Consider the following 288,358-nt stretch of genomic DNA (forward strand, 5'->3'; position numbering starts at 1 on the left):
CCCTGACTTGCATCTGGGGTTAAGGATGGAGTCAGAGCCCTTTTCTGTAGGAAGAAAACCCATCATGCATATCTGAAATGCAGAGAGCCAACAATACATGGCTACCACCTCATTTACTTTACAAGCCTGGAAGCCTTAACCAAGTACAAGACCCCGTTGTATTGGGTACGCACGCACAAACATGGAGACAGTTCACAGAATCATAGAAGATTAGGGTTGGAAAGGACCTCAGGAGGTCATCTAGTCCAATCCCTGCTCAAGGCAGGACCAACCCCCACTAAATCATCTCAGCCAGGGCTTTGTCAAGCCAGGCCTTAAAAACCTTTAAGAATGATGGAAGGTCTACCACTTCCCTAGGTAACCCATTCCAGTGCTTCACCACCCTCCTAGTGAAATAGTGTTTCCTAATATCCAACCTACACCTCCCCCACTGCAACTTGAGACCATTGCTTCTTGTTCTGTCATCTGACACCACTATTGAGAACAGCCGAGCTGCATCCTCTTTGGAACCCCCCTTCAGGTAGTTGAAGGCTGCTATCAAGTCGCACCTCACTCTTCTCTTCTGCGGACTAAATAAGCCCAGTTCCCTCAGCCTCTCCTCAAGTCATGTGCCCCAGCCCCCTAATCACTTTTGTTGCCCACCACTGGATTCTCTCCAATTTGTCCACATCCTTTCTGTAGTGGGGGGCCCAAAACTGGACACAATACTTTAGATGTGGCCTCACCAGTGCCGAATAGAGGGGAATAATCACTTCCCTCGATCGGCTGCCAATGCTCCTACGAACACAACCCAATATGCCGTTAGCCTTCTTGGCAACAAGGGCACACTGTTGACTCATATCCAGCTTCTTCTCCACTGTAACCCCCAGGTCCTTTTCTGCAGAACTGCTGCCTAGCCATTCGGTCCCCAGCTTGTAGAAGTGCATGGGATTCTTCCATCCTAAGTGCAGGACTCTGCACTTGCCCTTGTTGAACCTCAGATTTCTTTTGGCCCAATCCTCCAATTTGTCTAGGTCACTCTGGACCCTATCCCTACCCTCCAGCGTATCTACCTCTCCCCAGTTTAGTGTCATCCATGAATTGCTGAGGGTGCAATCCATCCCATCATCCAGATTAATGAAGATGAACAAAACTAGCCCCAGGACCCACCCCGGGGCACTCCGCTCGATACCGGCTGCCAACTAGGCAGAGCCGCTGATCACTACCCGTTGAGCCCAATCTAGCCAGCTTTCTATCCGCCTTATAGTCCATTCATCCAATCCAGACTTCTTTAACTTGCTGTCAGGAATCCTGTGGGAGACCGTGTCAAAAGCTTTGCTAAAGTAAAGATACAATACATCCACTGCTTTCCCTTCGTCCACAGAACCAGTAATCTCATCATAGAAGGCGATTAGATTAGTCAGGCATGACCTTCCCTTGGTGAATCCATGCTGACTGTTCCTGATCACTTTCCTCTCATGTAAGTGCTTCAGGATTGATTCTTTGAGGACCTGCTCCATGCAAAGTCAAGGTATATCACATCCACCACTTTCCCCATATCCACAGAGCCAGTTCTCATCTTAGAAGGCAATCGGGTTGGTCAGACGCTCCAGTTTTCCAGTATCATCACCAGTGCCACTCGTTATGTGGACAAATGGTAACGAAAACCAAAACCCCACTAAAAGAAAAGGTTCTCTCAGTCCCAAAGGACCAAGCCCCAGACTCAGGTCAATAGACAAATCAGATCTTACCTACAAATCTGTTGCCAATCCTTTAGAATCTAAAATCTAAAGGTTTATTTATAAAAAGAAAAAGATATAGATGAGAGCTAGAATTGGTTAAATGGAATCAATTACATACAGTAATGGCAAAGTTCTTGGTTTAGGCTTGTAGCGATGATGGAATAAGCTGCAAGTTCAAATTAAGTTTCTGGAGTACATTCACAGCTAAGATGGGTCATCAGTCCTTTCTGTAGGGCTTCCGTTTGGAGCAAAGTCCCTCCAGAGATCAGAAGCAGGACTGAAAACCAGATGGAGATGAGGCATCAGCCTTTTATGTTTTTTTTCAGGTGTAAGAACACCTCTTTGTTCTTACTGTGGAAAATTACAGCAAAATGGAGTTTGGAGTCACATGGGCAAATCACTGCATACTTCGCTGAGTCACAAGGTGTAACTGCCTTCTCTCAATGGGTCAATTGTATAGCTGAGGGTCCTTAATGAGCCATCAAGCAGGCTAGGCAGAGCTGACACCAACTTGTCTGTGGTGTCACCCAGAAGCATAGCACAAGTTTGAACTACAGACAGTACAGAGCCAATACTTATAACTTTAAATACAAAAATGATATACATACAGATAGCATAATCATAACCAGCAAACTGTAACCTTGTCTTAGACACCTTATTTGACCCCCTTTATACAAGATTTGGTGCCACTACAGGACTTTGGTTGCAACAATGATCTATACGGTCCCAGTTCATGTCAACATCACACCCAGATTGTCCTTAACTTTTTTAAGTATGGGCACTATATTTGCCTTTTTCCAAGTGTCTGGGACCTCCCCTGATCACCATGAGTTTTCAAAGATAAAGGCCAATGGCTCTGCAATCACATCAGCCAACTCCCTCAGCACCCTCAGATGCATTAGATCTGGACCTATGGACTTGTGCATGTCCAGCTTTTCTAAATAGTCCTTAACCTGTTTTCACCACTGAAGGTGGATCACCTTCTCCCTGTGTTGTGCTGCCCAGTGCAGCAGTCTGGGAGCTGACCTTGTCCCTGAAGACTGGGCAAAGAAAGCACTGAGTACTTGAGCTTTTTCCACATCTGTCATTAGGTTGCCTCCCCCATTCAGTAAGGGTCCCACACTTTCCCTGACTACCTTCTTGTTGCTAACATACCTGTAGAAACCCTTCTTGTTACCCTTCATATCCCTTGCTAGCTGCAACTCCAATTGTGCTTTGACCTTCCTGATTATAACCCTGCATGCTCAAGCAATATTTTTATACTCCTCCCTAGTCATCTGTCCAAGTTTCCACTTCTTGCAAGCTTCCTTTTTGTGTTTAAGCTCACTGAAGAGTTTAAGCTCTGTTAAACAAAGCTGGTCACCTGCCATATTTGCTCTTCTTTCTGCATATCAGGATGGTTTGTTCCTGCACCCTCAAGAAGGCTTCTTTAAAATACAGCCAGCTTTCCTTAACTCCTTTCCCCCTCATATTAGCCTCTCAGCGGATCCTGCCCATCATTTCCCTGAGTCTGCTTTTCTGAAGTCCAGGGTCTGTATTCCACTGCTTTGCTTTCTTCTTTTTGTCAGGATCCTGACCACGACCATCTCATGGTCACTGCTGCCCAGGTTGCCACCCACTTCTACTTCCCCTACCAATTCTTCCCTGTTTGTGAGCAGGGAGTCAAGAGGAGCACAGCCCCTGGTTGGCTCCTCCAGCACTTGCACCAGGAAGTTGTCTCCAACACCCTCCAGAAACAGTCTCTTCCCCTCTCCCTCTTAGACAACTTACAGTCTAAGTAGTCTAGGCAGACAGGGTTGTGATGGGTTTGGTCACAGAGACCCCCTTGGGATTGTCATCTGAAATGCTAAATTTACCTCTGAGCCAGTTTTCCCTGCCAGCTTGGGACACCAGAATACTGCTTTGTTGAGCCAGACACACAAGCCTGCTGCAACACAGACCCAGGTCTGGTCTGTGCCCCCAAAGCTGCAGACTAACCAAAAACTGCTCAGCAAGTCACCTCTCTCCAGCACCCAGGCACCCAGTTCCCAATGCAATCCAAACCCCAAATAAATCCATTTTACTCTGTATAAAGCTTATACAGGGTAAACTCAAATTGTCTGCCCTTAACACTGTGTGACAGGGTCGGGCCAGATGGCTACAGGAGAGTGATCCTATTGGGATCCAGGAAGTGGGCGGGCAAAGCCCGTCCACTGCTAAAGGATCCCCCCCTCAACCTAAGAGGGGGATCCACAAGACCTGGATACCAAATAAATATGGTGGACAACTAATGAAATAACAGGGACAGGAGTGCGGTCAAAGGGTCAAACGAAGGGAAACAGATGGGGACACCGAGCAGAGAACCCTGGACAGCGCCCACTGCTCCTCAAAGGCGTCAAGGGAGTCAGTGGATGCCCCCCAGAGGAACTCTGCCCGGATACGTGAATGGACCGAGGATCGGAAATAGGCCCCACAGTCACAGGAGACTCCATTGGCCAACCTCCTTGCTCTAGTTTTATAGATGGCCATTTTAGCTAGGGCCAGGAGAAGGTTGACCAGGAGATCCCATGACTTTGTGAGGCAACAGGAGAGTGATAGAAGGCAGATGTATTAGCCCCAGGTTAAGTCTGTCCCTTTTCCCTGGGTAACAGGGAAGGTTCCAGAACAATCAGGAACTTTCTGGAAACAATTAAGGCAGACAGACTGATTAGAACACCTGCAGCCAATCAAGAAGCTGCTAGACTCAATTAACGCAGGCTAATCAGGGCACCTGGGTTTAAAAAGGCTCTCACTCCAGTTAGTGAGGGGTGCATGTAAGGAGCTGGGAGTGAGAGGACATGCTGCTGAAGGACTGAGGAGTACAAGCGTTAACAGACATCAGGAGGAAGGTCCAGTGGTGAGGACAAAGAAGGTGTTGGGAGGAGACCATGGGGAAGTACCCCAGGGAGTTGTAGCTGTCACACAGCTGTTCCAGGAGGCACTCTAGACAGCTGCATTCCACGGGGCCCTGGGCTGGAACCCGGAGTAGAGGGCAGACCTGGGTTCCCCCCAAACCTCCCAACTCCTGACCCAACACAGGAGGTTCCACCGGAGGGGAAAGTCTCTAGGCTGTTCCCCAACCCACATGGTGGATCAGCAGAGACTGCGGGGATTGTTCTTACTCTTTTTTTCCCCCCCATGCTGGCCAGTGATGAGGTTATCTGAGTGAGCTGCAGATTTGAGCCACGAAAGTGGCCAAACTGAGGGCTACTGTGAATCTCTGAGGCGAGCAAAATCCGCCAATCAGTGCAGGACCCACCAAGGTAGAGGAGGAACTTTGTCACAACTGGCGTTGGCTATGGGATTTGGTGTGCATAGCACAGCAGAAGGAGGGTGTTAAAAAAACAAAGGGGAGGGTTTTTTGTTTTTTTTTTTATTACCACAATGGAGGAGGTAGTGCGGGCACTGATACAAGCCACGGCTGCCCAGCAGGAGGTTACCCGTGTCCAGGCAGCCGCCCAACAGGAGGCCGTGCAGCTGCAGCAAGAGACTAATTGCCTGCTGATGGACCAGGCTGCTCAAGACCGGGCTATGTTGCGGGAACTGGTAAACCAGGTAAAGGCCCTTACAGAGCTGAACCGCAGCCATGATGGGACGCAGACCATGCGAGCCAGCAATTGGCTGCAGAAAATGATGCAGGAGGATGATATAGAGGCATACCTCCTGGCCTTTGAGAGGACAGCCCTGTGGGAGGCTTGGCCCCGAGAACAGTGGTCTGGCCTCCTCGCTTCATTCCTGTGTGGGCAGGCCCAGAAGGCCTACTATGATCTGTCTGAAGAGGCTGCGGCAGACTACCCCCAGCTGAAAGCAGAGATCCTGGCCAGATCTGGGGTAATGACCGCAGTGCGGGCCCAGCGATATCATGAGTGGAGGTACCAGGAAAACAAAACCCCACGGTCCCAATTATATGACCTCATCCATCTCACATGCAAGTGGTTACGAACTGAGTCCCTGAGTCCGGAGGAGAAATAGAGGTTCTGGTCATCGACGGGTACATGAGAGGACTACCGCCACACCTTCGCGCCTGGGTAAACCAGAATGAACCCTCTGCCTACGATGAGGTCATCGCACTGGTAGAAAGGCGAAGGACGGCGAGGGAGCTGACCCGACCAGTTAAGGAAGAAGGACCCCGAGTTAAACTAGCAGCACCAAGCCCTCGAGCTCGGGTGACTGGGCCACCAGGAGAGCCCAGGTGGAAAAAGAGGGGCTGAAGGCCCACCAGAAGCCACAAAGAGTTGGAGCACTGAGGGGGAAGAGGATCATGATGTTAGACTGCCCAAACCAAGAGACCGGGGAACGCCTAGGGCTCCATACAGATGTTACACCTGCAGGGAGTGGGGACACAGCTGCACAGCGTCCCAATGCTGGAGGAGCCTATGCAGTGTAACCTGGGGAACTGGGCAGACCCATGCTCCCTAATCCACCTTGTGGGGGTCTCACTAACCCCACATATGTACACCAGACCAGTGAAGCTAAATGGGGTAGAGACCACGGCACTGGTTGATTCGGGGAGTGCTATCATGCTTGTCTTGGGGAAGTTTGTGAAGCATAGTCAGCTGCCGTGGGCTAAGCATACAGGAATAACATGCATCCATGAGACAGTTGGTTATTAACTCACCATCCCAGTAAAAATCGAGATTCAGGGGAATGCTACTGAGGCAGCAGCAGGTGTAGTCCCTAAACTCCCATACCCAGTGCTCATAGGGAGGGACTTCCCAAGGTTTGGAGACTTACTCCCGGTAGGGGAATTGGAGAAAGGGGGAAACCCTGAAGTCCGTGAGGCATCCACAGTAGACTGTCAACCCCCAATCTTCTCTGAAATTTCCCCAGATTTGTTCTCCACTCCCAGACAGGGTAGAAAGTCGAAAAGGGAAAGGAGGGCAGCTAAGGTCTCAGGAACCCAAATACTGACCCAAAGCCAGAGGGTCGCTCTCATAGGTAGGCAGACCCGAGCAGCTGAAAAGGAGGCCACCCAGGAGGGAGGAGCACCTGAGTCTGACCCACACCCTAATGCCTCTGAACCAGCAGAGGCAACAGAGATTTGTCCCTTAGTTCTCTGGCAGATTAGCCCCGGGAGAGGAAATTTTGGACGGGACCAGGCTGAAGACCCAAGGTACGACATTAAGAAGGAGGTGACCAAAATAGATGGGGTCTGCATGGAAGGGAAAACCCAGGGACCAGGACCCTACTTCATAATGAAGAAGAATCTCTTATACTGGGTTGCACCAGTAGAGGGGCAGAAGGTACAGCAGATCCTAGTACCTCAAAAACACCAGAATGCTATATTAACTCTTGCCCATAGTCATCTTGTTGGGGAGCATTTGGGGGTAGAGAAGACCCTGGCATGGGTCCTGCAAGGATTCTTCTGACCCGGAGTACATGAAGTGTGGAGGTACTGTGCGTCCTGTCCGGAGTGTCAGCTGCACTGTCCCTGTCCCCACTTGAGGGCATCTTTAGTACCCCTTCCCATCATAGAGGTCCCCTTTGAGTGAATAGCCATGGACCTAGTGGGATCCCTGGAGAAGACAGCCCGGGGCCACCAATATATACTTGTTCTGGATTATGCTACTCCCCCCTGCAGAACACAGCCTCTAAAACAATAGAGAGAGTTGGTGTGGATCCTTGCCCTAGTGGGGCTACCAAAGGAGATATTAACAGACCAAGGTACCCCATTTATGTCGAAGCTAATGAAGGACCTCTGTACGCTGCTCCATATACATACCCTGAGAACTTCAGTCTATCATCTGCAGACCGATGGGCTGGTAGAAAGGTTTAACCAAACCCTCAAGGCAATAAGGAAAGTGGTAAGTTGGGACGAGAAGGATTGGGACACCCTACTACCCTACCTTATGTTCGCAATCCAGGAGGTACCTAAGGCCTCAACTGGGTTTTTCCCCTTTGAGTTATTATATGGACGCCACCCCCGTGGCATACTAGATATCACAAAAGAAATCTGGGAAGAGGAACCCGATGAGGAGAGAAATATAATTGACCATGTGCTGCAGATGCGAGAACGCATAGCCTGGGTCACCCCTATTGTAGGAGAACATTTGGAAAAGGTGCAGGAGGCCCAGTGAACCCATTACAATTGCCAGGCAAAGTCCAACAGTTCCAACCAGGGGATCGGGTGACCGTGTTGGTACCCATGGCAGAAAGCAAGCTTTTGGCCCAATGGCTTTGGCCCTATGAGGTGGTTAAACCTGGGGGGAAAGTAACCTACAAGGTGCGGCAGCCACGATGCCAGAAACAAGAACAAATTTATCATATTAACCTCTTAAAGCCTTGGCACCGACAAGAGGCATGTGTAGTGGCTCAAGAGATCCCAATCCAGGGAAGTAACATGCAGGAGCAGATCAGGATACCAACTGATCTGACACCAAACCAGAAGGAGGTAACTGAGATGATCAACCGATACCAGGACGTATTTTCAACCAAACAAGGTCGGACCACCAAAGCATATCGCCACGTCATCAGACCCTGGGGCAAAGGTAACTTTAAGGCCCTATCAGGTCCCAGCGGCAAAAAGGGAGGAGATCAAGGCAGAGGTAAAAAGGATGTTGGAGCTGGGAGTCATCAAAGAGTCCCACAGTCAGTGGTCAAGCCTGATTGTGTTGGTGCCCAAACCCGAAGGCACCACTTGGTTTTGTAATGACTTTCGCTGGCTGAATGAGACATCCAAATTCAATGCATACCCCATATTGATGAGTTAGTTGACCGCCTGCGCAATGCTCGATTTTTGACCACCCTTGATTTAATAAAGGGATCCTGGCAGATTCCCCTTGCCAAAGATGCAAAAGAAAAGACGGCATTCTCTATCCCAAAGGGTCTGTTTCAATATACTGCTATGGGTACCTGCATGGCCCCACAGTATGCCAACATTTTTATGGCTGACTTAGAACGCTTCCTCAGTTCTCATCCCCTACTGACCCTACCCTACTTGCACTACAATGATGACATCTTCATTATCTGGACCCATGGAAAAGAAGCCCTTGAGGAATTCCACCATGATTTCAACAATTTCTATCCCACCATCAACCTCAGCCTGGACCAGTCCACACAAGAGATCCACTTCCTGGACACTACAGTGCAAATAAGCGATGGTCACATAAACACCACCCTATACCAGAAACCTACTGACCACTATTCCTACCTACATGCCTCCAGCTTTCACCCAGACCACATCACATGATCCATTGTCTACAGCCAAGCTCTGCGATACAACCGCATTTGCTCCAACCCCTCAGACAGAGACAAACACTTACAAGATCTCTATCAAGCATTCTTACAACTACAGTACCCACCTGCGGAAGTGAAGAAACAGATTGACAGAGCCAGAAGAGTACCCAGAAGTCACCTACTACAGGACAGGCCCAACAAAGAAAATAACAGAACGCCACTAGCCGTCACCTTCAGCCCCCAACTAAAACCTCTCCAACACATCATCAAGGATCTACAACCTATCCTGAAGGACGACCCATCACTCTCAGATCTTGGGAGACAGGCCAGTCCTTGCCTACAGACAGCCCCCCAACCTGAAGCAAATACTCACCAGCAACCACACACCACACAACAGAACCACTAACCCAGGACCTATCCTTGCAACAAAGCCCGTTGCCAACTCTGCCCACATGTCTATTCAGGGGACACCATCATAGGGCCTAATCACATCAGCCACACTATCAGAGGCTCGTTCACTTATACATCTACCAATGTGATATATGCCATCATGTGCCAGCAATGCCCCTCTGCCATGTACATTGGTCAAACTGGACAGTCTCTACGTAAAATAATAAATGGACACAAGTGAAATGTCAAGAATTATAACATTCATAAACCAGTCAGAGAACACTTCAATCTCTCTGGTCACTCGATTTCTGACCTAAAAGTGACTATTCAACAAAAAAACTTCAAAAACAGACTCCAATGAGAGACTGCTGAATTGGAATTCATTTGCAAATTGGATACAATTAACTTAGGCTTGAATAGAGACTGGGAGTGGTTGAGTCATTATACAAAGTAAAACTATTTCCCCTTGTTTATTCCTCTCCCCCCCCCCCCCCCCCACTGTTCCTCAGACATTCTTGTTAACTCCTGGAAATGGCCCACCTTGATTATCACGTCAAAAGGTTTTTTCTCTCCCCCCACCCCACTCTCCTGCTGGTAATAGCTCATCTTAAGTGATCACTCTCCTTACAATGTGTATGATAAACACCCATTTTTTCATGGTCTGTGTGTATATAAATCTCCTCACTGTATTTTCCACTTTATGCATCCGATGAAGTGAGCTGTTGCTCACGAAAGCTTATGCTCAAATTGGTTAGTCTCTAAGGTGCCACAAGTACTCCTTTTCTTTTTCCAATATACGGTTCTTCCTTTGGACTGCCACCTTCTAGTGTCTTATGGACAAGCTCCTACGGCCCCATACCAATTATGCAGCGGCATACCTGGATGTGATTCTTCACACCCCCAACTGGGAAATCCACTTGGAAAAGGTGAAAGCAGTTCTGGATACACTAAGATAGTCTGGCCTCACAGCCAACCCAGCCAAGTGGGCTATAGGGCTAGCCAAGGCTAAATACCTTGGCTACATTGTGGGAAGGGGCATGGTCAAGCCCCAACTAAACAAAACTAGAGGTTATCCAAAATTGGCCCCGGCCGAATCAGAAAAAGCAAGTCTAGGCATGCCTGGGTGTGGTGGGGTACTACCAACAATTTATTCCCCATTTTGCTGTCAGAGCGAGTCCCCTGATCAGACACAGAAGGAGTTGACCTGGACTGTGGGTTCACGAAAACGGCCAAACTGAAGGCTGCCGTGAATCTCCGAGGCGAGCAAATCCACCAATAAGCACAAGACCCACCAAGGTAGAGGAGGAACTTTGTCACAACTGATAGAGAGCTATGCACAGCTGTTTGCTCCCCCAGGTATTAATCACTTACTCTGGCTTTATCAATAAAAGTGATTTTATTAAGTGTAAGGTAACAGACAGAACAAAGTTACCAAGCAAAACAAAACAAAACATGCAAGCCTAAGCCTAATACATTAACTGATTACAGATAATGTTTCACCCTCAGAGATGTTCCAATAAGCATCTTTCACAGACTAGACTTCTTCCTAGTCTGGCTCCAATCCTTTCCCCAGTACAGTTTGTGTTCCTTCCAGCTGAGGTGGTAACTAGGGAATTTCTCTGACTGGCCCGCTTTGTTCTGTTCCACCCCCTTTGATATCTTTGGTGCAAGGTGGGAATTTTGTCTCTCTGGGTTTCCACCCCTCCTTCTAAATGGAAAAGGACCAGGTTAAAAATGGATTCCAGTATCATGTGACATGGTCACATGTCCTCTGATATCCCAAGCCCCCATTCTTTCCAGTCTGACTCACAGGAATGCAGAAAGGCTTTCAAGTAAACAGGCATTTACAACCAATTGTCTTAGCTAATGGGAGCCATCAAGATTCTAAACCACCATTAATGGCCCACACTTTGCATAATTACAATAGGACCTCAGAGTAATACTTACTATTTCAAGCTTCAGATACAAGAATGACAAATTCATACAAATAGGATGAACACACTCCGTAGATAAGCTTTGTAATACCTTACAGGAGACCTTTTGCATAAAGCATATTCCAGTTACATTATATTCACCTAAAAGAAAAGGAGTACTTGTGGCACCTTAGAGACTAACCAATTTATCTGAGCATAAGCTTTCGTGAGTCATAGCTCACTTCATTGGATGCATACTGTGGAAACTGCAGAAGACATTATATACACAAAGATCATGAAACAATACCTCCTCCCACCCCACTCTCCTGCTGGTAATAGCTTATCTAAAGTGATCACTCTCCTTACAATTATATTATTATATCCTTATATTCACCAACTCAGTAGTGGAACTCAGTCTGCAGAGCAGTTCTACCCCAGCTCAAGTTCCTTCCTGGAACCAAGTGAGTTCATCCTAGTAAAAAGCAGGGATTTGCAAAGGAGTGCAAGGGAGCTGAGCACCCACGTCCCACTGAATATCAATAGGATTGGGGTGCGTAGCTTCTACATGCTTCTTTGAAAATCTCACCCCAAATGCCTCATGTGTGCACAACCCCCATTTCACTTGTACTTTCGTTTGCCTGCACATGACTGAAACCTCATGACATGGAGACATTGACTGAGAAACCTTATTGCAGTCACAGGGAAAGTTCCTGTTGCATTGACAATGCCTTAAACTTTTAACAGGATAGAAATTCATGTCTGACATTTCATGCATCCACCACTAAATTATATGTACTGTATATCACTTAAGAATAATCACAGTATTTGTTGTGGTGTGTTAGGCACCAAATTATGTAGAGGCAGAGCAATTACACTGTGGGGCACAGAGTGGTTGTTCATGCAGTTAATGGCCCAAGTACCACAATTTTCAATCAAGACAATTTGCAGCAAGTGTCATGTAGGAATCCACAAAGCTAATACTTCTTGCTCCTTCAGATCTCTCCTTGAAGGCCACCTGTGCTGCTATGCCTACACAACACTTAATGGTGCAATGGGACTGCCACAACTTATAAGAATCTCAGTCTCACTCATTACCTGGGCTTTCCCTGGCAAATGTGTTGTCCATTTCAAGCTTAGATTTTAAGCTCTTTGGGGCAGGGACTGTCTTTTCATTGTGAGAGGTGCTGGAGAGGGTGCCTAACAAGAGCCTGACCCAACTAGAGTCTTGAGACCCTACCTTAACACCCAACCGACAATCAATTACTAATGACAAAACCCATGGAAATAGAGGCTCTCTGTCCCAGGAAATGAAAACCATTTTTTCCCCACCCTTATTGTGGATCCTCTTAGGTCTTCACCTAGGGTTAAGGAAGGAGTGAACCCTTTTCTGTAGGAGGAAACCCCATCATGCATGTGTGCAGTACAGGCACACGTCACTCCAGAGCTCAAATTCAGTCAGCCACTCTTGTCCAAAAGCGGAATCAGAACCAATGTGGAAAGGAGCAATTTTGTTTCTTGTTCCTCAAGAGATTTTAGGTCTATCCCCCAAAATTCAATGACGTCAGCACTCTGCATGAATAGGAAAACCAACTTTAAGGCCCCAGTCCTACATACACTTATGCACATGCTCAACTTTACTACCATGAGCAGTGTCATTGGTTTAAGATGGGAATTAGCAACCTGCCTGGAACTTGGAGAGAGGCACAAAGATTGCAGGAAGAAAGTTTGGGGAAGGCATCATTGCACATGGGTAGAACGCTGAAGTTGCAGCATCTCTGTAAATAGTTCTCTTACTAAAGAGCCAGTTTAGTTTTAGAAACATGGAGTCCTTCCATGTTATTACCCAGCATGTACTACATGACACAGGGGCTACTCTCAATGGTAAAACTGAACACATACTATGATCCTGCAAACACTTTTGTAATATTTAGTTTTTTCTCCTTTATCCATGGATCTCCAAGCACATTATGGACAAATAAGTATCTACATTCTACAACCTGTGACAGGCAGGAGGGCAGACATGATCAGAATGGTATCTTCTGGCCTTAGATCTATGGATCTTTATACTACTACTCATGCTATTAGAGTGATTAAACCAAGAGGAGAAAGATGACTAAGGTTTGACTAACTTTCAGCACACTGTATGAGGGGGAAAAAGATCTCTGGCTTTAAGTGGCATTTCTAAATTTCCAAAGGCCATGTGAACTCCCCACCACGCCCCTTACCAACATGCAAGATGAAGCAGAAGGGAGTATGGAACCAGGACTGCAAACCATGTGCAATGTGTCAGAACAAAGAGAAAAGCAAAAGGAGAGAAAAAACCTGGGAAAAAAAGATGCCAGTGCCCTTGACAGATCTCACTCCAAGGCTGATGAAGTTGCCAGGAGATGCAGCATGTTTCTTTTATTGATCTATCAAAGTCTGTTTTAAAGACAGGATTATTCACTTTGATAACATATCAAGGTCACTTCTGATGAAAGTCAATGGACTTGGGCTGCTCGGACTCCATTTAATTAGATAGCACTGCAAATACCAAAGGAGCAGAGGAGACACTCTCTCCACAATTACTCTGCTTGGTGTTTCATGAAAGGGATTCCCCTAAACCAGAGAGAAAGGATTACTAAAATAAATGGTTTTAATTAGACAGACCTTAACCTTCCCTTCCTCAGTTATGAAAGGGAAAGGTGCATTTGTCATCTCAACATCTCAATCCTCTCTGCATCAACAGCTGGTGACACCACAGAGGGCCCCAAGGACACCAGGAGATGTGCTGACAAATCCTTTAGCAATTAGCATTGCAGGAAGATGGGGTGGATTGAGGCCCATGGGGACAAGCTGAGATGCAGATGGCTGCTTCTGACCCAGACAAGGAAGGATTTCTCCCCACAAAAATGCAGGGTTTGCCCTAGTGCGGGGACAATTGCTATTTCCCCTTTCAATAGATCACTTGATTATCTGTTTTGTTCATTCCCTCTGTAGCACTTAGCATTACCCACTGTCAGAAGACAGGACACTGGGCTACATGGACCTTTGGTCTGACCTAGTATGGCCGTTCTTATGTTTATATAATAGGATTTATTTTTGTTCTCCAATCCGAGCCAAACTCCTGCAGAGCAACTCAGATATTCTTCATTGGAGGGGAATGAAAACAAAGACTCAGGTCAGAATTGCTTTGGATCTTAGACGTCAAGCTCTGGAAGTGCCCGTGCTAAGATTAGAGGTGGGCAGACCCATTCACATACAATAGGAACCAACCAAATATTTGCCTAACATGCAACCAAACTTTCTGGACCTCAAAAGAGGTCAGTTCAACTCTCCCACATGCCCCATCTTCACAGACTGGCAGCGATTAGAAAGATCACCACTGGAATACTAGAGGGAAAACTGCTTGTGCATATGGTGAGACACTCCCTTTCGCAAAAACCAAGTGCACCTCTAATGGGGTGGTCTGCCCCTTTAAAAGAAACGGGGTCTCCCCCTAGACCTGTTTGATATTCAGACCTAGCTGGGAAGCGTGAGGTGATCCATATAAAGGGCTGAGAGCACTTTGCCATGGAGCCCGGCAGGATTCTCAGGGTTGGCACAAGCAGTATGCTCAGAGCAGCGGGCACCCAGATCAATCTGTCTACATGCAAGAAGGGAAATGAGGGTTAGAGAATTCTCTTCCATATTGCTAGTGAAGCACCCTGCAGGAAGCGTGCATGTTCAAAACCTCATGTCCTGCTGGGGCACTTGTTTGAATCCAAGCAGAATTCATATGCCGTGTAGTAGAAAGAAGCCTGGAGCAAGGGGCCGGGTGCTCAGCCAGGTTTCTTGTCCTCAAGACACAGAACTAGCTTTCCAGATGAATGTCTGCAGGTACCGAACACATGAGTGCCCAGGGGCAAGGACTCTGCTCAGTCAGCAACGGAACTTTCTGCTGCCCCCTGGGCAAGACACAAATGCCCCTCCTATGATCTCTCTTTTATACCTTGTGCTATGAGCTGAACTGACAGAATAGATTGGAAACTCTTTGGGGACAGGATTAAGTACATCGACTGTTTCTAACAGTAATTTTTTGTAGCACTGATTTTGAGAGGTGAAGGAACTGGCTCCCAAGCCCACTGAAATCAATAGACTCCCATTCACTGCATTGTGGGTTATTGATCAGGCCTTCCAAAGCGATGTTTTTAATGTTCAGTGCCAGTAATTGGGGACAGATATAGGAAAGCTCAACTCCCAGGCACCTAACAAGAGGCCAGATTTTCAGAAGTGCACTGCTCCCATAGTGCTGTTTCTCTAGAGTTCATCCAGTTCAGACCAACTGTTTACATGCAGTCTAAATCCCCACTGTTGACAGGGCATTGGAGCAATTCCCAGTTCTTACCGTTCCACTAACAGCAAAACCTCACCCAAGTTAACTCCTTGTTCACAAGATTCCTGGGTCAGCCTGAACCAATCCCAGATCTCTATGTTCTCCTATTGCTTGTATGTGTGAAATGGAGCAAATGGAAGGAGGAGGGGCAAAAAAACCATCTACATGGGAAAGTTTCACCAGTGATAGCAATGTAGTTATACGGGTATAATTATATCCTCCTGTATGGTCACTCCATATGGTTATTCCAGGAGCAGAGTCGCTTTTTGGGTTTAGCTTAAGCTCTTTCTAAGCCAAGTAAGATGAACAGCAAAAAGGCACTCTTATACCAGAGTAAGTCTCTAGACCAGTTTTCAGAGTAACAGCCGTGTTAGTCTATTTGCAAAAAGAAAAGGAGGACTTGTGGCACCTTAGAGACTAACCAATTTATTTGAGCATAAGCTTTCGTGAGCTACAGCTCACTTCATCGGATGAAGTGAGCTGTAGCTCACAAAACCTTATGCTCAAATTGGTTAGTCTCTAAGGTGCCACAAGTCCTCCTTTTCTTTTCTCTAGACCAGGGGGAGAGAGGATATTATACCAGAATAACTGTTTCAATTCACACCTCAGATTCCACTAAAAAAGTTCTTCCATATACCACCACCTAGTTCTTGTATAGTGCTTTTCATTTATAGATTTTAAAACACTTTACAAACGAGATCAGTATCACTTTCCCATTTTACCCATGGGGAAACTGAGGCACAGCAGGGCAGTGACTTGCCCAAGGTCACAGCAGGTCAATGCAGGGCCAGGAATACAACTAGGTCTTTTGAAGCTCAGTGCTCTACCCACTAGGTCAGTGGTTCTCAACCAGGGTACACAGAGGTCTTCCATGGGCACATCAACTCATCTAGATATTTGCCTAGTTTTACAACAGGCTACATGAAAAGTTCTAGCAAAGTCAGTACAAACTAAAATCCCACACAGACAGTGGTTTTATATGGCTCTATATAGTATATCAGTGTTTCTCAAGCTGGGAGTTTGATTATATGGTAAAAAATGAGAAAGTCAGCAATTTTTCTGTAATAGTGTGCTTTGACACCTTTGTATTTTTATGTCTGATTTTGTAGGCAAGTAGTTTTTAAAGGAGGTGAAACTTTGATTTGTCTTGTGAATCCCGACTCCTGAAAGGGATACATTAGTCTGGAAAGATTAAGAACTAGTGCACTGGGCAACACTGCCTCCTATAGAGATCTAGAGAAAAAAATCTCTTCCAGGATTGACTCCTACTACCTACACTGAGGTTAAAAAAATACATGTGCCCTGTCTCTGCTAGGATTTTACATCTCAGTGGAAACAGACTTGCTTGAAATGACAACAGCCTTTCTTACACACACATCCTACTATGCTTTTCTTCAGAAAGACTTGTATAGCAACAGTGGAGCTGTAATTCATCACAACGCCAGCTCAGCCCTGAGCTTCCTTTCCACTCTTTCCAAGCTAGTTTGTTAAATTTAATTTTACAGTAATATTAATCCTAAAAAGATGATGCTCAGTGCCATTGTGAAGGGAAGATCTTTAACTGCATAGCCAGAGAAGACAAAGCTCCAGATCAAGTCAGACATATGTCAAACCCCTCTGCACCCATTTGGTTCAATATAATCCCCCTCATCCCACCCACTCAATACTCTTGGGGCCAAATTCTTTGCTTCTGTAAATGGGTACAGAACTATTGATGTCAGCCATTGACATTACACATTTGAGCCCACATGTTTGCGGCAAATCTTCTACCCTTTCCAAGCAACACTGGGAGCCCTAGTGTAGGCAGGACTCCTGCTGCCACTGCCATCATGGGTTAGGTCCTTCACTGATAAACAATGGAGTGGTGTCAGTTTACCCAAGGTGCACATCTGGCTTCATGTGATGCACACCTGCCATGAGCAAGGTTAGACAGAGCATTCAGAACACCAACAGCACAGAGTCAAGTTGGTCCTGCAGTTGCATTCAGGAGATCTAGGTTCAATTCCCAGCTTTGCCATCGCCCAAGTTATTTGCTCTCTGTGCCAGTTCCCCCACCTGTAAAATGGGGATAATAGTTCCCTTGCTGTAAACTTTGGGGAAGGGACAGGCTCTTGTTCTGCATGTGCACAGTGGGTCACTGATCTCCATGAAGGGTTCTAAGTGCTACTGTAACAGCCATTATGTAGTAATGGCAGTTGTATCTACACTCACAATCCCACCCATGGAGCAGCACCAGCTGCAAGTTATTCCTCAGTAACCCTAGTTTAGAGAGAACCTAGGAAAGCTGAGGCAGGAGGCAGCACGGCCGCTGCACACGCATGTTGTTGACCTAACGGCCTGTCCTTCCACTCTGATTATTACAGCTCGATGGCTTTGTACCTCTAAAAGGGGCATTGACAAACATTTTCACTTGGAGTTCTCCAGCAGGGGCTGGTGCCATTTGGGAAGTTAGGAGGCCAGCCAGCCAGACACCATTTGCTCTGGATCAGGGCTCTGATTTGTCTCACTCTGCTGTTCGTGCAGGTTGCTGCAGCAGAGCCCAGAGCCGGTCACGGGGAGTTTTGCTATTGCCTGCACTCGGTTTTGTATGTTTTATTTTTGCTTTATGGAGAGAATGCAGTGCCCCTGAAAGGTGCTGGATTAACAGCTCAATCGATAGAATCTCTGTCTATCCCAGACGTACAACCTTGGCAGCAGCATAAGATTCCCCACTGCACACAGGCAATTTGCTAGATTCCAGTCTTGCACCATCATTTACACCTACAGTGTCTGATCTGATTCCTGCCTGTTATTTTGCACCTAGAGACCCTACCTGAGATCAAAGGCCTCTGGCTGACAGGCAGGCAATGAGACAGCTCCTGTCCCAGAGACCTTTCTGGTCTAAGCATGGAAGGGACTCACAGGGCAGGTAGAGCAAGGGATTCACTCAGGGTCAATGGTAGAGCCAGGACTAGGACTCAGGTCCCTGGACTCCAGTCCTGTGTCCTACCCACTGTGTCATGCTGCCTCTGCCCCAGGCCTCCAGGCTAGGCCACATGTGGGTGGATTGCCTCTATGCAGCAACTCAATGTGCTCTCAGATGGAAGGTGCTGCCATTCCCCTCAGTGTTTTAACCAGCTCTGTTGTGAATTTCTTCTAGTGCATAAGTGAAGGGATTTTATCAGATAGTGACATTGGAATTACACTGCGGAGATGACCCAGAGCTGTCTGGAAATTAAGTCCAGACCTCCAGGCTGTCTTAGAAGCTCTGCAGATTCCCCATGCCCTATTTTAACAGCTTTTGCTTCCTTCTCGCACAGCCAAGAAGAAACTCCCTCCCTCCTCCTCAGGCCCATCAGTGAGAAACCCAAAGATGGCAGAAACAGCCTGTGAAATTAATGGGAACTTTCATTTCTTTGTGAGAAGCAGAATTTCCTCAGTGAAGAGGCGGGCTGAGACACAAGTGACCTTCCCCCTCTCCATAGCAAAGGAGCCATACCATGCAATTAAGTGCTATGTTAACATGGAGGTAATGTGGTCTAGAGGGTCAGTATTGGACATGGATTCTAACGCCTTGCGTTCTATTCCTGGCTTTGCAAGTCACTTCTGTCTGGCCTGTTCCTCCCACACATCAGTAAAATGGGAGCGATTACTCACATCTGTGAGAAGTGCTTCCAAGCAGTATTATGGTTGCAACTTTGACCAGGGCCCCATAGCACTAGATGATTTATGTGCATACAGCAACAGTCCCCATGTCCGCAACAAGATAGAGGAAAGGTGGGAGTGGAGAACTCGTGTTACAAGGGGGCCCATACAAGGAACCTGCAGCTACAAATATCCACGGCTTCCTGCACTTGAGGCAAGTGCCCTGCAGAGGCTGTTCTCTCACTTATCAGCATTTCTTACCAGAAAGTATTACACCAGTGCTCCAGAGAGTGCATTGACTTCCAGCTACAGTCTGGTTCCACTTCTGCTTTTTGGTATTGACCTATAAATCCCTTCACTGTTTGGGGGGAATTCTGCTTACCACAGAGATGTGCCTCTCTCCACATGAGCTTGACAGCTGGCACAGTGGGTACACCCTGGCTACTATACCTGCACGGAGGTGGCAGCAGGAAACTGAAGCAGACATTAAGTGACTTGCCCAAGGTCACAGAGCTAACAACTGAACTTAACTCTCTCAGGATCCAGTCAAATGCCTTAATCACAAGGCCAGCCTACCTATCTGTACCTGTGTGATTATAAGCCCAAATTAAGAGAGCACACTGTGTGTGTGTTTCCTTTGTAAGAGTTGATGGCACTTCTGAAAAACTAGCTGCCATCTCTGCATGCAGGGAGAGTTCTTGAATTTAAAGGTGCAATATCACCACCAAGAGATACACCCCACTGAAATGCAGCCACCTCAGGGGACCCACTGAACAGCTCATGGTAACATCACAGTAGTTTAGGACTGGAAACAGAAGATACTGTTTCAGAGTAGCAGCCGTGTTAGTCTGTATTCGCAAAAAGAAAAGGAGGACTTGTGGCACCTTAAGAGACTAACAAATTTATTTGAGCATAAGCTTTCGTGAGCTACAGCTCACTTCATCGGATGCATTCAGTGGAAAATACTGTGTCCAGTTTATATTACCAGGGAAAGACCAGAAGAGTCACTTAACAGGCAGCCACCCCATTCCCCCTCCTACAGATGAGATTCCTTGCTTGTTAGACATTCAGCATACCCGCCTTGAAAAGCGACCAGTGCTGCCAGACCTGACCTGCATTCTACAGGGGGACTTTGAGACTGGTGGCCAATGCCAGCAGAACTATTAGCACAAAGACATTAAACCAACCATGCTCACTTACAGGGTTTCCGTGGTAACGCCCAGCACAGTGTGTGAAACACTCCATTCCTTTATTGATTGAGCCCCAGTCAAATTCAATCACAAGTGAAAATGGATTTTTTAATGCGACTATTAGCTGCTTTTGAAAGGCAAATTGGGTTCAGTTATACAGAGTCAGCCATCAAAAAACAATTTACCGTCACCCAGACAGTCCAGATAGGAGCCTAGCACAAGTGAGAGCGGGAAAATGAAAGACACAGGGAATGAAAAAGAGTAATGCTCAGCAGATTTTCAGTGGAGACATCGCTATTGTTCTCAGAGTTTAAAATCTACCCTTTGCTTAAGAGGGTAGCAGCGTGGCCTAGTGAATAGGGCATGAAACAGAAGACCTCTGTTCTAATCCCTGGCCTTCCTGGGTGACTAAGCAAGTCACTTCTCTGTGCCTCAATTTCCCCATCTAAAGTGGGGGTAAAAACACAAGCCTGCTTTGAGACCAACAGGGGAGAACATTGGGTGTTGTTATTGAAGTCTGTGGGAATGTTTGACATTAGTTTCAGATTAATCTGGATCAGGCCCCTGGGTTGATGAGCAGGAGAGGAGGCTGTTTCCAGTCTCCGGAAACTCTGTTGCAAGTCACAATTTATGTTTGGGTTTTTCCACAGATTCCACTATAGCACTGCTGTGATACTGCTGGCCAAGACCCCAGTGCTGCCAAGGCCTTAGGAGGAGTCTACCCTTAATGGACTTCACTTGGTGATCAGATGGAAGAAATGGACGTGGGAGGCAGGAGGAATACCACTTAGAAAACAGGCAGCTCTGGGACTTACTTGCAGTAAGAAAAGATATTAGAAGTCCATGAAAAGTACTTTCTGTGGGATGGGCAAAAACTCATGGAATAATAGCTGTGATTTGCAGAGCAGGGCCACCTCATGCCAAGTTCCCCATGCCTCAACTGAACACTGACAAATACATACCTGTTCCAGATTGGTTCCAGCTATTAGAATGATCAAAATGGTCTTTAGCCTTCATTGAAAGTGGCAAGCTGCTGCATGCATTAATCTCACTTATAACATCTGTATCCAGGGCCATAACCAGAGTTGGATGAACAGGGCAGCTGCCCAGGATGCAAAGCCACGGGGCGGGGGAAGAGGGGCAGAAAAATGGGGTGGAAAAATGTGAGAAAACAGTAGGGGCCCAAATATGCTTGCCCGCCCCGGGCACTAAAATGCCTAGTTATGGCACTGTCCTTATCCCCTCTTGCAAGGTGATATATAAGCATTTGCATTATAAGCCTTTGCAACTGTGTAGATCAACAGACAGGAGAGAAACATTGAACTATGTGAAAGTTAATCTCCAACAGAGGTGTTATGTCCTGCCTCACAAGGAAGGCCCATCAACAGCAGGCAGACTAGAGTGGGACATTAGAAGGGACAAAAGACTGTTCACACTCCCCCTCCCCGCCATGAAGAGGAGACTTGCAAGTGGATTCCTCCCCATCAGCTGAGTTTGCATCTTGAAGCAGGGGGAGGGAATAAAAACCCTTAACGTGGAGGAACTTTATGCTGCTTTGACTTTGGGGACAAGGATTACTAGGCACAATCAAAAGATCCCCAGTGCTTTGCCTGGGTTATCCCTAAAGGACATGTAGAGCTGGCTTATATAAGCATCTATTGCTTTTTCAAACTTAAGATTGCAACTCATTTGTGGATGTGGGAATATGTATAGTGTTTACCTGCTTTAACCTTGTACATAGCCTTATTTCCTCTCCTAGTTAATAGTCTGATAAGATTGCTACAGCTATTGTCTTTGGTGTGAAACCTAAGGTACCATTGACCTGGGCTAAGTGACTAGTCATTTGGGACTGGAGTAGCCTGAATATTGCCGTGATTCTTGGTGTAAGGGACCATCTATCACAAAGGCAGGGTCCCCTGGCTGAGGAGACAGATCCAAATATCCCAAGGGACTTTCTGACTCCACATTTAGGTTGTTCTAGTGCCTGAGGAGTTTACACTTGATAATTGGCTGATGAAACCCAAGTGTAGAACTCTCAGCCAATTTGGCCGTTGTGCCCTGCTTCTTAAATCTGCCCTGAAGTTGGCCACACTCTTCAGTCAGTGCAGCACAGCTTGGAACGAGTTAGCAAATATTTCTAGCTATTTACAATATTCAGAATGAGACTGCAGATCTGATCCTGCCATTTAAATCAGGGGGATTTGATTTAAAAAAACAAAACAAACCTTGATTTCTAAGGCAAACCCTGTGCTTTTGATTATGGGTAGAAAACCCTAGTCTGAAGCGAGGCTGGCACAGGCTGAGGCCAATACTGAATTTACACAGGTTTTCATTGGAACTTTACTTTCCTCTTCCTGCTGTAGCAATCTCTTGACTTGCTCTTTTACCTACCCTCTTCCCCCTTTCCATATATAGCCTCTTCCCTATCCCTCCCACACAGCTCTCACAAACCCAGCACTGTCCCAATTAGAGTCAAAACTTTCATGTTTGAGTTCAAAAGTCAACTGAACAAACTGAACTCAGAGGATTTAGGTTTAACATGGGGATATTTGAAAGTTCGTCCTACCATGAAAACATCTTTGGAGGAAAGGGGGAGGAGAAGCTTTTTCTAGAAAGCTCAAGGGTCAGATTTTCAAGGGTCCAGCACCCACAATTAGGATCAAATGTTCAGAAGAGCTCAGCTCCCATTTAGACCCCTAAGTATGAGCCAGATTTTCAGACAGGGTCAGGATCCTAAGTGCAGTTTTAAAAAATCTGGCCTCCATTATGGTTGCTGAGCTTGTGAGAATTCTGATCTTCATGTCACAGGGCCTGATCCTGCAGAGGGCCTTTCCCTTGAGTAAAGTAATCCATACGCATATATACTTGCAAGAGCAAGCCCAGAATTCTGCAGCAGCATAAATTTAACAAGCTTCCAAAAAGACTGGCTTTACAAGGTTTTATTCTTCCTCTAAAAGCCTGTAGTCTAAGCTAATGAGAGCAGAATTTAACCACATGTTTATAGTGGAAGAAAGTGTCATTTTGCAATTATTGTCATTCAAATGTTATTTATTTAACCTGCAGCCACATTATATTGACTGCAGAATTGCCTTCATTTTTACTTTTGATGGCTCACTTATCGAGCAAGGCTTGAATAATTCTGCTTCGCATTCCCAGTCACAAATATGATTTCTCACACATGCACGTATTGCATCAGGACCTTATGCATTTTGTTCTCCAATAGCTCTTTGGTTTGGGTGCCTTTTTTGGTGCCCCTTCATCCCAGTCCATGTGCAGGGTGGGTTCCTGCTTCCCACCCGCTGCCCCACCTCATCATCTCCTGTTATTCGGACACTGGGAATAAGCCCCTTTCTTTCCGACACTTTTATGCTCGGCACGCCAACAAATTCCAGTCTGGTGGACAGATCTGTTCCCCAGCATAAGCAGCCCCGGACGGGGGAGGGATATTGCAGCCTATGTATTCCTCTACCACCTAGATAAAATGCCAGGTGTTGTAGCTAGTCTCTTGAACCCCAAGCACACCTTTACATTGGAGGCTACAAAGAGGAGACAGTCACATACACTGGCCCTGCACTGCTCTTGCATCAGAGCAAGTTTCTCAGGGGGCTTTTACAACCCCTGCCTCATGTCAGGTATACAGACCTGGAACCCAGCCTTAGGCATTTGGCTTCCAACTCTGCTTTCACTTCAGGATTTACTTTACTGAAAGCCCAGAGAGCTGCACTAGCTTAAGAACAAGATTGGATACACTGGGTTTTCTTCTGCCTTAAAATCAACAAAGTATCCTTCTATGGTGGTGAAATGGCTGTTTAAAGAAGCCTGCAGTGCAATGCAACATATCCCACTCACCACCCCATCTAATTACAGAGTAGTAAATCCCAGAACAACTTTTACAAAGCATCTGAAATATAAAAAAGAGAAGAATTTTTGCCAATCAGACAGGAGACAGCTTTCCCAGCAGCCTCATAAGGCAGGGTGGACTAAGGAAATGCAGAGTCCATTAGACAAGACCTAAGTTTTTCAAATAGCGAGAGCAGGGAGAGAAGGAAACTGCCTCCCCCTGAGAGGCAACATTCGGATTGGAGCATCCCCAAAGATAGGCGATGAGGGTGGCGAATTTGGTCTAGCCAATTGTTTCTCAACCATTTCAGTTCAGTGACACTATTTCAAGTCTAAACTTTTTGCAACCCCCTTACATTTACTATAGAAGAGTAACAATAGCAAATTAATGCTAAGTCTAGATAAATGATTTGTGTACTGTGCATTTCAAGAAGTTGACAATACTTGACCTTGAAGGGTCAATATGGGGAGTCAGATTTTCTTTGCTTTAGATGCTAATAAAATTTTCAAGGCCTCTTAAACCCCATGACCTACCAGCTGAGAAACATTGCCTAGGACAGAGATACCAATGGGACTGTTGAAGTGGGCTCTAAAATCCAGGGGAAGCAACTGGGCTTGTTTATTGGTTTTTTTTATTTAGGCACACATCCAGGATCACACTTTCTTCCTTTGTCCACTCCATTTCAATAGATGAATCGGCTTCAGGGGTGCACAGCTTTTGTAACCAACACAACTCTGACCATCACCCCTAAAAGACGGAGTCTTCAGTGCTTAAGCACTTCATTACCTGACAGCTATAGTAGACTCTTATCCTCTTGTGATAAGACTAAAGAGGTGGATAAAGACCACCCCCACCTCTTCTGGTGGGATTTTAATTAGCTGAAAGGTCATGTCTATTAAAAACACTATAAAGGGCCAGGTTCAGTAGGATGTTTAGGGTGAAGCAGCTAGGGTTCCCTTTCAAGAGGGAGTTTTTCAGAGGCATAGATGGGACAGACCCCCCAACTCCCATTAACAGTCAAAAGGCACTGGGTGCCTCACTCATTTGTGGCTTTGAAAATCCCCCTTCCCCCACACTCAGATGAAGACCACACCCACCATAGAACCTTACTCAATCTGAGATTCTGGGAGATTAACATCCTGTTCAGCATAAAGGTATTTTCCATATCCACTCTACAAGCACCCAGGGGACTTTGGGAACCAGAAACAAAAGCTTTTTATCTGGAACAACATGCCTACCTAGACATTCCAATGAAGTTAAGCAAGCCATGAGGCATACATGAAGTCCGCACAACTAGTTGGAAATAGGACCTTGTCTTATTTTTACTGCTAACTGAAATTTTATCATTCAAAACAGTGACAAGTGGTCTTTTTTCCCTAAATATTTCTTGTGTAGAAAATTCTCATTTTTTCCTAAGTCTTTCACCTTTTGAAAATATTGAAAGTTTGCCATCAAAAAGGTACACTAAGCTCTTTAGGGCAGGGATCACCTCTGTTCTGGTTTTGTATGGCACCTAAAGCAGGGGTCATGGGCCATGATCAGGGCTTCTAGGTACTACTAAATATTAAAAAACCTGGAAATTTTACCACCAAAAGGGGGTGAATATGCTTACCATTTTGCAACCAATTATTTAAGTGTTTATTGCAAGTTTGTATTTGCAGTTTCTCACCCATGAGAGCACACGTGTTAGAACACATGTGAACAAGCAAGTGTTTTAAAGGAATGAACAATGCACATATTTACTCAAGATACACCCACTTGACATACTGTGTACAAACCAATGGAGTGCACTTCCCCTGAGAAAAATGGATACACAGGAAAGACTTGTCATAGCACTGTTTTTCCTGTGTGTTGCTACGAAAATGTCAGTTCCCTCCAACTTCCTAGGTCTCAGACAAGATATCCCTTCTGCTAGGGGAAAAAATTATTGTGGACCTCTTCAGGCTTTGTTGCTACAAATTCTTTCCTACGGCTTTTGTTGCTGCGCATTTATTCCTGCAAAATTCTGCACATGTTCACTGCACGAGCAGCTAAGTAGAGTCCTGACAAAATCAGACATTAGGTGAAAACTCACTGAGGGCTGGCAGGAGGGAAGAAGCAAGTGCAACATTAGTTGCAATTTACGCATCTGTGTTTGAGATAGAATAGAGAGAAACAACGGGAGAAAAATTAGAGACGCATACAAGTCTTAGAGAGGGGCAGCACAGTCCAGTGGACAGGACACTGAAATAGGTGTGGGGAGACATCGATTGTATTCCCAGCTGTGCCACCGAGTTGTTGGGTGACTTTGGACAAGTCACTTCTCCCTTTCTGTGCTTCTGCCTCCCTTCCCTACCTGCATCAGCCTTACCTACTTAGACTAGAAGTTCTTTAGGGCAGGGACAGTCTTGCACCAGGTGTATGTACTGCACCAAACCCTGGTCTCAGTTTGGGCTTCTAGGTGCTACCACAAAACAAATACAATGGAGTTGTTTGGAAAGTGGTATTTCCCAAACATTTTTGAAAGAAAAACATTTTTAAATGTTGTGGAAATTGTGGCTTTTTCAACCCAAAACACAACTGTTCAAACACCAAACAATGGAGTTTGTGTTTTTTAAAACAAACTGTTTATTTCTCTCTCCATGCCTCCCCAATAAAAAAATCCAGAAAGTTTTCAAGAGAAACAAGATGTCTTGGAAGTTAAAATTTACTTGGAAGGCAGCCATTTTGTAATAAAGAAATTGGCCAAAGACGTTTCAGCCAGCTCTACAAACAAACATGCTAAGGAAAAAGCTACTGCTCCCAGCCTATACAGTATATACGCCTAGCCCTCTCATCCATCCCTTTAACACCTATTTGTGGAGATTAACCCAAGTGTCTCCTGTGACTGAGGGACTGTAGCTTCAGTTAGCACCCCTGATTAACGCCAGCTAGGCCAAAATATGGGTTTTCAGTTACTTGGGCCATCACATACAGAGTTCCTGTTGCAGTCCATGGGGATTGGGTTCATCTATTGTGAATTCAGTATTCCCAAAATGTCCAGAGAGCCCTGAAGTCCCTTATATCTCCATAGAGCTCTAATAGGCTAAGCTCCCCTATATAACCCCGAAAGTTTGCCTTGAAGCTTATCTGGAGGAATCGCTCCTAGGACTGAGCAGCTCAGGCCCCCAAAGAGGTAGAGATCTGCAATGTACCATATAAAATAAAGCAGATCTGGGACATTATTCAGACTGCACGTGAATGCCAATCCTGCTGCTGGCAGGGTCTGGTGGGGATATGCTGGCAAAGGCTTGTGGGATACAGCTGGTTAGGACAGAATGTTCAGTGCGGGATGGAATTTCTGGACAAAACTGGGAGGGGTGGGTGCCGAGTGCTCTCCCTGGGATGGTCTGATTTAATTCTAACTCCACAGATTCTCGTCATCCTTGTCAATGTCCCATATTTGGTCCCTGGCAGGTTGGGGGAGCTGGATTTTATTATGCTTCCAGCATGGCACTGGAGACAGAGCCGCACTTCAACCCGCCATCCCACAGGGGCAATGGACACCACCAGGGAAGTGCCAGTAGCAGAAGCAATCCTCAGCCAAACCAAGCTAGCAGTGCTCTCTCAGGTGCAGTCTCCTATGACCTCGGAGGACAGGCTCTAACCAAGCAGATCAGTCTGGGAGTCATGGGCACTAACATCCTCTTCAATAGCTGGGGAAGATCCATGAATAATGGGAGAGTTGCCTCGTTAGAAATAAGCCAGGAGAGCGGGAAAAGCAACATGCCCCAGCTACAGCCGTGAAGAGGAGAGCTGGGGGTGAGAAGGCCCCAACACCATATTTGTCTTCTATGAATGGTTTTCACATTGCCTCTATTCCGTGCTTTCTGCATATGCAAATGAAGCCATCCTCCAGCAATTACATGGCAATCTGAGGCAAATTACACTCTTGCTGTTTACTTTCAGTGTCCTTAATTAATCCGGTTATTAGACGATTAATGAAGCTTGTTTGGTGAAAAACTCATAGCATTTACAGCGCGCAAATTGCACAGGCAGCTGGCTGTGTGTAAGAAATACTGGCTAAGACGCAGCAAGTCAGGCCCTAGGATCTGATGCACTAGCCAACCCAGAGGGGCTGCGCTGATTTCAATGGAGTGACTCCAGATTCACACCAGTGTAGCTGACCATTGTTTGCCGCAGTGCTTAGAGTTCATGGGATATTCCCCAAGCCCTCAAGTTGCTGGCTCAAGATGCACAGACCATCTGCTACTTAGGGAGAGGACATGGATTCTGATACTTCCCTAGAGGGTGCTCTGACACAAGTGGAAGTTGGATGGGTCCCACTCAGGATAATCCACCAAGTCTGATGCACAAGCAACAAACTTTCCTCTCCTTTCTGCACAGGCCTCACCACTGAAACAGGCTGGACATGCCGTTTGTGAACCTCATACACTGCCCCGCCAAGGGCTACCATGGTCCATAAACACTGGTCCCACCCAGGGAGTGAAGGAAGGTTATTTAAGAGCTATTGTAGCACTGTTTCCCCAGCTGGATTTCATCCAACTACACCCATGTATAGAAACTAGGGTTAATATAAATACTGGGCACGTCTCTGGCTCGAAGGATCTCCATGAGGCTGAGATCACAATGAGATTCAGCACCAACCTCCCAGTGAGATTAGGTCAATATTGTTAACCCTTTAGTACAGACTCTGGGTGTTTCCATCACCACAGTATGGGAGCACTTCCATCAGGGAGGGAAATGACCCTCCCCACGCATTGTACAGGTGGTGAACTAAGACAGACTCAGACCAGAATTTAAGAGCGCTAAAGACCGACACCAAGGGCTAGATTTTCAGAGGAGCTCAGCACACGGAGTGCCAATCCACTTCTGAAACCCTCTGGCTCCACTGCTAAACGTCTGCCTCCACCCCCGCAGGGAATGTGCGGCCGATCTGGGAACTGCAGCCACATCTCCCACGTCCCAGTCCAGTGCCTCAACCCTCGACTCGGTTACAGCTGCAGAACAGCTGGCACTTCAAACCGCAGCCTTCTGGAAAACTGCCAGCAAAAGTTTTAACCCACACTAAGATTAGCTTCAGTTCTCCCTTCCCCACAAGCTCGGATCACACGCTGCCCCCCCAGAGGTCACCCTGGCTTGTGTTTGGTTAAGCCTCTGATAATTAAATGGCATGTTCATCTAATGATCAAATCACCTCACCAGGCATGAAGGAATGAGAACTAATTAAGGAGTTGATTTGCATACTCCAGTATTTCCCGCTTAATGGAGGGTTCCCATAGCAACTAGCACCAAAAAAGGGCTCCTGTGTGGTTTTTTTAGTACTTTTCCTTTCTTTTGTTCCCATGAAGATAAGGAAGGCTTTGTAATCAAGGAAGACTGGCACCCAGCAGAAGAGGTGGGAGGTTTTCATGCAGAGGATTCAGAGTCTGATACAAAGCCAGGGTGAAGTTCTCATCAGCACGTAATCCACCACAATATGGGTGTACAGTTGTGTCATCTCAGGTATGCAATGCTCCTGCCACCTCATGATTCAGAAGGGCAGAGACCGCTCAGCCCCCAGGGAGCACACACTGTACTGTGACACTGCATTACTGTGACCCCCTGCCAGGATACTGGCCTTATTAGAGCCTCACTTGAGGGACTGTCACATCATGGCACGCCTTGTAGCAACTGCATTTTAACAAATCCAAATCTGAATACAAGATGGGTCCAAACTTATTCATATGTCAATAACATCAGTAGGCCCCAACTGAGCTCAGGTCCCCATTGTGCTGTACAAACAAATGTATGCCTACATTGCAATCAGAGCTTGATTGCAACTCGGGGGGGCACATCCGTGCTAGCTTTAATCTAGTTACCCTGGCTAAAAGTAGCAGCAAAAACAGTGGCATGGACCCAGCATGGGCTAACACTACAACTACAGCTGTGGGCAGTCTGATACAGTCCTCGCTGAAGCACCTAGCCTAATGGGGACAGGAAGGCAGTATCAAAATGCCCACAGTGAGTCTCTGAAGACTTTACAAGCTGAATATGCCAGAGAGGGAAAGGGCAGGAGGCCAAGTGAGGTCAAGGATTCTGTACAGAGTCACCCAGCAGGCCAGCAGCAGGGATGGAATTAGAACCCAGGTCTCCTGATTTCCAGGGCAGTGCCCCATCATCTGGACCTTGCCCCTCCTCAACATGCCAGGCTTTTTTCTGCTGTGGCTGGCTCAGCTCCCCCAGCCGGACAAGTAATGAATCTGGGCACGGTTCTGAATTCTGCAGCTCTGAACAACTAATTTCACTCTCTCTGCAACATTTCAACTAGTGCAAGAAGAATTTGTAACAAGCGATTCAACAGGGGTTTGCCTCTTTCTGGCTGCAAATTGCCAGTGAGCCGATTACAATTTCCTCCAACGTATTTGTTACTCAACATTATTCAGCAGCTGATTGCCAGTCTGTAAATTGCAGCTCATTGAAATGGGATTGTTGAGATCTCACAAACGGTTCCACACCGGGAGTCCACTTCCCTTGAGCCATCCTGGAGCAGTCCAACGCAGCATCTCTCTGCACTGCACTACCGAGGGTAGGGTGTGAGCAACTAGTCCCTGGCTCCAGAACTAGACAGAGCTGCTTCCCAAACACCCTGCATCAGGGGCTGCAGATGCTACTAGAGCCTGAAGCTACAAGGAGAGGTTCCACGGTTGCTCTGCAGCCTACATGGTCAGAAGGGAGCATTCCATTCCCCCATTTACGTAGCCTTTGTCTACATGGCTTTGCACGGGAGTTTAAAATACAGCCCTTAAGACCAAGCTCTGCATTTGTCAGTCTGACTTTCCCTTTGATCCAAACCACTTCATCAGCACACCCTGTATTTCATGTATGAAACCAAGGTTGTTCTTGGGGAAGAATTCATGCAGCTTTCCAAACCTATGTCTGACATTTGGGGAAGAGACCTTATGAGGGGAGCAATTTCAAAAGCTCACTTCATCGGATGCAAAAGCTTATGCTCAAATAAATTGGTTAGTCTCTAAGGTGCCACAAGTACTCCTTTTCTTTTTGCGAATACAGACTAACACGGCTGTTACTCTGAAATTTCAAAAGCGTTATTCACTTCTCTCCCCTCCAGCAGTGTGCACCAGGACTCACGAAGAAGGAAATCAAGTGCATCTTCCATCTTGGCACAGTCACACCAACATGGTAGGCTTTGTGTCAGAGCCTGGAATTAATAAGCTAAGACCCAAGAGAGGAAGTTGATTACTGTCTTTACTGAGCTGGTCCACTGTACTGGATAGCTGCAAAGATCCATAACTAACCAACCTGGAGGTACTCAGCCCCAGGCAAGCAATATTCTTAGCTAAAACCTAGGATGGGTTTGGCGCTCTATCCACTTGGGTCAGGCAGGGGGACTGCTGCATTGGTCATTCGCAAGTCCCAAGCAGTGTCTAACAGTAGCTCTCCATCACATCGGCATCCATTTCCAGTTTACATGCATTCTGTGCCAACCCAGAAATTATCCAGCCTTTTGATCCAGAACCCCATATGTCTTAATGAAGCCACTGAGACAGGGCCTGAACCAACTCTTATACTCAGACACCCGAGGTTTGATGCAATGAAGCCAGACTGAGTTTTGGAAATGGCTTCCATCCTTATAATCAGTCATAAAGCAACTCCATATTCTTAACATCCCATCGCCACTGGATCAGGACATGGACACATCTTTAACCACCACCAGAGTTGGAATTTGACAGGAAAAGCCCTTCTAGGCATAGGCAGCAAGTAGTTTTAACATTATCGTGGTTCTGTCGTTACCTTCAGAAGCTACAGGGATGGGGGTCAAGTAAGTATCTTGGAGAGCATGGAGGCAAGTGACATCTACATTAGGGGGCTATTGGCAAGGCTAAATCCCCCTGTTCATATGATCCACATCTGCAGATGCAAGCTCCAAGTTGTGACTGTTTAGCCAAACCAACCCAGGGGAGGTTTCTCTCCAGTCACAGATCCTAACCACATCATCTTCTTGGACAGGCCCCTTGAGTAGCAAAGCCAGGAGAAATCCCCCTGTAGCCAGCATGAGTCTTCTCCCCAACATTGTTGTTCCCCCCCCCCTCTATTTTTTTCCACTCAATAAAAACATAATTACAGGCTTTTAAAAAAGCAAATTATAGTGACATACTTTAATTATCCCCAAGCAATGGAGGACTAAATTACAGTCAGGGAATCGGAGGTTACCTAAAAATAAAAGCAAGAAGCCTCATTACATGCTAATTGCCGCTTCTGCTGCTGAAGTGAGATTTTAACAATCTGCCATTGACTTGTTCGGCCATACACAAGAACAGTGGTGACAGGGAGAGAACCTCACGCATAAGTCACATATGCACTGTTCCATCAAGAGAGCAGGCTCAACCTGCAGATAATACATTCTCCTTTGGAGAGAGGAAACTTGATGCTCCTCCTATACTACAAGACCAGCTGTGGCAGGGACTAGTTTACCACCAGGTGTCCAACCCCCAAACATGGTTAACACATAGAATCATAGAATCATAGAATATCAGGGTTGGAAGGGACCCCTGAAGGTCATCTAGTCCAACCCCCTGCTCGAAGCAGGACCAATTCCCAGTTAAATCATCCCAGCCAGGGCTTTGTCAAGCCTGACCTTAAAAACTTCCAAGGAAGGAGATTCCACCACCTCCCTAGGCAACGCATTCCAGTGTTTCACCACCCTCTTAGTGAAAAAGTTTTTCCTAATATCCAATCTAAACCTCCCCCACTGCAACTTGAGACCATTACTCCTCGTTCTGTCATCTGCTACCATTGAGAACAGTCTAGAGCCATCCTCTTTGGAACCCCCTTTCAGGTAGTTGAAAGCAGCTAGCAAATCCCCCCTCATTCTTCTCTTCTGCAGGCTAAACAATCCCAGCTCCCTCAGCCTCTCCTCATAAGTCATGTGTTCTAGACCCCTAATAATTTTTGTTGCCCTTCGCTGGACTCTCTCCAATTTATCCACATCCTTCTTGTAGTGTGGGGCCCAAAACTGGACACAGTACTCCAGATGAGGCCTCACCAATGTCGAATAGAGGGGGACGATCACGTCCCTCGATCTGCTCGCTATGCCCCTACTTATACATCCCAAAATGCCATTGGCCTTCTTGGCAACAAGGGCACACTGCTGACTCATATCCAGCTTCTCGTCCACTGTCACCCCTAGGTCCTTTTCCGCAGAACTGCTGCCTAGCCATTCGGTCCCTAGTCTGTAGCGGTGCATTGGATTCTTCCGTCCTAAGTGCAGGACCCTGCACTTATCCTTATTGAACCTCATCAGATTTCTTTTGGCCCAATCCTCCAATTTGTCTAGGTCCTTCTGTATCCTATCCCTCCCCTCCAGCATATCTACCACACCTCCCAGTTTAGTATCGTCCGCAAATTTGCTGAGAGTGCAATCCACACCATCCTCCAGATCATTTATGAAGATATTGAACAAAACCGGCCCCAGGACCGACCCCTGGGGCACTCCACTTGACACCGGCTGCCAACTAGACATGGAGCCATTGATCACTACCCGTTGAGCCCGACAATCTAGCCAGCTTTCTACCCACCTTATAGTGCATTCATCCAGCCCATACTTCCTTAACTTGCTGACAAGAATACTGTGGGAGACCGTGTCAAAAGCTTTGCTAAAGTCAAGAAACAATACATCCACTGCTTTCCCTTCATCCACAGAACCAGTAATCTCATGATACATTGCATTCTGCACTGCAGATGGGGCCAAACTTACTAAGTGCCCAGGTCCCCACAGTGAGAGGGGGCTGAGGGTTGTTAGTTTTCCTTAGTTTGTGGTCTTTAGCCCACCTGGGCAAGAAGTCTTCAGCTCTTAGCAAGCTCTAGCTAAGACAGAATGCTACAGCCATCTTCTCAGCAACTCGAACTGCGCACATCAGACCTGTCCTCTACTCTCTGGACTGACTTCCCAGGTGAGTGTCAAGTTCAAGGCCTCAGTCCTTATCTTCAAGGCACTCCCTGGCCTGGTCCCAGAGGTCCCTGATGAAGGCTCTGGTCAAGAACTCCACCCTTCAGGCACAGATAAGCTTCCTTCTTGTGAAGGACAGTGCTGCTGCATGCAAGTTCTCAGGGGCTGGTCCCAGACTGTGGAATGAGCTCCCACGGGAACTAGAGACCCTCCCTGACCTCCCCACCTTCCAAACTAAGGGCAATGTGCATTTCTTTAACCTGCTTCTTCTCAGATTCACAGATGTTGAAATTTAAAAAAATCCTCAAAAGCAAGGCAGAGCAGGGCTTTGAGCCTGTTTCCCTAGCATCCCAGGCGAGCACCCAAACCACAAGGCTCTTCTGAGGGCATCTCTCAAAGTTGGCCATGAACCATTTCCAAAGAACTCATTTTCCTTGTGCCTTGGAACAAAAGGCAATTTCAAAGCCTCAAATGCTCATGAAATGAGGAAAAAAAATAAATGCTGTTTTCCAGCCAGTCCTACTCACAGGGGCTTAATCAGGCTCTGCATCCAGCCCTTAGCTGGTGGGACATGAGCACAGAACACCCAGGGCCCATTGGTGCTAAATTGAGTCACCGAGCAACTGAGGCAGCAGGAGAAAAGGACTGTCACCATTTGGGACCAGGAGAGTGTTACAATATTCTAGTGGCATCCCAAGGGTCCACTCTAAATGAGGGTCCCTTGTGCTAGGTGCTGTACAAACACCTAGGAAAAGACAATCCCTGCCCTGGAGAGCTTATAATAGGGATGGAGTTTTCTCAGAGGGGCTGAAAGCTCTGGGTTGCAAGGGGCCTAGAGGCATCTGAAAAATCTCAGCCTATCATGTTTGTAATAAGCTCTGTAATACAGCTGCAGCCTTGCAAACACCCAGACAGACATGACATGTGGCTTGGTTTCATCTATACTGCAGTGTAGCGCTGTGTATTAGCCACATTTTGGGGGCAGAAAGCAACAAGAGTTCCTTCCTTCTGAGAGACCATCCCTAAATGCCTACAGGTATCTGTGTCCTTGTGCGCGTATCCTCTCCTCCCCTCCCATCACCCAGACAGCCACTTCTTCTAGGAAGAAACAGTTCAGCATGCACAAGGAAAGGAACAGCCAGCCCTGAGTGCAACGGGAATGGACACTCCTTCGAACCTCCCAGAGCTCTCCAGAACCAGCAGCCCTCCAGCTGTGCTAGGAGCAGACAAAGGAGCCTGTGACTGACCTGACTCCATTCCAGCCACTCTGGTTCTTGATTTATAGCCCCAGGCTGGGCAGGAGAGGAGGATAAAGAGCACTGACTCCCTGTCATGGGGCAGGGTGTTTGGTTCCTGGGCTTCCCACCACTTGTGGTTTGCACAGAGGAATGCCTACGCTGTCCCCTTGTACTATGCTCCATACTCACAGGCACAGAGAAGAGCATGGCTCTAAAGCAGGGGTGGGCAAACTTTGTGGCCTAAGGGCCACATCGGGGAATAGAAATTGTATGGCGGATCATGAATGCTCTCAAAATTGGGGTTGGGGTGCGGGAGGGGGTCAGGGCGCAGGAGGGGGTCAGGGCTCTGGTTGTGGGGTTAGGCTCTGCGGTGGGGCTGGAGATGAGGAGTTCAGGGTGTAGGAGAGTGCTCCAGGCTGAAACCAAGGGGTTCAGAGGGGGATCAGGGCTAGGGCGGGGTGTGGGAAGAGGTGCAGGTTCCAGCTAGGGCGGGGTGTGGGAAGGGGTGCAGGCTCTAGGGTGGGGCTGGGGGAGGGGAGGTTTGGGGTGCAGGAGGGTGCTCCGTGCTGGGATCAAGGGGTTTGGAGAGCAGGAGGGGAATCAGGGCTGGGGCAGGGGGTTGGGGCGTGGGGAGAGGCTCAGGGGTGCAGGTGCCAAGTGGCGCTTACCTCAAGCAGCTCTCGGAAGCAGTGGCATGTCCCTTCTCCGGTTCCCATGCTGCGCCTTCCAGGAGCCACATGGTGCGGCCCCTGACCCGGCTCACCAGCAGGAGCTCATGGGCCGGCTTAAAATGGGCCGGATCTGGCCCGCGGGATGTAGTTTGCCCACCCCTGCTCTAGAGGGCAGTCGAGCAGTCAGAGGATTTCCCACACAACACCGATTCCTTTACAGTCGCACCCCTAAACCCCCTTCATCTGCTCCCGCAGCCCCAACCCCTGTCCCTTCACTCTGGGCCACCCGCGGGAGAGGAGAGGTGGCCGTCTCACCCTTGGCATTCACCCAGAGCCGGGTCGGCAGCAACGCCCCCTTGAGGCGGGTCCAGCCGTAGACCAAATGGCACCCCAGGTGAGGAGCATCTTCGGCACCCCCTTCCCCATTTGTTGGGCATTTGAATACCTTATTTTTAATGCATTCGCAGCCCATTTCACAACGTTGATGCGCGATTCACACGCATGGTTTCTCCCTGTTCACAATATCGCAGCTGGGCTCTCACTTTACTTCCGTGCGTTCTCACATCTCACTGACCGGCGCCGCCCCTTGTCTACCCGCGAGCGCCCGGCTGACCACGCGCGAGGAGCTTTGAGGTGAAGGAACTCTCGGAAAGGCTGGAAGGTTCCACGAGATTCCCCAACGGCCCAGAACATTCCAGGAGGCTGACGACAAATGACCCCACGGACGGAATACCTGAAACACCTCACTTCAAATGTTCTCTTTTGTCGCTAACAAAACCGGCCCCCTGAGCCTGGTGCCCACCCCCCCCCCGCCCCAAGCCTGGCACCCCAGGCAGTCGCCTGCCCCTAAATCCGGCCCTGCCCGGAGGGGTGTCTGACAGGAGACCTGCAACAGCAGCTCCCTGGAGCAACGGACAGCCGTGCTAGGACACAGCCTGCGCCTGCCACAGCTGCCCTGCCCCGCTCCTTTCATTCCTTCTCCCCAGATTTGCCAACTAATGGAATAATGATTTTGCTGTCGCCATCGCCAACTGTTCCATCACCGCCCCTTGCCAGTGGCTTCTATCAGCCCTGTCAGAGAGGAGCAGGAGCTAATTTTGCACAAGTCTGTAGTACTGGAGAAGGGGGAGGTAAGGAATTCAGAGAAATGATTTTTTGGTTTTTCCATTTCCTATAGTGTTGGCCTAATTGTGTCGCTAAGTCTGTAATTTGCCTCTCACGGAGCAGTTAATGATAGGCCCTGCATTGCTGCCTCTCCGCACAGGGTTTGATAGATGAGTATGCATGTACACACACACACTCTCACTCATTCCAGGATCTCTAGCCCTTGGGGATCCCAGGCATGGCTGGACCAGCAACAGCATCCCTAAAACAGCAGCTCCGCTCACCCCAAGGTTACAGCCCTTTGCTTTCACTCTAGGTGGAGCCCTGAGAGACCAGGGACTTGTGGCACTTGCAGAAAAGCCCTAAAGCAAGAGGAACGGAGATTGTGGCATGCGGAAGGCCAGCACCCAGGCCCCTGGAATACAGCAGCAGCGGGAAAGGAGGTGGAGGGAACAGGAGGGCTCAGTGCACTGCGGGGAGGTGTGTTGTGGAGACAACAGAGGGAGCCACTGGCACAGGGAAGGTGAGATACAGGCAGCCGGACCAAGAAGGGAGAGCAAGATTGAGGGGGAGTGAGGAGAGGGAATCTGAACTGATGAGGGGGGAGAAAAACAGAAGAGAGACAAGGGGGAAAAAACAGGTAGGATAGAGAAGGGAATAAGAATAGATGAAAGAGCAGGGAGACACTGAACTTTCCACCCTTAGATCTGGTTTATTTTACTATATTTGCCTAGCAGAGGAGAGGGAGCTGAAAGGAGGTGTGGGTAGGAAGGAACAGTATTCCAGTGTAAGCCCTTGGACTGGGGAGTTTAAAGGCTGAGTGCAGCCCCTGCCCTCCAAAGTAGTCCTGCTCTCCGTTAAAGCACCTTAAGCTAATGGCCACCACCATGTGAAACTTGCCACTGCAGGTTCACTGGGGTATTGAGGGGGATGGTTTGATTCTAGCTCTCAGCCCCACCCTGAGTTTGCACAATTTTTTAGTCAGGTAAACGCAAAATACTCAACAGGAAGGGTCAGGTTCTGTCCAGGTTGAGGAGTTTTCCCCCCACCAATATCCTTATTGTCCCCGTTTCCGCCCCGCCCCCCCCCCGCCCCAAACCAATCACTCCCCAGTGCCAGTGGGACTCCAACCTCCTTCTGGATTTCCTCCCTCCTGCCTATTGTCTACCTGTTCTGCTTCCCTCAGTCCATCCAGTTACATTAACTTCCACTTAGTCCTAAGACTCCCTTTCTGGCAGCCTTAAGATCATCTCCTTTAAGAGTGTCTAGAGCAGCATCTTTATTCATTACAGAACCCAAGGGCTCTTTCTCCCCATCCCACCCTTTTCCTGCAAGGCACCAACAAAAACCTGCAGCTTCTAATGCAAAGCTAGCCCAGTCGGGATGACAAGACTAAAACAACCCTCCAGCACTAACTCTGCTCCCCTTAAGTATCCCTCTAATGGAGGGTCACAACAGAACTAGGCAAAGCCAGAAGCTTCCAGACTTTCTTCCCCCTCTCTAAGCTTTCGAGTTTCAAAACAAAAACACAGATGTTTAAGGTACGGTAGCATTTATTTTAGTTTTACTTCACTGACTCTTTCAGAAAAACGAGCCAAGGCCATCAGATTGCACGAAAGGGGAGGAAAATTGCAGATTTCTCAAGATAGTGGGAAACAGTTTAAAAATACTAAGTATTAAAAAACAACAATTCCCAGGAGGGGTTTTTTCAGTTCAAAGAACCATTGCATCTCCCTCATTCTGCTTAATCACCAGCACCACTTACCTCAAAAGCATTTGGCAGAACAATCTAGATCCCCAGATGCTAACCTGCTACTGAGATCCCAGCCCCCTCAGAAGCAGCTGTAACCTCTCTCCAGAAATGAGCTACATAGCCTGTTAGATCTGTCTCATTCTGCCTCCATCTCCATGGTTGTAGACCTCCCTCTTTCAGGTATGTTTCAAATCAAACAAATGTCTACATTTCACCACCACTTCATCGTGCAATGCCATACAAAATTAACAAGTCGTTCATTCTCAGTGGCTCTGGTGATGTAGACAGTTCTGGGGTAAAGTGCACTTAGAGATGAGCAAATTTGGGACAGGGGAGGGTTGGTGGCAGAACCAAAAATATATTGAACTTTTTTCTGGTTCATTTCAAATCAAAACTTAAGTTTTCCAGTTTCTTCACAACACAAGATGACAAAACAAATGCATTTCTGATAGAACACCACATTGTTTAACCTGCAGCATTGTTTGTTTTGTTTCATTTAAGGTTCTGGGTGAGTGTTTTAATATTTTTTCCCCAAAAAAAGGGTAAATCTACCTAAATTTCTGAACAAAATTTTGAAGAATTCACAAATAGTTTTTCAGCATATTTACTAGGCAGCTGACAAATTGCACTCAACCGTAAATGCTACATCCATTTAACAGCACACAGCAACAAAGCAGAAATTTAAGACCTTATCTAAACTTATTTAAATTGGTCCCATTTTTATTATATCTGTTTAGAAGCCAATTTAGCAATACCAGCACCAACCCCTTTGTGGGTACACATCTGTTTAGTGTGCCTTCGCATCAATTTAGCTTAAGCCTGCAAAGAGTCAATCAATAGAAGGCACTCAAACCAAAATAAGTTCTCACACACAAGAGGCTGCTGATTTAAAAACAGATTTAGTTAAATTAGTGTAGCTTTTGGGTTTAGTCAAGGCTTAACAGAGGACTTGAATCCAATATTCATTTGAAAGACCACAGGGAAGTTAGTCAAGCAACTTAGCATTTGGCCAGGACCTTGTGGCTAATGGTACTTTTGTGAAACATCCTGGGATGTTTCAGAGTAGCAGGCGTGTTAGTCTGTATTCGCAAAAAGAAAAGGAGGACTTGTGGCAGTCTCTAAGGTGCCACAAGTACTCCTTTTCTTTTTACATCATGGGATCTTTCCCATGTCCAACCAGGACCCCAGTTTCACATTGCCTCTAATAGATGGTACCTGAAGTAGTGTTGGGGCAGTGGCTTGACACCGACAGAGCACCACCTACTGACAGGACTTCCTACAGCACCTAGATTTTCCTTGGTCTCATCTTGCCAGTATTAATTTCTCTGGCATCTTTGCCACCTGGAAGATGTGGATGGGGCTTTTGCAGGAGGCACTTGACTGAGTTAGACAATGCAGCTAAACTCATCTCTTGAATAGCCCTTCGGGCAGCAGCTGTCAGATTTCTGCAGCTGTCCCATTATAAACCAGCTCTGCTTAGCTTCAGAGGAACTACCCCTCCTTGGATGAGAGAGCTACCTAGAAAGTCTACTGGCTAGAAGTTGTAACACTGATGATTCAGTAGCTGGCATGTTGCCTTGTGGGTTAGTACTCTCCAGCCTGATGCTAGGGAGAATGGCCTCTGAGGTGAGCTAAGAGGGTCTTCCTAACACTTAAGCTCACTAAAGATCCCGTTTTTATTTGCAATATGCATAGGGACACTAGTTACTGCAACTGGAATGTGAAGCTATCTCCTTCCCATTCCCTACAATTCATTCTGACACAGGCTTCAGCTTTGTGCCCTATGCTGCCATGCACCATGACATAGCTGGCTTGGTGCACTTCAGAGATGGCTGCAGTAAAGTGCAGGCAAAGATGATTTTGCTGTAGAGATGCTTTAGAAGGAAAGATGCTCCATCAGTGACAGGAGCATGACTAGGGAACAGTCAGAAAGCAACTGGCCAAAGCTAGCAGCCATGCACATGAATCCCCTAGTCAAGGGCTCTCCGGCAAGGGCATGGCATCCCATCCCCCTAACAAGGCTGGAAAGAAGTAGCTGCTTTAATTCAGATGGACTCAGTAGCTCCTATCACTACTGAAGATGGAAAATTGCTGTAAAAATAGCACTGTGGTAACAGCTCCGAACAGTATCAGAAGCAGGCTACGGTTTATGTGAGCCACCTGAACTAGCTGGTGTTTCACATCCCATCAGAAGATGATGAATGTGGAGGGATGGAGTCATTTTTTTCCCTCCCAGAAAGCTCTTTCGACAAGTACGATCTTATCAAGATTTCAGGCTTTCTATTTAATTTTTTTTTAACTCCTGTCTTCAGGCCCCCTCTGTCCTCTCCTCACTAGCAAAGGAACATTTGCTTTTTCTGCTATTGATTGATTGCCTTCCCCGCAGCCAGCCTGCCCTTGCATGCAGAGCTAGCAGAACAGAGCTCTCCTTTCCTCTCCACTCCCGGAGAACCAAGGGGAACAGCGTGTCGGCTCCCAGCCACCCGCTCCCTAACTGTGGCCAACGAAGCCTCTGCGACGCCTAGCTTGGGACAAGGAAGGGGATGAGAAACTTGTTCTCAAATACTGCTCCCTCTGTCTCCTCCAAATCCCACCCCTTTGGGAAAAGAGGATGGTAACTACAGACCATGTGCACATAGGGTACCTGGTGTGTGCGCATGGAGACAGGAGTGGGCGAAGTTGGGGGCTGTGCATATAAGCTGATTGTGCACAGAAAAACTGGACAGCTGAGGGTGGTGGCAGGTCAGGAGCAGCAGAGGGGACCCCTGAGGCAACAAAGACCAACCTACAACCACCACCAACTGAACCCAGGTTAGAGCAGTGGTTCTCAGGCAGGGGCTACGCAGAGGTCTTCCAGGGGGTGCATCAACTCATCTAGATATTTACTTAGTTGGACAGCAGGCTACTAGCACTAGCAAAGTTAATATAAACTAAAATTTCATATAATGACTTGTTTATACTGCTCTATATACAATTGTCATAAATATAAAGGGAAGGGTAAACCCCTTTGAAATCCCTCCTGGCCAGGGGAAAGCTCCTCTCACCTGTAAAGGGTTAAGAAGCTAAAGGTAACCTCGCTGGCACCTGACCAAAATGACCAATGAGGAGACAAGATACTTTCAAAAGCTGGGAGGAGGGAGAGAAACAAAGGGTCTGTGTCTGTCTGTAGTCGTCTTGGCCGGGGATAGACCAGGAATGCAAGTTGCAGTGGGGGAGGTTTAGATTGGATATTAGGAAAAACTTTTTCACTAAGAGGGTGGTGAAACACTGGAATGCGTTGCCTAGGGAGGTGGTGGAATCTCCTTCCTTGGAAGTTTTTAAGGTCAGGCTTGACAAAGCCCTGGCTGGGATGATTTAACTGGGAATTGGTCCTGCTTCGAGCAGGGGGTTGGACTAGATGACCTTCAGGGGTCCCTTCCAACCCTGATATTCTATGATTCTATGAATGGAGTCTTAGAACTTTTAGTAAGTAATCTAGCTAGGTATGTGTTAGATTATGATTTCTTTAAATGGCTGAGAAAAGAATTGTGCTGAATAGAATAACTATTTCTGTCTGTGTATCTTTTTTGTAACTTAAGGTTTTGCCTAGAGGGGTTCTCTATGTTTTTGAATCTAATTACCCTGTAAGATATCTACCATCCTGATTTTACAGGGGGGATTTCTTCATTTCTATTTACTTCTATTTTTTTATTAAAGGTCTTCTTGTAAAAAACTGAATGCTTTTTCATTGTTCTCAGATCCAAGGGTTTGGGTCTGTGGTCACCTATGCAAATTGGTGAGGCTTTTTATCCAATATTTCCCAGGAAAGGGGGGGTGCAAGTGTTGGGAGGATTGTTCATTGTTCTTAAGATCCAAGGGTCTGGGTCTGTAGTCACCTAGGTAAATTGGTGAGGCTTTTTACCAAACCTTGTCCAGGAAGTGGGGTGCAGGGTTTTGGGAAGTATTTTGGGGGGAAAGACGCGTCCAAACAGCTCTTCCCCAGTAACCAGTATTAGTTTGGTGGTGGTAGCGGCCAGTCCAAGGACAACGGGGGGGAATATTTTGTACCTTGGGGAAGTTTTGACCTAAGCTGGTAAAGATAAGCTTAGGAGGTTTTTCATGCAGGTCCCCACATCTGTACCCTAGAGTTCAGAGTGGGGGAGGAACCTTGACAACAATATTTATATTCCAATAGATTTATTTTAGAATTGCATGGTAAAAATGAGCAAGTCAGCAATTTTTCCAGTACTGTTGGCTGAGACACTTCTGTATTTTTATGTCTGATTCTGTAAGCAAGTAGTTTTTAAGTGAGGTGAAACTTGGTACACAAGACAAATCAGCCTCCTGAAAGGGGGACAGGAGTCTGGAAAGGCTGGCAACTCAACATGAGTGCACAGCAAGGCAGAAACTAGACAGGCCCAGTTCTCATGCTAGGCGCCCTCCCCTCCTGCAGCAATCTGTGGCACTCACACTGCCCCTGGTTGGCCCGGTCAGCAGCCCAGTTCTCACCCATATCATGGGGGAAGCAGGCATGCTGCAGAAAGACTTTCCATCCATCCCAGCCATAGCCCATGAGCACACGGAATGCATGCAGCACCAGCCATGCTTCCTGAGGCATAAGGCAACTCAGCTGTGCTCCTGCTCTTGCAAGGTTACGTCTGTCACCTGCTTGCTGTGCACCAGACACCATGCTCAGGGCCTAGAGCTCAGACCTCTGGTCTGATCCACTCCTGGACACAAAAGGCTGCCATGGCACTCCAGACATCCCCGCCCAGCAGGGTCCTTGGCTCCAGCCAGCCACTGAGTTTCATGCAGGCTGGAAAGCCATTTAAGCAGGAGGCCTTTCCCAGCCAGCCCTCCATGACAGATGCACTTGGCTGGCTGTGGAGCACGAGAGCCGCACTCAGACTCTCGGGCAAAAACAGGCATTTTTTATGCAGTTCTAGCAAAGCTCTTGCATGTGTTCTTGTGAGTAAAGCAAAGCTCAACCAAGCAAGTCAGGGCACTGCTGGCAACGGGAGAAGTGAAACGCACACCTGAGTTTGAGGCTGACCTGGAGTCCTCTGCTATTCCCGTCCTGGGCTCCCCCACACAGCTCTGCCAGGACCCCTCAATTGTGCCATGCCCTGCCCCCCTGCCCATGCCATTACTGTCCTGGACCCCACCTAGCCGTGCTGATGTCCCCTCAGTCCTGCCCTGCCTGTCCCCGTATTGCAGTTCTGAGCTGCATTCAGTAGCTGTACCAGCAGCAGAGGGGTGCTAGCTAACCGTGCTGGGGGCATGGTCACTGGGGGCTGGCATGGGCTGCACCGTACTCGTTAAACAGCACTTTGGAAAGCGCTCCCAGCCTCCTAGCCCCTGCTGGGGCTGCTCAGCAAAGGCAGCGCTCCAAGGACCCATTGCAGCCTTGGAGCTCCCTGCTGGGATGCAGGAGCAGACCTGCCCACCACAGCACCTATGTCTTGCAGCGAGTGCTGTTAAATGGTCAGCCGTGAGTGGCATGTCGGATTAAGATCAAGGCAAATTGGCCTTCGTGAGTGAGATCCCCGAGGGGCAGAGATGCGATCAGCCCCAGAGGAGAAAAGGCAGCAAGTTAACCCATGGAGCCCCCAACCTACAAACACCCCTCCCCTGCCGCCCCACAGCATACCAGCCACCTCCCAACTCCTCCAGCAGCTGTTAGAGACACTGTTCCCTTCCTAGCCTCCAGCCCTGTCCTGTGCTCACAGCCTGTCCAGCTGCCGTGGGGGGCGTGAGGTGAGATCAGGGCAGCCAGAGTTCTCCCACAGCCCTACAGCAGCCGGCTTGCTGGACAGGCCAGAGGTGTCTCCAACAGCACAAGAACACTGGCCACTCCAAGATGAGGGAGCAAGCAACAGAGGAAGGAGAGAGACAGGGACGGGGTCAGAGGGGTATTAATGGAAAAGCCAAGTCTAATAAGCAAGCCCATCACTGGCTCCGGTGGGGACAGCACCGGAGCCTAACTGCCAAGGGCTGCCAAGATTACAGCAAGACCCAGTCTCTGCCAGGTTACAGTGCAAGGAGCTGGCAACTAACAATAAGTCTCAACAACCCAGTCAGCCCTCAGCCTGCCTTCTGCAGCTGCCAACAGGAGCATAGACTACAATTAATAACTCATCCAGGAGGTGTTTTGGTGCTGCAGCCATTTCTCCACTAGGAACATGGCAGAGGCTTACTGAACTCATCAGACACAAGCATCACCCTCCAGCCTTCAAATGGAAGCAGCTTTCAGTCTGCCTAACCCCATCCTGGGCTAACAGTGGTTTAAGGGCAAGGAGACCGTTTCTCACCTGTCTGCAATACAGCTATGCCCAGGCTGGAGAACAAGCAGCAGCATCGGCATGCAAGCCCAGCACAGACCTCTGGCATCAGGGAAGTAAAGAGAAGCAGCCCTTCACAGCTGGGAGCAGCATACAGAAAAACCCTTGGAGGTGGATAATTAGGTGTCCAAGGACCACAGTACTTGTTTCCTACCTTCCACGGCACACACGAGACTCAGCAGTCCAAGGTGACAAGCAGCAGCTTATTAGCCCTGAGAACAGATCCTGCCTTTCTCCCCCCCTAGAGGAAACCAGGGGGGCTCCCAGCTTCCTGTTTTATGGCCTGTTGCTAATTAGCCCCAACTGGAGCACCTATCCTCCATGATTGGGGTGGTTTCTGCAGCTGTGAGCTCCTGCACACGGGACGGACACACACACGAGCGTGCACGCACACACACACAAACACACAAACACACACCTTCTGTTAAACCTTTCCTGTACGCACTGTCCCAACACACTAGCCTGCCCAGAGCTCTCAGTGTGCAGTTCTGCTTTGAAGATCAACCAAGTAAAATTCCACCTTCTTGCCTCACGCATCCACCTCACCCCCACTCCCTGTGTATTTGGAGTTCTGGCTGTTGACTTCCCCGGCAAAGGAAACTACAATTGTGGTGCTCCAGCCCTTAGCAATTCATTCAGGGCTTGTTTCCCAGCTCCCAGTCACTCAGCTCCTGGCACTGTTCTGGACCACCGACCCACCTGAAGCAGTCAGTGCTTGGAGCAGCATTGTCTGGCCCCAAAAGGAGCCACGCTCAGCCCTAGGGACCAGCTGGCAAGATGCAGAGTTAGAGGATCCCCTCGTGTGACAGCTGCTATCTTAGCCAGCCAGAGTAGGAATTGAATGAGGCCCTCCCCAGCTGAAAGCCCCTACAGTTAAGATCCAAATGCTCCCGTTTGTTTTCCCAGCTCCCCAGGAGACGGGTGCAGGCCCAGCACCGTCATCGCTTTCACATTTCCACATGCAAATGGCAGGATCTGCCGCCCAGATCTGCAAACCCAAGAACACCGGCTAGTCCAGAGAAGCACCCAGAGCTCTGAACTGGTCGAGGTTCACTCTCCACTCACTTTAGCTACACAGGCTACAGACTTTCCATCCAGACCTGAACCTCAAACGCCTCCCCTGGAAATGGGAGCGTTTGTGTCTGGGCTTGTTTGGATTATTTATGACTTCATGTTACACTAGCATAAGGAAGCCTCAGCCACGCTTGGGGCCCAATTGTGCTCAATGCTATGCAGACACACAGTAAGACGGAGTCCCCGCCCCGGCGAGTTTCCACTACAAGTAGACCATGGATTGAGTAACATCCCTCTTTGACAGATGGGGAACTGAGGCACAGAGAGATTAAGTGATTTACCCGAAGTCATACAGATACTCTGTGGCAGAGATAGGACTTGCATCCCCATTTCCTGAGATACAAAGACCTTCCATCGCACCTTGGCTCTGGGCTTTGGGTCCAGTCGCTAGTTTCCATCTCTCTCCTGGAGCTGCAGCCTTTACTCTGGTAGTCCAAGACAGGGGTTCTCACAACAAAATATTTGGTGGCCTGAGAGTGCGGCTACCAACTCTTGCTGGTGGCTGCTCTGACAATTTTGCCTAAAACACTTAATTAACTTTAGGAAAAACAAATAAATATGCACAGCTACACATCCAAATCATTGTAGTTTATTTATGTGGGGTTTGGGTTTTTTTCACCTTAATAATAAAAATAATGTACAGTTGTCTTTATTCTTTACCGGACCCAAACAGAATAGAAAGACAAATAATAAGGTGCTTTGAACGTTCTTTCTTTCTTGTTGTTGTTGTTGTTGGGGTTTTTTGTTTGCTTTTTTGGTTGCTCTGTTTTAAGACTTGCTAGTTACTAAGTGTGTTGTGAAAAGTGATATTAACAAACAACAAATAGCACTTTTCACAGCAGATTTACTCAGCCCCAGCAAGCCTGGGGACAAATTAAGCCCTGGATAGGGAAGGGGGTACAGAGGCAGTGAAGGGGCACTGGGAGAGGCAGTGGGGGCCACAGGTGATGGGGGAGCGGGAGCTCGGGGCCAGAGCTTGCCACCGCACAGCCAGAGAACAGAGCCCAAAGCCCCACACCAGGGGACAGGGCCTGGGGATAGAGCTCAAAGCTCCATGGCTAGAGCCTGCCACTCGCCACCCCAGGGCTGACGCCCGACCCCTCCGCCCCTGGGAAGGTGAGGAACTCACTGGCTGCCTGCTCCTCCAGCTTGTGCGTCTCCAGAGCGGGGCAGGACCTAACCACTGCTGGTGGCCCCTGGGGAAGGGCTGCTGGTCCCCTCCCCACAATCACCGCCCAGGAGGCTGCGGCTGCAAGTAAAGCCCCAGTGGTCGCATTTGAGAAATGCTGGTCTAAGTGCGCACTCTTGCATGCTGTATCCTCCATTTCTCTGTCAGCCACATGACCACTGAGAGCATTTCAGGGAAGGGATTTTTTGGTGCTGGGTTTAATAAACAGCGCACTGGAGAGAACTCAGAGATGCCAAGAGCCACATGCTGCAATCTCTGAGCAGCCTGCTGGTAGGAATACACACTGAGCCTCAGTGCCATGCAGCCGGGCCTGGTGACAGGGGAGCACTAGCGGGAGGGTCAGCTTCACTGATGCAGGCATCAGTGAAGTCACACGAACAAGACCCAGTGGACCGGGGTGGAATACTACAGGGCTGGCTCACACAGAAAGTCGACTAGCTGCTCTAACGACACCTGCCACATGAGCTGAGATAGGTCTGCGAAACCAAATGCAGACACAACCTGGGTCCTGAAGTGGATTCACCCCTCTCCATAGAATAGACGGGCACCAGGGCTGGATCCACCCCCTCCCCACAGTGCAGCCATGCACCTGGGTCAAGATCTGGATTCACCCCTCCACACAATGCAGCCACACACCTGGTCCTGATCCGTCCCTCTCCACAGTGCAGCCATGTACTAAATCTGGATTCCAGGTGCCCCCCGCGCCACCCCCTCTAAGTGCAGACACACACCAGCTCCAGAGCCATCCCTCTCCAAACGGCCAACACATACTCCAGAGTCAAACTTGCCCAGAGGCATTCAGCTCTGGCAAAGCTGCCGTAAGCCCATCTGGAAGGCTAATGATTAGCCCTAGTGTACCATGCCACGCTGCAGTCCCTGTGGTACAAGTGTTCCCAGAGGATAGCACACTCTCACACAGCCTCTTTCCCCAGTCTCTCCCTCCCTTACCTTCATGAGATGTCTCTACGCCCCGGGGGGGGCTGCCTACCTCTGCCTCCAGTTTCACCACCAGTGGTGTTTAACCATCGTGACCCTGTGGGTGGAGTGCTCCAAGCTGCAGGGATGGTGAATGAGCAGTGACAGAGCCGAGATGATTGGCAGAGGCGCCCCAATAGGCTGGGAGCCCCAGGTGAAGGAAAGGAGTCGGAAGTGTTTACTGCAGAAATGTGGCTGTGGTTACCATATTCTCAGCTTCTCCCAGCAGGAGGCGCTGTGAGGGCGGTGGTCGCTCTTAGCACGTGTGATGAAAGAACAGCACAGGGCCCAGGCAGGACGTGGCACTGCTCCACCTACGGAGTCTTTGCGAAAACTATTGTATTGCACCTTTGTGTACGAGCTGCAGACATGCAGGAGGCAGGCAGCCCTCCCGGGGCGCGAACATAATTAAAATGCTAATGAACCTGACTGGCAGAAAGGATGTTCACACTGTGTGTACCTTTTTGAAATGGAAACAAAAGTGCTAACTGTGAACAGGGACTAAAGGTCCCTTTCAAAAGGCTCCTGTGCCCAGGGACGGGCCCTTCGAGAGCGTGTGCAGCAGTGGAAATGCTGCCATGTATCAAGCCTGCCATTGCGTCTCCACACACTAATGAGAGTTCTGACGAGCCACGGACAAAGGAGAAGCAGCTGGGTAAAGCAAGAGAGTGCGCTGACCAAGGCCAGGCAGCAAGCCAGTGGAGCCTGCTTTACAGAGGCATGAGTTGTGATTAGGGGAATGGACTGGGACCCAGGCGATCCTACCTCTGCCACCGACTCCCTCTATGGCCTTGGGCACATCACTGCCTCTCAGTCCCCCATATGTCAAGGAATAATGAGCCTTCCAGCCTCCCAGCCTTCTCCTGTCATGTCTGTTTAGTCCATGAGCACTTTGGGGCAGGGAGTGCCGCCAGGTGTAGGAATCTAGCATGCAAGGACCCCTCACCTCAGGTAGGGCCTTGGGGCAGCACATACAGTAAAAGGGTACAGTTCACTTGCCCGCACCTTTTAATGCCTGTAATTGAAGTATGAGTTGTATTGTGGCTGCCCCACTCGCAGGGGCAAATGGCCGGGGGGGGGGGCGGGGGGGGTGAATGTGCTGCTTGCACCTGCCGAAAGCGAGGTTGGCTGTCAATGCTTTTGAAAACTTTTGCCCAAGGTGCTCCCAGACTGGGCCAGGCGGTGCAGCACAAAGACAGAGCTGTGGGCCTCAGTAGATGAGGAAAGGGTGATCGGTGAAACAGCCGGGGGCCAGGAGCAGCGATGCATACACCAACTGCACCATAACTGCGTGGTGTTCAGTGAGCGCACCGCGCTTGCTACCTTTGCAACAGCGCTGCTTTATTCTGTGTCTCGTGCCACCTGGCTGTGTGCAACCGGCACCCCACTGAGCCTCTCTGGCTGGGACGCGCAGTCCCTAATATCTCAGGCGTGGCTCTAGCTGTCTCTAACCACTGGGATTTAGGGTATGTCTGCACTGTAGTCGGGTGTGACAGCAGCATGTGTAGACATACCCGCGCTAGCTTTGACTTAGCTAGTGCCAGTAACAATAGCAGTGAAACTGTGGCAGTGGGGGGCTATACAACCCTGCCACTTCCCTGGGTATGTCTCATCTGACTGGCCCGCCCAGCGACATTGCTGTTGTTATTTGTGCTCGCTTTAATCGCATTGAATCAAAGCTAGCTTGGGTGTTTCTACCTATGCGCCAATCTCACTGCCTGATTGCAAGTCAGACATTCCACAGGTTCCCTGGCCGGCCTGGGACTGAAGACAATGTGACTGTTGGAGAAGGAAGGGAAAACAGGCCCAGGCCATAAAGTAGCGACAAAGAGAGGCTGCAGGCCCAGTCCAGGGAAATCTATGCTAGCATGAAGTGATCTCCTCATGGTAGGTTCTAGTCATAACTGTGGTGGTCATATGAGCAAAGCCCTCACCCTTCCCGGTCTTCTCCCTCCACGCATCTGTTTCTCCACCTCACTGTCCCCTTTCACCTCTGCTGATCTACTGCTTTCAGCTGGAGTGCCTGACAAGGAATGCTAGCCACGAGGAGCAGAGTCACCCCGGAGCTCTTTGTAATGTTTAGTCTTTAATTAATTGCCACGTGGCACTGACACCCCAAGGGAGAAGAGATCCCAAGAAATCAACGGCAGCTGCTTCTGAGCTTTCTAAGGGCCACATGGATCTAAGCTTCCTCGTACTGTCCTCTACGCTGGCACAGCTGTTCCCTTGAGAGGCCAGCATTGGTTCGCAGGAGGGGTGAGGTTGTGGACAGGTTCAGTTGCAGGTCCAAACTAATTCATTTGACAGCTGATGGATTGATTGATTAAGTATGAATAAAACAAGCCACCAAAAGGAGCCCTTTGCTCCACCCCTGAATTGTTTGCAGACCATCCTCATCTTCCCAAATTAGCGTCCCTTTGTGCTAGCTACTATATATATACACAGAGTGAGAGACACTCTCTGCCCCTAAGAGTTTATAGTCTAAATAGACAACGGATGGGAGTGAAAACAGAGGACTACAGAAATTAAACAACTTGCTGAAGACCCAGCTAATCCATGACATGGCAGAGCCTAGCACCCATAATTCTTAACCCAGCAGTTAGTGCCTTATCCACTAAACCACGTCACTCTCCAAGAATCTGTCTATACTGCAAAGAAAACCCTGTGGCAACAACTCTTGCCACGGGTGGTCAATTGACTCAGGCTTGTGGGCAAAAAATTGCAGTGTAGCTGTTTGGTCTTGGGCTGGAGCCTGGCCGCTGAAACCTAGCAAGAGTCTCAGACCTGGGGTTCAAGCCTAAGCCCAACCATCTACACTGCGAGTTTTAGTCCCACATGCATCAGTTGACCCTGGCTCTGGACCTCAGAGCCGTGGGTTTTTCTTTGCAGCACAGACAGACCCTGAAGGGCTCTGTACGCACTGAATGGGTGGTACAAACAATTTGCTGCCTATGACCTGTTCATTTCAACAAGACCCTCTTAGCAATTGGGTCTCACTTTACAGTGTTGCCTTTGTCAATAGTTTTAAAAGGGTCAATAAATGACAAATGGCCCTTTAACAGTATGAAATAGCCATGAAATGCATGTGTTGTAGAGGGTTATTGAGTTGGCATGCTCTTTGGGGTGGGGAACCATCGTTTAGTTCTGTGGGGTCCTGGGCCATGACTGGGACTCCGATTTGCACTACACAGATAAATAAATACTTGTGGATGGGGATAGTCATACCACGGATAGCCAAGCCCCTAAGACCCATAAGGTCAACCCCCCCCCCCCGCCTGTGTGTGTTTTCATCAATACCCAGCGATCAGGACTCTCGGGGTATATTCCAGGCGAAGAGGGGCCCTCACAGACTGCCTAGTGCAGCCTGTTGATTACCCCACAAACTTTACCCAGGTAGAGTACCTGCCCCAAAAGCATAAAGAATTTGCTTGGTCTCAACTTATACCCATGAAGACGTCAGCATAATAGCAGCACGAGTGGCATGACCCAGGCTGGAATAATGGAGGTGCTGGATAGCAGCAGGGCAGGCTGGGGTGGGGGGAGCGGATGGATCAGTGCAGGGACTCAGGGTTGGACAAGTAGGACGTGCTTCAGTTGAACACCAATAAAACCATGACTGTGGTTGGTCTGGCTCATCTATGTGTATTGTTGACATAGGTGTTACAATTATAAGAATGTGTTTAGTCTTTAGACTATTGAATGCTTCTGAACTGCTGCATTCATTAAGCTCATTTATAGCAGTTGTATCTCACAGCGTAAGGTAATATTTGAGCAGTTATATGATGAGCCTCTGTGACTGTAAATCACCAGACAGGAGGGAGACATTAACTTGTGTGAAGTGCTGGTCTCCAACAGAAGGTGTTACATCCTGCCCAATGGGAAAGGTTCATTGACACCAGACGGATTATCATGGGATGTTAAAGAGGACAAAAGACCTTTGTGGTTCCTCCCTCCCCCAATGAAGAGGCATCATGCAAGTGGATTCCTTCCATCAGCTGACTTTGCTGTTCAGAGTACAAGGGAGGAGGGGGATAAAAACTCCTAAGAAGAAGGAACTGGGTCTCTGTGCTGCTTGGACTCCGGGGGGATGGGGGGGGAGCAGGTTTCTTAGGCATAAGCAAGAGATCCCCAGTGCTCAGCCTGGGTTAGTCCTAAAGCCCCATTAGAAGCTTCTATAAATAGCAAGCTTTTTTTTTTTTTAACTTAAGAGTGTAACTCATTTGTGTGGCTATGTTTACCTGCTGTAACCTCATAAGTTACTCTCATTTCCTTTTCCTACTTAACAAATCTTTACATAGTTTAGTAAATCGGCTACAGATGTTGTCTTTGGTGTGAGATCTAAGGAGCAACTGACCTGGGGTAAGTGACTTGTCTTTTGGGACTGGGTTGTAACCTTAATATTGCAGTGATTCTTGGTGTAAGGGATCAGCTATCACAAAGGCAGGCTCACGTGGGTGGCGAGCTCGATCAGAGTGCTCCATGGGCCTATGTGACTCCATGTTAAAGCTGTTACAGTGCCCGAAGAGTTTACACTTGATAACAAATTGGTAATAAATTGGTTAGTCTCTGAGGTGCCACAAGTACTCCTTTTCTTTTTGCGAATACAGACTAACACGGCTGTTACTCTGAAACCTGTCACTTGATAACTGTATAGAACTCAGAGCCAACTGGGGGGTTGTGCCTGGCTTCCTAACAGTCTGCCCTGAGGTTGGGCCTCACGCTCTTGGGTCACTGCAGGCAGCTTTACAAGTTCAGAGTGGTTTTTCCCTAAACCTGGTGTTTAGAATCTTGCCTTTCATTGCTAACCAGCCACCACTGACTGAGCCATGTCAGACACATCAAGCGCTTCCTTCATCTCTCCTGGCACCATTTCCCTGTGCACCTTCCTGCCCACGGGGCTCCAGCAGAAAAGGCCATTAGAAGCAGTTTTGATCCCAGTGCTGGGGCCGGTTGACAGCCTTGCAGGCCGGAGGCCTTGTCTGGCTACAGAGCAGGCAGCGTCAGGGCAAGCTGCTCCCACTCTGCTTTGCCAGCATGCCTCATCCCTGCTCTGAGGGAATCCCACATGGAGGGAGAGGACAGGAGCGGCTCTAGCCATTTTGCCACAGCGCCCGAGCCAGGAAACCCCCAAACAGCCAATTAGAGCACACACAAAAAATAAAAAAGCCCCAGGATGTGACACCTACTGGAAGTGGGTACCCCAGGTGACCACACTGCTTGCCCGCCCCTAGAGTCGGCCCTGTGAGAGGGTGGCTCTGTCTCCATGGCCCAGCCTATCCTTGGCCTCTACTGAGTCTGCCATCCAGGGGGCCTCTCAGCATCCATTGGGATGAGAGAGGAATCCGGCGCTTTGTACTTCAGTGGAGCCTCTTCAACTGCAACCCGTTCAATCCACTAGTGCCGTCAAGACCCACACCTCACCTCACTCATTTCCAGGCCAAAAGGGACCCTCATAAGCATCTAGTCGGACTTCCTGCAAAACACAGGCCAGGGACCCTCCCCCCGAAATTCCTGGAGTGATAAGGGCTGGTTGAACTAGAACACATCTTTCAGAAAGTGAGCCAGGGTGGGAACTGCAAACACCCCCGCGTCTCAGGGTACATCGGGAGGTGTAAATTCCAGCTCGAGGAGCCATACCTACACTAGCTCTGATCTGTGTGGCAACACAAGCAGCCGCTTGGGTACACCCCTGGTGTCACAGACAGGTATGTATTCGGGGGAGCTAGCCCCTCCCACACCACCATGGCGACCCTAGTTTTAGCACGCTAGCTTGCTCAGAGCTAGTGTGGGTATGTCTCAGTGAGCTGGGGACCACACCCCAGCTCAAAGTGTAGAAGTGCCCTCAAAAGCCATTGAAATTTACGCTTCTAAATCACTTGGTTACATTTGAAAATCCCACCTGTGATCTTGAATTTCACACCTTCACATACTGGAGAATCCACCGCATCCTAGGCACACTGTACGGCTTTTCGGTTTTAATGGAGAAACACCAATAAAATACCCCAGGACAAAAATATCTAAGAGCTTGTCACGCAGACTACAAGGATGTGATTTCTAGAGCTTACAAACGTGTGGTGCATTAATTGATCCATGTGTCTCCCTATTGGCGGTGGGTACTAAAGGTTCCCTATGGCATTTTAACATAGTGTGTTACTATGTTAAAGTACACAAGGGAACATTACAAAGTGACCACTCATCACAGTATATACTGCTGTAATGAGCAATGTATAAGAATATACAAGGAAAAAGTCTTGCATCCTCCCAGATTTTTGGACATCTTCATAAATCTCAAAGTTATCAACACCCCATGAAATTAACAAACCCTGAAGAACAGAAGCCCTATTAATAAACCTCCCTTAAAAATGTGCACCTTATTTCTAGCCTGAATGTATCTCATTTCAGCTTCCAGCCACTGGATCTTGTTCTGCTTTTGTCAGGTAGATTAAAGAGCCATTTGCTAGTAGAAACCTTTTCCCCACACAGGTACTTATCAACTGCGATCAAGTCACCTCTTTGCTTTCTTTTTGATAAGCCGAAGAGCCTCCCTTGAGCCAGCCAACGACATGTACCAATAAAAGACAAATGCGGAGTGCAAAACCATGGTCTTTTATTAGAAAGTTCCTCGTATAAAAATGATCATGCTCTATACTTTTCATCGAATAATTCATAAACATCCAGGCACTGAACTTAGGGGTTTTTTTTGTTGGGTTTTTTTTTTTGATTGGTCAGTACATAAAGCAGACATAATTCAATCCATATGGTCATCACATACATCAATTGTACCACCTATAGAAATCAGCACTTTGAACACAGTCTAGATTTTATTTTAATTTTTTGTTGTTGTTTTTTTTAAATCTTTAATTTTTTTTTTTGCAACACATAGAACTTGGAGAAAAAGAGAGATAAAAAGTGAAGAGAGGCAGAGGAAGAAGACAACAAAAGAAAAATGGAAAATGAACAAAATAAAAAGAGAGAGAAAGTGAAAGAGTCTTCACAACCACAAACAATCTCACAAATTGTGGAAAAGGGAAAAGGTATCTGCATTTTTTTTTTATTTTTCCAAGATATAGGAAAAAATCCCCCAAAGATTTATTAAAGTCTGTCACCTCCGCCCCACTGTACGTGCACCCTGGTCGGTTGTTCCTCTTCCTCCTCCCGAGAGGCGTGTGTTTTGATGTTGGTTGGTTGGTTGGTTGTTTTTTTTGCCGACGTTAATGGCCGTCTTCCCAAGCAGCATCCTCCACCAGCCCAGCCAGTAGAATTAGGCACCCACAATGCCGTCTTCCAATCGAATCCAACTTCCCCACCCCCTGACTTCCTGCGATGAGCAACGTGATTCAACTCTCCAGCTTCTCCTCCTCCTCCCCAGCAACTCCTCCCGGGGTAGTTATGATCAGCTGGAGTTAAATTGCGTGGTTGCTATAGCTGACGTAAGTCTGTTTGGTAGCCAGAGCTGGAAGGAGAGAGAAACCACATATGTATCATTAATGAAGCCTTCCTGTACCGTGACCTTGAACAGACCTTTACGCCACTACAGCTTGGGTGGGCATATGAGATAAGGCTCAGTCTCTGCAGTGGTGCTGGAACCATTTTTATAGTGGGGGTGCTGAAGGCGGAAACCATGTATTTGGGTTGTAATTGCTACTTCAAGCCGGGGGTGTGATAGCACCCCTAGGTCCAGCACCTATGAGTCTCTGAAGACTGCCAGGCAGAGATACATCCTGCTGCATCCAGGGTCAATTCTGCAGCTCCATGCAAAGGCAGTGAGCCCTGGCCTAGATTACAGAAGTGCTCAGCTCCCGCTGGACCCAAGGAGAGTCTCAGACGTTCAGCACCTCCACAAATCAGGCTGTGAGGCCCCAGTTCTACAAGGCCCAAGATGCAGGGGGAAGACCGCCCTCCACCTGCCTCACACAGGATGCAGAGGGTGGAGTCTCAGAGGTGCCAAAGATGGGGAGAGAATAAGACGAGCATCCAGAATAGGTGCCTGTGTTTGCGGAGGGAGTTCAGGGAAGAGTGGAGGGAGGTTTCATGGGAAACAGGACGAGGCGGGATCCAGTGATATACTCTAGCCAGTGACAAAGAGGGAGATCATAGAATATCAGGGTTGGAAGGGACCTCAGGAGGTCAGCTAGTCCAACCCCCTGCTCAAAGCAGGACCAATCTCCAACTAAATCATCCCAGCTGACTCCCATGTCCTGACTCCCCAGGGATCTCAAGCCACAGAGCTCCCAGCCAGCAGGAGGCAGCTGGTATTTAACCCTTGTGACACTGGACTGTGAGCAGCAAACATCACGCTAACCCTGGTGGGGCCCAAAGAACCAGAGACAGTCTTCCTGCAGCCAGTGGTTTGGAAGCCTCACCTGGACGAACCCTGACTACAGATAATTGGGCTATCTCTGGGTGTTCGGGTCTGGCTAGACTAGGGAAACGTGCCCTGGCTGCAGTTGTGGCAATGAGGTTACATCTGTGCAAGCCCCCAACGCAGGCACATTGCACCCAAGCAACACAGGGCTTGCACCGTGTACAAACTTGCCACCCCCTCACATCAAGCTGTTCCGCCTTGCACCGCGGCAGCTCATCCGCACAGGTGTAGAAAACAACAAACCCGGGAGAGCGAGTGCCTTAGGCGAATGGCCTGCGTTTCATGAGAGTGGCGCTTGAACGGCGACTGAAGTCAGCGGGCTGGCTTCTCAGCCCCCCTGCTCCTTGCGTAGTCAGGTACAGCAGTGTAACGTGCGTGCAAACTCTACCCTGCTGGCTTGGGAGCATTCCCAATCCACTAGACATGGGTGGAAGGGGAAGGGCAGCAGAGAATCAGGCCCAATAGGATCAGCACCTCTGACAATGAGCCGCTTGGTCTCCAAGTGCTGATCCATGACAAAAGTTCAGGAATCAAACTCCTTCAGCGAACATCACTCTCTTAGTTTTAGGCCAAGCTCCCAAGACAAGGGGGTTTTAAAAGGAGTCCAGACTGGCAGCTTTAGCCAAACATTTAAAGAAGCCATGCATCCAAATACCATTTAACCCATAGGACCCTGTTATTAACAAGTTAAAGTGAATGTGGTGCTTTGAAAAATGGATATTATTATTTCTTATTTATATTACCCTCATGCCTAGGAGCCCCACTCACTGCCCAGGACCCCATTGTGCTAGGGGCTGGACAAACACAGAACGAAAAGTAGCACTGCCTATGTTTGAATATCATCAAAAGCCCTGTAAAGTCAGATTATTAATATTACCAGCCAAAGCAGAAAAGTTCATCTCAGATTTAGGATCTTATGAGAACTGAAGCTGGAGCAGACCCACTACAAAAGCCAATATGCTCATTGTGAGCCCTCTGGGCAGAATAAGGCAGGAGTGGGCTGTACCCAGCTTCTAACTCTCCTGTGTGGGCCACTGGCATTGCCAAAGATCACGTGGAGATAGGGGCATGAAAACAGCTCCTTCTCCCACTCCTGTGCAGGTGCGCAGGGAGTGAGTGGGCAGCAGTGGGCAAAACCTTGGCTCCATTGTATCCCTCCCCTCCCCAAACACACCAGCAAGCGCAGTAGAGCTGGACCCTAGAGAAGGCCCACGCTTTGGGGACAATCCCTCAGGTAGCGTGAATAGAAGTGAGCAAAGGTGGAGTCAGAAGTCAGCGAGCAGCTGCACTTGGAGAATCAGGCTCAGCCGGAGCAATTCACCTCTCCCCGGCCGGGGGTAACATGCATTAAACTGAATGCATCCGATGAAGTGAGCTGTAGCTCACGAAAGCTCATGCTCAAATAAATTGGTTAGTCTCTAAGGTGCCACAGGTACTCCTTTTCTTTATGCATTAAACTGTGAGCGATTTCCAAAGAAAAGGCAAATGATTTCTCAGGTTGGTCTCAGGGCACCAGAGTTTGCATGAGTCACAGGTAATTAAAGAGACATTTCCCAATGGGAACCTGCTTCTTTTATGGTAACAGATTAACCTCATGGGGACAGAGAAAGCCCCCAGCCACCCACCACCACCCCCACATCCCTCCTGTATTGGCCCCTTTGAAGTTCCAGTGTGAACACATGGGCCTGATTCTCAGTTGCTCTAAGGAGCTTTAACACTGCTTGAATAGGTAGAATTGGATCCTTGAGAAGCCCCCCCCCCCCCTTTGGGCTCAGCTCCAGCTGGTATAGAGATGGTGTAAGAACTCTACCCCAGCCCTGCTCCCTGCTCCCAGCTCCCAGCATTGGAGATGGATCAGGGGCATGGCCAGAATCCCCTGCAGTATGTCTGTTCTCCGCTTCTCAGGGCCCAGAGGCTGCTGTAATTTACACCAGGAGCTGGGCACAGCTCCACATGGCCCCAGAATATGGGGAACACAAAGATGGCTTAAAATCACCTTTGCTTTCCCCTCTCTCCACTTCAGAAGCAGGAATGGGGTAGCCGAGAAGCAAGGCATGTAACTCTATGGGATCATCTTTTGGGCCGAGCAAAGCTTGGGGAGCAGTTTTGGTTTCTGCAATACCCTGAAAATTGGGATTTGGTCTTGAAAGAACCAAACTCCATGTGCTTTGACCCCAGGGTCCATCTTCACTGAACCCCCTTCAGGTATCAGGGTGTGGGGTTTAGGGGGTTCTCTCCAGGTCTGGAGCACTGTGACTAGAGAAGGGGCTGGATCAAAGCTTTAGAGCTGAACTTTTGAGAAGTTCCCAGGTGCGTCTGGATCCAAATTTTGCAGACAACACCCAGATCTGTATTGCAAATGGGCCCAGGTCCGAGCTCCCTGCTCGAACCTGTCTGGAAAGCAGGCCTCTGCAGGTGGCAGGGTGTGTGACCCAGCTGAGGGATGCGCGACTCGCTTGTTGAGCTGCCCTGCTAGCAGAGTAAGAGCCCTGCCTAAAGTTGTTGAGTCAGTTTTGCTGTCTTGTGGTGGCAGATGAAGCCTATAACGCCACAAAAACTGGGACCATTTGGATTTAGGTCTGGATTCTGCTGCTGTTAGTTGTACCATGGCAGTGCAGAGAGGCCAAGTCCCCTTTGTGCTAAGCCCAGTACAATGAAATGGTCCCTGCCCCAAAGTGCTAACAATCTCTGTTAGTTCAGCAGTGTTTGGATCCAGGGTTTTGATTGGGACAATTCTGGAGATGGAGGGCCTGGTTTTCCTCTGACTGACACTGGGGTAAATCAGGAATAATCACTTCAGTTTAACAACAGGGCCACTTCAATCAGTGATGTTGCCCTGTTGTTAAACTGGTGTAAGTGAGAGCAGCACCAGGCCCACAAGCATGGTCGAGATCCATAGCTCGGACCTGTGGTTTTGGTTCTGATCCATCTCCAATGCACGGGGGATGGCACCAAAACTTGGACTTCCAAACTTGGAAGGAGTTTGGCTCTGACTATTGCAACTGTGGGCCAGATCCTCAGCAGGTGTAAACCAACAGAGTTGCATTGACTCAGACAGAGTGATGTTGATTTATTTACCCCAGCCAGGGATCTGGTCCTTTCTCAAACCCCTTCCTTTAAAAGCTAAGGATGTAGGTGGGACTGTAAACAGCTCCCTTTGTGGAACAATTTGGAGGCTATTTATTTGTCCTGTAAATGATATGAGAGAGAGAGAGGATGGAGTCTGTGACCTGCTCTGTATTTCAAGAGGGATTCTAATTAGAAGAGGGTCTGTGGAAAACTTCTCCTCTCCAGTGAGATTACTTTCATATGAATATGCCCTGGAACCGGCCCTCAATTACGGCTTTAAGGGGAAATATCTCCAGCTGGAGGAAGCTGGAGCTGACCCTTCCTTTGAAGAAGATCAGAGCTAGTGGACCAGCCTCCCCCTCCCTTGTCAGTTTCAAAAGCCTGAGCATCAGCCTCCCGCCATCCCTCTGATCTGTTTCAAAGCTCCCGCAGAGGTGGGGCCTGTGCAGTAACTGACAGACCCAAGACTGGGAGCCTGAAGCCTGAGCTGTAACGCTGAGGGGGGTATGGCAGTGCTGGAATTGGTCAGGTGGAAGGAGGGGAAGGGTACAAGCGCAGAGAGAGAGCAGGAAGCTTGTATCACCCCACACAGCTCAGATTCGGTGGTCGGCTCCCATGTCTCAAGACAACCAACTTAAAGTAGGGTAAAGTCAGGGTGCAGATCCCCACTTGCTCAGTCACCAGGATCACCTCCATTTCAGGCTCCAGCTAGCATGTCTGTGGGTGCCAGCACATGACCTTATTTCCCTAGATGGCTCGTCTACAGGGACTCAACCTGGGACCGCTACATAAAAACAAACAAACAAAAAACCCCAATGATCTGGCTGCTGTCTGAGCTAAAGGGCCAGGTCTATTAGCATGACGATCTTAGCACATTCATAAACCTTTCACGTGGGCTGGCCACGAGTGGGGAACAAAGACATGCTTGGCCAGTGCCTTAGATCTCCAAATCGAGATGCGCCCCGTGCTGCTCAGCAACCTAACCCACGAGCGGCCGACCTGTGGCCCAGTGAACATATGCAGCCCTCAGGAGACCTACAGTGTGACCCACAGCTGCCTCCCCAGCTAACTCCGGGGGTGGTTCAAAGCATGAGCTGCTGCTGCTGGTTCCCACTCGCTTGCCACAAACACAAGTAAATATTAGGGGCCTGCACATTTACAACTGATTAAAAATGTATATATGTAAATGTCTATGCAAATCTGGTGCAGCCCTCCAGCTCCTTGGATGTTGCCACCATAATCCTAAGTGAATGGGTGCAACCATTCATAAACAAAGAGGGGAGAAGACAGAGACACCATGGGAAAATTCATGAGCGCTCCAGCCCATAAAACACCGGAGAGGAGCAAATCCTCCTCGCCACCCACCCGCAGCCCCACCGGGCGGTGCTCGAGTCTCTGGGAGGCAAAGCTTGTCACAGAAGGCACCAGGTCAGGAGAGGACGGTCACAGACTACAGGTTCCATTTTCAGGACCTCTCTTAAACAGCCCCTCCCCCCCAACCCTTTTGGTTCCTGCCATTTTGTAGGTGCAGTTTAGGTCATTTAGATGCATAGATTAGCCAAGACCAGAGAGAGAGGGAGAAATTCCTAGAATACTAAAGACAAACAGGCAGATACCTTGATACCAGAAGACACCTAGGTACTATAGACAGACAGAAGCACCTTTTTCCAGGTCTAGATAGGCTCGTGGTCATCCCAATTGCATGAACAGAGCAGATTATGCTCTGGGTCCACATATTGTAAATGCCCACAAAAAAAAGAGACTGTTTTTAAAAACCCAACCTTAAATCTTCCTTATTTATCCACAGTGATTTCCCATGACTTCCCCCCACCTTCTACATGGTTAAGGCTGGGCTGATATCACTGCCAACTGGTTGGCGGCTTTACGGTGTCTGAGATGGGGGATGGCAATTAATCCCCGAGGGGGCGTCCATCCGGTCCTCGCTCCCTCCCTCTCAGCCTTCCCAGGATTCCCTCGCCCTTTCCCTCCAGCAGCTCCAGCAGATTGTGGCAGTCAGAGACTTATTTATTTATTTCTCCCCCACCCCTCCACCGGTGCCAGTGCATCCTTGACAAATGAACCTTATTGAAGATTTCAGACGCTGTTATCCTCAGATAACAATTAGATGGGCCATAAGAAATTAGAGCTGACAGCGCTATTTGTTAGCTGAAATGTTTTCATAGCCAATCTGCTTGCAATCAAGCCCTGTAAATTATTTATTCTGTTGTTTATTTAAAGATACGTGACCTGCCAGTGACAGAATGAAAAACAGCCCTCCCTTCCCGTGGTTGACAACTCCACAGTCGCTCCCGTCCCTCAAATTAATAATGCAATCAGCTTCCTGAGACTGTCCTCGACACGCCGCGGTGCCAGCTTTCTATTCAGGCTGAGCACCCACATTGCAAATGCAAGACACATTGGAGCCAGAGATACTGCAGAACGGAGCATTGTCTCTCACTGCTGTGTGCTTCCACCAGCCGGCTGATAGATACAGCTGGCAGGGGCTCCCATTGCCCACCACCTCAAACATAGGAAGGAAAGTGAACTGGGGTCAGTTCCTAGCTCCTGTGTAATCCTGTCACTTCATCTCTCTGTGCCTCAGTTCCCCCTCTGTAAAATGGGGTAATAATTCTGTCTGGTCTATTTAGACTGTCCGCTCTTTAGGGTAGGGACTGTCTCTTACTATGGGTCAGTGGAGGGTACAATGGGTCCCTGCTTTTGGTTGGTTTCCATAATGCAACCCCCCACCCCAATAAAATAGATCATCATGTTTTGGGGGTGGAAGACCTGAGACGGAGCAGGGCCTAGGAGTGAGAGCAGACACTGGGAGTCCAGAATTTTGGATGCTATTCCTACTTCTGCTACTGATGCACTGTATAGCCTGGGGGAGTCACAACCTCCCGGTGCCTCTGTTAAACGGGTACCTGATCACCTAACACAGTGGGGTGTTGGGAGGGTTATTTACAAAGTGATTGCATGGAGCCTTGAGATCCTTGTGTTAAAGATGCTATATCAGTGCTAAGTATTTTTATTGCTCTGGCAATAGCATCTCTGAAAGGGGTAAGTCAGGGCAACCCCATGGAAAAGCAACATCTTAGGAGCAAATGTTGAATAGTGGGACATAGTCCAGGGACTCTGGGACCCAAATTGATATAGTTCAGAGGATCCAGACTGGGGTGAGCCAAGATATTAGTGTAACACACAGAGGAGCCATTAGAGGGAGACATGATCACACACACTTTGCGCATCCTCCTGTGGCTGGTGGAGGCTAAGAACTAAAGGACAGGCAGCTTCTGGAGTCAGGTATCTTGATAATGCTTATCTCCTGCTACCCCGGGATCTCCTAGTGCTTTGTACAGGCAAGGATGCAGAGAGAGGCACAAAAGCCAAAGGAACCCTGTAATGGGGGATGAGTCACAAACCAGCTAAATGGACTTTGGAGGGAGTCAAAGGGGGACAGGGGAAAGAACAAAGAAGAAGTCCATTGAAAGGCGCTCCGATACCTCACCAATGAGAGGGGTACAAAACCACACACAGAACAGAACAGAAAAGAATGGCCCTTACTGCAACAAAACAAATCTTGTCTGTCGGACTTCGGTGGCTGCAAGGGAGGCAGCACAAAGGAAGGATCAGAGGGGTCTGAGCACAAGGGGAACTTGGGACCAATCCAAAACCACTCAAGGGGAAGTCACATGAACAACTCTGCCATCAGTTAGCACTAGTTAAGGCATCCTGGCCAAGCCTCCTCTCAGACTCTAACCTGGAAGGGGCATGGGCAGAAGCCACAGAGAAAAGAAGGTACAGATAACGAAACCCAAAGGGGGCGCAAAGATTGTTGATATATCAGTTTAAAGCACATAGAGAGCGGGGAGGGAAGGGGGTGAGTAAGTAGATAGATATTGCAGGTGTGACAGACAGACATTACATCAGAGATACAGAGAAGAGATGATTAGATAGATAGATAGATAGATAGATAGATAGAAGTAATGACAAATAGGGAGAGAGGGAGGGTGAAATGAAAAACAAACCATGAAATTGCATGGAAAAATATTTATGGTTTCTATCCTGGTTATGTTGCAACCCACAAATTTCACCTCTCATGAAATATTAGCGAAATGGCAGGTTTCTCACCCAAACACAGGAGGATTCCATTCCCTGGCTGTTTTGCTGTGAAAACTTTGCCCCAGTGGAATGTCACATTTTGAAATTCTACCCATTTCACAGTTTTTGACTCTTTCTTGCTCACAAAAGCTCTTGTTTTTGCAAATTCAAGCCAAAAAGGCGCAGATTTGGCTTGGCTGCATTCCCCAATCCTCCTGAGCCAGACTGTTAACCTTTTCCTCCCACTGGAGAGCAGTTCCTCACCCATGCAGTCCCACTGAAGTCAATGCAAAACCCTTTGTCCCAACCTGCCCCACTGTGAATAGCCCACACAGTCAGACAGCAAAGTCAGCGCTAGTGATCAGCCATGCTATCGGTCAACAAAATCTCAGCCCTCTTGGAGCGCCTCCGTGCTAAGTGCCCTACATTATAATGTTCATAATGTTTATAACGGCTCCTTTGGTGAGCTGTCATTACCGGCTTTCCCCGTGTATCTGCAGTATCAGAACAGATTTATAGTGCCTCTTACAAAGCAAGAGCATTAGTAGGTTTCTAGCTTATTTTTGGCTGACAATGATCTTTACGGGATAAAGACACAAGAGGGGCCCACTGGAGGGCTGGGAAGCGCCAGGAGCAGAGTGGAGCATGTGAGATTAGACATGGGGGAGGCCCTGTCTTTCTGAGCATGGTTGTTACGGTGCAAGTGTGGGGCCTTTGGGGGGTCATAACCGACCCGGGCTCCCTGCAGGCCCATATGCCACTTGATGGCTTTGCTGGCAAGTCTGAGGCAAGGTGACAGGCACCGACAGCAATCTGCTCTATCTCCTGCCAGGAATGACAGGGAACCCCCAGGAATGCTCCAGGCCTGCTCCTGGCATCACAACACGGAATGAGAGCATCTGTTATTTACAATAAGGGGGACACAAGCAACTCTGTGGTCTGACAGGACACAACCAAGCCGGCTTGAGGGTTAGTATTATGCTGCCCATGACTGAATGGATTTTGGCAGTCCTCCTTGAATTGTGTATGAGTTGGCGGTTGTCTCAGCCTCTGTTGTCTGGGGTTTAAAGAAGCTACAAGGGTTAACACGGGTTCTTCTTTGCCTTACAAATTAGAGAGCTAATTTTGGAGGCAAAGGTGGTGAATTCTAGTCTCCATACCTCACTGTGTGTGGCTCAGCGGACAATAGCAGGGTGTGAGTATATGAGGCCATGGATCAAGCCAAGGAAGCAATAAAGACACAGCTGTTGTCCGCCACACTGCACCGTCCAACATTAACCACAAAACCCGAGTATTATGACAGCCGTGCAAACAGAGGCAGGGAGAGGTTATATGGTTTGTGCAGGGTCAGAGGGAATCGGTGCCAAAACTGGGATTACAACTCCGGCTTTCCGAGCTTCCAGGCCTGTGCTCAGACGGCACCTCTACCATATGACCATGGTTACGAGCAGCTAGCCTGCAGGGGCATGCACAGCACAGCAGTACAAGAGAGGGCCTGATTCTGCCCTCCCCCGCACTCCCTTGTACCGCTCACACCTCTGCCGAGTGTAAAATCTCTGCGGAATCAGAATACCGCTGTGCCTTGCAGCCGGGGTAGCAGTTTACACACTTTGCACTCATGGAAATGGCAACCTGAGGTGCAGCACAAGGAAGGAGCAGGTCCAGGAGTCTTCCCGCAGGAAGCCCTGGCTTTCAGTAGCATCAAGGGCACACACAACCCACCCCAAGCTCCCACTGAAGTCCATGAGAGCTGCAATGATAGAGTGCTGCTGACAATCAGCCCTTGCACCGGGATTAGCCTTGGTCTGTTATTCTTCAGAGCGCTCTTGGGATCCCATCCCAGGGGAGAACAGAGGGAGGGTTGCTATGGAAACAAACTCATACCGATTTTTTTTTGGTCTACTTTCCATGTATTTGTTGGGTTTGGTCACACATGCTGCATGCACATTGAACCTACAGGGAGCCTAGATGGGAACACAGAAACTTTATTGTTTATTACTTGTATTGCGGCCCCCCCCAGGTGCCCCAGCCCTGGAGCAGGATCCCATTGTGCTCGGAGCTGTACAAACACAGAGCAAAACGACAGCCCGGGCCCCAAAGACGGACACTTTATGACAAGAGACAACAAGGGAGTACACACAGACCGGGGCATCTAAGAAAACAACAAGACCATACCGATCAGCATAACAAGCTGTGGTCCCACGACTGCCTGACTGTGTTTACTATGCTGCACAATCATGCCACTAGAGGAAGACAACTGGCCAATCGTTTTTAAACTATATTGGAGGTGGGTCAGAACTAAATCCCCGGATCCAAACTCCCCTGAAATATGGGAAGCGTAAAACCCAGATCATCTTTGCAGCCTGGCCCCATTCACTAATATTAATAAATGACTAATAAAAATGACTAGATTATTAATGTATTTATACTACAGCAGTAGCCAGAAGCCCTGATTAGGATAGAAGCCTCATGTGCTGTGCGTCTTATGATGGGGGCCATATCTCATGATCTTTAACATATTTGTCCTCACAACACCCCTGTGAGGTAAAGACATGCTATTTTACAGGCAGGGAAACGAGGCATAGAAATGCTAAAAGACTAACCCAAAGTCACAAAAGAAATCTGTTGCACGGAATTGAACCCAGGTGTCCTACGCTAGACCCCTAACCACTGGACAACCTCTCTCTCTTCTGACTATTGTATTTTAGGGAAAGAAGAGAAAGAGAGAGAGAACAGGGATGCACAATAGAAAGGAAGGCTATTCATTGTGCGTTTGTACAGCACCTTGCACAATGGGACTCAGCTTGGTTGTGGTTTTGGGGTGGTATCATGATACACAGGTTAAATAACACCAATATGAATAATACAAACCTATGTGAAATCTACAACCCATGATTTGCCTGGGGGGGTTCACACAGGTAACAAACCAAACAGCATTCGTAGCTCAGATGAATTGTCGATTTGCCAAAGGGCCAGGGACAAGTCCCAAGCTTGAGATTTGAGAGAGTTTAAGGAAAACGAACCAGTTCCCAGTGTGACAGTCTTGGTATTTCATCTGCTACAATGTCATCCTCCACGCTCTGCTTTTTTAAGTCAATTTTTACCAGGGGCGCGCAACCTTTCCAGACTACTGTACCACTAGACTACTGTACTACTTGCAGGAGCCTGATTTGTCTTGAGTACCCCCAAGTTTCACCTCACTTAAAAACTACTTGCTTATAAAACCAGACATAAAAATACAAGAATCACAGCATAATAGTACTGAAAAATTGCTGACTGTCTCATTTTTACCATATAAAATAAATCAATTGGAAAGTAAATATTGCACTTACATTTCAGCGTATAGCATAAGAGCAGTATAAACAAGTCATTGTCTGTAGGATATTGTAGTTTGTACTGACTTCATGAGTGCTTTTTATGTAGCCTGTTGTAAAGTAGGCAAATATCTAGATGAGTTGATGTACCCCCGGAAGACCTCTATGTAGCCCCAGGGATACACATACCACTGGTTGAGAACCACTGATTTGTACAACCTGTCCAGCAGGGCTCCGGCACAAAGCACATCGGGAGATATTTAAAACCGAAAATGCAGTGAATTTAGTGCTGGATTCACAGCCCTGGAGATTGGAGTCCTCTGTCCACAGCATAGCTGCAGCACTAGCTTCCCCTTCACTGTACCACCAAAGTGCCTCACCCCTGACTCGCAGGGACCCCCTCTAAAGGGGAGCTCATGCCATGGCCTGTTCAGAATCAGAGACTAAGGCCAGAAGGGACCATCGTGATCATCTAGTCCTTGGAGACTGGCAACAGAAGGAGCCCGCTAGTCTCAATTTATGGTTGTGGCTCTTGTGATGGGAGGGGGCAACGATCCCACCTGGGAACCAGGGGCATAATCTGGATGATCTAATACATTTTATCCACCTTGAGTGTCCATGAGTCTGTGGCTCGGTGAAAACACACTGGGTCTGGAGTTCATGACCATCCACCCTCCCAAACCTCAGTGGCTCACCACAGGTTACTTGTGTCTCTGTGTGGGTTTTAGGTGAAGACAGGCTCCGAAAGGGCTCCCTAAGGCTTTCAGAAAAGTCAGTGAAAGCTGTGAAGCCCCAGTACGCAAACATGGGAAATACAAACACAGCTTCGAAAACCCAGACAGAGCCCTTCGGGACAGGTCAGCTAGACGGCTCTTCGACCAGAGCGGCAGGGAGGGGCACTGACTGACTGCTTAACAAGCAGCTTCTCCTGGCTCCAAGGGCAGGAGGGGGAGGAGGGGTGAGAGAAGACATTCAAAAATTAAAACCGATCCATATGCCCTCGCAAATTAAAAACCAGCCAAGGCATTTTCAGTTATGAGGCTATAATTAGAGAGCAGCCCAAATCAAGTCCCTGCACCTGGCTTCTGGGGACGCTTAGACCCGGATCTGAAACTTGCACTCCATCTCTAGCTACTGAGGCCGTTGCCTTGGGGTTCTGGGGATGATGGAATCCACTAAAGCATGGCTCTTTTATCTCTTGATCCCGCTTCCCCCACCCCCCGAAGCCAGTGGGCATCTTTCCAGGGATTTTCAATGGGAGCTGTACTGGGCCCATAATTCCAGACATCAGAACTCCTCAGTGTCCTGACACCTGGATTTCACAGCTGCCTGGTACAGGGCCCCCATCTCCTCTCATTAAAGCCAATGGCATGATGCCCCTCGACCTCCACGGAAGCAGGACTGGGCTAATATGCAGTATTGTGCCAGGTGACGTTCACCCCTTGTGCCGAAGAGCCACACAAACCCCACACAGCACTTTCTCTCATTCTGAGGGCTGGAGTGACGCCTAGTCGCTGTGCTGACCCCTCTGCCCAAGGGTCCCACAAAGTGCTTTGCAAAGGAATGAGCTCATCCTTTTCGCGGAGTCAAATGGAGCAGCCATAGTCACCCACCGGCAGCCCATGCACCACCAAGGAGCCTTGGCCCAGTTTCCTTGACAGCGGGGAAGGTTGGCCGGGCGGGTGAGGGGATGTTACCTTGCGTTTCAAGATTTTCACACAGTTCTGATTTGGCTTCTCCGTTGGGTCGGAAACCTCCCTTCTGAGTGAATTTGTTGGACATGGTGGCGGCCGTCACCACCGCCTTGAGGCTGCGTTTGCGCTTGGGGACGTTCTGCTCTGGATGGAAGAGGATGATATACACCTTGGGCATGTACAGCATGCCCAGCGAGACAGAGGCGCTGAGGCTCACCGAGATGGTCAGCGTCATGGTCTGGATGTACATCTGGAAGACACAAGGTAACGCGCTCAGGCCTGCGAACCCCTTCCCGGACACGTTAATCCCCCCTTCCCTCTGCAACTGCCTCTACGTAGAGAAACATCCAACTAGGGACAAAGACAACCGAGAGGAGAGGGGGAATGTGGATAAAAAGATGATGGAGCAATCAGTCGGGGTTGGAAATGAGGACAGATGGAGCAGGTGGAGATCTGGAATAAGGCTAAATGGAGAGAAATGGGCGGGATGGAAGATCAAATGAGCAAACGAACAATGGGATGGATACAAGCATTAAAAATGGCTTTTTTGATGGGTGGGTGGGTGGATGGATGGAACGTAGGGCTACAGAGGAAGTGGGGTGTACAGACGGGGGAATAAAGGGAAAGGATGAGACAGAGAAGGGTTTCTGCTGTCTAAAGTAAGGATCTTGCATTTTGGTGGATCTGTTTTCCATAATCGCCTCTTACAGGGCAGAGATTAGTCTTCAGGCTAAGGCCAGGCTCAGGTCTCAAGTGCCCCAGTGTAAACCTGGAGTAACTTAAGTGACCTCAGCATAAACATATAAAATACAGGAAGCAGCCATGTAAGCTTCCTGCCCCCCTACCCATATGATCACCCCAACATGCCTTAATGCTCTGGGAGGACTGCAGGTGAGCTTGCATAGAAGTGGCAATGCCGAGGTGAAAGGCACCCTTACCAAATTGAGCCCTCCAACTCTTCTCCAGAGCAGGATGCAAGACATTTCAGCTTCCACTCCGCATGCCTGTGTTGTGTTATTCATTGGAGCTGCTGGAAGGCGGTGGGGTGGGGAAAGAGCTGTTGGGTTTAACCTAGAGATGGGATCAATCCATCCACTCGAAATGGGCATCTCCAGCACTTTGCTGGAATGAGGGTGTGTTATGTCGTGCCCCAGTTTATCAGCATATTAGCAGTGCTGGGACGGGATCAGTACCTCCATCACTTTACCCCAGGAGTCAGCAATGTGGACTCTGAGGAGGTGGGGAGGCGGGATGTTGCTGGCATGTGAATGGTTTCATTGCCCTGGGAATGTGATTGCATCAAGAGGTTAGCATCCCCAGGGCTTGGTTCATCACTTCAGAGGAGTGGGGATAGGGGTAAGGAGGTCAGCTATGAGAAGGAAACCAAGAGGGGAGGGGGGATACTTGAGCATCGAATGGAAGTCAGGACTGAAATCATTATGGGATAGTTTGGGTGGGACAAGACAGATAGGTACAGATATTTAATGTGTGCATCGAAACACAGAAGAACATCATTTGTCTGCCATTGCGGGGGCCTCAGGCACTGGTGCCCCTCAGTCCCTCCTCTTCTCTGCCTGTGGCACAGAACAGTCGAGTCTCCTGGGGGCTGTCATTGGTTGGTCTAGTTTCCGTTGTTGGGTTTAAGGTGCAGGTGCTGAGGGATCTTGCTTGCCTGTGATTTACATGACATCAGACTGGATGATCTGGTGGCCCCTTCTGACCTTAAACTCTGTGACTCTATCTGGCCTCATCTCAGGGTCCAGCATGTAGGAAAACAACGTATTGCTTTGCACGCTACTGGTGAAGGCCTGGTCGGGTAGCTACTGCAGGGCTCTGGGCGTCAGGACTCCAGGGTTCTATTCCCATTTCCGCCACTGACAGGCTGTGTGATTGCAGGCAAGCCACTTCCACTCGCTGTACCTCCGTGTCCCTCATCTGAAAAATGAGGCTTCTGATCCTGGAACTTCCCCACTTCTCTCAGCCACTTTGTGGTTGTCAGATGCATTCTAGTAGCGTGACGCATAGCTGGGCAGAAACCACCGACAGCCCTCCCTGTACAGTGTCGGTACGGACATGGCAAGCAAACTTGTCAACACACCAGCGGCAAACACAAAGTTTAGAAAGCCCTAGAATCACTTGTGAGAGAAGCAGAGAGACGCCCACACCCTCTACTACACACATCCCCTCTTGGAACAAGACTCAAACCTACGTATGTGCGTACCACTGGCAACAGACGGGGGCTCAGGTACCCCTGCGAAGGGCATGGTATGGAAACCTGACTATAAAAACACATGCAGGCCCCTCCAGCACCCACACACTCCCTTCTCCTGTGCATACAGATGCGGCCCTGTCTTCTTTCAACACGTAATGCTCATTCACTAGCTCGCTCCCTGAGCCGTTGGAATGTTAGTCACATATTACACACTGACGTAGCCTTTCTGCAGTCAAAACTAATTTCACGCTCACTGTCCAGAACTAACGGTGACAGATGTTTTGCAAAATGAAAGCCCATTAATCTGACTGTAGAATAATCCATTTTTCTATGGAAAGGGCTTGGCAGGCACCTCGCAAGCTGGAGATGTGTCAATCAGACAGCGTCAAGAGGGGGAGCACCCACGTCTCACCCTATCGCAGCCAGGGGGCAGGGCCAGGCAACTCCCGGTTACATGTCCCTCCTCCCTGCTCAGCCCCCTCTTTGGCATCATCTTCCACTTGCATCTCCCCGCCCCTGACCACAAGTTCTGGATTTCAGGCCAGCTCCCAATTTGTTCCCGGCTGTGAACTCCAGTTGCTAACAACGATTCAAACGAGGCTCAAGACAGTTTCCGAACTTCATCCTCTGGCTCAGCTGTGGCATGGTGTTCTGTCTGCTTTATACATTTCTCGTGTGGATTTTAGCACCAGCAATAGGCGTGAGGATTGACAGCATTTAGACAGTGCAGTCCTGGCTGATGGCCCATGGATTAGGGAACTACCCTGGACTCAGGAGACCCAATTGCAGTTCTCTGCCCTGCCATAGATTTCCTGTGAAACCTATGGCAACTCAGGGTGTGACTCGCAAAGGTATTTAGGCACCTAACTCAATTAATGGGAGTTAGGTGCCTAAATACCTTTGCGAATCCCACCCTTAGCCTGTCTGGGACGGTTGTAGGGCTCTAGGAGTCAGGACTCCTGGGTTCTATTCCCATTTCTGCCACTGACAGGCTGTGTGATTATGGGCAAGTCATTTCCCCAGTCTCTTTGTGCCTCAGTTTCTCTTTTTAGGCTCTTGGGTGTTAAGTGCAGTGGATGGCACTGGAGGTTAGAATCACTCAGGCAGCCTAAGTGCAAGCTTCCCACAACCAGTTCTTTTGGTGCATCTCATTCTTCGTCTGCAGCACCCTGTTACCACAGTCCTGGGCTCCCACACAGTTCTATCAAGGCCCCTCAATCCTGAGCAGCACTATCCCCTGCTATCCTGGCCCTCATTTTAACACATACAGTTCTGCCAATGCACCTCACCGTCGACAAATAGCTCCCCTACGCGCCTAATCCTGAGCAGAGCCTGCCTGCCATGTCTTTGAACAGTACGCTGGTTTTTGCAAACTAATGTCCACTGGGGATTAGATGGAGACCGAGCAGACCCATTCTGTTTGTGGCCCAAAACACAGTTCATGGACCAAACTTTCTGCTCTGAGTTACCCAGGTTTTGAGCCAGAGGTTATCAAGTCACCCTGGATGTACATCAGTTTAAGTGAGGTAAGAACCTGGCTTCAAATCATCAAGCACCCAGAAAGGCAGGCAGGTTGGAACCAGATAGGTGCGGAAAGATGTTCCACATATTTAACTCAGCAGTACACGCTGGATCCCAAGTCCAGTGAGGCAAATGGAAAGACTCCAATTAATTTGAACTGGCTTGGGGTCAGCTCAATGCACTAAAGGACAGGCCTGGCTAAGGCAGCAAAGTATGTTAGCTAAGGAAGAAAAAACAGATCAAGGCCAGCACACAGGCTGGAGCAGGAAGTGAGACACTATACAAGACCTAAGCCCTGCACTCAAAGTAACAAGGAGTGTGACTGATTTCCAGACGCTCTGAAAGACTTTCCCAGCGACTGATGAATCCCCCTGAGCTCTGGTAATGCATATAATCCAACACCCTCTGAATGGCCCCACAGAGGCACACACACCGCAAACAACAACCAAAAAAAAGGGTTAGTACAGATTGCTACGTGTGTCATGTACAAAAGGGGACCCATGTTGAGATGACTGGAGCATTATCTCTGCGTGTCAGGCCCATGTTGGGCTGTTAGCAGCAATTAATACAACAGGCACGGGAAGGGGAAAACAAAAAGTTATTTGGATTCACTAACCATGAGGGACTCCAGGGGAAACAACGGCTTAATGATTTCACTGCCAGCCAGGAGCTGGGCAGTTGAACCAGGCTGGCAGCCTTAAAGGGACGCTGTCAAGACAGATGTCATGGGCCATATCCCCACCTGCTGTAAATGGATGTAGCTCCATTGCAGGGAAAGGGTCAGATTGATTCCCCCCAGCTAGTTTAAACTGATTTAATTCCGTTGTAGCCCTGGGCCCTGATCCCCAGCTGGTATCAATCAACGTACGTTAGCTGCTGGTCTGACTCTATGGGCCACTTTCTGCTCACACTTACCTCACTGCAAATCCAGACTCATTCCCTTAAAGTCAAGGGGCCTGATTCTCCTCTCACACCAGTGTAACTCCATCCACTCCAATTTCGCTTACACCAGCGAAAGCAAGAGCAGACTCAATAGATTTATAGCAGTGTAACGGAGAGCAAATTTTGCCCACTGGGACCAAATTTGTGCTTCCCATTGAGCTCAGGGATTCATTTGGCCCAGTATTGCTAATATCTCCTTAGCCGACCCAGATGAAAGGGTTTTAAAGCTCTAACTAAAGAATCCCTTATGTTCTTGGAACACTGTTTGCATCCCACTGGTCAAATACATTTGCATTAAGAATCCTTAGGCCAAATCCTCAACTCGTATAAATCAGTGTAGCTCCACTGACCTTTTTCTCTGTTGACTTGGGGTGGCCAAGACGGGACATGCTGCTCAAGGAGAGTGCATGCAATTATGGGATTGTCAGTATTATTTTGTCTCCTACGCCATACATCTCCTAACATTCTGTTTGCTTTTTTGAGAACCACTGTGCCTTGAGCAGAGGTTGTCATTGTGCTGGCCACAACAATGCCCTGGTCTTTTTCCTGAGTGGTTACAGTTGCATTTAAGACTCAGCCAAGTGCAGGACTAGTTCAAATATTCCCTCTAGCACACATCACCTTGCATTTGTCTCCTCTGGATTTCATCTACTAGCCTGCTAGCCGTTCACCTAGCTTTGTAAGAGTCCCCACAGTCCTCTCTAGCCTTGATCAACATCAGTAACTTTGTCTCCTCTTCCTGTTTGCCTCCTTTTCCAGATCAGTGATAAATATATTTAACAACACTGGACCTAGCATGGAACCTTGAGGCACCTTGCTGGTAACCTTCTGCCACACTGGAAATTGACCACTGATTGCTATCCTTTGTTCCCTGTCTCTTAGCCTGTTTCTGATCTCCGACAGTACTTTGCTTCCTTAATAGCCTCTTGGGAGGAACTTTGTCTAAGGCTTTTAAAAAGTTATATCTTCCAATTCTCCCTTATCCACTGTTTGGACGACACACTCAAAGAACTCAGACCCCTCTCTGGCATAGGGCCTTCTAGATCATGACCGGCCCCCTTTGAAGCAAATTGGCAGCCAGTGCAGAGATCAGGGTGCCGGTGTCTTGTGCTCAAAGTGACTCAGCCCATGGAGATGGGCTGTTGCGGTTGCTGCATTGAGCCAGCTGTCCTGGGCTCTTTTCAAGCACAACCTGGAAGACTGCGCATTGAGTTGATCCAGCCTGGGCCTTTCAAAGGACTGGAACACTGCAGTGAGGTCAGCCAAGTCACAGCCTGCGGATGAGCCACGGATGAAACAATCACATTACAGGCCAGTCCAAGGGGATCCAAGAGCAGCCCTGAACCCAGGAGGACACCAAGGCTGCAAAGCCTCTGAGCGACTTACCAAGAGCAGGGGTTCTCAACCCAACAGCCTGAACTGGTGCCCGGGGGTCATGACCACCATGCCCCTCCCACATTTTTAAATGGAGCATGACCCTGGCTAGATGGTGTGTCCCTGTATGGAAAAAGTGGAGAACCATTGCTCTAGAGAAGCAACGTGTCTAGTGGTTAGAGCAGGAGACCTGGGTTCTGTTCCCAACTCTGCAGCCTGGCTCTGCACCTCAGTTTCCCCACCTATACAATGGGGATAAGATGCTGACCTACCTCTCAAGGGGAGCATGAAACTGGATTAATTAAAGGTTGTGAAGCGCTTTGAAAGTGTCTTGTTACTCCTTTCTCCCCCACCCCAGAGTACTGTGCTGAGCGCGGGAGAGCCATGCCCTGACGGCAGGAAGGGCACTGAGCCAATCATATGAAGCTCTGTGAAGATGTAAACGATGCTGCTAAGCAACGGAGAAGCCTCAAATAAGGCTGGTTTGCACTTACTCACCAGTCGCACTTTCTATCCAAGAATCTCACGTTATTCTGCAAAGTTAGGTCAGGTGGAGAAACTAGCTACCCTTGGGTTAAGTGCCCCAGGCCACAGAGAGAGCCCATGGGAGAGCTGGAAACAGCACCCCAGCTATATCTACCACCCATATATTTGTGTGGGGACAGTGTGGTTCAGAGCCATCTCACCTAGTGGCCTGAGATCTTTTGATGTGCCTGCCTACATCATCCTCTATGTATCCAAAAAGTTCTGGCTGCACCCAATAAGGGCGGGAGAGCAAAGAAGCTTTGTGTGGATTCTCTGATCCCATCACAGACCATGATGTAGTTTAGCGCAGCCTCAGGGATACTCTATTACATCAGGCCCTCCCAAGGGTCATTAATGCAGCCAGGGATCATTGGATCACAAAGGCACCCCAGCCATGCCCCTTTCTTCTGGCCACTGCTCCTGGGCCAAAGCCCGGGAAGGGGGTAGCCAAGCCAGTTAAGCAGGAATGGTACCAAGAGGCCACACAGCAACCCAGCCACTGGGAACACTCAAACAGCCATGTCCTCTATTTTTGCCTGGCATCAGCTCAGCCCTATTCTCCTTCCCCTCCCTCCCCTGTGCTCTCTTCACTCAGTCCAAGCCCCTGTCTGGTTGCTCTCTTCACTCAGTCCAAGCCCCTGTCTGGTTGCTGCCCCATCCCATTCTGCTGGCCCCCGGGCCTTTCTCCAAGTTGCACTCCCCTTCGCAACCCCATCTGCCGTACCATCTCCCCCCTTCCGCAAACCATCCTTTTTCAGAGGGCTGGAAGCTATAAGCCTCCTAAACCTTGACACACAAAGAACTTTAGAAACAAACAGCAACAAAAACGATGTTGCCTCCAAGCCATGAACACCAGCCTCTGGAGGGCTTGAGCTAAAGCCACTGACTTCAATAGGAGTCTTTCCATTGGCTCCAATGGAATCTAGATCCAAACCTAAGTGACTGCATAATCCCCCTGCACTCCTCTTGGTCACGGAGTCATAGATTTTAAGGCTAGAAGGAAGCATTGTGTCTGACCGCCTGCAGAACACAAGTCTCATCACTTCCCTGAATTAATTCTTGCTTCAGGCCCAATAGCAGCGTTTATACAAAAATAGTCTTTTAGGAAAAACCTCCCATCTGGATTTTAAAAACTTTCAGCGATGGCGAATTCACCACAACCCCTGGTAAGTTGTGCCAATGGCTAATTGCCCTCCCTGCTAAAAAATTCCACCTTATCTTAGTCTGAATTTGCCTAGCTTCTGCTTCTAGCCATCGGATCAGCTTCCATAGCTCCCATTGCCTGGCCAACTGCACAGCGCCTATCTCTGGTGCTGCTGATCCGCTGCCTCAATTCACTTTAAAAAACTGCAGAGTAGTCAGATGGCCTCAGACCTAGTGTAAATGGGTGCAACATGTGGGAGGTCCAATGGGGACACAGGCATGGTAGGAGGTTGAGCAAGGGGCGCTAATAAGTGGAACAAATAGTTAAATTTCCACTGGTTGCTTTTAAATTGATACCCATCCACCAAATCCTTTGTATCATTACCCCTCCACACCCATCCCCCAGACATTCAATCTTGGGGCTCTGGTGATATGGACAAGCCACTCGAGAGTCCCTTTCATGATTCATTTCACCAAAAGCCCTTGCTAAACAAACAAGTGGCCACGTTTTATCCTCTTCTCTCCGTCTGTGAAAGCAAATGTGATAAACAGAAATTTACAATGACTCTGCTCTTCGGCTTCTGCCTTATCGGAACAGGAAATTGTCTCATTCTTTAGATCCTCTGTTATTGCTATTTCTGTAATCCGCCGGGATCTGCAGGGATAAGAGGCTCCTTTGAGAAAGGGCTTGGGGACTTGTTATAACAATATACCACCTCCATCCAAAGTTGTAGACGGAGGGGCGGGGGGGAGAGGGAGGAAATAAAATTGAGATCTCATCTGACTCCTTCAGTAGAAAACAATGAGCCAGCCTTGCTCACGTAACTCCGATGGGACTTGAGCACAGATGCTTTGAGGAAGTGTCTAGGGTTTAATCTCAGCCACTGGCAGAAAAAAAACTTTGTGTACCTGTGCACGCACCCATCTGCCCACACACCATTAAGCCATTTTAAGGGGGCATCCTTAGGTCTGGGGGGCGCTATATTATTTATGTTGTGGTAGCACCTTAAGGCCCCATCTAAGATCAGGGCTCCACTGGGCAACGCGCTGTTTGTACACCCCCACTAAGAGACGGTCCCCTACCCCAATGAGTTTACAATCAGAACACATGAAGGATTATCATCCCCAGGCGCACATGAATGCTAAGTGATGTGCCCAAGGTCACACAGGGAATCCGTGGCAGAGCTAAGAACTGAACCACTGTCTCCCAGGCCAGCACTGTAACCTCAAAGGCATCGATGAAGTGAGCTGTAGCTCACAAAAGCTTATGCTCAAATAAATTTGTTAGTCTCTAAGGTGCCACAAGTCCTCCTATCATTTCTCTCAGCTTCCTCCTCTGAGAGTAGTAGACTCTAGTTCCACCATCTATACCTGCAACAGAGGGCCCAAAGTTGAAATAGCATTCTCAATAAGCCTTGGTTTAGCGGGCAGAACAGCAGAGGCCTAGATCCACAGACAGATGGGCAGAGGGCTCAGGTGTAATACCACCTGTGCAGAGCAGCTGCTGCTATGTACGAGTGCTGGGTGTAGCTGGTGAACCCAAAGGATCACACAGCCAAGCGGGGCAGAGCAGAGACCTGTGAGGCGCAGGTGCCAGGTTCACGTGCTGTTAGACAGATGCAAAGATAAGAAGGAAAGAACTGTGTTTAAACACAAGCTCCCATGGAGAAGAGCTTGCCGGCCATCACTGCGAACTTGAACAGAACTCCACGACTCGGAGGGGCAGGCAAAAAAGCTTCATTCACATTTTTTGCCCAGTCGGGTCCAGGAGCATGCAGAAGACTGATTTATGCGAGTCTTCTGCCCCCAGCTGCAGAGCAAAGAGATGCAGGGCCCAGTTTGGGTGTAACGGTGGAGAAAGCGGAGATCTGGGGGCAGAGGTGAGAGGCGACTCAGGCCCCTCGGACGTTTGGAAATGCTCAGGGAAGTGCAGGTGCAGCATCCGAAATTGCTTTATCTGAAGAAGCGAAGGGAATATCGGCCCCTGCCGGGGTTTAGATGTGAAATTAAAGTGGGGGGAGAGGGACTGTCAAAGAGATGCCAATTTTGACCACCTTCTGATTGGGATTGTTGAACAGAAACTAAGGGAGTTAGGCACTCTGTCTTCCTTCCTCTCCGGTGGAAATATCAACTTCGCCCCCCTCCCCGCCCTTTAGGGCAGCTCGGCGTACAGCGGCTGTAGGACATCCACACCAAGCAGGTGCGTCCCAGAGCCGACCGTCCCCAGCAGGGGAGCGCACGCCCAAAGGGAACTGTTCTCTTACAGGTCAGTGGATGCAGAGGGAGTGGGTACACTTTGACGAGAAGCCGCGACTGTGTTGCCTCCAAAGGGAGCTCGGAACAGCACAGTGCTAGCCTCTAATCAGTTTGTGAGCAGCTTGAGCGCTGGGGAGCCCGGCACAGTACGAGCCCCCTAAAGGGAGGCAAGCCTTAGCATTGAATTGCTACTTGACAGCCAGCTTTTGGCAGCCCTAAATTATCCCATGACAAGCAGCAGCGAGGAGGTGAGCAACCTTGCGCATAATCTACAATCATTATCATTTCCATCTTTATTACCCACAGTGTGCCGAGCACATTACGGAACCTTTAAGGGAGCTTTTGTTTTGCAATAATTCCTTAAGAAACCTACTTTCTTGTTAGTATCTCCCCTGCCAGCTCATCAAAATGGAAATGCTGCTCGAGGCCCCATTTATTTTCTTTAATTCGCCTTCCCACTTTTAACCAGAGCAGCTGGACTTGGTGGCAAATCTCATCTCTGGTCCCTGGTGCTGGAAGCTTTAAATTGCATGGCGGGGTCTGGGTTCATCTGCACGCTCTGGTGCCCTGGCAGGTGCCATCTCCCCAGGAGGTATGTTTAACCACATGCATCAGAGAAAAGGATCTCCGTTTAAAAGCTCATGGCAGGTTTCCAAAGAACTGCAGGGAGCTCTCGCAGTGTAACAGGTTCTAATGTCCGAGCCTTCAAGGAGCCACTACTGAGCACAAGGTGCCACTGTGACTCCCTGCACAAGTGCTACCCCACCACGACAGCTGGGGCGGAGGCAGACAGGAGGGCACGTTCTGGCACTTCCCTGAGAGCAGGCTCTGGATCAAGGGAGATTCCTCCGCCGGCCCACTCTGGTGCAGCAATCCCCCACCAGCAACCCCCAGAAAGTGCCTGCAGAAGCCTCTGCCGTGCAGGGGTGGACCTAGCACATCATGGCATGTGCAACATCTTCAGAAGAGCACACGGCACTGGGAGAGCAGAGGACAGAGAGGGGAGTGGAGCAGGTGGACCCTGCGGTAAGAATCAGTGAGTGTGACAGCAATGTGATGGAGGAGCAGGAATGAATCTATTACCTACCGCACCCTGCTTACCACCTCCAGCTCACCACCCTGGGAAGGGCCTTGAGATACTATCGGGTACAAGAGGCACGAAGAAAAGACCAAGCCTGATTAAGCTTTCCACTCTTGCAAGAGGGAATCCAAGCTGGCAGCCAGGAGGGAAGAAAGTGAGGTGGGGAAGGGCTCATCGGTCACAGATTTCAGAGGGACAACAGCGTAGAGGTTCATTGCCACAGACCACAAGCTGGGGCAGGGAGCATTAGTTGTGGTAACTTTGAGACTGGACTTCTTTTCTGGCTGGGAGAGGGAATTTGGTCATCTCCATTGACAGATATTTTCTTTATCAAATTCAGGACGCTCATTCTCACTTCATTACAAAGGAGGTTTCTTTAGAGCTAACTTTATGATGAGAAAGTTGATACCATCAATAGAGAAATACAGAGATGCCATAGACAGATAGATACTATGCAGAAACCATCCATAGAAGCTGTAGACAGACGTCCAGATAGACAGACACCATCATAGACAGAAACCTTAGACACACAGATACTATATTACACGTACACACACCAATAGGTAGATAGATAGACAGACATATAGATAGATACCATAGATAGACAGTGAGACACCTAGAATAGCCAGACAGATGCCATTGATAGACGCCATACAGACACCACCAATAGATTCTGCAGACAGACAGACAGGCACCTAGATAGCTAGACAGACAGATAATTACAATCTCAATCTCAATTTTCATTTTCGATAGCATTTCTCACCCACACTGCTGACACAGTGACACTGCTAGAGGATAATAGGCACCCAAATGACACAGCTATTGAAAACGTGACACTCCACTACGGAGAAGAATTCTAGGTTTTGAGTATCACGAAGGGTATAGCGAATGCTGATCAGTGCCTCCTTTTAGATATCCCTCCCAGCACACATAGTACTGCTCAATGATGTTAATAACCATTGGTTATTGCAGTATATCATAGTGCTGGAGTTAAAGATGAGCAACCAGGCTTAGATCGTCTCCCCAAGATGAACGGAGCAGAATATCGGAAGCAACGATATTGTTCGTTAACCATGCTCCTTTGAGAATATGATTCCCAACACTGGTCTGTCTGTATTACAGCTGAAGATCCGGCCCAACTTGCTTCTATTTACACTGACTGCATAGTCACCTTTAACGTCATATTGGTCAGCAGGACTCCTTGGGGTCATGGCCTGACACTACCTGATTTGCTACTGAAGACAAGGCCCAGGAGTGATGGTGCCTGGAGCAAGAGGGTTACGTTTTCCGCTCGCCCTGTTCTCGGCTACAAGATGAGCTCTCTCCCCCACCACAGCCAAGTGGAGGAATGTGTCACAGGAGCTTGTGTTGCCAAAACACGCAGGTGTTAATTAAAATCACAGCAACCCAGTAATCGAGGGAGAAGCGGCAGAGTCAAGGGGCTGTTTTTCTCTTCTTCTTTGTCTCTCTCCCCAGAACTCTTGGGCTGGTAATGCCGAGAGTGTCACTGTTACGCAACTTCTCCATTTTTCAGTGAGTTTACTGCTGTGCAAAGGCACCTGACTGGCAACTCGGAAGACCTCTGTTTATACACAGTGTGTGGGCGGTGGCATGGCAAGCTTCCCGGGCACACACTGTGCCTTGAAACTATCCAGGGGGGTGCTTATTGCTTGGAAGTTGGGGTGGGGAGAGGGGAGGAGAGAGGATGAATGGAAGCAGAACAGGACAAGGCAGAGAGGAGGTAGATCCAGGTTCTACTCCCAGCCATGCCACTGTCTCCTGGCATGACCTCGGTCAAGTCGCTTAGGGTATGGCTCTGCTTCCAGCTGGAGACGTCAATCCCAGCCTGAGGAGACGCGCTAGCTCTGATCGAGCTAGCCTGCTAAAAATAGAGGGGTAGCCACGGTGGGGTGAGCAGCAGGAGGGGCTAGCCACCCCAAGTGGGGTATCATCCAAGAGGGTAGCGTGTATTTGGGGTAGCTCACCCCTCCTGCTCCTGTTTCTAGGACAGCAGCTCCCTCAGAGCGAGAGCGTGTGTGTCTCCTCAAGACGGAAGGGACACCTCCAGCTCCCGGTGTAGATGCACCCTAAATCTCTCGCTGCCTCAGTTCCCCATCTGTACAACCAGGAGAACGGTCCTTCTTTGGTCTGTCTTGTCCATTTAGCTTGTCAGCTTTCACGGAGAGACAGTCCCTGCCCTGGGGGTATGTACAGCACCTGGCACAATGGGGCTAGGCACCCCCAGAACACAAACAAGTCACTCCAGTTAGAGAGCAGGGAAGAGGAGCTAAGGGTCTCATTCTCATCTCCCGTTTGAAGAGAGTAAGGGGAGACCAGGGTCTGTGGGCCCATCCATTCCTTGACCTGTCTGTTGAGGCTGCCAGTCACAAGGGTGGCTACCTGAATGTGGAAACTTGGCCTTTAGACGCTGGGTTGAGACCTGACTTCTGGGTGGCTATTTGCCCTTGTGCCAGAGGGTTACGAGACCCTTTGGACATGGCAGGTGGCATGTTTCCAATGCCCCATGCTTGGTGTTAGGAGGACATAGCTCACCTCCGGGCTGAGCTTAAGCACAGAAATACCAGCCAAACAGGATGGTATTTACCTACCGCAGGTTGGGAATCTCCCCAGGATTCCCAGCAGAACCACCAGCCATTAGCTGTGTTTCCAGAAATGAGGTTACTGTTGGGCTCAGGCAATGGTGGGCAGCCAGAACACGTGTAGCAGCAGGACAGGGGGGCTTTGCTTCCGGCTTTGGTCAGTGTTAGGGCTATGGGGTATATTAAGGGCACTGCCAATAACTATGGGGGTGAGGGCCCAGCCATGAACCATCAGGGAGATCTCCCACCCATGCCCACTTGGTCTGCACATGCAGGAATGGTGCCAATAGCAGCCAGACTCCAGATGTGCTGCGATGCTCAGACTGGGGAGAGGGTTGTGATACCCATCGACTGTGGGAGCAGGAATCTTCAGGTGCCAGGGAGAACCATGCACGGCTATCTCACTCGCCCAGGCTCTGCCTCTGCCAGACTCCCTTCATCCTGGGCCACAGTCCTGTGTGTGACAACTTCAGCCAGCACAGCCCAGTAGGACCCACACTGCCTGCCTTTCAACACAGCCTTGTCTGACAGGGAGGAGATGGGGAGGAGTGCAGAAAGAGAGAGAGAATAAGAAATATTGGGGAAGAGAAAGTAATAAAGAGACACACACAGGGAGAAGGAAAAGGGGGAAAAGTGAAATAAGAGCACAAGAAAGATGGTGTGAAAGACAGAAGGGGGCAGGAGGAAAGGAAGACAGAGCAAGAGGGAGAACCAGCAAAGGCAGTGAGTTCACTCTAGTCTGTGAAAGGGAAGGGAAGCTCCCTTACCCACTGAGATCCAGAAGACTCACAGGGGGAAACCATCACCCTTCACTCTGGACATGTTGCTCCCCGCACCTTGCGTTCTTATCCCGTTACCTTCCAGCAAAGTGGGGGAGATGGGGCATGAACCAAACCCACAGGCTCCCCCCAACCTGCCCGTCCCTCTTACCTTTTCCGCCGACTGTGACGTCCCAAAAAATATGGGGATGAAGGCTAACCAGACGATGCAGGTCGTGTACATGGTGAACCCGATGGGTTTGGCTTCATTAAAGGTCTCCGGAACCCCGCGGGTCTTAATGGCGTACACAGTGCACGTCACCATGAGGAGCATGCTGTACCCCAGCAAACAGATGAGGGACAGGTCGGAAATGTCACATTTGAGGATACCCCGGGCAAAGAGGGGGTCCGTAGTCCGCTGGTCCTCAAAGTCAATGATGGAGTGAGAAGGGTCCACGATGAACCAGACGCAGACGCCCATCAGCTGCAGGGAGATGAGGCTGAAGGTGATGACCAGCTGGGAGGCGGGGCTGATGAAGCGCGGGGCGCTGACCGACTTCTTGCCCTGCTCAAAGATGCGGTAGATGCGGTTGGTCTTGGTGAGCAGGGCCGCGTAGCTGATGCTCATGCCCAGCCCCAGGAAGATACGCCGCAGCGAGCAGGTGCCCATGCTGGGCTCGGCGATCATCAGGAAGGTGGTGGCGTAGCAGAGGAAGATGCCTGTCAGCAGCACGTAGCTGAGCTCCCGCCCCGAGGCCTTGACGATGGGCGTGTCGTTGTAGCGCACGAACGTCACCACCACAAAGAGGGTGGCGATGATGCCCATGAGGGCGATGAAAACGGGCACCACGGCCCAGGGCGAGCTCCACTCCAGCTTGACGATGGGGATGGGGACGCAGCTGGTGTGGTTCTCGTCGGGGCGCTCGTTAAAGCGGCACATCTTGCAGTGGAACTCATCCAGCTGGTACTGGTAGCCGTCGCAGCGCTCGCAGTGCCAGCAGCACGGGATGCCCTTCACCAGCTTCTTCCTCTCGCCCGGCTTGCACGGCTGGCTGCAGATGGAGCTGGGGAGCCGGTGGGCCGCCCCGGGCCAGTGCATGTGCTCTATCTGCAGGAAGAGAGAGAAGAGGCCTCGCTGATCTACAAGAAACTCAGTCCTCTGAGTGCACAAGGGGCAGGTAACAGACCCGCTGTGAACACAGTGTGAACAAGTGTTGGGTGAGCTTGCCGCAGGCAGCCTGAATGATGCACCTCACTCCTGACCTGCCATCCCCTTGGCTATTGTATCCATGGACTCTCCAAGAGCTTTGCAGCACCCCCTGATATTCCGGTCCTAAACTCCTTCCCCCCAGCTCTACTGTTGCCCCCCATTGCCTCCCTGCTACTCCGCCCTTGCCCCCTATCCTCACAGCCCCCCCACACACTGCAGCTCTGCCAACACACGTGTTTCCTGACCTGCATTCCCTCCTATGCTTCACCCTGTTCTTCCTTCACCTTTTCTTACACACAGACTTGTTTTATGAGGGGGACAAATATGTGCAGGGGCGTGAAGCTGAATCCCCCAAACTCATGTCACTGGTAGCCTAAGGGCTTGTCCACTTGGGGAGTTTAAACCGGATTAAGTCAAGTTAAAATCGAGTTAGTCCACTCTATCATTTTTGTGCCTGCAATGCCACTGCAAACTATTTTGGCAGTCTCCCAACAGCTACCCCACACTGCTTTGTGCATGACCTTTACTGATCTCCCCTGCTCGGGGGTCAAGTTGACCGGATGTCCCCTCCCCGATATGTATGATGTGTGACAGGGTCGGGCCAGATGGCTATAGGAGAGTAATAGAAGGCAGATAATATTAACCCCAGGCTAAGTAGGTCCCTTTTCCCTGGGTAAGGTAACAGAGAAGGTTCCAGAACAATCAGGAAACTGGAGACAATTAAGACCGGCTGATTAGAACACCTGCAGCCAATCAAGAAGCTGCTAGAATCAATTAAGGCAGGCTAATCAGGGCACCTGGGTTTTAAAAAGGAGCTCACTTCAGTTTGTGATGTGCATGTGAGGAGCCGGGAGCAAGAGGCGCTAGGAGCTGAGAGTGAGAACGCGGACTGCTGGAGGACTGAGGTGTACAAGTATTATCAGACATCAGGAGGAAGGTCCTATGGTGAGGATAAAGAAGGTGTTGGGAGGAGGCCATGGGGAAGTAGCCCAGGGAGTTGTAGCTGTTGCACAGCTGTTCCAGGAGGCGCTCTAGACAGCTGCATTCCACAGGGCCCTGGGCTGGAACCCGGAGTAGAGAGTGGGCCCGGGTTCCCCCCAAATCCTCCCAACTCCTGGTCAGACACAGGAGTCGTCGACCTGGACTGTGGGTTAAGAAAAACGGCCAAGCTGAGGGCTGCCATGAAGCTCCAAGGCGAGCAAATCCGCCAATAAGCGCAAGACCCACCAAGGCAGAGCAAAGGAACTTTGTCACAGACGCTACATTTTGTCCATTAGCTCCTGGATTCAAATAAACTACAACAGCTGTGATAATACCCAAGAAGCCCTATAGCACGCCTCGAACGGCCGCCTGGAGCCATGCCGAGGTGCTGGATCCCATCGGCAGCTGGGGAGAAGCACCTATGCTGGAAGTGCTCATGCCAGCCACTGCAATAAAGACCTTTTTTGTGGACATTGCTGGGCAGATGACTGCGAGGGGCTCTGACCGGAATGCCAAACCGCGCTAGGTGAAGAGCAAACCGCTCAGGAGAACATACATTAAAACAAGAGATGACAGGAAAAGGTCCAGCGGGAAACATGTAACTGGTCCATTTTTTGAGGCGCTGGACAGGACTTTGCATAATTACATGACCACCCAACCCAGGCTCCTGCCCACTAACATCACCTGTCTCCTCCAAGGATAACCAGCAAAACTCATCGGAGGAAGAGCTCAAGGAGGCCAATGAAGAGATCTCCCGGGAAAGCCAGGATCTCTTCAGGACCAACTACACCTTGATGCCAGCCATGTAGAAGACAACCCCCATTTCTGCCTTGCAGCAATCAACCCCAATTCCCAGGCAGCACAGCCCAGACTGGAACGGAGGAGGCTGATCCTACGGAGGGAACCTCAGCATGTACGTTTTTATTATTATAATTTTTTAAAATAACAAAATATTTAAATGTTAATGTATTATAATGATGCCATCCTACCATACTAGCTTCTGTTGCAGGCGCCCCATGGCCACCGCCCTCATAGGCGGTTGTGAGTGAGAAGCCTTTCTGAAGCTGAGGTCCCCGCCTCCCTCCATCGATCCACATTTTCTGTTCGGACCCCTGGCTCCCCTTTCCAAAATGGCGGCTCTGCTGGCCAGGCTATCAGCCTCCATCTCATGCTAAAGCCCCAACTATTGACCGTTTTCAGACCCACATTTTAGGGGGCACTTGCCCATACCTATTTTCTTTTCTCCTTCCCTCAGTTGTCCTGCCCGGCAAACACCTGCCCTCCCGCTCACACCCTGTTTGCCAGTTCACAATGGTGGCTGGCAACATGGCACAGCTGCAGCCTCTACTTCATTGCCACCTGTGGCAGATTTGCCTAATGCCTATGCCTAGGGAGGCTGTGGAATCTCCATCATGGGAGGTTGTGGAATCTCCATCACTGGAGATTTTTAAGAGCAGCTTAGACAAACACCCGTCAGGGATGGTCTAGATAATAGTCCTGCCGTGAGTGCAGGGGACTGGACTAGATGATCTCTCAAGGTCCCTTCCAGTCCTATGATTCTATAATGGAAACACCCCTTTATGTGACAGGAGACTGTGGTTACAGCAAAAGAAGCTTTTACGTGAGGTAGACATGAGCATTGCATGCCTGTAAAGCTACAGAGAGTACAGCTTGCCACTGAGGTAGAAATGCCCTGTAACGTGCATTCTTACAATGAAACAGCTTTGCTGTGGGGATAGAAAAGCTTTTCATGGCTTTTCACGGCTTTTCACAGGCTTACATACAGAAAGATCGGGAACAGTGAATGCTTCAGGCAATCGTTGTGAAAGCCTATCTATTTTCCTCTGCCCTTTCACCCAATCTGCAGGGGCAATAAAGTAAAATCTTCGGCTGGAAAAATTCTCAGTTTTTGTCTAGACATTATGAGGATTGGCGGCACAGCCATTCCCTAAGATAACTCCCGACTCCTGTTCACTCCTGCAGCACTTCCAGGGGACCATCTCGGGACCATCAGGAGCATCTCTCATTGGTTGGCCCTTCATCTTCTTAAATAAAGCCATTCTCTGCCTTTTAGGCCTGGTCTATGCTACAAAACTTAGGTCGGCAGAAGTCGACCTAAGTTGACCTAATAATATATGCGTCTACACTACCAGGTCCCTTCCACCAACCTAAGTCGCCTGTAACATTGACTTCTGTACTCCACATCTGCAAGAGGCATAGCACTTAATTCAATGTTGATGGGTCAACAGAGAGGCAGTGTAGATGCAGCACCAGTCACCTGCCTGAGCAAGTCATCCAGAGTCAGCACAGTCTAAAAGGGAGGTATCCAGCTTGCCCCCATGTTCACCCCACTAATCCCTCTGATGCCACATAAGCACCTCTGAGGCAAAACCTCAGGGAACATAATTCCCGTCTGCAACCCCAATAAATCCCCCTTCCCCAGCCACCAAGACACAATGGCAAAACCGAACAGACAAAAATCCCAATGCACACATCATTTACTATCTCAGGCTTGGGGGAGCCTCGGAGAAGAATCGCAGTGGGGTAAAGCCAGAAATAGATACAAACACTGTCACAGCCTCTCTAGAATACAAACAATAACCACTTGTGATTTATTTCCTACTCCCACATCCCCGGCACCTGCCCTGGCCAAGCCCCCCAGGACAGGGACCATCAATGGCTGAGTGTCTGGCCAACATCAGGGGAGGGGAAACTCCTAATGAAAAGTTCACGGACATTACTGCAAAGCCCCCAAACTGCTGGACACAGCAGAGAGGTGAGGGCAGTATCTGAGGATGGAGAGGGAAGCAGACAAGGACATCTCCAAGGAGATCACTGCAGTGGCGAAGGAGAGTGTGGCAGTTGCCAGGGAAAGCATCGTCATGGCCAAAGACTGTATAGAAAGACCAAGGGAAATGGAGAGGCAACTTCTGGAAGTGATACAAAGCTAAAATGCCCAGTTGTCACATGGATTACTATTTGGGCAGCAGGCAGTAAAGTCCTGCAAACCGGCACCCCAGTCACATTATGCAGCCCCTGGGCAATACAGGCCACTGGCAACAACAAGAACTCATCCCACCATGCCACCAAATTGTATTCCCAGAGAGGCCGTTCCCTTCACAGACCGTAGCCCAGGGCACTCAGAACCGTGGCAACTGGGACCCCAGCTCTTCTGAGCCCTCTATCGCCCCTGGTAACGTCAAGCCTTGGCACTCCACTCCAGAAGGCCCGTGAACCAGAAGAAGCCGAGCCAAGGGATAAACTCATCTGTGGCTTTAAGACCCCATGCCACCCCTTGCATTGTGCCCCGTTCTTGCTGCTCTGTTTTGTGGCTGGTTTAATGAAATGGTTCCTTGTCGCTACAGAATAGACTGCTTTTTAATGTGTCATTTAATAATTAAAAGCCATTGGTTTATTATCATTTCAGTTCAAGGTTCATTTCTCTTTGTTACATATAGATTGTTTAATCATGAAAACATTTTTCATAAGGTGCTGACTGTTTCTTTTCCACAGAAAGTCCTTCAGTTTGCACTAATTCATAAGGTTCTACACCACCAGGCAGGCAAAGACACAAGATACAATAGGGACTGCCACAGCGTTACATTCCCACGACTCATAAACCCTGAACTGCTCAAAAAACTTCCAACTCTCCCTTCCCCCAGGTTAACAGCTAGATGTACAGCTGCACGACTTTGGGCCTGAGACGCAGAAGAGGAGCAAGCTGACAACATTGCCCCGGCTGCTTGTATTTTGTATTGTACACCTACTGGCTACTGCAGAATACAATGTGTTGCTATACACTTCAAAATGTTTGTTTTTAATGGTGTTTCCAAACTAGTCCACCAACAGCACCATCTTCCTTTCGAACAGCCAAACGCACACTCTGCTGCCATTCCCTGAGACTGGAGTGAAACAGCTCTTTCCTTCTGTCCAAGCAGCCTGCAAACGGCTTCATTAGCCAGGGAAGCAGAGGATGAACTGGAGGAAATGTCCACGCCGTTAATGTCTGTCGTGTTCCTGGGGGCAACCAGCCCTTTCTCCATTAAGATCAATTAAGCGGCGTTCCAAAATCTCCTCGCGTTGTGATCCCTTGCAGAACACCCTGCGTTTATGTCCACAAATCTACCACAGTGGGGCAACCAGCCTGCAGAGCACCACGGAGGAATACCCCTTTGCGTTTATGAATTCTGAACCCTGAGTGGGGGTAGAGCAAATAATAGGCATCTGGGTCCCATCAGTTGCCCCAATACAGTTTGGGAACCTACGTGCACAGAGCCATCAGCAAAATCCTGACCATTACCAAGCTTCAGAACCCGGTGCTACAACCTCTCTTCCACGGCTTCCCACACCTGCATGACCATAACCCCAATGGTCAATCTCCCTGCACCCTACTGGTGCGCTATGGATCGGTTGCATTTGGGGGTGGCCAGCTTCCAGATGCCGGGGGTGACCCACTTCTCCATGGGTACGGGGCACCGCATGTTGGCATGCTGCTACTGCAGCTCCCGGGGTTAGTTCAGCACATATCTCAAAAAAGAAGTTTGCCTTCTCCATCCTGAAATTCTCTCGCAACTTCCTGTTAGCTCAGAACAAACTTCCCCCACCAATCCCACGCCCAAAAGCGTCGCTGCATGCTGTGAGGCTGCTCCAGGAATCAGTCCAGTACTATCACTTGCTTGGTGTCTTCTTCGGTTTCTTCATTCTTGCCCCGGTTCCACCAGCACTGAAAACCGTCCTGCTGCAGGAGGAGCTGCTACTGCGATATAAACTGGTCGCTGGTTCAGTGGGCCAAGTCCAAAGCCAAATTCATCCAGCTTTGAATGCTGAAATACCCCTCAAGTGGCCACTGCATATTCAAGGTTGCCAGCATAGTGGCATGGAGAATTGTTGGGCCCACGCTGGCTGGCAGGACTACAAAAATGGCGCTAGCCCCCCCAGAAAGAAAGTACGGGGTGGAGACAGATGAATCACGGGATTTTTTTTAAATGTGAATTCATCTGGCTGCTACGCTGCATCCCACTATTCACAGTGAGAAAAATCCCAGAATGCACACTGCTCAGCAGTGAAGCAAAGCACCATGGGACAGCCTCCGAGAAAACCACACCCTGAGTCTGCAGCAAACCGCCTCCATAGGTACACAATGACATGCATCGATAGAGGGCACATTGTGCCGTGTGTACGCTGCTTGCATATTGCGCGTGAACTGACGCGCATCAAAAAGCTGCAGATGAAATCCCCCAAGTAGACAAGCCGTAAGATAGATAAGATTCCAGGTCCCCAGAATGGCAACGCTAGTGCATTCATCTCCTAGCATGCCCCTCTCTGCTCACCATTACAGAAAACTGTGCAAGAGGGTGGAGCTCTGAGGTCCAAATGATCTCAGCCGTCCCAGAGGGCTAATGGGCTCACATTGGCATAACCACTGGAAAACGCAGGCTCTAGGCAGTCAATTGTTCCCGCAAGATGGGTCAAGCATCTTCTATTCTGAGTGGGCAGCTTGAGAGGGTCAGAACCCAATATTTCCTCCCCTTACAGTCAGTAGAAGGTCTGACTACCTCACAGGCGTAGTTTGACTTCTGTATTTGGAGGGGCAGCTGCAGTCAGACCAATGGGGCTGCATGCGGGAGGGCGGGGGCAAATTCCATGCCTGCTGGAGGCTTGCAGTTTGGGGACAATGCCCACCTGCCCCCCTCCCCAAACTACACCCATGGACTATCCATGTTACCCACTTAGCTTAAGCCTATACTTCAAGCTGGGTGTGTGATCCGCAGCTCAAGGAGACATACCCGCGCTAGCTCTGATTGAGACAACATGCTAAAAATAAAGGGTAACTGCAGCAGCAGAAGCAGCGGGAGGTTCTAGCCTCCCCAAGTACGATCCCATCTGCAACTACAGGGATGTACTCAGTGCGGCTAGCCCCTCCTGCTGTGGCTACAGTCTATTTTTAGCATGCTAGCTCCATCAGAGCTCGCGCAGGTCTGTCTCCTTGAGCTGGGAATCACACCCCAGACTGAAGTATAGGCAATGCCCTATGACACCTCTTGGGGCACGGATAAGAAGAAAGAGCCCTGCAGTTCAGGAGACAAGACTACACACCAGAGCAAAATAGCCCCTCAGCAGAGCCGGTCAGGAATTTTTTTGACAAAACATTTTCCCATCAGAAAATACTGATTCGTCAATGCTGAAACTCTTCATGGGGAAGAGTCAGTTTCAGCGAATTTCCTGTTTCGAAAAGAGTTGGGGGAAAAAGTTGATGTGAAATTGTTGAAATGTCTGTTTAAGACAATCTTGAAACCAAAGAGAGTTCCATTTTTCCATTTGAAATGACGTCTCCTTTGAAATTTTAAATTAATTTAAAGAAAGAATAAAAAGGCAAAATCGAATCAGAATGTTTCCACTAACCCAATCCAATCTTTTTTTGAATTTTCACTTCACGAAAATTTTCAGGATTTTGACTTTTTGTCCAAATGTGCAAATGAGATTTTTCTGAAATTTCAGTAACTTTCTCAAGGGACAGGAAAACGTTCTCCTGCCCAGATCTCCCCATAATATTGCCAGAGCTACTAGCATTTAAAAAACAGGGGGAAAGATTAAATTGTTGCCTGAAAACCTATTCTTGGCTTCGATGATACAATAATGGCTTCTTTGAATATACCGCCATCCACCCCATGATGCCAAAGTACACAAATAACTTTACAGACCATACAGGGATCATTTCAGCAGGCACTGAATTGCAGCCACCTCTGGGGTGAAAGGCGGCAAAGGCTACAGGCTGAGCTGCTTTCATTAGTCCCCATTCAAAGACCCAACACAGCCCAAGCTGTGAGCCACAGAGGGGAATAATGAGCCCCAAGGCCCAGAACAAGACAAGGGAAAAAGTAAATTGTTTGGCCTATGTTACAAAATTGTGACAACTTCTTCTTTGAAAAGCTCTAGCACCCCCCTGCTTTTGAGGAGGGACTTGCAATTAGACAGGGGAATGGTCTGTGTGTGTCAGCGATGTGCCTTTTGCCATCCATGTGAAAATCAGCCTGATTTGGGCCAAATTATAAACCCTTGGGGGAAAAAATAAGAATGGAAAAAGGAGCAAGAGACCATGTAAAGAAACACAGTATCATGATGCAGACACATAAGGGGGGTTGAAATAATGTAGAACAAGCAACTTCAACCCTGGCATTCCCTACCTTTCGACTGCTTGATTTTGCAAACTTAATAATGTTCTTTTACGTAGAGTTTGTTTGTTCGTTGCGGGATCTAATATACCTTAATGGTGTATCAAGCACAGGATGGGAACCATTCGGCACAATTAGTGGAATTGGTTGGTGTGTCTAGTTTCGGAATTCCCAGTCCCTTTAAGCCAGCTGCCATGTCACCTCTCTTCGACTAGTACAAAACAATGCTCCCTAATGGAAGCTCTAGGGAAGCAGGGATAAAGCTGTTGCCCAGCCTCTTTGCTGGGACCATCTCCACTGACTCCACAGCCAAATGCAAAACCAGTCCAAGGTCTTACTTTTAAGTGCAGGTGATCGGTCCAGTGCCCAATGACTTTGTACTCAGCAGTGGAGTTTTTGATCTGGTATTGGTAGATGTCATAACGGCCAGGTGCATCTCCGTTCTCATTAAACGTCACCGGAGTCCCAGCAATGCCTACAAGACAGGAAAGTTTTAACGTCAGAGCGTAAAACAACATCTGCTCCAATGCTGTGCAGTGTGGCTTATCCATCTAGCGCAGTGTCCGATTCAACTCCTGCTAAAGTCAATGGGATCTTTGCTATTAACTTCAGCAGAGTCCTTAGATCAGAGGTGCTCAAACTATGGTCTGCGGCCCACTGCTCCGTTCAGGTGGTCCGCGGATAGTTCCCTCTAAGGTGCGTGCCTGGGCAGTCACGCCCGAGAGAATGAAGGGCTAACCATCTAATTAGTGGAGCTGCACAGGCGTGGCTCTGCTAATTAGGTGCCTGGACCCTGGAGAAGACGCACCATGTACGGTGAGTTGGCGGCCTTCAGGGGGAATAGAGGGTAGGTGGGAGGGGGCAGTGAGGTGAGAAGAGGGGGTGGGGGAAATTTGGGACGTACAGGGCTGTGGTGGCCAGAGAAAGAGGCGACTTTCTTCAGCTCCAAGGCTGTGGCTGTCGGGGAGAGACCCCCTCCTTCCCAGCCCCAGCTTGGGGCTGCCGCGGCGAGGGAGAAAGGGCACATCCATCGCATTAGAAAGGTAAGACTACGGATATTAAAATATGAGTTGTGTGCTTTTATTTGTAGAACAAAAAAACTTTAATTATTATTTAGGTTTTTTTTTTTATATAGTGCTTTTATCCAAAGCACTTTACAATAGTTAGTTAACGGTACAAACAACATTTGGAAAGATCAGTAAGTGGTCCACCGAGACCCTCCGCAATTTTCAAGTGGTCCGCGGAAAAACAAAGTTTGAGAACCACTGCCTTAGATTATTTTCTTCTTCCATGGTCTCTTCCCAGTGTCATGCATTCTGGTGACATTTGATAAATACCATTTAAAAAATAAACCAGCCTTGCAAACCTGCCAGGACAATTTACCAGCCTGTAGAGACAGAGGACAAACAGATACTTAGCTATTTGGTTACCATTAATTCAGTAGTCAGACAATAATACATTTGCCTTCTAAACAAAGAGCACACCTGTCCCAATTTTTATTATTAACATTTGGCTAGAAATGCCTGGTCTGATAAATATGTGTAAACAGAAGTTTCACTCCATTTAATAAAATCACAGAAACAACACATCCTGGGAAGTATAAAGGGGCTCCCTCTTCAAATTGCCAACATCCTTTTAAACAGAGAGATTTGATGATTATATTACTGCAGAAGGTTTCCCTAAACAAAAGCTCACTGTTGTACTGATGAGCGTAGAACTGTAGAAATGCAGGGCTGGAAGGGACCTCGAGAAGTCATCAAGTCCAGCCCCCTGCACTGAGGCTGGAACAAGTAAACCTAGAGCCTCCCTGACAGGGGTTTATCCAACCTGTTTTTAAAAGCCTCCAGTGACGGGGAATCCACCACCTCCCTTGGAAGCCTGTTCCAGAGCTTAACTACCCTGATAGTAAGTTTTTTCCTAATATCTAACCTAAGCCTCCCTTGCTGCAGAATAAGCCCATTACTGCTTGTCCTGGAGAACAATTGATCACCATCCTCTTTGTAACAGTCATTAGCATATTTGAAGACTTACCAGGTCCCCCCCGCCTCCCTCTTCTTTTTTCAAAACTAACCACGCCCAGTTGTTTTTTTTAAACCTTTCCTCACAGGTCAGGTTTTCTAAATCTTGTAGCATTTTTGTTGTTCTCCTCTGGACTCACTCCCATTTCTCCACATCTCTCCTAAAGCACGGTACCTGGAGCTGAACACAGCATTCCAGCAGTGGCCTCATCCATGCCAAGGAAAGAGGAACAGTGACCTCCCGTGTCTTACTTCCGACACCGATCGTTTCATCTCTGATACTTACCCGCAAGGATTTGTAAACTTGTTTAAATGTCCAAAATAAACAAACAGATAAAAAACAAATCCACTTGTACATGCAGATGAAGATCATGAAAAAACAAAAAGGCATGGAGTCAGATCCTCAGCTGGTATATGTCAGGTTTCAGAGTAGCAGCCGTGTTAGTCTGTATTCGCAAAAAGAAAAGGAGGACTTGTGGCACCTTAGAGACTAACCAATTTATTTGCGCATAAGCTTTCGTGAGCTACATCAGATGAAGTGAGCTGTAGCTCACGAAAGCTCATGCTCAAATAAATTGGTTAGTCTCTAGGGTGCCACAAGTCCTCCTTTTCTTTTTGGTATATGTCAGTGCAGCTCCTTTCAGCAACTGGCCTCCTCACCTGGCAACAACTACTTAATTGCCCTTGGCCAGCGGGTGATTAGAATTTGGCAAGGCTGAAATTAATTAACAAATATCACTTCATCAGTGCCTAGATACTGCAGGGAGGGGGGTTGTTAGAAATTCCTTGGGCCTGATATGGAAGGCTGTTGACCCGGCAATGGCAGAACCATTTGGACAGGCTCTGGGGCTGGTATCCCCCAGCCTTGCACCTTGTGCAATCACTCTTAGGCGCTAACTCAGCAAGGCATTTAAACAACATGCGTAAGTCCATCCCTCTTCAGCAAAACATGGCACGTCACTATTAGGAAGTGCTGAAGACTCATGGCCAGTGGGACAGGCGCATCAGCGTAGGTGCTTTGCCCAGTCAGGACGGCCTGTTGAATTGCAGCCTTAAGCCCCCATAGAACACCTCCAGATCAGAATTCTCCACCTCACGCCGGTGGTAGAATTTCACACCCCCTTTGCACAAGTGCAAATGGTTCTAAAAGGTGCCAAGCAGGGAGGCAAGCTGAGACGTTATGACAGAGAGAGGGGAGAGAGAAATGAGACTACAAAGTTATGTTGGCTTAACGACATCGCTCGGGGCTGTGAAAAACGTCATGCCCTGTGCAATCTAACTAAGCCAACCTATGGTCCAGTGTAGACACCGCTAGGTCAACAGAAGAATTCTTCTTTCCACCTACCTACTGCCTCCCGGAGAGGTGGATTTACTACAACGATGGAAAAATCCTTCCATCGCTGCAAATAGTGTCTACGTTCCAGTGCTGCAGCTGTCCTGCTGTAGCATTTCTGGCGTAGACACATCCAGAGAGAGAAGGACTAGAGTAGATGCCAGAAGAACTAATTCACTCCCATGTGGAAATCAGCCGGCTTTTCCTCACCTGTGTCATTTATCCGATCAAATCGCATTATCCGTGTAAAGCAGATTGCAAAGGGCACTCTGCAAGGCTCCCTCCCCACCCGCGAGCAGCCTGCACGGTCTCACACCATCTCCGGATGTCTGGGAGTCTCTTTCCTAAAGCACTGAATAATAAATCCATACACAGTGTCAGTGTATTGTGATGCTATATCATTCATTCAGCAGGAGTGGTGATCTCCTCTCAACATTCAGCTACGGAGCTTGCCGAGGAAAAAACAACAACACGGCATCTCTCTCATTTAGATACAGGCTGGGCGAAAAGGGACTTCATGAAATGGAGGGGCTGGAAGCAGTGGCTACAAGCAGGCTTAGCCCAGACAGATGCTGTGCATAATTTTTCTGCACAGTTCTGCTGGTACACCTCAATCTTGACCCACAGCCTCCCTCGCTATTCCAGCCACAGGCTTCCCGCTGCAAGCACTTAATCCTGATCTGCCGTTCTCCTGCTACTCCAGTCCTGGACCTCACACAGTTCTGCCAACTATATTTGAAGAGACAGAGACAGTGCGGGCAACCGACCGACCCATCCCTACCCCTGCTCCCTGAACACCCCATGCTATCTGATTCCTGAGGCTGGGGCTCTGCTCAACACAGGCTGCCAGGCAGGCACCACGCCTCGTGATGCAGGCCGACAAGGAGCAGAGATTAGTCCTTAGGCTCCTGTAACTCGAGGCAGCCTTTGAATCCAGGCACCTGGGGCTGCACTAACCCACTGCACTACTGAGCCCTTCAGATAAAGAAGCAGGGTTTGATTCAGACTTGGACTGAACATGGGGATCTCCATTAGGGTCAGTGGCCCACAGAGCGAGGCAGAGGAGGGTGGAAGAAATATGATGGCTTGCCTTACTGACTGTCATGTTGGCAGCCCACTCTGCACTGGGCATGCCGGCAGGGCGGACACCCTCCGTTTGCAAATGGCAGCTCAGCTGCCATGCCCTCCCCTCCCCACAGCTCATTACGCTTGAAGTACAGACAGAGTGATTGGCTTTGACATTTCCTGCCACTCATGTGCAGCGGGGATTGCCCGAGCTTGGCACTCAGGGACGTAGTCCGGGAGGGAGAGTGGGTGGGAGCCAGGACGCAATACAAACAGTTCAAAACAGTAGCGGCCAATGCTCAACCTGGGATCCACACCAGCTGCTTGCGGCACAGAAACATTTCCCGCAGCACACAGGGGATGGCTGCTGGAAGTGGGAGTTTTGCTGCCTGTGGCTTTGCCACATTTAAAAAAAAAATTTGCTTTCAAGTAAAATCAAATGAACTGTGCAAATAAATACGAACACAAGAAGAGAACAGAAAATCAGGCAAGAGGGGAAGAAGGAAAAATAAATAAGGAAGACAGATTGCAGAGGAGATTGCAGGGGAGAGATAAATAGAAGTAATAAGAAGGAAGGGACAGAAAATGTTTATTAAAGAGATATAGTACAGGGAAGAGATGAGTTTCCAGAGGAGATCTGAAGGAAGACAAAGCTGTAGCAGAATGAATCAGACGAGGAGCTCATTTCAACAAAGGGGGAGAGGAAAGAGAGAGAAGGAATGGAAGTAGAACAAGGAACAGAAGCTAACAAAGGAAGGGTGGGGCTGTGTTAAGGCTTGAAGCTAGCACTGTAAAGGATCCAGGTTCGATTCCTGCTGCTGACTCCCTGTGTGACCTTGGAAAAAAAATCACCAGAGTTTTCAGGAAGGGTCAACTCCTATTTCGCTCCTTGGATAAGTGGCCAGTGATGGAATTATTGAAAGCTGCTATGTGACTCACGAGCACAAGTTTCATTGACTTCCTGGGTGCTCCTATGTCACTCTGATGTTCTTTAAAATTCCTAGCTTTAATTTTCAGAAGCACTCAGCAGTTTGGGTGCTGAGCTCTTTTGAAAATCTGCTTCTTAATCACTCTGTGCCTCAGCTCCTTCTGTATAACATGGGAACAATAATAAAACCATGGAGCCTATTTAGATTGTAGGCTCCCTAGGGCAGGGTCTGTCTCTCACTAGGTGTATGTGTATCTCAGCTGGGGCTTCTAGTTCCTGCCATAATACACATAATAAATAGAAAGTCCAGGCCGGGAGCAGAAGAGACCTGGTTCCACTTTCATTCACAGCCCTGTAGATCTAGAGTAACTCCAGTAACTTTAGCAGAGTCATTCTCCAGTCACTCAGAGCATAAATTGGTCCCTGTTCCTCTCTTACCGCCCCCACTTTCCCCACCATGTTGAAGGCCAGACAGCCTGACCCTCTGCGGACAGACAGACCTGAGAAGTTGACGTTGCGGATGTACTTGAGCAGCTCCACGCCGTCCACCGGGTCCATTCTGGGGCAAAGGCCGACCTTGCCGGGACACAGACTCTTGTGCATGTTGTGCAGGGCATGACCCATGGCGTACACGGCATCAATGACGAACTGCACCTTCCCCTCCTGCTCATATGAGGAGTCTTGGCCGATCCGCTCGCGGTCTGCAAACACACAATGCGGGGCCATAGCAGCACCAGCTCACTCGTCGCTCCCCTCAACCAATCCCACCACAGCCACCACACTTCCCAAGGTTCCTCCCACTGGGATTGGCGGAGCTGGGAGCTGCCAATGGCCTCCCCCATTTCCTAGAGTCGTTACTGCAAGGAAAGACTGAACTCAGGTCCAAGGGAGTTTCCCCAGAGCCAGCATATGTTCTCTAGTCCCTATGGTACCAAGTATCTGGGATGGGGATGGTATTACAGTATCTGGGAGCTCACTACAAACATTTATTGCTGCTAGAAGAAGCTGGCCCTTCTGCCTTACACCATTCCCGATACAGCCATGCTTGCGGGGTCTAGTAATGTAGAAAGGCTCTGATTTTAAGGGTGGCTCCCATTAAGTTCAGTCAGAGGCGCAGGTGCTCAGATGTTCTGAAAACCAGGCCAAATAATAAAGGGGCAGGAAGGACGGCCTTGCGGTTCAAAGCAGTGGACTCATGCAATCTACTCCCAGCTCTGCCTCGGACCTGCTGTGACACCTTAGACCAGTCACCAGGGGCCTGCTTTTTTCCAAGCAAATGATGTCTTGCAAATCCCATGACAGCGACTATAGCTGGAGCTGTGGGTTCCCCACATCTCTGAGAATCTGCCCCTTTAATCTTTCTCTGCGCCCCAATTCCACAACTGCAAAACAGTCATTTCTTTGTCTGCCTTGTTTATTTCGATCATAAGCTCAAAGGAGCCTCATCATACCAGGCATATGTAGAGCACCGAGCACAACTGTTACAGATAATAACAGATAAGTCCTATCTAAATTCCTAGCTACAACTATTACTCTGATTCGAATACTCCCAAATACTGAGGTATATGTAATTCTGATCTGAAGTTTATACTATGAGCACATCTCCAACACTAACATATATTTCTCTGGCTGTAGCTGTGAGCTGCTAGATATCTATTGTGCAGAAATTCCCCTAGGATGCATAGCAGTGTCATTGAATCACTTATAGTTGTTTCGCACTTCCATCTTAAACACTGATCTCTACTCTAAACCCCATAAAATTCTTCAGCTAGTTAGAACTCATCTTTCCCAGCCAGGAAGTTTATGGTACATAAACTTTACATGGTAAACAGCGTCAGGCTGAAAACATAGTCCAAGCAAGCCGCAAACTCTTCATGCAACTTGAATGAGGCTGCAGTAGACAGTTCTGAAGCTGCGGCAAACTACAGCCAGTATCCAAAGCCCGAAGTCAGGTACCCATGGCTGGAGTGGAAAGATGTCATCTCACTGCACTGCAAGCACTGCCTCAGGGAGATACCTCCTCCAGCTCTGCCAAACTTCCCAGTACTGCGATAAACATTTTCAGGAAGTCCCACCTTCTGGAGGCAGGACTGCCAGGAGCATTAGAATAACCTGGCATCGCTTCTGCAAGCCATTAAAAGTGCAGAGCTGGTCACAGTTCCTTCCTAGTCAGTGTGATCACCATTATACGGGAGCCCTGAAATACTTAACTGGGAGGCAGGTAATGTGTTGCCAAGAGCTTATTTGGTACCACTAGACACGGCTGGAAAATTTCAAGTTTTCAGTGAAAAAAAATCAAAACCTGAAATGCTTCAGTTCAAAAGCAAAATATTTCAGCTCTGAAATGCCACCATGGTGCCTGATGGGAGTTGTAGTTCATGTGCCTCTATAGGCCGGGCTCCCGGGTTGGACTACATCTCCCATGATGAATACTGGCTCACCCTCCCCCCCATGAATGGAGGTGCTGCCCCAGTGCATCTTGGGAGATGAAGTCCAATGGGAGAACATGGCTCATGAGGCAACTGAATGACAGCTTCCAGGAGGCACCGCGGTGGTGTTTCAGAATCAAATTAGTTTCATTTTCAGCCAAAACCGCTTCCCGCTTTCAGATGTTCTGTTTTTAGACCAAAAACGGAAATATCCCAGAGGAGGCAGATGCAGTTCATGTAAAATTCCATTTTGTTGAAATCCCCATTTTCTGTCAAAAAGCAGCTTAGATAGAACATTTCTGGCCAGCCCCGAGCAGAAGGCTGGATCCCTGATTGCCCATGGAGAGTCACAGCGCTCTCACTTCACGATGGGAAGATGCTCCCTGTACGCCTCTCCCTGGGGAGCTCAGGACTGTGGCTAGCTGCTAAATTCAGACCCCGTCCTGAGCTTCTCCTCCACTCCACCCCTGGGCCTGGCCTATGGAGTGTTTTATTTCCACCACACTAGAGCTGTCTGCAGTTGGCACTGTGCCACACTGTCCCTGGCATCCCCAAGTTCACATACCCCAGTCACAGCTTGAGCTACAGCTTATGCAAATATCATCCATCCTCCAGCATGCTGTGCTCATCAATCTCACCATCAGCTGTGACAGTATCGGTCTCTTGGGAGCTATCCGCAGTGTGAAAGGACGGTCTGCGCAACATCCATCCCTAGCCACGCATCCTCTACCATGCTCTCCCCATCTCCCTCCCCATCCCCATCCCCCTTGAACTCTCCTCCCCTCCTGCTCTCCCAGGCGCTGACCCACAGATTGATTCCCCACCTCCCTAGCCAGCCCTCGATGGTGGAATCGTTCAAGTGTGCGGTAATTACCAGCGACAGCTGCCTGCCTCTCCCTGTCATAACTGCTCCTAATGGGACTTGAAACATGTTAATCATTTAGCGAAAGACACCGATTAATGTAACATGCTGTTAATTAGAGCTAAGAAAGAGTCCCCCGGGGTGTGGCGCTGTGGCAGTGGGTGTCCGAGAGGGGTTTTCCCGCTACTCCGGCATCACAACCAATAACAGAACCCTCCAGATGCCCAGCTGAGTGACACCTAGCACAGGGGACTAACGTCATGGGAGCTCGGCAAAGCAGATGGGGGCTTTAACACAGGGCAAGGAGTGGGCTTTGTGAAGTGAGGGCCTGTGGGGAACCATCTGAGGGGGCATTCAGCTACCAGGCATGGTAGGAATGGTACTAGGGAGACACTGGGTGGGGACAGCGTGGGGGTGAATTTTGGGGGTGTGGTGCACTGGATTGTACATGTCAGCAGTTCCTTCCAGGGGGGCCGATTCCAGGCCGGGCCTTAGGGAGACCTTGTGTGATAACTCCAGGCTGGGAGCTAGAGAGCCAGAGAGAACCACAGGGTCTGTCCGAGTCCAGCCACCCGAGTCAAGAATCCCCTTTATATTCACTACGTCTGTTCTCTACCACTGGGGGGCGCGAGGAATTAGGCTACATGTGGCAGTCCCTGCACAAGGGAAAAATGTCCCCAGGCCACTCAATACCCAACCCAGCGAGGTACATGCCTCAGGAGATTGCAGCGGTAGGTTAAGATTTGCAGCCAAAGGTTCAGAAGCCTCCAGTGCCTGAGATGTGCTTCCGTCACCCTCCAAGCCATGGTGTAGCTGTGGGTGATGAAGGGTCTCTGCTCCTCCCCATTTCTGAGCAGCTGCCCAAAGGGGCAGCGTGCTGTGGTGAGGAAGAAGCTGCAAAGCACTATGAGGAATCCCTCCTGCACTGCCTACTGGATTTCCCACTCCACTCTGTCTTCCCTACCCCACCCCGTTGTGCGAGGAACCAGGCCAAAAGCCCCCAAGATGTGCCAGGCGGGAGCCCCAGTGATTCTAGCCACAGCTAAGCCATGGGGCAATGCCAGATTTGATTTCCCCATATGCAGGCCTGGAAGGGAGTCCCCTAGAGAGGCAATGGCTAAAAGCCTCCAGGTTTGGTTACACAACCCCAAGCCTAGAGACACTGCATGAGAAGTCATGACCCTTTCGGGTAGGAGTGGGCCTGAGCAGAGAAGCAACTCTTCGGGTCTGATCGGGTGGGGGAATCTATGGTTACAGGTCAGGCCTATATCTCTTTTCAAGCAGGGCTGGTTTGGAATCAAGTTTCCGCAGCATTCACATGGCTCGTACAGAGCCCCTGGGGGAAAACGCACCTAAAATTGGAAGTTATCTGCTCTTCTGAACCTGCAACGCAAAGAAAATTCAGGGCAGGCCCAAGAGGGATGGGAACTGAAGTGAAACGTCCCCTCTGCCCTCGCAAAGCAAAACGGACGAGGCACTGGGTTCAAAGCCAGTCCATCCAGTTGGTTCTGTGAGCCACCACCTCACTGCCAGGCTTCGCGCACATCAAAGCCCTGGGAGGAAGGGAACCTGAAGAGCGTAAGCGGCACAAAGGCTCCTGCAGGTGGTTATGTCCCCCCAGGCAGCGAGCCCCGGAAGAGCCGAGGAGAAAAGGAACACTGAGAAAGGAACCCTGCTTGTTTAATCTGCAGAAGAAAAGAGTGGTTGGGGGTGGGATTTGATAGCAGCCTTCAACTACCCAAAGAGGATGGAGCTCAGCTGTTCTCAGTAGTGGCAGAGGACAGGACAAGGAGTAGTGGTCTCAAGTTGCAGTGGGGGAGCTCTAGGTTGGGTATTAGGAAACACTATTTCACTAGGAGGGTGGTGAAGGACTGGAATGGGTTACCTAGGGAGGTGGTGGAATCTCCATCCTTAAAAACCTCTACAGGCCTGGCTTGACAAAGCCCTGGCTGGGATGATTTAGTTGGGGTTGGCCCTGCGTTGAGCAGGGGGTGGGACTAGATGGCCTCCTGAGGTCCCTTCCAACCCTAATCTTCCATGAAACATGAGCCTCCCTGTGCAGAGTTGGAAGCTGGCGCAGCATATGATTAAAAGGCACCTGTCCCATGCCGAGACCGGCTGGCCCGGGTCCTCACTGTGGTTCAGGCCATGATGCTCTCGCCTCACGTCTGTTCTCCCTGCCTCCCTCTTGGCATGTCTGAGGCGAGTGGAGACAGCACAGCGTGTCTGAGGGCCAAGCCACACCTGAGCTGCAGCCAGGGACATAAGGGGATGACTGGGTTTGGTCGTCTGAGGAGGTTGAGACAAAGGTAGCAGAGAGAGAGATAAGGGAGTGCTGCAGTGAGATTCTGTCTTACAACTGGGAGCAGTGCTGACGTGCACCCTGTAAGTGCTCTCCCACCCCCTTCCAGCAGGGGCACCACGTGTGCTCCCCAGGTAGACCGTGTTTGTGCTGGGCGTGCCCCCTGCCCAGGCTGGGTGGGGACTCGCGCTGGAGGAACAGGAGAGAGCAATAAGAAGGAGAAGCTTCGGAAGAGAGAAGGAGATGGAGACTCAATCTCAGGCTCGCACAATCGCCCAGTGGCCCGTTCATCAGCTGGATTTGAACCTGGGACACTCCTCACCAAAGGACAAGCCTGGGTCACTTGAGCTAGAGGAGTAACTTTGTTAGCTGGTAAGAGTAGTAGGCTGTTGTACTCTGTGTGACCAGCCACCAGAGGGAAAGGCACAGCGTGGAAGCATGCTCCTCTTGCTTGGAACCAGAATCCCCTCTGTGCAGCTGAGCCAAGGCCATCATCTTTGCAACAAAGCCCAAATCAGCTGTGCTTTAACTGTTCGGCTACCAAAGTTCTGATCATAAATGAAACAAAGGGGCCAGTCCTCAGCCACCTTCCCAGCGTGCTTGAACCCAGAACCTCCTCTCTTTCTGCCTTAGCCTATTCCCCTTCCCCACAAGGATGTCTTTCTCTAGGACATCATGCACTGCACTGGATGCCACCCGCCTCACTGCCCATGGCGGCCGGCCAGTCAGGACCATTTGTTATAGGATGCTGCGATTCTAGGTCTTCTGACTGCTCACAGAGCCCCCCACGCATGACTGTTGGGAGAAAAGCCAGCAGCAGGGGAGCCGCATTTGGTTACTTGCAGCTGCCTACGGGACTCCTCGCACCACTTCAGACAGTGCAGACAATGGAGGACACCAGGGTACTATACCTGCAGGCTGAGCCACATAGAATCACAGAAATGTAGGACTACATGCTTTCTGAGTAGCTAGACCTTGGGGCACACAGCATAACTCATGGTTCCCATGGGAGGTCTCCTTGAGGACTGAGGTCTCAATGCATCCTGTTTAGGTCCCACCAATGGGTAGTCCTAGGGATTGCCTCCCTTTATTCACACCTTTCCTCCCTCATCTCTCCCACCCTGCGATACCCCTCCCCCATCATTGCTCCTGAACCATCTACGCTCTCTAAGTTTCCCACTCCTCTGGAGCCAGGGCAGAGGTTTCTGTTCTGCTTTTCTCTGTACATAAATAGCCACCATAATACCTCCAATATCTGTGAGGCTCCATTGAGATTAAAGGGCCAGAAGCCAGGAAGAGCAGAAGTGAGAGAGAGCATGGTGTGCGCATCCCTGGGGGTAACATGCAGCATCACTTCCACCACACACAATAGCAGCTGCCTGCCTGGGCAAGCAGAAGGGAAGAGAGAGTCATAAGAGTGATGTGAGCCAGTGTCCCCCTTTTTCGTGCCTCTCTCTCCACCTTCACTTCGGAATGAGAGCACGGACGCATTCAGCAACCCCCATGCCGGGCGAACCAAGCGCTGAAACAAATGGATACGAATGGGCCAACGAGAAAAGACTGCATCAAGGAGGTAAACTTATAGCCCATTCTTTGAAGTTATCCATATGCTCGTGGAGTACATGGAGACTACTCATATGAAACCCATCAAGTTATCCTTTCTTCCACGCTATTGACAAGGGCTATTAATCTTCTCCCTCAGCATAGGGCCCTTCCATGCATTCATCTCTCAGCAGGCAGACAAGCCACTCTATCTTGCCAAGTTAATTACCCATTTAAAAAAAGGGTGTAATAGACTTTACTCCAAAGGTAAGCACCAGGGGTTGCTCCCCCAGCGCCTGGCTATGTGGGGCTGCCATCTTCCAGCCAATGCGTGTTACACCACCACAGGACACCACGCATGTCATATGCTCATTGTCCATCTGTAGAATGGGGATAAGAACTCAGCCTTGGCTTTTTAGATGACAAACTCTTGTGTGCAAGAACTATGTGAGTACGGTGCCTAGGACAATGAAGTCCTGGTCTGAACAGGGGCCTTGTGCACTCGTGAAAGGCTCTGGATCCCGTTACAAATCACCCATGCTGTTCACTTTCCTAGCACTAACTGGCCCACTTGTTGGCAGCCTGAGCACAGAGCACAAGGACTAAATTCCCTTCTCATCACTCCAAGGGCTCCCTCTAGTCAAGATTGAACTACATTAGCCAGGTTGCTCTCCTGCTGCTTTCATTGCACCTTGTGCTGGAGATAAGTGGAAGGCTCCAGGACTGTCAACCCAGCACCTTTCATCAGGACTAAAATGTTTTCCAAAAGGAAATGAGGTTACGCGGGGAGAGGAAAATGCAGATCAACGAACAGAGTTTTGCAACGCCATGTTCCAGACAAGAGTACAGTAATTCTCTCTGAAGCTCTCAGTAGATTAGGATAGCGAAGCCAATGTGACCCTGCTGATTATAATAGCAGGGTCGTGCATCGTTCCGCCGGTCTGATAATTAATTTTCAAGTTTGCGATGTGTCTAGCTGGGCACCCCTCCAAGAGCAGCCATAGCTATCTTCTCAGGCGAGGCATGAGAAAGGATTAGCAGCAATTCTGATCACATCCCCAGCACTGGCTTTCTGCTGGAGTTAATCAAAATCACTCCCCATACTTCTCTTGAGAGCTGAAGTGATGGTGCTCCAGACCAATGGCGGCTTCTGTACCACAACCTCTCCTGGCGTGAGTCTCGCCACGGAGAATAATGAATGGTCACGGGACAAGGGGGAGGCATCCACACACTCTGGTCTCTGCTTCTCCTTCAGATGATCCTGTAGGAAATTGGGCAGGAGCAAGGATTGTGGGGAGCTGACATCAATTCCAGTCCTGGCCTCTCCCAGCAGGAGGTGCTGTATGGAATGGGTCAGGCACACTGGCCATGTCGGAGCTCAAAGCTACTCCAGTCCTGGCCTCTCCCAGGCAGAGGCATCCTTTTCCCCTGGCGGAGAGTTTCCCTGTGCAGGGAGAGCGCTTCACTGACTGGGCCAGGTAGCGCAAAGTAGCCTTAGCGGAGCAGGGAGTCCTGCCCTGGCTTTCAGCACCGGTACAGGAAGCAGAATTGGGACTCAGTTTCCCCTTCCTTTTGTGGCTTCCTACGTGCACTAGCAATTCAGCAGGGCACCACAGTAGCTGGCAGCAGTGAGACAATTTCCTAGTGGGAGTCCAGCTTGAGCCTGAATTTCCAGAGCTGCTGAGCCCCTGCCACTCCCACTGACTTCAGGCAGAGTCGCGGGTGCTCAGCACCTCTGCAACCCAGACTCCAGGTACAACAAGTCCTGTACCTAAAACAGTGGAGGCATGAGCAGCCTCTTTAGAAAGCAACTTGCCCGCAGTGACAGACCTAGTGCTGGAGCCCAGATCCCCAGCCAGGGTTCTCTCCACTTCCTCCAAGCCAGCCCCATCCGCCTTCTCCACTTAAGGAACAGGCGCACAGGACAAATCCTCACATATGTTCACCTGACTGATACATGCTGTGGAGGGGAAAAAACAACATCATGCTATCAGCAGGAGACCAGGGAGGAACGAAAACATAAAGGCGAAAGAACATGAAGAAGCTCAGCCCCCAAAAATCCCCCCTCCATCTACATTAATATTCAGCACGCATCCATCAGTAGCCTGATCTGAGCCGCTTCACAGCTGCGTGGAGGATCCCCAGCCCAGTTTCAAGGCAGCATTAACATTCAACCTTGCAAAAGTAAGGTCATTAATTAGCTCTCTAGTGAAACAGCCAGTGGCCTCTGGGAAAACCCTTCTGGCCTGGAGGTGTCTGCTTAGTTGGGGTTCCGAAAACACGCCCTGCCACACGCCCTCCTGTCTCCCCTCAAGATCCCCCATTACTGCCCTTCTTCTGGTCCCCAGTGAGCCCTGCTCCAACCCTCTGCAGGTCTCATTACAACAGCGCCCCACACCACCTCCTTCTGTACTGACGAGCCTGTGAATTATTCAGAGGTACCAGCAGGCAAGGAGCCTCTTTGGCCAGTCTGCGCGGGCCGCACCGCGTGGCAGAGTGAGAGAGGAGCACCAGGAGCCACCACCGGTTCAAAGCCAGAGCACTTGTAGCTCCCGCTTCCATGGGGAATGTGGGGCTGTGGGAGACGGGTCCTGGCTAGAGCCTGGCGAGATGGGAGAGGAGTCTTGGCTGCCACCAGCTAGCAAGGAGAAGGGTCCCAACTAGATGGGAGAAGAGCGCTGGCCTGGTCCCAGCTAGATCCTAGCCAGACTGGAGAGGAGTCTCAGTTTGTGAACGGCTGAGAACCACGGCCTTAGGCGTTCCAAGTGAGCGTAGGCTGTGGGGTGGGTCCCAGGGGGACGAGAGGGGGACTGTATGACAGGATTTCTCTTGCCCTTTAGGGGAGCGGGGGCGTTGCTGGAATGAGTGTGGTGAGAGGCGGGAGGCGACCGCGGGAATCGACGGTTATGCGAAGCAATAAGGGCACTCATCTCCCGTCTCTCTTAGAGGAGGTAAATTCACCAACACATCGCAGTGTGAAGACATCCTAATTGTGTCCTGGGGCACAATGAACCAGACAAGAAGAAGCAGGAGTGACAATTGGGGGAACCAACTTCCAGAGGATTCGCACCCGTCAAAGCAGCTACCGTTACTACGGAGACCGCAGCCTTTGTTTGCGGGTTGTAAACTGTAATTGAAACGAATTTTCAAGGTTGAGATAATCAGAAGCCCCTAAAAAAAAAAAAAAGAAAGAAAAGGAAAAGGAAAAGGGGAAAAAAAGAAAAAAGAGAGAAAGGGAAAGACAAGAGGAAAAGAATTTCATTTCAAAAAGCTGTTCCAATGGACAAAGAAAACTACAAACAACAGGGGGTTGCCATACCTCAGGGGGTCCGGGGTGGGAGGGGGGATGTCATCAGTGTATTTTAACACAGCAATATTTTCCCTTCATGTATCCAATTAGGAAACTTCTCCCCAACTCCTCTCTGTCTGCCTCAGCTGAACATACATTTCCGTCCATATGATGCTCTGATAGTGGAAGGCCCGTCTCCCATTGCACATACCCTGTTTAATGCTTCCCAAGGATGCCTGCCAACACACCAGGGGCTGAATTCTCTACTGGGCAGTTTTTTCAAGGGTTCGGCCATCACAAGCAGGGCCAGCTTTTCCAAATAGCTCCACAGCTCCCATTGGGGCACGGATGGGCAGATATTCTCCAGAGCTCAGTGCCCAATGTGCAAGGCTGGTAGACCAGGTGCCAGCTTTTGCCAAGGGCCTTAGGCCTCAAGTGAACACTCTCAAGAGCATAGCTGGAAACCAGTCTGATTCACCTGTGCGTGAGCATTGCTAAGATAGATATTACAATCGTAACAATGTTTAGTGTTTAGACTTTTGCTTGTAAGTTGCTGCACGCATTAATTTACTTATAATATCTGAATCCCATGCTACAAGGTAATACTTAATCGTCTGTTCTGTAACTGTAAATCCAGTCCAGAAAGAAACATCACTGAGTGCAAAATACTGCTTTGCACCCATGAGGAGGGGTTTTCTCTAGCCCATCAGGAAGGCCTATTGAATCTATTGTAAGCCAAGGACTTTGTTGATTGCTCCCAGCACACCCAGGAAGAGGGGGACGAGCCAACGCGCTTGTCCCATGAGCCTGGATTCTAGAGAGATGGGGACAAACGTCCCTGACCAGAAGGAATTAGGGGCTTTTTATGCCGTTTGAATTCTAAGGGGCAAAGATTCCTAAACCTAAGCAAGAGATCCCAGGGATTAACCTGGGTTAGCCCTGGCATATTTCAGCAGGTCTCTCACTATCTGAAACCTAAGATTGCAACACATTTGTGTGTGTATGGTTACCTGTTTTAACCTTGTAAATCACTCTTCTTAGTTACTAAATCCTTAGTTAGTTTACTATAGGATTGGCTACAATCGTTGTCTTTGATGAGAGATCTAAGGTGCAAATTGACCTGGGGTAAATGACTAGCCCTTTGGGACTGTGAGCAACCTGAATATTTTGTGATCTTTGGTGTTAAGTGACCATATATCCAAGCGTCAAGCTTGCCTCGGTGGCAAGATAGATCAGAGTACCCAAGAGCACTGTCTTTGACCCCATGTTAAGACTGCTATAGTGCCCGAGGAGTTTACATGTGTTACTTGGTTGGTGAAATTTAAGTATAGAACTCACAACCAGTCTGGGGTTTGTGCCCTGCTTCCTAACAGTCTGCCCTGAACCTGGTATTCTCGCTCATGAGACACTCCAGACAACATGACACAGGGCTCTCCTGCACACTTATCTTGGTGCCTAACTGGGAGCTGAGCTCTCTTGAAAATCTGGCCCTAAGCATAATGAACTTTTGGGGACTTGGGTTCCTTGGAGCCATAAGATTCTCACTCTATTGGTTCAGATGGGGAGGGGATTATTTTTTTTTTTTTGCAAGGGAAAGAATATCACTGTGGATGGAGTCTTTTCTGGTTATGGTGATTATGGTTGAAGTAGCTTGCTGACATTCTGACTGTTGTGGCTTGTTATTATGTTTTGATCAGTAGCCTGTTTCCCCGGCTAACCCCTGCCCCGAGACAGATGACAGAAATGTCATTTTCGGCGGCTTGACTGCTGAGACAGACTGGAAAGCTCCTTCTCATATGAACCAGTGCAGCCAAAATCTAATAATTTTAATATCAGACAGAAGTTCAGTCTAATGGTCTGAGCGCAAGGCTGAGAATCAGGACTCCTGGGCTCTATTCTTGGCCAAGTCACTATTGGCCAAGTCACTTTTACAATTATAATTTGTTTCTATTACCATAGCGCATAGAAGCCCCAGTCATGGCCCAGGACCCAGCTGTACTAGGTGCTGTCCAAACACAGAACAAAAAGACAGCCCCTGCCCCAAAGAGCTTACAAATCTGTGCCTCAGTTTCCCTATTCATAAAATGGGTAGAATACATGCTTAACAGGGATGTTGCGAGGCTTCATTCGAATACCTGTACATTGCTTTCATTTCCTCAGAAAGAAGGGGATAGAGAAGAAGCAAAATGTTATTTAGTATGGCCGAGGATCTGCCACGATTTCAATCCCAATTCAGGAAAACACTTCTGTTTGGGAACATGCTTATATGCAAAGTACATGCTTTCGTGCATTAGGGACTTATTCCCCAAGCAAGAGCAGTGAAGTTGGGGTCGATCTGGATTCTGTGGGCCAGCTCCCCAGCTGATGTATATCAGCATCGATCTACTGAAGTCAACAGAGCTACCTGATTTCCACTAGCTGAGAAGCTGGCCCTAGAGCTGTTGGATTTTGATGCAAGAGCAATTGAAACACAGAAGCCTGGAGAGAGTTTCACTGGGAGATTGAGGGTTTGCTCAGACCTAAGGGGAAACCAGGGGCATGAACCCCACACAGAACAACTCCAAAGGAAACATTTTCACAACCCTGGGAAGCAAGACCAGTCAACTCCAGGGATCCAGATTATTTACTGCCAGCTGTAAGCGCTATTATTTCCCCTCTCTGTTTATCTGGTAAACAATCCTTCTGGAGACAATTTATGTGCAGAGGGATTCAGATAATTTAAATATCTGTCCTGGCTCAGGATTTCAGCTGCCTCTGTTGATACTGTGCCCTTAAAATATCACGAGTAATGCTACATTACTATTAAGATTAAGAGATCAGCATCTTGTGGCAACTGACAATGCAGCCAGTGGGTTGCTTCCCGGTGCTGGGGAATTCCCAGAGCCAATATCGCTGATGTGTTCCTTAAGGTCATGCCCAGGTTTTGCATTTCATGAAAGCACAGACACTATACAAATATCAGCATATGCAGACAACACAAGCACCGCTAAGGGGAAGAGACAACAGGAAGGAGAGATGGCGAGATGGAGGAAGGAAAGAAGGGAGATAGAAAGGACGCAGGGCATAGGGGAAAGAGATGGCCCTGCACCACAATTTGTTTCCTTTACCTTTTGCGTTTTGTCATTAACACAGCCTATAAACTCATCAGGGCAAGGTTTGTCTTCTTAAAGCTTGATGCCACTCTACCACCGTGCTTCATGTACGGCATGCTGGGTGAGAACAGGTGAGGATTCCATGTCTATTAAACCAAACCAGATCTGTATTTCTATTTCCAGAGATACTCCACTTGCAGCTTAACATTTCCAGCCATGTGCACACAGACCGACTTCATAAGAACGGCCATACTGGGTCAGACCAATGGTCCATCTAGCCCAGTATCCTGTCTTCCGACTATGGCCAGTGCCAGGTGCCCCAGAGGGAATGAACAGAACAGATAATCATCAAGTGATCCATCCCGTCGCTCATTCCCAGCTTCTGACAAATGGAGGCTAGAGACACCATTCCTGCCAATCCTGGCTAATAGCCATTGATGGACCTATCCTCCATGAATTTATCTAGTTCTTTTTTTAACCCTGTTATGGTTTTGGCCTTCACTACATCCTCTGGCAAGGAGTTCCACAGGTTGACCGTGTGTTGTGTGAAGAAATACTTCCTTTTATTTGTTTTATACCTGCTGCCTATTGATTTCATTTGGTGACCCCTAGTTCTTGTGTTATGAGAAGTAGTAAACAACACTTCCTTATCTACTTTCTCTACACCAGTCATGATTTTATAGACCTCAATCATATCCCCCCTTATATCTCCCCAGACTTCCCGCTGCCTCAACCAAACTCTTCCCCTCTGAAACTCATGTTCCTCTGCTTCCAGGTCCCCCGCAGGCTACAACACAGCACTTGCCACAAAAGGACCTAGATCCCTGCATGGGACCTGTAGGTGCTACTGGAATACAAATAAATAAAAAGGAAAAAGGTCCAGCCAGCGTGTGAGTGGGGGGATTTTCTTAAATGGGGTTCCATGCACATGCCCCAGATGCAGGGGCCTGGTTTCCCAACGCCTTGCACCACATATGGTCATTTCTATCTTTCTGGTTTCCACAGGTGTGAATGACAACATGTGGCATGAGACAAGGATTCAAATGCAGCATCTACTCTGGTGGCTCTGATGCAGCCCGGCCAAGCGTCTCTGACAGGAAATAAGGATACAAGGTTCCTTCTGCAGCCCTTGTCAGGGACGTGCCATATCCCCAAGCATGACGTGGGGCTGAACGTCTGATTTAACGCCACAAACACATCATTGTTCATGGTACCTGGGGAAAGAGACATCACACCCCTGTCAGGTCCCAGGTCGGGGAGGGGAGCAAGGGGAATTTACTACCCAGGGGGTGTGGGGGATGGCCATGGCTTCCCTCCCCAGGAGGCATGCTGCAAGCACCGGGCACTGGAATAGCAGCTGTGCAGAGCCATGGAGATTCGTTACCTTGGACATGTCCACAAAGGGCTTGATCCTAGGGGATACTAAGTACCCTCTGTCCTCACTGAAGCCAAAAGGAGGTGCAAGGGGCTCAGCATGGCTCAGCTCCATTGTTCGTGGCCACAGGACATGTGGGTCCCTGCTGCCTGCTCTCACCACTTGCTTCCTGAGCCAGGAATAGACACCAGGTGTCCTGATGTCCAGTCCGGCACCCTAAACAGTGCCTCTTACCTTGCAACTCTCGCCAGATGAAGGCGCTGTGCAATATTCTTGCCATTTTTAGAACAAGCCCAAACACACAGTGCCTGGAGGAGCACACTTCTGGTGTTTGAGATGACCCTTGCAAACCACCTCGATACACTCGTCATGCACAGACGCAGGCCCCCTGTTCAGACCCAGAGAGCTGAAGGCAGATTCTGTGGTGCAGGCAAAATTGACCCGATAAAAAATAGCTCTGTAGCTGTTCCAGAGAGTGGACCCCGCGAGTCGGGTGAGGCTACATCTCATCTCATTTCACACTTGGCGTCTTTTACGTGACCCTGCTGCCTTTGCAGAGACGTCAAAGTCCTGGGCCTCCCCCGGTTCCTGCCTCCGAGGAGGGAAAGAGATTTCAGTTTTACCAGCTGCATCCAGGCTGATGGGGGGGCATCGCCCGTCCGGGTGCAGACAGAGCAAAACAGAAGTTATTTTGGTAAACGGGGCGCAAACCACATGTTTCTCAATTGAGCCAATTGTCAGGGTCACACATCTAGGAACAAAACCGGTCGGCCATTCTCACATTGTGGGGGACTCTCTCCTGGGAAGCTGAGACTCTGGAAAAGACTTGGGGATAATCAGCTGAACTCGAGCTCCCCATGCGATGCTGTGGCTAAAAGGGTTAATGTGATCCTGGGATGCACAAATGGGGGCATCTTCAGTAGGAGTACGGAGTATTTTACCCCTGCATTTGGTATTGGTGTGACCACTGCTGGGATAGTGCATCCAAACTGGAGACGGCTCAGAGAAGAGCCACAAGACTGATTAAAGGATTAGCAAACCTGCCTTACAGTGCTAGACTCAAGGAGCTCAATCTGTTTATTTTAACAAAGAGAAGGTTAAGGGGTAACTTCATCGCATTCTCTAAGTACCTATGTGGGGAACAGATAGTATAATGGGCTCTTCAGATCTAGCAGAGAAAGATCTAACATGACCCAACCACTGGAAACTGAAGCGAGACAAATTCAGAGTGAAGAAATGTGCACATTTTTAATAGGGAGGTTTAATTAACCATTGGAGCAATGGACCAACGGTTGTGGTGGATCCATCATCAGTGGAGATTTTAAAATCAAGACTGGATGTTTTTCTAAAAGACCTACTCTAGCTCAAACAGAAATTCATTCAGGGAACTCCTATGGCCTGTGCTATAAAGAAGGTCAAACCAGGTGATCACATAGGTCCCTTCTGGCCTATCATCCAGGAATTTAGGAAACCAGACCCTTGGCATAAGAGATGGAACGGAGGTTGGGAGCAGGCCGAGCCGGGGCATTGCAGGTTTTTCTGTAGCACTCCCTACAGCTTGCTCAGCCAAAGCGTGAATGAGTTCAGAAAGGGGACAGGGTGACTGGCCTGAGATAGGACGGGAACGGAAGGAATACGTGGTATTTCAGGGAGTCTCCGAGAGGCATATAAAGACACTCCCACCCAGGAAAAAGAAAGAAAAGCTACTGGTAACTCAGGGTTCTTCAGTAATTATTACTAATCTAGGAATTATGGTAGCTCCTGCCTGCCTCCACTGAGATCTGGGCCACACTGTGCTGAACATTGTACAGACCCTGCTTCAAAGGCCTGACAATGCAAGCAGCCAAGACAGAGGTTGGCAGAAAGTGCACATTGTTACCTGCACTTTACAGACAGGGAACTGGGGCAGAGAGAGAGATTAAGGGGCAGATTTTCCAAAGGCCCCCCCGGCTCTCCTGAAAAATCCAGCCCCAAGGTCATCCACGAAGTCTGCGGCCAAGCCAGAATTGGAACACAGATCTCCCCATCCTGTGTCTTAGCCCTGAGACCATCCTTCCTCTTGTAAGCATGTTCCCTCCCCCGGGTGAGCCGCTCACTGTGCACGCGTATCATGCTGGGCTACGACGGGGTGAAATACAACCAAACTGGAAACCCCCACAACTGTGAACCTGTGTAAGTTGATCTGATCACATGGATGGAGAGGAGCAAAATACCAGTGAGATTTCATGGGTTTCCACTCCAAAGCAGGAGCCTCTTCAAGGGAAATGGGCCCAGTTAAAAAACGGTCAGCACTTAATTGAGATGAAGATCCATTTGCACCTTGAAACAGGCAGAAATTCTAACCTTGGTGCAGTTTGGTGCAACACCATCTGCCTTGCCGACCCCCCCGCAAAAACCAATGTCCCTGAATCACAAAACAGCTGTGGGCAAAACCACACCTTTTCCAAAATTTCACACCCCCTCCCCTGCACCCCAATCAACATTTTCAGCACCACCCAGCACAGCCCGCCCTGTGCGGGGCAGGCTGGTAGAGACAGACTCACATCCCTGCCCTGCTATGTTCCCATGTGGCATGGCACTCCAAGAGTTAAGATAGTTTCCCTTTGGGGCTCATAGGTGAGCTAGCAGATGTCCTGAAATCTCTCCTTGTCTCAGTCTGAAAGCCCAGCTGTTATCTGTCTTCCCCCAGCACCAGGCAAGCAGTAAATCTCTCCAATCCTTCAGTAAACATGTCACCTCCTTGAGCCTCCAACCGTCACCTCAACGGCAGGGCTGTCAACAAGACAGATTCCCTATTTGCCTTGTTTACTGCTTTCATCCCTAGCTGGCCAGGGCTAAAAATGCAGATGGTCACATGAGAAGGGGCGGTCAGGGTGGTGGCTGAGTGCCAGAGTCCTTTGTGGTCAGGGACAGGTAAGGACCCAGGATGGGACGCACACCACTGGTTGGAACAGCCCCCAGCTCCAAAAGATGATGGGGCCCGATTCTCCCCTCACGCCTGTGTCACTTTCACTCTGGAGTCACTCCTGCTTTACGCCAGTGCAAGGGAGAGGAGAATCCATGCAAACGCACACCTTGCCTTCTAGAGGCGCAAGGAGCGCCCTTGGCTTCCATTCTGCTGGGGCTTCCTGGGCCCTTTGAGAGCCCCGCCCTCCCAGCACAGAGGGGAGAGCAGGCTCATACCAAACAAGCACCAGATGCATTTGGACTCCCCTGTAACGCCCATGGGCCTACAGTCCATACCAGGGCAGCACACAATCAGATACCAATATCTAGACTAGGCTTCAGACTGCCCATGGGCAGGGGCCATGTCTGCCTCTATTCTGTACCACACTGACACATCCCCCCTGCCAGCCAGGGAAGACATGTTTTCCTGGCTCTGTCTACAGCAGAGGAAACTGAAGCTCGGAAAGTAACATTTTCTAAAGTGCTTAAGTGACTTAGGAACATCAATCCCAATGCATTCTGGGCTCCAAGCAGCCAGGCACTAGCCTGGCACTGAACGGTCCCAAGTTCAGCTCCCTTCTCTGCCACAGACTACTTCCAAGTGTGACCTTGGGCCAATCATTTAGCCTCCTTGTGCCTCAGTTTCCCATCTGTACCCTGGGGGTAGCAGCCCTGCTCTGCTTTACAGGGGTGTCAGGAGGATAAACACATTAAAGACTGTGAGATGCTCAGATAGGAAGATGACGGAGTCAGATAAGTATCTTAGAAATCTACCCTTCCTTTAGCCCCCAACAGCCAAACATGATCAATTGGGCAGAGGGCACTTGAGTCCTCCTCTACAAACCCATGAGCCGTAAGCCAGGGCCAGACTGAAAAGAGGGTGCTTTCCCTCTAGCCAGCAAGCAGAGGAAGTGGCAAAGCAAGGCAGGGAAGACATGCCTCTCTCTCTGACTTTCCTGAGACGTGCCCACGCACAAACACGGATGCAAAATGACGGATTCCCTGGTGCTCGCCACCTTTTGCCTCCAGCACCCATTAACATATTTCACTCCATAAAACTATTTAGACTCGCGGGGAAATGCAATGAAAAGTTGTTGTTAGAGGGGGAAAAAAAGAAACCCCGGAGATACTGGCTGCCATGTAAATGATACTGAGTCCTGGAGCCAGAGGCACAGAAAGTGACTGGAGCCCTTTATCTCCAGTCTGTCACACTGGCTCATGCTCCTTGCCAGATGCCCCATTGCAGCCGCATTCACAGTGGTTCAGTGTTTGCTATGGGGCAGGGAGCTAGACTGGGTGCTTTACCTGAATGCCAGAATCCGCAGCAAGCAAAGTGGCCCCCGGCATGGGGCCAGATCCTCAGTGGGTGTGAATCAGTGTGGTTCCCTCACCACGGCCAGTTTATGCCAGCTGTGGATCTGGCCCGAGAGGAAGTATTAATGCTAACCCAGATCAGGGCCATCTTAGGCGTGTGGCTGGAATCAGTTTGAGGGTACACTGGAGAGAGGGTGAGATCATTGCTTGGGGCCACAGAGCGTAGGAGGACAAGGTGGCTGTGATTCTCAGTGGCCCCCAGGCTCCTTCACACACACCCTGGGAGCGTGAAGGGCACTTGGAGGAAGCGTAAATGTAATTTATACCAGATTTAAGGCCCCTTTGTGCTACTGGAGCGGCATAAAGGGGCCTTGGTGTAAATGGGAATCAGACCCTTGCAGCACGGTGAGTCAGGGAGAGAGGGATGGGAAAAGGCAGGGCCAGCAGACACACAGCGAGTGGGCTCATACTCAGCTGTTGTAAAGGGATGAATCCTGCGGCGCTGCACCGGTTGACACCAGCAGGGAAAGCGGCCAGCCAGCTCTCAGGAGAGGTGAGTGCTGATGAAGTTCCCTTACCCCAGCCCTGCAGAGAATGTTTGCCCACCTGCTGCGGGCACGTGCCTCCGCCCAGACCCACCTGTAGGCAGGAATAGAGGCTCCGTGCTCCAATCAGCCCTTGTTCTCTCTACCGAGGCTGCTGTCGAGCTAGACAGATAGTGCCAGTTGTGAGGGCGGCTTTTAGCTCTGGCCCTGCAGCGATGGGCACGTAGTAAATGCATGTACTCAGACAAACCATGGTACTGCCCTTTGTCCAGCAGCGTCTGTGCTGAGAGCTCCCAGCTCGTTCCACCAAACAGCTTGCGGAAGCATCACTAAACCAAATTCCAGCCCGGGGGTGGGGGATGAAGTGTTCCCTGCCCTATCTCCAGTCCCCTTTGCAACATGCATGAACATGCTGCCAGAATGCGAATGGTCGACACGGTGCTATCGATCAAGGCACGACCTCATTGCTGCGAGTCATACAGAAAATTAGCTGCTTACACCAAAGGACCTACAGGCAATCACAGCCATTCACAGGCAGAAGGAGGGGTCACCCAGTCACCCGTTGCAGCTTGGGCTCTCAAGCCTTGGATGGGTTTGAGAGCCCGAGCCACAACATCCCTGCTGCTAACGTTAGCACCCTAGCGCAAGGCCCACTTCCACAGCTCGGTTTACCGCCCTGTCAAGACGCAGTATAGACATGGCCTCGCTGAATCTGGGGTGGAACTTGAGCAGTTAACCCATTAAATACTGAGTTGCTGTGACTTCACTCCTGTTTTAACTTCAGTGTTAGCCACTGTGGGTTAAGAACGTGCCTTTTATTTGCAGGGCGGACACACGCTGCATGGTGGTGGGTCTGTGCTCCCAGAAAACAGCGCCAAGCACCTCATTGGCTCTAGGTGGAGCAGGTAGAAGGGACACGGGGATGATGAGAAAAACAGTGCACAGCAGAGAGGGATGGAGTGAGAACGAAGGCACACACATTTCAGTGGGTGTGAGGGGGTGTGCAAACAAGCGCGTCTGCAAACATCTGAGTGTGTGTGTATTAAAGCATGGCTGGGTGTGCACTCACATACATGCAGATGAGCGTGATTTGTACAGTGGTTACAGCAGATCTGCGTGTGGCACATAGAGGCTACAGCATATGTGTGTGCATGGAGAACACCATGTGTAGGTGCACATGAGTGTAAGACTATGCTCACAGTCATGCCCAGTGCACCGCTGAACTGACAGTTTTCGAAAGAGCCCCGTGTCTGTCTGATCTGGGTTGCTCGCCTGGACAGTTTTCGAAGCATGGTCTACTTGAAAGACACGATGCAACTCACGCTGTGGCATTCCCAGCTGCGTGTAAAGCATTAAACACTGAACAGGAGCAGAGGAGGCTAAGAGAGATTCCTGGCTGTCAGCTCCCATTTCAGAGGAGAATCAAAGGCAGCTCCACACCAATAGGGAGCAGAACTAGGCAGATCTGAGAGGCTGGAAGAGGAAACCAAAAGGAAACATTTTTAAAGCTGCTCCAAGTAGTATGAATGTCTTGAATATTTTCTATCATCTAGTGGGCTGGAGGCACATTTCCATGGTGCTGCCTCCCTACCCGGCACAACTCTCTAACCTGTTTGAATGCATTTTTTAAATAACCCATTTTAAACGGGTTTTCTCAAGGCAATAAAAAAGAAGACACCAACGACTCAGAGAGGATCTGTGCAGATAAGTCTCGCTGATGCTGCGGTGGTGTAATAGAAACTTACGAGCAAACAAGAGGAAGAATTAGTGCAAAGGGAAATTAATGCCTAAGGGAAGGGCTGTTTGGGGGGAAGGGGACCTTGAGGAGAGAGCAGAAAGGCCCCCAAGGGAGGAGAGGGGAACTGGAAAAGGAGCTCTAGGGATGTGGTTAGTTAAGTGCAATCTATGCTATTTTACTGCTCATGGGAGATGCGGGATTCCACAGCTTCCCCACCCAGCAGACAACATATCCCAGTCCTGCCCTGCCACAACCCCTGCTATTCCTGTCCTGAGCGCCCTCTGCCCTGCCAACGTACGTCAGTCCTGACCAGCAGCCCTCCCTGCTATTCCAGCCTCACACCTTCCACCCTCCTCTGCCAATGCACATGGCTTACAACCCATATAATACATGCCTGCTTCTCCAGTCCCTGGCTCCCAGACAGTCCTCCCCATGTACCCTAATCCTGACCGGCAGTACCTCCTCGCTAGCCACATCCTTCGTTCCGGCCCAGCTCTGCTAGTGCACCCTAAATTTGATCTACAACACCCCTGCTATTCCAGCCCTGGGCTCCCCACACAGCTCTGCCAATGCACCTCAGTCCCCACCTACAGCACCCCCGGATATTGCAACACTAGACCCCCCACACACACACACACCCCTCTGCCACATCACCTCTTTCCAGCCCCATCCTTCTGATCGTCTCTGTAGGGTAGAGATCGTGAGAGCCTGAGCCCAAAAGCACTGGTAAGGGTACGGTTCATGATATGCACAAATGCCCACAGAGTTGCATGGGTCATAGGATGGCAATCTAGGCCCTGTTGCATGAGTCCCATCTGACCCCAGACGTCCAGGGCTGTCTCATCTCCCCTTACCCAGCAGAGTGACCCATGAACACCAATGACAAACCCCACCGGGCTTCTTCCTGCTGCTCCCGTTATCTTAGCAGGCTGCTCCCATCTAGTTTCACCTTCCCTCCCTCCCTGGATACCACAGCGCCCCTTGTTACCCAGTCACAAAGGGCCCCCTTCTGCCCTTCCTTCCGGCGCTGGCCTTATGGGGCTTCGCTCCAAACCCCTCCCGTTCCCACCTCGCCTCTTACTTGTGCATTTCTTGATGTTGCTGCCCTTCTTCAGCGCATGCCGACTCAGCTTGCAGTGGAAGTTGTCCTCCCAGAACTCAGCAAACCAGATGTTCCGCCGGTTATTGTCCAGCGTCCGGCTGGAGAAGTATCGGTCGAAACCTGCCAAGGGAACAGGAGAGGGAAGCGTGAAATCCCAGAGCCAGCCGGAACAGGCGCAGCTAGGTCTGAAACAGGCTGGAGAGGGAAGAGGCAAGTAGGTGAAGGGACCATTCCAGGCAACCACAAAGATCCAGTGGGCAGAAAGTGACAGAGTGGCTAGGGAGAGGCATCATCGCAGGCTGCAGTGGGAGATGAAAGCCTTCAGCAGCCCCTCCCATCTCTGCATTCTGCAAGTCTGGACCCAAGGGTTGCATGCACTGGGGTAATATTTAGGCCATTTGGCCAACTTGTAGCTTAGAATGAGGGAAGGGAACTGGGACCAGCTGGGACAGGCTCTGGGAAGGGAGGATTCTGGGCCGGTTGATATAAATGGACTTTGGAGGCGTTGCCATGTTTTACACCAGCCAAGGATCTGGCCCTCTTGAGTATATGAGAGAAGGGAGGAGAAGACCTGGACTTGGATATTTCACAGAATCATAGAAATCCAGTCTGTAAGGAACCTCAGGAGGTCATCTAGCCCATCCCCCTGAGCCGAGGCTGGGCCAAGTAAACCTAGACCACCCCGACAGGTGGTTTGTCCAACCTGTTCTTAAAACCCCACAATGACGGGGATTCCACAACCTCCCTAGGTCACCTGTTCCAGTGTTGAACTATCCTTAGACTTCAAAAGGTTTTCCTAATATCTACCTTCAATCTCCCTTGCTGCAAACTGAGCCCATTGCTTCTTGTTCTACCGTGGGCGGACATGGAGAACAGTTGCTCACCTTCCTCTTTACAACGACCTTTTACTTAGAAGGCCTGTTATCAGGCCCCTCCTCAGCTTTCTCTTCTCTAGACTAAACTTGCCCCCGTCTTTCCTCCTATATCACGTTTTCTAAATCTCTTACTTTTGTTGTACTTGTGGCACCTTAGAGACTAACCAATGTCTCTAAGGTGCCACAAGTCCTCCTTTTCTTTTTGCGAATACAGACTAACACGGCTGCAACTCTGAAACCTTACTTTTGTTGCTCTCCTCTGGACTGTCTCCAATTTGACCACAGTTTCTTCAAGTGTGGTGCCCAAAACTGGACACAGTACTCTAGCTGAGACCTCACCAGTGCTGAGCAGAGCAAAATGATTACCTCGCATGTCTTCCCTATGCCACTCCTGTTAACTGACCCCAGAATGACATTTGCTGCAGCATCACATGGCCGACTCAGTCATTTAGTTCTTCACCGCAGCCCACAGATGCTTTTCTGCAGTACTGCTGCCAAGCCATCTATTCCCCCTTTTGTATCTGGGGATTTGAATTTTTTTTCCTTCCTAATTGAACTACTTTGCACTTGTCTGTCTTGAGTTTCATCTCGTTGATTTCAGACCCATCCTCCAATTTACCAAGATCATTGTGAAGTCTAATCCCTGTCCTCCACAATGCTTGCAACCCCTCCCAGTTTGTGTCATCCGCAAGTTCAATAAGCGGACTCTCCACTCCCCCATCCAAGTTATAAAGGAAACTGAATGCTATTAGACCCAAGACAGACCCCTATGGGACCCCATTAGATAGAGTCTCCCAGTTTGACAGCAAACCATTGATAACTATTCTTTGAATATGATCTTTCAACCAGTTGTGCACCCACCTTATGGTAATTTCATCAAGATCATATTTCCCTCATTTGCTTATAAATGCAACAGCATAAATAACCCACAATACTTCCTACATCCCCCAGTGGGCAAGATAAGGTTACTGCAAGCAGCTTGACATGAAGCCTTCCAGAAAACAAAACAAAAACCCCAGGAGTGTACTGGCCCAGTACATGCAATTGTGTCTCCTTGAACCGCTGCAGTAACTCTGCAGCTTATTATCTCACAATTAAGGTTTATTTCCCCCACACTCCAACCCCAAAACTGGCCCTTTTATGCAACTGCAGCTCTTGGAATGGATTCTGGGTACAACCACATGGGAGAAAAGCCTGTACTAGACCCTCTGCCCTCCCCTGGAATGGGCCATGAGAATAGTATCTGCCAAGGCCCCATCTGCCAATGGGTGCCATTGGGATTAACACATAGGGTCAGATCCTGATGTCCCCTTATGCAGGCCCAGAGAGAACTGTTGAGGTCCCACTGCTTATGGGGGCAGGATTCCAGGAGCCTGCAAAGGGAAATCAACCCCATACCATGCCCCCACAGAGCCCATGGCGGGAGGGCTACCTCCACTGAGGATCCCGAGGGGATGTGGGAGGCAGGAGAGAGGTAAGGGAGGACCTGAGGCAGATGTCAACCCCTCCACGGATCATCTAGAGGGCTGCTGTACCGTTTAGGAGGGAGGGTTTCTTCTCCCCTCCCAGCCCCACAACCTGGTGGCTTAGGCTGTCCATTAAGACGGTTTCCCCCAATGCATGGGATGCAGGGGACAGAGTGTAGGTAGACTCTCAGTCGGCTTTTGTTACAGTCCCTTGCAAGAAGCAAGAGCCAAGATAAAGGAGGGTTGAGAGAAAGCCCAGAAGAGGCTGGGAACAGCAGGTAATTAGGCAAGGCAGTGGTGGAAGAGAATTCAGTGCAACAAGGTGCAAGGCACGGCGTGCTGGAAAGAACAATGTGAACCACCGCTACCCAGTGATGGGGTCTGAATTACCTGTAACCTCTCAGGGAAAAAAAAATCCAGGTGCCATTGTGGAGGGGTCTGCTCTCTGCTTTGAAAAGCCAGCAAGAAGCATTCAAGGCACCAAGAACAAGACGGGAAAGATTAGGGCATTATAGGAACTGACAGTACCATTCTCCCGCTAAATGCCATGGGGCAACTCCCCAGCGGGTGCAAACTGGCACAGCTCTCGCCGTCAGTGGAGCTACGCCGATTTACACCGGCCGAGGATCCGTTCGGTCACGTAGTTAGTTGTGCTGACTTTCTCTCAAAGGAGAGGGCAAGGATGATTAAAGGCATCCGAGTGGGAGAGCGCAAAGGGCATCTGAAGCGGGAAAGAAGAAAAATGTGACAAAAGACAAGCACGATGGAGGGGCTGAAATAACGCAGCGCACAGAGAAGGCCAATCAGGCTCCTGTTTCGCTGATTTCCCCAAGAGCCCCATGACAGATGTTTCAAGTGCTCAGAACCAGCAGCTGGGGCAGATGTTGGACAGAGCTTGGCACACACGCTGCTCGGTGGAAAAGCTGGCCCGGACGGTGGGTTCTGCACATGTCGAAGTTTGCTGGCCCTGCTGCGCAGCGTTCTGCATGCCCAGATCTCACAAAGGCAGAGCAGTGTCGCCATTTTACAGATGGCGTAAATGAGGCAGGGTAAGGAGACGCAACTGGCCCACGGTCACACAGCGAGTTGACAGCAGCATTAGAACCCAGGTCTTCTAATTCCCAGCCCTCAACCTTACCCACCCCCCCGGCAGCCTCCCATTTGTCACGCCGGAGTATGTCTCCACAGCTGCTGGGAGGGCACTTCCCAGCACAGGCAGACAGACATACACCACGTGGCCACGGCAGCACAACTCAAGCTAGCCACCTGAGCACAAGCCCAGTGATACGAGTCAGGTCCTGGCTCTCTGCCTCCCTTTTCTGTTTCACCTGCCTTTGAAACACCAGGTCCGGGGAAAGGCACTATCTTAGAATCATAGAATATCAGGGTTGGAAGGGACCTCAGGAGGTCATCTAGTCAAAGCAGGACCAATCCCCACCTAAATCATCCCAGCCAGGGCTTTGTCAAGCCTGACCTTAAAAGCTTCTAAGGAATCTTGTCACCACAGTGCCCATGTGACTCCCCTGATGTCAGTGGGAGTCGTTTCGTTCGTGCAGCGAGACAGACGCTGATCCTTGGACCACATGTCAAAATGCAGGTCCCTGGGGTAACATCTGCCCCCAGGTTCCGATTCAAAGATGCCACAAAGCGTACGCAGGTCTGGACACTGAGGGCCCCCCGCTGTGCCCCTGGCCCTTTCACCCCATTGCTCTGCAGCCACTGCTGCAAAGGGCAGAGAGCATCAGTGTCCCGCCCCCAAGCCTCGGGGAGCAGCCGTCAGAAGCTTTCAGCACATCAATGCGCTTGGCGGTTCGGTCTCTAGACGAGTTAGTGATTGACGGTGGGGAGCGTAATGTGCCCTGACAAGCTCTGTGTCTCTCAGGCATTGTGCTGAGCAGGGAACAAACAAGGGAAAGGAAATTGGAGTCTTCAATGTAATGGGGAGCTGCTGCCCATGGGAGAGGCAAAGGGGCCCATGGGGGATACAACGCAGGACCTAGTAACCACATGGCTTCATATAATATTGATCCCCTGGGTTAGGGGTACTCAGCAGATCCCAAGCTCAGATTCAGACCTAGGGTTTCCCAAAGTTCAGGGGAGCGTTGGGAGCCAATGCTTTGGTTCAGATCATTATAAAGGTGGAGCCAGCCACAAGGCACCCAGCCAGATCTGGCTGGGACTGGGAGCTTCAGGATCTTTGGCTCAAGAGCTGAGGAGCCACAGAATAATTATGCTTTAAAACAGTTATGCTGTGATGGCAGCAGGATATGCACTGGCCAAGTCAGGAGCTCTTCACACTACACACACCCCAGTTGCTGCATCTTCCACCCCACCCATCTCTGCCCCTCTCGTGGCAGCTCCTGGAAGGGGAAATCCCAGCCACTCCACTCTTATGCCACGCAGCAGATGCAGGGAGCGCAGCTCCCAGCACTTCCCGCAGCGCTAACAAGTTTGCACAACATCCTGTGCACTCCCCAACAACCAGTGCTCTGCTCAAGTCTTGAGCATAACGAGTGGGGCATGGCTCAGCCCCCGGAGCCCTGAGGGTGGCACGGGAGGCTCCAGCCACGGGTGACTGATGTCAAGTATCACTGATGGATCCGCTGAGTAAGATATCGCCTTTGCTTCGTGCTCTAAGTTACTCAGTCATGTTGCAGAGTGCTATTAAACAGCTGCCCTCTTCCACTGCAGAGGTGGCTGCGTTTCAGTGGTGGGCGGTCACTCCTGTGAGATTATGTTGTCCTTCCACAACACCTTCTATCCACATATCTCACAGCACTTTCCAAACACTCCTCAACTAGTCCTCCGACCCACCCAAAGAGTCAGGCATTAACATCTCTGTTTTACCGGGGGGGGGAGGGGGAGGGGGGAGCGAGGAACTGAAGAGAAGGGAAGTAAACTGATTTACCCAAGGTCACACAGCCAGACAGTGGGAGAGCTGTGAATAGAACCCAGGAGGCCCCCCTGTGCTCTAACCACTGGACCATGATGCCGTTCAAAAGGCCAGATCCACAGTGCTGCTGGCAAGGGGCAAGGGCCCAGCTGAGGGTCTGGCCCACAATCTGCAAAGCTCACAGGGGTCTTTATGCTGCCGGGGTTCTTGCTGCTATCACAGTGCTGTGTGACGGTGCCCAGACTGTCATGCAGGAGCTTCTTATTGCCATTCTCCATGATGGCAGAGGATGTACAGAACCCGGGAAAGCTGCTGGCTTTGCAAGCAGTGCCTTGGCAGGGTCCTGGTCTACGTTACCACCTCTGACAGCGGCTGAGCAAACACCTCGGCCAAAGAATTGGGACTGCACCAGGAAGGGGGAAAGGGCCTCAGCCTCAGCACTGAGCAGGGGAGAGCCAGAGTGGAGCCGTATCCCCCATCTCAAGGGAGCTAACAAGAGGGGGTGGCCCCTTTAAGGCTGAGCTGGTTGGGCATGGAAGATGGGGGTGTTTCAAGCTTCCCAAGTGTGAATGCTTTCCTGGATGGGGAGCCTGGCATTAGGGTAACGGACCTGCTAATTGTACAGCTCTCACCTTGTGCGGAGATGCCCTCAGCTAAAGTTCAGCGGCCACCCAACCAGAGCAAACGAATGATGATACTTTATTGAATAATTCACTGCAATACTCCTGATAATGCCTTCATTTGCCAGCCTTTCATCCACTTCGCTTGGGATCCATCACTCACCGTAAAGCTTCAGAATAATTACTGGGTTCTTCTAAAGGAATTCTCTAAGCCGAGCACATGAGAGAGAGGGAGGCAGAGGCTCTCTGCATTCTGGAGCAGCACAGAAATCCATTTTCAGCTCTTCCTCCTCCCCTAGGGACTCTGCCTAGCACCCCTACCAACAGGGCACGGAAATCCAGTTCCAGCGTTCTTCCTCCCACTGCCCAGGGCTACATCTAGATTTCTTCCCAGGTGGGCACTTGCCTTATTCTCCTAGCTATTCAAAGGTCATTGCATGGTCAAGGGAGCCTTCTGTCTTTGGGCGCTCCTGCAGCTGCACCAAGGTTTGTGTGTCCGTGTGGAATGGATTCTGGACTTGCCTCTGCTTGGTGCAATTGCAAAGGGGAAAGGAGAGATCATAGATGCAATGGTATATCCAGGTGAGTTGCAAGGCAGAGGGGACAGGCAGCTGGGCGGAGGGAATGGGGTGGCACAGCACAGTAGAGTGGACAGGCAAAGGTACTGGATGAGCCCTACGGCAGAGAAGCAGTAGGGCTCAAAATGGAAAAAAATAAAGTGACGGTACTCACCCCAGTCCCGCCCACTCTCTTAGCTCCGCCCACAAACCTACCCTGAGACACAGCCGGGGGAGCTGCAGACTCCAGTCCCACGTACCTTTGACAGACACACGCTTGGGCAGGATGGTGACAGATCCCTCGGCCACCTCCTCTAGGTGGAGCACAGGGGAGATTTTGGAGCCCCAGCTGTCTGAGCCCATCCAGATGAAGTGCCCGGTCTGGTTGGCTCTCTTCGCCGCCTCCAGCACCCTCCTGTGCAGAGAAAAGCCAAAGAGCAGGTTCTGAGCTCGTAGACTTTGCACCCAGGTCAGTGTGGGAGAGAGAAAGCAGGGGCACGATCGAGCACCTGAATCACTCTAAGGAATGTTTTCTAAGCCTATAATCATTCTTGTGGCTCTTCTCTGAACTCTCTCCAGTTTATCCACATCCTTCTTGAATTGTGGGTACCAGAACCGGTCATAGTGTTCCAGCAGCCGTCGCACCAGTGCCAAAAATAGAAGTAAAATAACCTCTACTCCTACCTGAGATTCCCCTGTTTATGCATCCCGGGATTGCATTTGCTCTTTTGGCCACAGCGTCACACTGGGAGCTCATGTTCAGCTGCATATCCACCTCAACCCCCAAACCTTTGCAGAGTCACCGCTTCCCAGGAGAGAGTTCCCCCATCCTGTATGTATGGCCTACATGCTTTGTTCCTAGATGTACACATTTATAGTTAGCCGTATTAAGACACACATTGTCTGCTTGCCCCAAGAGGCCCAGATCGCTCTGAATCAATGACCTGTCCTCTTTATGAGGAAGACCCTGTCAATACGGCTGTTGATTAAAAAGTGATTAAGGGAACACAGGTACTTGGCAAAATAAACATCCCTATATAAATGAGCAGGTCGGGAAGATGAGCATCCCAGGGCCCTGAGGCAGTTACTTCTGGGAAGTCCCAGGAAACGGAGGAAGCAGTGGAGGATGGGCGATTGTGTGTCAGGAATCAGGGTCTGCAGCAGAGCTAGTCTCCAGGCTGCCTTGTTAATACAGCTGGCTGGCAGCAGGCTGCCGGATTAGCCACAAAACCCGACTGGCTGCAGAGGTCAGCAAGCTGGCTCATAAGCTTGCTGGCTGAACCTCGCTGGCTTCTCAACACTCATGCTGCTTACCACAGCACCTGCTCTCATGTTACCTGGTTCCTGCTGCCTCTGTCCTGCCCTTTCCTTGAATCCCTCATTGCCTGCTACCCTGCTCGCTCCAGTTCCTGCCCCGGTCTGACCCTTGGCTCTGGCTCCTGACTACGGCCTCTGGCTCGATCCCCTGGCTCTGGTACCCAGTTTCTACCTCCAGGTTTTCCCAGTGGCTTTGGCTCCCGACAACTGACTACAACACTGACCTGGCCACGAGGCCTGCTGCCCACTCCCACCACAAGGCTAGACTGACCTCACCCTGGTCAGCTGACATTACGGTACCAGTCTTCGAGGGGAAAAACAGAAAGCCTGGCAATTACTGTGGTGTGAGTCTAACTTCATCCCCCACAAAATGATGGGACAAATATTTATTAAAATTTAAGTCGCAAGAGGAGGGACCCAGGGACTGGGAGCTTCAGGATCTTTGGTTCAAGAGCTGAAGAGCCACAGAATAATTATGCTTTAAAACAGTTATGCTGTGATGGCAGCAGGATATGCACTGGCCAAGTCAGGAGCTCTTCACACTCACACACACCCCGGCCACTGCATCTTCCACCCCACCCATCTCTGCCCCTCTCGTGGCAGCTCCTGGAAGGGGAAATCCCAGCCATTCCACCCTTATGCCATCCCCTTTCCTATCACACACACTGTCTATCCCCCTTCCTGCCATTTACCCCTACCCGTCTCCAGCCCTTTTCTGCCTGCCTTCACAGCTGCTGGGCACAAGTGCTGCCCAGGGAAAGAGGTGAAATCTCCACTCCCTGTTCTGACTAGACCCAGTCCTGCCCTGCCGTGTGCTGTCCCTTTCCACAGACACAAAGGGAGCAACGACATGCTACCCAGTTAGAACGGTCCCCACCCTGCCCAGGATGGAAAGGACTGTGCCAGCAGCAGGCCAGGGGAGAAGGACACCCCTGGTATTTAAGCAGGGAAGCGCTGCAGGCAAGAGAGTTATTGAATATTGCAGAGCGTTAGGCAATCAGTGGAAAATTCATTGAATAATTTACCCTGCCCTGTCCTTCCATTGGTGTCTGCCCTGTGATTCTAACCCAGCCTGCAGTGCAGGCATGTTTATGGCCGGTGGGGCAGCAAGGCAGGAGGGATGTGGTGCGAGTGAAAGAAAGGAAGAGGGAGGGTGGATAGAGCAAGTGAGGGACAAGAAAAGGGGAGAGCCAGGAGGAGGAGGAGAAACGATGCTGAGCCTGAAAGTGGGGAGGATGCCATAGGGAGATGGCCCTGACCCACAGAGCATGGGGCTGGGGTTCATGCCCACCTCTAGTGAAGAGAGATGGCAGTAGGCCATAGCAATGGGTAAAGCGAGCAGGTGAACTAGGGCACTGAGGTGCATGTGTAGCCAGCGACAGGGAACTGCATTGTTCTGTGCCTCTCCCGCCCCAGCTGAAGCAGCGGCATGAAATGTGCAGAGGCCCCAGCTGAGCATGCAGCCAGCCAAGTCCCCGACTCCACCACACGACTGCAGCTTCATCGCCCCCTCCCGAGGGAGCTGCACAGAGAGACTGGCTCTCCAGCCCTATTTGCATACGTACTGAAGGTAATTGAATTCCCCCTTTAATTACTGAACATTAGGGAAAATCAGGTTACACAGCAGCAGGCTGGAAAGGCTCCAGTACTGAGGAGGGGGTTTCTTGCAGGCAGGGAGGCAACTTGGATCAGCCTCGTGAGCCGCTGGAGTGAGAGAAATGTTCCTACCCATGCCAGTGCAACCACTGAACTGGGCACTGCCAGGTGATCAAGTGCCACTCAGGCAGCCAGCCACTGCCAAACTGCTGGTGATCCTTGCCACCCAGCACCACCCCTCTCTCCCCAGCCTCGATCCTCAGCTAGTGCAAACTGGCATCTTTCCACTGAAATTGACGTAGGCCAGCGAAGGATCTGATCCGCGGACTTTGACAGAACGGTGCCGACTTACACCCGCTGGGGGGGATTTCTTTGAAATGTTCTGCGCCATGATTTTTATTGCATGGCCCTCAGGTACATTGTAAGCTTGGGGCAGGGCCTGCATTCCTCCAGGTGTTTGTGCAGACCCTGAATCTCTGGCCTGGTCTCACGGATTTCGGCCTCCCAGGCCCTGAAACGCGACCTCCTTATTCTCTCCAACTCCCTAGAGGGCTTGATCCTGAGAGGCACTGAACACCTTTGCCTTCCAGCGATGTCAGGAGCACTCAGCATCCAGCTGTCTCAGTCTATCTAAGCTCTTATAACAGGGCCCACCAACCTCAGCAGCACCTCTGTCCTCTCCTATTCCCCTTACTTGTCATCATCTGCCCCTTCTCCCTCTTTTCCCTGCCCTTCCTCCCCCATCAGCCTCTATCTGCAGCACTGCACAGGTAACTAGGGGGGCCCTAATCCAGAGCTCACTGATGAGACGGACTTCATCGCCTTTTGGATTGAGCCCTAGGTGCACTGTTGGGAAGAGAATTGAGGAACCCCCCCCCCAGTTGTTTCTCATTAACCATAAAGGCAGATTTATGACTCACACATCCTATATCAGGGATTTAATTACTTGCTACCCGAGTCCAGATGGCATTATTATATTTGTTTTAAAAGCCACACTCCACTGAGCCGCAGGGATGCCGAACATCTGTGACCAACGCTAGCTGCGTTGCCACTTCCCTTGCTCCCAGCACCGGCTCCCCTGCAGTGAGGTGACAAGCACAAGGATCGCCCAAGCTGGATGGGAGGGTCAGCAAGTGGCACAATCCCAGCCCAACCACGGGACTCAGACCAAGTGGCTTTGGGAGGGAGTTGGGGGCAGCTGATGCACACTGGTCTGGCTGTGGATTTACTTCTGTTGGTTCTTTCCACTTGGGGTGTAGGACCAGCTCCTAAGTGGGTGTAAATCGGGGTCATTCTGTTGAAACCAATGAATGGAGCTACGCCAAATGACACCTGGCCCTTAGATGGTTTCTGTTGTGGTCCAAATACAAGACAGCACAAAGCTTTAAGCAAGCAAGCAGGCTGGTCTGCCAACGGGCTGCTCCTGTCAGCTTTCCACCTTCTCCTTTATTCTTTCTCTCCCCCCGCGCATTACATTCTCCAACAGATAAAAGGAATACACTGGCTTTGTTTAACATTCTTATTTACCAATTTCTATCTACCGCATTCCTTTCTCTCGGGCCTTGAGCCCAGTCCTGGGAGACTTCCCATGGTTCATGTCATCTGGGCGAGATTCCAAGGTTCATGCCCTTGAGAGGAGCCGTGTGTGCACTGCTCCTACACAACACTCCGGGTGTGCCCTGAATGTTGCCAAGTGCATGAACCTTGTATGAATGCTACAGGTTTCCACCATGGTTTTTATTCCAGGTCTAAATTAAACTATAAGCTCTTTGGTGCAAGGACTGTATTCTCCTGTGTCTAGCACCTACCACAACGGGGCTCCACTCCTGACTGGGGTCCTGGCATGCGACCACAATCCTAATTAAAGATGATTAGTTTGGTCTGTCTTTGAATTACCCTAGTACCTACGAACCCTAGTGAAGAACCAAGACCGCCTTGTGCTAGGTACTGCACAGCTTTGTGGCAGGCGCATTACAAAAGTGTTAAACACCCATGCCTGGGCTAACTCCTCAGCTGGTGAACGTGGGTGCCGCTCCGTTAATGTCAATTACATCAGCAGGGCAGGTGGCCCATAAAGAATAAGCGAGCTGGTGCTGCATGCATCTCTACTGATCGGTAGGCAAGGGGCCAGCCCCCGATCCCATTTACACTGCTGTAAATCGGCAGCAATCCCACTGATGTCAGTGTCGTTCCCCTGGTATAACAGTGCTGCATCTGACCAGCAGTGGGTATCAGGCTGCTGCCGCACAGGAAAAAAACAAACCACATTTTCCAGGTGTGTACGTGTGTCAATGAGTGCTAGTGGGAGGTAATTCCCCCTTTACACACACCCCTCGCCTGGGTAAACGTTTACAAACCCCTGTTTAATGGTGCTTGCCATTTACACAGCAAGGTAAATCCCGGATTCCTCAGCGCATAAGCGAGCGAGCGTAAATGTCAGGTTTTCAGACATTTCTATTAAGGAGGGAAAAGAAACTTGGATCGTTTGCATATCAGATGTAAATGGCTTTAAAATCTCCGTTTACCCACATTTACATAATGTTTGCTGATTAATAAATTAGACACTTACAAAAAGCAGGTGTAAATCAATGTGAATCATTAGGCTCCGTAAACATTGTAAGCCACCATATGTCACCTTGATTTGTCTGCTGCCTGTAATCCTGCAGCTCCCCACTGCACGCAGGGATGGAGTATCTTCTTGAGGGACTCAAGTGGAGCTCCCAGAAGCTGAGCACCCCAAAACTAGCAGCCCCTTCTGGAAACATGGGTCTAAATGACTTGCCCGAGGTCACACAGAGTCAGTGGCAAAGTCAGGAACAGAATCCCAGAGCCCTGATTCCGGATTGCTTCTCTAACCATTAGCCCCCATTCTCCTCATTATAATTATGTACCCTCTGCACCAAACACCACCAGCGCTGTGACGTGGCCTGTAAAACAGGCTACCGAGTCCATGGAGTGCTAAGGAACTGTAGGATACACGGCGGGGCAGACAGCATCGGGAGATACCAACACACAGAGAACCTTGTGTTCCCCCTCCTCGCTTCATGTGCTTTGCCCCCCACACCACCCCTAGGCCAGCCCATTATCCACTCACCTGATATCATCCTCGTTGGCAAAGATGATGACGGCCCGAGCATGGGAGGTCTCCAGGAGACGGCGAATGATCTTATCGAACTCTCCCGCCTTGGGCTCCCGAGGTATCTTGACAGACTGGGCCACGCACACTCCCCCTGCGGGCAGACAAGACATGACACATTTAGACATGCCTTCGAACCGGCCGGCCCTATTCAAGCTCCCTTTGGGGGGATATGTAATTGCTGGGGGGCGGGAAGGAGGGCTCAACTCTTGGGTCCCACATGCTTGAGATCGACACATCTCTGGAAGCAGCTCGACCCTGGAAATGGACAAACCTCAGCACCCCCTCCAGTGCGGGACTGGAGCATATGGGATTTGCATTGCAATTGCCTGTGTGGAATGCCGGTTATTTATAACCCAAGGAAACCAGCAAAAGACCAGCGTGAGGCCATTTAACATGGGTAGGGGGAGCAATTGCCAACATGCTCTGTATTACAGCAGCACCTAGAGGCTCCAGTCAGGATCGGGGCCCCATTTTGCCGGGCGTTGCACAAACGCATAGCGAGAGACTGGCCCAGCCTGTAGGAATCTAGGCCTACATGGGACCTACATAAATTATGGTTGTAAGGAAGTTTGGATGTTAACATGAAAAACAGGCTCCCAGCATGAGATCAAAGAAAATAAAATCCTGAGAAAGAAGAATTGTTGAGTTAACTTTGCAGTGACCCGGGGAATACCAGCGTTATCATTTTTAGGGCTGGGGCGGAAGTAACAGAAACAGAGAGCGTGGTTAACTGGGAACCTGCTTCCTAAAACTCCCTCATCTAGCTTTGGTTAAGGGTCAATAACCAGTAGTAATATCATGTGTTTATTATAGCGTATACAAAGCAAGGTTTTTTAAAAAAAGAAAAGGAGTACTTGTAGGGGCTCTTTAGCAGAGCTTTGCCTCACCGTCTGGAGTCATGCCATGATGCAAGGTGTCTCCCGGGCCTGAACCTGTTGTAATTATGTTGGCCAGCACTTATAGGTGTGTTGTTGCTAGGGCATAGAAGGCCGTATATGCTTGTATTGATATTTTGGATGTAACCAGCACCAAGTGGCCTTTGAGACTAACAAATGAATGCATGTGTGGAAACTGAGTCACGGTAATGCTTCATAACCTCCTTAGGATAATTATTGCCAACACTGCCCCAAAAAGCTCACCGCCTAAGCAGACCAGGCAGACGGCAATGGGAGAAGGGCAGTTCGGCCACCCCCGAGTTATGGGCAGGAACTGAAGACGTGGAGAGATGAAGTGATTTGTCCCAGCGAGCCAGTGGCAGCACCAAGAACTGAGCTCAGATCTCTTCTCCTACCCTGTGTCTGTTTGGTGTATAGACTGTAAGATCACTGGGGCTGGGACCATCCTTTACTCTGTGGGTGTCAGAGTAACAGCCGTGTTCGTCTGTATTCGCAAAAAGAAAAGGAGGACTTGTGGCACCTTAGAGACTAACCAATTTATTTGAGCATGAGCTTTCATGAGAAAGCTTATGCTCAAATAAATTGGTTAGTCTCTAAGGTGCCACAAGTCCTCCTTTTCTTTCTGTGGGTGTGCACACACAGCACCGCGACCTAGCACAACAGGGCCATGATCCACGTGGGGCCTCTGGATGTTACTGGAACAAACAACAATCATCACAGTGCCGTTGTGAGCGTTTGAGCCCTTCCTCAGCCAGAAGTACTGGTGACTTCCACAGGGCTCTCTTTCTCTCCCCTCCTTCTGCACCAGGGGCTGACACCAATGGGCCCCTAGTGCTCCGAATATATTTGCTCAATGCGTTCTTCCCTCCTATGACGCATGCCCGGGAAGAGACAAAAATCTTCCCATTATTTCCACTGCCGAAGATTGTTTTTTCACACATCACTTTGATTTGTATCATCCTCCCTTTGTCGTGTTGCTCCCTCCGATCAGCCGTCTCGAGAGCTAATCTCTACCATCCACCTACTCCTTTTATTATCTGTCATTTCAAGCCATAACTGCTCTCTCCCCTCCTCGTCTTAATTCTTCGGCAGTTCCCCTGTCTCCGGCATCTCCTCCAAGCCTTCCTCTGCATTCACCCTTTCCATAATATCAGATCTCGAGGGAGCATCCCCTCCTTGCTTTGCCACTCTTCATTCCTGCTTCCCAAACAGCTTTCAGCTGAGCTCATCATTTCGCATTCTCCTTTTTGAGTCCCTGCCCGGCTTCTTGCAAGTGTGTGTGTAAACACACCTTCTGGATTTCAGACCTATTGCCTGAGGCTTGGCCCCTTAGGGTTCGAGCTCCCTGTCCTCCCAGAAATAGGCATCACCAGTTTAGCCCCTACTCTGGTTAGTGATGGAGCAGAGATGTACTGTTCTAGTCACATAATGGCTCTGGAATACTATGGCAATGGGGCCATTAGAAATCCATATAATGTACATACAATTATATTTGTATTACGGTAGCACCTAGGTGCCCCAGTCATTGATCAGGACCCTACTGTGCAAGGTGCTGTACAAACACAGAACGAAAAGCTTACAATCTAAATCACGGGGCCAAATTCATCTCAGGAGCAACCCCATTGAATTTTGTGAGAGATGGGGTTGGCTTATAATCCGCAGTTATGTCAGGTAGGCTAATAAGGGCTTTCCATCCTCATGCTCCAGGCCCCTGTTTGGGTCAGGAAAAAATTGAACAAAAGAGCTCAGCGCCCATTTAATGCACCAAAATAAGCGGTGGCAGGTTTCCAGCAGGGCTCAGTTCATGGGCTGCTGAGCTCTTTGAAAAAGATGGCCTTGACTGTAGGTGCAGAATAGCCAGCCCTTAGGAACACTGGGTGAAATTCACCCCAGCACGAGGCCCATGTACCAAGTCCTAGGAGTTTAAATGGTGCAAGGCCTCAGGCTGGCACCTCCATCCAGGGGTGCATTTCACACCTTGCAAGGGTTTCACGTATTCCCTTGAAGCACTTGTAATAGACAGGTGACAGGACCAGATGGTTCTCTGACCTATTCTGCGATAGCAGTTCTTCCACTCCTCCCTGGACTAGAGTGACCGCTTGATCACAGAGATGGGAGCTCTGCAATCCTACTCACCAAGCCAGCTGCTGAGCATTTGAAATAGCAGCTAATTAAAACTTAAAAAAAAAGAGAGAGAGAGAGAGAGAGAATGAAAAGAAAATTGGATGAGTAACCATGCTTCTGTCTGCTGGGCTTTAACCCTGAACGCCTGCCAGCCCTGGCCCCGCCAAAAGCCAACGGCTCCTCACTGCAACTTTTTGGCAGGCACCAGTAAAAAAAATGGAAAAGAGATGGGAAGAAAATTAAACATTCCAGGACCTTCCGGATATAACTGATGGTCTCAATTTGCATAGTAAATGACACGGCTGATGCCTCGCCTGCCGCTGAAGGATCCCCGCTTAAGCAAAGGTCAGAGTAATTAGCACACAACTGCCATTGCAGAGAGATTTCCCAGAACTCCTGTCATCCAGAGAGGACAGTCCCCTCCTCCAGCTGAGAATCTGGCAGCCGTGCAGCAGGGGAATGACAGCAAGGGAACAGCAGAAGGCACGGGGATGCAAAGGAATTCTTAAACCGGAGCATTCATCCAGCTGGCTGGGGAGCTCCCAGAGCCAGATCCTCAGCAGGTGGAAGTCAGAGCAGCTCCACTGATGAGCAGCTTGCCCCTTGGCTCAAACCTGCAGCCTTACGCATGAGATTGGGTTATAAGTGTTATTTGTAGAGCCTAGGAGCTCCAAGTAGGGACTAGCATTGGTGGGGTCTTAGGGACCGTGGCTATTCCGTCAGTATCAGAAAGAATAATAAAACCCAGTTCTTATCTAGCACTTTTCATCAGTAAATCTCATAGCTCATTCCAAAGGTGGCCAGTATCATTATCCCTCTTTTACAGATGGGGAAACTGAGGCACAGAGCAGTGACGTGACTTGCCCAAGGTCGCCCAGCAGACCAGTGGCAGAGCCAGGAATAGACCCCAGGTCTCCTGAGACCCAGTCCAGTGCTCTGTCGACTAGGCACACTGCCTCCTATACCACTATACACTCCTACAGCACCTGCCATCTGAGGATCCTAAAGCGCTTTACAGTTGGGTGACATTCACAACAGTGCCGCTGGCCTGTGCGCCCCTTTGGTCCCACTGGAGGCATTAAGTGGCCTTTGAGCATTGCCGACACCTTGCGCTGGTCCTCTGCGGGGGACAAACGCCACATTAACCCCACTCCCACAAGGTAGGCAAGGCTTATGATCTCCCTTTTACTGATGGGGAAACGGAGTCACGGGAAGGAGATGTGAGCGGCCAATGGTCCCACACTGAACCAGGGGCAAAGGCAGGAATAAGCCCGGGCCTTGCACTGGATCGGAGAGCCCTCCAAAGACAGAGCAAGGGAAGGCAGGGGACGCCGGGAGGAAAGGCAGATGATTCCAGAGCTGTTTTATTAAGCTGATCAGATTGTTCCTTTTTTCCCCCCTTGGGGACAGAAGGGGCTCTGACCTCATGGACAGCACAAGGAGAACAATCAGACCAGTCAATATTGTCACATGGATCCAACATGCCATCACCCCTAACATGCCCTGTTGCGCTAGGCGCTGTACATGAGTGGTAGGAGAGACTCCTCCACGCCTCTTCACCAGCTCTTCCCTCTCCTCCCTCCCTTTTCTCCATCTGGTGCCACCTTGGGCTGATCCAGATCCAATGATCTGCCATTGGGTGCCTTTCTGTTGCCTCCTGTGGGTGCTAGATCAGACCTTTTGGCTAGTGCATGGAGATGGGGTCACCTCATCGCTCCTTAATTCTGTCTCTTCTAGCCTCAGTGTATCTCTCTCTGTATCTCTTTCCCCCTCTCCCTTCTCACCCCACCCCTGGCTAAGCCTCCCCCATTCAGAGACAAAGCCATTTGCAAGGTATTCATTTGCTTGCTGGCTGTAATTGACAAGAGGAGCCCCTGGAGGTGAAAGGTTAATGGAGAGCAGCTCATGAATAACCATGACCAATAACCAGCAGGAGAGTGAGTTTGTGTGTGTATGGGGGTGGGGGGGTGAGAAAACCTGGATTTGTGCTGGAAATGGCCCACCTTGATTTTCATACACATTGTAGGGAGAGTGGTCACTTTGGATAAGCTATTACCAGCAGGAGAGTGAGTTTGTGTGTGTGTGTTTTGGAGGGGGGGTGGGGGGTGTGAGAAAACCTGGATTTGTGCTGGAAATGGCCCAACTTGATTATCATACACATTGTAAGGAGAGTGATCACTTTAGATAAGCTATTACCAGCAGGAGAGTGGGGTGGGAGGAGGTACTGTTTCATGGTCTCTGTATATATAATGTCTTCTGCAGTTTCCACAGTATGCATCCGATGAAGTGAGCTGTAGCTCATGAAAGCTTATGCTCAAATAAATTGGTTAGTCTCTAAGGTGCCACAAGTACTCCTTTTCATGAGCACAAAGCCATGCATAGGCCTTTCGTAAGGTCCAGGAGGCAACACCCCATAGGCACTGAATGCAGGTGTCTTTCCTGTGGTGGATTCATGGCTGCCCCCACCTTATGCCATGGAGCTAGCTCAGGTATTCCTAAGGTGTCTCTCCCTTGGGTTTCTAAGCACCACGTCTTGCTACTGAAACCACATCCTGGCTCTTCCTAGCACAGCACAAGATCCACCCCTAGGTCTTCACGTTGTGTGCAGCACTGCAAACGCCCCCGGGGTCCAGCCAAACAGACACACATCTCTGTTTATGACTGAGACAAGGCTGAGCTGTGCGTATGAAAGACAGACTGACAACAGGCCCCTGTGCACCTGTCCGAGTGTGTGATCTTGCTGTGCACAGGTTGGTCTCCGTGCGCGTCTGTCCACAGCTGGGTCTCTAGATTTGTCTCAGTCTGTCTCCTAGTGCACAGCATGATCTGTGCATGCGTGTGCACTGATGGGAGAGGAATAAGCCCCATTAGAACACGTGGCACGGACGTGTAGCAGGATGAGATCTGGGTGTGTCAGCGAGTCCCCAGGGTAGGCAGGAATGGGTAGCCTGGCTCAGTCAGGAATCCCTCAGAGGCCCCTAGGTAACTGTTAAATCCCGACCCCCTGCATGTTACTGGCCACGGAGCCATGGTAACCAGAAGGCTCCCCAACAAGGAGCCATAATTAATTATTGATCTCTGCACTTCTCCATAACTCACTACTCCACAGAGAGATTTCTCCCTTCCCTTCCCAGCAGGTTGCTTCCAGGGACCAGAGCTGGTCGGGCATCTTTCCACAGAACGGTTTTCTGTCAAAAAATGCTGATCTGTCAAACCCAGAACTTTCTGTGGGAACGGATCAGTTCAGACGGACATCCTATTTCCAAAACAAAATTGGGGGGAAAAATGTTTTAGAATTGTCAAAAGGGGTTAAAACGTAAACGTTTGGGTTCCAGTTCAAAATTTAAGTTAATTTATAGTTTAAAAAAAAAGTTTACGACAGTTTGACAACAATACAAAATGTTCCAGAATTATCTAAATGAAACAATTGGTCGACCCAAACCCAATTTGTGTGTTTCCTGGTTTTCAGCTTGCAAAAATTTTTAAGATTTCGACTTTTCATCCTGAAAAAGGATTTTATTTCTTTAATTTTTTTTTTTTTAAATCCAAAATGGTTTTGTGGGATGTGAAAACAGTTTCCCGCCCACCTTTGCCAGGCACCACGTTGACTGTGCCTGGCAGCGTGAGCGGCAGGAATCCGCCAGCTGCTTCTGTCATCCCGGTGTCCCTCAGCCTCACCCCCCCTGGGAAAGAGACACCGATCCGAGGGCCAGGAGAGGACTTGGCTGCTAGCATCAGTCTCATGGGCACAGCAGAAAGGGACAAATCCCACCCTCATTCCATTCCTTCCATTACTCAGCTCAAGCACACGGTGCTGCCCAATACAAAGCCATCTCCTTCTCCCCTGGGAATCCAGTAGATCAGTTGTTCTCAAACTGTGGGTCAGGACCCCAAAGTGAGTCACGACCCCATTTTAATGGGGTTGCCAGGGCTGGCTTAGATTTGCTGGGGACCAGGGCCAAAACTTAAGCCAGAGGGCTTCAGCCCTGGGCGGTGGGGCTAAGGTTACAGGAGGAAGCCCTTGGTCTTCAGCTTTGGCCCCCCAGCCTGGGGCAGTGGGGCTTGGGCTTTGCCCTCCCCCCACCCGGGATGGCGGGGCTCAGGCAGGCTCAGGTTTCAGTCCCCCTTCCTGGGGTCCTGTAGTAATTTTTATTGCCAGAAGGGGGTCACGGTGCAATGAAGTTTGAGAACCGCTGCAGTAGATGTTGGACTGGTCTTTGCCCCAACACCTTGGGAATGGCCTGTGACGGGCATGGTCTGAGAAACTCTGACACCACCTCAGGTTCCCAGCGGCGCCCAGAATCCAGGAAGCTGCCTCGGCGTCTTGCAGGAAGAGCATGGCTGACAATCAGGCCCAGCAAGGTCTGAGCGTGTTAGCTTGGCTGCTGCCCTGTCAGAAAGCTCGTCGCTGCGTGGCAACAAGGTGAGTGACTGCTAGTAACAGGTGACCCCCCCTCCCAAAGGTTTGTACCGTTCACATTCAGAGACACCCGCCCCTGCCATTCAGAGGTCTGAGATATTTTCAAGCTCTCGGTAATGATCCCCAGCTGGAGCTCAGGAACGCAAGTCTCAGCTCCTTGTATCTTCTCCAGCCTGGCTCACCGAGCCCCAGCCAGGAGACGTCAGAGAGCAGGAGGTTGGTTTAGGAGCAGTTCGAGTCCAAACACCTGCTGTCTGTCACCAGGCTCCAAGCCTGGAACTTCCAAGCACCCCTTTGAACAACACACAGCGCACGGCAAGTCATGCCACATCCTCTTACATTCGGTTTGATTCAGGCTGACAGGCAGGGAAGCTTTCAGCTACACAGTATCTATGATTCTCTCCTACTGTCAGTTGCCTACACAAAGCTGGGGAGCAAACAAGCTAGGGACGCTTCAGTGTATGCAGAGCTTCATCTGGCTTTCCTCTCCCAATGGGAATTCCTGTTTGCTACAGGATCACAGGCTGGCAGATGCTACAGAGAGCAGGGATTCATCCACTCCAAACCCAGCCTGGGATCCTCCAGCAACTCCCCTACTGAGGAGCCCTGAGAGAGAAGGGAAATTGAGGCACAGTGCCACAGAGCCACTCCTGGCCATGAGGGGGTATGCAGCAGGGGGCCAGCCCTGTTGCATGCAAACACACATTTGCACACACACACACAGGTATACAACAGCTAACATACCATTATGTGCGTACGCACACACACGCAGGTGTACAAACCCACTCAAAACTCTGGTTGAACAGGGACAAAAAAATTTATCTTTGCAAATATTCTACTGAGAAACTGTGGAATTTGCTGAATATGACAAGCTCCTGTTCAACACAGCCACACTCACATAGAAACATCTGCACATGCCCATGCCAAAGGCACGTGTACTGCACATGCTGTCCTCCTGAATATTTTTGGAAAGCGAGTTGGTGAAATAGCATTCCATGTACACACACATACCCCCCTTCAAGAAAGATACTGGAGGGGAATTTTTGGCATGGAATTCAAACCTGACACCCCCCTGCTGAAGTCTGATCTCATTTATTGGATTGTAAACTCTTTGGAACAAGGACCGTCTCTTTGGGTCTCTGTTTGTACAGCCCCTAGCACAATGGGCTCCAGCTCCAGGACTGGGGCTAGTAGCCGCTACTGCAATATACATAATAAATAATCACAGTTTATACCGGTGTTTTACTGCTATAATTCCATGGTTTTCAATCAGGTTATTCTGGATTTACACCGCCATGAGAACAGACCAAAAAAACAACCCCGTCCAACCATCAAATCATGCGCCCTTCCCAGCTCCAAATTCCAACAGCGATCACACCCCACAGCTGGCACTAGGGCAGAAACAGGAGGCTTCCAGCTGCAGCTGGGGGTGGGTGATGGAAAGAGGCAGGATATATTATCTCCATTCACAAATAACGGGATCTGCATGCTCAGAAAGGGAACAAGTTTGCAGGGACAAATCTACAATGGTTTTACCAGCAGATGCTGCAAGCTTTCTCTGTAAACCCTCCCCCCCCCGCCCCGTATAGCCCATCCAGTATATCAGACACCTGTGGAATACAGGAGAGATGCATTCAACTGGACCAGAATTATAGCACAAAAGACCTGTCTAATATCAATTAGTCTTCAGAGCACCTAAAAGCACCAGTAGACATCAGGGCCACATTGTGCTCAGTGCTGTACAAACACATAATGAAAGACAGTTCCTGCCCCAAAGTGTTTACAATCTAGCTGGACAAGACAGACCAAGTGTATTATTAGCTTCATTTTACAAATGGGAGCGCCAAGGCCCAGAGCGATTAAGTGACTTGTCCAAGGTCCCACAGGGCGTTGGTGGCAGAGCCAGGAGCTGACGCCAGGTGTCTATACTCTAAGGGTACAGTACGTCTACACTGGAGACACAGGTGTCATTTCCGACTCAGGTAGATGTGCTTTAAATGAGCAAGTGTGTTACAAATAGCAGTATGGCCACAGCGACTGTGTACAGAGAATCCTAGAAGATCAGGGTTGGAAGGGACCTCCGGAGGTATCTAGTCCAACCCCCTGCTCAAAGCCAGGACCAATCCCCAACTAAATCATCCCAGCCAGGGCTTTGTCAAGCCTGCCCTTAAAAATCTCTAAGGAAGGAGATTCCACCACCTCCCTAGGTAACGCATTCCAGTGTTTCACCACCCTCCTAGTGAAAAAGTTTTTCCTAATATCCAACCTAAACCTCCCCCACTGCAACTTGAGACCATTACTCCTTGTCCTGTCCTCTTCCACCACTGAGAACAGTCCAGATCCATCCTCTCTGGAACCCCCTTTCAGGTAGTTGAAAGCAGCTATCAAATCCCCCCTCATTCCTCTCTTCTGCAGACTAAATAATCCCAGTTCCCTCAGCCTCTCCTCATAAATCATGTGCTCCAGCCTCCTAATCATTTTTGTCGCCCTTCGCTGGACTCTTTCCAATTTTTCCACATCCTTCTTGTAGTGTGGGGCCCAAAAACATAGCAACATAGCAAGGATCTCTGTCGGGACTGTATTTGGGCAGTTAGCCCAAGCCACCACCTTTGCCATTGTGGGGACACGCCTATTTCTTGCACCCTAGCTCCATCAAAGATAGCATGAGTATGTCTGCCTGAGCTGGAAATTACACCTCCTGCTCCAGTAACCCTAAGGCCAGAGTCTGAACCACAAGCCTCTCCTTCCTATCTACTCAGCAGAGTTGATACACTTCAAATATAGCCAAGCTATTTTTATGGGAGGAAACTGGGCCAATTTTATGTTTGTTTCCCATATGGGGAGGCAGATGGATGGAGAGGAGGAAGTTGGATAAACAGACTCCAGGACAAGCAGGCAGACCAGCAAAACCAGAGACACAGCGCCCAGCAGTGTCAACAGATACGGGATGATCCGTCCCACAGTGAGTTATCAGGGACTGGCTAGCCCGCCAGGCATGGTGCCAAGCCCCCGGGCAGGCTAGGGCTAACACTTGCTTACGCATCAGACACACCAGCTCTTTAAGGAGCCGTCGCAGCTTAATTATTGTTTCCATGGCAATCAAGAGAGAAAATCCAACATAGGGAGCAGTTTGCAAACATAAGAGTCTTTCATAAAGTCCTGGTGCACACGTGCAATCACACTTGGATGTACACAGACTTGTATTACACGCTCACACATACATATTCACAGGTTCATAAGTCCATGTTCCCAAAGTCACTTGTCTACCCACACAAGCGCTGCCATAAACACACAACGCAACCTGCACACCAGCTTGTGCACTCAGGGTGCAGAGGCAAGCCCAGGGCTCTGAAATGCAGGCTGCCACAGGATGCCCTGGAGACCCATACCCTTCCCCCATTGCAGAGAGTGTCCATAGGCAGCCCATACATTTTAGGTCTCCCACCTTCATCGGGTCTGGCGGAGCTGTGTTGGAGCCCATCACCCCAGTTTGCTTGTGGTGGGGAGCTGCATTCCTGAGTGATCAGCACCTACCCCACCCCAACACCCAGGGATTGAGCATCACCCTACCTCCGTCCCCACAAGGGGCTGAGAGGCTGAGTCCATGTATCAGGGCATGTCTGCGGGGAAACGCTGTCGCCTTCTATCTGATCACCCAATGCAAAAACCTGAGCACCTGCCGGATGAGCACATCGGACAAGGCAGTGTGTGCTAACCCCACACAAGCAGCATCAGCTCCATCCCACAAGCCCTGTGGGTCGCAGCCTGGCAAGAGACCAGCCTCTCTCTCCTTCTGCACGACATCAGCAACCTAAGGGACTTCTCATCTTCATTGGCATGTTACTCCATTGACTTCTAACTCCTTGCTGTCGTCCCCAGCTGTCACACACGCTAACTGGCTTAAGCTCTGATTCCACCATGGCTCGTGCGGTGCCGATCACGCTCTTTACTGCGGCGCTTGGCAGAGAGCCAAGGAACAGGGTGGGATTTTTCCCCCTCCATTACATTCCTCTCTCTGTGAAGTCCAGCCAGGGACTCCCAGGCTCAGCATCAGAGTGGCTCAGTCCAGTGCATCGCCCTCTCACTCACAGAAAATAGTGGGTTCAAGTCCCGCTGCTACTAAATTAGCAAAGAAAAAAAGTAATTAAACTGGCAGGTTTAAAAAAAAAATACAAGAATAGAGAACGCAGCATGTGTTTTGCTCTCGATTCTGCAGTGCAGGGTCCCAAGGGCAGGCAAGGCAAGTGTCCAAAATAACAGCCTTTGCATCAGATCAGGCATGATCTTTACCTGCTCCAAACACCCTGTGTGTATCAGTTTCACCCACTCACTGTCCGCCCTCACCAGAACGCTGCAAGGACAGCGGGAGTGAGCATCAGCTGAGGGAGCCCTGATGAGGAGGCATCTGGCCTGAGTGGGAGCTCCTTTGGAAAAGAGTGGCTGGCCTCCATGTGTCCCACATTACATCAGAGACCAGCAATGTGGGGGACAGCAACTGCACAAACAGGGTGAATCAGGGGGGCACTGTTATCACGTGCAAGTCGAGCCTGCTGAAGGGGTGGAGTGGGAATGGGAACTGCAGCAACTGGCATAACAGGGCGCTTGGGGAGGGACCGAACAGTTTACTGAGGCCTTGAGAGCTGAGGGAGAGAAAGCCATCTGAGACAGACACAGTACGAGAGGTGGGTGTGGCTGAGTGGGCGAAAGAAGCAGAGTGACTAACACGGCTGAGCGCTGAAAACAATGCAGCAAAATAATGAGGGAAGCAGCAGTGACCAAAGGGAATCAGGCCAATGACACCAGTGGCCTTTGGGGGGCAGGGAAGTTTCATGCAGAGCCAATTAAAGCCGGGGAGAGGATGGATTTTGGAGCTGGCCGATCTGTTTAATGACGGATGTATATTTGGAAGCCCTGTGCAGGGTTGGCAGCGAGTGGTCCAACAGAATCAGTTATCCATCCCATGCCTTCTTTACTTGATCGGAAGCACTCTGGGGCAGGGACTGTCTTTCTGGGTTTGTCTTCACTGCACAGTTAGCCTGGGTCATTGGCACTGGGCTCTGAACAACCAGGTTTGTTCTCTATGCTGAGATGCTCTAGGATTCCTTCCCAGCCAGTTGTATCAATTGCAGGAGAACTTGTCTGACCTGCAGGGGAATTGTGGGAAGGCACTGGAGGACTTTCAGCCCTGGAGTGATTTCCCTGCATCCTCACTGCAAAGTGGGCAGGTTCCAGAATCATTTAAAGTGCAAACCAGGCTCTCGCCTGCCTCCCCACCTGGGTCAGATAGCCCAGGCTTAAAACACCTCCACACCCCAGCCTGGGGGCTCTCTGTGTGGACAGTAGGGGGATCAAGGGTAAAAGCAGGTAAAGAGCCTAGGTTGACTCTGCATTGAAGATATATCCTTCTGTGTTTGTACAGCACCTAGCACTCTGGGGTGCTGGTCCATGACTGGGGCTCCTAGGTGCTACCACAAACACAACAATAAATAATAATGTCTCCCCAGTCCAGGCTAGACACAGGGGGCTCCTGTGCAGTGACAAAGGCAGCATAAACTGGGAGCTAGAGAGAACCACAGGGTCTGTCTGTGTCCAGCAGCTGTAGTAAAGAATCCCCTTTATATTCACTACAGCCAAGTCCAGTCTGGACCATGAAGGATACCAACGGGGGGTGCTCAACCAAGGCCCAGCAATCCCAGTGAGCCATGGTGAGATGAGAGCAAGCAGAGGGGTGCTTCCCAAGGGAGCCCAAAGCTGAGATCTACAGGAGACAGCCTACATGCCTAGGCAGGTTCACGTGAAAGGAGAAGACATCAATGGAGGAAGCAACGATTTAGGAATACAAGGCCACAGGTGAGGAGCCTGAATGACGTAATAAGCAGTAGTCAGAGAAGACCAGCTGCCTCGCTATTGTCGAGCGTTTTGTAAACATCACGGCCCGAGAGAATTGTCAGCAGGACCATGTGTTGGCTTTGTGGTTTTATAGGGAGCAAAGACCCAACAAAGGCTATCGGCAAGTCAGGTTTGCCAGAGAGAGAAGGGCCCCAAGAGAGACTGTGCGAGGCCGGGTTAGCTATGGGAGTGAAGTGTTTCTTCATATATTTCGGCGGCTGTAGACCCATTAGTAAAGAAGAAGGGAGACTAAATCAGTGGTGATTCTGAAACGGTTGAGCTGCTGAGGAGCTACATTAAATCAGCCTAACACAACAAAACGGGACATGGACAATTAGGGGGTAAGGAAATCCTTGTCAATGGGGCAGTTGATAGGAAGCAGGTGAAGAAATACAGGGGGAAACTGAATATATACACAGTAGCCGCTCTGGGTGAAGCACCTTGCAAGGCCCTAGGAAAATTAACTAATGTGCCATTGTCTGCATCTCAGAGGGAGGCAGCAGAGGAGAGGGTGGGAAAGCTAGAGAAGTACCAATCTTTAATAAACAGGGGAAAGCCTGAGCCTGTCGGTTACTATCTAGTTAATCTAATGCCTACTCTTAGCGAAAGGGAGCAATAAAATGTTCAGAGAGAAAGTAACTGATCAGGAAAAAGAGGAGACGGTATCCAATGAAAAAAGTACACAGGAGGGGCTTGTAAAAAGCAGCTCATACCAGAGCGTCGATAAGCTTTCAAAACACAGTCTGAACAACAGAATTAGGGCCTGATCCTCCAAGCATTTAAGCATTTGAGTAACTTTACTCAATAGAGAAGCCCCATTGAATACATAGAGATTGCCGAGTTGGGTCAGACCAGCTGTCTATATAATCTAGTATCCAGTCCCCAACAGTGGCCAATACCAGTTGCTTCGCAGGAAGCTGTAAGAAACCCTGCACAGACAGCTATGGTATAACCTGCCCCCAGGGGGAAAAAATTCTTCCTGTCCCCTATTAATTAGAGGTTTGTTTGTGCCCTGAAACAGTAGGGTTTACAGCCCTTCTGGAACCCTTCATTTATTTTCTATGGTGACTCAGGATGTCCTTGTTATGCATATAAATGTCCCATCCTTTAAAAAAAAAAATTGTTACATTCTTGGCGCATATGATGCCTTGTGGCAAGGAGTTCCATGGGCCAACTTTGCATTGTGAGAAAGATTACCCTTGCTCCCCTTAAAATGAGCTTCCTGTCAGTTTCACTGAAGGCAGCATCGCCAACCCTAAGCATGCCAAAGTCATGAGTCAGGCCCCCCAAAATCGTGAGACTGGTTTAAAAATCGTGAGCTCTTCAAATAATAAATGTGGGCTTCTGTTTTTTCTTCTGTCGTTTTGAGACAACATTTTAAAATTTTTCTCTGCAACTACAGGAGCGAGAAACTTTTTTTTTTTTTAAATAAACATGACAGCTGAGATTCTCTCATAATTGCGTGACTCCAGGAGCTGGAGCTTTAACAAAAGCACCAGATACTGCAAAGGTTGCAAATACAAATGCAAGACCTGGCAACGCTGTACATGTCCCCTTCTTTCATCGTGAAAAAGGATGAATATAAGCGCCTGATTTAATATTTCTACCACTGGTTATTTAGTATGCCTTTATCATGTCTCCTCTAAGCTCAACTGTCCCTACCTTATCAGCCTGCCTCCATATGGCACTATCCACACGAGGCAAGATACGCACATGCTAAGTGGCTGCAGGAGCTACACCTTAATGGGTAAAAGACATAATGTTTCCAGATTTTTGATAAAGTTTAATTATAGATCTTCACATAATTTTACTTGGAAATTTAATTCGAAATTGACTGGGGTATAAGTACCACCGCACAGGCTAGAAATTAGCAGCAGGAATGTAAACACTTTAATGCTAGGCGGCACTGTGGCGAGCAGAGAGAGATGTCCCGTGGGGCAAATGCAAGAGACAGGTGTTACTGCTGGTTTTATTTAACTTCTTTATTAATGACCTGGAAAAAAGAGGCAAACAGTGGGCTAATCAAGTTTGCAGATGAGATTAAACTGAGAGGTGTTGCAAGGCCCAGTGAGGACAGATGAGCAAAGGGACCTAGGGAGTTAGCTGTATTGGCAGGACACAACTGGAAATAAAATGCAAGCTTCTCAGTCTTGGAGAAATGCGAACAAATAGAAAAATAATCCATGGATTCACAGATTTTTATGGCCAGAAGGGACCATTAGATCATCTTGTCTGATTCTCCTGTATTGCCAGAGAGTTTCACTCCTGTAGCTATTTCAAATCAGAAGAACGGGCTCAGACAGTTGTAATGCCCCCGGTGACCTACGGATGAGAGCACTCAGCAAACTGGATGGGAATTTGCAATGCTGTACAGCTGGGAAACACCCAAGGGGCTAAAGATCACATCCCGGTCTTTGGGATGCTTATGCAAACCCTGATCCTGGGGAGGTGCCACTCAATAGTGAGGGAACGAACTAGAAATGATAGGTTGGATATTAGGAAAAACTTCTTCACTAGGAGAGTGGTGAAACACTGGAATGCATTACCTAGGGAGGTGGTAGAATCTCCTTCCTTAGAAGTTTTTAAGGTCAGGCTTGACAAAGCCCTGGCTGGGATGATTTAATTGGAGATTGGTCCTGCTTTGAGCAGGGGGTTGGACTAGATGACCTCCGGAGGTCCCTTTCAACCCTGATATTCTATGATTCTATGGTAAATGGGGTGGGCCGTCCCATTTGGAAGAGACTTGATTCTCCGCCTGCAGCATCGCCATTCACTCTATACACCTGGCACTGATTAGAACAGTAGAGGGCATTGTGCCCACCCATCCCTTCAACCAGCATACCCCCTATAAATAAGGGCAAGAATGGATCCCTTTTCCCAGGCTCCCCTTTCCATGGGAGCAGTGTAAAAAGGCTACTGCAAGGGCCAGAATCTGCCCTCATCCATACCTATAATTACATGGAGACAGACTCTGGTCCCTGCAATAGCTCCTTTACATAGCTCCTGTGGCTCGAACGGGCCAGAAAGAATGCCTGGGGAATTGCCCCAGTGCAGGAATGGGGTGGGGTCACATATCTGGCCCTACCCTACTTCTCCCCACAGCCCCCAGGGTAGGACCATACCAGGACTTGGCCAAGGGGGGCAGAGCAGGGACAGAAGGAGTATCAGTCCATGCTCTGGTCCAGCCCAGAGGCAGCCGTAAGTTAGAGCGGCCCATGAGGCTGCTCTAGCTTACCCTGGGCACTGGATCAGGCAGAACTAGGGAAGTGCCCTGGGATATACCTGTTGGCAGTTGCAACACGGCTATGAGAGAAAGAGAGATGCCCAGGACTCTCTCTGCCCCAAAGACTGGCAGCACTCAGATTGGCTGTACCAGTGCTTGCTGTACAATGGCAAAGGGCAAGTGAGAACAAAGAAGGGAGCTCATCTCTCTCCTTTCTCCCCACGATCGCCTCCATGAAGCTTTGCAGCCCACCTGCTCTAGTAAACCCAGTCCTAAATCTGCATGAAGAATTGCAGTGAGATACACACCCCTCCAAGCTGCCCAACTCCCAGGGGTCAGTGGGCAAACTGGTGCGCCTCTCCACTGCACAGCAGCCAGCAGGCAGAAGCGGTACCTTAGACCAGGAAATGTGACCACGTGTGTCATTTGGCCACAGATTGTAAAAATGACAGTGGAGGGAGGTGGAATATAGGAGGGCGACAGGCAAGGTGGGTTGTTTTCAGAGACTGTTTGCAAAGCGTCTCTGTCTAGATTATTAAAGTCTGCACCACGTCCACTGCCGGCAGCAGAGCTCACTCAGAACAAAAAAGCAAGGAGAGCAGCCAGTGTCCAGCGAAGCGGCTGGCAGAGTCAGACCTCCAAACTATTGCCTGTGTAGACGGAACCAATGTAGCTGTGTCTCAGAGCCACAGCCATCAGCATGTTCTCTCCTGTTTTCCCCACTCATTTCCAGAGCTGCCCAGAAAACTTGCTTGTAGACACCATCCCTGTACTATGTTTACTTGCCATTATATCATTCGGCCACCAGATGTCCCTGTGTGCGGCAGAGAGATCCAGGCAGTGCGAGGCCCCTGGTAAACACAAGACAAAGCTGGCACTCGAGCTATGTGCAAGCCTGTTTCTGGCTCTGCAATTACAGCGGTTTTCTTTAACAAAAGACTTCTTCCGTAAGGAGGGCTGTGAGTCCTCACATCACAACAATCCCCAGGGAGCTCCCTAATGTGGGAAGGTGCTGATTAGTGGTTACTAGCTCTCTTCAGCACGTTATCTCTGGGAATGACTGTAGCCCAAGGCCATCCCCTCTGGACTTTGAAGCAAAGATGGTTATTCAGAAGCATGCGATGTATATCTGCTGTTTGGATGCCGTGTGCCATAAGCGCACGCGCACGTGTGCGCACACACACACACACACACACACACACTCACTCCATCATGAGCCTGTAACAATTCACCTTCACAACCCCACATGTACGTTTGGTGTGGAACCGGAGGCAGGGAGAGATGAAATGACTCATACACAGCACTGGTTGGATTCGAACCCAGGTCTCTCGACGTTCAGTTCTGCGCCTTAAGCATTTGGCCCCTCAACACGGTGAGCGATGCACAGCTCTACTAGCATGTGGAGAATCCCAGCGGGCACAAAGCCAGCTGCACACTACTTTACACCAGCTCCCCCAGAGAAGAAGCGTTGTCGGGGTGGGCAGGGCAGGAGCTGGCCCGCTTCCGTTCAGACGCATGGGACCCCATGCCGCCAAAACTACGGGCCTGATCCATGGTCATGCTAAGGCCCTTTTACACAGCTGTGTTGTGAGAGCACAAAGAGTGGTAATGGCCCCCTGAGAAGAGTCCCTGCACTGGGGGCTCCCCGGTTTGGGATAAGGGCTCTAACAGGTGGTTCTGCTCCCAGCCCCACCAAAGAGGCATAGCCAGACTGCAGCGCATTTCCGCTGCCCATATAGGGTCACAGGCCGCAAGAGGTGAAGCAGCCCTGAGGCTGCTCTAACTTATCCTGGGAGATGAGCAGGCCCCTGCACCACCCTAGAATACGAGCAGGACAAAAGCGGCTTCAGGCCGTTCCCCCAGACCCTCCATTTAAAGAGAAACACCCACTTCCTCCAGCTGGGCGGGCAGCAGGTGGAGAGAAGGGGTCTGCTCGCTCCCACATCTCAGCACCGCTGTTGGAGCCAGGAGGTCATCAGATAAAACCAGCCACAATTTTCCACTCGGATGATCTGCCCATTTGGATTCTCTCTCCCCTCCCGGGAACTTGAGCAAAGCAGCAACTGCCCTGAAGCTGAACCGCTGCAAGGCATCAGGAAGCGAAGAAGGCTGCAGCACCTTGCAGTGCCATCTAAATACAGCTGCTGCTGCTGGATCAGCTCCCAAGTCTCAAGCAAAACTAACACAGAGGCTGTAATGGGGCCAGGAGTGGGAAACAGTCAGGCATCTGTCTGCTGCGATCCCCTCCCAGAGAGAAGAGACTCTTTCTCTTAAAGAGATGCTGCGGTTACCAGGGAAAGGACTGAAATTCCTCTCCAAGAAGGCCAGGCACCACCCACTCCTTCGTCCCAGCTTCATTACCGTGCAATAAACTAGCCAGAATACATGCGCCACCGCCCTCTGCTGGGAGGAACCGGATCTGCTCAACTGCATCCCATTGGCCCTGCAGTGCTAACCCCCAGGAGAGATTCTCCTTTGGCATATGCATCGGGGGATTGCGTTTTCAAAGCGTGAGCTCACACCCTTCTAGAGTCAGAGCTTACAGCCAGAAAGGACCACCAGATCATCTCGTCTGACCTCCTGTGTAACACAGGCCACTAACAGCACCCACTAAAACACATCAACTGGAATTCGACCAAAACATTACAGCCCTCAGGAGCTAAACTATTACATGCCACAGGCAGAGAACAGGAGCAAGCAAGGTGCAGGGAAGTGATTAAATGAGATATACCCAGCGATTCTAGCAATTGACCCATGCCCCATACTGCAGAGGAAGGTGAACCCCCCATCCCACCCTGGTCACTGCCAATCTAATCAGTTCCGACCCCTGCTGTTATAGTCTGGTGACAGCCATGAAATATTGGGTGGCACTGGAGGGGCCCCATTTCTACTCCTTTCACTCCCTGGGCTGGTGGGAGGGGAGCGTAGAACCTGGCCAGTTACTGGGAGGAGGAGAAGTTTGCATTAAAAGATCCACAAGTCAAACCCACAATTGCTGTCTGCCCTGGGAGCAGGGGGCAAAGGAACCCAGGCATGCAAGAACAGCGCTGGGCCCAGAGGGCTATAAAGGAAGAGATTCCGGGCATATTGTGGATGGACTCAGGGCCCAGAACCGCATTTGGAGGAGGAGAGCAGATATTCCAGGGGCTAGCATCCCGTCATGGCATTCAGCAGGATGAAGGGGTAGGACATTTTTGCTTATGTCGGCTGGCCTCTGGCTGCAAGTGACCCCACTGACCTTTGCCATCTGAAGGCAGTTCCCTTTAGCCTCACTGTACAGGGCGCTAGGCCTTGGGACTCATGCATCCCAGAGTGGCTGCCACGAACCTTTCCAACCGGGAGCCATGGCTGCAGGTCGCAAGCTTGCCCCTAGTCATGTGCCCTACAAGAAGCCCCATTGAAGGCATCCTGCCTCTTAAGCTGGGGGTCAGATAGGAGAGAGCCAGGCTCACGGATGGGGGCCTCTCCCCAGAAGCCAGGAAGGGCTACCCAAAGGAGAAGGACAGACCTGCTTTGTAGCTGTGGAAATCAGGAAAGGTCTGTTCCTAGGGGGCCTTTTGTTATTTTTTGAGCCTTTTTCTCTTCTGACGCTTAGTAAACCCGCCCTGAGGCAAGTGCCATGGACCTATACTTGAGTGCGTGGCAGCCCGCGTCGGCACATTTTCCCACTCACATTTACACTTAGCGTACAAAATAGCTGCCTTAGAGTCCCCAACATCCCCTTCAGCCTCCCAGCTGCAGTGAAATACACAACACACAGCCTGTCTAACTAACCATTGGCATTGTGTGGAGAGAGCGTTGCTGATTCCAGTGCACGGCAATCTGGCACATGCCACACATACAGCACCCTACGCCTGAGCACCACAGAACATCCAGGCAAGGCAACGCTGTCTGTGCAAAAACTAGTGACTAGCCAGTGAGTCTGCCATTGTGATCTGAAAGGGTTAAAGGGACACATTTCCTTCTAGCTTCCCAGAGCCAGGAAACGTTCCAGAAGGGCTAGAAGCTATTGACTAGCTCGCTGGTGGAACAGAGAATTAGTATTAGAGAAATCTCCGAGTCTCCACCTTAGCTGCAGAGGAGGGATTTTCACGAAGTAGCACTTAACACCCTAGATGTGCTCAACAAACCAGGGCTGGGCTGCCATGCAGCACCTGCTTGGGAGTGGGGAGAAAGATGGGGCCGTAGTGGTCATGCTGAGATGGGCAGGGCTCAGAAGCAGAAAGAAGCCCAAGACATGACTTTCATATGCGGAATTGGGGGGGAGGCAGGTGTGGCTTTGGCTCAGTTCGCTGGAAGGTCAGGGGCCATTGGCAACACCTGGATCTGTATTCCCAGACCTTGCAGGTGGTCTTGAACCTGGGCTTCATCTAAATCTTTTGAGTCTGCAAAACTGGGGCATAGAAATCACACTGAAGCAGGCTGACAACAGGATTCCCAGTCATTCCCACTGCCTCTATCACAGGGACTGCCTTTCTGGGGACATTTCTACGTGTCTGGTTCTGTCTGGATCCAGGAAGCACTGAGGCATGCAGCAAAGATGAAAAACAAGAGGGAAGCTTAAGTTGGGGGATACGGCCAGGCAGAGGGAGTCGTCATGCGTTGCTGGGCCCTCAGCCAGGGCTGGGTTTCGTTTAGCTTTGGAGTTTGAGTCCATTCTCGTTTAATTTAGCAGTGAACCCAAACCAACCCCTCAGATGTAAGTCCCCACCCTCCCAATATTGGGGTGTGTTTGAAATCTCACCCACCTGACCCAAATTTGGCAAATGGAGCCTATCTTTGTAATGGTCCAAACCAACACACACCCCAACATCACACTTTGGAGCATGCAAAGTCAGGCCCCAGATTTTGAAAACGATGCCTGTTTCATAAGGTGCTGAACCCATCCCTCCTCCCCCAAGTTCTGCACACCAGCACCCCTCACCACTGCCTCCCCCTTCCCCAAAATATGGACCATTCCAACTCCAGCTCCACATTTTGGTGTGCGCAAATCAGACGCCAGGTTCTGAAAACAGTCCTTTTTATAAAGAGCCACCGAGTTCTGAACACCAACCCCCACTTCATCCTGACCTTCAGACCGGTCCAACTCCACACCCCAGCTCTGCAGCTCTAGCCAGTCTCTAATTTTATCCAAGCTCAAGTGTGCCCATCCCTTAGCTGCCCCCAAAACTCTCAGTGCGGGAGTGCCGAGGCTTCCGGCTCGTATTGTTCCAGAGCGAGTCATTCCTCTCCAGAATAGAAGCAGCTGATCTTCTAAACACACCAGGATAGTGTCACAGAATAAAAAGGACACACTCAATTTTCCTATCCCTCTCTCAAGGACCACTCTACCAGCAGCTGCGGGAACATTCTCCCGGTTGCAGAAGCTTCTCTCTTTCTCTCACTGACATTGGTTTACAGAAGTACTCAACCACCAGCTTCAGAATAACTCATGTTCCGCTCCTGTTCTTGGCTACCCTGGATAAATTGTGTATGTAGACGAGGTGAGCAACTTGAGTATCTATCTAGGTCCTCATCCGGCCCCATCCTCAGTGTATTTGAGCACCTCACAGTCATCACATACCTCTGTGAGGCAGGGCAGGGCTATTACCTCATGGTACAGATGGGGATGTAAAGCAGAGAGAGTAAGTGACTCACCCAAGGTTTGCTGATTCCGTGACTCCAATTCCGCACAGCTAACAGCATGGGGGAAGCCTGTTGAAAGGGCAAAGCCTGCAGCAGGGGAAATCAGTATACACATCGGATACTTTGGCTATGTACTCTGGATTTCCATTGGCCAGCAAGCACTGGGGTCCACAGGGGAGCTGTCAGCGCAAAGGTCAAGGGAGCAGCCCCAGGATGAAAGTCACTCACATCATTTTGATAAATGCCACAGTGGAAAAAGCTAGTGCCAATATCAAACATTACCGCCCCGTAGGATTGCACTGGGTGAAGAATGGTCACATTTTCTCAATGGAAATTACACACTCACCAGCTGTCTATAGGAATCAGTGTGCCATGCCTCCACACTTGCAAGAAAAAGGAATAAAAATAAATGGATAAATCATGCCGCCTCCCTATTCGGGAGGGAGCAGGACTCCTGCTTTGGGAAAGGGGAAGGTCCCAGGAAGGGAAGCCGGTCCAGAGAGCTGGCATCCAGCCGTGTCCAACTCCACCTGTGTCCCAGAGTGCACTGGGTGTCTTAACCTGCGTCTCCCTCTCCCCCCCCCCCGCCTCCAACCACCACCACATTCACAGCAAGCTGCTGCCAGACACCCATGTACCTGCAGCTAAGCGCTCCCAGCGTTCTCCATCCCCAGATGGGATGGGGAACGCTGGTATGGAGCGTGGTACAGACAGAGCCAAGGGGGGAAGTGAACAAGTGGGGCAGCATGGGGGTGGGGAGCATGCTGTGCAGACAGAACTGGAGGGGGGGCGTACAGGGGGGTGAAGTGGCAGATGGGGGTGTCGTGGAAGGAGCAGAGGGAAAGGTTATGGGTTCAGGCCATGGGGGGCCTGTGCATTGTGCAGACACAGTCAGAGGCTATGGAGAATCACAGAATATCAGGGTTGGAAGGGACCTCAGGAGGTCATCTAGTCCAACCCCCTGCTCAAAGCAGGACCAATCCCCAATTAAATCATCCCAGCCAGGGCTTTGTCAAGCCTGACCTTAAAAACTTCTAAGGAAGGAGATTCTACCACCTCCCTAGGTAACGCATTCCAGTGTTTCACCACCCTCCTAGTGAAAAAGTTTTTCCTAATCTCCAACCTAAACCTCCCCCACTGCAACTTGAGACCATTACTCCTTGTCCTGTCATCTTCTACCACTGAGAATAGTCTAGAACCATCCTCTTTGGAACCACCTCTCAGGTAGCTGAAAGCAGCTATCAAATCCCCCCTCATTCTTCTCTTCTGCAGACTAAACAATCCCAGTTCCCTCAGCCTCTCCTCATAAGTCATGTGTTCCAGACCCCTAATCATTTTTGTTGCCCTTCGCTGGACTATCTCCAATTTTTCCACATCCTTCTTGGAGTGTGGGGCCCAAAACTGGACACAGTACTCCAGATGAGGCCTCACCAATGTCGAATAGAGGGGGACGATCACGTCCCTCGATCTGCTGGCAATGCCCCTACTTATACATCCCAAAATGCCATTGGCCTTCTTGGCAACAAGGGCACGCTATTGACTCATATCCAGCTTCTCATCCACTGTCACCTCTAGGTCCTTTTCCGCAGAACTGCTGCCTAGCCATTCAGTCCCTAGTCTGTAGCGGTGCATTGGATTGTTCCGTCCTAAGTGCAGGACCCTGCACTTATCCTTGTTGAACCTCATCAGATTTCTTTTGGCCCAATACTCCAATTTGTCTAGGTCCCTCTGGATCCTATCCCTACCTGCCACCGTATTTACCACTCCTCCTAGTTTAGTATCATCTGCAAATTTGCTGAGAGTGCAATCCACACCATCCTCCAGATCATTTATGAAGATATTGAACAAAACCAGCCCCAGGTCCAACCCTTGGGGCACTCCGCTTGATACCGGCTGCCATCTAGACATGGAGCCATTGATCACTACCCATTGAGCCCGACAATCCAGCCAATTTTCTACCCACCTTATAGTGCATTCATCCAGCCCATACTTCTTTAACTTGCTGACAAGAATACTGTGGGAGACCGTGTCAATAGCTTTGCTAAAGTCAAGAAACAATACATCCACTGCTTTCCCTTCATCCACAGAACCAGTAATCTCATCATAGAAGGCGATTAGATTAATCAGGCATGACCTTCCCTTGGTGAATCCATGCTGACTATTCCTGATCACTTTCCTCTCGTGTAAGTGCTTCAGGATTGATTCCTTGAGGACCTGCTCCATGCTTTTTCCAGGGACTGAGGTGAGGCTGACTGGCCTGTAGTTCCCAGGATCCTCCTTCTTCCCTTTTTTAAAGATGGGCACTACATTAGCCTTTTTCCAGTCGTCCGGGACTACCCCCAATCGCCATGAGTTTTCAAAGATAATGGCCAATGGCTCTGCAATCACAGCCGCCAACTCCTTTAGCACTCTCGGATGCAAGCATCCGGCCCCATGGACTTGTGCATGTCCAGCTTTCCTAAATAGTCCCTAACCACTTCTTTCTCCACAGAGGGCTGGCCACCTACTCCCCATGCCGTGTTGCCCACACATGCTGTGTTGTGTAGGAGGTAGAACTGGGGCAGGCGGGGCGCACAGTGAGAATAACAGAGTGGGGGAAGTCATGCAGAGGCGAGGGCAGGAGATACCAAGGTGACAGGTGCTGAGGGAGGGATAGATGGATGGAGCTGGTGGGGTCAGCGGCGGTGGGGGGGGGGGTAGTTGGGCAGGTGGGAGAGTCCTCAAAGCAGAACAAAAGCACGGAATATTTCATCTTTGCAAACTGTTTACCTAGAGCAGCCGAGGTTTTTAACGCCTGCATTATTCATGGCCTCTCGGCACCACACCAGGAAGGGGAATTTGCTGAGTGATGTTCCTAATAACTTAGCACAAAACCCATTTAGTCAAAACACTTCTAGAGAGTGAGAGAGAAATAAAGGAGGAGGAGGAGGAGGGACCCATTTCACACCCGTCCTTTTCTTTCTCTTCCCCTTATTGAAAACCAAAGGGGTGAGTGGGATTCAAATCCTCCTTTCTTCACAAGGCAAAGACCCACCCTAGCTCTTCCTCTCACTTTGCTGCTTTGGGGATTTGCAGGGGGCTGGGAGAGGGGGGTCAACGTCTTCTTGGGGAGAGGTGCCAGGTTGGCAGCCCTGACGGTGCTCTGGTTACCCCGGAGCGTGCCCAGCCACAGAGCACTCTGCCCTGGAGGGATCCCCCGCTAGGGCTGAGAGGGGAAGCTCAGGCCCCACAGCCAGCCAAACTCGGGCTTCTCTGCTGGCACCGGAGCTAACTGAAGTGGTGGCCAACACCCAGGCCCAGCAAGCTCAAATTTATAGAGCCCATTCCATACAGGGCCAAAAATTCCACAGGGATCTAGGCCAAGGTTTTTCAGGAGCGACAAGGGGTTTAGGGGGCCCAGCTTGGCTCATCTCAAAGGGGCCTGATTTTCACCAGCCCCTCTGGAAATCGGGACACTTCGAGGCATCTCCAACTGGGCATCAAAAATCACTAGACACCTCTGAATATTTTAGCCCTGGGGGGCTAGATTTGAACTGGCAGCCACACTCCCCCAGCTTCCTCAGGGATTTGAAGGGTATTCCACACAGGTTTCCCTACACAGAAGTGCACACGACCAGGCTGAAATTGACCTGTTACGAGGTCGATCTACAGCGATGTAGAACCTGTTGAATATGAGTAATAGCAACTGGGGGCTGAGTGCCCCTTCCCCCTACCCCCTCCACCCCCCCGGTTCACAAACACAGGAGCTAAACTGCTTTCCATATAGAGCATCCTTCTGCTCTTCCTGCCATAGAGGTGGGACACACAAGGTCATGGTTCAGGGTGAGAGAGATTCCAGCACAAGACCTTTCAGCTCAAACTTCAACACTTCCACCTCCAGGGTCCTGCTTTCTAGCCCCACCTCTAAACTTCCCTGCTGGGTTGTTAAGTCGCCACATCTCACTCTCCAAGAGGTGACGATTCCCAGAACACTTTTCCCTCTCCAGGACTGTGTCCTTATCCCACACTCCCACAATTCCAGGGAGAGGAGTAGAGAAGGGGACACTGAAAAGAGGAGAACTTCAAAGGGTGAGGGATTTTGTTCAGTGAAGCACCCAAAGCTAATCATGCTGGAGACAGGACTGAGACTCCGAGTTTAGATCCAGGCTTTCCCAATGTTTGGGGGGTTCTTGAATCTAGGATCATGCCTGAGGCTAGAACCCAGAAAGGGATCTGAAGCAGGGATTTCTAGCTCCCTGAACTGGTGTGCTATCACCAAGCCCCCCCTACAGTAGTGTTTTGCTTCCTGAGCAGGTTTGGAGCACTCACTGTAAGAGAAAGGCTCAGGACGCCATTGGGGGTCAAGGCTGAGCTCATAGCAGGCCAACCACGAAGTTCAGCTCCAGAGCCACAGTTTCCCCAAGTTTGGAGGCGAATGCGGGGTTCAGGTTCTGACTCCTCTCTTGTATGCATGCCTCTAGGAGGAAGACAGGGGACTGGTTAGAGGGACCCACATTGCCCTGGAGCCGGAGGAAAAGGTGCAGACTGTGTGGACAGAGAAGCTGCTGGTGCTTGCGGTGGATGAAATATTCAGGAGCTCACATCCCGAGAAGTGGAAACTGACAAGCAAAATGAAATGTTGGAAATGTAATTACCAGAGGAGGCCAAGCATGTCTCCCTGCCGGCCGGCCGCAGGCAAGTCCTTTATCTAGCTCATGAAATGACTTGCTTAACAAGTGGACATCAGCTAATAAAGTTATTTCCCTCCCTCCTTTGGCCTCTGGTCTAAAAGCAAATTGTCCTTGGGTGAAAAGGAAGCCAGATCCGCACACCTGTCCATGCTCACAGGCCCAGGTGGGCATCCGTCCCTCTGAGAGCTCACCTGCGCCAAGGACTAGACAAAAAAGAGCTTCAGTACGGGGAGCCATATTCGGCAGAGACGCAGGTAGCACGTCATAGCCACAGATTCTTGCAGCTGTTGCATGCAAGTGGCTCCCCGTGACTGGAATTGTTTGGACGTAGCATCAGCTGCAGAAACCGAGCCCCCGGGCATCAGGTGGGCAGAAAATAGGTGCAAGTGGCAAAGGCAATGCAGCTGGCACCAGTGGTGCGGGCGGTCGTGCAAAATCGGTACAGCTGGCGCCGATTCAGACCCCCAATTCAGCCCATACAAGCAGCAGCCACTCCAGCTGAAGTCAAAGGTACTTGTGCCTGTTAACACCTGGGTCCCGCTTAGGCCCCGGGGGTGTTTGTAAGTGAGGTGTTGCTTTAGCTGGCACCCCCTGTTAGTCATTGCTCCGGTCACACTCCGCCCCTTGGCCTGTAAGCAGCAATCGCTGGGAATAGGGAAAGCTACACTTATTAGCCACCTATACCCATTAACTCCCTCTTCCTGGCCAGTTTACACCATCATTTATGGAGCATCTCCGCTGAACTGGAGCCAGAGGAGAAGACGCAGCCTGTGTAGACAGAGAAGCCGCTGGTGCTAGCAGAGGCTTCCACAGGAGCAACACCTGCTTACTCCAGGATGCTTTTGATCAAAATATCCATTCGATCAAAACATGTTAGAGTAGATTAGATTAGATTAGATTAGATTGTCAGCTCTTTGGGTGGAGGGGGCATCTTTTTGTTGTGTTTGTACAGCACCTAGCACAATGGAGCCCTGGTCAGTAGCCACCCGCATGGAACTTGGATGGAGGAACACAGGTTGCAGGAGGGAAGAGTTTGAGAGAAGTAGGAGGAAGTCGGTCTGTGTGCACATGGCTAGAATGCACCCTGTAAATAGCTCTCTTAATAAAAAAGAGAATTTAGTTTTACAAGCATGGAGTCCTCTCATGTGACTACCCAGCACATGGTACAGGAAACAGGAGCCCCAGTCATGGACCAGAACTGCTACTGTTATACAAATAATAACTATTACTGCTATTCCCAGCCTGCCCCAGGCCTTGAGCCTGGAGAAAATGAATGGCATAGCTGGGCAGGGTAGAGCAATACACTTCTTAAAAAACTGCAATAAAAATGATGATCTTGGAAATGATCCAACTCAAATACAATCATACTTAATTTCACAGCTATTGTGCTCTTTGCAAATCCAGGTACCCGGTGCCCTGGGATGTGGATGGCTCCAGCTAAGAGCTGCAGCAACGCAATATACCTGGGCATGGAGCCTTCAGAGCTTAGGAAACTCCAGGTAGTACAGAACACTGCTGCAGTTCCTCCTCCGCAACACTGAGACCTGTCCTCCACTGGCTTCCATAGACCTTACATTCACGTTGCTTAGTGCACGACTAGATCGCGCTCAGATACCTGGTGACGAGCACCGCATAAGAACCTATCGAGCATGGAATTTTCAATAGGAGGGAGTGCGAGTCCGGATATCAATGGGAGCGGCACACTCAGAAGGGCTAAAAAACACAAAAACAAAAAATCACCTGGGTGCCCAAATGCCAACGCTAGTGCTCCGAGGACCCCTCTTGTGTTTAGGAGCTGGAGATAATGAACTCTGGGAGCCTGGCACTAATGCACCCGCACGTGAATCCAGCAGAAGCAGGGGGTGTGGATCCTGACAGTAGTTCAATGGTGTGCGGCTTCTAGATGCCAGGGGAAGAACCCAGGCACGAGTGTGCTGGCAAGTGAATTCTACCGTGCATAGTGGCTGGGGCTGTCAACCCTCGCACGAGCGCGCCAGTGTGACACTTCCCTGCACCTGGAGGCTGGGGCCGTCAAGCCTTGCACGAGGGTGCCAAAGTGACACACCTCCCTGGCACCGAGAGTCTCCCAGCTCAGTGTGCAGAGGTGTAGAAATCTCTGAGGCTTGTCTGTGCTTGGGAAGACGGCTCCTGTACTCTTCTCCCCCAGCCATTAAGATCTCTGCTGTGCCACTAAAGACTCAGAGCCAGGGCTCCAGGGATTCTCCTCATTAAAGTAGGGTTAATGTGTGTTGTCAAACACAGGTCAGGGTTTAATCTGCAGCATTATGGGCTCTGTGGGAGCCACCGCTGCTTGGAGAAGTTCACCACTGAAGTGCCCTCTTGATTGCAGGTAGATAATAAGCTTTTGCTGTTTCCAACAGACACCATCAATCAGGGACGGGTTTGTCCAGGCTCCCTGCTGCAAGGAGCCCCGCAGAAGGCTGTGCAATCAAACAGCCTGGGGAAGCCACCATGCCAGGGGGGCATGGGAGGGAGAGTGCAGAAGTTCAATTGGATTGGTACCAGGGGATTGGCAGGGGAGCACACCTTAAAGCCTGCACTAAGCTTCCACTGCAGGAAAAGGACCCAGGGCACCAGCCATTTGTTTCTGTCCCCCATAGCTGTGCCTAGCAGGGGGCAATTTAGCTTTTCCGACTGGCTGAGCGTAGCCAGGCTGTGGCAGAGCTTTGCGAGAGGCTTCCCGAGCCTCAGAGCGGCTACGGATAGGCAATTTGGGGGTGGAGGGGTGCGTGCACATGTGCGTGTGTGTACGCAAGCAATTTTTGGAGGCAGGGAGGGGGCACTGGAGTGGCTTGGCAGGTGAGCCCGCCTAACCCTGCACTGCTGGCACATCTGGGTTGGAATGTAACAGCACACAGCAGACCTGCACATCTTAGGCATGAAACCAGGAACCAGCCTGGATTTTTTTGCCCAGGCCATTAGCCTGGGATGGTTATGCTCTTGTTTTTCTGTGTGCTGAACCTTTAAAGAGACCACGTCCTCTGCCGTCTGCAGAGGCAGGAGCGCACTGTACACTGACCACCACGCAGACGGTCTCAGAACAGCATGTGCAGCCTCGTGTGGACTTTGCTTTTGTTCTTTCTTGATTCACCGTTTTTCAGGCTAGAAGGAAAGTCAGGCAGGTGGAAGGTTTCATTTGCTCTTGGAGCGTGGAGCAAGGTAACGGGGTTAATCGCTCCCAGCTCTGGGAAAACGCCCCCTGGGATCAAAAGCAGATTTCTTTCAAATCAGGGCAGGACAGCCAGTGCCAGGAACGCTGGCATCATCTCCACGCTGCAGGAGGTACATGCGTGGGCCTGACGGCAGACAGCTGAACCTGGGAGACGGAGTTAGGAAACAAAGCAACCCAGACCAACAGGACGGATACACCTCAGCAATCCTCAGGGTGGTCAGCTGCGGAACCAAATTCAACCCCACCGCCTGTAAACCCTGACTACGTAAACCCATGGGTCTGTGTGTTACACATCTCCCTCCATGCCTGGTCCACAGTGGGTCCAAATGAGTTACAGCCCCCAACCGCAGCAGCTGGCTCTTTAGCGCCAGCTATGCAGGCCCATGCTCATCTCTCTGGAGATCCTCAGCTCAACCCCAGGGTGCTGGCTAAACCGGTGGCCGGGACATTTATTCCTGCAAACGCCCTGGGAGAAACTCATCTAACCCCTGGGAGAAAGGGGGTGCACGCTTATTGCTCTCTGGTGCCCCTGCTGACGCAGCTAGGGGAGGCAGTCAAGGTGGCTGTTCCCAGCCCTCCTTGGCCAGGGAAGGTAGCACTGGGTTTGAGGACAAATGGGAGCGGGGGGATTTTCCAGAGACAGTTCCCCAAATATGCATGGGAGGAAATTCAGCCAGGAAGTGATACAGACGGGACGGTGTAGCTAGGTGTGTTATTTACAGTCCTGGCCAGTGGTCTGTTGCGTCACTCTGAGTGCTAGGGCCCGGCAGTGGGCCCACAGGCCAGAGCTGCCAATGGGAACATCCGGCTTCTCCCACGGCACCATCACATCACATTAATCAGGTAGTGCAAATCAACCGGGAGCTAACACTGTGGATTTAATCTCCTTTCCCCAGCACCTGTGCTCCTTGCCTGTCTCGGGCTCCCTCCCACTCCACTCCCAGCACCTCTTACCCTCGCTTCCAAAATGGGTCCATTTAAATTAGATTTTGAAGCTCGGAGTCTTTTAATTGGCAAGTCGAGGCTCGCGCTTCCCTTCCCCGGGATTCATCGCTCATGTCACTTCAAAGCCTCCAGGAACCAGCTCATTAGAGAAGACGTCACCGGCGACAAATCCTGCTGCCCTTATGCCAGCCAGGCTCCCGCTGGAGTCAGCAGGAGTTTGCCTGAGAGCAAGAACTGCAGTACGGGGGCAGTTCTGGAATTGCAGCTGCACAAAGAGAGCTTAGGGCCCGGGAAGGGAGGCTACTACAGTGTTATTCACACTGCGATTCCAGCTGCAGGTCACAGGGCACCAGCGTAAACCATGACAAGGCTAGGGCATTGCACCAGTGCAGCAGGGCCTATGGCAGAAATCCTGGCCTAGACAAAGCCTGTATTGGAGTCTCCTCCTCCCTAACCTCGCCCAGGCAGGATTGGCTCTCACAGCAGCCATGGGAAGTTGAAAACAGGGTGACAGGAAACCCTGAGGGAGGCTGGGATGCTCAGAAAAGACACCAGAAGCTCAGGTGTCCTTGCTGAACAAGCCAGACCTCAGGGGACCTGCACTGCTCAGCTGGAGATGTCTGGCGAACCAAGCTTGAAGTTCACACGACTTCCTTGCTGCCACACCAGAAACAGCATCACAAGGGCTTGTCTCCTAACTCTTGCTCCCCACCTACACCATCCCGGATATCCAGAGCATGTCCAGGCTGCAGGGGAAACCTGTGGGCTAGAAACCAACTAAGCTAATCACTATCCCTCAAATCAGTCTGCTGGGAGCTACTCTCCTTCCCTACCCACGTTCCTCCTGTAGACAAATCAGCAATGCCCTTTGCTAACCACTTAAGTTTTCTCATGTTATTCCTACAGAGTTAGCGGGGGGGCTGAGTGCTGACTCTCATTGCCAGCCTTACAGAAGGATGCAGTCCCACCGAACGCAGTGGGGTTACTCACCCCGATGAGTCAGACACAAACAGGGCTCACAGAATTGAGCCCTTCATCTTTCCTCGTTATTGAGTTTTGCAGGAGTGAAGACAAGGGCCAGACTGTGAATAGCCCCAGTGCCCACACAGCCTCCCACTCCTTCCATGGCTCATGAAAGAGCTGATCATGATAGCTGTCCCCGTGAGCAAGGACTGCACCATCCAGGGAACAAATCGCCCCAAAGGGTGAGGGAATTGGGGGAGGGAGGAGCAGAGGAGGCTGTTGCCCTACCCCGCTTCACCACGCCAACCTGCAGAGTAGCACCTGGTCGCTGCCGAATGGGTGGCCCAGCCCATGTGCATTGCCCCTGGGTGCAGCGTCTCCTGGATGCTCTCTGCCAAGGGGCAGAGGATCTCCACAACACCCCCCGCAGGGCTGCGTGACAACTACACAATCCAGCTCCAGGTAAGGACTTCCGGACAGGGCCCTGTTTTCTGCTGCTGGAGGAGAGCTGGACACAGCCGCAGGTGGCTGGGAAGAGTTCTGCAACAGATCAGGCCAGCGATGGACACTAAGGGAGAACCCAGAGGTGGCAGCTTCTGCCGCTGCCTGGCAAATGTGCTTGCTCTGTCCCGCTCAGCACAGAGCGGGAGACAAACCAAACGGACAATCAGCCGGCTGCCCAAGCCCTTCGCTAAGTGCCGCTCTAATCCCTCCTTTCTCCTCTCCAAGCCCCCGGGAGAGCGATACCCGGATTGGTGCTGCAGCAGCACGTGGGGATCTGCCCACGTCTCCCAACGCCCGCTGCTGCAAAGCCACCCTGCCGGCCAGCTCACTTCCCCGCAATGCCAGTGTGACGAGCACCCAAGATGGCAGAATCGGAGCTGGCGGAGCGATGGGCAGGCCGCAAGGTCTTCCACCAAGCGCAGACAGGCCACATCTAGGCTACAAAAATCACACCAACCTACTTACGTCAGCACACAGCCACCGCAGTTACCAAATAGCTTGTGCTCACTTGGCTCCTCGCGTGGGTGGGGCGTGTCCTCACCAGGAATACTTATATCAACTGCATTGTCCGCGTGGGGCAGCGTGGGGCAGCTCCCGAAAGCCAGCAACGGTCAACGTAAGCAACCCAGCGTCTCCGCTGATACTGCATCAACCTAATTACGTCCACCGTGAATCTATGCCGCTCGGGGGGGAGGGGGAGGGAGATGTAGGGTGCTGTAGAGAGGCATTTACTTCGGCAGGAGCCAAATTTAAGTGAAAACGCTTCCACAGTCAGGTGGACGCAAGGCAGCTCAAGTCGACTTAGCCCCGTAGCACAGACAGGCCACAGGCTAGCCCACAGCGTTCGCTGGGGAGACAGCGCTTTCGCTCGGCTTCCCACAGGCGAGTTATTCCACTCGTGCTAGCCTAGCTCGAGCGAGGCCTGCTCGTCCCCGAACAGGGACATCGGCATCCCTCCGCTGTCTCTCAGCGGCCACGTCGACCCAGCTACTGCCTCTCAAGGAGGTGCTCCTGGTGCTCCTGCCGCGTAAGTGAGCGTCCACACTCAAGAGCTGCAGCTGAGCCTTTACAGTATAGACAGGCCCCGAGAGGGGAGAGAGTAACCATCCTGAGAAACAAGCTGGAGTGATCTGGTTAGTGATTGCATTTGCAGAGGGTAATCCGATTGGTCCAGTTGGGGACTGGTCCTGAGGTCCCTTCTAACCCTGATATTCTAGGATTCCATGATCGGATTAGCAGCTGATGAGTTGTGGTAACTTGAGCTGCTGTATCCCTACTGCATTACTGGCTCGGCAGCATTCGAGGTCCATGAGCAATTAGCTTAGCTGGCTTAAGCCTAAACAACCACTTAATTCAAGCTAGAGACTTGTGTGTGTGGACGTGGTTAGGGGCAAAACTCAAGTTATAGCTGGAGCTAATGCAGTGAAGACACACCCGAACATACTGCAGCCCACTCTGAGAACACAATGGCTGCTGGACTCCGCACCCAGGGATCATCCTTAGAAATGCACAGGACATAGAAAACCAAAAGCATCATAGGATCAGAGCGGCAGGCACAAGACAGGCAGTGTCCACATATGCTTGTCTACAAATGGTTCCACATCTTGTGACACACCAGAGCTTGTGCATCCCGCTCATTCTCCAAACTGAAACAAACGGAGGCGACCTGAAATCCCGGCTCCTTGGGCCCCCCGACAAGACCCTTTCCAGGGGTCAGCACTGCATGTGTGGGGGTCGCTTGCAGGGGTTTTCCAAGAGGCTGCCCATTTAGCAGGTCTGCATTGACGATCCAGGAAACAGGATCTGCAAACACCTGCAAGCCTGGACTTTTGAGGGTGCGTCTGGCTGCTTGGCAAATCTCCAGCTCTATGCCACCAGGGCTACCAGCAACCCAACCTCATGCTCATTGCTCATGTTCTGCAAAAAGGTGGTCTTTAAAGCTGTATAGCTACGCACCCCATACTGCCGGGAGGGAGCAGCACTAACTTATCAGTCAGCCCAGTGAGTCCCATGGGATGAGTGGGGTAGTCAGCATCCCAAGGAAAGGAAATGTGCTCTCACCATGTGTTGGCGAACAGGCAGTAACAGCTCAGTGAGGACAAGGGAGCTGTAGTGTTAACATGCATTAGCAGGCCCCAGTAAACCCTATTCCTCCCACCCCCCAGGCTTTACTTTGACCTGCTGACATGTGAAAAAACTACACACTGCCTTGTCTTCACTATTACCACCGGCCAGCTAACACATGGTAAGATACCACCTTTCTTCCTAATGTGGACACACCTTAAGGGGGACACAATCAGGCCTTAAATGTCTCTCTCCCAATCTAGCTCCAGAGGGTATGTCTACATTGTACACTAAACCCCGGCTCTAACTCAGGTTTGAGCCCAAGCCCCGCTTCCGTCTACACATAAATCAGTTGGACGTGAGTCAGCCAGCAGTCAGGACGCAGGTCCTGGGACCCTGCTGGGGGGTAGGTCTGAGCCCAACTCCTGCTGAGACTCAGGGCCCATCCCCCTCCTTTTGCAGGATGGAGGAAGGTGAAGCTGCCGACGTGAGTCAGAAGGTCTGCCTAGCGCCGGATGGATACGTTAGCACGGCTGAGAGACCCAGATCCAGCAATTGTAAACCCAGGTATACAATGCAGTGCGGATGCTTGGAAACAATAAGTCCACAAGCCCGGGTCCCCCAGACCCAGGTTTACGACACAGTGTAGACGTACCCAGAGTGACTTCCATCAGTGCCTTTTTGCATGGGAAAATGCAACAACACAGGTTCCGTAGGGCGAGAGAGTGACCGAGCTGGGGCAATAAGGCGAAATATTAGGTAGCTCAGCATGGCTGTAGTGCACCCGCACGCCTCTCCCTCCGGCCCTCCTTCCCGTCGCTGGCATCTTATGCCTCCCTCTCTCTGCAACTCATTCAACTGCTGCTCTTTTAGTGTTTTGAAATCTCATCAGAGGTTATGAATCTGGGCAATTTCGCCTGCTTTTCAACTGCCTGCATCGCTCGGCTCAATCAGTGATTAATGAATTTGCAAATAATAAAAAGGAGGTGACTGAAACGTGAAACCCTTCAGCGGAAAGCCTGGGGATGGAAGGTGGCATGCGGCTCAAAGGCTAACCTGAGTTTAACGCGCCAGCCCGGCAAGATGGGACTCACATGGGAAATTCAGATTTCACACAGATAATACCATAGTTTGTGATTTGAGAGGAAGGATGGTCTTGTGGCTAAGCACTATCCAGGAGTCCTGAATTCAATCCCTGCTTCTGTCTTAGTCCCTTCAAAGCAATTTCACCAGCTCCACTGACCCTCCTCTGATATGTCTCCCCCACCCTGCTCCACTCCAGTCTTGCCAACCCCACAAGTTCAAAAAAAATCACAGGTCCAGGCCATTCTCAGTTGTTCCCTAGGTAGTACCAGAACAACAAGAACCTTCTGTGCCTGTAAAACTGGGATAATGCTGCTTTCTTCCTCCCTGCCTTTGTCTGCCTTGATAGTTTCAGTTGTAAGCTCTCTGTGGCAGGAGCAGTGTCTCGCGGGGCCTTTTGTGTGACGCCTGGCTCAGTGGGTCCTACTCTTGCTTGGAGCTTCTATGTACTACCGTAACACAATAATGTAAAATGGAAGTGATCCATCTGAATTTCCAAAAGCCGCTGAGAAGGGTCAGAGACCGACAAGATGGGTCACAGGTGGTAGCAGTCACATCTTCCCATCTGCTGCTCTTCCAGTGCACCTCAAGCTTATTCATTCTCTGTGCTCCGGTATTAGCGACACAGAGCCAATTAGTGCCAGCTGGGTGGGGGTTTCTGTGACGGGGGGCACCAGTCTATTAGTAACCAGGCTGAGACCTGCCAACCCATGTCACCTAGACACCCAAAAGCCATCCTGTGCTAAGGTTCTATTTCTTTCTTCCCATGTCTGTTTAGGGACGCACAAGCTAGTGGGACCATCACTCTCGCATGGTGCATTTATTTGGGGGTGGGGAATTTATGCAAGTTGTATATTTTAGATCTAAAGATAGGTCAAAAAAATTCAATTCAATCCCCATCTGAAATGGTAAAACATTCAGATGCAAAGTCCGCAGATCTTTCTTCAATCCTTTTTGTTTGTATCTGAGTCAGAACCAAAACCCGAAGGGGATCTATTTCCTGGCTCTAATGTATCTGAACACTCCACAGGACAGCTTAGATTTGGATTGCTAGTTCTTCAGAGCCCGAACTATTACTCTCTGATTGTACACCAGCTACCGAAAGGTGCCCTATTCTTGGTGGGCCCCTAGATACTACCATAGTTTAATGCATCTGGATTTGAAGCCAAACACTCCCCTGGATTCCTCCGAACTAAGGCCAATGCACCAGCTTCAGCCAGCTATAGTGGTATCTCCTTGACCCTCATCGTTTTCTACCTCTAACACAAGGAAGAATTATTTTAAGGCATGATACTAAGCAGCGGAGTTAATAGGAAAGATCTATGCCATTTAAAGCACCGGACCAACACACTGGCGGTGATTTGCAGATCTCTGCCAGTGAGACTGATAACTTCTCTTATCAGAGACCTCCTACAACTGGGGAACGAGGATGATGAAGGAGCACGGAGTTGTACTGAAACCACTGTGCCACCCCCACCACCTAGCCCCGTCCATCGGTGGATCTCAAAGCACTTCACACACATTAATATATTAAACCTCACAACTCCTCGAAGGGAAGGTCTATTACCCCTGGGCTAGAGTTGGGTGGAATGTTTCTGACACAGTGAAATTTCGCTGAAACCAGAGCATTTTGGTTTCAATGCAGACTTTATCCAAATGTTTTTTTTGGGTCTGGGGGAGGGGAGAGAGTCTCCTCTTTCACACACCCTGTTAGGTGAATAGTTGGGACCCTGCCCTGGGATGTGGAAAGCCCAGGTTCAAGTCCCTGCTCTGACTGAATCAGAGTGATCTAGGAAGAAAAATTCTGCTTGGAATCAGGCCAAATATGGCCTTGAAGCTAGGTCTCCCACATCCTTGGCCGATGCCGAATTACCCCTCTACCCACCAGCTGGGGACATGCCACCTCTTACTAAACAGACACTTTGACGCAATTCCGTCTTCCCAAAAGCATCCAAAAGGCTCAGCTTCATTCCCATATGGAAGGGAAAGAGCTTTCAAACCCTCGGGAGTTGCTGCAGAACAGAATTGCCATCCTCAGGTCAGCTCCACCCTGTGCTACAGATGGGGAAACTGAGGCACAGAGCCATAAGTGAATTGCCCAACAACCCACAGAAAGCCACTGGTACTGTCCTGACCATTCCCTTCCCCAATCTGACTACAAGTATCCAACTCCAGTGATTCTCATGCATCTCTGTGACAGGTGGCAAAGTCAGCATTTTACTAACACTGCCCTGGTTTTATAACTGTTCCGTACGCTTCATTTTCCTGGACGGGCTGCCCTACATCTTAGGGCCTATTTCTGTCTGAATGGCGTTTAAAACAGTCTTTTAAAAGCTGATTACATGCTAGTACAAAGCAAGTGTCCTGCAGGAGAGAGAGGCATTAGGAAGAACTTAGCAAGACAAGGGATGTTTGCGAACTAACCTAGGAGATCTTTGAGCAAGTTTGGCTTAGGATGGAACTTGGAAATGGCTTTAGTGAGTGACAAGTGTCCACCTAATCCACTCAGTGGAGATTCCCCTCTCTTGACAGACCACAGGACAAGCAGCAGTCTATCAAGTGAGGCCCAGGGCTGGGCAGGATGCAGAAGGAATTTCAGTCCACGATTGACGTGCACTGGCAGGACTGCGTGCAGGGGCCCAGAATTGCATTAATAGGGGGACAGGGTTGCAGGTCCCGATTCAGGCGCACTGGCTGAGCAGTGCAGGGTAAGCTCACACAGCAACAGCCTCCCTTGCCTGGCAGAGCTATTTTCACAAGCAGCCAAATGGGGGGAAATTAAGTATGAAGGAAAGAGTACCACTCCAACCCTACAGCCGGCCTCCAGATATCCACCCAAGAGGAAGGGTGGCCTGGTAGCTATGACACCAGTTTGGGGCTCAGAGATGGAGTTTAATTCTTATCACTTTAATTCTTATCGTGTGACCTTGGTCTCGCTCTGTGCCTCAGTTTCCCTTCTGTAAAATGGGGATTAAAAACCTTCCCTTTTTCCTATCTTCACTGTGTTTTTAAGCTCTTAGGGGCAGTCTTGCCTCTCACCAGGTGTCTGTACAGCACCAAGCACAGTGGGGCGCCAACCTTGATCGGGGACCATTTTTGCTCCTGTAATAAAAATATTTTGTAATATTAGTCACCAGCTCTGGTCTAACCAGGCAAGTGCATGTCCCCCAATTGCTATAACCAGGTGACACAGTGAAACCTTGACTCTGTTAGCCTGAGTAAAGCAATGTATTTCACACAGGTCCCCATCTCAAGGCCACTTACGTACTCCCACTCCCTTTCTCACTCCCCCCCGGAATCTCGGCAAGAGACCAAACAGCTCCGGAGAGTAGAGCAAGGTCATTTATAATAGAAACGAATTAATTAGTCAGGCACAGAAAAGTGCTGGAGAGAGGTAGGAGCTGCTGTAATATCTATTAAATGAGATATACCAGGGTCCTAAAATGCCACACACTAGGGGTCCTACCACACTTTAAATACAGTAACAACAACAATCAGAATAGAAAAGAAGTCTGTATACTGTACCTGCACGTATACACCTTCCTAGGGTAATGACCCGATACCATTATACTATATCTACACATCGCCAAGATTTGCTAAATTGATTAGTGATGTGGAGAGCTGGTGTGACCCCACCAAGCTGACATGGCTTCAGACTAGCTGGTGCCTCGGTTTCCCTCCCTCCGGTTGAATCTCCCAACCTTCCAGCCTGGTTTGGTTGCTCCTGGGGCTCGGCCCTATGACTAAAGTTGTTCAAGTCCATCCCTTCTGGGGTTGCTAAGTCCAAAACAAAATACAAAACCCATTTTCCACCCCAGCCTCAAGCTGGGCACAGCCCCTCCTGCCTGAGGGTGTCTGTCTATCTCCCTCCCACCCCAAGCTCCAACACTCTTCAGCCCCCACCCTCTGGGGGTCGCTCTCACCCCTCAGCCCCTCCTGGACTCCCCTGAGTCTCTTCCTGCTCTCTCTCCTTGGTCTCTTAGAAGCTGTGGAGCCAGAAAGCTAATTCCCCTCTCCCCACTCCTACCCCCACCCTGTTTAGCCACCTGACCTGCCTGTTCTGGTGACTTTGCTCATTTGCTCCCTATTGCTTCTTGCTCTGGTCCTACTGATGGAAAGGAAGATGGGTGCCAGGCTGCCTCACTCTCTAGTCCTACTGACTGAGATGGGGGCAGCTTGCAAGCCAGCCATGTCCCTGCCCTACTCGGCTCATGCTGATGGACAGCACCGCACCTGGTGTCCTTGAACGTGTGACTTTCCTAAGCACCTCCAAAAACCAGGGCCAAATGAGCTGCATTGAGGCAGAGTCAGCTCCCCCACCCACTGGGTCAAAAATCACCCAGCTGGCACTTGTAAGATAAAGCGTCTTGTGCAAAGGATGCTCAGCAGAGGCTCCATTCCACCAGCCACGCTTGGCAAACATAATCTTCCTCTTTCAGCCGAGCGACCTTTGCTGAGTGCCCTTCTCCCAGTGAGCACATTGGCTCCATTGCCCCTCAGCATAACCTTTACCTGCCAACATGCTCTGGCCTGGCTTTTCAGAGACCACAAAGAGAAGCAGCATTCCCCTTTCTCAGCCAGAAAGGAAGGGGCTGACAGCTTGGCATGTTCTGCCATCCTCTCTGTTGGACAGCACCTTTGTGGTCACGGAGCCTGAGCAAGAGGCACTGCCCTGCTTGCCAGCTCCAGGAATGGGGCGAGGGGTTGGGGGTGAAACAGGTGCTGACAGAGGAACTTCTGCCCTGACTGAAGTTTACTCTGCAAACAGGGCCTCTGAAGCTCAGAGCAAAGAGCCAGGAAAAGCCCTGGTTAGGTAAAAGCTAGCTCAGATATGCCTATGTGTGCAGCGTACCCATTGCAAGAGGGATAGATGAGACCAGGGGGCAAGGGAAGAGGACAGTTTCTCTCTGAAATGGTGAGCTGAAGGCTCACAGCCCCTCCAGCATCTAGACAGGAGGACAGCTGCCTCTGAACACAACAGTGGGGTAATTAAGGAGGGATTTCTCTGCTGTGAAAGATCAATGGATTCAAGCCCTTTACCAGTATCTTCCATCTACACATCTCCAAGCACGCTATCACCGTCATTCATTGAGCTTCATAAACCCCAACTCCTTGAATGAAAAAAGGATTACCTTGTTTTACAGACAGGGACAGTGAGCCTGAGAAATACATAGGACCAGGTTTTCAAGTGCTCAGCCCCCATAACTGGGCCCAGATTTTCAGTAGAGCTCAGCTCCCGTGTAGGAGCCTGAACAAGGGCCAGACTTACAGGAGTGCGCCGCATCAGTAGCTCCCAACACAGCAAGGAAATGGTTAATGGAACCCAGGAGTCCTGATGTCTGATTGCCCCCTCTAGTCACACTGGACAATGCTCCCTCCCGTCAGGGCTGCATGGAGCAGATTGTTGGCAGGGGCACCATTCAGACATACTGCCAAGCATGAGGGTCCTCAGACAAACAGCACTAGAAGTGTAGGGAATATTCTCCCTGAATGAATGTGATTTCTGGAAGGCCACGTAACATCCTGCAGAGACCCCCACCCTGGCTTCCTCACTAGGACTCTGGAACCACTGGAGTAGCACCCACCCCCACGAAGGGTCTATCCAAGGCCCAGTCCATGCTGGGCTAGCCCACTGGAAACATGTAAGTCATACTGGGTCATCCCCCACCAGTGCAGATCCACTGGATAAAGCAGTTCGGTCTCTGTGTTAATATTAGAGCCAAATCCCGAGGCTCATACTCGGGCGAGGTCTCACTGAAGTCAATGGGAGTAAAGACAGTGATGGGAGGCGCAGCTGCTCAAAGCTCCTTGGTTGCAAAGGGACTGATTCCAAGTCCACTGAAGTCCATGGGAGTCTTTCCCTGGACATCAATGGGCTTTGGATCAGGACCAAAGTGAATAAGGATTTTTGCCCACTGACTCTACCATATTAACAGGCTGAGGGTGATCAATATGCAGCACCCTCCCTCTCTCCAGAAGCTCCCACGTGGGCATATTAAGGTAATTTCCTACCAGCCTGTTATACAAGTCAAGGGGAAATCTCCTTTTTGCACAGAGCCATTAACAGGAACAAGCAGGCACTGCATTCTGGCAAGAGCTGGCGCTAATTTATGGGCAAGGTGGCAGCACGACAGAGGCCAAGGGACAAACCCTGGGGAGGTTAAGATGCTCCCCAGTCCTCGTATATCTCGCTAAGCTTTTCACCCATTTCACCCAGGGCGGTCTGCCGCGGCAGTGTTGGGAGTGGGAGAGATGGAGGGAGCAGCAAACCCCAGGCCACTCTGCCAGTGAGCGAGGGGGCACAGTACAAACCCCAGATGGTGTTCTTCCAGGCCCTGAAATTGGGACATCCCTATGGTGGGATATTAAATTCTCTAATTGACCTGGTCAGCTCCCAACTCGCTTCAAGTCCCACAAGTGGCTGAGATGGCCCCCGCTGCACAGCGCATAAGTTGCCTAGCCTCCAAGGGACAGATTTATGGGCCCAATCCTTGAGCCCCCTCGCTCACCAGAGAATCTGATCCAAAGCCCGAGGAAACCAGCAGGAGCCTTTCCAGCAGGGTGTGAGTCAGGCCCTGGTAACTGTGTAATTACAGCTCTGTCCAGGGTGCTGAATTCAGCTGGACAGCAGCAGCTCCTGCAGTAAACAGTCTTCCAGCGAGACTCAGTAATTGAGCGCTGGCTGCACAAGAACGGCAATCTTTGAGAGGAAAGGGAGCCAGCTGCTCCCCACAAACCATGCAATACTGCGAACACCACCCTTCTTTTGCCATCGGGCTGTAGGTTGTGCACTCCAATTCCTACCTTCTTTGCTGGTGGGCCAGAAAAAGTTGTGCTGAGAAAAGGAGAGCACCACGTGCATGCCTTTAGGGAGCTACGAGGGGGCAGGTGTTTGCTTCTCTTCTCCATTCATCCTATCTGCCTGATCTCTAACTGCAGTTAGTTGTATTAGCCTTGTGCCAGGGTTACAGGAGGCAGTTTACCAAGGTCAAGTGCACGGAGGTTTTGTTTTATTTTAATCTCAACAAGACTTATCTGCCGAAGCAAACCGCCGTACGCCTGTGATTAGATAGGTGGAGATTTCACAGCTGTGCACTGCAAAACAGAAACACACAACTTGAAGCCAACTTGAGAATGAATTCCTGAGTTCCCATCAAGGCAATGAACTACTGCGAGCCGGTCTGAAATCCAACAGAGTGTAATTAAAACACAAAGGAAAGTTGGGGGGTGTTTTGTTTTTCTGCTACCCACCTTCTGGTTTTGTAATGCCACCCATCACCATGGTACCTGAGCATTAAGTGATTAACTCCTTAAGTGCATTCCCTGAACAATGCTGCAACAAATTCCGTATGCAAGGAAAATAGGTTGGTGTTAATAAAAACAGAGGCAGCAGTGTGGATAAGACACTGGGTTGTGAGCCACATGAACTGGTTACTTGACCTTGAGCAAAGTCACTCACTGCTGTGTGCCTTGTTTTCCCCATCAGTTAAATGATCATTCCCACACATTCACTTTCCACCAAGCATTCATGCTGTTAAGAGCCAGATTGCACAAGGCACTTTTAGGGAACAAATACCACAGGGCTGTGAATATGGGGAAAGTGAGTTCATTTGAAAATCCAAATGAGTATGCATGGGAAATATGTTTCCAGTATTTGCTCACTTTGGTAATTACACTCTGAAAAGAGACACTGAAAAAAAGTGACATTGGATGGTTCTAAATCCATTCCCTTTCAGTGATTCCCATACCTAATTTGCTTAGCAATATAATGGTCTTCAGACTCATAAACTAACTGCCAGTGCCACAGATTCAGCCTGCGATCTGAAAATCACTGTGCTCTTTTTGTCTTAGATGCCATTGTTGATTATCTACGGATGCATTTCCAATGAACCTCTCGTTGGAACATCTAGGCGCAAGTTACAGAACTAGGAATTGCAGATTGAAGAGTCTTCATGTGGAAAAACAGAGAAACCTCCCATTCAGCTTGGGCTGATTGTTGCTGTGATAAAGGTCAAGGCAAGGCAACATGGTCTAGTGGGTAGGGCACTAGACTAGCGCTCCTGAGACCAGGGTTCTCATCCCAGCTCCTGATCAGCTGAGCATCTTTGTTCAAGTCACTTCCCTTCTTCTTCATGTCTTTGTTTCCCCTCCCACCCTTTGTCTATCTAGGCTGTAAGCTGTTTGGGGCAGGCGTGGTCTCTTACTACGTGTATGTACAGTGTCTAGCACAATGGTGCCCTGATCTTGGTTGAGCTACCATAATACCAATAATAAGGAGGAGTCATTTTTATATAGTCACCTTTTCCAGTAATGACAATTTAAGTGCTCGATCTTTACATCCAGTGGGCAACCACGTGTTGAAAAGTGAACAAATGATCCTGCAACACCTTTGCATGCATTGTCACACTGGTTGTTTGTGGAAGTGACTGATTAGCAATCTCCCAATTTGCATGCACAATCACGGCAACTGCATGCACAAGTCTGACCTGCAACCCCACTCCTATCTCATTTATACCTGAAGACATTAGAGCCACCGAAACCTCCATTTAATATTATCCAAACCTTCTTTACATTCTCGCTAGCTGAGTCACTTCTTTTACATGACATGCCGAGACACCGAGCGCAAGTAATGAACCCAGCTCAACTGGAAATAGACAGACACGAATATCACATAGTAATGAACAAATGCATCATAAATATATATCGGCCTCTTGAGGAAAAATATAGAAAACCCAGTGAAGGATAAAACAGGATGGAGGGAGAAAAATGACAATATGAAATTGATTCAGACAGATGACTAAGGAGTCTTGCATTTGGCTCGAAATATTACTCTCTTCACAAAATAGAGAGCTGCACATTATGAAGCATTGCATAACATGTGTTGCACACCGGTTAAATTACATAAATATAAAGCTAATATTTCATCTCAATGTGTTTGGTGATGGAGCGAGAAGAGGCCAGAGAGCGTGCATGTTTGCATATCCTATGGCACTGCAAGCGGGCTTTGTCCTTTCCCTTCCCAGAGCGTTTGAAGCAGGGTCAACTATTCTGGGATCAGAGACAGATTCGGATATGACTAGAAGAGGGGGCTGGGAAGGCGTCCCAACTTCTGGCTCTGTCCTTACACACTGCCTGTAATAGGCCAGGGGAGGAGGCCGGATGCCTGGGCCGTGGTGGCCCTGCCTGCATTCCGCCTCTTCCGGTCCCTGCTCTGCCCCTTCCCCGAGGCCCACACCGCTGCCTGGCGAGTCCCTCCTGTCCTCCACTCCATCTCCCCCCTCCAGAGCTCCCTACATCCCTCCTCTCCTCCACCCCACCTCCCCGCAAGAGACACACCCCACTCACCACATCCCTGCAGGTGGTGGGGGCCTCGTGGGAGAGGAGGGACATGGAGAGTCGGGGGGGGGGCCCCCCAAGAGGGGCAGGGCATGAGGCAGAGAAGAGGTGGAGTGTAGTCAGGGCCATGGGCAGAAGAGGCGGAATGAGGAACTCGCCTCCCACAGGGGAAGCTTCACCCACTGTCCATGGCTCTGCCATTAATTTCCTGGGCTCTGCTCCTGGCTCCGCCACTAATTTCCTATGCAGCCTTGGGTGGATACCTTCACACACCCTCATGCCTTAGTACCAGCCTGTAAAATTAGAAATACTAGCTGCCTTTGTAAAGCACTCAGGATGCACTAGGATAAAGTGGTGGCTGTTAAAAGCTGCACACAAGACAGTCTGAAATGCACAACAACTTTACTGAACCCACAGACTTACGAACAACACAAATTACCCTATACTTACAAGGCAACAGATGGTGCTCTTTCAATTCTTATCTATCTACACATATACGAATGCTGCTTTCTCAATATAGGAAATAAACTGTACTACTGGCTGGTAACTATTGGTAAATATTGACTTTTTAATTGCCAATCCTGGGTCAAAGTTTATCTTATCCTGGTCTTGCACCCCTGGCCCATCTGGTCCAATGCCCTGTCTCGGACAGCGGCCAGTAGCATCTGCATCAGAGGTGGGTGCAAAAAACCCTTCAGTGATGGGACAGTCTGCCCCCAGGGGAAGCTTCTGCTCAGCTCTTTAGTAGGTTTACACCCTGAGGCAGGAATGTACATGCAACAGCATTAATAGGAGACTTTGGTAAATACTGTAACGGAAGGTCAAGCTGATAATGCACCAGAAAGAAAACAGCTTGAATGCTTCCTGGTAACTACAACAATGAACATCAACACATTATGAAAATACAAATGTACTCCAAAGACTCAGGACAGGCATAAAGAATTGAAGCACAGCTGTGTTATGGAGGAGATGGCAGGCGTGCACACATGCAGAGGGAGTATAAAGGCACACCAAGAAATCTGGGACTTTAATTTTAAATATTTTGCTGAGAAAGATGCCAGGAAAAGGCAGCATTGCCTCGCTTTGATTATTCCAAGGAAAGCAGGCTGCCTGTTGACTGAGGCATAATATAGTGATGCAAGCTAATTTCAGGTAAACTTTGTGGCTTGACAAACTGCCCGTGTCTCATTCACACCACTCTGGCTGTGTAAAGGACCTTTGAAACAGGAATAAATTACATGCCTCTATATACTACCAGAGTGGTGCAAAGGGGCCTTAGAGTAAAGAAAAACCTGGCCCATATGTATATTTTTATATATTCTTCATTCACTTAATCAGGCTTGACACCACTGTAACCCCACTGGCTTCAGTGGGGCCACTCCGTGGAAGGGAAAGAAGAATCAGGCCCAAGCTATTTTCTTTGCAGACGCTCAGCATGTTGGGCGCACGTTGGGCTGTTGAAAATCTGCCGGACTCTGCCCCCACTGAAGTCAAAGTGAGTTTCTGAATCATTGGCATCCCGAGCTGGACCAACACGGAATCCTTTTGAAAATCCCACTCCTATCTCGACGGTCCAGGGGCCAGGTTTTTTCAGAAGAGCTCAGCTCCCATTTACACCCCGAAATACGGGCAGATTTTCAAGGGACACTTCTAGGCAGAGCTGCACATGCAGCTGTTGGGCTTGGGTCCCTCTGACAACGTGTGCTCAGCAAAGACAAAACAGACCTGCATCTTGGGGCTGATCACACATTCCTCGATGACCCAAGCACTGACGCCCCTTGATGCATATGTATCTTGCATACAGGCATATTACTCCCCCAGTAGCTGTAGGTCAGATTGTAAACACTCCAGCAGCATTGCTCACTGAGTAACTGCTCGCCACGGAGAGTGACCCAACCTGGCCCGTGACATAGGGCTGCGTTTTATTGCTCTGCAAATAAGTGTGTTCCAGTAGTTACAGCAGGGTTCCTTCTGATCATACAGTGACTAATTACACTGCAGTTATACTGTAATTACAGTGTAACTAGGCTCTCTGATAACCAGAAGGTTAGCTGTATAAACGAATTGCGGCACTCGGTTTTCAGTTAATGCATGCGTGTCTAGACTCCGGGTACATTAATTTGCACTGTATTGCTAAGTCAGATAGGTAACTGTCCAGTTACCTGCAATCACCACAAATTCACTTGTCTTAAACCACAGCCACGCTGGATTTGGAGGATGACTAAGTCATTATAATCATTGCATTGGGAAGCTGCGAGGGGAGTCAGGATTCCTGGGTTCTTATCCCGACTGTGCCATTGGCTCATATTGTGACTTTCAGCCAGTCACTTTCCCTCTCTGCCTCTCACTCCCCCAGTGGGGAAGTGAGACTAATAGAAACAGCTTTGCCGCTGGGCCGCTCAGGAAAGAGACTCTCGCTTCTGTGGCTCCCATCACATCATCTCCCAAAACAGCCCCTGTCGAGTCTACCCCACACCAACCCTCAACATCTGGCTGGATTCCCTGTTGAGTGCGAGGGTGGAACATCGCTGACTTCAGTGAAGTGGCATCTGCTTATGCAACTACGGCGAAACTCCCCCTGACGCAGACATGACGCCTAGGCATCACTTACATCCAAGGGCTCAGTGACACCGTCCCTCTGCACAGGCGTGAACTTCACCCCTCGTGCAGCTGGCTCACCAGGTCTAATCACTACGCTATTTCAGCTTATCACATGGGCACTCACATCAGGCCGAACTTGTTGCTTAGTGGGAGCCAAGTCACTGTGGGGTCACGTGACCTGCTTGATCTCTGGAACAAAGCAAAGAACCAAGGGGAGGCAAATAATTTGGTCCCTTAAATATCCCTCTCATTCCAGAGCCCTTCCATTGGGACAGCAATGAAAACGGACAACTTGCCATATTGGATCGGACCCACCGTGCGTCTAGCCCTTGGCGTGTCCCGTATCCTGTCTCTAATGGCGGCCAGTAATAACTGCTTCAGAAGAAGGTAAAAGAAACCTTTCAGGAGGCAGTTATGACCTGGATGCAGACCTGGGTTCCCTCAGCCCCTACCCTAGCCTCAGAAACCCGGCAGGCCTTTCCTCAGAGCTGTCCCCTTGCTGTACTGAATTTGCGTTGGAGCAGACAGCACGCCTGGCGGTGCCAGCACGATGCAGCAAGGACAGGTGGTGCTGAAAAGGTTTATAGACGTCTCTTTGGCAGAGGATGAAGCTGATGGATGGAGAAGGCAGGTGAGGGGCTGAACACACAACCTCCAAGGTGAAGCAGAGCTGTAACCTTGGGTTCCCCCTTCTTGGGGAGTCCATAGGCAATTTAGTTCCTCAGCTAGAAAATGCCACATTAAGGGCCTGATCCAAAAGCTGTTGAAATCTACGGGAGTCTTTCCACTGACTTCATATCAAGTCCTTAGGGAGGACCAAATCCAGGCCTCATGGTTTGATGCCATAACTCTCGAGGAGGAACTTCCAGAAGCATTTCCCTCTCCCTACCCAGCTCCAGCAGCCCCAGCTCCCACTGAGAACAACGCAGGGTCCTTGCAAGTGAATCTGTTGGAACTACATTTAGCTTCAGTCCACCCTTAGTAGAGCTGCAGCTTGCCCCAGTGACACGCCAGTCCTCTCTCGACCCTAACGGGCAGAACAAGGCTCAACTTCTGGAACTCTGCAGATTCTTGCATTAGAGTCTCCTTAAGGGCAAAAGAGCAATTACCCAGCACCACCTTGTGAAGTCCCCCGAGTATTCCAACTGACCCCGCCAGCATCTGCACTGAGTCAAGAAACTCCTCTGACCCACCTTTCCAAGGTGCTGAGCCCCTGCAACTCCCATTGAAATTCACCCCGTAAGAACATTTTTATAGACCTTGAGAACCCTGTCAGAACCCAGCCCCAGAGAAGGGAGGGAATCACCAAGAGGAAACTGTAGCTCCCACAACTCGGGTTGGCAGGTAGAAAACAAACTACATTTTAACACAGCCGAACGCAAGGTCATACATCGAGGAACAAGGAATGCTGGCCACACTTCCAGCATAGGGGCGGGGGTGTATCCTGGAAAGCAGGGGTCAAAGTGGGCAAGCAACTCAACATGAGCTCCCAGGGAATGCTGTGGCAAAAAGGGCTAATGCGATCCTTGGACATGTGAACAGAGGCATGTCAAGCAGTAGCAAGGAAGCGATTTTAGCTCTGGATACGGCACTAGTGAGGCCAATACTGGAGTGCTGTGTACAGTTCTGGTGTGCCCATTTTGAACAGGTTATTGACACACTGGAGAGAGTGTGCAGAGAAAAGCCACAAAAACAACTGGAGGGCTAGAAACAAAAATATGCTTTACAGTGAGACTGAACAAGCTCAATTGGTTCAGTTTGTCAAAAAGGAGACTCATCGACGACTTGGTTACCGTGTATAAGTATGTTCATGGGGAGAAAACAACAAGTACTGGAAGGCTCTTTAACCTAGCAGTGAAAGGCACAAGAACCGATGGCTAGACGTTAATGCCAGACAAATTCAAATTAGAAATAAAGCACTGATTTTTAACACTGATGGCGATTAATCAGTGGAACGAATTACCAAGGGCGGTGGTGGATCTGCCATCTCTTGAAGTCTTCAGATCAAGACTGGAGCCTTGTCTGGGAGATATGCATTAGTCAAACATCCATCCTGACTCAGTACAGGAGTAACTAGATGAAATTCTCTGCTCTGCATTATGCAGGAGATCAGACTGGATGATCTAATGGTTCCTCCTTTCTGGCCTTAAAGTCTGTCAACAACAAATGCCACTGGCTCAGGGTAAGTCTACACTGCAGTTAAACAGCCCCTTATCCATAGCCCCATGAGCCCAAGCTGGCACAGGCCAGCCGGACGTGTCTAATTTCAGTGTAGACACACCCTCAGACTCTGTTTTGGAGGCAGATCTCTAAGAAAGGGCTACCGCACTGGGGCAACATGCCTGAGCCACAGGACAGCAAAGCCACCCTGCTGGGATAGAATCCGGGTGCCATTTGCCTTTAAAATAAAGCCTTTCCATCAGACACATGCATCAGGAACGGAAGCATCAGTCAGCGGCCACTAGTAGAGGCCGCACGCTGGACTTGAGGGATCAGCGCTCTGATGCAGTACTGCAAATCCAATATTCTTAACACCTCCTCTACCACTGCCCCCACCACCGGCGTGACAGACTGTCTAGCTCCAGGGAAGGTACTCACACAGCACCAGGGGAACAGGGTCCCCCCCACCTGTACAAGCCGGGCAGAAAAGTCTCTTGGATGGCAAAGCTGTGCGAGAGAGAATGCAAAACGACAACAAAAAACGGTTACTTTCCCCTTTATTCCTCTCGTTGTCAGGTGATTTGTGTTATAACGGTTCAGATGGGGCTGCTGCTTAGCACTGACAAACCCCAGTCGAGTTAGCAGCTAAGCCTTTAACGGAGAGCAATAAAAACCCTTTTTCTATGCTAACACTGCACTCCCTGCCCCCCTCCCCCTTTCTCATGCACACACAGCCTACATGCAGACAAGCAGAGATACACACACAAACCCTGTCACTCACACACCTATGGAGTCACCGGTACATCTAGTCACATGTTCTCACTGCTAGGTGCCACATATCCCTGAACATTCATACACACTCTATTACACACCCACAGGTTCCTACACCCCCGGGTATATGCAGAAACGCCGACAATCAACACGTACACACAGTGCTAGACGTGGACACCTTTGCCCTGAGTAACACACATAGACCCGCTCACGTATGTACAGATGCAGGCGTATACACACCAAGTACGTTCCCCCATACGTCCACACGATCACAAGCACTTGTGCATCCAGGAACAGCCACACCTGCCTGCTCTGAAGCACACACGCACTCATGTACGACTGCAGACCTGCCAAAACATTCTGCTTTTCAAGTTAAAATCCTAAAGAGCAGCGATTCCCAGTTGAATCCCTAGATGGACGCTTCTGCATATTAAAAGCGCAGCCGGTTCTCAGAGCCACTGGATTAATGCAGTTCCTATTTATAGGGCTTTGATTAGAAGCTTGTCACCTAGAAGTTTTTATTCCCCTTATCCATTTATAAGGTCGTAACACAGTTTGACTTGCATTAGATGGACTGGTGTCCCACAGATCTTGCCAGAATGTAATGTGCCATTCAGATACAGTTAAATTAGCAATAGGCAGCCATCGGTGCACGGCAGGACTCTAACTGCCTCTGAAAACACTCTTTAGTTCTCATCTCTCCATGGATTATTATGCAGCAGATAGCCAAAGAAACGCAGAACAGGGATAGGCCAAGCCGAGCTCTCCCCACAGCCAGTTCTACATCATTTCCTGTAGCATACTCCTGCTAAGAGAGGTTAGCACCTAGCGAGCACCCCTCAGGCAGCATTGCTGTGCCTCCTGTTGGGAGAGGCTGGAACTCCCCACGCCTGGGCAGCTCCTCCCACCGTTTCCTATGGGGCCTTCTGCTGGGAGGGGCTGGGTGTGGAGTAGCTGTGAGATGGCCTCCAGCCAGTGAACTTGCACCACCGTTACAGGAGTGCTCGGTATTTGCATGTATGTCAATAGTTAGTTAGTGGATAAGGTGCCATATCAGCTCTTAACAGCGCCTCCTACTGACAGAGGCTGGGACTGGAGTAGCTGTCTGTTCTCCCCTTCCCCACCCCCTCTGACTGCTCCTGCAGATTTCCCTATAGCCTCTCCCAAAAGGAGGCTCTAAGACCTCATTTCCACCCCACCCCTGAAGGAGTGGGAGGGCTCCTGTCCCACTCCTTTCAGAGGCTCCTGGTGGGGGAGGCTAGCACTGGTGTGACTCAAAGCTCCCCCTCCACATCCAGGACTCCTGTGTTATTCTCCACAGCAGCCCCGCTTGAGGGAGGCTGGAGCCACAGCAGCTGCAAGCTCCCAGAATGCAGCCAGCGCTCTCCCCCCTACTCTCACTGGCGATAATCCTTTCCAAGCATCCAGTGGCAGCCGTCAGCCGAATGCTTTCCGATTCCTGTCAAATCCTTGCAAAGAGTTTTGCTGAGCACAGACTTTCAGGCTGTCCAAAGTCTAGAGACAAGTTAAAGCACCTGCCCGCAGGGATAATTCCACTCAACTGGGAGAACCAAGCAACGGTGCCAAACTTTATTTTCCGTTAAAGCCTAGTAGTGTTTGTCTGACGTCTTCTCTCCTGGAAAGTGCCCCGCTCTGTGACTGATCTGGAAAGGGTGGGAGAGTTGGAATAGGCTCACTGGCTGGGCCACAGCAAAGCCCCAACTTATTCCAAGTCTCCTTACACACAGCGAATGAGTTTCCTAGCCACCTACACAGAAAGAATGGCAGGCAGCAGACACTACGGTCCAGAAACTGCTGTGGACTAACTCAGATTCCTAGACCAGAAGGGACCATCCAGTGTGATCTCCTGAACAGCAAAGGCCATAGAGCTGCCCCAAAAAGAGTTCCAACAGCAGATCTTTTAGAAAAACATCCAGTCTTGATTCTAAAGTCGCCAGTGATGGAGAACAGAATCTAGATCTCTTGCTGGTGCCCAAAGGATGGACCGTGCTACCCCCTGGGAGCGACATAAGCTCTTTGGGGCAGAGACTGTCTTTTCATTCTGTGATTGTACCGCACCCGGCACAATGGGGTTCTGCTCCATGACTGAGGCTCCTAGGTGCTACCCAAGTACAAACCTTAATAATAACAGGAGTCACTGACTCTGTAGAGCATATTCTGTCTTGATTTACATCTTGTGCAACCCAACTAACGGGGGAAAAGTCAGCAAATAATTTGGTCCTGTGTCTTGAGATAAAATGTGTTGTGTTGTGTGCATGCCATCACCAACTTGAGAACAGCTGGGGCATCTCTGTTGGCAACTCAGCACCAGCAATCAGACACAGCTATGGGGGCTCCTCTCTTGAAAGGGGGAGCCGGTAATACCAGAACAGAGGTGGCATCATTCTGCCAATGCCACAAGGAGGGGGAGAGGGGAATGTGCTTGTGTTGTCAAGGTGAGTTCAAGATGGGGGCCTAGCATCCTGATCAGCCTGGGCCACAGGAAGCTTGTTTCAGTGTAAGAGGGAAGGGGGGGGGGGGAAATTCCTCACTGCAACAGCTGGGGCGATGACCTTGCATCCCTGCATTGTCGTGGCTGTATATCTCAGGACACTGTCACAAGTCTGCAGCCCCGTGGACACGCAGGGAGCGAGGGCTCAGCTGTAGTGAATGTGAAGGCATTGTCCAATGAGGCTGCTGGACACTGACAGTCCCTGTGGTTCTCTCTGGCTCGCCAACTCCCAGACTGAGGCAGCCTCTGCTACTCCAGACTCCAACACCAGGTCTCCGAGTCCTGGCCTGGATCACACAGTACCAGATGGGGATAAACGACAAAGGACTGCATTGCCCTTGCAGACAATTTCTCCCTGAGCCCCTAACATTCCTCCTCAGCATCCTAGCCCCCCATCTCACTGGCCTCCAGGAGCAATAGGCAGTGCAGCTCACACAAAGAGTCTTAATCAAGGCTTTGAAATTTATGTCGTGCCTGGTTCATCATTGGTCCAGAATCATTTTTTTAAAATCTCCCAGCTGTAGCCACTCGTTGCCAGCCTGCAGAGGGATGATTTATACTTCAGGGAATGAATCAATACAATATGTGGCCAAAGACATCTTTAATCTTGCAGAAGGATTAGGCTGCAGAAGGGGACGTCAGCAGCAGCCCACAGCCGTTCCATTCAGATTTCAATTTGGAGATCAGCGCCTCTCTTTCTTCTCTCCCTCTCCTGCCTTCCTTCTCTTCTTGCACCGCAGTTAAAGAAGTTGGAAACATCAAACTTCATTTAGCAGGCGGGCACCGCTGTAATGGGCTGGCTATTTTGTCCGTGCTAGTGACACAGAAGGGCGCCCAGGTACCGGGGGCTGCCTGGGGAGAGACCCCATTGGAAGGAGAGGTCAGAGTTAACAGGAGAGATGCAATGCTCCACTGGTGGGGGGAGATGCAGCCCCACACTCTGGGTCCATTTGTCAGCTGTGAAGGTGCAAGGGGGCCACAAGGCAGCCAGGCAACACTCCCCATAGGGAATATCCCCACTGGCACATGCCCCTTAGGAACCACCCTGGAGCCGGAGGGGTGTCAGGGCAGGAGCGGGAGGGGACGGCTCGTCTTAGTCACTCGAATAGCTCACAGTGGCTAAGCAGCTGCAGACAGGTTAAGTCTGCCCCCAATGCAACTCTCACCTGTGCCAGAGACTGCACCTTAGGAGGGGGAGAAGAGGAGTAAGGGAGAGGGCTTGTCTATCACTTCATTCCCACCCTGCATTGCTTCTTCCTCTCCGGACCACTAGAGTTCCCTTAGTCTCACAGGGACCGCCCAGGCAGAGCCTAGACATCAAGTCCCAGCCATCAGGGATGCCTCACAAACTGCCGTTCCCCCGCAGACCATTGCTGTGACCCTTAGTGGTGCAATTAAAAGTGTTTAGGCGAGATTTATGGTGGGATTCTAGCTGCAGGGTGGTACCAATGTAGAGCACTTGGTCACCATGTGGTCTGCAGGAATAAGCAATTACAATACGGTTGATGGGCCGAAAGCACATATACAGAGGCATTAGCACGCATTAGGCTATTTGGGGATTTAGCACAGGGAAAGAGGAAGAGGTGGAAAGAGGGATAAATCCAGAGACCCTTGTTCAGGCGAAACTCCAAGTGGGCCCAACCCTGAGCAAGCAAAGACAGGAGGATCCATCCCATTCCACATACATTTCCTCTCTCCAGCACAGGCCTCGTCTCAACTCGGTGTTCTAGTCGCGTTTCATGCTGATAGGCCGAAGGGAACAGACTCTTCGCATGCCCCGTGCCAGACACTAGCATCTCTCGATTGCACCTGGGTCGTGCGTTGGACCCTAAGGCCCCCTAGGGTGAATCATGACTGAGGTTGAATTGTATGAGCCTAACCACGTGGACAGAGCTTTATGTTATGCTACCACACAAGTCCCTCACAAGCTGCCCCCCCAATTCAAAAAGCAGCCTAACCCCCAATGCTACAGACGGGCCTCAGGAAGCTGCAACAATCTGCCGACAGGCCGCAGTGGTCGCTGTTCCCAGATGCCAACAAGCACTTCCCAATTCTGCCGTGCCGGCAACACGACACGGGCCTGGGTGCGGGCTAATGCAGCACCTCCAATGGGCAGCTGTTATCACAGCAGACCGAGCCACAGCTACCTCACAAAGTTTACACTTGCAGTTGAGGACAAGTGCCCCTAGGATGATCGCACAAGAAGCTTCATAAAAACCAGCCCTTCCCCTTCAATTATCACCTCTGTCTTTGCTAGCTAGCCAGAGAGAGGCCATTCCTCACCTGCCTGATGTATTCAGCTGTATGGACAGATCAGTGATGGAGAGAGATTAGAGGTGGGCCTAGAACTCACGTCCTTCAGCTTCCAATCTGCAGACGTTGCCGTCCAAGCTTAAGGACTAACTCAACCCCAGCTGTATCCAGATACATTCTACCCCCCACTTCCCTGCAGTTCTCGACACCATGACCCATAATGCAGTCCACCCCAAGAGATCCAGCTGTATTTTGCTTGCAGACCCCATTTCAACCCCATGGCCTGTATATCGGCAGGAAGTTCACTCACCATCCTCTCTGGACTTCTGGATGAAGGCCTCCACCCCACTCTCGCCGTAGCTTCCCTCGGAGGCTAATGTGGAGACGTAATTCCACTTGAGCTCCTTGACTATGTCCACCATTGCTTGGGCCTGGTAGGTGTCGGAGGGAACAACGCGGGAAAAGAAGTCGTACCGACTGTTGTCGCTCAGGTCAGGGGCAGTGGAAGCATAGCTTATCTGGGGTATCTGCGGGGGCAAGGAAAGAGAGGTCACTGAAATAAAGAGGAGCAAATTGCAGGAGCCTTAGACCACAAGCCATCTCACTGACATGACACGGGACGGCTTGAGGGAGGTCACACAAATCACACAGCAGGTGCAACAGTTGAAGAAGGCAAGACTGGGGTGTTGCGGATATATGAAGTACCGACGGATGAGCCTTGTTGACTCACATTCACAATCATTGTCTACCCTTGTGTTTTAAAACCCATTCCCACCCCTCAAGTCTTATTTTTTTAAACCGATTTCTCTCGCTGTTGGAATAAGCGCACCATCGGTCACCACTAGAGATAGAAACCCGGACTTAGGTTCCCAATAATACTGCACCTTCCCGGGCACTAAGATATGTTCACCAACCCTTGGACTTCAAATAAGGGGGCTGGGAAGGAAGAAAACAAAGACTTTTGCTTGCATGCTACCAGGGGATACTCCAGTTCTCCTTCCAGCAGCAGTTCTTCAGCAATCCGATCTGGGCTTCTCCCAGTCACAGCACCGTGAGGACTCTTGGGTGCAAGCAACTCAATGCCAGCAGAACACTGAAAGTTTTGCCCCAGCTCTCTACCAGCACCTGAGCAATACGGGGCTGGAGCTGAGGAGTGGACAAGTGTTTTGTAGATGCATCTAGGTGCAATAAGATCATAACAGTGTTCTTGTACAGAAACTTTCCATCCACATCTGAAAGCACTTCATAAAGGCAGGCCTGTATCATTTCCCCTGTTTTACAGATGGGGAAACTGAGGCACGGACTGGCAGTGACTTGCCCAACGTCAAACAGCAGGTTAAGAATAGAACCAGGAATGGCCCTAGCTGTTCTGCCGGCCTGAGCGGAGGAAAACTTTTTCGCACCGCCCACACCAGCAGCTAAGCAAAGAACAAAAACATACCCTGTGGACACTGGCACTCAGGGCATCCATTCTGCTCGCCTGCCCACCGAGCTGGCGCTGAATAGAACTCTGGTCTCCTTTGGCCCAGTCCAACAGACCACACATTGGCAATGGTTTTCAAGAACTCATAGGGGGAGTGTGAGATCCCAGAGGACTAGAGAACGGCAAACAGTACCTATCTTTAAAAAGGGGAACAAAGAGGGCCCAGGGAATTGTAGACCAGTCAGCCTAACTTCAATACTTGGAAAGATACTGGAACAAATTATTAATCAATTTGTAAGAACCTGGAGGATAATAGGGTTATAAGGCATAGCCAGCATGGATTTCTCAAGAACAAATCATGCAAATGCAAGCTAATTTCCTTCTTTGACAGGGTTATTGGCCTAATGGATGGGGGGGGAAGCAGTAAATGTGATACATCTTGATTTTTAGAAAGTCTATTGATACAATCCCACATGACATTCTCATAAGCAAAGTAGGGAAAAGTGAGCTAGATGAAATTACCATAAGGTGAGTGCACAAACTGCTTGAAAGACCGTACTCAAAAGAGTAGTTATTAATGGTTTACTGTCCAACTGGGAGGGCATATTCTGTCCTGGGTCCAGTACTATTCAGTATTTTTATTAATGACGTGGCTAATGGAGTGGTGAGTACGCTTATAAAATTTGCAGATGACACCAGGCAAGGAGGAGTTACAAGCACTTTGGAGAACAGGCTCAAAATTCAAAACAACCTTGACAAATTGGAAGAATTGGTCTGAATTCCACAAGATGATATTCAGTGAAGACAGGTGCAAAGTACTTCGCTTGGGAAGGAAAAATCAAATGCATAACTACACAATGGGGAATAACTGACTAGGGGGCAGTACTACCAAAAGGGATCTGGGGTGATGGAGGATCACAAACTGAATATAAATCAACAACGTGATGCTAACATCATTCTGGGAGTATTAACAGGAGTGTTGTGTGTGAGACACAGGAGGTAATTGTCCCACTCTACTCAGCACCGGTCAGGCTGGAGTACTGTGTCCAATTCCAGGCACCACACTTTGGGAAAGATGTGGAAAAACTGAAGAGTCCGGAGGAGAGCAACAAAACATGAGCAAAGGTTTAGAAAACCTGACCTGTGAGGAAAAGTTAAAAAAAAAAAAAAAAAAAGGGTATGTTTAGTCTTGAGAAAAGGAGATGGTGAGTTGACCTGATAACTTCCAATACGTAAAGGGCTGTTATAAAGAGGACAGTGATCAGTTGTTCTCCATGTCCACTGAAGGCAAAACAAGAAGTTACGGGTTTAATCTGCAGCAAGGGAGATTTAGGTTAGCTATCAGGAAAAATAAACTATTATTAGAAGGGTAACTAAACTCTGGAACAGGCTTCCAAGGGAGGTCGTGGAATCCCCATCATTGGAGGTTTTTAAGAACACATTGGACAAACACCTGTCAGGGATGAGCTAGGTTTGACTTGGTCCTGCCTCAGCAAAGGGGGCTGGACATGGTGACCTCTTCAGGTCCTTTCCAGCCTGTCATTTCTATGATTCTATGCTTTCCAAATACAGCAGCCAGAGGCCAGCGACGCAAGGAGAAAACAGAGTGAGGGAAGATGAAAAGACTGAGGGATCTTGGTTCCAAGTGCCATGACTTTTTGACACTCCAAGAGCTTTGATCCTTGCCAAAGACCTGAGCTCTGGAAAGCTCCTTGCACTGAGGAGCCTGGGAGAGGAAACAAAAAAGGACGGGGATATTTTTCTCCTCCTCGCTCCCCGATTAACAGAGTCGGTTTGATGACACATACAAAGAGCTGGGAGGGGGAAAAATAAAAAACACAGTTGCTCTTTTGTATTTTCTCCCACAAAAGTTCTTAGCTTTGCAACAGAGCCAAGCAGATGGGGAGATTCCAGAGTCTCCCCAAGAAGAGAAGAAGCCAACTGTCTTCTCCTGAAAAATACAAGAGGAAAAAGAAGAGAACAACAAATCTAGATCAATTCTAAACCCTTCTCCCAGGCCCTGCCAGAAAGGAGAGGAACTAAAGGGCTTGTGTCACCCAGGTATGATGCTGCCTAAACAGCCAGCAAAACGGTTCTGTGATGCTTTAGTTTTTCCCCCTTTTTATCTCCTCTTTTCTCTCACCAGCCTCTCCTCCACGCACGCTTTGAGCCTAATTATGTCGATCTTCAAAGGGGACAGCCCTCAACTCCTAGAAGAGGGTGGGGGGAGAACCACAGAGCAACTGAGTTCTCAACAAGTCTCTTTGATTGCCTTTGGAGTAGCATGGGAGCTCTGTGCCTGGCTGGCTGACAGAGAGCAGTTAACACCTCCCGCACCCTGCTTCCCCTCCCCAGCTTTCTGTGTGTAATATTCTCTGCATTGGCCTGTCAGGCCACTTTGATCTCCTCTGTGTGCTCTCTGCATGCATGAGAGTGTAAGCATTCTTCGCCAGTCAAGCTTAGGACCATTTCTCAGCTGACAAGGCTTGGAAGCAAAAGTACAACTCCAGAGAGCAGAGGCCCAGCCTTAGTACTGTCTGTATCACCACTAGCAGCCCAGGTTGACAAGAAAAACCCCCAAAAGGCTCCTCCCGCTTACCTTGCCCACTCTCAGAGAAGGGGAGGAGCCAAAAAGGGACTGGGGTGGACTGATAAGTTGGGGCAACTCAAGGAGAACAAGGATGGAAGGAGGTCCAGCCATTTGACCCCTGGGAAAGAACTCCACCACAGGAACAATAACAGCAGCTCCCCATCAGGAGAAGGGAGGAACCACAAAGATTAATTAAATGGCCAGGGGGACAACCAAGGAAAGGCCATGGGGAGGGGAGGGGAGTGGAGGCTGCTTATTTGAATTCTGGAGAAGATGAGTGGAGTCCACCAGAACAAAAGGCCCGCCCGCCCAGTCAAAGGAGGAGCCACAGAGCCCAGAAATCAGGGACAACGAATGGAAAAAGACAGGGATGGGATGAAGATAAGACATACCAAATAAGGCAACCAGGAGGAGCCGCCAAACAGAGAATCCCAGACAATGCCAAGAGGAACTCCACCAGCCAACCATGATAGCAAGGCCCCATAGCCTTAAAGAGCCTCTCCAGGATTTAGTTTTGGCACAGTCCACCATCCAAGCGAGCCTGGGGGAAGGAGAGGGTCCTGACTTCACCCTCCGCGAGGTACAGGTTCTGAAATTCTCTCCAAACAAAGCAATAAATATGCCTTTAAAATTAATCAGAGTTGACTTGCATTGAATGGTGCATTAGAATGATTTATGATCTTGAGCTGCTTAGCACTTATATAGCACTTCAGAATGCTCTGCAGACATTAATTAATCTTAGTGATAGAAAAGGCCTATTAAATCAAGTCCATCCTCCCCTCACCAACCTGCTGTTCCCTTATAGGAGATGTATCCAGTGTTAAATTGGTCGTGTGCTTTCTCAGCTACGAGTTTGTTGGCTTCAGGCTTATATTGCTACCGCGCCTCGTTTCCTAAAGCACTTTGCAAACAATGCGTACAGGAATCAATCCTGCCACCACTTAAAGGCAGCCACCTCTGGGGTGGAACTCAACAGCTGTCTAACAGCACACAATACAGTGCAGCACTTGAGGGCAGGAAGTGAAGAAGAACAGTGGAGCTCAATTAAAACTTCAGGGGATTTTTTTTTTAAAAGACCTGGGGAAATGTAGTTACCTGAGTTGGAGTGTTGCCAGGATATGAGGGTATCACTCTTCGGTAGCCAAAAAAACCCACCTGAATTGCTCAGGAATCTTTCGTGAAAAGGATCAGGAGCTGGGTTTTGCATCTCATCTGAAAGATGGTCTGGTAGTACACTGTCCTCGAACACCATGCTAGAGCAATGGTTCAGAACGGATTGAGAGCTGGGGCAGCAAGGGAATGTTACCTAACCCCATCTTTCCCTTCTGGAAGCCAGGAGTCAAATCTGATTTGGGTTACCAAAATCATCAGTTTAGGAGCTACAACCTAAATCTTTGTCCTCCACCCCTTATAGTTTAAAATCAGGGAATAGCCCCCAGAAGACTGCTAGAGGTTATAGCAATGCTGCAATCAGCACAGGCTACTTGGATATATACTGAATGCAGGCAAATTGGCACAGACTGTGCTCACTCTGAAGGAGGCATAACACCTGGGTCAAGCAATCAGGTAGCCCACAGACTAAAAGCGGAGGCAGAGGGAGGGACAGGTCAGTCTGACCTGAGCCTTTGGAGCAGATTAGATGCCCAGAAGCTGCATGCTAGGCTGTTCATAATGAAAGCTACAAGATCAAGTAATTGTAGTGTTGGCCCTGAGCTTGATTATACGCCCCCTCTAATTATGGGTACACATGAAGTGGTTTGCTCCTGCATAACTAGTGGTGTAACCCAACGCTCTTTAGGGTGACCACCCACAAGCCGCCCTTGCCTGTGTGTTTCAAAAACAGGACTCTACAGGCCACCTTCCTGATAAGGCAATTGCTAGGAGGTAGCCTGGCAGAGCTATAGGGAAGACTTGTGCTAAGTGGGCACTCAAACGCCCTGGAATCGAGAAGCGTATTGGTACATGGCATGGACCTCAAGGGCAACCTGAACTTGCAGGCACTCTTCCCTCCCAGAAATCAACGCACACAAGCCTACGATTTTCTTGTATTTATGTTGTCCTTGATAGATGAATAGAAATTACTTGTTGGCTGAGTCACCAGCAAATGAAAACAAAGACCCAAGGCATCCAGAGAGCCGTTAGAAGGGAACAGCAGACACGGGTTGTGGTCTGTTAGAATAACAGAGCAAAGACTGCACGCTTTGGCTCAGGCAAAAGCTTCCCACTGCAGTCCTCCGGCAATGCACCCCCAGGACTGCCACATGGGGTATCTGCATCCCAGGGCTAAGGGATTAAAAACCCAGCTGAGGGTCTCACTCCAGTGAACAGAGGGGAATGACCAACCGAGTCAGAGGTTATCCTGCAAAGGAACACCCCAGCATCCTTCATTCTTGCCTTTGTCCCGAAAGGGGCAACAAGCAAAGAAAGCTCTCACATAAAGAACCCCAGATGGCAAATCCCCATTTCTACCAAATCCCATAGTGGGTGCTCCCCTGACACACCACATTCCCTGTGGCCACAGCCCTCTTTTCTCATCTTCCTCTTCCTCTCTTTCTCACTCTAGTTGGCTCTTTTCCCCTTGCTGCATCTCTCAGATTCTCTTATTTATTTATTTGCTTTTCTCTTTCACTCTAGTCCCCCCCGCACCCCCATTAAATGTAATGCCAGTGTTGTAAGCCCACGACTCCACCAGAATATTAAAAGCCCCTTGTAAAGCGGTGGGTTCTGTTTTAACTACCTGGAGAGATAGAGAGAGAAAAACTTTATCAGGGCACAAATAGGATTATTCTGTGTGACAATCTGCTCTGTGCTCCATTCCAAGGTGCTGTGATCTGCTTATTGGATATCTGTGACCAGCTGAGAGAGTGTGAGTGTCTGTGTGAGACGCATCATTGAAATTCTGCTCAGCCAATAAAGCGCTCATCTTGTAACTGGTTTTCGGTTGGGGGGGAGGGGGTTGTTTCCTGTCTCCATTTCTTCTTCTTTCCTTTCTCATTGAGACAGAGATGGTGGAAGTTGCGCAGTCAAAAATGACACACCCAAAGAAGAGGTATTGCACGTTTTGCAAGAAGGTGAGGGAGGGAAGGGATGAGAGAGAGAGAGACAGGAGGAGTGCTGGAGTAGGGCTGTGTGTTTGTGTCCGGGCGTGCGGCGAGTGCACGTTTACAGGTGGGTTAGCGGGCCTATGTGCGTTTGGATGAGTGTGTGCATCTGGATTAGGATGTGCCAGACAAGTGTGCACAGGTGTGTGCATCTGGATTAGAATGTGCCACGGATGCGTGAGTCAGAGTGCGTGTGAGCTGTAGGGCTGTTCCATTGCAGAGGTAGGGTTGGTAACGTCAAAGTCGCTGCTGTCAGGTCACCCCCTGGAGCAGGGGAATCACAGAAAGACCCTCCAAAATCCAATTTGCTGCCCATCTTTCTTCCAAGCACCAATCCACCAGGCCCACAGCTGCTTAATGGAGTGCAGCTCCCACCTTCTGAAGCTCATCATAAACTTCCCAGCTCCACTGAGACCCACGTTGAGCTCTGCCTTTGTAAAAGGGCCTCATTTTAACATCCCCTGACACTAGAGAGATTTACAGTTAGGGAGCAGGAACGAAACAAAGAAGGAGCTATGTGCTGGTACCCAGGACTACAGCTGCGCAAACAGATTAGTGGTTGGCAGGCGATTCCCAAAAAATTGTGTGTGTGTTGGGGGGGGGGTCATTTTGGGTTGCCCCAAAACCAAATTTTTTTAAAAAAATTCAGCAAATCGTATAGTTGGGGGAAAAAAATAAAAATGGTTTGGGCCCAAACCAAATTTTTTTTTTTTTAATGTTTTTAAATGAAACGGAAGGAAAAGTCAAGACCAAAAGCCATGCTGCCGCTGAAAAATCCAAATGGTCCCATTTTGATCATGTCAGAATGGAACATTTCAACTCCTTGGAATTTTTGCTGGTTTCTCCCGAAAGGAGCAATTCAGCGAAAACAGGACCAGGGGGCAAAACGCTTTAGTGTCGCCAAATGTACGTGGTTTTGCCAAAAAAAGTTTCAGATGAAAAAGTTTCATCCGGCTCCACCAAGACCCAGCATCCCCAACCTGTAAGATATCTACCTGGCCCCCGTCACGGTCACACCAGAGCACCTCCCAATCTTCAGTGCATTTATCTCACGCCGCCTCTGTGAGATAAAGCAGTGCTATTATCCTCCATTGGAGGGAGAGACTAGGGGACTTTTGCTCAAGGTTAACACGGGAGTCCATGGGGAAGCAAGGAACTGAATTCAGGTCTTTCCATTGTAGGCTAGAGCTCTAACCACTCAACCATGCTTCCCCTGAAGGTGCTACCTCACCCGTAGACTTCAGAATGCCCTGGGCACTTAGTGGCCATGGGCTGCTCAGACTCAGTACATTCCCAGTGGGCCCATCCTATCTCACGCATCCCCAGGGTCTCAGGATCCGGTTGAGTTTCTGAGCAGAGTGTGGGCTCCCAGCCTTTGCCCTCCACACCTTCCAGAACCTGCTTCCCAGCAGCAGCCTCACCTTCCATGCATTAACTTGGAGCTCATTGTGCATTGTGCCTTGCTCCTGATCCCATGAGCGGGAGCCTGCACAAAACCCTGGCGCCCAGAGAGTCGCACATCTCTGCTTTTGTCTCTTCAGATCGAAACCCAGCCAGACGGAAACCAAGAGCAGCCCTCTTCCCAAGGGGGAGGCTGCGGGAGCAGGGGCGAGGAAACAAAAGAAAATGCCCTGGTTGAGCCTGCTCTGCTGCTTCCAACGTTCAGCCTCGGGCTTTGAGATTCATCCACTGACACAGGGCTGGTCTAGCTTCGCAAAGTGGGCTTGGGAAACAGCACGAGCAGAATTCACACCAGTCCACTCCAGGGTCGCCTCACCCAGGCCAGGACTTAAGGAGCTCCTGTGTAGTGAGGCAAGCCAGCCCAGGCTAGGAGCTAGAGAGAGCCTGAGTCGGTCTCAATAAACAATCCCCTTTGTATTCATTACCGTGGAGACCTGTGTCTTCACAGCTGCAAGTCCTGTCATAGATGCATACACAGACATGGCCGATGCATATACAGACATCCACCTGCACACACACGCAGTTCCCAAGGGAGACATGGGTGCCTGTATCCCAAATGAATCACAGCTATGTACAGAGACACCATGGCATCGCTGGGGATTGAACCCTGGTTCTTCATGGGCAAGTCCCTACCATTGGAGTCAAAAGAGTGCCTTCCCTCGCTGGGAGTACATAGCAGGTTGTTATTGCCAGGCAAGATGACACAAACAGAACAAGTATATTACACCCGCGGACATCTACAGACATGCCAAATGCACACACGGTACATACACAAGGTGGAAACCCAAATCCTCACACAGTTACCATATGGAATATGGATGGGCAGAGAGAAGATCAATGGGTATACGCCAAGATGGCCTTTGACCTCAACACAGCTGGATTTAAACCTGACTTTGATCACAAACTTCAGTGACCTCAACCTAGCTCCTGAAGAGTCCCTTGTTCACACATCAAACTGAGCAGGATTTGCTACATACAGCTGATGTTCTCTATAGGAGTGGCCCAGGACTGAAATAGCAGAGGGTGCTGAAGGTCAAGATTAAGTGCATTGGGAGAGTTGGGGGGCGGGGGTCCTCACTACCGGTATAGCAGAGGGAACTCAGAGCTACGATTGAAGTGTGTGGCAGGACTGCATAGGAGTTTGCAGAGCTATGCCTACCTTTAGGCAAAATGCCATGAGTCAAGTCCCTCTTTTGGCAAATTTGGTCTGCAGATTTTGTTTTAGCCTGTTACCACACTGAGCCTCGGAAATACCTGTTGATCTGCAAGCTACAAACTGTAAGCTCTAGTTTAAATAACTGAACAAAGAAACCGAAGGACTTTTCCTCTATAACCTGCTTTGGATTCAGGGGAGAAGGGCGGAAATAAAATGCCAGTTCCAAAATTACAGTTTCATAACAATCCTTCTGCCTGGGTTTTTTTTTTCCCTCCTTTTTGATCTCTTGTTCTACAATAGCCTAACTCCCGACATCAGCTATTTTCTCAGATGAAAGACAAAAGTGCTTTTAGATACATAAAAGCAACCGCATGCAGGGAATTCAAAGTTTTTAAAAGAAAAGAAACAAAGGGGGAAGGACAATTCTACTGCAAATAGAGGCAGCACCTCTTGAAACCCCAAAAAACCTGAAATCCAGCAGCGTCTGAAATCCAGCCTCTCTCACAGCATAAACGAACACTGATCCTCCTGAACTGCTGTCAGCGTCAGAAAGGGCTGACATCCCTTCCTCTCCCAGCTTCTCAGCAGCCACACGATTCCCTATTCCCCCAGAAGCCAGAAGAGCGATGGGGGGAAACACCATTCCGTTCCCATTAAGAGCAGAGGATGCAGTAAAGGAGGCCTGGCAGAGGTTTGACGCCACCATCCTCCACTTATCTTTATTCAATAGAGATACTGATGAGCAGGTTCCATGAGGAGAATCCCTGATCACCTCCCCTCCCCATTCCCCACTCCTGACAGTCTAAGGACAGAGGTGTCAGGTAATCGGCAACTGACCCAACGCCATCCACTCCCAGGGCCAGATACCCAGCTGGGGTGCGAGGAATTCCACTGAAGTCAAGGGGCAAATGTTCAGTAAACCAAGGCCCCTTTATGCTGGTAGCTAGGGGTCTCCCTGGCCGATATATTGCTGGCATAAGAAATCAACGGGCCCCCCCCCAATTCCAGCTCCTAGCATAGACAGCAGGTCAGGGTGAGATGGGGGCATGGCTGGAGAGCAGTATTCTTCACTTGCCCTACAGAGCCATGCAAAGCAGAGTGACCCTAAGGCTGTACGCTGGCCATTCCCAAAAGATGGAGAGCACAAAGACCCCTTTTGCAGCCCTCCCCTCTGCCCATCCCAAGCACATGAGTGGAGCTGCTGAGAATCAGGCCTCACAGAGTTACACCAGCTCCCCTGTGTGATCAGTATACACTGAAGTCAACTGAGTTACTCTGGGAACAACTGAATGGAGAATCAGACCCTCCTTATCTTAATCAGAACAGACCGAAGATCATTACAGAAGGCCCTTTGCCTTGGGAATCCCATCAGATTCACCTGCAGAGTTAGATAGCACATATGGAGCCCCGGGGACTGCAAGTCATCTTTGGCATGAAGTGGTGGGTAACTTTTCCTATCAAAGGATCATTGTGATCTACCTTAAAAGCTGCTTCTCCCTCCTGACAGTCAAAATGAAAAGGTGCCTTGATTTCTTATGTATTTCATTACTGCCAGTTTATGAGCTAATAGACCATTTTTATTTAATAACAGTGGAAGGCACCAATTTAACTGAATCAATTTCAGATTGAAGAAAATTAGACAAAGACAGCAATTTTCTGTTATCCCACCAGCCGAGGTTTGCAGGGATGGAATTCTTGAACTTAAACCACCAATTTGAGCCCCAGCACAATTAGCCAGAGCTGTAATAGCTGGGGAAAAAAACAAAAAAAGAGTTCTAAAGGGAAATTTCAGGACCAAATGCCATAGCAGCCCGAGAAAAGTCCCCATGTAGAACAGGACCTGGAGTCACAGAGACCCTGAGGGCTGTCATCCTGATTATGAACAGTGATTAAGTGACCCGTCTTATTTCCGTGACTCATTTGGAGGATTTTGTGGAGTCCTGATCTCGTCTGATCAATACTGTGATAGCAACTCCTAAAAAACCTAGCCAGAGAATCCCAAGGATGTCTTGTTTCTTTAACAGAACCCCAAAATATGTAATGATTAGTGTAGACAGCACCTCCACTGGTAGATGGTGCTATATCTTTATCTTAGTATTAAGCTGTTGTCTTGTATGCAAAACACAAAATTTCCAGTAAGTTCTTGGAATGTCCTGGTACAACGTTTTGTTCCAGAAAGTGGAGGAAGAAACCAAGGATTTAGATTTGATTCTGACCAACAGGGTTGAATTGGTAGCGTAACTGAAGGTGGCAGGCAACTTGGGTGAAACTGATCATCAAATGATAGATTTCACAATTCTAAGGCAAGGAAGGAGTCAGAGCAACAGAACAAGGACAATGGACTTCAAAAAGCCGATTTTAACAAATGCAAAGAACTGGTAGGTCAGGTCCTATGGGAAGAAAATCGAAGGGAAAAAGGAGCTCAGGAGAGCTGGCTGTTTCTCAATGAGCCAACACAACTGGAAAACTATCCCAATGCGAAGGAAAGACAACAGTAGTAAGAGGCCAATATGTCTCCATCAGGAGCTTTTTAATTACCCGAAACTCAAAAAGGAATCCTACAAACAGTGGAAATATGGATAGATTGCTAAGGAAGGGTACAAACGAATAGCATAAACATGTAGGAACAAAATCAGAAAGGCTAAGGCACAAACCCTAAGTGAGGGCTGGGGGGGAGTGACTCAGTGGAAACAACCCTTGCCGGCTCTGCAGGGCACTCTCTCTGGCCACCCATAGTAGTTCCCTGAGGTGGGCTGGGCACTGCGAGGTTCCCCTGCGGGGGAGGCACAAAGGGGTGTGGAGGTCACTCTGGTCTTGCAGATTAACTAGTGTTCCAGGGCGTGGAGGATGGAGACACCCAGTGCTGGGAGTCATGGGCCCATCAGCAGTGACTACAGGATCAGGTGCATTAGAAACGATGCTGGCAGGGAGAGCAAAATGAGGTCCCCATGCATAGTCACAGAGCTGCTATCCCCACAAGGGTGGGTTCCCAGAGGAGATCAGTCTCGGGCAGATGCTGGCTACCAAGTGGGGTCAGGAATAACCTTCCCCCACCAGCCCTTCCTCCAGCACAGAGCAATGAGGTCCTTTCTTGGAAGCGCCTGGTGCTGGCCAGTGGCCACCTAGGGCAAAATATTCACTGCGTGCTGATTTTTTTTGCGGTGCCTTTAGATTTTTGGAAGCTCAACTGGAGACAGCTGAGGGGGCTGATTTTCAGAAAGATCTGGGTACCCACACCTCCCTATGAAGCCATGGGTGCTCAGCACCTATGAAAAATGGCCCCCTAAGGTGTCCCAAGCTGGGCCCCCAAAGATCAGTGGTCATACTGAAAAACACTGACCGGGCTGGACTGACCTGCTGTTCAACAGCATTGCCCAGGTCGCAGGACCTGAAGGCGGCCCCATCTGAAGGTGCTCATATGCTTGGGTGGCGGGGAGGGATAGCTCAGTGGTTTGAGCATCAGCCTGCTAAAACCAGGGTTGTGAGTTCAATCCTTGAGGGGGCCATTTAGGGATCTGGGGCAAAAATTGGGGATTGGTCCTGCTTTGAGCAGGGGGCTGGACTAGATGACCTCCTGAGGTCCCTTCCAACCCAGATATTCTGTGATTCTATATCCCTTGACAGAGAGCTCGTATGCGTTTGCAGCCTGCGGTCTGCCTGGGATGCAGCTACCCTTATTCAAAGGGTTCTGCTGGCCACCGGAACAACCATCGCAAAACGTCTACTGGTGGGATATGCTCATGGGGATTCCCTGAAGGTGGCCTGAAAGGGTAGGGTCTGCAATTTGGCCCATCACACTTCACAAGGCCAGATTTACCACCCCATATCTCCGGCATATCCTGCGGGGAGTTGGTAGGGGTAGTGGGCTGTGTGAGAAGACTGCCTTACCTCCCAGCGCTGATTAAAAAGGCCAGCAGGCATCAATTAGAAACCCTTGTTCCAACAGCCCCTGCGGTTTATTACGCTATCCTAATTAAAAGCTCTGATCCAAATTGCTTGATGATGGAAATTCTAATTAAATCAATTCCATCTTCTCTGTGAACCAGAGGTTAGTATAAGATAAGCATGAAATTAATAATTATGTTTAGGAATTAGCTGCTCCTAAAACCATATCTGGTACACATCCTCCTCCTGCCTCCCCCTTCGCTTCTGAGGGGCGAAGATAATTGTAGTCTGACGTGTCATAACGAAGGAGGGGCGGAGAGAGTTAATTGAACAGAAGGGAAGATTCCTTTCTGAGGAAGGGAGAGGAGCTAGAGAAGGGGTCTTATTTTTCCCTGCACTGGTGCAGAGCCCTGTGCAAGGAGTGACTTCCTGGGCCATTTGACACGCTAGCTCCTAAGAGCTGTCCTCACTTGGACTCAGCTGCGTGAGGTCTCTACAGACCTTATAGCATCCAGGGAATAGCCAGGGCACAGAACCCCCAAGCCACATCATTGCATACACCATTGAGGTCTCCCTGGCTAAGATTTCTAGATTCTAAGACCAGAAGGGACCATTATGGTGATGTCTGACCTCCTGTATAACACAGGCCACAGAACTTCACCCAATGATTCCTGCATTGACCCCATGAGATCTAGGACTCTAGATTAATGCAGAGGCATTTGTTGTCATGTTGCCACTGGAAGACTCTTTCTGGAATGGGTGGTTGGAATAAGCAGGGCAGTAGAGATGCTGTTAGTTAGTTCATTGGCCCTTTGGGGCTATTGGCAGCTTCCTGATCCTAGCTACCGGGAAACTGCAGCCAAATAGCCTAGATATTGTAGAACTTGCAGTGTCGCAGTAAATCCACGCGATTCTGTGAGCAGGTGTCAACTCCAGCACATGCAAGCAGGACTCAGCTTCCTGTTAACACCATAAAATCATAGAAATGTACATAAGAACTTAAGAATGGTCCTACTGGGTCAGACCAAAGGTCCACCTATCCCAGTATCCTCTCTTCCAACAGTGGCCAGTGCCAGGTGCCCCAGAGGGAGTGAACAGAACAGGGAATCATCAAGTGATCCATCCCCTGTTGCTCATTTCCCAGCTTCTGGCAAACAGAGGTGAGGGACATCATTCCTGCCCATCCTGGCTAATAGCCATTGATGGGCCTATCCCCCGTGAACTTATCTAATTCTTTTTTGAACTCTGTTATGGTCTTGGCCTTTACAACATCCTCTGGTGCAGGTTGACTCTGCATTGTGTGAAGAAATACTTCATTTTATTTGTTCTAAACCCACTGCCTATTAAACGTAGGGCTGGAAGGGACCACGAGAAGTCATCAAGTTCAACTCCCTGCACTGTCACAGGACCAGGTGAACCTAGACCACCCCTGACAGGTATTTTTCCAGCCTGTTCTTAAAACCCTCCAATGACAGGGATTCCACAACCTCCCTTGGAAGCCTATTCCAGAGTTTAGCTACCCCTACAGTTAAAGATTTTCCTAATTTTAACCTAAATCTTCTTTGCTGCAGATTAAGTCAATTACTTCAATTAAGTAGAAGAGGTCAGAATCTGGTCTTCTAAACCTTGACAGGCCCTTGATCCACCCCCCTGCATGAGAAAAGCACGAGAAAAGCCAGAAACACATATTAATGCCTACAGACCAACTGCTGCTGAGTTATTCCTGATGGACACCAGCGTAATTGACAGCCAAGCCTGGCCCTGAATAAAGGTGGAAATAAGTTTTCTGCCAGAGAGCCCAGATGTTTTAAAGAATGGGCTTTTGAATGAATATAGGCCTGATCCTGCCATCCCTTACTCGATCGAGTAGCCTTTACTCACCCAGGTTAGTCCTGTTGACTTCAATAAGGCTGCTCTTGCGAGCAAGGACCACGCACAAGAGTCAGTGCTTGCAGGACTGGGGCTTAATTCCACACAAAACCACTTTATTCAATCCCTTCGCTCAAGCATTAGGAACCAGATTTATCCCTGGTGCAAATGCCAGCAAAATCAACGAAGTTACAGCAGGGATGATTCTGGCCCGCCTATGTGTTTTCTTAGAAAGAAAAGAGATGGGGGGGGGGCAGAGGGGAAGGGAGATAAGGTGAGGCAGCTGGGGAAGAATAGACAGCTCAGACTCTGCCACTGAATCGAAAGGGCTAACAAAAGGATCAGGGAGTTTTGATGCAAGCTCAGAGGAATTACTGAAGATAAGAGAAGCAGAGAGAGAGAGAGAGAGAGAGAGAGAGCACGAGCGCGCACATGGGAGAGAGAAAGAGAGGAAACAAGATTCTCAAATCAGCACTTGTCCTATTTCATAAGTGAAATGTAGATCAATAAATTACACTCACTTTTCGAGGTTTAACATGCTGACTCCATAACCTTGTCAAGCGTGATACATCAGCCAAGGAAAGGGGGATGCCAAGCCAGGAAAGGGAGCCAAGCCAAAGAAGAAACAAATGGGCAGGGCATAAGGCAAGGTAGGAAGGAAGCTGTCACCTCCTTCCACCCTTCCCATTCTCCAGGGGGAGAGTCAGGCAGCTTAATCACCTCTCTCTCTCTCTCTCTCCCCTCTCTTGGGCCTGGAGAGAGCTGCAGGGTCTTTTGCTTATCATCTCCCCCTCTGGCTCTTCTAAGAAGTCTGTTCCTCCCCCCTTATCGGATTCCTTGCATGTGAGCAAAGGGAAATTGCTAACCTCTAGGCCTGGCTCCCCCACCAAGATCCAGGGAGGCGGTGGGGAGAGAATCCCCATGCATCACATCAGCCACCCTGTGCAAAGGGAGATACCTGGGGTCTGATCTGCAATAAAGCTGAGCGCTCTGCAGCTTCACAATGCCTCTGAAAAAAGCTGGCCCCCGAAGCTACTGTGATAGTTTTGAAGGCAATTAGGGAGTGTTGAGTTCAGTTAGAGCAGCACAAGATCATTTCCCAGCTCTGCCACCGACTGTCTGTGTGACCTTGGGCAAGTCACTCAGTCTCTCCATGCCTCAGTTCCCCAGCTGCACAATGGAGAAGGCTCTGTCCTGTCTCACAGGGGGCTTGCGAGGATAAATAGGTTAAAGATAGGAAGATCCCAGATACTGTGGTAATGTGGGAGCTGTATAAGTATCACAGATAATTAATTCACCCAGCTCTACCCAGCAGTGAAAAGCAGCCACCTCTGGAATGGACCGTGGCAGCTGTGTAACACATACACAGTACGGGGAGGAAGCACCGAAGTGTCCTATATCCCATGACTCTATCCCACTGTAATCAGTTGTGCCTTTGGGCTAATTCATTAGCCAATACAGGGTTTTTTAACCAGTTGTGGGTAAATCCAACCCCGGAGCTCCTTGCTGAGAGGGTGGGCAAATAGATGTGCAAGCAACAACAAAAAATCATCTTTTCCATACAGCTGATTGATCCAATTCTTTTAAATATGCCCCAGAAACTGCTGCTTTTGTTATCTTCCTCCATTCCAGTGAAGCTTTGCGGGCCAGATCCTCAGCCCATGTAAATCAACGCATTTCCCGTGCCGATTTGCACCAGCTGGGGCTCTGGCCCTGACAGTCTGCACTGCATCATTGAATTATATGGGACCTATTAAAGAAACAAACAATTGTAGCCGTTGCAAGATCTCTCGAGCCACCAGCACACCTGCTGCAGGGCATGGGGCCATCTGCTAGCCCTGGCTTACACTCACAGTGTCGACCGTGAAACTGCACGTCAGTAGGTATCTGATGCGAACATCAAATCTGTGCCAATAAAGCAAACCTTCCTTTACAGACAGAGGTAGCTGCTGCCCTCAGGCTGCTCGGACTTTCCCAACAGCAGTAGTACCTGTAGCCTAGGAGGAACACCTGAAGTTTCCATCGTCTGTCTATGGAGTATTTACATCTTCCTGCAAAGCAGCAGCTACTAGCCCCGATGGAAGGCAGGCTTCGTGCAGCAATAGGCCGACCTGACCCAGCAGCTCATCATTCCTCTGTTCAACTCTCCAGAAAGTGGAAGGGGAAATAAATGCCAGGGGCGGGTGGGGGATTTCCTGATTAATGAGAAGCCAAGAGCAATTCTCTCCAGCCCCTGTGCATTTGTCGGCGCTTGCCCACTGCACAGCTGGGGAAGAGAGAGCTGGAGAGGCTGGAGTACGCTCAAGGCCAGGATTCTCTCTCATCTCATCTCTTGGTGCAAAAAGCAAAGGAAGTGAGGTGATTGACTGGCAGGAACATGGCAGATCCACCAAGCTCCAAGCGAGGTATAGATCAAGAAGGATGCAGGGAAAACAGGACCAAAACTCCATCCACACACACATCCCCTTCAAGTCTCCAGTCTCTCGGGGGCTCTCAGCACATGTGCCAATTGCTTTGCCTTCCAATGAGGCCTATCAGTTTCCCCATCTGTCATCAGGCACCAGTATTTAGCCTGGGTTTTAATGTATGGAGACCGGCTTTTGCTGTGGTGCAATCGATAATTAAGATCTAAGGTAATTGGATATTGCAGCCGGCCTATTATTTCATCGATAATACTGTACATACTCTGGAGCTCTCCCTTCCTTGGAAAAGGCTCCGACTTCTCTTCTGCTTTGTGTTCGCCTTCACACCCTTTTCCCATTTTCAAGATGCCTCCATTTTCTTTCTGGCTTAAATTCCAGCACCTCAGTACAGAGGCTATTGGAGCTATATAAATATGGGAGATTAGACAGCTGCTCTCTGCCCACTGCCAGCCCACCCTTGAAAGAGCAGTGACCCAAAAGAGCTCTGGGGGACTGGTGCTGTTGTCCCTTTCAGGTGGCCACAGAAATCCAGTTCCCTTGCTTCCGCCTTTCCATGGGGCTGTATGCAGAAATCCAGAGCCAGAGCTGTAGAGGTGAAGAATTCCTCAGCTCTCTCTTTAGAAGCAAGACATGGACTGGATATGCCCATCTGGAATGGGCTCTGATTACAGCACACAGGAGCAAAAGACCGGCAAACGGATTTTTGTTTCTGTGTGCAGATGTTGGCAGTGGAAGGGGTTGCAATCGAACCCAAACCCGCCTGGGAGCCCAACCTGAGAGGAGAAGCTGAGCTTGATGGACCCAAGAAGCAAAGCAACTGTGTGTCATGTTTTCTGAACAACACTGCTCCAATTCAAAGCAAAGTAAATTAAACCAGGAGTATGACATGGAGTCAATGAAGCTAAAAGATGGGAGCCCAGCTGAGCTTTGAGGGGTGTAAACATCACCCGTGTATCTAGAGCACACATTTTCCAACCAAGCATGAAGGGAGGCGGCATAACCCAGTGTCCTGAGCATAGGACTGGCAGCCAGGAGCTTCCAAGATGTCATCCCAGCTCCAACAACAAATCCTGCTGCTGTTGCCTTCGGAGTGTTGCTTCGTGTCATTTAGATTGTAGGCTCTTTGGGGTCGGAGCCATCTTTTTGTTCATCGAATCATAGGACTGGAAGGCACCTTGATAGGTCATCTAGTCCAGTCCATAGGTCATGTTTTCTAGACCTTTAATCATTTTTGTTTCTGTTCTCTGGACTTTCTTCTAATTTGTCCACATCCTTCCTGAAATGTGGTGCCCAGAACTGGACACAATACTCCAGTTGAGGCCTAATCAGTGTGGAGTAGAGCGAAAGAATTACTTCTCGTGTCTTGCTTACAACACTCTTGCTAATACATGCCCGAATGATGATGTTTTTTTTTGTTTTTTTTTTTTTTTGCAACAGGGTTACACTGTTCACTCATATTTAGGTTGTGATCCACAAGGACTTGTTCTCTGTCCATACAGTACCTAGTACAATGGGTTCTGGGCCACGACAGAGACCCTAGATGCTACCATTATACAAATAATAGTAATTCCCCCTGCCTCAGAGACCCATAATCTCCCCGCAGGACGAGGTGTGAGGAAGTTCTGAGTGCATAGCACCCTCCTTCAACAACACAACACACACAAGCAAATATTTAAAACCAAGACACCCTTCCCATGATTTTCCCATTGAGGAGCAAAGGGAGAGAGAGATATCTGACAGATATTAGTCACAGCACTTAATACACGACTGGAGAGGGCTCAGATACTAGGCGGTGATGAAGGCAGGATAAGAACGTGAACAGAACACAATCAATAGGATGATTCATGGAACCTAGCACAGGGAGGTGAGCCAGAGAGGGGGTTATCCCCGGGCGGGGGAGGGGATGCTCCCAGCATCTCCCTGCCCCAGGTTCTCTATTACGTATTTGTATCGCCACAGTGCCTCGGAGCCCAGGGGCACAACAGGGCGGGAAGGAAGGGGTATAATGGCAGACCCCCTTCCCTGCTGACAAGACAGAGGGGCAACTGGAACAAATTTGAGTGGTGCTGCAACCCCTGCTTGGCCCCCCCCCAACCTTTGCAATCCTTCCAGCACCCATGGGCACAGGGCACTCCCAGCCCCTGGGGAGCAGCAGGCCAGGAACCCCCAGGTCCCAGGAGAATGGGAGGATTGGATCTGGGCTTTTGGTGCTTCCTGGGGAAGGAGAGATGCCGTTCCCAGAACTGCCTGGCATCTGCTGGGGGTTTGCTCCGCAGCCTAACAGCCTCTTTGGGTAAGAGCTCAGGGCCGGGTGAGGAGACCACGGAGCTGGGTGTGGGGTAATGTGGGGGGAAAAGAACAGAGACAGGTGTGGGGCAGTAGGAGGGGAGCAGGAGTGGAGCTAGATGCAGGAGGAAGAACATGGGTCTGGGTAGAGAGACCATGTGAGACAGCTTTGCTGGGCATGGGGGAGTGGCAGGGCAAGAGGTCAGTGTGGGAGCATTCTGGGCCCCTGCCTTAGGAACATTCTGGTTGTGCCCCTGAAAAAGCCCCAGTCCTGGCCCAGGATCCCATTTTGCCAGGCCCTGTACAAACACCGCAGAAAAATGGCCCTTGCCCCCAAGAGACAACAAGTGGGGACAGACAGACAGGGGGCAGCACAAGGAAACAATGAGACAATATTCGCCGGCAGGATGGGCCAGGGTCTCAGCACCCTAGTCAATGCCAATCTTTTTGTAGGCGGTGGGGCAAAGGAGAGTTTCAAGAAGGGGGTTCAAGGAGGGAAGATCTCTCTACTACGGAAAGGAGCTTTAATTCCAACCATAGGGCCCAGGGTAGCCACTGAATCCTCCATGCCCACTCCTCTCCAGATTTCAGATTGCTTTGGTTTCCCACTGGCGGAGCCTTCGGCCCCTGTAAGCTTGGCCTTTCTGCTGCTGGGACCCTGGTGCTTGTGCTGACATGGATCTGGCGCTGCAAAGTGCTTTCAAGATGAAATGCACCACGGAAGCACTAAGTCCCGCTGTGCCAATGAGGGTCTATTTAAATGACTAACGGAGAAAGGGACAAGCCCGTCATAAAAGTACCCTCCCACCACACCAGGAGGGGAAGCTGTGTTAGAAAGCCAGCCAGGTAAAAGGAACAGCTTTGAACAAAGGGATGAATTTCCCATGCGTCAAACCAATCCATATTTCATGAGTGTGCTGAAAGGAATCCCCATTAGAAGGGAGAGCAGATCTATTAACCTTCCCGGCAGTACTGGCTAGGATTGTTTTATGGCCAGTTCTAACATATGCAGCTATTCGAGCTAAGCTAAGGGCCATCACTTCCAATGATTCAGGATGTACCTGCAGGGGGCAGCCAGCCATTTCTGGGCACCCCCATAATAATCGGCAAGGCACGTTCTGGAGCAAGAGAAGGTCTTCTGCTGACACATCAGCTATCGGGCAAGGTATCAAACTAGATAGACTGATCCTACAGGCCAGATCCTACAGGCAAATCCTACAGGCCAGATTCTCAGTGCCAGCTGGTATCTGCTGAAAGGAGTAGCCACGGGCTGTGGCTTCTTCCGGATTCTGGAGCAGATGCTATGCTGGCTTCAGTATAGGTTAGAGCAGTCTCAGGGCTGCTTTAAACTACGCCAACTGGCTATGGCCCCTGTGGCCATTTCACCAGCCATGGTCACCCGCGAGCCCCATATGAGGGGCTGCTAGGGAGATCACGCAGACGCTGTCAGACCCATTGCACTGGCAGAGTGGCACAAAGGGATGACACAGCAGAAATGGAACCAGTGTAGCCGGACGGCTCTGTTCCACAGAAGCAGGACACCTGGTCACCCAGCAGCGACGGAGGCGGTAGACACGTGGCCCACACTCCGGAGCGGTACGTCAAGCAGGCTGCCATCTGCTTTGTTTCCCTGCTAATCAGGCCCTTATTCTTCTTTGTCTGATTATGCACCCCAAGATCTCAAGTTGGGGGGAGGAGAATGGAAGGCTTCCCACAAAGGGAACGTGGGCTTTCTGGAGCCATGCAGGTGGATTTCGTTTGTCACTCACTGGTTGGGAGGAAGAAGGGGAAAACAAAAGCAAGACGAAAGTTGCAAGGAAACAGGTTTGGCGGGGCTGCGTGCGGAGGCTGGCTTGCTTGTGCAGCCTGGGGGGAGGAATGCAGCTGCTATTTGTTTTAATAATCCCAGTGAAGCACAAGGAAATTAACAAGTGCGAAGAGAGCTGGAGATTAATCAGTTTTCCCTGCCCGATTTCCACCTTCCCATCTTAATGAAGGTTACTTATCCGCTAAGTGAGAACACATGGACTTGAATGACGTTATTTCTCCTCCCTCCCTTGTTCTCGGGGAGGCTAAACGTGTGGCTGGATTCTCTCTCTCTATACAGAATCTGAAGGGAGGCAGGATGGGGGTTTATTAAAATGCTGCCTCTGAGCGTGTTCAACGGAGGGGGCGGGCAGGCAGTTCGCTCCCGCGGTTTGCGCTCAGCGCACAAGACCCACCGAAAACAGCAAGGATGCTCTGTTGCAGGCTCCTCCAGGCCCCTGCAGCGGAGCAAGATTGCAAGCCTGGAGGCAGGCGAGGGGCTGCAGGCCCATACCCACATCCAGAGGCAGGCAAGCAGTAGGAGGAGGGACTACGTACAGGAGTAGACCCTGCTACACCCTTTTATTAGCGCTGCTCTAGGGATTATTGTGGGGCAGGTCTCTGGCCTGTGTTATGAGGAGGTCAGACTAGATGATCACAATGGACCCTTTGGGCTTTGGAATCTATGCATTGGGGTGCATTTCTTCCTGACCCCTTCCTGCGTACATGCAGAGCAAGAGACCATCTAGCCTGGAAGCACTGCCAGTCAGAGCCCCTCCCTGCTGGAGTGCCCACAGGGACTAGCCGAGGAACGCTGGCTTGGAGACCTTCCAGCTACTCCCCTCCCAGCCTCGCCCAGAAGGACACTGCAGGGAACAGTGTGGGGGCACAGGTGCTAGCAAGCTCCCAGATATGCCAATCCCAGCCTTTGCCAGCAGAAGTCACTACAAAGGCAGAGGAAGGCGTTCACAGCTACTCCCCCAACTGGGAGCACCACAAACAGCCCGAGTATGAACCCATATAGGACAGCTGCTGGCCACCACGGAGAACCAAACTGCTTTTGTCTCATGCAGTTTTTCCTAGTAGCAAAATGGAAGGTGCTGGTTACAGGGAACCTTCTGTCATTCCACTCCTAACCCCTCCTTGTATGATTAACCAGAGTCTGTCTACATTAGGGGTAGGGAACCTATGGCATGCGTGCCAAAGGCAGCACGTGAGCTGATTTTCAGTGGCACTCACGCTGCCTGGGTCCTGGCCACCGGTCCGAGGGGCTCTGCATTTTCATTTATTTCATTAATTTTAAATGAGCTTCTTAAACATTTTAAAAACTTTATTTACTTTACATACAAATAGTTTAGTTATATATTATAGACTTATAGAAAGACCTTCTAAAAACATTAAAATGTGTTACTGGCAAGCAAAACCTTACATTAGAGTGAATAAATGAAGACTCGGGACACAGCTTCTGAAAGGTTGCCGACCCCTGGTCTACATCCTACCCAAAGCTCGGCCTCTGGCCCTAACTCTTATTACTTATTTGTGTTACAGCAGCACCAGCGGAGGTCAGGGCCCCATCACACTAGGCGCTGTAAGTGCACATAATGAGACACAGCCCTTCCAGAGTTTGCACTCCACACAGACACAGCAGACAAAAGTTGGGGGGGAGAAACTGAGGCACAGAGAGGGGAAGTGCCGAATCAGAGATAGAATGCAGGGCTCCTGGGTCTGCGGCCAGTGTCCTAGCCACCGGACCATGCTGCACCTCAGACTAGCCTTCTACCCCTGAACAAAATCTTCCAGCAAAAGTGTGCACACACATACTCCCATGAACGCAGGCAGCCAGCAAATCCTCCTTTAGCTGAATTATTTATTCCATACATTGTTAGCACACTAAAGACAGCGGCTCCCTCTAGGCTTCAATTAAAACATCAAAAGCATCTATTTGTCTAACTTGTTTTCCTAAGACACATGTTCTCCCCCCGCAAGAGCGTCCTGGACATCAAGGGATGTGTGCCCATTTCCAGTCCAGCTGACAGCCTGCCTGCTGGTCTCTGTGCCTCCCGGCAATGGCAGGGGCAGGAATGCAAGCAAGCTATTTCAGAACAGTGGACAGCACCTCCTGAGCTGGGGGTTCTTCGAAACAACCGGCACTGTTCCAGTTCAGGGCTGGGCGACCTTCACAGCGGTGGACACCAGAGGAAAATGGGAATCGCTCTTGCCTTCCTTTTGCAGACAGCAGCATCTTACAGCTTGAATAATAAAAATTATAGGAGAAAAGCTACAAACCTACACTAGAGAGTGAGGCCACCGCTTGGCCTTGATCCACATCATAAGAGGGAGGGATAGCTCAGTGGTTTGAGCATTGGCCTGCTAAAACCAGGGTTGTGAGTTCAACCCTTGAGGGGGCCATTTGGGATCTGGGGCAAAAATTGGGGATTGGTCCTGCTTTGAGCAGGGGGTTGGACTAGATGACCTCCTGAGGTCCCTTCCAACCCTGATATTCTATGATTCTATGAGGCAAAAGGATAGTCGCCCTCCCAGCTAAGTATCCTCGAAGGTTACGCCTGGGCACAGGTACACAAGGGCAAGCACTGGGCATCATGGCCCCCCTGACAGGGAGCAGGCCCAAACCCCTTGCACACCTGCTCCCATAAAAGCACAAGAGAGAGGTGGACTTTGTTATGTATATTACAGTAGCACCAAGAGGCCCCCACTGAGATCAGGGTCCCATTGTGCAAGGTGCTGTCCATATCCACAATAAGACGTTCCCTTTTCTGAACCCCTTACAGATGCAATACACAAAACGGAATCGTTATCTCCCTTTTGCAGATTGATGACTGAAGCACAGAGATGAACGGCCAGAGAGACAAAGATATTTAGGTGCCTAAAGACATAGATAGGCACCTAGTGGGATTTTACCAAAGTCCCAAAGCGGGTTAGGTGCCTAACTCCCATTGATTTAAATAGGGGATAGGTGCCCCATTTGAAAAATCCACCTAACCAGCTGTGGCCGAGCTGCAGGTCTTTTATTGCAGCGTAGGTGTTCGCTTAGGCATGGTCACATAGCAAATCAGTAGAACAGCTGGGAGCAGAACCTAGGTCGTCTTAGTACGAGTCTAGTGCCTGACCCACAAGATCACCCTTCCTCTCCTCGGGCCTGGCTGAGGAGACCCAGGCAGAGCGTGGTTCATCGTCCCAACAAGGAGCTTAGTGTGTTCCCATCTGAGGCCTCACCCCTGCTGGGACACAGAGGCCTGGCATACAGGCTGCACTGCTCTCATTGAAGCAGGATCCATGGCCCCTGCTCCCCATCCAGACTTTTTAGCCCAGTGCCGCTATGAACCATGGCAGCCCTGTTTGCAAACAGCAGCGCTCCCACTAATGCCTCATCCCCCCGGCCCCCAACCATATCCCTGCCCCATTTGCACGTACCAATGGCAGCAGCCAGAGACCACAGCACTGCTCCTCACTTCCTAGATTTTTCCCATGTGTGGTGGAAGGGCACGCATGCAACCAGACCCTTCCGCTAAGAGTGTTTTCGGCATGGGAATTTCCTTGTTTGACAGCGTCACTGTTGGGATTGGGATAGTGTGATGAGGTGGGGGCATTTGAGGGTGTCAAGCAAGACGACTTGAGGGAAGGAGGTGTTTTTGATAAGGGAGATGAGCATGGAAGATCGTGAGAGCTGGCTGGAGGGGGAGCGTGCATTGCGGAAGCAACAGTGAGCAAGCAACAGTTGAGACAGGAGACTGCAAGCTCTCTAATCCTACGAAATTTTCTTGCATACCAAACCATCAGCGCTGATCAAACCAGCATGCAGAAGAGGCTCCACATCTGAAAGCTCTTCTGCTGATGTACAGCTTTAATTAGCCCATGGCATCTAATAAAGGGCACTTTATTTATTCATATAGACACAAAATGACAAAACACACTCTGAACAGCAGCTAAAAACCGCTCATCAAATATTGAAAGTGCTGGCGGGATGCGTAGAAATGGTGTTTGCTCCTGCAAGCTAGAGCTAGTGACAATGCCTCCCACCTGTCCTCCGCATTTAAGTGACAGGCAAGACCGACTTACCAGTTAGGCAGCTCTGAATTAGCAGAGTGCCAGGAGAGCCCTGGGCTCATGGTTTATGGATGATGAACAATGGCAGGGAAAGTCTCTCTCATCTGGGTTGGTATAGTGCCTAGCACAGAAGGATCCAGGTCCACGACTCAGGTTCCTACCCACTATGGTAATACAAACACCCATGGCAGAGCTATGGGCCCCCTGGACTAGCAGAACTGGGATTGCTGCAGATCAGGAATGAAATGCATCAGAAGAGCTCGTGGGCCTCCCAGGACTGGGACAGCAGAGAGGTTTGTATTTCATGAGCCTGGTGCATTAGCTAAGCATGAGGGGACCTGGGACTGGAATAGTGAAGGTGACAGGCAGGGGAGAGGGGCTCAGAACCGGAACGTGGGTGGAACTAGCTCATAAAGGAGGTGGACTGACAGAGCTGTGTGAAAACAGCCTGCACCGAGCTTGGCTGAGTTTCCCATTCTGATAAGATCTCAAATGCACCCCCAAACATTTAAAAACAGCAATTAGAAACCAAGGACCAGAATTCTCCTGTGCATTTGGGCCGCTTCCTGCGGTGCCACTGGGAGAAAGCAGCTGCAAAGCCAACCCAACCAGACCTCCCCATGGTCTAGAGCTGGTGTAGCGGTTCCTACCTCCCTTACCCTTCCTTGTGGTCTGTTCAAGAGGCCTGGCCATAGGAACAGGAAACACAGGGTGTGTTTCAGGTTTCTTGTACCGCAGCAATCCCCAGTTGTCTGAATCACCACTTGGGGAAGTTACATCAGGAAAGTAGCTTGGCTCATAGCTGATCCAGGATCTGGGGAGTGCAAAGATGGCTCGGACGAGGATCTGGATCGAACAACTGTAAGGGAAATTCCTTGGTGCTGTTGCTAGATTAGCTTGCTATGGCATCTCTCTTCCTTCTGGGATTTTATAGCTGTACCAATGCAAACCCCACACGCATACAAACAAAGCTGCCATTTGCAACTGTGCAATTTTTCCCCATTCCTGGCACTGATTGGAAGAGGGCAAATTCCCAACACAGCTCAAGAATTGGCTGATAAACGCTGGCTCCAAGAATCCCTCCCGTCTGGCTGAGAATTCCCAAATCACAAAACATCGGAGGGTGGGAGAAAGGAAGGGAATCCAGTTTTCTTGAAATGAGCTTGCTGTACTTCGTAACTGATTTTGCATCTGTGTCACTTTCCGGGCTGCCTGACGACTATCTCAGAAAGGCACTTAAGCCATTTAAAATAATCAAAGTACTCATAAGCCACTTAACATTTCCCAACACTTCGCACTTCCTACCAAATTCCCCGGCCACACCTGGCCGAAACCAGGAAACATGCTGAAAGGGAAGGGTTGAATGGACTCTCAGGCCTTATCCTTTGACAGGTCACATTTGTTAGAGGAGAGGGTTATTGCATTTTTCATGCCCCTGTTTCCACTTGGATTCCTCTGTTCTTCAGGCTGTGGCTCCGTTATTCTTATTTGTATTGCAGGAGAGTCTAGGCGCTCCAGTCATGCACCAGGGCTCCTCTGTGCTAGGTGCAGTACAAACACACGGCTCTTGCTCTAAAGAGCTTCCAGTCGGAGACAACAAACTACAGATGGATACAGCGAGGCAAGGGAGTACAAGGACACAGTAGTGGGCAGCACGCGGGGCAGTGGTCTCTACACACCAGCAGCCTAACCAAAGTCAAGCTTTCTGTAGGTGTCACGGCAAGGGAGCGATTTAACATTTCCATTGCCCTCACAGCATCCCCTCCAAGCCCCCTGGATACATCTCACACTCGGTAATTACCCGCTGCTGTTCCTCCATCTTCACAAATCCTGCCCGACTCTGCATCCCTTTTTCACTACGGGCTGGATCCTCTACCTCGAGATAGCCCCTTTGCGCTGCTTCAGTGGCAAAACATGGGCCATAACTTGGACACATCTCCACAGACAAGGATTTTCTCCAATAAAAGTGTAGGGTGGGGGAGGCAAGCCAGCTTGCACAGGCGCCAGACCCCATCCTCTTCCCCCATGGTGCATAGCAGGCACAGAGGAGGAGCGCAAAGGGGCATGGCCAGAGATGACTGTGCTCCAGCATTCCTCAGCCCGTGCACAAGCCCTTAAGAGCCATTACCAGCTAGAGTACTTTAGAGCAGCCTCAAGGCTGCACTAATGGACCCTGGGACCGGTACAGAAACAGCCCCAACCCCATCACTACTCATGCAAAGAGAGCCACTGAGCTCAGGGCAAGTAAGCACTGTTCAACGTGAATGACGGTTGCCAAATTGGCCATAGACATTAGCATTGGGAAAGAGCTACCTCCTTGCGAGTGCAGGATCATTCCCTGCAGTCTGTTCTCCAAGCCGACTATAAAAGGCCCTCCCTTAGGAGACCATTCCACTGCCTAATAGATCAGGCTGCTGCTCAGCATCATTAGCAGCCCAAATGTTTCCTAAAAGCTCTGAGTGTCTCCTGTGTTTCCTGCTGCTTGTGTCCGAGAATAAGTCACTCTCAGGAAAGCTGAGTTGATGGCAGGTGCATTTTAGGGTGGGGGGGGGGGGGTTCGCCCATTTAATTGCTTTGGGGGAGGCTGATTAGGCAGTGCATGGATCTGATACAGGAGATAGCCCGGATGCCCTCCATTGGCTGAAGGAGCAGGAGAGGGCGGGAGAGATAACAAAATGTAACCAGAACAATGGAGGTTTAATCCTGTGGGCTTTCCTATAAAATACAGGTGTCACATCCCCAGCCGGTATAAACCAGCATTAGCCTCTACTCCATTTAATGCAGCAAGGCCAATTCACACCAGCAACGGATCTGGCCCCAAGGATAGAGAGGCCTCTTCCCTTTTAGCTTCCCATTCTTGTTGCCCTTCCTTACTGGGCCAAGTAGGGCCCCGATCCTGCAACACGTGGCGCACCTTCAGTCGCAGCTGTCCTCGATATAGGCATCGGGTGGCACTCAGTGCGTCGCAGGACTGGGCCTTTGCAGTGCCAAATTCCCCATTTAGAGACAATTCTGCTTCCAGGCCCAGTGACTGGTGCATTTCTCTGTGCTCCTTCTCAGCTCCGGACTTCGCACGGGGGTGGTTTGGATGCAGGCAGCTGTCTGGGCCCCCCGCATTGCAAATATACACATACATGGATGTCAATGGGAGTTCTGCCTGTGTGAGGACTACAGGATTCCACCCATATGGCTCAGACAGAACTTGGGGCAGTGGTGTGTTTTAATGAAGCCGCATAGGTAGTTTGGGTATGGGAAGAAGGGAGAAGCTGCTGAGGGGTAAGTGCTGTAAATTTGCATTGTCGATTGCACAGCACACCTGACAGCACTACCCCATGTGTGTTCACTGTAAGCTTGGCGGGGCTCCTTCCTCCAGCAAGAAAAAAAAAACCCACAAGGTTCATGTTTCAGGCTGTGGCCACGAAAGGCAGCCGTGTGCCTCGTACTAGCCAGGATTCCGAATGGAATCCAGTTCCAAATGCAAGGGGTTTTCAGCCACAAATTTTCAACTCCTGAAAACCTAAAAAGTGTTTCAGGGTTTGTTTTTTCAACTAAAACTACCCAAAAATATTTCGGCTGAAATCGTCCATTTCCAGGGGGATTTTCCATGTTGATGAATATGCTCAGGGTTTAGCTGATCGCCATATTTGGGGTCGGGAAGGAATTTTCCTCCAGGGCAGATTGGAAGAAGCCCTGGAGGTTTTTTGCCTTCCTCTGTAGCATGGCTGTAACAGGAGCAGGTTCTTTGCACTCAGAATACGTCCACGGCATGGCTGTGGCTGGCCCAGGTCAGCTGACCCTGGCTTGGGCTGCAGGGCTATAAAATCGACGTGTAGATGGTCAGGCTTGCGCTGGAACCTGAGCCCAAACATCTGCACTGCAATTTTTAACCCCGCAGCCTGATCCCTGGGAGCCCGAGCTAGCTGACCCACGATCTGCGATTCGGTGCCTTGGGGGTTGTATGGCAGTGTAGACGTACCCTGAAAGGATGGGCTCTGAGCTCAGCTGTCTCTCTCTCTTGAACGCTCACTTTCTATCCAAGCCATTGCAAACACGAATGAGTCAAACCTCCAAGCCCCCTTCTTCGAGGGGCAGGATAGTGTCAATGTCCCCATTGCGCAGATGGGGACCCCAGAATAGACCCTCTGTCAAAGGGCCTGCAGCTCTTAATTGCTGACTTGCTGGAGGATTCTCTGCTTCTTGAAGTCTTTAAAACACAATTTGAGGACTTCAATAGATCAGACATAGGTTAGGGGTTTGTTACAGGGGTGGGTGGGTGAGATTCTGTGGCCTGCGCTGTGCAGGAGGTCGGACTAAATGATCATAATAGTCCCTTCTGACCTCAGTATCTATGAAACAAGCTATTTTTCCATGAAAAAAATTTCCAAAGAAACATTGACCAGCATAACCATTAATGTAAATCGGGGGTAGGCGAAGTCAATGGAGTGAAATCTGAATCAGGCCCCATAAGGACTCATTATTGTAGGTGGGTTCAGAGCAGATTTGGATCTCATGCTATGCCCTCTGCCCCACTGAGCGGAAATAGGGAAACCCTTTTGAAGTAGGGAATTATACAAAGGGCCAAAATCCTGACATCCTTCCAGGAGGTTTTACTCCAACCTTACTCATTCAAGCTCCTATTGGCTTCAGCGGGAATTTTGCTTGCACTAGAATGGAGTAAATCTTGAGTAATGGCTGAGCTGGGTTCTGACCCAAGGAAAGAAGAACAGAGCAGTGATTGATTTTGGGACAGGGACAATGCCACATAGGGCCATCTCTGTTCTTTGGTCCTGTTGCAGGGAAGGGGCAAACCACACAGTTTTGATGCAAGAGCAGGGGTGGGCTGGGAGTTGTATTTTCATAGAGTGGAACAACATACAGCAGGACAGATGGGCCTAAAGGAAAAACGTGACTGGAGTAACCTCCAGAGGGTGTTAGCTCTGCCATCAAAGGAGCTTGCAACAGTACCTCTAAATGAAATAAGGAAGGAGGAGATGAAAGACAGCAAGGCCACGTATTAAAATGCCAAATTCATCCAGCTCCTCAGAAGTGAATGCAGCCGCATCGGATGCAAACTGGCTGCAGGGGACAGGTGCTTTCCTTCAAATCAAAGGGAGTGTGCACGCCCTCACCCAGCCCTGAATCAAGGGGGCAATTCTGCCTGGAATCTGTTGACTCTTCTGTTTGGTTTCCAGAGCAGCACACTTGATGACGACGACATCTGGACACACGAGAGAGTGTCAAACATCCCACAACACGTCAAGAACAGGCATGGTTTGGGGCGAACCTCATTTGGGAGAAGGCTTGGCCCCTTCTCCTTGCTGCCAATCCCCATAAAATGCCAGCCAAGTGGGCTGAGCACTGTCTAAAGACGGCCTCTCATAAGGGCCCACAGACACCGTGGTGGTGAGTTTGGTGGGCACGACTAAGTCGAGTAAGTTCTACACTGACGGACTGGAACAGGGTCCAAGGTACAAGAGTGACCTTTTGAGACAAAGTGATAACAGAGGAAGCATTCTAACAGAGTGCAATACGACAGTGAGAGATTGGATCCACATGCAATGGGAACAGTACTGGGTACGTCTCCCCTGCTGTGACTACAGCTCGCACGAGAGCTAGCTCACCTTTGTCTAGCTAGCTAACAGTGATGCCACGGCAGGCTTCAGTGTGTGAGCTCTCCTAGCCCTAGGCCACTGGGGAATTACTTGGGCAGCTAGTCTGTGCTGAAGCATCGCTGCTCTCGTACCTGAGCTAAGTTGATTCAAGCTAGCTGGGTTATGCGTACGCAGGCTGCAAGCAGACGCCTCCAGTTGCTGCGTAGACATACCCTCAGTGATGCTGTGATGGGGGAGGTATAATGATCTCAACAGAAGCACCCCTAAGTTGGATCTGAACTGTCTAGACTGCTGAGGCAGACAGAAGTGGGACAGAGATCTCCCAGTCGGAGACTCTTACTGGTGCTTTCTTGCTATGAGTTAAGTTAGTCCAGGCAGTGCAGAGCAGGAAGTGATGGGGAAGGGAATTAAACTCTCACAGCCAGACCAGTTATTTTACCGCATCCGGTTCCCACATCCCCAGCTAGAACAGAGGGAGCATTAGGGATATAAGATCCATCAAACCTGGGATCCTGCTCCCAGGGGCGGCCAGTGCCTGCTGCTTGAGAAGATGGTGATCCGCTGCCACAATGCATCTGACTGAGTGTATCCAGTCTGGACCAACCGGAGAGGGATGCCTTCCTGACTTCTCCACGTCAGAGACTGTCAGGGGCACAGAGAAATTATGACTTTGCAAGCACAGGCCTGGGAAGCAGGACTCCTGGGTTCTGTTCCTCTCTGCCACAGCCTCTCCGCGTGATTTGGTGCAGGTCGCCAACCACTCTGTGCTCATGGAAGCAGTCCCAGTGAAGTCAGCAATTAAGAGCTGCAGGTCCTTTGACAGAGGGTCTATTCTGGGGTCCCCATCTGCGCAATGGGGACATTGACACTAACCTGCCCCTCGAGGCTTGGAGGTTTGACTCATTCGTGTTTGCAATGGCTTGGATAGAAAGTGAGCGTTCAAGAGAGAGACAGCTGAGCTCAGAGCCCATCCTTTCAGGGTACATCTACACTGCCATACAACCCCCAAGGCACCGAATCGCAGATCATGGGTCAGCTGACTCGGGCTCCCAGGGATCAGGCTGCGGAGCTAAAAATTGCAGTGCAGATGTTTGGGCTCAGGCCCTCACGGGGTCCCGGAGCCTGGGTTCCAGCCCAAGCCTGACCATCTACACGTCGAATTTATAGCCCTGCAGCCCAAGCCAGGGTCAGCTGACTTGGGCCAGCCACAGCCATGCCGTGGACATATTCTGAGTGCAAAGAACCTGCTCCTGTTACAGCCTTGTGTGGGGGCATTTACCCTTCTCAGCCTGCCTCAGAGGGGGCCCCTATGGAGAAAGCCCATCTTGGGCCTCGCTGCAATTATCTCCAACAGCTTTGGCTCGGCCTGGAAAGCAGCAGCAAGCGTAATTCACAAACAATTTAATTCTGATGAAATACCGCTGCAGCAGCAACCACATCTGGGACGGCATATGCCCTGGAGCCAAACAAATAATGCCTCGACTCAATGCTAAGCCCCACTTGTCACTCGCATGCACTCCTCCTTTCCCCGAATGCAACCCGCCCTTAACGGGTCACCCAGGGATTGCCTTCAGGCCTCGAGGAAACATGGTGGCAGCCACATTTCCGAGATCAATAAAGATTCCTTAGGTACCGTGCATACAAAACAAGAGGCCAGCTTGCTTAGCGAGCGTATCCAAGCTAAGCTACCACACCTGTCCATCAGCCATGGGGGGACAGGGGTACTGGCTGTCAGAGAAGGGGAGAATTCAGCAAGGGTTTGAAATTAGTTCAGGTGGGGAGCTCTGTTCCGCATCCCCCCCTTGCTGGCTATGATCAAGGCGGATACCTGGAGGAAGAGAAGCCTCCATGAGACAGCAGAGCATGGAAGGAACAGCTGACATCCTGCTCACGTTCTCTTGGGGGCCCCAATCCAGCAAAGTGCATGCTTAAGCTTAAGCATTCAGATTCCACTGCAAATAAAACACTTGTTTTTAATTAAGCCACCACAAAAGACTCTCCCCGGAACAAAAGGAGGAAGTTGCCTCCTTAAGATCTCGCTTTTAGCTGTACAATAATTAGGCTTTGTTTATTGGTTTTACGGTTCCATTTAGAAGCTTTTCTTTTCTCTCTCTATTTTCCTCCCTCACGTTTCCTTTTCCCGTTTTATTTTCAGTCAATTTCTTCTTACACAAAATTCTTGCAGCTGCATAAACAACCCCTTTACCACCACAAGCTGCTCACGCATCCTGACTGATTGAGCTGACTTTAGCACCAGCCCACAAGGCTCCTTTACCAGCAACTCTCTCTGCAGGATGCTCTCCAGCACAAGGGACATTTGTCTGATCTTTGCATGGTCTGACCGTTAAAAATCCCCCAGGCTCCAAGATCATGGGGGAGGGGAGGGTGATTAGAATCACACAAAAATTCAAAGGGGAGACCTCCCGCAAAATTCAGCGTCATTTCACCACCCGGAAATGTTAGTTTTCTGCTCAGGCCTCAGTCACGCAATCTGATCCTCATGGGAGGACCCTGGTTTTGTCCCATTGACTCTAGATACAGGGGGCTTGCCTGCCCCCTATATTCTCTCCCCCACTGTAAACCCCTACATTTTAAGTGTAAGCTGCTATGAAACTTCAAACTACAAGGCACATCAAGTCCCCATGCCTGGGGCTCACTTTTTATTGTCAGCTAACAAGATGCCAAATAAACTCTGATACCAGACACTAACCACCCAAGCCTTTCCCAGCTGGGAGGGGAGAGGACACTCTATTATAGCCCTTGCTGGCTATTATGGAGAGATCCCGACCCCATACCCCTGGTGTATCAATTCTGCACAGAATTTGAAGAGAGAAGCACAGGTTGTAGGAAGAATGAGTTTGGAGAAGATACTGGGGAAGTCAGTCTGTGTGAACATGGCTAGAATGCTGTTACAACTGCAGCATCGCTAAACAGTTCTCTTAAAGAGACAGTTTCATTTTACAGACATGGAGTCCTCCCATGTTAATTTTCCACCATGCAGTACATGAAACACCCAGAGTTTCTCTGAGCCTTGGGCCTCTCCTGGCTGCTGCCCCTGCCTAAGAAGCAGGAAGCCTTACATTTGGCTTCCCGTAGGTCACATGCCTATTCCTCCTCATATGCTGGGACTACAGCCCTGTTTTAGACAGCCATAACAGGCACACTGGGACACATGCATGCACTGCAAGGCCCAATGCTACAGATTCAACACCCCATTCCCCCCCTACTCCTCCCCCCCACACACACACAGCATGCATGGTGTAGGAGTTTGGGGCATGCAGAAGGAGAAGACGTCACAAAACTGGAATCTGGGTCTCTCCATGGACTGGAGCCCATGACTTTGCAAGGGATCAGATTTATTTGATGCAACCCTGCTCCCAGAAGAAGAGTGGCTACTAACAATGGTCCTTGTCTAGGTCAGATCACAGCCCAATGCCAATAGAAGCTGGTCACCACAGGGGGGCCAGGCGCGTGCAACACTGTTTGTACTGGAAAGTGCCCAGTTCTCTCCAGCGCACGGAAGATCAGAAAAGAAACCACACAAGCCTCCTCAGCCGTGAACCAGGGCAATGTGGGATAGCAGCAGGAAAACCATTTACATGAGCTGTGCTACTGCACTCAGGACCACTTTCTATTCTGTTGCTAAAAAGGACAGAGGTGGATACTGAGACGGAGTGTGGGTTGATACTGAGCCCTAAGAATACCCCAATGCATTTAGCACGGTTGTTAACCAATTGGGGAGATTGTGTACACGGACAGGGAGAAAGGGCTCTTCCACAGTCGTGCTAGAGGAAACAAAGGCTACTTAAGCACCCAATTTAAACCCGATGAAAAGATAGGAGAGATTTTCCCACATGATACATGATCAACCTGTGGGACTCATTGCCACAAGACAATGGGGGGGAGAAAGGGGGGCAAAAACCTACCAGCATACAAAGACTGGATGTTTACATGGATCATGAGAATATCCAGAGTTCTAACAGTGACAGATGAAAAACAACCAAGAGCTTGGGGAGCAATTGAAACCTACCAGTTAGACCTCTAGCAGGTTAACAGCGAAACAGGCTCCAACTATTGGGGGTCAGGAAGAAACTTCCCCTGGGAGCTCTTGCTCCTTTCCCTGAGGCAGCTATTTGCTGGCTACCGTTGGAGACAGGATACTAGACTAGGTGGTCTGCTCCAATGTGGTAATTCCTGTGTTCCTCTAGCATAGGAAAAGCAATAGATTAATTCCTGCAAGGTGTGTCAAAGCCATATCTTAGGCCTTGTCTACATGGAGGGAAAAAAAAGGGATGTAAATTTAAACTTATATAGTTATATCAATATAATCCCCCATTTGGACACTCTTATTCCAGTATAAAAGTGCCTGTCTTTGGTGTAGAAGATGCGGCTTGGAAAAGGGTATATGGGTGTGTGTATGGGGTGTGTGTATGGGGGTTGGTTTTTTGGAGGGGGGTGAGAGAGTGAGAGAACCTGGATTTGTGCAGGAAATGGCCTAACTTCATTATCATACACATTGTGTAGAGAGTTGTCACTTTGGATGGGCTATCACCAGCAGGAGAGTGAATTTGTGTGGGGGGGTGGAGGGTGAGAAAACCTGGATTTGTGCTGGAAATGGCCTAACCTGAGGATTACTTTAGATGAGCTATTACCAGCAGGACAGTGGGGTGGGAGGAGGTATTGTTTCATATTCTCTGTGTATATATAAAGTCTGCTGCAGTTTCCACGGTATACATCTGATGAAGTGAGCTGTAGCTCACGAAAGCTCATGCTCAAATAAATTGGTTAGTCTCTAAGGTGCCACAAGTACTCCTTTTCTTCTTGGAAAAGGGGTTATGCTAAACAGAAAAAATCCATTGAGACCAGAATAAGTGTTCACAGGGGTATCACTACATCAGTAGAACCATTAAAGCTTTCCTGTATAGCCAAGGCACACCGAGACCTAGGTTCAATTCCCTGCTCTGCCACAGACCCCCACCCCCACCCCATGTGACCCTGGGCAAGTCACTTAGCGCCTCTGTGCCTCAGTTCCCCATTTGTACAATGGGGTAATAGCCCTGCCCTGCCCAGGGCAGTTGTGAGGATAAATACGTAAAAGATTGTGAGGGGCTCAGATTACACTATGGTGGCAGAGGCCGGATAAGCACCTAAGACAGACTGAACCCTAGACAGGGTTGCGCAGCCTCCTTCCTGCCACTTTTACATGGCTCTTTGCATAAAAATAAAAATGGACTGAGGTTAAAAGAATAAAAATTAAAGAACATTTCTCCTCTCTCCTCCACCTGTCTCTCATTCTTGCCTCCTCTCTCCCTCCCTCTCCATTCCTCTCTGAAGCGAATGCATTCAATCTTTTTTGTCTCAGCAAATGGCTTTTAAGTTTTCTCCCATTCTCTCCAATTTATATTATTTTAATTATTGAATAGCCCTCTCGCTCATCGTCTGGAACATTAACGTGTTTTTAAAAGGGACCCAGGAAAAATCAAACTCCATCAGTGATCTGTTTTGCTGTCTCAGCTAACAGCCTCCAGCTCTCCCAGGAGAACACAAAACTCATTGCAGCTTGCAGGGCAAAGGGACGAAGAGGAGAGGGACAAAAAAAAAAAACCCAAAAAAAAATCTTGGAGAGAAGACAGTGAATTCCAAGATATTGGGAAAGGAAATAGATGCCGTGAACCAGAGCTGGGAACCTGCACTCTGGGCAAAGAGTTTGCTCTTGGTCCATGTTTTCTGTTTGTAGATATTCCACTGCAGCTGCTTCTGCATTTGTATTATATTTACATTTATCTATGCGTGTCCCTGTATCTCTGCCGGTTGCTGCTAAGGGGGCTCTTGTTCAAACACACTTTCTAGCCCAGGGACATTATCGTGTATAAATAAGTGCTCAGCAAGAAAGAAAGTAATTAAAGAGTCCTTGAATTCTACTGGGATTACATGGAGGTGGGGACAAAAATCAGAACAGAACTTTCTGCATTAGAGACAGCCCCATTCACCCAGAAGGATCAGAGTTTCAAGACTCTTCATTGTTCTTTGTATTACAGTGGCATCTAGGATTCCAGAGCACCATGACTGTCCACCCCACCTTTGTAAGAGACAGACCCTGCCTGAAATGCTTTACAATCTAAATGGCACAAGACAAATAATACTAATAAGGCTTAGTTTTTATCTAACACTTTTCATCCATATATCTCAAAGTGCTTTATAAAGGAGGCTAGTATCCTTACCCCATTTTACATATGGGGACACTGAGGCACAGGGAAATGACATGATTTTCCCAAAGTCACACAGAAGGCCAGGGGTAGAGCTAGCAATAGAACCGAGGTCTCCTGGGTCCCAGTCCAGTGTTTTATCCGCTAGGTCTCCTCCTGATTTTACATATGGGGAAAGTGAGGCACAGAAAAGCCACATGGCTACTCAGTGTCACACAAAGGCTTCACAGGGGAACCAGGCATAGAACCCAGAGATTCCTACGGTAATGCCACATCCTATACACCAACCAACAGGCCAGCCACACAAGTGGCTAGACCAAATGGCTAACCAATACTACTCCTGGGAGAATTCTGTGCCACTGCACATGCGCAGAATTCATGTCAGGCACAGAGTTTCCCCACCCACCTCAGAAAATACACTGAGCCAAGAAGTGCTGCAGTTCTGCCTTTCACCCTCAGAGGCCAGAACAGCCCACAGCCAGCTGCATTCATCACAGCGCCTTGCCCATGGAGCCAGATTACGACAGACAGAGTGGGGCACCTGGGGATCACAGACCCAAGAGCTAGTGGGGTGACAGGATTGAGCCAGGGGCTGAATGGGAGGTGGGCTGCAGGGCCACATGGGGACAAGGCCAGATGTGCCTGACTCAATGGGAGAGGCTTGCAGTCAGCCAACATCTGCATGGGGGAGGCTCCCCAACTCCCTTATGATCCAACTCCCCCACAAAAAAAATCTTGTTCCATACTCTCCCACCCACACCCAACAACCCTCCAGGTTCACTCCCAGGCTCCATACCTCTCCCTCAGCTCCTCCGTTATCCTGACTCCCCCAAGCCTTTGAACTGCTTCTGAGGGGTGCAGAAAATACATTTCTATATTGTAGTTTAAATGAATTACTCAAAGTTCTGTATTAATATGCCTGGTAAGGAATCTATTTATCAAAAAACATTTCCTGGTTTGTTTGGTTTTTTTTCTTTTTTTTTGGTCTGCATTGTTACAGACATTTGCTGACAGGTATTTTGAGAGAAATGACAAAATTATTGGAAACTGGCATGATTATATTGTGTTATTTTGACAAATAAAACATGCAGAATTTTAAAATATTGTGCACAGAATTGTTTATTTTTTTGGCGCAGAATTCCCCCAGGAGTAAAATACTAAGCCTGGCAATAAGATAACACACACGAGGTGAGAGAGAAGGTAGTCAGATCAGCTACTAATAATCCTCTAAGAGGTTGAACTAGGAAGGATACTTAGAGACCTAAAGTAAATAATTTTCAACAGGGGATATTGATCCATAGGAACTGATTAGCTAATCCATACCTGGCCCTTCAGAGGGACAAAGCTAGACCGAAGTAGAACCAAAATACCATTCTTGACCTTACTCATCCAACTCCCAGAAGGCATGCTGCACCTGCGGATGGACTTCAGAGCCACAAGCTTTTAGCTCATAACAGCAACAGAGAGGTGCCAAGAAGCATCAGTCCACCATGTGGCTATTCACGCTTTGCATACATTTCTCACAACACTCTCACATGCTACAAATCCCAGGAGCAACAGGACACCGTGCATCCCCTGGAGTACAGATGCGGTCTTCACAATGGTGTCCTTACCATGACTCTGTAACAGATAGCTGCCTTCATCTCCCAGTGATAAACAGTTTAAGCTATGGCAATCATTCTGCTCCTCAGGAATTAAGGGGAAATATGATCTCAAGCTTTGGGTATATAATCCATAGCCCATTATCCAATCATCTGCAATAACTGGTGTCATGATGATATACATTAAAATGCCTCAGTGTGCTATCTGTTTGCAGGCAGATGAGTTGAGAGCATCCTTTGATAGATGATAACTGCGTGGAGGGAGTCTCAAACATATCTGACTGCTCCCATCACAACCATGAAAGATGGGAAGGGCTTATCAGCCCACAGAACAGGAGAGCAAACAGAGCCTTGGCAGAATTGTTTCCCACCGCTTGTAGTCCCCATAGTTAGCTAGATAGAAAGGATCACCTTGGGGTTAGGGCTCTGCATTCAAACTTGTGAGATCTGGGTTCAAATCCCACCTCTGCCACAGACTGCCCAGGTGACTTTGGTCAAGTCACTTCATCTCGCTGGGCCTCAGTTCCCCATCTGTAAAATGGGGATGATAATCCTTCCTTTCTCTCATCCTTGGCTCAACTTGTCTGTTCAGATGGTGAGCTGTTTGGGGGACAATGTCTATACACAGGGCCTCTACAAGTAGGTCTATATTGCAATCTGAGGTGCAATAGTACCCCAGCTAGCAGGGCTAAAAATAGCCGTGTAGACAAAGCAGGAAGGGCTTCAGTGTGGGCTAGCAAAGCGGGTATGCACGCAGAATCCCTGCAAGGCTTGTACAGCCCACGCCACTGTGGCTGCACCACTATTCTTAGCCAGGCTAGCATTAGCCGTTGTCTGTTGACCCATGGTGCAATTACACCCCCAACTGCAGTACAGATGTACTCCGAGGGGCTTTGGCCATACCAATAAGGACACAGGCTGTAAAGTCAAACACTCCCACGGAAGAAATGCCCGTGTTTAGGCTGCCCTTGCAACCTTCAATCTGTGCCCTTCTGCACATGCATTACAATACAGTCTATACAGCCGGTCTGCGTAGCCATCTCTCTCCCCCATGCCCATCTTTTACAGCCCATCTTTATTTACCCAGCAAGCTCTGCTGGGCTGGTCCTGTCCTTTACTTAGGCCTGGTCTACACTGGGGGAGGGGAGGATCGATCTAAGTTACACAACTTCAGCTACGCGACTAACATAGCTGCAGTCGACGTACTTAGATCTATTTAGCGCAGCGTCCTTACTGTGGTAGGTCAACAGCTGACGCTCCCCCATTCATTCCGCCTGCGCTTCTCCCTCTGGTGGGGTACTGGAGAGCACTCGGCGGTCGATTTATCGCATCTTCACTAGACGTGATAAATCGACCCCTACTGGACGGATCGCTCCAGAGGTAGGTGTAGACATGCCCAACTATGCAGCAACTATCACAGTGGGACACAATCCCATAATGCCATCTTAGGAACAGTAGAACGCATCTCGCCACTTGGAAGAGTTTCCGACGTGCTAGTTCTCTCCTAGGAGGGGTTATAGACTTTACCAAGTCCCTCCATCTGCTGAGCAGCCACCATAAGCACTCAGTGGAGCAGGATTTTGTTAAAAACCCTGCCAATGACCTCCATGGAATCCATGCATGACTAAGAGCTGCATGATGAACAGCTCCAACTGGCCATTGGAACACTGACAACACTGCAAAAAGGACCCCTGCAAGTGACTCCTAGGTTGATTTCTGTTGTGCAATTTGTTCATATTAGTAAACCAGTCTCCAGATGAGATCTGAGCTGCTGAAAAGGTTACCTGGGTTGGAATTTAGCCACTGGTGCTAACAGGCCTGCTTTTATGAAAAGCATCCTGGCTTTGTTGGCTTTTGTTGTTTTATTTTAGAAGAACTCATGTGGTCAGGACCTCAATTTTATGTCTCATCCCTAAGAAGGCATCTCTGGCAGCACGGAGCACTAGCTCATTATTGACCTGAGAGGAAAAGCATAGCCTGCTAAATCAAGCCCCCTTCTTCCGGCACCCTGGGTTTCCCTTGGAGGTCTCCCATCCACACGCACACCAGGCTCCAGCCTGCTAGTTCAGGAGAGCTGCCAAGTTCATCGCCCCAGGCAGTAGGAATGCAACCAAGCAGCAGCATGGCAAGGAAAGTAGAATATGAGTGAGGGGAGGAATTTGCAGGTTGTCCTCTGACAGCATAGAGGTATCGCCAGACAGCGGGGTTTTCACACGAGGTACCGACTTTTCTCATTTCACTGTACAGTGCAACGAAACTCCCCCACCCCACCCCCAGGAAATTCACAGCTGTTACTAGGCTGCACCCTGTGGTCACTTTGGGGAGTGAGGGTGATCAGAGATCTACCGCACTTTTACAAGCACACACCCCTGCAGTTTGAGCTAAAGGAGAATCTCCATTAGCAACACCGGGCTTCACCATGCTCACAGCACCCCTGGGAGGTGCGGAAGTGCTGTCATCCCCCATTTATAAATCATTAGGAATTTGGTCATAAGTCTTTCAAAACTTGCCATGGAACCTTTAACGACCTGAGAGGTCAGGACCTCAGCTTCAGACCTGCTCTGGGAGCTGGCACTGCATGGAATCCTGCTAGAATATGGGGAACTGATCAGTGCCATCCGCTGAACCCCCAACTCCATTTCCTATGGTGCGCCCAGGCTTTCCCTTGGGTCCCTCATCCCCCACCTGTTTAGCTTGGGAGATCACCCCCCAGGGCAACAGAGCAGTATTTGTATTTTGAAACTGGCCTTTCAAATCCATTTAATCAGTTTCCTTCTCTCTCACACCCACTGACAGCGTGTCCTCCCAGACACCCAGCTCTGATTAGGCTCCCAAAGTATCTCAAGACCAGTTGTCTCAGTAATGAAGCCGCACCAGGCAGCAGGGAGTGCTCACTCAGAGGGACACCAAACACGCTTAGCACATTCCACCTGTAACTCCACAGGGCTTTGCTCAGCCAATTGTCCACATGCCGCAGAGAAAGGAGATGCTGCAAGCCTGTTAAGCAGGCAGGAGGGGTGGGATTCAGATACTCATTCTGGGTGGAGAGGGAGGGACTACAGTACCAGATCAGCATGGGACCACAATATAAAATATTTTACCCTGATATAGCACCTTCTATCAGGGAGCGGGAACCCTGCTCTGCAAATAGTGAGTTAATTTTGCTGCCTGGAGGTTATTAGCAACCTGGTGTGTGTGGGCACTGCCCTCTAGTGGAGGAAATCAGAACTGATCACCTGTGTGTCACAGGCCCAGTACCACCACCTGTGATTCGCCTGTAGCTCAAGCCCTAGGAGCTTTGGAACGGAGAGGCTCGGAGCTCTACCCCAGACCAAAGGTGCTGGTACTAGGGGTGCAGCAGCACGCCCTGGCTTGACGTGGTTTCCATCGTATCCAGGGTTTACAGTTTGCTTCCATGGTTCTCAGCACCCACACTATACAAACTATTCCAGTACCACTGCCCCAGATGGTAGAAGAGGCAAATGTCTAACTTATATGGCCCGCAGCTAATCAGCATCTCAGAATCTTTACTGTATTGATCCTCACCTGCGATGCCCAGCAGTGCTATGAACCCCATGGTACAGATGGGGAACCGAGGCAGAGAGACACTAAGTGATTTGCCAAAGTCATGTAGGAAGTCTGGGAGAGCTGGGCATTGAACCCTTGTCTCCCAAGGCCCAGGCTAGCGCCCCAACCAGTAGGCCAGCCTTTGAGTGTCATTATTGCCTATTTTACCGACCCAGGAATTTGCGACTCAGAAGTGACAGGACTTGCCCAAGCTCACACAGTGAATCAGTGGCGGAGCTGGAAATAGAACCCAGGAGCCCTCATGTCTCCATCACAAGGTCATCCCTTCTGCCTCTAAAACAGCCAGCGAAACGTGAACCTGGTAAGCCGCCCCCGCAAGGCGAAGGAACTCACCCCATGCATGGGCACGGATCTCCCTCCTCCTGCAGGTGAGGAATGCCTTTCACACGGCCAAGCTCCCGTTCCCTTCACCCACCTGCCCACACCAGCAGCGTGCATATTTCTCTCGTCTGCAAAGAGCCCTACAATAATCCCTCCCCGTGCCCTCTGCAGAGCATCCAATTGCATTAAAATCAGGGACACGTGCAGGAGAAAACAAAGGGGTGGGTGCGGGAGCCCTTTAACTAAAGGTATCATCATGGGGGTGGGGGGAGGGGGAGAGAAGGGCAGAACCAGAATCCCCTGGAGAGATGGGGGATTCTTTGGAAGTTCGCACTCCCCACCCGCCCACCTTCTTTGCTTCCCCTGCCTGGGAGGGAGCAGTTAGTGTCGTTCATTATTGTTAAAACACCTGCAATACTTTGCTCTGAACGGTCGCTGGTGGATTAGTTTAGCCGCTACCATCAGTCACCCCATGTGCTCCTTTCCCCGGCTGCAAAGGGGGTGGAGGGAAGGTGGGAGGGGTTCCCGGCAGGGCAGGGGATGGGACATTACCTTAAACAAGCGCAGAATGTTGGCCACCATGATGGAGACGGAGCTGCCCGAGGCACCGATCACCCCCACCACGCGCTCCGGCTTGGTGATGATGGGGGGCCCACCATTAATGCACCGCACCTCAGTGCTGTCCTTCTCGATCAAGGCCTGGACAAAGGTCAGCGACTGCTCCAAGGCATGGGTGTCCCGGGAGCAGGTGTCCAGGATGCGAGCACCCAGAGTGATGTTCGGGAGCAGGTCAGGGTCGTTGTTGATGCGATCCAGGGCAAAGAGCATGGCCTCCAGCCGGTGAATGCCCTTCTCTTTCTTCAACTCACCACAGGCTTTGCCCTCGGTGCCCCGGCCATGCACAGGGAAGAGGCCTCCCAGGGTGATATCCCCGTCGAGGCGGATGGAGTTCATGTGTGGATGCCCCTGGCCCTTTGGTTTAGCCGAGCCGGCTGGGTTCCACCAGCAACTGCAAACACTCAGGAGTAGGCAGAAGGAAAGCTGCTCCATGCAAACAGATCCCTGGCTCTTCCCAGGCATCGCCAACAACACGCCGAAACCCTGCCCCGATACGCAGCCTAGAGAGCCATGCGGCACCGAGCCCCCTTCGTCTCCCTGGCTCCACAGCCCGGCTCCACCTTTAAGTCTTACCAGGGAGGGAGCGTGGGAGGGAGCTTCTCAGAGAGCCAAGGAAGAGGCAGTGTCAAGGCCGGCTGCAGCCTTTCCGAGGGGACGCAGCATGGTTTCTGTCTCCCCTCTCGGTCACTTTCCCATCAGCAGCTCTGGTCTGCTCCAGCATCCATCTCGCAGCAGAAGGCCAAGCACAGGAGGTTCCTAGGTTGGGCTGGTTTTTATAAAGTCCTTTGCCCAGCCCTTTGGAGGATTCCAACTGAGCAGCCAGAGGAAGGCTCTGGGCTTTGCATAACTTTCTGTTAAGAAGGGGGTGAAGAAACAAACCAACCAAAACCCTCTGTTCCTGTCTCCACAATCCTTGAAAGGGATAAAAAGAGAGAAAGAGAGAGAGAGAGAATTAAATCATGGCATAAAGAGGACATCAGCTATTCAGACCTTTCATCAGGGAGCTCAACAGAGAGAACCACAGGGTCATTTCTAACTCCCAGCCTGTGCTGCCCAGTGTCACCGCACTGGGTCTCTCCCTAAATTCTGAGCCAGGCTCAGCAGCCACAGAAGAGATGCTGACTGCTCTGGGAGGGGCTTGTCCACAGCCAAGGATCTCAAAGCATTAATTAAGCCTCACACCTAACTCTGTTAGGAAAACATTATTCTCCTCCTTTTACACATGGAGAAACTGAGGCACAGAGAGGGGCGGCCACTAGACTAGTTACACAGTGCTAGCGGCAGATGAGTGCAAACCACGTCTCCTCACACCCCAGCCTCAAGCTTTAACCTCTAGGAAATGCATCCTCACTGCTGTCAGGCCTGAGCGTGCATGCATTACGCCAATGTTAACTGGAGTTCGCTGGGCTGGGGAATTACAGGGCCAGGCCCCGTTTGCTAACAGCCACCATGTCAGCTACAGGAGCTAATCTGCTGGGCTGGGACAATGCATCCCTCCTTCCACCCATTGGGATGGCATTTGCCCTCAGTCTATTCTTTTGGGCACTCACCAGCTCTCCAGAGCCAGCTCTTTTCCTCTAGTCTGTTTTCTCCCCTGCTCAAAGCTACTCGGATCAAGAGGAAGCATTGTATGCTGGGAGTGGTAGTCCTTGCAGACTGGGCTTCTGTGGTCATAGACACCTCAAAGTAAATCTGATCCTCAGGCCCCACTTTGGGATGATGCTACTTATTGAAAGGCTCTAAAGAAGAGCAAGGAAGCAGAAGAAAAGGAACAGGATTGGTGTATGGTACAACCCTGACCTCAGAGAGAGAGAGAGAGAGAGAGAAACATCTGTCTGCAAAGAAAGCCCCTCCAGGAGAAGTTGTTAGTCACAGCTGAACACAAATCTTAGGGCACAACCTTCTGTTCCCTCCTTCCTAGAGCAACTCAACGCAAGTGTGCAAACAGCTCCCTCCACCATGTCACCCATCTCCCCCAGCAGAGATCCAGGGTCCTGGGGACTGGAGGGGGGGCAGAGCTGCCTTCAGGAGAACAAATGGGGACATTCCTCAATCATGGAGCTGAGAGACTGATAAGAGCCAAGCAGAGTGCAGCCAGGATCCCATCAGCACTCACACCCCTGACCTGCGGCTCGGTCTGCAGTTCCAATCCTGCAACATTTCCCCGCTCCACAGCGGATCTACTCAATCTCCTCCCTTCTAATCACAGCTGGATAAACAAGGGAGAGAAAAATCCTCTAAGTACTTTATTTTTTTTTAAATAAAGTCACCCAAAATTGCATGGCCTGAATTTTTGGTATATATTCAGCCTGCCTTGCCGCATTCCTGGTGGTACAATCCTGAGCTCACACACACACACTCTGCCAAAGAACCTCCGGGCTGACCGACCTCAATCAGAGCTGGGCGAATAGAGTGAAAGAATTCGATCGCCCTGATCCGCGGGGATTCACGCCCTCCCTTGTGTTTGCCAGTGCGCCAACACCGGGGCAAGCAAGGGTCTAGTCTCGAGAACTTCCGCAGAAAGCGAGAGCATCAGCGGAGACTTTTGCTCACTGGGAGATGAAATTCAATCCTGGAGCCAGCCCTTGTGTAGAGGGGTGAATTCCACCCAGTGGAAATATTCTCGCTGCTATATTTTATTTAGATTTCTATTGCTACTAATCCCAAAAGAGGCAGCTATGTAATGCTCTACAGAAGGCTGTCTCCTGGGGGTGACTGCACCAGGCATAGGGCTGATTCACTGGTCTGTGGGAGGGTTTTATCCTGCTGCCTATCGCCATAGTATCCAAGCGACTTCCCCATAAAAATCAATAGCAATAGCAAAGTCCCTAGCAGACTCCATGGAGTCTCTGGCTCTTCTCCATTCGCAGGGTAAAAAACTTGGCTTGGGGCAGGGTTTGAGGTTTAGAAAAAAAAATTTAATTAACGATTTTATTAAATTTTTTTCTTTTTGGCTGGTGCCATTTAAGAGAGGTCATTGCTGGGAGTGTCATTCTTATCTTTACAACCGTTGGACCAGATCCTAATCAGATCCCACACACACAACCCATTCGAGGGGATAAGGGTTTGTAAAGCAGAGACAACACACATACAGGCGTGGACATGTCTTGCAAAGGGACGCAGCCTCTGAAATTTCTTCTAGCGATGGCTGCTGCACCTCTGTTCCAGAAAGCCCTCTTCCTCCCTCCCAGAAAAATTCACCCCTTTATGCTCTAGATGCATTCCACCAACACATCTGGCACAAATCCGAAGAGGGGAGGCAAGGGGCACTCCGTATATCCATGATGGATGCACATAGTCAGGTCCTCAGCTGGTATGAATCCATGTAGCTCTGTTGATTTCAGTGGGGCAATGCTCCTGTACACCAGCCCTGAGACTCACACCTCAATCTGATCTGCCTAGTCTAGTTCTTCATTGCATCCCGCACCCTGGTACCTGATGCCAGCCTGAGTGTTTCAGAAAAGCTGGCTCTACGTAACTCATCATGGCCTCCCTTCTACACTGCCCAACCATACAAGAAGAGGGGGTCATACAGTGACACATGGATGGTGGGTAACATGCATAAATGCAATCTAGCTAGGCAGTCCATCTCCAGGATTCTGTCACACACAGGATTCATAAAAAATTATTACAGAGCAACTGTCCATCTGCCATAGCAACAGCTGGAGCTATTCAAGAGCTGAGGCTGGGGCAATCCAATCTCAGACTTCAGGGAACCAACTGGAACTGCAGGGATTTTGTAGGAGCATTGCCTATTCTAGCCTATAGCATTGCCTCTTCCCAGCATTGAAAAAATCATTCATCAGGCTTCCAAACCCCATGGGGTTTAAAATAGAATATGTCTGAGGTTTTTATTGGCCTTTTGAGCCTTTAGACTTCATGTTTTTGAGCTTTTCTCCACAACCCACAAGGGCTAGAAACGTTTTTTTTTAAAGGTAAACTAAGATGGTAATGTAAGAATGATTCCAGGAGCTAAGGTTTCAAGGGCGGGGGGAAAAACCCCACCAAAAAATGGCCAATGTGCAACGCAGCTTCAAACATCCCCATGTATCTCCTGGTACAATTGGCCAGGTGCATTCCGAAGAGCGTTCACCTACCTTGAAAGCATCAGGTATTGGGGATGTCTAGAGCAAAAAGGACTGGACTTAGCTACGAGCTAATTTCACCTCAGCCTTTAACTCCTTTGTGAGGCTTTGGAGGCTAAAGCTGCCAGGACCGATCTGCCTGCAACTGAGCAGAGCATCTGGACTGCAAGAAACTTCCAGCAAGAACTGGTTGCTCCCAAAAGGGCGTGAGCATTTGGGTCAGTTCTCTAGGGGTGGAGGCCTGGACTTTGGAGATGGAATTGCTGCAAGCTTTGCTCAAGGGAGGACTGCAGAATTTGACTCCCATTATTATATCTGCTCACAGATCTATAGGCCTAGAGTCAGCCCCAAGAGGAGGGAGGAGATAGGAGAAAATGAAATATTACATTCCAGCACCAAAAAAAGTCTGCAAAAGAAACATCAAAGTGGAATCATTTTAGCATTAACAGTTGGTCCCCCTGAAGAGACGTAATTAAAGAGCAGCTCAGTTCTGGAGAGCGGCCCATTAAAAATAGCACTCTGGGGTTCCAGGTTTATGGTCTCAGCAACTCCAGATTAGATTTGTTCAGTCTACACCGGAAAGGGGGGGGGGAATGGTTTTACTGGGTGCTGATGTTGGCCCTCCAGTGGGGAAGGAAGGGCTCATTTGCCTGCACAGCACTGCCCTCACCCCTACCCCTCATGCGCTGCAGACCCCTAAGGCCCTGCATGGCTCAGAGGTCTGCACAGAGAGAGGAGGATAGAGACGATGAGTCGCGGGGAAGGGGTTGCAGGGGACACACCGTCCCCAGGCCTAGGGCTGTTTTATCTGTTCCATGGAGCCAACCCCAACCCCCAAGGGGAGCCATGTGGCTAAGGAGTTGCGATGGGGGTGCTTGTGGACCAAAGCCTAGTATGGAGGCACAGGGCCTCAAGATAGAGGGCACTGGCCTTCCACAGATCCCTTGAGATTTCCCAGGTTTGGCTTCATGGCCTTTTCCTCCAGGGGGAAAGGGTGTGTGAAAATGCGTCCTCCCCCTCCCCCGCCCGATACCCATATGGGAGAGCCTCAGAGTCCACTTCTCCCATGGACTCCTGCCCCCATTGGTCTTTACCTCGTGAGGGGATGCAGTCACCAGGCATTTTAAATAGAGGGGATGCGGAAGGGAAGCACAGCCGCCCCTCCCATGCTATCAACCAGGGGAGCCCCCGCCCCCCATCCCTGGCTTGGGTACAGCAGGGCTTCCACACAGCTCCCCACCCACCAATGTGCCAGGTGTGGCCCGAGATTCCCCCACCACCCCATCTCCATCAAGTGCCAGGGCTGGGCAGCGCCTGCTAGTCCGGAGACTGCTAACACTTGCACTGAAGATGCATGAGGCAGGCCAGAACCCAGCTCCCTCTCCCCTGAGCCGTGCTGGCTCTGCAGGGCGAACAGGGAGCGGGAAAGTCCCCGTTTCCACATCTGCACCGGGCTGGTTATTGGTTACATGTGTCCGCAGCTACCGTCTCTCTCCCCCGATTCAGTGACCTAGCAGGAAACGAGCTAAGTCTTTTGCTTTTGATGCAAAGGTGTCAGGGAGGAACCCCATGGGCACGGCAGCATCCAAATCCCCATGTTTACTGACGATACACAACACATCAGGCCTCGCCCCACATACACACGGGAAGCCCCCAGAAGAGCAACGCATAGAAGGCAGCGAGCACCAGTAGAGGCTTCACAAGCTATTTAAAGGGATGCTCCTCAATTCCTGAACACTGCACTAACCAGTACGATGCAGGTTGTACAGTGAAGTAAACCATCCAGCTCACTCAAGCAAAGCTGGAGTGGTCCCTCTGCGTTTACACTGAGGTGCTTGAGAATAAAGCAGAAACTGGCCCATTCGGCGCAGTGGAGCGGATCCTGCTCGGCTCATTGAGCTAAGCAGCAATGCCCAGGTACATTTGTATGGACCTGGCAGTTTCACACCTCACCACATACCTTTCTTCCTTTGCCTCCCAACCCCCGTCTGGTTCCTGCTCAGGTCTTCAAGTGACTCTGACCTGGGCTGCGCTTAGCTGCTGTTAAGTGATGCCGAAGCAATACGGCATTCCCTCCCCACCCTGCTGCATGAGCATGCCAGGAACCGCTCCTTTCTCCATCAGTCGCGATCCAGGCTCCAGCTCCTCTCCTTCTCCCGGATGGGGTCTTCCTTGACACTTGGCTGAGGGTGGCATCCATGTGTGGGAGATCGCAGGGGATGAGGAGAAGGGATCCCCCATTTTCTCCACCATTTCCCAAATCAGTCTCCCTCCCAGAGGGACCTCGTTGCACCCCACCCTCCTTCCAGCTGCCGCGGACTCACATGGCTCATTTGGTAATATGATGTGCTCCCTTGCACGGCACCCCATGCTCCTGTCCGACCAATTGCTCACCAACAGCTGTAAGACAAAATGGCCGCCTCATCCTGACCCTCCCTGCCCGATTCCCACACTGCCTTACAGCAGAAAGGCCAGCTCTGCCCGTGCCCGGCGTGACCTCAGTAGGGCTGGACCCTGGTCCTGCTAGGGCTCTACACTTCCTCCCAGAGCACTGGCTAAAGGAGGCCTCTTGAAAGCCATACAAAGCATTCCCATCCCTGTCTCCACAGCACACCTGGACCCTGCTGACCCAGGCCTCACTTCCCCAAGGAGCTGAGCAACTCCTGGTGCTGCTGAGCACCCCCCCCAACTACCATTGAAATCAATGGGGACTGCAGACACTAAAGTGCCCTTTAGGATTGAACCCCCAGTGAGCATGAAATTCCCCATAAGGGCTCCCATGAGACCACCTGCTCAGCCCAGCAAAAGCGGCAAGAGGACAGCTGGTCTTGTGGCCTGGCATGCAAAAAGACCTGGGTTCAGTTCCTGTCTCTGCCACAGATTCTCTGTGACCTGGGGCAAGTCACTTCATCTCTCAGGGCCTCAGCTCCCTCTCTTTAAAGTGGGACTAACAACACTGTTTTCCTCCCACTCTCTGTCTGCTCTATTTAGCCTTTGGGGCAGGGACGGTCTTTCACACTGTGTACATGCAGCCTCCAGCACAAAGAGGCCTCTAGAAGCTATTGGAATAGAAACAATGGAGATAGTGCTACCCTACCACAATCAGCTTCACCCGCAACTCCAGGGGAATCATCTTTCTGGGTCATGCAAACCCCACTTCCTCTGTCTCCATCCAGCCAAGTCAACATTTCTCCAATTCATTTCCATGCTAACTGCATGTAGAGGGAAATTTGTATCTGTGCTCTCAAATTTCCCCTGTAAAGTGACACTGAGCTGGCAAATGGGCATGAGATGTGGAGTGTGAAATTATCTAGGATGCTGGTCTCTCTCAGTGTCTTTTTCATGAAAGCACAATTCACCGAGACTCCCTGAACACACATACATCCCTTACCATAGCTTAGATTTCCCACGGGCGAGACTCATTCCTTCATGCCTGAACCACGCACATCAAAATATTGCACCAACCTCCGATTACTCGCTGCCTCTCCAAGTCCCATGGCCGTTCATTTCTCACCCGCACTGGTCTAAGGGGAGCCCAGATCTCCGTGCTTTCTGCTCCATTGCTGTTTTCTGTGAGAAGATGTAGGCGCTGCCCTGCTCATAGCACTCGTACACAGAGAGCTGTTCGCATCCCTGGGTAAGCAAGCTGACCCACAATACTCCAGCAGCAGTCACTAGTACTTATGCTTTCACAACATCATCTTGCAGTGTGACAGGACAGTGGTCCACATGGGCTGACGGTGCAGGGAGAGGCCGCTAGTTACCACATGGAGCTGCCACTGCAGGTCTCCAAGCTCCTCACTGGAGGAGCAAGAAATAAGGTGAGGCTACCCAAGTGGTCCATATTTGGGAACACCATTCCACGGGGAGGGGAGGAACCAGGAGCTGCCCTGCAGGGCCTGTGTGGAGCAGGGATAGCTCAGTGGTTGGAGCACTGGCCTGCTAAACCCAGGGTTGTGAGTTCAATCCTTGAGGGGGCCATTTAGGGATTGGGGGCAAAAATTGGGGATTGGCCCTGCTTTGAGCAGGGGGTGGGACTAGATGACCTCCTGAGGTCCCTTCCAACCCTGATATTCTGTGATTTTGGGGGTAAGAATTCAGCTGCAGAGACCACAGGTGGGTGGGGCCTCTATTTTGGTAGGCGGGGGGGTGGGACTGTGGGGACCATCGGAATAACAGGCTGTGGCTGCTGGGCTACATAATGTTTGAAGAAAGGAATAATTTAATTGCTCAGAAGCATTCATAGCTTGGAATGTTAAGACCACCACACAAGCCACTAAGGGGACTGAAGCTGCCAGAGGGAGAGGAGGGTCCCAGGGAGCAAAGGGAGATGATAGGGTGTCTAGGTAGAACTTGCAGTGGGAAGGAGGAGCAGGGGACCAGATAGCAGAGAAACAGGAAAAACAGGGGAGCGGGAGGAAGGTGTCCACAAGACTGGCTTGCGGTGAAGAATTAGCCCAGCCTTGGAAAACAAGTTTGAGAACCTCCTGCCAGAGCACCTTTCATCCCAAAGCACTTTACAAGCCTATTATTGGTCTACACACCCCAGCATAGCAAGGCAGCCACCTCTCGGGCATATCAAGGAACTTAGGACAGGAAGCAATGAACAATGTTTTATTACATTGAAACAACAAGGATTCATTTTAGGGAGGCAGAATGGGAAGTTACCAGAATCAGATCAAAGCACTAGCCCCAAAGGCCCGCACTCTTAAGGGCCACAGGCTCTTTAATGGCCACAAATGATCAGGAGATCCACCTTACGTCTCCTGCGAAAGAGGAGCCCTGTGGTACAGAGCAGTGCCCTTCTCCACCATGCTGGGGCATTGACTCAGAGGGAAGAGCACCCACACAAAGATACAATGCACCTAACGGTTAGCGTTTAAACCGATTCCATTGCTAGAACCTAGGGAAGATGCATCCCTTCTGCCAAAGCCTTCTCTGGCATTCACATTCCACTGTTCCTCGCCCTGCCAGCTGGGCTGTGATGCCTTGCAAGAGTTCTCCAGCAGTTTACACATGCAAATGGTATCCCCCATGAGAGATCTCCCCTGAGCCAGTCCCTCTTTCCCCATTACCTGCATTGAAAGCTGGGCAGCAACAGAAGCCCCGGCTCACTGCCATCTCCCCACCCCCCCAGGTATTGGCATACAGGGGGAGGGAAGGCTGTGGCGTAATTGCATGTTCTGACTTTCCCCATTGGTTCTCAAAGCCCCTGGGGTTCTCAAAGCCTGACACACAAATGGATCACTAGGGGCTCGCGGCTGAGTCAGGCTCAACGGCAGCACCTGGGTTTCACCTGGGGTGATCTGGGGGCTCTCAAAAGGATCCCTGGCTGCAAGAAACTCCTCCCATTATAAAGCTATTGCCTGCTTTCTTTTTAAGCACCTTCCATCCTCAACCAGAGGCTGCCCTCTTCCCCCCCCCACTCGGTTCATTTATGTCCTTGTTTAAGTCCAGCTCAAAGTGCACTGAATGTGAGCCCCATCTAGAGAAGGCAACAGGGTCTAGGACTTCATGCAGGGGACTGGGAGACAGAACTCAGCCCCGCTTGGACACTGACTCAACATGTGACCTTGGGCAAGTTGCTTCACCTCTGTGCCTCAGTTTCCCCACTTGTGTGGTGGAGATAATGCTTGACCTAGCTGAGGTTTGTCCTGGGTAGCCACTGCAAGGGCCCCAAAGCGGTGGGCCAAAGAGCACGTCATATACTTAGCATATTATAACGGGAGGAGGAGGTCAGTCTTGTGGCTAACACAAAACAGTCTGGGAGCCAGGAGCGCTACATTCTGTTTTGATTCTGCCTGACTTACTGTCTAGCCTAGGACAAGTCACATGATCTCTTCAGCTGTGAGTCTCAAAACCCACTAGGGGGTTTATTGCCCTCCTTATCTCATTGATATTCAGGCATCCATGGACCTCAAACATCAATCAATTTGTCTGCACAGCCCTTCTGGCCTAGTGGCTGGAGCACTGGACAGGGACTCAGGAGCCTGAGTCCTAGTCATCGCTTGGCTACTAGGCGACTTTGGGCAAGTCATTTTGCCTCTGTGCTTTGAGAAGTTCCACCTTTGTGCCTCAGTTTCCTCATCTGGAATATGGGGCCAATGATTCTCACCCACCTTTACAAAGCCTCTGAGATACGGGGATGAGAGACGCTGGCTATTCTAAGGATGGTGCATTATTAATGCAAACCACAGAAAAACAGAGAGGCGGAGCAGGCAAATGCATTCCCTGAGCGGGAAGCTCTTGACAATTTAGCACAAGGAAACAGTTTCATTTAATCTTGTTTTAAACACAGAACTTGGTATCTGAGCTAGATGTGTCGGGCCAGATCCCCAGCGGATGTAAATGGGCACTGCTCTGCTGAAGTCACCAAAGCGCCTCCCATTTACACCACCTGAGGATCCGGCTGATCTGTGGCTTTCCCGGATGGGAGGGGCCCTGCCTGAACCAACCCCAATAAATTATGTACATCTCCGCTTGTCAAAGCTGCTCTGAAGGCCAATTTCCAAAGCATTTCTGACAGCCGGGGCTTTTAAGCAATCAGAATTACCCAGAGCCAAGCTGTTTGCTTCAAAAAGTGAAGGAGCATCTGAGCTTTACAGCATGAAAGCCTCCGATTCCCAGGCTGCCTCTGCTGTAGTTTCAAAGTAAATTCCCAGCCAGAAAGCCCTGGATCTCACGCGCTGGGAAGACGTGCTTACCACATCGTAACAGTGCCTCATGGTCCTAGCCAACAGAGGCTTGGCTCAAAGACGGAAGTATGGAGAACCCAGTGATCCAAAACCAGGGACATCCAGAAGTTCTGGACACCCAGGACAAGGGGTTTGTGAGTTTCAACCCTCAACAAAGTTCTGCAATGATGGGCAGCACTGGCCAGTGGGGTCATGGGAGTCAGGTTCTTCTTCCTGTCTTCCACTGACTTGCTGCTGAACTCTGAGAAAATCCCTTAGGGCCAGATTTTCTCAAGTGCTGAGCACTTAATGTAAGTACCTTCCTGGGGAGAAAAATACCAGGTACTAAAGGGCTCTTTCCGTAAAGCCGAACAAGAAAAAGTGTCTGGAAGGTTAAAGCCATACAAATTCAAATTAAGAAAGAAGGCACATAGTGAAAGGTGACCAGGACAGTTAGCACAGGAAGTGGTTGATTCTCTCCAGATGTCTTCAGATCCAGGCTGGTTGCCTTTCGGGAAGGTATGCTTTAGCCACACACAAGCTCTTGGGCTCATTGCATGGGTAACTGGACACCAGTGCTCACTACACTTTAAAAAAAAAAAAAATAATAAAAATGAGGCCATTAGCCTCTCTCTGCTTCAGTCTCCCCACCTTTAAACCTGGCTAGTGATACTTGACTTGGCTTTCAGACCCATGAATGGAATGAGCCATATACTCTCATTACTGTCCGATTCCCGCATCACCACATTGACTGGCCGAAGAGGAATGTTGGCCCTGTATAAATGAGGGTTGACCTAAATCTTGGTCACAAAAGAAACCCAAGCCAAAGATTAATTTACAACAAAGCAATCAATTGTTTCAATTGACAGAGCTACCCCGGCCGGGCCTGAGCTTCAGAGCGGCCTTGTCAATAGGACAGGATTAAATTAAGCAACAACAGTAGCAGTTCTCACAGGGATGAAGTCTGAAGTGGCGTTTCTCCCCGTGCGGCATCCACCCTCTTGCTGCATTAGGCAGACTGAGCGCCCAATTCTTTGCCGGGAGTCGTGGGCTGTCCTTGAGGTTACAAGAGTGCTCTGGGTGTGTATAGAGGTCACTTGTAAGTTGCCGGCAGATGGTCCTGCAGAACCCAGGACCTACAAAACTTCTCGTTGCACGCTGCAAGTGGATTCCTTTGTGTAGCTCTTTACATCGGCGCGGGACAGTTTGCACCAGTGCACAGGGGGGATAAACGCTACCCTTCTGGTAGCAGTTTACACTCCCCCTGCGACGGCGCAAGTAACTAGGCAGGGTCCAGGAAAATGGAGAATCAGGCCCCAAAACTATCACCAGTAGAAATGGCCATAGGCCCAACCCCAGACCTAGACACTTCCAACCTTTAGGGAAGCTTAGCGTTCAGAGCCAATCACTGAGGAGCAGACCCGTTTCTCCTCACTCCTGAGCTAAAGGGGAGCGGCTAGCGATCTATTCCATGACTGCGGGAAACCATAGATGGTGAGACTAGACAACACAATCAGGGCTCCAGGGAGCACCTCGGGGTCTGTCTGTGTCCAGCAGCCTCAAATAATTGCTTTTATTGCCAAGTCCTATCTCCCCTGCCACAAAAGGACTGTACAACCAGTGGCTACTTGGCCAAGCTGACTGGGCTTGGGATCCACGTCTAGGTAATACACCCTTGCAGAACTTGATTCACCCTGGGTCCATAGTATTTTTGAGACAGGTGAACAAAGTTAGTTTTCCCTCCATCACTGATTGTAAAAGGGTAGTTGACATTCTATGCCTGGACCAGTATGTTGTCCTTGCACTCTTGCAATGCTGAGCTAGATAAATATTCATTGTTCAATCTGAATAATAAATCTTGCATAGGTACATAACTCCTGGAAAGCTACAGAACAAAGCGTTTCTATGCACATGCCTAAGCTAAGCATGCAACACTGATTGATTATTTGTATTCTGGTTGTGCCTAGAAACCTTAACCCAGAAAAGGACCTAGACATATCGAGTGATTAGAACCTAGATATCCTGAGTCCCAGCCCACTACCTTAACTGCTAAGCTGTCTTTGCTCTATACATTTAAGCAGCTTGCCCAAACCCACCTGTGTGAGCACACAGATTGGGTAATTACACAGGTAACTATCCCTGCACACATATGCACAAACACCTGGTTCTCGCATTCAAACCCACATTTTGATGCACAAATGCAACCGTTGTAGGTTCATCAGAACTTTGCAGGCCTGTTTAGGGACCTGTAGTTAAGGGGGGAAGCCTTCCTTATACATTCCGTGACGATACAGGAACCACTTCTTCCCCCACCAAAATGCAGCCACTTCTGGAGAGAATAAGGAGCTTGATCTTGGCATTGAACTAAATTAACTTTTTGTTCTATTAGTTAATAATACTAACAAGTGTGGGTTTGGTTTTAACACTAGGAATGCGCAAGCTAGAACATGCTTAAGGGCTAAGGGCCTTGACACTGAAGAGCGAGGGACCCACATATGCAAAGTTCTCTGCTCCAGGAAGCAGAAGTACTCTCTGCTTGGAGAAGCAGGTGCAGAGTCCTCCTCCCCCAGTGAAACCCAGACACTCAGAAGAGACAGGGTGGTGATCTAGGAAGAAGAGATTCCCCCCAGACTCCCACCAATTATCTTGTATGCCAATTGCCCTTGCTAAGCATGGGCAGGGCCACAATACAGGGGACAGGGGAGGGAAGGGATGTGCCCAGGATCCCTGAAATCCCTTATCTAGCGATCTCTAAAGCATCCCCATGCGGCTCGCCCTTTGATTAAAGACCCATTCAGCAGCCAACCGTTCTGTGGGTTTCCTTTTGAGGACTGAGTGACCCGAAGCCCATCTCACTGGCTCAGACTGCAAATGCAACAAGCCAGAACATTTCTGCACAATGCAAGGAGGGCTGGGCGGGGCAAGACGAGATACCCTGCTCAGCTGGTCCCAGCTTCTGTGACATCAGCCACGAAACCACGAGGGAAATATCCCAGCCCTGGAATGAGGCCCAACAGCAAAGGTCAGCAGAGCCTGGAGCACCCAGAAAGCTGCTTTCCTTTTAAAATAAAATAAATTTCCCTCCTGTTCTCTCTCCCTTTTTCATGTAACTTTTGATCATATGATCTGAATGAGCTGAAGGCAAAAATATCACAGCAGGTAACAAAGAGGTGCAAATAATGAGAGGACAAGAGCTCCCCTGAATCCCCCTCCTGATCTCAAATGAGATGCTACAAGGAGCCAGAGAGGATCCAAGGAGTGTGATGGAAATGGGGCAGGAAAGGAGTGATTCCCACCCCTCCCCACAAGACACACACACACCCTGACCCCTCTCCTCTTGCGCCAAAAAGAGGATACAATCTTGAGTCTGAAAAGGCAAAATTGGAAAGTGACTTTCCGCCCCCTACCCCCAGCTCTAAAATGATCAATGTGCTTCAGACCCCTAGCTGATTTCCTCTGTTCAGACTCTGCAAACGGTCCAGATTACCTGGCTGTTACCCGCCGCTCTCCCCATCCATTCCCCCGGATTCCTGCAGTTCTGGGAAGCTGAACGAGGACGAAAGCAGCACTGGGTGGGAGGATGGGGAGAGAGGACTTGGGAAGTCTAACATACTCAGTGGATGAATAATTCAGCTGCTAACAGCTTTACTGGTGCATCCTCCAGGCCTGGGGACTCTTCCCCTTCAGCTAGGTTATTCTTTTGTATAACTGTATCTTACATCTAGATGGCAACTTACATCCCAAAGCACTTAAACAAGAATCACACCCCCACTGGAATGCACCCACCTCTTGGGGGGGGGGCGGCAGTTGCACAGCACATAACACGCTAATGGGGATGTGGGAGAGCAGGTATTTTGGATAGGGATACAGAGGCAAACCCCCACTCTCACGAAAAGTGCCACTGGATGCAGACGCATGGCAGAGCTGCAAATGCCCAAATCCCCATGCAGACCGAACCTCGCCTCTGAAAGCTGGCACAGAGTCATTTAGATACCGAAGCCGGCGATTCCACTGAGCCAGGGGGCCAGATCCTCAGCTGGTGCAAGTCAGCCTAGCTCCGTAGGTATTTCACTCCTGCTGCAAAGCACTCAGCTATCCCCTGCATACAGCAAGGCCTAAATATCTGGTCTCGGAGGGTGAGTCTGAGCTGCACAATTAAGATGGGGGGAATCCTAGTTCAAAGGCAATGGGATATTGCAGCAGCAGCTCTAGCCCTGGGGCACCCATCCCACCCAGAAGCATAAGAAAAGAAAATCAGAGTTAAATCAACAGATCCCCCATCTTTGTGCTCTGCACCTATCCCAGCACTTGCCAAAATGATACAGGAGCAGCTGTTCAAGGGTAATTCTGCTCATTCCACCAGGGGATCCACACGGGCAGCTGTATGTGACAGCCCATGAGTCACTACACAGGACTGAGCGGCTAAAGCAAAAGATAGGCTCCCCTTCCTGTTCATCATTTCAAAATACAGCATCCATGTTTGTACAGCGCCTAGCACAACAGAGCCCTGATTTGTTTGAAGCCTCTAGGAACAACGGCCATGTTAGTGTTACATCCGCAGATCTGGAATATCGTGTCCCCCCCCCATCCCAGATTTTCAGTTACAAAAAACAAAAAAAGAAACCCACAGAGCTGCAACCACACAGAAAGCGCGTGCTGGTGCATTTCCCCTTCTCCGTTTCCACTCAGCTCCGCTGAAGCTGAGCTATTTGGACAGCGAGAGAGCCTGAGATTTATTCACGGAAGCCAGAGGAAAGCAAAGCACAACTCCAGCCTCTCCACGCCAGACGAGCGCTTGATCAGCGCATAATGAGCCCATCTCGATGGCTCGTTCTATTTCAAATGAGACATTTCCCCCCCCCCACTCCCGGCTCCAAAGGCTGGATCCGAAATCTGGCAAAAGGCACGATAACTAATCAGATGATGTGTGCATATCCGGGTTCCTTGGCCGTAAATCCCCAGCTCTGGTTATCGCTCAGCCAGAGTCAAACCCACTTAACGAACATCAGGAATTTCACAAGTGGATATTAATGCTGCTGGCCAGTTCTGGTCTGCCTGCTTCATCTATCCTGCTCGGAAAGAACTGCCAAGTCCACTTACCCAGCTCTGAGTGCCCCGCTCCTGGGCTGGCTTTCTGTAACTCGATCATCAATGGAAGCATTCGGAGAGCGGCTCAGCTTAATGTTATTGAGCCGTTAATTAGCATTTGTTAGTGTCATCTCCTCGCCTGGGAAGCGGAGGAAAGGTGCCATGTGGGAATGGTACCTTAGGCTGGGTCTGTGCTAGGGAGGGTTGGACCCTTCATTCAAAGTGGGTGCAGTTCCCCTAGTGCAGGCTGTAGTGTGGGCAAGATTTAGGATTTTAACACGTGGTCATCTAACCTGAGGCCACCTGAGTCCTGCCAACACCATAGTCTCCATAACGGCTACCACCACAGGGGTGGTCTTGGAGATCGGACACGTCCGACTGCAAAAATACCCAGCGTTTATAGTGCTTCTCAGCAGTCGTTGCACTGGTTGTGCCTGTTCCTTGAGAACACAGCGCGTGCCAGGAACCACGCTGCAGTTCCTGGGCACAGCAGTGGGCGAATGGCGCTGGGCTGGGAGATGGCATCATCCCACGAAGGGAGATGGAAGCACTGGGTTAGGGAGCTTTTCCACATCTCTCTTTCAATGCTCGGCAAAACGGCCCACTTTAGTGTCTCCAGCGCACAGCTGGGTGGCCCTTCCTGCGGACAATGCCATCAATGAGGAGTTGGAAAAGTGCCTGGGAAGCGCTAAGAGGTGTTCAAGGAATGGTTCAGGTCCGTCTTTGGATGGAGAGGGCCGCGCATCCATATTACTGCTGCGTCACCCGCTTTGTTACACAGGGAAGCTGCTGTGAGGGTGGGACCTTGTTTGCAAGCTGCCTTGTGCTGCAGACAGAATTATACCTGAAACTTGTGTCTTGGCCATAGGACAGCAAGAGGTGGGGGGCGGGGCAGAAGCAGCAGCGTCTAGTGCACGGAACACACCGCTAGGAATACACTAACCCTGGTTTTAGCTTTGCCCGTGACTCACTGTAGGAACTTAGACAACTCCCAGCCCTTCTCTGCCTCAGTTTCCCCAAATGAAGAGAAAAATAGTGACCCACGTCACAGCAGGGTTTTTAGCTAGGGTTTGTGTGTCCAACCCATTAAGGTTCTGAGCACCCGCAAGCTGAGGGACTGAGTCCATCTTTACACAGTTCTGTGCAGCAGAGCCCTGTTTACGTGCTAAGGGTCAGATCCTCAGCTGTCATAAACAGGCATAACCACCTTGCCTCCAGTGGGTCTCTGGTAATTTCCACCAGCTGAGGAACTGGCCCTAACTGTCCATTATTCTATATAGCCCAGACATCCTACCTGCATCTTGTCCTCTATAACGCACCTAGGCTCTCACTGGCGTCATCCCAATGTATTCAGACCCGTTTTTACGTGGCATCATTTCTCACTAAGCTTGATTGCAATGGCCTTGAACACAGGATGCTTTAAATAAACCACTGTGTTGCATTAAGTGCTGGTGGTTTACAGCTGTCGCTCTAGAGGGTTTGTACTTCCCAGCCTGATTCATAGGCCCCTTATGTGACTGACTTCCCTGCGTGCATCTGACTGCCCAGCTCCTCTAAAGCGGTCTCTGCCAGCTGCCTACAATCAATGGTTTCCGTAGCCGGCGTTTTGTCTGATAGCTGGAGGACCAGGAGCTGGAACTCACTCAGAGCCGGTGACTCACTCAGGCCCGTCACTTAAGGTCTGTCTGCACCGGAAGCAGAGGTGTGGCTGCAGCCCACAGACATATCCAGGCGAGCTTGAGTAACAGTAGCATGAAGCCATGGCAGCCTGGGCTGTACAACCCACCCGGGGCCCTGGGTACGTACCCTAGGCTAGCTCATGCTGCCTCAACTGCTCTTGTTGCTGGAGCTGGCTAGACCACAGCTAGCTTGGGCATGTCTCCACATGGTGCAAGCACACATCTGAATGCAGCATAGACAGGACAACAGCCTCTGTGTTCCCCACCCCTTCACACACACACACCCCTCTTACACAGGAATATCATACTAAACCCAGGGCCACCCAGTAGTTCACAGCTGTCACATGCCACCCCCTGTGCCTGTGGCCACTGGGAACTTCACAACGACAGTGAGGGTAGAACCCAGACCTTCCTGTTCCAAAAGCCCTGCCCTCTGTGATGGAGAATCTCCATTAGCTGTTCACCGTACAGGACCTATGTCACACAGTTCCATCCAATACAGGGCAGTGGTGCTTATGTACATTAACCAGTCTGTTATAGCCCTCACCTACCTCCCAGGAGTGATAAGCAATCTCTCTTTAGTCATCTGTAAAATAGGATAACCGTCCCTCCTAACACACCACTACCTCGCATGAAGCACTTGGAGATCCCCAGCTGAAAGCTGTCATCTCGGTACAGAGTATTATTACATTGTCCATTCTGGATTCAAGGGAGCCCCCACCTTACTTCTACATCACCAACAAATGGTGCAATTGTAACCCACTCACTGCGGCACTCTGTCACCCTCTAGCGGAGGCCAGGGCTGCAGATACAGAGCCTGCTACAGCCCTGGCTAGCAGAGTCGGGTCTTTTGGCTAAGGCAATAGAGGCTCCTGCTTTTCGGACCAGAGCTCCTGGGTTCAATTGTCTCTGCCAGTGAGATCCACCCAGAGACATGGTGTTATGCAATCAAGTTAATCTGGCCCTACAATGCTCAGTGCTCACTGAAATCAATTGATGGTGTGGCCTCTCAGCATCTCTGGCCAACACGGATTGATTTCCAGGGTCCTCGGGGCCACGTTTTTAAGGATTCAACATCCGTAAGAGCTCTCCTCCCATTTAGGCACCTAAAGAAAGACCAGATTTCAAAGACAGCTTAGCTGCCCAGCAGCTGGCGTCATGACACCGACAGCCGGATTTTCACAAGAGCTCAGCACCCAGCATCCTAAGCTCTTGTGAAAAATCTGATCACTTATGTTGGTGCTGGGCTCTTTTGAAAACTTCGCTCCACCTGCGTAATCTTTTCCATAAAGGGCAGTGAGACGTGGACTGGGTGAGCAGCTCTGTCCTGGCTGCAGTGTGGTTGTTTCTCTCATGGATAGCTTTATCCGGTGAGTGGGACAAAGAGGGAACAATGTTAACAGATCTGCACCTTCCATTTGCTCAGCTTTCCGTAGTCACGATGTGCTATGCAAACCCACCAGGGTATCAATAAGTCAGACGCTGGTGGCAGGAATTATGGGCAGCGAGGCTTCCAATGCAAGGGAGTGGCCAATGCTTTGCACTTAGACAGTAGCTGTGGCTTGTCCCGGCTACGTCAGATTCAAAGATGAGATCACAAGATGAGATCCACTCCCAATGCAGCACAAGCACTTCAGAGCCAGGGGAAACGGTCAGGCCACAGTATCCTTGCGCTTAAGCAATGGAGCTAGACATCAACTTGCCAGGCCAAATTCCACCTTCAGTTTAAATCAAGTACACTCCTTACAGGACAATTTCAAGGGCACTTTCATCCAAGCTCTCAAAGCCCAAAGGCACTTTGAAGTCAACAAGGGTGCAGACGTGCAATTTGAGCAGAATTTGGCTTGCTCCCTGTATCTTACAAACAGACTCAGGGCACATTCCCACTCCCATGTTGCTGCTGGAAAATATTTTAACTTCTGCAACAGAATTCATGCCGAACACCCCCCCGAGCTGGCTATAGGGGTCTCCATTAAAGTGGGGTTCTGCTCTGAAAAGCAGCTATGTTACAAATGCCTTCCTCCCTGCAGGACTTACAAACATCAGCGGTTACTTTCTTTTTCCTCCTGTTTAGCCAGCTGAGCCAACGCAGCTGTAGGAGAGGGAAGCGGATTCCGCTCCGGCTCATGCAGCAGCACCAAAATTGTGGGCAGAGTTTGCATTGCCGAACCACGGTCTACCCTGCGTTGGAGCTGTCTAGACAGGCCCATGGAATCATTTGTGAAGGGACCGCTCAGGATAACAAAATTAAGTCTATTCAAGACTGCAGGCTGGGAGCTTGCTGCTTCATTTAAACTGCATCACAATAAAGCAGGGGGAACTGAATCAGGAAGTAAGGGAAGGGTGGAACATAGCTCTCCCCTATAATACTCCGGGTATCCCAGTTAACCCTATTGTGACCACTTGGCTACAGAATCTTTTACCTATGATAATTCTGCATGAGTAATAAAAGATATCACCTCTCTCCCCACCCCCACTCCCAGCTTGAATCCCAGATTTTAGGGTGAATTTTCAGGGCTGGCAATTAGGGGGGAAATGTGTTTTTAGCCATCAATTCAGCAAATGTGGCATGAAACACTTGAAGCCTGTAGTGCCTTGTCTGCCGAGGTTTCAGTCAAACTATTCTTGAAGGGACCAACCTGCTCCCAACAAAGGTTTTTCCATGCGATTTCAAGCAGACTGTACTGCCTGTCCCCAGGGGCCACCACTAACAGTTAAACTTCAATTCCAGAGCCTTTATTGCTGGCCCTGATGTACCAATCAGAAGACACCTGGCAGAGTTATTCAGACCTCAGCTGGAGTTGGCAGTTCCAGCAGCAAGAGGCCATCCACTTTTGACGTGTAAAGAGAGCCAATTTGGTCTGGCAATCGTTGAGGGCATGTCTATGCTACAGAGACCACACTGGCACAGATATGTTGGCATAGACAACAAATATCGCACCCCCCGCACCGTCTGACTTCATGGAGCAGAAGCCACATTGCAACTACTGTGCTGCCAAAAAGTCTCTGGGATACCAACCACAGAGCTCCCAGTAGAGGCAGTGAGAATTGTGGGGCCAGATCCTGGTCTCATTTAAGTCAGTGGAAGCTCGGCAGTGAATGGGAGCAGGATTGAGCCCCTTTGAAAAGCTTGGGCCAGTTCCTCACCTGATGGAAATTAATGGGGCTCTGTTGACTTCACTAGAGGCATGTCAGTGTACAGCAGCTGGCCCTTAAGGTGTATAAAGTAACACCCATATTGCAGCCACATTGTTTGCCTGTTGTCATAAATATAAAGGGAAGGGTAAACACCTTTAAAATCCCTCCTGGCCAGAGGAAAAACCCTTTCACCTGTAAAGGGTTAAGAAGCTAGGATAACCTTGCTGGCACCTGACCACAATGACCAATGAGGAGACACGATACTTTCAAAGCTGGGGGGGGCGGGAGAAACAAAGGCTCTGTCTGTGTGATGCTTTTGCCAGGAACAGAACAGGAATGGAGTCTTAGAACTTAGTAAGCAATCTAGCTAGAGATGTGTTAGATTCTGTTTTGTTTAAATGGCTGAGAAAATAAGCTGTGCTGAATGGAATGGATATTCCTGTTTTTGTGTCTTTTTGTAACTTAAGGTTTTGCCTAGAGGGATTCTCTATGTTTTGAATCTGATTACCCTGTAAGGTATTTACCATCTTGATCACCATCACATCACACGGATGTGTCCCCCGCCCCATGATTTCAGAGGGACGTAGAGGCATTCATTCAGCTTCACCGGCCTGTGCAAGGTAGGAAGGAAAATATCACACCCAAATTACAGATGGGTAAACTGAGACACAGAGATTGAAATTATTTGCCCAACTCAATGGCTATTAGCCAGAATGGGCAGGGATGGTGTTCCTAGCCCGTTTGCCAGAAGCTGGGAATGAGCGACAGGAAATGGATCACTTGATGATTCCCTGTTCTGTTCATTCCCTCTGGGGAAACCTGGCACTGGCCACTGTCGGAAGACAGGATACTGGGCTAGACGGACCATTGGTCTGACCCAGTATGGCCGTTCTTATGTAACTTCACCCACCAAAGTCACCTGTTAAGCTGGAAATAGAACCCAGGAGTTCTGCCTCCTAGTACCCTGCTCTAACCACTAATCCACACCTTTACAGAGCTGGAGAACAGAACCTAGAATTCCTGCCTCCCAGGCAGGGGCACCATTTCAGAAAAATTTGGGGCAGCAGGGAACGGGGGGGCAAAGCTGCATCAGCATATAGAAAATGGTAGGTTAATAGGTTATCTCCTGCAACATCGGGGGAGGCAAAGGAGTGGTGCATATACACCTGTCAGAAGTCTGGGGAGACAACTGCCCCCCTTGACACTTAGCAAATTATGCCCCTGCTCCCAGTCCCCCGCTTTAACCCCTAAACTGCAGTTCCTCCTCCCTACTGGAAAGGGGCGCTGCCAATGAAGTGATTAAAATCCACTCATCCCAAATAGCATGGACTCCCCAGTGCGAAAGCTCAACAAGGAGAGATCCTCCCTTTGTTCCGTTGCTGTGGCTGTTGTGAGTTTAAACCAGCATCAAGACCCTTTTGGGTCTTGCTAACCCTTTGGAGAGCGAGGACCATCTTATCAAAGCATAATATTCCAATTACCTTGCACTAGTTTTCCCCCACTTGAGAGGCTATTATGGGGGACTTCGCTTTGGCTGTAGATTTTGCTGCCAAGCCTGCGTTAAGTATAGCAGAAGCGGGGCGGCCGAAGAATTAGTCAAGAAATGGCTTAAACAAAGTGGAAACCTAAAGAATTCAGGTTTAAGTAGCCCAGTATTTGTTTGCCTAAGCTAGAAATGTAGCCCCAGGGCTATGAGCAAGTTCTTAGTAGAAAAACACAGACCCTGTACTTAAACAACAAAAAAAATTAATTAAAATCTGGCCCCAATTCAATGTCTGGATTAACTAGCATGGCGAGTACCATGAGCTCTTACGCAATGGTGACCCAATTAAAAGAGAGCTAATATCTACCTCCACTGGATGTGGTCCAGCTAATGGCCACATCTTCTGCATGCTCATTTTTTAAAAGGAAAGCGGAGCGCTACTGAGTAGAAATCTCTGAACCGTACCGTTCATAATAAATAAAGTTCATAAATAATAAACAACATTCCAAAGGGAAGTAGCAGCCTTCATTTAGGTCCTTATAAAACTATTCTTGCCCCCCCCCACACACACACATGGGGCCTGACCCAAAGCCCATTGAAGTCAATAGAAAGATCAGGCCATCTGAATATATGTAACTGCAGGCAAGTTCTCCCTCTCTTGTTCTTTGGAAAAAAGAGCCAGTTTTAATCCCTTGCTTTCATGGATTGTATCGCACCAAAAAGGAACATTGAAGAGGACTGGGAGAACGTATCAGCCAGAGATCAGAGGATTTCACAGAACGACAGGCAGAAAAGCAAAGCAGGGTTTCTGATTTGAACCAGCTGATTGTACTAATAAACAATCCCAATGTATGGGAGTTGGAAGAAGTCAGTCTTCATTTCTGCATGTACAAATGCAATGAAAACTTTACATTAATTTTTGATAACCACTCGCTCACTGGGGCAGCTCAGGCCTAGAATGACAGAACTGCCCAACTTTCATCTCATCAGAAATCGTCAGCCGCAAACGGGGGTCCAGGATCTTGCCACATGCACATCGCCCCCACCCCATGTGCAAGTCCCAGGATATCACTGTATTATTAACAGACTACCCCCCTTCCACACACCCCTTTTCTAACCAGCCATCATTGGCAAGGCAGTTTCAGTGGAGCATATCCTGATGTCCCCAGAGAGGCTTCTTGCTAGGCCGTGATGTGTAATGCATGTGCTTGTAAAGTCCTTACATTTCAGAGAGGCGACACCCTTATTGCTACAAGAAGACAAAGGGGGGAAAGAGACTGACAGAGCCAAGCAGCAACAGCAAGATTAAGGGGCCAGCACAAAATTAGTGGAAGAATACTCAGGGTGGGAGAAGAGGAGAGGGGTATTTTATGGTGGTTTATGATTAGGTGAAGCTGTTTTCAGCACATCGATTTTCTTCCACCTCCTTCAAATATTCAGGAGGCCGAAAGACAATCAGGCAAGCAACGCAAAAGTTGAAAAGCACATTTTTTCCCCCAGGTATTTTGTGACAATATTTCTGGGCCTCAGCTGACAGAGGAACTGTCAGCCAATAGCCCCATGCACTTTCCAGTCTGATATTGACAAGAGGCCATGCAGGGCTTAATTTGTGGCAGGGCTTGCCAGGGCTCTCTGGGCTTGCTGTATCAGTTATCAAAGTAAAATAATTGCTGGAGCCCTGGCATCTCGTTCATTACAAATTAAGCACTGAGGCCATGGAAAGTGGTCAGGGAAGGGGATTGGGACTGCAAGGATCAGCATCGTGGGGGGTGGGGGTGGGAGGGAGGGATTTTGTTTTGAGTGTAAACTTCTATTTCACTTCCCTCTCTGCTTTTTGTATCTCTAGATCTAACACCACAGTATCTGAGCCTCTCACAATCATTTATCCTGACAGCAGCCTGTGAGGTAGGGAAGGCTATTATCCCTATTGTACAGATGGGGAACTGAGGCACAGAGAGACTTGCCCAAGGGCACATGACGCAGGAAATTAAAGCTGGGTCTACAAAGTCCAAGGCTAGCACACTAACCATGGAACCAACCCTTCCTCCCTTAGAGCATGCTAGGAAGCAGGAAAGCTGCCCAAACTGAGGGGAGCCGGGGACAACCTGCCTTCAGAAGCAGCTTGTGCTGGCCATTGTGGGAGACAGTTTCTGACCTGGGATGACCTACGGTTCCTGTGATTTACCCCTCACTCCCCTCAGAGAGCTCCCACCCCAGGGCCAAACTCACTGGTGAAATGGCTCGGATAGCTGAATGAAGGAGAAGTGTGAGGTATTCCTGGCAGAAGAAAAGGAGCACTGCATCTTGGAGCATGTTGTTTTGGAACTGCAGCTGGGATTGATGGGGGGGGTCCCCTCCTCACCCTCTCCCCTTCAGTCCTGAGCTGCACTGCAAGGCAGGGGTGAGCCTTTTCCCAGGCCAATGCCTCCTTTCCCCCAGAGCAGCAGGAACTTCCACAAGGAAGGTGCCCTCGACTCAGGCTCTCCCTGGTAGTTGAAGGAAACGAGATGCTGTAGGAGGAATGGAGAAGTGAGATGAGCTCTTGATCGAACTGCTGGTATTTCCCTGAGCTCCTGGAGGCATTCAACGGATCGGACGGTCTCTCCTCACCCACAGGCTGTGCCTAGGGCAACCAGCCAGCACATGGGACCTCCTCCGCTTCTCTCCTCCAGCCCAGCCTTGTATTGTTCCCTCTTCAAACCCAGAGCCAAAGGTCAGCCAGCAACAAGGATGACTCATCCCTGAGCCTCCTAAGTGCAGACACAAGCAAAATGATGGTGGTGGTTTTTGGAGACAAAAGCGCCCTGCTAGGGATGAGCTGAGCCCAGCAAACTTATGACACTTAAAATACATTACAATAGAAAAGTGGGGGGATGGGGGGAGAGACCAGGTACCAATCTTTGGGCTGTCAGGTACCAATCAGATTTCCTTTTCAAAAGAAGTAACAGCAGAGCTGGGATAACAGCTCTGACTAGAGAGCCATAGCCTCGGAAAGAAACACCCACGGGGACGCGTTTGTACCCAGGACACAGGCAAGGCGCGGATCACCAGCACCTCTGGCTTATTGGAAATGTAAAGCTGTTGGGAAGCTAGGCTCATGCCCCTGCTCTTCACAGACAACCGAGATAACACCTGGCCTTCTCACACTCCATTGACAACCGAAATTTCCCACTGGCCTAACAGGGGCAGCTGCAATTTCCTCTGCAATGGCAACACGCCCCTTTGCCCTTCTGCTGTGGGTGGGAGCCCGGAGGGCTCGAGCCCAGGGCAGCAATGCCAAGCAGACACCAGGGACGAGACAGCCTGACCAGTAACTACACATGCCTGGATCTACTGGACCGGTCCACACAAAGTCACAGTCCGCGGCTCTCGCATTTGCAATATCTTCCCCGGCCTCCCTTCTTATTCGCTCCTGCAGAGAGCCCTGGGAAACGCATCCCCTCCCCTAACCGCTGTGCTAGGATCCCAGCCTCCGCTAGACCGACATGAGTTAGCGGGGGGACTGAGTGTGCAAGCCAAGAAGCAAGCAAGCGGGGCGGGGGGGGGGGGGGGTTAGCGGTTAGCAAAAGCCAGACTGATTTCCAGTCCCGGAGCCACGCTCTGGGGAAGGTGGTGGGGCTAATTACCAGGCAGGATTAGCCAACCAGACCTGCAAGGCGGGGGCGGGGGGGGGGGGGGGAGAGAGAAACAGTCCCCAGCACAACTGGGGGCGCTGCGGATGCAAACTACTAACGATGCAAATTAGTTGAGGAAAGAGTGAAATTGAAACAGCCAAGCAGCCTCGGAAAGCACATTGAATCCGGCTCACCCCGCCAGCGTCCGCACCGGTTTCAATCGTCTCCTCCTTAGTTCCTTTCCTTTGCTTTCCCTGGCTGCCCGGGCAAGCATCTTTCTCCACGTTAGGCTCGATTTAATCCTTGTTGAAAGTCTTTCTGCTGAACCTTAGATTGCCGCAGTCTGCCTCCCCCCCCCCTTAAAACTGTTATCGGGGTTCAAACAATACCTCAATCTTGATGCAGATGCCACATTAAAAGCACAAGGGGGAGAAGGAACAGAACCCAGCCTGCTGCGGAAGATACATCTTGACTTAAGATCTTACGTGCCCGTTCCTTTGCCGTATCTCTCTCTGCCCCTGTGGTATTGGGGTGCGGTTATATTTATGGCAGGAGAGGGAAGGGTTCCCCACCACCACCCCCGTCCCATCCCCTTCCTGTTCAAACCTGCAATCCCAATGAGGCGTTGCAATCCATCAGCAGGACCCTTCATCGCCTAGCCAAAGCCCCTGGCTGTGCTGATGGCTTCATTAGCATGTCCTCGAACAAGCAAAGCCCCCAATTCAGAGGTAAACCGTCTTCCCACTCCTGCGCCCCCTCCATCGAAATAGTAATAAGGATCGGATAGCTCAATGGGACCTAGGCTCCCCCATACACACACCTTGTTAATTACAGCCCTGCAGGTCAGATGCTTTCCAAGAGGGGGCATTTTTGGTCTTGAAGAGAAGGAGATCGGTCCTCGGGATTGCTCCTTAAAAGCCACTTTTGGCTCGTGGCGAGAAGCCCCGTCCGGCCTGACTGGAACCCACACCGCACAGGAATCGCACCGACGGGGATCAAAGGGTGTGTGGGGAGGAGAAATTGAAGAACTTACCCCTCCGCACCCGGGCAAAGTTGGGCGAAATCCGAATCCTCTCGGCGCTTTCCAAGCCCCTGGCTTCCCGGAGCAGCCTCGCAAGGAGCTGTCCACGGATCCTAAGGTGCTGAAGCCTCTGGCTGCCTTCCCCCACCCTCCCCCGGCCTTTTGCCCAGCGGCTCGACCGATGGCAGGTTTCACTCGTCTCCTTCCCCGAGCCTTACAGCGGAGCGCGCGTCTGCCCAGCACCCAGGGCAGCCCGGAGAGCAGTGGCTAATTTCTTTGGCTTGTTTTACCTGGGCACGGCCAGTTCCCCACTCCAGCAACAGTAATCTCCGAGCCCTTCCCCGGGGCTGCAACGGAGACCCGGCTTCCTCCACTCTACGCCTCGATAGCAAGGAATAATGCAGACTCGGGCCTGGTTTTGTGGGGGTGCCAATCCCCCCCTACACACGCACACCCCCCCTTGGACAAGCCGGTTTAGGTACACACGGCTCACCCAGAGGAGCTGCCCACTTGCATGGTGCTGAAAGAGATTCCCAAGCCAGGCCAGCCAGATGGGGAGTTGGAAGGGGGGTGGGTGGGAGGGGGCTCTGTTATCCACCCCAGATCTTGCTGAAAGAAAGCTGTATTCCAGGGGCAATGAGATGAACCCGCTTCCGCCAGCGCGCGTCATCCAATTGCTTTATGAATTTAAAAGAAACCCTTTAAATTTGACGCATAAGGCAGCGGAACTGCCGCTGGGGAGCGGGGGAAGAGAAAAGGGGAGCTGTTGGCTGGCGTCCGGGGGTGGGCGGGGGGGGAAGGAGAATCCTGGCTGACCGTCAGCGGTTGATTTAAAACCTCAAAAAAGGTCCTCCAGGAAGAACGAGAGAGATCAGCTGCGAGGGAACGGTCCGGGCATCCTCCCGCCCCCCCAGCACTGCAAAAAAAAAAAAGAGCGAGAGAGAGATGTAGGAGATGAGCCAGAGGAAGGGAGCGGCAGTCACGCTAAACTAAATTCAGTCGGATAACATCTGCTGAGCAGCACACAGAGCAGCCAGCGACAGCGAGCGAGCCTTGGAAGTTTTGCAGTGCGAGCTGCGGTGAAGCCCAAGGCTCTGATTGCGGCCAGCCTTTTAAAGCACTAATGCACCTTGGCGGTGGGCAGCGAGAGGATCGTGTGTGCAAATGCACTTCACAGCCATCCTACACCCACCCACAAAGCCCGACGCACACCCCCTCCACGCACAAACCCGGACACACCTCACACCGAACGGCCCCTCGGCCTCTCTGCCAACCCACGCACCGGGCAGCGAAGGCAGGGATTCCACCAGAAACCCTCCTTCCCCTCCGCCCACCCCACTCGGGCCCCTTTTCGGCTAGGGCTGTCAAAACAACGCACCCCTCCGCGCCAGGTCTGCGACTGGAGGCTAGCTGGCCATGCTAGGACTCCCTGTTTAGAACTAACCCCCCCCCCCCCCTTCTCTAAGCCCCAGGAAGGAGGGGATTGATAGATAACCTCGTCCCTTAACATTTCTAGGGCATCTTTTCACCCCTTTAATACACGAACGGTCTGGTTAAAATCAAGGCACGGTGCGGTCTCTAAGGAGGTTGGGTACCTGGCAGTAGGTGTTTGATAGACAGATCAGTGCCTGGGGGCAACAACTAATTTTCCGAGAGTATTTTTACAGTAAGTATGACAGTGGTTACAACGCTCAGGCTCCTTGGGGTCTAGGCATGCCTCTGCCACGGTTCAAAATGAAGAGTGTTAAGAAACCCCCTCCCCATGCCTCAATTTCCCCACCTGTAAAATGGGGATAATTGTATCGACTACCGCTCAGGAGTGCGGCAAAACTTAAGCAATCGCTCTTTACAGAGAGCACTTTGAGATCCTCAAATGAAAGGCATTATTATAGGAGGACACTCTTTGGGGCAAGGACTGTCTCAGAGAGAGTGTAAGTAAATCACACACACACACACACACACACACAAGAGGGTTCTGATCTCTGGGTCTGGGTCCCCCCAGCAGTACAAATAATATTTTCGTTTCCTGCACATAGTCAGCACAGCATGTGGGTTGAATAGTGTCTTGTTTTGCTAATAAACCAACTCATTGGCAGACACTAGTGGCTCTGAAGAAGTCGTTGCGGTCTATCAATTCATTAATCCAGAGGGGGGCAGGAAAGAGGCCCCTAGTAATAACCATTGACACAGCAACTGCTTTAATCCATCATGGTAATGACTGGTCGCTAATCGGTCACTAGAGGGCTTCTGAAATGTGCCTTTCACTCTATAGCATGGTGCTCGGAGACCACTGAAAGCTGTAACTGGAGTGTGTACCAAAGTGTCTCTTTAAGCCACCTAAAGCAAAAGGAGTCAAGAACACAATAGAAACCATGGGCTAGATCCTCAGCTAGTATGACTGCTCCACTGACAGCTGTTTACTCCAGTGAGGATCTGGCCCTGCATTGGGAGTCACTAATTTGATTTGCTTCCCTGCCTCACCCTTTAACGGGTGAAATTAAATATAAACCAACTCTTAAAATGAAAGTTTAGAGCTTGGTTTTCACCTACAAAGGTAATCAGGACTTTCTGAAGTGCACTTCTCAGGCCTGCCTGAAATAATGTATCTAGGTGTACAGCAGGGAGCTTAAGCACATACCAAGATATCTTATGCCCCAATGTAGGGGCAAGTAAGATCCTTAATAAATAATACCACCACCAAGCTCTTATATAACCATTTTTCATCTATAGATCTCAAAACATCAAAGGAGGTCAGTATCATTACCCCCCTTTCACAGGTGTGGAAACTGAGGTATGGAGTGGAGACATGGACATGCCCAAGGTCACCCCGCAGCAGAACTCAGGTCTCCGTGGCCCTGTCCAGTGCTCCAGCCATTAGCTATTGTTACAGAGCTGGATTTTCAAGACTTCAGGGTCTGATATTTGAATGCTCAGAGGCTGGACTTCCCAAAGAGCTCAGAGCCCTTTGAGGAACTGAAAGAGCATCCAGCAGCTCCCAGTAACACACCATCAGCAAGTTGCAACAGAGCCTAGCACCCAAACCCATGTGTTCTTCTGAAAATAGCCCCTATTCCTAATGAAGCCAATGGCCACATTCTAACTGACTTGGATGTCTGCAGGATCATGTTCCTAGCTTCACTCCTGCAGCTTATTTTGTTAAAATGATCTCATTTATAGAAAGCTACGGTAGTTGGGATTTTTGTTGCTGTTCTGGTCTGGAAGAGGGAGGAGGGGGCCTGAAATCAAATCAATCCCCAAAGCCTCCCAAAATGTTCAACCTGTAAAGTGTGTGCAAGTAAGAGGAGATTCAGACCCCTTAGGCCAACTCTCATTCATTTACACCAGTGTAAATCCAGAGTAACTCTACTGAAGGCAGTGAAGTTACTCCAAATCTACACTGGCATACCTGGATCAGAATCTGGCCCTTTGGGGGTGGGTTGTTGGGTTTGTTTTTTTAAGAATTGAACATCTCATGATGGAAAGTATAGTGGGCCATTTCAAATGTTATTCTGAGATGGGGAGGGGGGGGAAAGAAGCTAAAGAGAATAAAATATCTCCAGACATTTTAAATAGCATACTGCTCCCAGCAACAGCCTTGTTCACCTGAATACAACCTGCAGTCACTATGTTCCAACATCCCTGGTCCCAGAGGCTACAAGGAGCCACTCTTACTTTGCTCCTCTCAACAATGGCCAGGCTTCTACTTCTACAGATCCCATTGATCTCTAACAGCTGCAGGATCAAACCTCTCAGCCTGAGTGCTATTGGAATCTAGGGCACCCTCTCCAAAGGCAGGGAGACTGCATGGGACCACAGTCCTACCTCACGGCCTGCACAGTATAGGCTGCACCCTGCCCCTTCTGCAATGGGCATGGAGAGGTCAGGCTCCCATAGGGCTGATGGTGACAAGTCTGGTCTGAATGATGCCCTCCCACCTGCAGCAGCTTAAGGACATAATATAGCCCTTGGGGCTCCTCTGAACTCAACCACTCCCATGAGAAGACCCTCCCTTGGAAAGATCTGCATCAGGAGGGGCTACTTAAAACAACCATCATCCCAGTGCAAGGCATTTGGTGAGGGTCAGCAACTGACTGTGGGGATGGGATGATCCTAGAGACACAAGCAAGCCATTTAGCACCCTGCATCAAGGTCTTTATTGCTGTCAGAGGAGCATCCCTAGAAGACAATGAAAGCCTGGGACGTCAGCCAATCAGGCTGTGGGAATTGCCTCACGCATCTGAGAAGAATACAGAACACGCGCACCCAACAGTGTCTCTGTTGAGAAGGCAATGTCACCACATGAGCAGCTTAGTCATGACTGCGAGGAACACAGAGAAGCAGCCCTCTCCTCCCCTGACCCTTACAAATCCAGAATATGGGGTGCTCTGAGCCAAGCCTCAGCCGGAGCTGCGTGGAATGGCAAGTTTATGGCTGGATTGAGACATTAGGCAGCCCTGAGCAATGGGGTGGTTACAAAAAGGGAGCTAAGAGGCTAAGGAAATGACAGAATAAGCTGTACTCCCCACCCTCAGAAATATCTATAGGAAGTGCTGGGACTGACAGTTTCTCCCATTTTCTCCTTATCCCTGGGGGATTAAGCTCAAGATATTCTGGGCAAGACTCTACCTACTCCCCATCCCTGTTCCACGAGGGCAGGAATCAGGAATAGAGCCCCGTTGACTCCCGCATGCCTGGAATCAAGGTTGTGGCAGCCCAAAGTAGATGTTTTTCCTCCTCCAGGTGAGAGTCCAACTCCCGTAGCAAAAGCCACCACCAGAGCTTGCAAATCCCTCATTAATGTGATTTTGGAGCCCCACCTGCCGCAGGCAAGGGTCCTGGCCCTCCACTGCAGGAAGTGAAGACAGTTCTTGTTTATTTAAAAAACATTGAAATGACGACTGTCCCTTACCATCAGTTTAAATAAGTGGCTACTAGAAAACACCACTGATTTTAAAGTAGATTGACAGCCCTGGAGGGCCGTAATTCTCTGTAAAATGTGTATGGCCCAGACAGCCCTACTTTTCCCCCATGCCTGTGACCAGATACCCTGCCCCTGGGAGGGGCTTTATCTTTGTGTATTTATTAACGGGAGCTTTTTCTATAATGCTGATCATACTATCAGATCAGCTCACAAGCAAGCATGGCTTTAACCTCACGTCAACCCTACCAGGCAGGGAAGGAGGAGCTATTCTAAATGTCAGTGAGTTATTCACTGTGTCTGTTCCCATTCAGTCACTGGCATCTTGGCTGGAAGCTGCCAACAGGGACCAGGTCTGGTGGTGGTTTTCACAACACCAACCAGGGACTGGATGGAGTCCCACCAAACTCAGCTCCCACAGGCCAGTGAACAGCCAGCGATGGCACAAGTGTCAGTTTTCCTTGGCAGCAAGTAAATTCACAACAATGAGCAACAGGTGAAAAGTCTCCATATCCCATTGCAAATCCTTTGGTTCTAGTCCCTGTGTAATAAGGACAGTTGAATAGAGGAAAACTAAAGATCTTTGGTTTGAAAGAGGACAATGTCTTCATTAGACACACATGTGCGCGCACTCAACCATAAGATAAGGGTGAGATGCAAGAATCCCTGGGTAAAGACTAGATCATGTTTGTCCCGTCTGACTTTAATCTATGAATCTGCTCAGCTGGTGACAGTCTTCTCCCCCAGTTACCATATGGGGAAGAGTTCCTAGCTGACTGTTGGCTCTAACACTGCTTGGGGACTCAGTGGGGACAATACAAATACCCCGAGTAAGTTCATGCTTGGGATAATGAACGTGCCTAGACACTAGAGTGGTGGATCAATTGGTCCAGCCCCAGTCTGAGACCACAGCCAAGGGGCAGCTGGAATCAGTGGAGGGAATGGAAAGCTTGGAGTCAGGAGACCTGGATTCTATTCCTGGCTGTCAACCTTGGGCCAGGCCTCAAGTGATTGGCCCAACTCCCATTCAAGTCTTTCCAGAGGGAGTTGGGTAAAGCTCTTAGTTTCTCTGTGCCTCATTCAGTCGGGGAAAACAGCACTTACATGCTTGACTCAAGAGCTTTGAGAGCTACAGATACAGGTGCATGGTAAAAGGAAAGTAATTTCATCTTTTCTCTAGTAGGCTAAAGCAAGATAAGCCAATATCATAGTCAAACATAACATGACCACAAACAGGTATAAGGAACAGTTTTCACCACAAATAGCATCATGCAACCAACCCTATCTACTGCATGGGCAGTGGAGAACCACCTTCCTCTTAAGCATCACATACCCAACGATCTGCTTCTGGCAGTGGGTGAAGCAATGTATCATTGGATACAGTGGGACAAATAGTTGGTTCCTACATTTAATTCCACAGGCAACCATGACAGAGAAAGAACCAATTCCAAAGCAAGGGATTGTGGTGGAAGCTTTAAGTTTTCTCCTCTCCTTTCCCACTGTGCCTGTCTCTCGGTCATCCTCCCTCCCACTCCAAAAATCCCAAACAGCAGATTTGATTCATTCTGCACCCATGCCATACTTTTCAAAAGGGGCCACTGATTCTGGCTTCTCACCTTGAATCACAGAGGTGCTAAGCCACCATCACTCCAGCTGAAGTCAGAGCTTCAAGTGCCCAGCCAAAAAAACCTCAGACCACAGGGGCCTCAAACTAGGGACCCAGAAACAGAGTTACTCAGATTTATGCAACCACATTTTCCAAAGCATCCTATGACACCATCACTTCCTGATTTTCTCCAAGACTCACAAACAGCACATCCCCCTTCAGAACAGCTGTGACTTCTCCTCTTTCTGTGCACTCTGACAGCCTGGAGTCAACCATCCTCAACATGGGTGTTACAAGCGAAATGTCAAAATACAATTGACATTTAAAAACCTGGCTCGTCCCAACTCCCAGCACACATTGTGCCATTCAGTGGCATAACATCTCCCGGCGGAAGCAGAGAGGCCTAAACGTGACAGTCAAGGAGGGAAGCACGTTTGATTCCGAGTGCGGTGAGTAGCGGGGAAAAGACAAGTTTCTACTGCAGTAAAATAAAGGTATACGTTGTTTCATTAGGACTGAGTGAAGCACAGTTTGAGTGGGGATGTTTTTAAGATAATATTTTTCCTCCGCTGCAGACTGCTCATCTTCAAAGCTGTTGGGAGCACACAGAAAGAGTTTATCAAATAATGCAAAAATGATTGCTGAATGGGGCTGCGGAGATCCGATTCTTCAGACGGCTGATCATATTAAAAAGAAAAAAAAAAAAAGGATAAAACACTCCGTGAATTCAGTCCCATCAGCAAATGGCTTGCCGTATGCAGTATGAAATACAATATTCATCATCCACAAAGATCGATACGGCTTCATTGGAGTCAAATGACAGGAATTCAAACAGATCAACTGCTCGCCCATCTTGGGAGGCAGGGCACTAAGCCACTAGAGAACAACCTCCCCTGTTGTGGGGTTTGCAACCCAGGGGACAGCTTGTGTAAATGGGAATAGCGCCACACACCCTGCTGGTTTTCACCAGCTTGGGAGCTGGCCCTGTAGGGTCATGGCTCTGCCATACTTACTCGCAGTGGGGTCATTCACCCCTGTGCAAATGGCAAACACCAGGCCTATGCAACACAAACTGGAGGGACCCAAGTGCCGGCCTTCTGAAAAGGTTGGGAAATTCCACCAGCCAAGCAGCTCCTTACTCCACCGGTAATCCAACTGATTGCAAATGGGGCTAATCCCAGAGCAAGGTACCACTCCCAGCAAGCAGCCATGGCCATAAAGTGCCCCTCTTCACGGATCTCTGCGTGGATGTGCACCTGCAGCCAATGCAAAGCCCCATTGACAAGGCCCAGGTACTACTTAATCCTTCATTCCAGTGGGGCATGGCACAAGGATCCACCCACAGCGAGCGTAGTGCAGGATTAGGGCCTGTATAAACAGTATCGCCTTCACCAAAGCCTTAGATCAGCAGAGCGTGGGGACCGTGGGGACCAACTTCTACCCAATTTAAAAAAAAAAATCGGTAGGTACAAATATTATCCAGCCTCAAAGTGCCTGGCTCCTCTCCAGCCCCGAAGGTCATTTTGTCCACTGGCTCGTATCATTTCAGCATAAGCACACAGAGGTGCCATCCGCAAATTTTCTTTAATAAAAGGAAACCACATCATATGGCCTGGTCTCTCCTCCTCTGTTCTGCAGAAACAGTTCAATGATTTATGCCAAAGCCATCGCCTCATACCCCTCTATGTGTCAGTCAAAAAAGTCTGAAACGCACAAACGCGGGCCTTTTCCTATGGGTTCCCTTTGAATTGTGTTTGATTGGATTTGGTACATAGCGAATTCCCTGCTGGTAAGAATAGGGGAGGGGGCTAGGAGAGGAGACAAATCTAATTCAAACCGAAATATTAATAGAACTATAACGAGGCATAATATCCACACAATTAAAGCCATAAAGGGTCCTGGCAAGAACATGCGTTCACATATATATTTCAGGAGGGAGGGGGCATTGCTTTTTTAAAGAGCATCCCCCTTGTGAGGAAATAGAACAAAGACTAGAAATCTTCTTGCTCGAGTTGCCGCAAGATCAGACAGAGGAACGAGGTGTTTTATTGTTCAGTTCAAGGCTCCTGTTCTGTGCCAGTAACTCAGTGGAAGTCAAAGGGCCAATTTCTAAAAAGGGGGCGGGGGGGAAGAAGTGAAGACCAAAAGATAAACACAATGCCATTTTTGTTCAGCTGTTTTAGAGAAGAGCGCGCTAGATCCTCAGCTGGAGCAAAGCAGGGAAGCTACATCAGATGAAGAGATGGGCCCATTTAAAAAAAAGTTTCTGCTAAAAATCTTGGGTGAGAGACTCAGCTCAGTCTTGTGTCGCAGCTCTGTCAGCTTCAATACAGTTACACCGGCTGATGTCTAAGGACCAGATATTCAACCAGTGTAAATCAGCATCTCTTCATTTGAGCCCATGGGCCCGATCCCCAACTGGTGTAAACCAGTGTTGGTCAATGGATTCGACAGAGCTACATAGAAATACTCCAGCCGAACATCCGGTCCAGCACATTGAAATCAAATCAGCCACTTGCAAAATCCAGCATTTCTGTGTTTCGCAATGAAAGCCTAGATTTAAGTTACCAAGGGATGTGGGGGTGGGGTGGCCAGGAGGGAGAACAGATCTGCCAAAACATTAAATAAATATAAAAAATAAAAACAGGCACAAAAAAAAAAATCAATCTCCGATTTCTTTCTGCAAGAAAAAAAAACAACTCCTACACACAAACAGCACATGAATGTGGGGAATAGATATGGATATTTCAGTGAATAAGATGGCTCTCTTATTGGATCAACATTCACACATCTAGCCCATGCTTCCCCAGAACAGAAAGAACAACATGATGCTGCATGTCAGACCATTTTTGGATAGATAGAGATAAAAAAACCTCGTATGTTGCCTCATGACTCAACCAGCTCTCTATGGAAAGTGTTGCATTTTAAGCATCCGGGATCATGTGAAGGAATCAGTAATGAAAAGAGGGATGCCTGTTCTTTGTCTGACACCTCCTCCTCTGGAGTCAGTGATAATCACTGAAGAAAGCAGTGTCGACTATCTGCCAGGTTTGCCGGGGGGGGGGGGGGGCGGCGTTCAGAGAGCTCTTGGGAGTCCTTCTCCCCCACGCCCGCATTACTTTGCAAAGGCTGGGATGCTACCCAGAATCTTTGGCGTGTGCAGAGCAGGGAATTCTTTTGTGGACTGAGGCGCCGTCTAGTGCTCAGATGCATCCTGCTTGGCTGGCTGGATTAGCTGAGTTTGCATCCAGGCTGCAGCAGGGCCAGCCTGAGAGCCTCCCTGCGCACAGACGCCTGCTGAAATCCACAGCTGCCGGGCACTGGCAAAAGTTTGCTCCCATCAGATGAAAAGTGCATGGAAGAGGTGAAAAAAAGAATGAGGAGAATAGACTGCAAATGCAACAGCATCTTTGCATGGAATGATACAACATCCCTACACAGAATCATGCACTCACATTACACACAGGTAGGTGTGTGTACACACGCTCATGCAAGTGTGCAGTCCTACAGATCATAGAATCATAGAATATCAGGGTTGGAAGGGACCTCAGGAGGTCATCCCGTAGAAGAGGAGCCTGGTCTATGACAAGGGGCCTAGATGCTACATTAATACAAATAATAAATAACTTGTGGGCAAGTTCACAAATACACCTGATCATTGTAAAGTCTTATTGAAAGAGTCCCCTAGCACAGTGCTTCTCAAGCTATCTGATGTGGGGGACCGGCAAATTTTTTTCCCCCCAATGTGCGTGCAGACCAGCAGTGGATGGCTCGCGGACCAGCACCAGTCTGCGGACCACCACTTTGAGTACTGCTGCCCTAGAACTTCTGCTCCAGGAGGTCCTGGACAGCAGAGGGAAGGAAAGAGAATGTGCCTGTCTAAGTTTAAAGCTGTGTGTTGTCCTTGAATAAAGACGTGAACATCCACAATCAATCAGGGAACTGTGGTAACGGGTACCCTCCTGCAACTGGGGCTTGAGACTTGAATGACTCAAGCAGTTGGGCTTTAAACCTTCCCCTTGCCAGACTCTCCCACTGGCAGGAATTGCTCAGGCAGACATTCAGCTTAAAATTTTCCCTTTGGTCATTGTCATCCTCTAAAACACGTACCCCTTTGCCACATTATGAAAAAAAGGAGTGGAGAATCTATTCTGGAGTTCACTGCACCTTCACTATCTGTTTGAGCTGCTCTGCGAATCTAAGGCAGAATAAAGCAACCAGTTTCTTCTCTTCAGCAACACTTCCCCCTGAAGGCGGAACTGCTGTAAAGAGAAGCAAACTTGGCTAGCATATGCCTTGGATAAAACCAACCTCAGAGACTCATCCCAGAGAGATACATCAGACGTCCTCACTTCTGACCGCACCATTGTCATAGACCTAGTCCCAGAAACACCTGTCATTGAAGGATGCCTCTGAGGCCACTGAACCTCGTGAACGAGTGGATCTAGGATCACACCAAGAAAGATATGAGGAGTATTTGGGTGGGAATTTTGAGTGTTCCCCATATACAGGGCTGGGACTTTTCTGGGAAGTTGCCAGGTAGTGGCAAGCCCAACTGGAAACAGTGCCTAATTAAATTGTACAGCCAGCTTTCTAACAAACTTGTGCATTCAGCCAACACACATTGTGTGGACACCGTGTAACAATCTTTATAAGAGTCCATCCTCCTCAGCATTGTCTGTTCAGCATTTATCACCTGTGCAATCTATAACATGGCGGATACTCCGTTATTAAAGAACCAGCGTAGCTGCTTCTAGCAATCGTTTCAGAAAGGTGACTAATACGCTGGTAAGGAGGGTCTCTTGGGTTGAAGTGCAACCAAACTGTGTGTGGGGAGGGGAGGGAGGGAGGGAGAGGGAATAAAAAAAAAGTTTGGTTTCTGGAGCTTGAGCAAATAGAATGACAGCCTCTAAATACCAGGCACCAAAGCCCAGAGACACCACTGCCTGTGAGATTTTCAGATGCCTAGCGTTGGCTATATGAACACACAGGACCACACCCACCACTGCAACTCCAAACGCTCAGTCGGGAGCTTAGAATGCTCACCCCCAGGTCCCTAGGAGTTCAGAGAGTCAGACCTGGAGACCCCTCCAATCTAGGATTAGTCCCTACGCTAAGAGCCTGACTCTCACTTGCTCCATTCCCGCACCTGGGCCCGGCCCACAGAGGAAGAGGCAAAGTTGGCTTTTTGAGGCACCTTTGCACTCCACACGTTCTGGCCCTGCCCACCACCACCACCCCCACTCCCCCTACGAGCAGCCTCTCAACCCATGTGCCATGAGAGGCAGAGAACTGCAACACTCTCTGGCTTTCTATCTATGCCCCCAATCCAGGGGGAGGCTGGGAGCCTTTATGCCAGCTCAAGGGATGATTCTCAAGGGCCCTTTTCACCCACTCTAAGGCCCCTTTGTGTGGCCAGAAAGGCATAAGAGGGGACTTTAGCTTAACTGACAATCAGCCGCTAAAGAGACAGTGAGTGAGGCAATACCTTCAGACGCTGGTCCAATAGAAGATATCACCTCACCCACCCGATCGCTCTGATATCCCAGGACCAGCATGGCTACAGCACCACTGCCATCAGCCCCTACATATTTTAATGCTTTTACCAGGCCACTTTTAAACATTCCAAGCCATGGGGCTGCCACCATGTCCCTTGGGGAGATCATTCCAGCCTTACAGCACCCAGATACCACTTTAATGGGCAACCTCATGGAAACCTCGATACAGCTCACCACTAGGAGGCTTTTCCTGATATTCCACTTACGTTTCCCTTCGCTTAATTGCAACTTATTCTTTCTCGATTTACCCACTTGTTCTGCCCTGCCTACCCACCCCATCAGCCAGGTTCCTAGTATCCCAGTTAGAGAGGAGCAGGAAGTCGCATCCTCAAAAGTTAGGAAAAGAGGTTGACATTTCATTCTCAAATCAGAACAAAACATCAAATCTTGGGAAAAAACCTGTGAACCAAGAAACCCAAAAACAATTTGGATTGGGTCAGGCAAAACATTTCAATATGCTAGGTTTCAGAGTAACAGCCGTGTTAGTCTGTATTCGCAAAAAGAAAAGGAGTACTTGTGGCACCTTAGAGACTAACCAATTTATTTGAGCATGAGCTTTCGTGAGCTACAGCTCACTTCATCAGATGCATACCGTGGAAACTGCAGCAGACTTTATATATACACAGAGAATATGAAACAATACCTCCTCCCACCCCACTGTCCTGCTGGTATTCAGGACAGTGGGGTGGGAGGAGGTATTGTTTCATATTCTCTGTGTATATATAAAGTCTGCTGCAGTTTCCACGGTATGCATCTGATGAAGTGAGCTGTAGCTCACGAAAGCTCATGCTCAAATAAATTGGTTAGTCTCTAAGGTGCCACAAGTACTCCTTTTCTTATTTCAATATGCTGAATTTCTGTTTAGGAGCTTTATTTACTTTTTTTAAAAAATTAATATAGCTGAACTAAAACTCTCAAACCCCAAAAAATCACTTCAGATTGAAATATTAAGCTTTTCATTTTCAAAATATCAAAACTGGACATTTCAAAATGGTTTCAAATCAGATTTGTCTAAACAAACCTGTTTTTGCCAACCGTTTCAGTTTTGACAAATTGACATTTTCTGGTGGAAAAAGCTTTCCCTTTGAAAGTTCCCAACCTGCTCTAACCCTGGTATTACTTGGACTGTTGGATCTTTAGGGGCAGGGCCATCTTTTGTTCTGTGTCCATACAGCTCTGAACACAATGGGCCCTGGGTCCATGACTAGGGCTCCCGGTCACTGTTGCAATTAATAAAGAACATCTAAGCACATTATATCACCTCTGTATCAATATGTTTGAAAGTCTCTTCCTCCCCATTAACATTTGTTGCTACTACAATAGAACCTCAGAGTTACAAACACCTCGAGAATGGAGGTTGTTCGTTACTCTGAAATGGTCATAACTCTGAACAAAATGTTTTGGTTCTTTCAAAAGTTTACAATTCAACATTGACTTAATACAGCTTTGAAACTTCACTATGTAGAAGAAAAATGCTTCTTTTAACCATCTTAATTTAAACAAAACAAGCACGGTTTCCTTGCCTTGTCAAATCTTTAAACTTTCTCTTTATATTTAATAGTTTAACACAGTAGTGCACTGTATTTGCTTTTTTTTTTTTATCTCTGCAGCTGCATGATTGCATACTTCTGGCTCCAAATGAGGTGTGTGGTTGACCGGTGAGTTCGTAACTCCAGTGTTCGTAACTCTAAGGTTCTACTGTAGGCTTAGAGTCACTAAATTTGTCACATGAATTGGTTTTTAAAAGCTTTTTTCCCCTCTGGAGGGCAGATGCTTACATGGTTCAAAACCAATGACATGGTTTGAAAGAAAGAGGCTATTTTGAGTAAGCGATTACTCCATTTTTTTTTTTTTTTTGGTCTAAACAACAAAGAAACAAGAAAAGCTGAGACACAGTGTTAAGTCTGAAATACCTCCCATTGTGCAGTCTTAGCACATTTTTGATAGGGCTCAGGAGAATCCATGGCCTAGTTCTGAAATTAGACACTAAAGGCGGAGAATTCATGGAACCTGTTCTATTAAAAAAGCCAGCTCTGCCCATGGTCTGTACCTGGGAAGTCATTCGTGAATCCTGTGTAAGTTGTACATTTAGGGGCCCAACAAGGATGTTTAAGAATAGCAAGGGGCCAGACCCCCAGCTCGGAGAAGCCAGCTCATCTCCACTGATGCCCATTTATGCTGATTCACACCCACTGAGGATCTGACCTGAGACTTTGCTAGTCTCTTCGGTGAAGAAAAAAAAAACACACCACCCGTTAGCCAGCAAAGAGGGCCAGTTGCTGCTCTTAGCAGAAAGGCCAAATAACCAGAGATGCTATCCATGGTACCCAATGCACTTCTAGAAGGTGACACAGTGATGAGTGCAGGATAAGAACTTGCATACGGCTCAACCCTGCAAGGTTCAGAGTACTCCGCCCCCATCCAGCAAAGGGTTTTACTTTAAGTACTTGAGTGGGTACATTCTTGCAGGATCAAGACCTAAAACTGGAAGGACTGCATGGGCCATTGAGACTCATCCAAAGAGTTTGCATTGAGGGACATCAGCAGGGAATTGTGCAGGGCAGGTTGTCCTGCTGGCACCTAGGTTGTCCCTGTTCTGTGAGCGAATAGTTCAGTCTCCAGGGCTGTCAGTCCAGAAGCTTTCCCCAGCATTAAGTGTGCATAGATTTAGTAATGAAGTGTTTGAACAGCCAGCAGGAAATGCACAGCCAAGGGTGCAGGTCACCTGACTGCAGATAATCCAGCTGCAGAATAGATCCATCCTTAACTCATACCTTTGGGGGTGTTGGGGACCTCAAGGAGAAGGGTGAGCTAAGGGTGCCATCCCTGCCTCTGAGCTGCTTGGCCCTTGTCCAGCAGCCTCTCTCTGTACCAAATACATTTCTAGAGCTGCAGGATTTTGCTGGGAAATCTTAACATACACCCCAAGCCACCAGCACATCACCTTTGCCTCATGATGAGACTGAACTGCTGAGGATGCAAGGGAGAACTCGGACTGAATCTCTAGGGATCATCCTGAAATGGACTCTGGGGTGAAGCCTTGATGGGTGGAAAGGAGCCCTGTGTGGATTTTTGTTCCTACTTGGACCAGTCTCCCCTCCTCTTTGCAAATCGGCAGACAGAGACAAGTCAAGTCACTGAGTAAAGGACAAGCAGAGATCAAATTGTTAGGTGGACACGGAAATCCACGAGTTAGCCAGCAAAACCCTCTGCAGTAGATTGAGCAAGTCAGAGGGTGAAATTCACCCCCAGCAGAAAGGCCACGCAAGCAGCATCTGGCCCTGAGATCGCAAGCTCCTTGGGGGTGTGGAATCTTCACATCCCAAGCGTACGTACAGCACCTTGCGGCCTGGATCCCTGATTAGAGCCTCTGTGTGCTACAACACTGCAAAGGCCCATGCACCACTTAAGATAGGACTTGAGTGGATTTCACCCATACAATGAAGGAGGCTCTCTTGGTGCAATCCGTGAATGGGTGAAGCCCAGCAGCTGACCAATCTCCGAGAGAGAGACCAGTGCCTCTTTCCCTCCAAACCCTACATGCAAAGCTAGAGGAGAGGAAACTTTGGCGATTTCTGCACGACACTAGACAGGGAAGAGTCAGATCATTCTGCATACGCCTCTCAACCAGCAAAGGCGGATGGGGGAGCCTCATATGGAATTTGCAGGAAGGGGGGATTCTATTAGCGCTTGTCATGGTCTCTTTACAACACTAACAAACTGAGGCCATGAGATCAGAGGAGATTATGTTAAAACTTACGCTAATTAACCATCACAGCCAGAGAGAGCTGGAGGAAGGCGAGCACGTCTCAGCGGGAAAGCACACACTCAGCAATTAGAACAATTCCCAACTTCGCTGCGGATTACTTGGTCACATTCAAACGAGGGCAGATGAGTCTCAGCCCAGAGCCATGCAGGAGGCTTTGCAAATACTTTAGAAGGGCTGTGTGCCCATTTACACAGGCTGGCGCGGGAGGGGCAGTCTGATCACCCCTTTGCTCACCAAGGATGTCTGTGCTGGCATCAAGTGTGTGATTGATAGCCCTGAGGAGTGCAATTATCTACCCTTCCCCCACACTTCCCTGCCAGTATGCCCCAGCCCCGACAGTGGGACTGCATCTGAGACAGAGGGGTTCAGTCTGTGTCCCATTCAGTCTTACTCATAGACTTTAAGGTCAGAAGGGATCATTATGATCTACTCCGACCTCCTGCACGATGCAGGCCACAGAATCTCATCCACCCACTCCTGTAATAAACCCCTAACCTATGTCTGAGCTATTGAAGTCCTCAAATCATGGTTTAAAGACTTCAAGGTGCAGAGAATCCTCCAGCAAGTGACCCGTGCCCCACACTGCAGAGGAAGGCAAAAAACCCCAGGGCCTCTGCCAATCTGCCCTGGAGGAAAATTCCTTCCCAACCCCAAATATGGTGATCAGCTAAACCCTGAGCATGTGGGCAAGACTCACCAGCCAGACACCCAGGAAAGAATTCTCTGTAGTAACTCAGATCCCACCCCATCGAACATCCCAGGCCATTGGGCATATTTACCACTAATAGTCAAAGATCAATTAATTGCCAATTGTCTTCTACTGAAAGGGCCAGCCACTGGGACCAGACCACAATGGGGACCCTTGCCACCAAGGCCTGGAGTGACACATGTACACTCAGCAGACACCAACCAAAAACAGCTTCCCATCGCTCTTGAGCTGGGATCTGAACCACACAGATCTAGAAATGAATGGCTCAGCAGATTGTGACTGAACCCTGGGGCTAACCTGCCCCCTCTGCCACTGGCTTAAAAAGAGAGCAACCCCCCTCCCCAGTCACCTCACATCCACAGCAGTGACACAGCGATGTCTTCCCCCATTACAGATCCCCCGTGGGATTCACGCACCTCACCAAAGGCACAAGCATGGGGGTGAAAGGTCAGATGATGCATGGAAGCCCGCAGTTGCTTGCATCTCAGCAGCTAACTGGAGACCAGGACCCCATGGGGCTAGGTGCTGTCCAGCCACATGGTAAGCGACTCGAAGAGCTTGCGATACAGGTAGACCAGACGAGGAAGCCTTTGGATCCCTGTGTAACAGGTGAGGAGCTGAGTCTCGGGGAATCTAAGTGGCTTGCCCAAGGTCACGCAGGAAACGGAATTACAAAAAAAAAAAAAAATGAACTAAGCCAAAGCCGAGTTTAGAAACATCTCTGTTCTCTTCTCCCTTTGGCTGGGAGCTGGAGCAGCAGCCATGCGGTTACAGTAATAACATGAAGCCAGTGAGTATCAAGCCCTGGAGGGATTCCTTCCAGTGACCAAGTGACAGAGCTGGCTAATAAGCACAGAACGTTGGCCAGGCGAATATCATGAGAGCTGCCGTTTGTTTTAGGCTAACTATTGTGCAAAGCAAAACCCATTTTCATCTCAATTTAAAAGCAGGCCCAGGGTGATGACTGGAGGGGGCCGTTATTCCCTGCCTATTTTTTAAAAAAAGTCATCTCATGGACACGGCTGCAGGTGCCCCAAGTGGGAGCTTACAACTCCTACCTTATGCTTTAAAAGGGCTTCCACACAGCATGCACCACACAGCCCAGCGCTGGCAGAATGACAGGGGGCTCGACACACGCTTTAAAGTGACACCTCTGCACGCAAGGGCAAAATTCACTCGTGCACAAAAATTACACCAAATATAAATCTGGCCTATAAGATTTTATCCCACCCCCGAGTCGAATATACTTTCCGGGCCTAATGTAAGTGGGTGCAACTCCACTGTGCTTCCTTACACCAGGCCTGAGTTTAGTCCAGTCTCCATTTCCATTTCTGGTCTTGCAGATTACCAAGAAAGCAGTGCATAGAAGCAATCCGTTTTACAGCCTGAATGCTGGCCTGCTAGAACATTAGTCTGTGTGCGCTGCCCTTATGCATCTGAGATACAGAGCAACAAGGGGAGCCCTGGAGACCCCGTTTTAAGACACAATGTGCAACGAGCCATTGCTGGAGTGGTACAACGATCACGGTGGTTAGTGTGGCTCAGACCTAGCTCCTTCAGCACCGCTAAAACTCCTTCAGATGCCTAAAAAAGGAACAGGCTTTTGTACCTGCAGGGGGCAGCCATTAGGAGTGACCTGGCTACACAGAACAGGCAGTGGCAGCACACGCGGAAGGCATCTCGGGCATCCCCTCGAATTTATCTTTTCACTGGGAAATTTGTTTCCAGCACGCCAGGCCCACTAGGTATCGTTTAAAGTTTTCCCCTCAGCAGTAGGAGGAAGGATGGGGACCAGGACTCAAGAGAAGTGGATTCCACTCTGGGCTACACCACAGATTGACCTTGGCCAAGTCACTTCATCACACCATGCCTCAGTTTCCACATCTGTAAAATGGGGCTAATGATAATCCCTTTGTCCATTCAGACTGTAAACTCTTCAGGGCACAGACTCATGTGTCTGAATAGTGCCTAGCAGATTCGAGCCAATATGGGAGCTCCAGGCACAAACTGTCATGCATCATAAAATAATCAGCAGGGTGATGAATTATCTTGGGTGGAGTGGAAGCTGGAGGCATGGAAGATCCATGAGAGGAAAACAGCATCTTCAGCTGGATTTCTCCTGTGGGTGCTGCCCTGCAACCCTGCCTAGTATGCTGCACAGTGTTGGGTCTCTTTTTTAAAAGAAAGCAAAGAAGCTTCCCCTTGTCCCGCGGACGTGCAATACTCCAGAAATGCGCTCGTGTCCTCAAACTCTGGCTCGGAAGATTTCTGGAGAGAGAACAGACACATCATTAGGGTTTCCATTTGATGTGTGGGGGCTGTTTCCACCCGTAGCAATCATTCGGTAGCAGTTTAAAAAAAACCAAAAAACTAAAAACGCAGCAGCAGCATTTGGTAGTAAAATTAACAGTGACGGCCAGACAGCACATGGTCCCTCAGCTCCTGACAGGATGATTAGAGAAAAATCTTTACACATTAGCCAAAGCAAAACCTGTGTGGGTTAATCCGCTCAGACTGCTGCACCTGGCCAGTCCAGTTTACAAAGGAGGTAGGTGTAGTGGGTAGGCTATTAGCCTCAAACTCAGGAGGCCTGGTTCAATTCCCTGCCTTGTAAGAATCCCTGCATGCCCTTAGGCAAGTCACTTGACAGCCTCTTGAAAGTCTGGTCTTAGGGGAGGCAAGCATGTGTTTTAACTCTGGTTCACTAAAACATGGTAGCCACCATGAGGTAAAAAATCCTAGCAAAGCCCAGGTAGCGTGTAGTTTTCACATGAGTTAGCAGGTTGAGGGATAGGTATGGGACCTAGGCTCCCCCTTGATCTTTAATGGGACCTGCTAACTTGGGTGAAAGCTACAGCCTGCCTCGTCTTCATTAGGCTTTTACCTCACATGAGCCAGCCGAAGGTCAGAACCCAGCTTTTTTCCTGGTGAAGATGCACTAAGCCCCTGTGTATAGATGGGAACTGAGCCAGTGGGGACAACAGCCCTGCCCTGCCTCACAGGGTGGTGTGAGGATAAATGAAGGTGCTTAGATACTATGGTGATGAGGGCCACAAGAAGTCATGGGTTTACTCTGCAGCAAGGGAGATATAGGTTAGATGTGGGGGCGGGGGAACACTAACTAGAAGGCTAGCTAAGCTCTGGAACAAGCTGGGATCCCTGTTACCGGAGGTTTTTAAGAACAGATTGGACAAATGCCTGTCAGGGACGGTCTAGGTGTATTAGGTCCTACCTCAGCACAGAAGGCTGGATGGGATGCCCTCTTGAGGTCCCTTCCAGGCCTACCTTTCTATGGTGCTTTTTATATTCAACAGGTTATGACACTATGGACTCCTCTTCCTCAAGCCTCTGCGAAAAGACGGGCTCATTCAGCATTCTGTCCACTGGCTGATGGAGGTAACACACAAGAGCAGCTCTTCTTTGGCATCAAAGGGCCTGCCTTCGAGTCCTCCTGACGAAGTTATACACTTGAGGGTTGGAGTAACTGCCTATGCTGGCTGGCTACCTGAACACTGCTGCAAGATGTTCAGAAAATACCAGAGGTATTGACTATTTCAGAAGCCTCTAGAGGCCACAACGGAGACTAGGGCCCACAGGATTAGGGGCTATACAGTCAGAGTGAAATGGGCCCCGAGTTTACAGTTTAGCCTGCTTTTACAGATGGGGAACTGAGGCACAGAGTCTAAAGCCTGGTCTACACTTGGAATGTAATTCGACGCAGCTGCAGCACTCAGGGGTGTGAAAAATTCACACACGCCACAGTGCTATAACTAAGCCGACCTAACCCCTGCTAGAGACGCAGGTAGGTCCACAGCAGAACGCTTCCAGTGACGTAGCAACTGGTGCTCAGGGAGCAGAGTTCTTACAGTGACAGGAAAACCCTTTCAGTCATTGCAGACGGCGTCTATGCTAAGACCTTATGGCAGCATAGCTCTGGCGCCGTAGGTATAGTCCCTGTACCGTAGACAACCCTTAAAATGACTCATCCCGGGTCTACCAAGGGAGTCTGACAGAGCAAGGAAACAAACCCAGGTCTCTCCGGTTCCAAATCCAGTTCTTCAACCACAGTCGTCCCCACCCCCACCCTGATCCTCGCCAGTGCTCCTGAAAGGCACCAGTGATGAGAGAGAGGAGACAGCCTTGGGAGCACAGGGGGAAACAGCCCGGCAGAAATAATGGCTTGTGTTCTTTTTGGAACTTTTTCATAATTCATACAACCATCTCCCAAAAGGAAAATCCTCTCAGGCATAAAATATTCATGTCCTAATACTTTGTAATGAAACCGCCTCCTCCTGTGGGCACGCCCAAACCCTCAAGGCCAGCATGATTTTCCTTTGTTAAAGTAATTATGTTTCTTATTGATTCAGTGTTATGATGAAAAGGCTGCACTTTGGGATGTAAAACAGCACAGCCCTTCTCTATTTCTCTCTCCCATTCCTCAGTGCTCTAGGGCTGCTTGCCCAAAACCTGTCTTAATCTCAGGTCTGCTAACTTTATTCTTTCCTGGGGCCATGGAAACAGTGTCTACAACCCCAAGCATTAAAAACAAAAAAAAATCCATCAGGTCTCTCAAAAACCATGAGATTAGTTTAAAAGTCATGAGATTTTAAAAAAAATATTCTGCATTTTTCCTTTGCCTTCTGGTTTCTGAGCGATCAGGGGACACATGAGTCATGTCTCTAAATGTCTCTAGCCCCTGTGGTTGCAGAGAAACTACTAGTTTTTGTAAATGAAAGCTGAGATTCTCCTAACATCACAGGACTCCAGAAGCTGAGGCTTTACGACACACACTAAACGTCGCAAGATTTGGTAATGCCATGTTAACGAATGCAGCCCTAGGTAGCCACCAGTTGTAGGTTATTCTCTACTTCCCTTCCGAGTTCAGTTTGGAGACACACGCCCATTCTCACCTTGAGCCCAGCCATTGGGGATCCCCTTCTTCCCATGAAGGGAGACAAAAAAGGGGCCCTTCACCAGTAAGTCAAGCCAGCCCCCCACACACACACCCCAGACATCCCCCCCTCCCACCACCAGGGACAGAATCTCTCTTCCAGTCTGGACTAACCTTCCCTCTCCCTCCCTGCCAATCATCCAGATGACCCCATTTCACACAGGACAGACCAGTCCTTGGTTCCACATTCCAACCCCCCCCCCCCCACCACCACCAAATGCAGAGATCTGAAAGGATCCCGTGTTAATCTGCACCTCTCTTACCCCACTCACTCACTCTAACCCTTCTGGTGCCAGGATGCTCAAACACAAACACAAAGAGAGGAACAAATGTCTGGGAGGCTAAATAAGAAGCTGCTGGTTCCCTTGCCTTGTACTTGGTACCAAGTCAGGCCATCCATTTCCCTCCCATACAACGCCGGCTCCCCACGGCCCAATTCCTTGCTCTCCCATCCCAGCTCCGCAGCAGATGACAGTGTGTGCCACCCACAGAGCCAGCTCCTCTGTGGCAGGGTCCGAGCAGGCTCTGCGTCCCGCCCTAGGCAGGCCCCACACACACACGCCAGCCAGGAGAGCAGTTAGGGTGCTGGCAGAGGGGAAGGGGGACACCCCCCACTCTAGGAGTCTGAGCTCACCACAGTCATGGGTCCAGCTGCACCTTGCACCCGCTCAGGGCCGTTTGGTGTTTGGCCAATTCTGTCGTGGCGGAAGAAACCAGCAGCAGCTGAAAGCTCCCCGGGGACAGCCCATCATCATGGGAGTTAAGGAGCTGGAGAGGCAGGGGGCAGCTTCCTCACTACCCCCTTCCCCGACCCCTCCCCACGAGCCCTCCAGGGACCTCCTGCAATGCCTCCCGGCACCTCCCCACCCAAAAAGTGCACCAGAACCCCACGCTTCAGTACCCCCACCCCACCATCAAATCCCACTCCATCACCCCCAGCAGCCTACAGCCCCCCCAACAATAGGCTCCCATGAACCCATTATCCCCCTCCCAGCACCCCACTAGCCACCATAAACCCCCCTGCTCCATTATCCCCCCCAGTAGCTGCCAAAAGCCCCCCCATTACCTCCCCAACAGCCCCCAAGGAACCCCTCTGCCCCCCATGTACCAAAACCCTTCCCTATCTCTCTTCCAGCTGATGAAACCCTTCGGGCCACCCCATCAGCATTCCTCTACCAATGAGCGGCCTTGACCCACTGAGCCATCAAGCCCTCTAACCTCTAGAGATGGGCTACAGGCATCTGCCCAAGGTCCCTTTGAGGGCCAACCCCACCAAAAAATGCTCACCCATATCGGAGGGGCCACAATGCCCTGCTGCCGGCCCAGAGCCGCCCATAAGCTGCGTCCCTGTCATCAGCTCCATCTTCATCCCTCTCTCACTCCTCAGCTCTCCCTTGGGCTCCCACCCGTCTTCCAAATGAGCCACTGGGTATTACTGACATGAATCCCAGGGATCGAAATGCTGCCAAGAAAACCTTCATTGATGGCAAAGGCAAAACCTCCCTTCAACCACTCCTGGTTCTGGAGCGTTGCGGTCTCGCAGCTCCCCATCTGCAAGGATCCTAACCCTCCTACATCCATCTCCACCCCCCTTTCCATGGCATCATGTTCCCAGCTGATCCCCCTCCCTGACCTGTTCCCGGCCCATCTCCCCACCAGCCCCTTGGACTAGAGTTTCCCAAATAGCTTAGCTCCTGTTTAAGGCACCCAGAGAAGAGGTTGGGTTTTCAGAATGGCTCTGAGCATTGGGTGCTGAGCCCTTCTGAATATCTGGCCTCAACTGTGGGGGCAGAGCACACAGTCTGGTTTTTGTCCTCATATGTGAGCAGTTAACAGAGCTCCTGTCCGCTGTGTGTCAAGGATAGAAGTGATTTGGTTAGGGAATGGGGAGAGCAGACAGATGGGAGGATTCGGGGGGCAGCTGCACCCCATTCCCTGCACACAGTCCTAGATTTAATTACACCCAAAAAGCTACATGAAGTTTGCAAAGCCAAACACTCCAAAGTCAGCAAATCTCCAAATTAAGGTTGCATGTGCTTGTCCCTCTCCATCAATGTTGGAGACAGAAGATGTTTTGTTTCCCCACCGCTCGCTGTCTAAAGTGGCAGCGGGTCCCAAACTTATCTGCAGAGCACTTGATGATGCTGGCTACATGGGACCAGATCCTCAAGAGTATTTAGGCCTCAAATTCCCTATGGGAATTTGGCACCTTGGAGGGTCTGAGCCATGGGGCTGGTTCTCTTCATTTCCAGCTGTTGGGTTGCATTCGATGTAGCTGGGGAAACATTCAGGGCATCCCTAGGTTGCTTTTCCATGACAGCGGGGGCTGGAGTTGCCTTCAGGAATATTCTGTGATCACTAATGTTAGGGAAGGGGCCCACAAGACAATCACTATTAAAATGTGATCCTGCCCAATCTCATCTCCTTTTCAATGGCCCAAGCAAGGGCTCTTCTGCATTCAGAGTCAGGTCCTGTCGGATGCTGAGCGTTGCGGTCTTGCAGCTGATAACAGGAGCTCAGCTCCCCAGCAATCAGACTAAAGGGGACTTAAACAGAGACATCCAAAGCAATGGACCACTTGATTATTTGAGAGTATAATTGCTTAGGTTTTGGAAGAGGAGTCACCTTCTGCTCCAGAAAAGGTGGGCTTGCGGTTAAGACAGGAAATTTGGGCTCATTTCTGAGCTCTGCCAGATACTTCTGTTGTACCTCTGTGCCAGTCACTTAGCTTGCCTGTGCCTCAATTCCCCATTTATAAAAAAGGAACAATCCTGTATTCCTCCCACCCCTTTCTGGACTCTTGCTATTCAGACTGACCGCTGTTGTAAAGGACAGGCCCTGCCCCCCAACGTGTCTGTGCAGCACCCAGAACCATCTCAGTTAAGGCCTCTAGGTGCTACCATAACAAATAACTGGGTGAGACTCCCCTTGCTTTGGATGGGACTAGGCTGACTGCAGATCTCAGAGCAATACCCATTAAGGAAGACTATCTCAAATTAATCCTGCTTTTCCACCATTTTAGGCCTTAAGTGCAGTCAGTCAATGATTCCCTGCTGATGTTTTTTAAGAGACATGAGCTTGAGCCACAGGGAAAAAAAAAAAAAAAATAATCAAGTGGTTCAGAGTCAGGAGCATTCGGATTCGGGTTTTCAGTCCATCCTATGATGAAGAGAAGAGCCATTCGCACTGTACGGACCAGGTCATGCCAGCTCCGGTTGCGAAGCTACCCCAAGGGAGAGGGCATTCAGATCTAGAAGCAAAAGAGTGAGCGAGCTGCACTGGGGCAGATCCCGGGACTCTGAGCAACATGAGAACTGGCGCAATGGAAACAGTTCAGAGCTGCATCCAGCCATCCTGGCCCGCATGATTAATCCCGTTGATGCCAGGAGCAGGCACAGAGTTCTCCTCTCTTGGCATCGCTCCTGCCAGCAGCATTCTACCCTAGCCACCCCGTCTCTTCCCTCCCAGCTCTTGCTCAGCTCTATGAGGAGCAGGCAGGGACACTGCCAAGTAGGGTGTATCCTTAAGGAACCTCTCCTTTCTTTCCTTGTCTGGACAGAAGCCAGTGCTCCCGACACCGAATACCTCCCCAGAGCAGCCGCGCAGCCTGGGGCCGTATCTGCAGAAAGAGCCAGGAAAGCTTTCACTGCTTCCCTCCCCCAGCCAGGGAAAGAAAGAGGAGAACAGCAAGGCTGCTATGCTGGGGCTGGAAAGTGCTTCAGGGCTGGGACTATTCCTGGTAAAGAGGGGCCTAGAGCCTAGGCACAGAACCACCACACTGCCCCCATACGGGCTCAGATGGAGGGGGCACATCCATTTGTGCAGGTCAAGGGAGAGGAGAATAGACTTAATACAATAAGGGGGCTACGGTGCCTTTAAGGTACTCTGGGTGGAGTGGAGCGGCTCTGCTCCATGGGGGAGCACTAGGGGGCACTGCGCAGCCTGTGGGGGGAAAGCAGCATGCATTCTCCTTCCCAGCCCACTACCTCTCTAAAGGGCTGGGCCGCCAACCCATCCCCTCCCAAGGGGATCATGGCAAGAGCCCTGTATGGACCTTGCGTTTGGAGGAGCACAGAGACCACAATGACCAGTAGCCTCTGAACTGGGGGGAGGGAGAGGTGCTAGAGTGAGGGAGGGGTCTTACGACCTCTCCTTCACACACAGCACAGATTCCAGCCTCCCACTGCAAATTCACTGCAAGCTATCATGCTGTGGATTTTTTTTGTATCAAGTTGCAGGGAAGAGGACGAATGCTCCAGCTAGATGTTTCCCTTTCTGCAAGCAGCTGTGAAATAGTTGAGTCGTTTTTAAAAAGCAGCTGCCATCATTAGGCTCCAGAGTCACCACCCCACAGAGGAACAGAGATTGTCTGTACTTCTCACAGCTGTTTCAGAACCTCTGCAGACACATCTTTCATGGGGGTATAAATAAGAAGTAACTCCACTGAAGTCAATGAAGGCACACCACAGAAAACAAAACGAACAAACAAACAAAAAAACCACCCAGCTGAGCAGAGAATTCTGCCCGAGATGACAATACAGCAGTTTACAGTCAGTTCATGTTTTCAAATTTAGCTTAGTGATGAGGGTTAGAAACAGACACGTGCACCCCAAGGGCTTGTCTAACAGGATTTCTTGTGCCTTTAACTATATCAATTTGAGACAGATCTAGCTGAAGTGACAACCTCCAAGTGTGGGTGCAATAACATTACTATAACAATGCTTACACGGCTATAGGTTATTCCCATAATGCCAGGGAACAATACCAGCTTAAGACACCTTTATATCAATAAACTCGCATCTACGCTAGGTGTTGTACTGAGTGAGCTATTTTGGTTCAAGTCACTTTGCTAACACCAGTACAAAAGACTGTTTAAGATCAGGCTTAAATGAAATAGATTCTGCAGTACTGTTCTGCTTGGTAGCTGCAGAACAATTGGCTGCTCACAGTCCGCGCTGAAGGATTAAATCTTCTGGCTAAGGAGATAGTCCCCATTGTTTCACCGGCTGCAGTTCCATCCAGGGTACAGGCAAGCACAGAGATATGTACAAAGAGGGGGAAAAAAAGATATCCCTGACTTTGCGATCAGAGAGCTACACTGTATCTGTACAGCTTAAAAGTAAACCCTCTCTTGGAACAGAGTTAAAATGACAGCATTAGTTTAATTACTCCCATCTTGTTCAGAGCGATATGAACGCTAATAAAATATGGCCCAGATTTCATGGTTTTTCACACTATAAGCCAATTAAAAACAGCCTCTGACAACAGGTCTGCTTTAAATTACTCAAGCTTTGCCTTGAACTTGGAGAATGAGGAGATACGTGAGATAGACACACACACACCCCCAATCAACACCTTCCCCCCACCCCGCCCTGCCACGGCAGTGCAAGACACTTGGACACAATGCTGACCTCCTTCACTGGGTGGATTTCTAACACTAGCAGCAGCAGCAACCTTAACAAGCCTATGTAAAGAGACCCCAGCACATGAGAAGCGGAGAAAGAATAAATCAGGTACATCACACAGCGAAGAGGCTCCTTGCCGAATCCCAGCGGTCAAGCAATAGGAGAAAGATCTCTGCACGATCATGTGAGACGGCGGCATAAAACCAGACAAAAGGCCACAGGAGACAGGTTAAAAACAAAACAAACAAACAAAAAAAACAGCTTGATGGATTACTTTTCACCAAACGATGAAAAACGACCTGGAGAAACTGATACACAATGTGATCCAGGATTAAGAGTCCGCTTTGGACGGTGCTTAAAATGCGTTCATGTAGCTTGTGCTCCAGTTCTACCAGGGCCTGGTAGACTCATTGCACAGTAAAACAGAAGCCAGAACAGGGCCCAAGGCAAATACACGATTGAAATGTGAAAGCTCCGGGGTGTTTGGGCCCAGGATTCTGGTGCAGCCTATTTAAAAGGCTGGGACCAATTGCAAATTTCAGAGTCACCCCCAGGAAAAAAGAACAGGCTAGGCCACAGGAGTGGGAGGCAAGAGAACAGAGCTCTGGATCTGCTGCAGACTCCCTCGCGTCAGTCACTTCACCTCTATGCCTCGATTCCCCTATCTGTAAAATGGGGATAATCCTTACTCCTACCTATCAGTCTGGTCTATTTAGATTGGAAGCTGTTGGGGTCAACAACGGTCTTACTCTGCCTACAGAGTCACAGGGCTTGGATTTTGGTTAGGCATTACACTGCTACACGAACAACAGACCAGGTTTTCGTGCCTAGACTTCCAAAGCTTGGATCTGGGGTTCTGACTAGAACAGATGGCTTCTAGAAAGAGATTCCTTCCCCCTCTCCCCTGCCCCGAAACATCTGGAGGAGATAGATGCCTTTGTTTTAAAAGAGGAAAATTAAGCTCTGCAATAGAGAGACGATGCCAGGCAGATGTTGCTTTTCGCAGCAGCAGGGATGGGAGAATGCCATGGGCTTTGATGGCTGCATTTGAACAAACACCAAGAAGCTCAGTGGCTTCACTATAGCTTACGCAATCTCTCCACACCTTGGGCATCAGACTGGGAATCTCGCCTGGGTTTGGGGAGGCTTCTGATTCTTCTTAGTCCCTGTTGAGCCAGAATTAACCTAAGAGGAGCCTGTATCTTTCCACATCTGGACTGGGGCTTGGGATCTCACCATGCCAGGGTCTGTCCACAGTACAACAGTGTCTGCCCCAAACAGCTTCCAACTCCCATCTGCACCCCGAGTTGGAAATGCCTCATGGAGCCTCCCTGTAAATCCAGATCTTGTTTGCAAAGCATAGGAGTCAAAACGATGATATTCCCGGTCTCCTAGGTGTGAAGCTATGCCAAGCCTCTCTGCAGATGTAATATCCATTTGTATCCTTTTGATCTTTAGGCAAGACTTGCATAAAAAAAAAATCAATACTGATTAGAAAAAAGACAGACAAGGATTTTTCTGACTGAACTGCCAGCTGCAGCTGGGTCTCTCCACTTTTCACATCATCCCCACATACAGGTGCTGCCCTCAGAACAGGGCTGCTGAGGTGGCAGCAGAATAGACTCCTGCTGACTCTCCCATAGCACGCTCGCTCTATGGGGCTGATGCAAGCCAAGGCTTGTTTGTGTCAGTCAAGTCAGAAGCTGGGGCCCTGCACAGCAAGAATGCCAGTGTCTGGGGGGGATCATAGAGGAACCGAGCTTCCAGCATACCACATTACATCATGCCGAAAGCCAGACCAGACGACAGGATACTGCAGTCGTCAGATGCTCTTGTTACAGCATATTCCCCCCCTGCTCACCAATATGACAAACGTGTCGATTCACACAGGGGAGGAGACAAGCATTTTTTTGCTCCTGGGTCAGATCCAGCTCTGGCGTTATGGACCAAATCTGAAGCTCGTTGGAGTCAATGGAAAGACTGAGCTTTGGATCAGTCCCCATAAGTATGGTCAGTCTCCTCAATTTCAGCAAAGCTGCTGCTGCTGAAGCCAGGGGTCAATGTACAATAGGCCAGCACCTCCAGAACCCCCGCAAAAGGGAGTGCAGCAACCCCTTGTGCACCCCATAGTCTCTACCTGATGCTCCCCTTGGGGGGGTACCTCATGCAGGAGGAGTAAGGGCTGCAACAGTCCTACAGGCAGAAAGGGGCAGTGATGACAGAGACGGGAACAGAGTAAAAGCAGGGAGATGTGAACTGCAGTGTACACGCAATAGA

The 288,358-nt window shown here is 49.8% G+C and overlaps 1 protein-coding gene across 1 annotated transcript; it reads right to left on the reverse strand.

The window, feature by feature from the left end:
• Positions 1–65,465: 65,465 nt before the first annotated feature.
• Positions 65,466–232,845, reverse strand: GRM4 (glutamate metabotropic receptor 4). The gene is made up of 10 exons (XM_077839576.1): positions 232,318–232,845; positions 188,683–188,899; positions 133,096–133,231; positions 127,349–127,503; positions 120,657–120,797; positions 98,642–98,842; positions 93,136–93,272; positions 83,607–84,542; positions 69,026–69,272; positions 65,466–65,470 (listed from the first exon to the last, which is right to left on the reverse strand). Exons 1-10 carry the CDS (start codon positions 232,843–232,845, stop codon positions 65,466–65,468), a joined length of 2,703 nt encoding a protein of 900 aa, XP_077695702.1.
• Between the last annotated feature and the right edge of the window lie 55,513 nt (positions 232,846–288,358).

This window comes from Eretmochelys imbricata, chromosome 21 (assembly GCF_965152235.1).
Source record: "Eretmochelys imbricata isolate rEreImb1 chromosome 21, rEreImb1.hap1, whole genome shotgun sequence".
NCBI lineage: Eukaryota > Metazoa > Chordata > Testudines > Cheloniidae > Eretmochelys > Eretmochelys imbricata.

What these genes read in the sequence shown, in the direction of transcription:
- GRM4 (XM_077839576.1), bottom strand. Translation starts at nt 232,845, where the DNA reads ATGCCTGGGAAGAGCCAGGGATCTGTTTGCATGGAGCAGCTTTCCTTC. An exon ending in CAAGCGTGTGTCTGTCAAAG is followed by an intron (nt 120,798 to 127,348) that starts GTACGTGGGACT and finishes TTCCCTTGGCAG; the next exon opens with GTTTCGACCGATACTTCTCC. An exon ending in CCGATCACCTGCACTTAAAA is followed by an intron (nt 84,543 to 93,135) that starts GTAAGACCTTGG and finishes CTCTTCCTGCAG; the next exon opens with ATAGAGCACATGCACTGGCC.